This window comes from Salvelinus fontinalis, chromosome 13, assembly GCF_029448725.1.
Source record: "Salvelinus fontinalis isolate EN_2023a chromosome 13, ASM2944872v1, whole genome shotgun sequence".
Taxonomy (NCBI): domain Eukaryota; kingdom Metazoa; phylum Chordata; class Actinopteri; order Salmoniformes; family Salmonidae; genus Salvelinus; species Salvelinus fontinalis.
In genome coordinates, this window is record NC_074677.1 from 22,524,307 (window position 1) to 22,772,345 (window position 248,039).

Consider the following 248,039-nt stretch of genomic DNA (forward strand, 5'->3'; position numbering starts at 1 on the left):
TATTGGCTCCTGCACTTGACCTCACAAACCCTGCCATTCCATCCTAGATGTCACCATAAGTTCGACCTCGAACCAAGTCACATTACAACATTCTTTTGTTTTACCATTTTATTGGAAAAAGAATATTATCTCATACCATTCCATTGTTCCAAAAAAGCATTTTTTTTGTGGCAAAACATGACAGTGTTGAGACAGGGCTAGGCTGCTTAATCAAAAGTCTTCCACAGATATTACCTTTCTTTCACTCAGAGGTTAGTTAGCTAAAGAGTACAGAGCAGTGCTTTAAGTGCAGATCAGTAAAAAGCCAAACAGAGTAACAAACAGAGGCGCGTCCCCCGGGTCATAGATTAATGTGCTTTGGGGGAGTGAACAACAGGCTAGCACCAGGTAGTAAGATTGTGAAAAAGCTTGTGAATAAATGTTTTTCTTTTTACATTAAAGATATTGGAACCCACACGAATTTCACAAACTAAAAATGTGATATTTGGTGACGGGTACACGGTAATCATAGCAAAACCTGTAAAGAAAACAGAAACAGTTTACTTGCTCAGCACATTTGAATGACATTATCACACAATTAGTTATTTTTGGAATAAAGAGTATGAATACCCCGACAATAGTAATTTGATGTTGACTTAATCTCAAGTAAACTGTTAGAAACGAATAGTCTGGAATTCAAAGTGAAGTGAAACAATAATGAAACAGAGCGTGCATTCAGTTGGGATCCCAGACTGACAGACAGAGAGACAGGAGAGGAAACCCTGAGAGTAACGCTGATTTTATATTTAAGGCAATAGTCTGGGAGATCATACTTAATGTAAGTATCCATCCTGGGATCTGCCCTTAATTAAAATACTCAAACATGCCACGTGGTGATGGTGATTACTAACTAGCCTGGAATCCAAACTGAATATCGCTCTCTATTCAGTTTGGATTGCAGGCTTGATGATGATACCATGTTAAGGTGAAGTTAATGTTTTTTTGGAGTACACAATGCTTTGTTTCTTACAACACAGGACAAAATACACAAAAATATATTTCTGAATAATGGATTGTGAACAACAGATACGAATGTTGGCACATAGAGGATGAAATGGGAATGTACTCTTGAGGTATAAGATGTACAATTCATTTTCTCCCTCTCCTCTCTTTTGCATAGGAAAATACAAACACATACACACACATACAAATGCCTGTGCATACAAAAACACTTCACCTAAGACTCAAAGTTGTTATAATTCATCTCTCATCTTCTCGCCCTTAGGTCGGACCAGTCTGCCGAGGAAGAGGATGGAGTTGGTCTTGGTGTCCTTCACAAGGAAGATGAAGGGATGGTCAGCGTAGAACAACTTGGGGTTTTTCAGTTTATCAGTGCCAAAGATGCTGGTATTGATGGGGTTCCCATCAGTGTCCCACTCCATGGCAGAGGCATGGAAGACGTTGGACAGGTACAGGTCCTTCTTCCCAGAGATGTTGGACAGGTCCGCCTTGGTCTTATCCACAGCCTCTGTCAGACCCAGCTCCCCAAGGTGTTTCTGTGTGTGTGTGTGTATGTGTGTGTGTGTGTGTGTGTGTGTGTGTGTGTGTGTGTGTGTGTGTGTGTGTGTGTGTGTGTGTGTGTGTGTGTGTGTGTGTGTGTGTGTGTGTGTGTGTGTGTGTGTGTGTGTGTGTGTGTGTGTGTGTGTGTGTGTGAGAGAGAGAGAGAGAGAGAGTTGTAAAGGAGTTCAGCCACCTAAGAGCATCGGGGATGTGTACTGTATAGTTAGTGTATACTAACATGTTATTCAAACTTGCATCTCATAAACATTTAATAAATGCTTAATAAATGTGGTTTTCACCAATGACTTGTGCCATGTCTAGGATTTTCCAGTACCTGGATGTTGTGGCTGACTTCCATGCTGACTTTTGGCAGAGACACAGCCACAGCCGTCTCCTTCAGCTTGCCCATCCAGTCATCCAGCTGCTTGCAGGTCAGCAGCTTCTCCAGCCTCTCCAGGGACTCCACGTGGTAGGGCATGAAGAACACCAGGCTGGATTTTTTATGGGCCAGGGGTATGCTCAGGATTAAAAGCTTATTCACTGTATCCTCGTGGAAACCATAGAGACCTGCAGGTACAGCCAGTATGAGTACAGACTCAGAGACATTTCTAGAGCATTTCTGTACATCATCCTTCACACTGAAATGAAAACACCCCAGTTCAGTTTAAATATACTGTTTAATATTATGTTGAGGGACATGTTGTAATTTATTAACCTGTGCGGTGCATCATGGGTACACCAACAGTGTGAGAGCGGGACACCAGGAAGCCACGGTTGTCCACCATATTTTGGTGGAACTGTTCATCCCAATGGGCTGTTCAGATTGAAAGTAAAATACAATTTACAGTAAATTAGTAAATATGTGAATGGATGAAAAAACAAGGCAAAAGAGAGAAGAGTATCTACCAAGTGCTGGTGCTTTGTAAGATCGGACTCACGTTTGAAGAACATTGCGTTGATGATCATGGCCCCATCGGTCCTCTCCACGTCCTTGGTGACCTCGGGCAGCTTGCCGTCGGTGGACTTGGCCGCCCAATCGTTGATGGACTTCACAGCGCTCTTCTTGTCCTTAAAGTTGATCTTAGTGTGGTCATAGTTGTAGTGCTTCTTGCTGCTCTTGACAAAGGCATCTGCGAAGTTGACCGAGCTGGGGCTGTAGATGCGGTTGCTGATCTTCCAGGTGACGTTGCGGGTCTTGGAGTCGCTGACCTCCTCTAGGAGCTCGGCCAGGCCGGCGTGAAGCTGGTCGTCCTTCACCTTGTCAGCACTCAGCACCATCTTTACCTGGGAGGCGGTGGAGGCCTTGCCCCCGAGGGCCACCAGGCCCAGGGAAGAGGCCACCACCACGGGGGAGATGAGGATGTTCTCCAGGTCCTTCTCCTTGACCATGTTCTGGTAGAGGCTGAAGGCCAGGCTGGCGCTGTTGTTGGCCAGCAGGGTGGCGTGGTTACTTAGGACCTTGTCTGCCAAGGCGGCAGTAGCAGCAGAGGCGGCAGTAGCAGCAGAGGCTGCGGTGGCCAGTAGGGCCATGGCTACCAGGTTAGTCACCCACATAGTGTCAGAACGATCATTAAAGACCTGAGAGGGGACATGATAGAGCATCAGAGCAATTACAGAGCAACAGAGTCTCAAATCCTTAGTGTCAGAGGAAAATTAAATGAAATTTGCTCTGGATTTTGAGAACAGAAAACCTTTTGTAGGACTTCTCTCCTTACTCTCGCCAGTGATAGCACGAGTTAAGGAGATAACCCACTTCTCCAACCTGTTGCTGAGATTCAAGTGGAATACCACTCGTCCTTTATTTATCCTGGATGATGCAGAATAGACATGCTGTGTGGTATATTAAGCTTTCATTATGCGGTCTGTAATGTAATTCATTGGTGGAGAATCTGAGAGCAGGTTTGCCCATGCCAAGTTCAAGGCAAGACTCAAGAGCCATGTTTATACTGCAGCTGTAGAACACCTATGATATTTCAATTAAGCTCTCGCTTCATCTGGTGGACCAATCACTTTGTTTTTCTCTTGCTACTCTGAGAAGGAGTGTTGCCCTGCAGGAAGACTACACAGACAAGTGTGCAACAGGATCAGATTTAGCTGCAGAATCTAAACAAAAGGATTGTATATATCCTCTGAGGCCTGGAATGAGTGACCTTTTAAGCAAGTACGGGGTTTCAAATGTTTCACTGTCTTAACAGAAAGTTTGATCTTTCAGCTTACTCAGGCTGTCATTTCTGTACTATAGGGATGATGTTTTCAAAGTTTTGTTAGAAGTACAGATGATTTCAATACATTCTCAGTTTGCATTATATCTATCGTTTGGATTCATCATTTCAAAAAACTGACCAATCAGCACTGCCACAGTGTGAGAGAAAGTCTATAGGAGGAGGGATATTCAAGTTTACATCATCATCATTAATATCTGTCTGAACATATGTTGATAAATTACACAGCTCATTTCCCTCTGCGTAATCGATCGGATGCTTTCTCGAGTCTCGACACTCTCTACCACCATGTAGAGAGTGTAGAGAGATGCCCCATGGCAGAGCAAATTGTGCGTTAGATCAGAGCACAAATAGTCTGTTGCTGGGTGGGGCCGTTACTAATAAGATAGGCCTACTCTACAGACAAGTCACAGTTCAAAGCAGCATTGCCACTCAAATGATAATCACTTTTAATTGATCATCACAACATTTTCACTGTTATGTGATCTATTAACTAAGCGTGAACACTGAAGATGGAGGAAGAAGTATGTTTTAGCCTGGCAACTTTTCGCATGCATCTTTTCCATTCAACTGGCCTTCAAAATGCTCAACGACATGAAGCTGCATTTTAATGCAGCACTACATTCTCTAAAGGCATTTTATAACCCTAAGCCCAAAATGGAGGGACCTTTCACATTCCTGGTCAGACATTTTCCTTCAGTTAACACAGTTCAGTGAATATCCCTCCCCCACTCTCACTCCCATCTCATCCCCCTTTAACTTACCAGGCTCTTTCAGCAGTTTTACTCTAGTTTCTCTCTCAGCTTCCACACGGACAGATCTTCAGCTGGTCTATAAACCGTGGGAAATGAATTTCTGGAAGTTGGGAAAATAAGTATTTCAATGAGGTGCAGTGATTTTCCATGCACAGTGAGCTGAGCTGGGCCCTCCCACTGTATCCCATTACTGTGGAGCAGCTATGCAAGAGGGACTTTCCCCCTCCAGGTCCTAAAGCCTGAGACACACTAAGCGCTCATTCACACTGTAGACAGACATCTGGCAGAGTTTCTGTAAAGTTCATAGTTCTGTATTCTAAAATGATGCTAATTGAATATACTGTACACAGTTTTAGACCATGCAACATTATTTACCATAGCCCTACTGCAAGGCTGAAGGCTGAAGAATAATCATTTTTAGGGTGTAGAAAGTACTTCGGTATTATAATTGTTATGATTAGTAAAGTTTGCTTTCTAGTTGTGAAGGTTTTACTTTCCACCTCTTCCTCCCAGTGCCACGTCTGCGGCTGTGTCTGTCTGATTTGCGAGGCTGGTAGCGTGGGATGCAGGAGGGGGATGTGTCCATTCAATGCCTGGCCATGCCAAATTGTTACATTATGCCCTGGTGTCTAACGGCACATAGTTTGATTCTCTTTTCCCAAAAATGAGCACCATTTCTTCCTCTGTGGACATGCAGTATATCCAATTATTCCTTGTCTAAAAAGCACTCATTTAGGCACTCTAAAACATAGTAGTGTTTCTACTGAGCAGCAATAAAGTTTAGGAAATCACTCAACATGCCACAGTAGCCCAGTGTTTGGTGCCAAGGAATTTGTGACATCATGTTAGAAATTAGGTCACATTACATTGTCTACGCCTCAGCACTGCTAGAGTGAAAAGGCTATGTATAAGAAGCATGTTCTGTTGATGTTTAGATTAATTAATTACTTACATTGGTCTGAGGACGAAAAAAGTAACTCCACACCACATCTTCAACCTCAACATGAAAAGCATAGCTTTCAGCTACATGTTTAGTGCTTTTGTACTAAACTCAGCAAACAAAGAAACGTCCCCTTTTCAGGACCCTGTCTTTCAAAGATCATTCATAAAAATCCAAATAACTTCAAAGATCTTCATTGTAAAGGGTTTAAACACTGTTTCCCATGCTTGTTCAATGAACCATAAACAATTAATGAACATGCACCTGTGGAACGGTCGTTAAGACACTAACAGCTTACAAACGGTAAGCAATTAAGGTCACAGTTATGAAAACTTAGGACACTAAAGAGGCCTTTCTACTGACTCTGAAAACACCAAAAGAAAGATGCCCAGGGTCCCTGCTCATCTGCGTGAACGTGCCTTAGCCATGCTGCAAGGAGGCATGAGGACTGCAGATGTGACCAGGGCAATAAATTGCAATGTCTGTACTGTGAGACACCTAAGACAGCGCTACAGGGAGACTGGACGGACAGCTGATCATCCTCGCAGTGGCAGACCACTTGTAACAACACCTGCATAGGATCGGTACATCAGAACCTCACACCTGTTGGGCAGGTACAGGATGGCAACAACAACTGCTCGAGTTACACCAGGAATGCACAATCCCTCCATCAGTGCTCAGACTGTCCGCAATAGGCTGAGAGAGGCTGGACTGAGGACTTGTAGGCCTGTTGTAAGGCAAGTCCTCACCAGACATCACCGGCAACAACGCCGCCTATGGGCACAAACCCACCATCGCTGGATCAGACAGGACTGGCAAAAAGTGCTCTTCACTGACGAGTCGTGGTTTTATCTCATCAGGGGTGATGGTCGGGTTCTCGTTTATCGTCGAAAGAAAGAGCGTTACACCGAGGCCTGTACTCTGGAGCGGGATCGATTTGGAGGTGGAGGGTCCATCATGGTCTGGGGCGGTGTGTCACAGCATCATAGGACTGAGCTTGTTGTCATTGCAGGCATTCTCAACGCTGTGCGTTACAGGGAAGACATCCTCCTCCCTCATGTGGTACCCTTCCTACAGGCTCATCCTGACAGGACCCTCCAGCATGACAATGCCACCAGCCATACTGCTCGTTCTGTATGTGATTTCCTGCAAGACAGGAATGTCAGTGTTCTGCCATGGCTAGGGAAGAGCCCGGATCTCAATCCCATTGAGCACGTCTGGGACCTGTTGGATCGGAGGGTGAAGGCTAGGGCCATTCCCCCCAGAAATGTCCGGGAACTTGAAGGTGCCTTGGTGGAAGAGTGCGGTAACATCTCACAGCAAGAACTGGCAAATCTGGTGCAGTCCATGAGGAGTATTTGCACTGCAGTGCATAATGCAGCTGGTGGACACACCAGATACTGACTGTTACTTTTGATTTGGACCCCCTCTTTGTTCAGGGACACATTATTCAATTTCTGTTCGTCACATGTCTGTGGAACTTGTTTAGTTTGTGTCAGTTGTTGAACTTGATGGCACAGACCCTCTTTACATACTGTAATGGTTGATAACATCTTGTGTCTTTTGCTCACATTTCTATACATTCTTACAGACCAGTCCGTGATTAGTTTCATTGTGGTAAGGCTGTGTACAGTATATAAAGGGCTATATAGTGCAGTCTCCAACTAAGATCTTATAGGCAAAGGGAAACACAATGTTCTCCATCGTCATTATTATAGAACTTCATAGCTCACTTTGGTTACTGCCTGCAAATTATTGCATGTTAAGATGCATGTAAAAATAGCAACAATAGCAGCATGGGAATCTCATCAAAATACAGTAGGGAAAAGGAGCAGGGGAACAGGATGTGCATCCGTCTCCATGTTGTCCAGCTTCCTGTGATGGCCTGCCTTTTTCCACATCCAGAAATAACACGTAGCATAGGGGTGGAGACACAGATCATGGAGGGGGGAAAATAAGTATTCAAGAGAAAAACAGGTTTCAGCACCTTAGCTTCACTTACTAAATTAAATTATCTCATTAATAAGGGAGTTAAAAAAAATGTTTTGTGTATCAAATGAAGTAACTTTTTGTTTGAGAGAACCATCAGTTATTTTATCCGTAAAAGAACCATCAGTATAGAGCAGGGTTTCCCAAACTCGGTCCTGGGGCCTCCCAGGGGTGCATGTTTTGGTTTTTGCTCTAATGCTACTGCGCTGATTAAAATAATCAAAGCTTGATGATGAGTTGGTTATTTGAATCACAGAATTGACAAACATTTTTTTACTCATGCTCTAAACCAGAGTATCCAAAACTGGGTCCTGGGGCCCCACCTGGGTGCACATTTTGCCTTTTGCCCAAGAGACCAAGTTTTGGATACTCTGGTTTAGAGCACGAGTAAAACATTATTTTGTAAATCCTCTATTTTGAGAATGGCAACTTCCATATGTTAATATAGCTCACAGTTCTCATGTATTGAAGCAGAGGAGCATCCCCAAGAGACACCTTATTCTTCAGCTGTAAACTATTTTTCAGCAAACCTTAACTTTTCTCTCAAATCTGAGCTTTCTGCTGTGAGGAAGCGGGTCACAGTGTGGGGTTATTCGTCTGTTAGTAATGGAATGTTGCCTGATCTTCATATGATGCAAGACCTCAGTAACGTTGCCCTGCATGCTGATGCAACCTTCAGCTGTTTTAATATCACCGACTATGGCCAAACCTACTCAAAGATGTGATTTACTGTACAAACTATGGTACAGTAGTTTAGTGCCTGTCTGGAAGGCGTGAAAGGGTTTAGAGATATTCTGTTATTGTCACGTTCCTGACCTATTTCTGTTAGTTTGTTATATGTGTTAGTTGGTCAGGACGTGAGTTTGGGTGGGCATTCTATGTTTTCTGTTTCTATGTTGGTTTTTGGGTTGCCTGGTATGGCTCTTAATTAGAGGCAGGTGTTTGGCGTTCCTCTAATTAAGAGTCATATTTAGGTAGGCGTTGTCACAGTGTTCGTGGTGGGTGTTTGTCTTCCGTGTCTGTGTCTGTACACCACGCGGGACTGTTTACGGTTTGTTCGGTTTGTGTAGTCTATGTTTCCTATTCGTGCGTTCTTCTTGTTTTATTGTAAGTTCGTCGTCTAGGTCTGTCTACACCGTTTGTTGTTTTTGTTAGTTTAGTCAAGTTCGTGTTTTCGTTAATAAAATATGTCATTTCACTACGCTGCGCCTTGGTTCCCTCAATACTCCTCCTCATCAGATGAAGAGGAGGAGGACTGCCATTACAGTTATAGTTCATTCTGATCCCATTTATGCAGTGTTCTTCAAACCTGTCCCTGAAGACCCACTGAGCAGGCTTTTGTTCCATCCCAGGACTAACATATCTGATTCTAATCAAGGGGTTAGTTGATATTATTTGAGGAATTATGTGTGTTATTGCTGGGCTACAGCAAAATCCTGCACACACAGTAGGTATTTTGAATGATGATTGAAGACCACTACACTACTGAATGGAGTTTGTGTAGACAATTAGTATCAGGCATAAATTATAGGTGTAATTTTCATCATATTGCTTACTCACGTAGCCAGTCCTTTCAGATGGTGTGTCTATTAGGGACTAGTTTACATTTGGAACTGGACAAATGTAAAGAGAGGCCCTCAAGTTAGCTGTGTGAGATACAGAAGGCAATAGCATCCTCTGGTGGATGAAAATCATCAAACGAATACAGGAGATGATGATGATTCACCACCAGGGGCTGCCAAGTGCTGGGGAATATTCATGCAGCCACAAGCTCTGTATCTCTCTTGACTAGGATTTAGATATTTGGGGGTTTTCTCCAGTGACAGTCACACAATTTCAATCATGGTTTATAAATCTGTAATAAACAGTTAGAAAACAATCAATAAACTTACAATTAACAGTATAAACTCCTTCTAAACTCCCTTATAAATCAGTGCAGTTAATCTACAGAATAGTGCTCTCAGAGACAGAGACACAGAGAGTGTGTAGACCCACCTAACCTTCTTTGCTCACCAATCTCTGTTACAAGATGAAGTAAATTTACTCCACTTGTCAGTTACACAAGATTAGCGGTACCTGACACAAATGTCTCCCAAGCCAGCGGTTAATCTGTGGCCTGGAATAGATATCCTGCTGGATGTCACTCCCTCCCTGTGCCTGGTGTTGGCTCACTGCCTCAGAGCTGTAACAAGGGTTGGTGCTAGATGGCACCTGCGAAGAGCAGCCATCCTGATTCTTGGAGGTACCATAGACATCATCAAGGAGAATAGTTGAAATGCCAAGTGATGGAAATGATTAAAAAGTGCAGTACATGTCAATTAAGGCTCCCGAGTGGCGCAGCAGTCTAAGGGATTGCATCTTAGTGCAAGAGGCGTCACTACAGTCCCTAGTTCGAATCCAAACTATCACGTCCGGCCATGATTGGGAGTCCCATAGGGTGGTACACAATTGGTCCAGCGTCGTCTGAGTTTGGCCGGGGTAGGCCATCATTGTAAATAAAAATGTGTTCTTAACTAACTTGCCTAGTTAAATAAAATAAAAATTGAAGCATCGACACCAAATTCACCCTGTAAAAATGACCAGCCTTCATGATTTAGGACTACGATCCAGGGAACCTATGGAAAAGAATTGATCCTTCAGTTATTGAGTCGTTATTGGAAAATGTCCTATACATTGTGCACTTTTATTTACCTATCCAATGTGTGGGCCTTATTCTGATTCATCTGATAATATGTCAGATGCTCATTGTCAGTCACTAGCTGCAACCTGGGTCAGGGGTAGACATAACATAGTGAATGTAAATCAGTTACACTCGTATGATATGTTACATTTAATTTGATATGTATTAATTTCTGGATGTCCATCATCCATTGTGTATGATATGGTATGCATTCCAATTCGTATGATATGTTGCGAATTGCAATTCTTAAAAATATGTTACAAATTACAATCATACAATATGTTATGATTTAGCAGAACGTATCATATTTTATGAATTCCAATTTGTTGAGGCTAACGTTAGCCAGGTGGCTAGGTGGCTAGCTAGGCTAAGGGTTTTGGGTTAAGGTTAAGGTTAGGCGTTAGGTTAAAGGGTTAAGGTTAGGGTTAGGGGAAGGGTTAGCTAACAAGTAGTTGCAAAGTAGCTATAAAGTAGTAATTCATTGCTAATTAGCTGAAATGCTAAAGTCCATGATGAGATTCGAACACACAACCTTTAGGCCCTACTTTCGTTTTTGTCTGAAGTAAGTAACCTACTGTCTTATATAACCATACCAAACATAACATATCATACTATATTGAACACACATGGGAACGCAACATGCAACAATTTCAAAGATTTGGCTGAGGTACAGTTCTTATCACGAATTCAGTCAATTAAAATATATGCATTAGGCCATAATATATGGATTTCACATGACTGGGCAGGGGCGCAGACATGGGTGGGCCTGGGAGGGCATAGGCCCACCACTTGAAAGCCTGACCCAGCCAATAAGAACATGTTTTCCCCCACAAAAGGGCTTTATTACAGACAGAAATACTCCTCAGTTTCATCAGCTGTCTGGGTGGCTGGTCTCAGACGATCCCGCAGGTAAAGAAGCCGGATGTGGAGGTCCTAGACTGGCGTGGTAACATGTGGTCTGCGGTTGTGAGGCTGGTTGGACGTACTGCCAAATTCTCTAAAACAACATTAGAGGCAGCTTATGGTAGAGATATGAATATTCAATGGTGGACATTTCTGCAGTCATCATGCCAATTGCACGCTCCCTCAAAACTTGAGACATCTGTGGCATTGTGTTGCGTGACAAAACTGCACATTTTAGAGTGGTCTTTTATTGTCTCCAGCACAAGGTGCACCTGTGTAATGATCATGCTGTTTAGTCAGCTTCTTGATATGCCACACCTGTCAGGTTGATGGATTATCTTGGCAAAGAAGAAATGCCCACTAACAGGGATGTAGACACATTTTTGCACAACATTTGAGATAAATAAGATTTTTGTGTGTTTGGAAATGTCTGGGATATTTTCTTTAAGCCCATGAAACATGGGACCACACTTTACATGTTGCATTTATATTTTTGTCCAGTATAATTTGATACTCCCGGATTTATGTTTACTATGTTACGTCTAGCCTATGAGACCAGGCTGCTAGTTTCTAAAGCCCATACCCTGAACCAGTGCCCGGCAGAGGATACATAGCCTTTTCGTAACAGGTCTCTCAGTGCGAAGTGGGTTCACTGCAGCTCCACCCACACCGTGTCGGACGGATTAAGGTTCTATCCTTTTCTGAGAAGTGTGTAAACCTTCGGTGAGTCACAATCTTGTGAGTTATTTTGTTAGAATTCCAATGAAAATTCACTTCGGACATTGTGATTGGAAATTATCATTCTCGGTGCGCCTGCGTCTGTAGTTTATGTACCCTAAATGTTATATTTTGTCATTAGATGGTTTGCCGACATAACCTGAAACCTAATTCTCGCGAACCATAAACTTTAGCGAATTATTTGAAGTCGGAAGAACCTGCAATAACTTCAACTAGGGGACAAGTATCGGTGTACTATCACGGGAATATGGCTATGGCATATATATCTAATAGGCTACCTAGTTTTATAACTTTTGCTTTGGAGAAGATACGCAGTCGTGGAGGGAAGGTGAGTGTTGACATTGTGTGCAGGTTAACGGATTAAATTGAATATAAACCGACCAATATCACATAGCCTACTGTGTGGCTTGCCTTGTTTACCTGCGATCATTTCATGAGACCTAATGAGACATTGATGACCAGACAGTTGTACTGTAGGGGAGACCGGTGATGGCTGTAACACTTCTGACATTTTTGTCAATTTCTCATAGATTGTTTGAACTACTACATTCAAAACGTGATAGGAACAGCTTCCATCTGTCTGCTACAAATGGGTATAGGTATTATCTCTCTAAATAAAACCGATAAATTGTGACTTTGTGGAAACATTACCCCACCTTCGGGTCAGTTGAAACAGGGCTTGGGGGAAATGTAACAGTTTGAATAAATGCATAAATCACGACATGCAACGAAATATTGATAGCTTTTCTTGAAAACATGAGAACAGCAGAATTAATCATGTTTATTATTTTTACATTCCATTAACTGGCCATTCTCAACTAAACTACAACATCTGGATTAAACAATTGAATGTTTGTGGTGTCCCTCATGGAAAAAAACAAATGAATTCCACATGTGAACACGTGTGATGACATGTGATTTTATGTGAAGTTGATGTGATCACGTGAGAACATGTGACATTTCACTTGTGAAAACATGTTTTTGGAACACTTCACGTAACATTTCACATATGAAAACGTGTTTCTGGAACACTTCACATGAGATATTGAAGGGGTTTGATTATCTGACACAGGTTGCCCCGGCGGGAGGAGATTCCCCTAGTGTAACCGGTGTGAAATGGTTAGCGGGGTGCACGCTAATAGCTTTTCAATCGGTGACATCACTCGCTCTGAGACCTTGAGGTAGTTGTTTCCCTTGCTCTGCAAGGGCTGCGGCTTTTGTGGAGCAATAGGTAATGATGCTTTGTGGGATACCTAGTCAGTTGTACAACTGAATGCATTCAACTGAAATGTGTCTTCCACATTTAACCCAACCCCTCTGAATCAGAGAAGTATGGGGGCCTGCCTTAATTTACATCCTTGTCTTTGGCACCCAGGGAACAGTGGGGTAACTGCCTTGCTCAGGGTAGAACAACAGATTTTTACCTCGTCAGCTCAGTGATTCGATCGAGGAACCTTTCGGTTACTGGCCCAACGCTCTAACCACTAGCCTACCTGCCTAGTGGTTTTGCTGATGTGTTCAGAGGGTCCCTGGTTGGAGCCCAGGTTGGAGAAGGACAGAAGCAAAACTGTTACATTGATGCTGTTGACCCGGATCACTGGTTGCTGCAGAAAAGGAGGAGGTCAAGGGGGGAGGGTGTGTAACTGGTGTGAAATGGCTAGCTAGTTAGCGGGGTGTGCGCTAATAGCGTTTCAATTGGTGACGTCACTCACTCTGAGACCTTGAAGTAGTTGTTTCCCTTGCTCTGCAAGGGCTGCGGCTTTTGTGGAGTGATGGGTAACGGTGCTTTGTGGGAGGCAGTTGTTAATGTGTTCAGAGGGTCCTTGGTTCGAGCCCAGGTTGGGGTGAGGAGAGGGACGGAAGAGATACTGTTACACCAGGTAAAAAGTGATTGCATTCATTTTGGAACCAGGTTGCCTCCCGGGCGTGAGCCAGGTGCCCTGTTCAAAGCCCATTGCGAAGTCGGCTCAAAACAAAAGTGACGTAGATTAAGCACACAAATATTCTCAAGACATTTGTTTTACCAGTCTTCAGGATGTCACGTGATGGTCCCAGATAGTCCCAAACCATTATAAGTAAAGTAATGGTATGGTGGTTTTAAAGTAAGTGGTACGCTGTTCCATCTCATATAACCCCACCTGGGATTTGGACTCCCAGTTTCAGGATTTTTGGTTGTGCTGATATTTCTGCTGAGCAATAATGTCTGTAGCATTCCCCTACACATTCGATGCCTATAATAAATCTATGCACAGAGTGCCATCTGCACTGCTCTTTTAGTTAACAGTTCATCTGACTTTTCTCTCATCGTTGATTTAATTGACTTATTTCAGCAATTTGAGGGTATTCTGTATAGTTGTCTAAAGTTGTTTCAATGTTACTCCTGAATCACTATGAGAAATACAATATCATAGTTTTTCTTGAGCGTATATTTAACAAAACTGAGATTTAATTTGAAGTCCAAAGTGCAGGAATACAGGTGTGGTGGCATAGCATAAATATCATAATGCCGGCAACCAAGAAGTTGTGAGTTCAAATCCAAGATGATGACACATTGAATAATAATTACTGTATAAATATACAGTTGAAGTCGGAAGTTTACATACACTTAGGTTGGAGTCGTTAACTTGTTTTTTAACCGCTCAACAAATTTCTTAACAAACTATAGTTTTGGCAAGTCGGTTAGGACATCTACTGTGTGTATGACACAAGTCATTTTTCCAACAATTGTTTTCAGACAGATTATTTCACTTAATTCACTGTATCACAATGCCAGTGGGTCAGAAGTTTACATACACTAAGTTTACTGTTCCTTCAAACAGCTTGGAAAATTCCATGGTGGGACCATGGTGTTTATCCTAGCCGTCATACCGCTCAGGAAGGAGACGCGTTCTGTCTCCTAGAGATGAACGTACTTTGGTGTGAAAAGTGCAAATCAATCCCAGAACAACAGCAAAGGACCTTGTGAAGATGCTGGAGGAAATGGGTACAAACGTATCTATATCCACAGTAAAACGAGTCCTATATCGACATAATCTGAAAGGCTGCTCAGCAAGGAAGAAGCCACTGCTCCAAAAACACCATAAAAAAGCCAGACTACGGTTTGCAACTGCACATGGGGACAAAGATCGTACTTTTTATTTTTTATTTTATTTAAAAAAAAAAAAATGTCACCCCTTTTCTCCCCAATTTTTCGTGGTATCCAATCGCTAGTAATTACTATCTTGTCTCATCGCTACAACTCCCGTACGGGCTCGGGAGAGACGAAGGTCGAAAGCCATGCGTCCTCCGAAGCACAACCCAACCAAGCCGCACTGCTTCTTTAACACAGCGCGCCTCCAACCCGGAAGCCAGCCGCACCAATGTGTCGGAGGAAACACCGTGCACCTGGCCCCCTTGGTTAGCGCGCACTGTGCCCAGCCCGCCACAGGAGTCGCTGGAGCGTGATGAGACAAGGAAATCCCTACCGGCCAAACCCTCCCTAACCCGGACGACGCTAGCCCAATTGTGCGTCGCCCCACGGACCTCCCGGTCGCGGCCGGCTGCGACAGAGCCTGGGGGCGAACCCAGAGACTCTGGTGGCGCAGTTAGCACTGCGATGCAGTGCCCTAGACCACTGCGCCACCCGGGAGGCCCCAAAGATCGTACTTTTTGGAGAAATATCCTCTGGTCTGATGAAACAAAAATAGAACTGTTTTGCCATAACGACATGTTTGGAGGAAAAAGGGGGAGGCTTGCAAGTCGAAGAACACCATCCTAACCGTGAAGCACAGGGGTAGCAGCATCGTGTTGTGGGGGTGCTTTGCTGCAGGAGGGATATATCTACACACGCTGGTTATAAACCTGATATAAGTTTGGTGAATCTAACGACAAAGCAGGTGATGCCAGCGCAAAAACAAATTTGGTTAAAAAAAAAATTCTTACCTCAAAATCAGATTAATTTCATTAAAATCTGCAGTCTATCACAGGGTCTTGCTTCTTCAGATGAGGGTTGAGGACTAAACTGACCATGTGCACAGTGAGTCACATGATTCTAGCTTGCCCCTGATTAAACATATTGAGAGTGTTACAACTATCCTGTGTTAGAACCATCCCAATGTCCCCGAATTGATTTAAAACATGTTAATTGGCCTAGGTCAGGTAGCCCACAGTGGCTGACCAGACCTGGACTGTTTAAAAAGGATTTAAAATAAATAAGAATTCACAATATCACATCATCATCAACATCATCCTACGGTACATCATTGTATAATTTCTCACTGTACATGAAGTTGCACTGATACCTAGTTAAACAATTGTATTCACTTGCATAATTACCAAATAACCACACAGTAACTGTACTAGTAACTAATGCTAAAATAACTGGCCCAGTTGCTTCAAATCTAGTTTAATATTTGTTTCATACACCTTGTCTGAAAGTACAGTTTAGGCCTACAGCTGAGTAATTACACAATGGTTACAATATAGTTACAGATTGCAGAAGGGCAACTTCATGCAAAATGTTTCCCAACTCCTGTCTCCTGATCTATAACCAAATATATAAATGAAAGGCCAAATGAAGAAATAGCCAGTGAAGACATAAATGCAACCATCTAGCTTGGTATTTGAATACAATAAAAATATAGGCCTGTTTTGACAGTTTTACATTCTAGTAGGTTATAGACTGTCTGAAATCTTTTGAGCAGGTGTTGGCCAACCATATTGTGGTGTGGATCTCTTCCTATCTTTGTCTTGTGTGTTGGTCAGTAATGTATTCAGGTTTAGAGAGAAGGTTGGGATGAGCTCTTAAGTTATCACAGCAGCCAAATGCACCACGGCAGTTGTAACATCTCAGTCATAGTAACTCTAGGGTCTCTGTTAAATGAAATTGTCAGTCTTTTTGTGTTTGATATTCTGGTAGAGATATTATATAGTCATTGCATTTGTAACAACACTTTCCAGACTGTTGTATCCTGCTTTTCCCAACATACGTCATCATGAGGTTATTATCTGTCAGATCTGAATCATCATTAATGATTGAATGATTAGGCTGCTACTTGGGAGACTGCATAAATGATCAAATGCTGGCCAAGAGGTTATACAGCTTTGCTACTGAGGAACATCTCATTCAGCCATTAAAAGTCACATCCTCCCACCATCTGATAAAGTCAGGTACATAAGTGTCAGCAAAGGCTATTTCTGGCACCAGCCACCCAAGTGATGATTGATTTGACATGTATGAGTCATATCTGAAGCCACGTTTTCACGATGAGGGCAGTAGTAAATGTGTTATGTCCTCCCATCCCTTTGATGAGTAGCTAATGAGAATGTTGCTCAAACCCTATTGTGGGGCAGTGAATACACTGAATGAGTGATCCAGGGATGAATAATTAATGTGTGATATATTTTTCATGAGGGAATGAATGAATAATGGAGGAGCTTGGAAATAAGTGACACTGACCGATATAAAGGGCTAATTTTAGACATATCCATGGCTGAAACTCAGTGGATTATTCTATGAATAACTGTGGGCTGATGATTCTAATGACACAGGCAACTTTGTAATGTGCTGTCATCTGAGAGGCCAATTCTAGAACACTGCTGTCGTCAGAGAGGCCCATTCTAGAAAACTGCTATAGACCCAGTCAGTATTAGAACATAGTGACACTGCCCAGCTGTGGGGAAAACAACATGTGGTTACCTAGGTTACCCCAGTGGCTCACTGCAAAAGCTTGGCCTTTTTCAAGCGCAATTGTCTTGTTTTCTGCTTGTTTTAGTCAACTACAAAACTACATTGAAGAAAAGTACATGTCTAAAGATTATTTTCAACATCGGCTGCTCCCTAGCATTCTCACTACTTAGAAAAACGTAATATTGTAGGGCTTCCCTTGTGCCCCTGTTCAAGAAAATGCTAGACCAGAACATTAAAGTGGAACTGCCAGCGTTTTAATTACTTTGCCAATATGAAACAAACAGACAATCATAATATCAGTCAAAAAGATCAAAATCCCAGTTCATGCTACAAAACCAACTTTATAAGAGGTTTTAAAAATAGGTTATATTTGATTCAACATTCCATGGTGTACACTAAGGCAATGTTGGCAGAACAAAGGGATGCAGTTCAATGCATGATTTAATATAATTCACCAATACATTTCTTGGTAGTCCAAAAAATATTGCTATCAGGTTGTAAATCACAGTTGGCCTGGTACAGTGTTTGCTGCCTCCATTCGGGATGCACTGTTTCAGTTTCAGTGACTCAATATTTTGGACAAAAACTGACGAATGTAACTAAGGCTGGGAATGTCAATACAATCAAACTAGCAAGGACAATGATCACAAATTAGTCATAACGTGGCTAATAGGCTAGCATATCTACAGTTGAAGTCAGGAGTTTAAATACACTTATGTTGGAGTCATTAAAAATCGTTTTTCAACCACTCCACAAATTTCTTGTTAACAAACTATAGTTTTGGCAAGTCGGTTAGGACATCTAATTTGTGCATGACACAAGTAATTTATCCAACAATTGTTTACAGACAGATTATTTCACTTATAATTCACTGTATCACAATTCCAGTGGGTCAGAAGTTTACATACACTAAGTTGACTGTGCCTTGAAACAGCTTGAAAAATTCCAGAAAATGATGTCATGGCTTTAGAAGCTTCTGATAGGCTAATTGACATAATTTAAGTCAATTAGAGGTGTACCTGTGGATGTATTTCAAGGCCTACCTTCAAACTCAGTGCCTCTTTGCTTGACATCATAGGAAAATCAAAAGAAATCAGCCAAGACCTCAGAAGAATTTGTAGACCTCCAAAAGTCTGGTTCATCCTTGGGAGCAATTTCCAAACGCCTGAAGGTACAACGTTCATCTGTACAAACAATAGTACGCATGTATAAACACCATGGGACCACGCAGCCGTCGTACTGCTAGGAAGGAGATGCGTACTGTCTCCTAGAGATGAACGTACTTTGGTGTGAAAAATGCAAATCAATCCCAGAACAACACCGAAGGACCTTGTGAAGATGCTGGAGGAAACCGGTACAAAAGTATCTATTTCCACAGTAAAACGAGTCCTATATTGACATAACCTGAAAGGCCGCACAGCAAGGAAGAAGCTACTGCTCCAAATCCTTCATTAAAAAAGCCAGACTACGGTTTGCAACTGCACATGGGGACAAAGATCGTACTTTTTGGAGAAATGTCCTCTGGTCTGATGCAACAAAAATAGAACTGTTTGGCCATAATGACCATCGTTATGTTTGGAGGAAAAAGGGGGAGGCTTTCAAGCCGAACAACACCATCCTAACCGTGAAGCACGGGGGTGGCAGCATCATGTTGTGGGGGTGCTTTGCTGCAGGAGGGACTGGTGCACTTCACAAAATAGGTGGCATCATGAGGGATGAAAATGATGTGGTTATTTTGAAGCAACATCTCAAGACATCAGTCAGGAAGTTAAAGCTTGGTCGCAAATGGGTCTTCCAAATGGACAATGACCCCAAGCATACTAACAAAATTGTGGCAAAATGGCTTAAGGACAACAAAGTCAAGGTATTGGAGTGGCTTAACAAAGCCCTGACCTCAATCCTATAAAAAATGTGTGGGCAGAACTGAAAAAGCATGTGCGAGCAAGGAGGCCTACAAACCTGACTCAGTTACACCAGCTCTGTCAGGAGGAATGTGCCAAAATTCACCCAACTTATTGTGGGAAGCTTGTGGAAGGCTACCCAAAACGTTTGACCCAAGTTAAACAATTTAAAGGCAATGCTACTAAATACTAAGTATTGAGTGTATGTAAACTTCTGACCCACTGGGAATAGGATGAAAGAAATAAAAGCTGAAAGAAACAATTCTCTCTACTATTATTCTGACATTTCACATTCTAAAAATAAAGTGGTGATCCTAACTGACCTAAGACAGGGCATTTTTACTTGGATAAAATGTCAGGAATTGTGAAAAACTGAGTTTAAATGTATTTGGCGAAGGTGTATGTAAACTTCTGAATTCAACTGTACGTAATTCCCAAACTTCTAAGAATTTATGAAAACCTGAAAATGTCCATATGTGACTGACTGCCTTCATTTGTCTTCTGTAGCAAAATTTGATATTGTATTTTTTACATTGGGTAAAAGTAGAGACTCCGAGCTAGAAAATGGTATATCATATACTACAGTTGAGGAACCATGTGAAAGTAATTCTGCTTTGAAAGTTGATGAACTTAAATGTTTTGGTACCTACTGGAGAGCTCTTCTTTGTCTACACCCATTCAGTATCGTTCACACCCTCTTAAGGTTTAGTTCCATCCATTTCTTCAATGATTCACATGTGAAGCTATATACTAAACACTCAAAGAATTCAAGACTAATGGCTGTCTTATACTGCGGGTGTGTTTGTGAATTTAATCTGGAGTGCCAGAGTGAGCTCTGGGTGTTTGTAAACTAAGCGTTGTCAGATTGTCAGTTCGTAAATTCAGAGCATTTCGCTCTCGGAGGAGTAGGGTTGATCCGAGTGTTCTGACCTAACAACAGCAGTCAAGCACCCAAGCTAACTTGCTAATGTTGGTGAGCTTGCTAGCTACTTCCAGACACAAATGAGAGAACAGCTCATTACGACCATATTATACGCCCTAGCAGAGCTGGTTAGGCTGTTTTTATGTTATCCAGAGCGTTGGTGACGGCAACTGTGCTGCTGGCAAAAATTAAATCACCCTTTTTTTGCCAACATTTATTGACACTGGCCATATTAAACGGGTGTTGAGTGTTTGTAAATTCGTCAGTTATTCTGTCACACTCAGACGAGAGTGTACTGAAATCAGAGTAGATATCCAGAGCGAATTTACCAGCTACGTCTATCGGTAGTTGTCGCAGTGACATCATAAACATTCTATTGAAATAGTTATTTGCATAGTGTATAAGTATTTTGTTTAGACATGTAGCTAGCTAAACAATGAAGCATAATCCCAACTCATAACGTTACTACCCTGCATAAATCTGCAGGTAGCTAACCAACCAGGTTCAATGTTAAATAGATAACATTAGGCTATAACTAGCATTTCACATAGCTCTGAGATACGAATAATATTAGTACACAGATAATACACGTAACGCTAACTAGCTAGCTAGCGAACAGTACACTAACTTGAAATGAAAACAACTTTCTGACAAAATTAGAAACGTATAATATCTGAAAATGTAGCTAACTAGACTCTTTTACCATGATATCTGGACGGACGCTTCTCCCTCTGTCACAGATGCCATGGTTGCCCTTAGTTTGAAGATGTCATCCGGATAGGTTTTTTTATACAACAGCCACAGAAGTGTGTTCTCTTTTTGACTCCGTCTGCATATTTGCAATCAAACGCCAGAATTTGCTCCATCTCCTTAGGTATCATCCTCTAATTCCACTCATTTCAAAACTCAGTCCTCCAGAAAGTGGAGCGCAACACTTATGCAGTTATACTATGTGATATCTTTAAAAAAAAATCAGAGTTAGAAAAGATTACCTACACATACTGACCAGCTCATATTATAGACAGAAAGTGCTACCAATCCGAACTCATCTCTCGGCATGTCCAGCCCCCTCATTATCTCAGCCACTCAAGGCTAGCGGGAAGTTTGCTGACTTTTTACCTGACTAAACCAACTGGGCTTGTTATTTTAACAATTGTATTTGTAATTTTGATTTGAAAAAAAGAAGTTTACATTCAAATGGCGCTCCTGTGAAGTAGTGATGCGCGACATACCCTTAGTTTCCTGAAACGAGTCACATATCTAAGTGCTCGCTTGTCAAATGTTTTAACCTTTTCACAAGTACCAACAAAAGAGTGTGATCATTCTACAGTGGTCACTGCAGCGGAAGCTCAGTCCGGTTTGATTAGAACGCTTATTTAGATTATTGCGTCAATCGAAACTGGACAGTCAGCATTTGAGCTAGCCACACTGTTTTTTCACAGAAACATTTTGCACAAACACAGTCCTTATAAAATGATGTCCTGAATGTGACAAGTTTATTTTTGGATGCCATGTTCAGACATTCACAGAAGTACCAACAGCATACACAGTCATCCAAACCGGAAAATGTAAGCTACTTTAGTCCTAGCGCTAACTGAAGAAATATTGACATAACACTAGCGGTGATATTTAGATAACGCTCAGCTGACAGAAAACACAATATGAATTAGTTAATGGCAATTACTATTTATAATTCATCACATCACGGTTGAGGTCAACATTGATCTAAATAATTGAGTAAAACAATTATTGGGTAGTTTGTGCACGCCGCCATGTTTGTTTTTTGCGTTAACCAAGGATAATAAGAGGAGACAAGATGAGTTGTCTGTTTGCAGTACGCGTGTTGAAGGGGGTGTGTCGTCTACAATCATTCACTTCCCTTTATTCACTTCCGGAAGTTTACCCGAAAGATGAGTGAACCATTCCTTCACCTCATTATAACATCTTTGGTCTGACGGACTTTTACGTGACACCCAGAATGCATTGTATAATGTCAACAAACATGGCACCACACATAGCTGGCAAATAGCTTAGCATTAACTCATTATGATCAGTACAACCTTCAAAAAAGTATTTTACATACATCATAGGTGTCCGTTACAATCTATGTAATAATTGTCACCAGTACTTGAAAACGTGAATAAAACTGTAAATATATTATGCTCCATACATACATAATTCATGCTACTAGAAACGACAGCATGATATACAGAAAATAAGGCACTTACTTTGATAGGAAAGCACACTTGTCCAAAGTTATTATTTGAAAGGAAAACAACAATGGTGGCAAAGTGAGCACCAGCCAGAAAATGTGCCAGTTCGTGCAAGTCTGCATACTTGATGTGTGGACAAAATGGGTAAGGGCTGTCCTCGAAGAGGGAAAGCCTCAAACATAAATTGTCTGCAACACTGAAATTGGCTACTTCCCTATGTGAATTAATGAGGCGAAACACACCTCAATTCAAACTGTAGTTAGAAAATACAACTTGATAAAAAATAATTTGAAATTGACATGTTGAAACAGCCTATAGATAATTAGCAGGCAGTGCGTGTTAACTGTTCTGTTGCGTCACAATCACATTTTGGAACAGTGAATGCATTCTGACATCACGTACATAAAACAACTCCCGCTGGGGCGATCGTTAGAGATATTTGGAACTCGCGTATGAAAAGGTTAAAAAGTGTAATATTCTTCCTGAGGGTGTATATGAACAGATTTTTACAAGATTTCATGTTGCTAAAATGCTGTCAGTTCCACTTTAAGTGGGCCAAGACCAACAACACCAACAAACAGACTATACAGCTACACGTAGTGAGTGGAGTTACAAACGGACTGTACTAAACAAGTTAAATATCTTACCTGTGATGAAATGTTTTCCACACACATAGCTTCGTGTAGCCTACTTGGACACCGAGTCCCCACATTTCCCACTCTCCCATACCGAATAGCCTGAAGCCACAGGGCACTTCTTGCAAGCTCTATTTCCCTACATAGGAGCATTGCGAACCGTAGGTCGGGATTATTTACCTGGCTACATGTACATTGTACAACACAGCAGCTTTTCTGCATTTTTTGTTATTTCGGTATAAAATCAATGACGAAGTTGCCTCTTTTACAATGGAGGTCAATGGGGGGAATTATTGCGTGAATACCGACTGGGACTATTGTTTGAGGCCAATTCTCGCAAACTGCTATGGTTTTAGAGGCCATTTATAAAATAATGATACCGTTTGAGAGGATGGTTCTAAAACATTGTCTGATAAGCTAATTCTAGAACAGATTGTAAAGGAAGAGAAACACCCAGAGAGACAACCAGAGTCTTCTTAGGTAGTTGTGGGCTGCCTCTCAAATAATCATAACGTGTCTCCTCCGTGTCTCCTCCGTGTCTCCTCCATGTCTCCTCCGTGTCTCCTCCATGTCTCCTCCGTGTCCCCTCCATGTCTCCTCCGTGTCTCCCCTCCATCTGCACTCTGGACAGAAGAAAATAAGTTCCTCTACTGTAAGGCTTTCACTTGGCTTGCCTTCACATACTGGTGCAGGTGGAGAAAAGGAGACAACCACTTTAAATGATTGAGACGCAGCCGTGGTGGTAGGTAGCTTCAAGGAAGGCAGACTCAAAAAGGAGATGAGAAGAAGAAGCCACTTTAGATGATTCAGATGCCGCCATGATATATTTTTCACCAGGGAATGCAGACTGAGGAAAGACATAATGACACCCCAACAGGAAGGAAGCCCTGTCTCTTCACTTAAGTCCCTTGGGCTGTGGACATATAAAACCACAAACAGCTGAGGAGGCTGTCGAGGAAAATATGTCACAGGAAGTTTAGGGGCCAGTCAGTTGGGTGGCTCTTCTGCATGGTTATTATAAGTTGCTAGGATGACGTTAAAACAACTGGTGATAGAGACACTCAGGTCAGTAGACTGAGAACCATACTGACATCTCCATCCCTCACAGGTGGAACTAGACATTGCCTTATGATAGTGTGTGTTGTTGATAGGTTGTCTGTCAATCAATGTCCCACTTCCGGCATTAAATTGCCACGGATTATGGAAGTTTGGTTTATTTATTCCAGGAGAAATAGGAAAACCACCATTGCACGGCAGCCCACACCTGCAAATGTTGCTCTAGTTTTGAACAATTTATTAAACTTACAACTAACTCTACACCCCTCTCTGTTATTTGCCAGTTGTTTTGTGGTACACATCACCCTGTCTCCTGCCTTGTTTCAGGTTGTTTTGTGGTACACATCACCCTGTCTCCTGCCTTGTTTCAGGTTGTTTTGTGATACACATCACCCTGTCTCCTGCCTTGTTTCAGGTTGTTTTGTGATACACATCACCCTGTCTCCTGCCTTGTTTCAGGTTGTTTTGTGGTACACATCACCCTGTCTCCTGCCTTGTTTCAGGTTGTTTTGTGATACACATCACCCTGTCTCCTGCCTTGTTTCAGGTTGTTTTGTGATACACATCACCCTGTCTCCTGCCTTGTTTCAGGTTGTTTTGTGATACACATCACCCTGTCTCCTGCCTTGTTTCAGGTTGTTTTGTGATACACATCACCCTGTCTCCTGCCTTGTTTCAGGTTGTTTTGCTTTTCTCTGTTTAACCCTGGGCCACTTGTTCCTCAGTACCCACTGGGCACAGCCATCAATTCGACGTCTATTTCACGTTGACTCAACGTCATTTCGTTGAAATGTCGTGGAAACAACGTTGACTCAACGAGCGTGTGCCCAGTGGGTAGCTACAGAAAGGTCCCAGTTATGAAACTCCATGCAGCGATCCTTTAAAGTCTTACTACCAGAGATTTTTTTCCTGCCCAGGGTCAATGTTTACATTCCAAATAGCTTGAAAGGCTTTGTTATAGTTTTTTTTCCAGTTAACTGCATCAACCATTGGCAGTTTGATATGTTAAACCCCAAAGAGTGCTTGAACTTATTGCAAAAAATAACCTAGTTTCTGTTTAAGGCAGTTTGATTGATTGTAAGGTATGAGTGTTTTTTTCGGCTGACACTTCAACCCTCTAGCACCTGTCCTTCTGTCTATTTGACACCTATTCAGAAGAAAAAGTAAGGCCTTTTCTTTTGTGTTCAACTATTCATTTGAATGGAACAGCTTAACAGAGAAAAATATTTAACCTGTCATCAGATTTCTTGTTCTGAAAAGCCACAGTGTATCAATTGGGGGGTGACCTGACCTGGGTAAAATCTTTCCCTTGTGATGGAAGGCTGAGCAGCCCTGCGTGACCCTCTCCTGGGGTCCGTCCGGGATGTGGACTCTGGCAGGGTGCCCACGGCCCAGCTCCCCCCAGCATGGTGGGCCACTCTGGGCTAGGTCTCCAGGAAGTATCTCCCCTGGGCTGGGGTGTTCCCATACAAGTCAAACAATGAATAAACAGCGATTGGACCGACGCGGATCGCAGATTTCTCTCTCTGTCTGGGCCTTGTTATATGAATTTAGGTTGCCAGTGATTTACAAACAATATGTCCCCAATTAGTCCCCAGAGAGAGGTGGAATATGGTACATGGCCTGGGATAGAGATGTAACCTCTAAAGAGGACATGATAGTAGGGATGTAAAGGTCATGTATCATGATGGAGACAAAGCAGTGAGTTTTCCGGTTTAGTTATGTTTAATAACTCTTATATTAACAGGCAGTCCACAGAACTACTATCTGCTAGTTCTCATTGCTAGGTTAGTCTTATTAGCGTAGTCCGCTAGGTCAGTCACATCAGGTTATGATGATGACACGCATAACCAATGATGGAATTTTGGATGACAGTTATTGGTCAGCCAAATGACCATGGTCACCAGAGTGCGAATTACGGGGAGCCCAGGGGGGTCTTAGACCTCCTGAATGAGACATGAGACCGCCTAAATGCAACAGTCAAACTAATGCTAATTTAACCATTCTCCTATTTGTTTATAATACAATTTGAGACGAGGCAACGAAGAGTCGTCTTCAGGTCCTGATTGGCTCGCCCCGACTGGCCGTTAGATTGGGGATGAAACCCGGAGGACAGGCTGGCCGATGACCCAATGAGGGTGCAGAGCGCCTTCCAGAATCGGGATGAGAACTGAGGACCATGTCAACCGGAAGTCCATGGATCTGGAAAATGTGCTGGACCATGAGCTAGGCCGTTTCCTTGGATGAGGGTAACTTGGGAAGGGGAATGAAATGGGTGGCTTTGGAAAACCTATCCACTACCGTAAGGATGGTCATGTTGCCATCGGACGGAGGGAGACCAGTGACAAAGTCCAAGGGTATATGGGACCAGGGGCGGTGAGGAACAGGGAGTGTTTGAAGGAGGCCTGCCGCAGCTTGCCGTGGAGTCTTACTCTGTGCACACACAATGCAGGCGGCGATGAACGTGGAGACGTCAGGAACCATGGTGGGGCACCAAAACCATTGTCGGAGGAAAGCCAGGGTCCGGTGGTAGCCGGGATGGCTGGTGAGGTTAGAGGAATGAGCCCAGGGCACTAGGAGATGGTCAAATTAAAACGAGTGAATAACCGAGCCCAATGAGCCTACCTTAAGTGGAGGCGCTTGGTGGTGCGGAGATATTCCAGATTCTTTTGGTCGGTCCACACTAAGAATGGATGTTTTGCCCCTTCTAGCCAGTGTCTCCACTCCTCCAGCCCCATCTTGACCTCAAGAAGTTCCCAATTTCCCACGTCGTAGTTCTTCTCAGCGGGATTAAGACAATGGGAGAGGAAGGGTCAGGGATGCAGCTTTTGATCCTGGACAGAACGCTGGGAAAGGACGGCCCCCACTCCAATGTCCGAGGTGTCGACCTGCACCACGAACTGACGGGACAGGTCCGGATGGATTAAGATGGGGACTGTGGTGAATTGATGCTTGAGATCCAAAAATGCCTGGTCAGCAGCTGGGGACCACGTGAATGAAACCTTGAGTGAGGTGAGTGCAGAGAAGGGGGAAGCCAGGGTGCTGTAGCGGCGGTAGAAATGAGCAAACCCCAAGAAGCTTTGAAGCTACACTCTGGAGGTGGCTTGGGGTCACTCCACCACCGCTCTCACCTTGTTAGGATCCATCTGAATGTCCCCTGCAGCGATGACGTATCCCAGAAAAGAGATAGTGGAGGGATGGAATTCACATTTTCAGCTTTAACAAACAGCGGCGTTCCAAAGGTCCAACTTCGAGGAAATGGTCGCCCCCTGGAGAGGCTCGAAAGCCGAGGAGAAGAGTGGTAAAGGGTAACGTTTCTTTAACGTGATGTCATTAAGCCCCCTGTAGTCAATACACAGGCGCAGAGTCCTTCTTCTTGTTCTTCTTCTCCACAAAGACACATGGAGAGGTTCAGAGAGCAGTGCGAGTAATAGGAGATGGGAGACTCCCTGTATGGCCCACAGCTTACCTCCGTCATGAAATCATCCAGACTAAGGCAAACGGTGGATTGTTGCTCCCACACCACCCTAGCCCAGGCGAGCACCCTCCCGGGCATCAGCGTTATAAGATACGCTATCCTCAAATGATCCAATGCAAACAAAGATGGCTGTAGCTCGAAGATGAGGGAGCACTGGGAGAGAAACGCCCGGCAGGTTCCAGGATCCCCAGCGTAGTGCTCATGGAGGAGGTAAGCGGGATTCTTGGGAAACTGGGGTAGGCTGGGGAGGAGCACCACTGGTAGAGGAGTTACTGGGAGTCTGGAAGGTTACCGTTGTGGCTTGCTGCCTAGTAGATAGTAGAATTGTTCCAACAATGCATGGAAGGCATGGTCATGGCGTTCCGCCAAGATATGGAGTCCCTCCACAAGGTTATGCAGTAACTCCTCGTGTCTTCCAATGGTGGCTCCTTGGAGGGAGACAGTGTTGTGGAGCTTGTCCGAGTCTGCTGGGTCAGTCATGGCCAGTTCGTACTATAACGACTCAGGATATGACCCAGATGCAGACACCGGAGGTAGATAGTTCGGTTCTTAGAATATATATTATACAAAGGGGCAGACAAAAGGGCAGGTCGAGGGCAGGCAGAGGTTTGTAATCCAAGGCAGAGTCAATCAGGGACAGAACGGCAGGCAGGCTCAGGGTCAGGACAGGCAGAAAGGTCGGGAACCGGGAAGACTAGAAAGAAATTACTGGAGAAATGGGAAATACGCTTGTAAGATCTGACAAAGCAATATGAAATGGCAAAGACAAACAGAAAACGCAGGTATAAATACACAGGGGATAATGGGGAAGAATAGGAGACTCCTTGTAGGGGGTGGAGACAAGCACAAGACGGATGAAACGGATCAGGGTGTGACGAAAAGCGGATTTATGTGATTTTCAAGATTTATTTTGGCCTTTTTAGTTGTGATTACAAACCTTATCAAAACATAAGGCCTATGGGCTAGGCTACATGAGGTGTGTGAATATGATTCGAAAAAGTCACACAAAAAAGTGATAATATATCATAAGTGATTGTCACCCATCACACTATTCTTGATTTAATCTTGTCTTTACATATACTAAATAATATATGTGTGAAATATGTTTTGATTTAGAATGGGCCATTATCATGCACCTGTCTCGAAACAGGGCAGTGAGAAAAAATACATGTAATCTTTGCACTTAAATAGCGAATGGAGAACGCTTTTCCCCTGATTTTATTTCCATGCCAGCCAGGTAGGCTATACTCTTGTTGTAAAGATAAGCAATGTGATTAATATTAGGAAAGTTGAGAAATAAATATAGTAGGCCTAGCCTATAGAAAGCTAATGGGATCTTCCTCTATTTAGAAGAGGACATCATTCTTTTCTCTCGTAATTGCTAAGCCTATGGAAATGTTGCGCAACATGAGATCATTGGCTCTCATGAAGTTTGAATTGATTTTAAATTACATTTGCATTGATGTCAGAGTGATTAGAGGGACAATAGAGTGCTGTGTACCAGGCAGTTAGCAAGTTTGGTTGGCTACTAATGACCATTAGCAGCATCAGAGCTTGGAGAAGCCTAATTACCGTGACTAAACGGTCACATGGAATTTGACTGCCTTCATGACTCGTCACCGCCGGTGTGGCGGTAATACGATCACGCAAAAGCCCTACACATGTCCTGCTTTTACTTCCTGCTTTGCTCCTATGGGTACAGTCGCAATGGCCGGCATTATGCCATCATTGTCTTGAATGAGAACACCCGTTCTATTCAATGAAGGGATTCGACTAATCTGGCCTGAGCGCCCAGGTAGGTGTGTTTTACTCCATTTGGAACCGGGCTGCCTCCCAGGCATGAGCCAGCACATGGAGTCATGAGTAGGATTCTGTTTGAAGTTCTCAACTGCATAATCCTCACGTCCTCTCCTCGTCTCTTTCTCAAAACACATTGGATGAGAAAGCCAGAGATCCTCTAGCTTTCTCATTCGATGTGTTTTGAGAAGGAGAGAGGATGCAAATTGGGATCTTCCCTTTGTTTTACATAACCCCACGGTTCTCAAACCTTCTAGCTCGAGTGCTACTGCCCTATAGTTTTTCAATCCAACCCAACCCTAATCAACATCACCTGTTGGAGTGAAAACCTACAAGACGGCTGCTCCCCAGGAACATGTTTGTAAATCCCTTGTCTGACTGACAGTGTGAATGGCATAGTAACTGTGTAATTGTTGTTTTATAATAACATTAAATTGTTCATAAAGAATTATTGAACTACAATGTTATTTCTTGAAAATTTCCTCAACAATGGTTGGATGTAATTGCTGCCACCACAGAGGCTGGGAGTACCCGTCGTTGACCTTGACCTAGATGTTCTCCCCTCAGCATCCACTCCAGGGTGATCCGATAAAAGACCAGTCTGTATTGTCTCTAGAGAGACAGAAAATAAATACATGACAATGTTATGTACAACAATCAAGAAAATAAATAGGCCTAGGCCTGTACAACATAAAATATAATAGGCTCAGGGATCATTAATCATGTTAATTTATAAGCCGTATTGATGATGGCACATACATTTAGGTAATTTTAGCAGATGCTCTTATCCAGAGCAACTAACAGGAACAGTTAGGATTAAATGCCTTGCTCATGGGCACATAGGTGGATTTTTCACTATGTCGGCAAGCGATTTGAACCAGCAATCATTCGGGTACTGGCCCAAAATTCTGATAGGCTACATGCCACAATACTATTGATGTCTCTCTTTGTCTGTACAGAATGTACAGTATAGCTAACTCATTGTTCAAAGGGTTTTAGTGGTCAGCTGTTTTTCTTTCTCTTTTGTGTGGGTTTACAGGCTAATTAGGATATTATTGGTATAAAAGCTAGACTGGCAATTGCAAGTAACATGTTCTTCTCTACAAGCACTATTGACTTTATACTTCTTACACCTTTTGGTAATATAAATGATTGTTTATGTAGACCCAGATTGTGAAGTGTGCGTCCTATACATTCTATTTCTATGGCGCGCATCCTAGCCAGCATGTCATCATTGTCAGACCCTAACCCTAACTTGAAGGGGACTACAGTAGCCAGTTAAATGATGGGGTGTAGGCAGGATAATTGAAAATACAGTTGGAAGAGTGTAATTAGGTAGGCTATTTATTTATTTGTTATCTTAGAGAGTAATATAAATATCCTCTGAGCAATGTTCCCTCAAATGTTTCTGCATTGAGCAAATTTCAGGTCTGCTGAGCGCAAACTTGAATGTTGTGAAAATTCTGTGCAACTTCTGGTGCGTGTTAACTTGTGAACACTGAGGCTGTACCCGCTTTAAGTTCCAGCTATTTGATCATAGTGTAAGTGGTCTACCATAAAAAACTATGGAGAAAATTTATCCCATAACATTTTAACATTGAAATAGCTGTTCTATCATTCAGCCTACAGTAGCTGCAAGTGTGTGGGGTTCAATGTAGGCCTACATTCCATGAGACTTTTGACAAAAACTTGTAGGGATTGACATTAACCTGTTTATCAACTTGTCCTCTTTGCTTTGATCTCAAAACAAGCACATCTACTCATGACCACTCATGCTGTAAACACAGTCCAGTTCAAAGTGATTGGCACAGATCCATATATGACAATGGTCTATTTGCCGATAGGGATACTGCAGCTCTGATTGGTTATGTCTGTGTAGAGTATGGGCCTGAGTCATGCCTGTCAATGCAATAGAATCCTACTCCATTGCGCCCTGCCTACAAGAACATTTCTTGCATAGTTAATTTTGTTTCGATATGTTGCATTGAACGTGGCTGATAGTGCATTGATTCGATCACAATTCCCACAGTAGATGGGAAAAAGTATAGTGTTAAGGGGAAAACTAGAAAGTTGAGTGAAGTTCAGTCTCGTGCTTCTCTGCGCGAGCTGATAGTTCTTCTGGGTGGCGCTCACACGCACCCGTCTTAGAGGTAATATTGCCTGTGAGTAATATTAGTCCAAAAACCTACGCTTCAGAGAGCTTTCCATTTAGACCGTCAGGTGTGGCACAATGTTTCCAGTTGATCCTGGGCATTCTAAAGAAAGTTTCCAGCACACCAGGATTGATGTGAGACAAGAAATCAGAGTGTTTAATTACACACATGCCATCTTCTACTGCATTGTCAGTCTGATTTTCTACCTCCTCCATTATCGGAATAAGCTGATCCCTTTCTCGACAGCTGACACATTCTCTGTCTGTTGGTAGAGGTTGGCATCTCCCGCAACTGCACCACCAGTCACCGTGGATTTTGGGAAAAGCCTGTTTCCTCGACATCTGCTCGCTCCTGTCTCTCTGGCTCATTTCTCCTTCTGGTCTCTCTCTAGCTAATTTCTCTCGGTCAGCTGCAAATGGAATAACTCAGCCTCAGTATAATCCGTCACAAACCGATATGGCACAAGAGTACTATTCTGAAAAAAAAGTCAGGTCTCCAATTTCCTCTTCGTTCTCGATCTGACATTCTTTACTGTAATTAAATCTGATGAGGGCAGCAAATACTGTGAGGGAGTGAGAACAGAAAATGTATTGTTTACATCCTTCAACCACGCCCACCTTGGAAGTCCCGACCTAGGTCCTGACTCGAGGCGCGCATTAATCAACTTCCTGGAATTAAATATGAAAATAACAAAATACGTTGGTAAAAATGTGCCTACTAAAATAAGTTAGCTGAAAAATTGTGCCGAGAAAGTAATTACAAGGACTATTGTGGTCATGGGAGGCCAGAGCGGTGTGTTTGGGAGGTATTTATGATGAACTTTGATGTTGCATGGGGTTTCTATGGGGAAGACTGGTTTAGAATCAGCTTATTATCTACATATAAATACTCAAGCGATGGACCTAAACACTGTCTGGGGTACTGACAAACAACCAGGCAAGTGTTATAAAGGGCCCAGAAGTGTATTTCCGGTTGCCAAGTCATTTATGGGTTCTATGCCTTTAGTTTTCCATGTGGACCAATTTATCAGTGAATTCTGAAAAGCTATCCTAGGATTGTTATATAAGGTTGTGTTTTTAGGAAGTGATATTGGTTCTTGTAGAATTTGTTTAATTTTCTTCCAAATTGTTATCGTGTTAACTATGTAGTTAATGTTCTTCGATTTATCCTTTGAAAATAGACACGTGAAAAGATTCTGGGGATGAGCATACGCATCTTCAATATGTACCCATTGTTCCTCTTTAGTGCATTTAACTATAAACTAAGTATATCAAACATTAGGATTTTCCTAATATTGAGTTGCAATAATATTGAGTTCAGGCATGAATGCTACAAGGTGTCAAAAGTGTTCCACAGGGATGCTGGCCCATGTTGACTCTAATGCTTCCCACAGTTGTGTGAAGTTGGCTAGGTGGACCATTCTTGATGCACACGGAAAACTACTGAATGTGAAAAACCCAGAAGTGTTGCAGTTCTTGACACAAAACGTTGCGCCTGGCACCTACAACAATACCCCGTTCAAAGGCACTTAAAACTTTTGTCTTGCCCATTCACAGTCTGAATTTCATACATAAATAATCCATTCATCAATTGTTTCAAGGCTTAAAAATCCTTCTTTAACCTGTCTCCTCCCATTCATCTACACTGATTGAAGTAGTTTTAACAGCTGGATTCAGCTGGTCAGACTATGTCATGGAAAGAGGTGTCCTTAATGTTTTGTATAGTCAGTGTATGTCGCAAGTAAAAGCCTTAGGTAGCGAGTTGATGCAATTCCAAGTCTGGAAGTTTAAAACCACCCTCAGTCTTAGGAAGATGTAAAACTTTCCTTTTTACTTTAGTAATTTTATTTCCCCATATAAAGTCTGTTATGACCGAGTATACTTTTTAAAAGAATGTCTTCGGTGGGGTAATTGGTATTACCGAAAATAAAAAATTTAAACTTTGGCAGCCATGTCATTATAAATATATTCTACTTGTAAGATTTATGGGAAGATTGTTTAATTTAATTAGATCTGCTATAAAATTGTTGAGTAATGGAATTCAGTTTTCTTTATATGTTTGTTACTTATTTAGCATCTTAAGTATTTCATATTTTTTGTGTTCCACTTAAAGGATTGCTGTAGATAGTGAGTTATTACTTTCTTTTTTTCACATGACTTTTATATGCTTTTTTTAAATTCTGAAAATATTTTTAGCTAAGGGGTCATTGAGTTTTCAATATTGGTCAGGTATATCAGGAGTTAATCTGCAAGTAAGTTTAGTTTATATTCATGTTTACCAATACCGATATGTGTTACGTTTGGGTCCTGTCTAATTCGTTCTGCAAGCGGTTCAATTGCTAGTACAACAGGAGGGGGGAGCGAGGACATCCCTGTCTTCTGCCCCTTCCTAAAGCAATTCAATCAGATAAAGTATTATTTGTGTATATTTTTGCTTTAGGACATTTATACAACCTTTTTATTACTTTTATTATTTCAGCTGGAAAGTTGAAAGCTTCCAAAGTTTTGAATAGGAAAGGCCATTCAAGATGGTCAAAACCCTTTTTGTCATCAACAGCTATTATTGATAAATCTATATCTTGTTTTTGTTGTGTATTGTATTAAACTGAAACATGCTGTCACGCCCTGACCTTAGATATCTGTTTTTCTATATATTTTGGTTAGGTCAGGGTGTGACTAGGGTGGGTACGCTAGTTTTTGTATGTCTAGGTGTTTTTGTATGTCTATGTTGGCCTGATATGGTTCCCAATCAGAGACAGCTGTTTATCGTTGTCTCTGATTGGGGATCATATTTAGGTAGCCATTTTCCTCATTTGTGTTGTGGGATCTTGTCTACGTATAGTTGCTTTAGTGCACATCAGTAGCGTCACGTTTCGTTTGTGCTTTTGTTTGTTTGTTTGTTTTGCTGAGTTCGGTTTTATTAAAATTATGTGGAACTCTGTGCACGCTGCGCCTTGGTCTCATCATTACGACGATCGTGACACATGCTCTTGTATATTGTAAGTGTCTATTTTTAATTAACCCTGTTTGATTGATATGTATCAAGTCTAGTCAAACTTTTGCCATTCTATTGCTTATAAGCTTTGTTATTATTTTATTGTCAGAATGTATTCAACTTATGGGTCTGTAATCAGCAGGGCCTCTCCAGACTTTCCTGGTTTTAATATAACTTAAATAATTGTTTGATACATGGAACTAGGAAGTACTGAATTGCGTGACGTGTGTAAATAGGGGGTTACTTTGGCCCAGAATGTTGAATAAAATTCTATGGGAAAGCCATCCATTCCTGGTGCTTTTCTCTGTGCTAATGTTTTAACAGTATCTAATATTTTTTATTGGGTGATCTCTGTTTTTAGTGATTTTTTTTGTTGTCTGTTGATAAGTGCTTCAGTTGTTGAGTCTAAGAAGGCTATAGGATCCATTCAACTGTTTAATTCTGATGTATATACATTTTCATAGAAGCTTTTAAAATGGCAATTAATCACATTATTGTTTCTAATTACCACTTGTATCTTTAACTTTAAAAATTATAACTGGTTTAGCATGTATTTGTTTTGTGAGAGCTGCGAGATGTTTACCAGGTGTATGCCTGTCACGGCCGTTTAAAGGAGCGGACCAAGGTGCAGCGCGATTGGAATACATCTTAATTCCACGAAGAACACTTAACAAACTAACAAACGAAACGTGACGCCAACGTAGTGCTCACAGGCAACTGAACATGGACAACTACCCACCAAACCAACATGGAAAATGGCAACCTAAATAGGATCCCCAATCAGAGACAACGATAAACAGCTGTCTCTGATTGGGAACCCACTCAGGCCACCATAAACCTACAACCCCTAGACAATATAAAATCCCCATAGATAACAAAAAACCCTAGACAAGACAAAAACTAAACAAACCACCCCTTGTCACACCCTGACCTAACCAAATAATAAAGAAAGCAAATATAACTAAAGTCAGGGCGTGACAGCACCCCCCCCCCCCAAAGGCGCGGACTCCCGGCCGCAAACCTAAACGGGAGGGTCTGGGTGGGCATCTCCCCGCGGTGGCAGCCCCGGTTGAGTGACGCAGACCGCGCTTTACCTCTGGCTTGGCCAACTTTGGTGGTGCCTCTAGAGCGGGACCCTCGCAGCGGGCCCCGGACAGGAGGGCGGCTCCGGACAGGAGGTCGGCTCCGGACAGGAGGGCGACTGGCGGCTCCAGACAGGAGGGCGACGCTGGACAGGAGGGCGACGCTGGAGGCCTCGTGCCATGGATCATCACTGGAGGCTTCGTGCCATGGATCATCACTGGAGGCTTCTTGCCATGGATCATCACTGGAATAGAGAGACACACAGGAGGCCTGGCTCTGGGAGAAGGCACCGGACTCACCAGGCTGGGGAGACATGCAGGAGGCCTTGTCCTTGGCCGAGGCACCGGATACACTGGACCGTGGAGGCATACCGGCGGTCTCGAGCGCAGAGCTGGCCCCACCCGTTCTGGCTGGATGCCAGCTTCCACCCGGCAAATGCGGGAGGCTGGCACAGAGCACACCGACCTGCGAATGCCCCGCCTCGACACCGTGAGCATCACCCCATAGCACGGGGCCTGACCAGTCCCATGCTCGCCACGGCAAGCATGGGGAGTTGGCTCAGGTCTCCAACCTGACTCTGCCACACTCCCCGTGTGCCTCTCGGGCTTCCTTGCCAGCCGTGTTCCCTCGTACCGCTGGTTCCACTTTCCTGCTGCCTCCGCTCTCCTGGCTGCCTCCACCTGTTCCCATGGGAGGCGATCCCTTCCAGCCAGGATCTCCTCCCATGTGTAGGATCCCTTGCCGTCTAGGATGTCCTCCCATGTCCAGTCCTTTCCTCCACGCTGCTTGGTCCTTTTTTGGTGTGTCACGGCCCGTTTAAAGGAGCGGACCAAGGTGCAGCGCGATTGGAATACATCTTTTAATTCCACGAAGAACATTTAACAAACTAACAAACGAAACGTGACACCAACGTAGTGCTCACAGGCAACTAAACATGGACAACTACCCACCAAACCAACATGGAAAATGGCAACCTAAATAGGCTCCCCAATCAGAGACAACGATAAACAGCTCTCTCTGATTGGGAACCCACTCAGGCCACCATAAACCTACAACCCCTAGACAATACAAAATCCCCATAGATAACAAAAAAAGAAAGCAAATATAACTAAAGTCAGGGCGTGACAATGCCATTAAGTAGTATTCTTTATTTGAGTTAACCTGTAGTTGTAGGCTTTCTTCAAAAGTGTAGGATCGCACTGTTTAAGTTCCGAATTTTCTTTTTACCTTGTAAAGATATTTTGTGCTTTTTCTAAGATAGATTTTAAAATGAAAGAAAAAGAAATCACTAAATCAGATTAAATTTATGCAGAGTATGATATTATCATCCCTCTAATGTATGCCTTAGTCGTCCCAAATTATATCAGGACTCGGCTTTTCTCTGTCCTGTATGTATACATTTGTAATGGTAAAGGTTTTAAAAAAAATGTTTTACGTATAATACATTTCGTGTCCGGAAGATGCACTCTGTTCGTTCTCCAAACTCTATCCCTAAGTGTATTTTTTAATTGGTGTATTAAAACATGATACCAGAAAATGATCCGATATCACTTTACTGAATCCAGTAAATTGTTGAGTGCACTACATGGGGAATAGGGTGCCATTTTTGTAAATAATTCTTGAATAACTTTTCTTACTTTGAGGAAAAAAAGGAATAGTGTTTTGTAGTTGGGAATAATAATCTCCAGGTGTCCTGTTAATAATTTTTTTTTTATCAACATTTTCAGCCTCTTTGGAGGCTCTCTAAATTTGCCTTTTTTATTACTACACTATGGTTTAAAAGTTTGGGGTCACTTAGAAATGTTCTTGTTTTTGAAAGAAAAGCACATTGTTTTTGGTACATTTTTTAAATATCGATATTGTTAATGTTGTAAATGACTATTGTAGCTGGAAACAACAGATTTTTTAAATGGAATATCTACATAGGCATAGAGAGGCCCATTATCAGCAACCGTCACTCCTGTTTTCCAATGCCTGTTTTTCTAACGTTGTGTTAGCTAATCCAAGTGTATCATTTTAAAAGGCTAATTGATCATTAGAAAACCCTTTGCAATTATGTTAGCACAGCTGAAAACTGTTGTCCTGATTTAAAGAAGCAATAAAACAGACCTTCTTTAGACTTGTTGACTATCTGGAGCATCAGCATTTGTAGGTTCGATTACAGGCTCAAAATGGCCAGAAACTAAGCACTTTCTTCTGAAACTCGTCTCTATTCTTGTTCTGAGAAATGAAGGCTATTCCATGCGAGAAATTGCCAAGAAACTGAAGATCTCGTACAACGCTGTGTACTACTCCCTTCACAGAACAGCGCAAACTGGCTCTACCCAGAATAGAAAGAGGAGTGGGAGGCCCCGGTGCATAACTGAGCAAGAGGACATTAGAGTGCCTAGTTTGAGAAACCGACGGCTCACAAGTCCTCAACTGGCAGCTTAATTAAATAGTACCCGCAAACACCAGTCTCAATGTCAACAGTGAAGAGGCGACTCCAGGATGCTGGCCTTGAGGACCTTGAGAAATTCTCTGATCTGATTGAACTCTTTTGCCTGAATGCCAAGAGTCACATCTGGTGGAAACCTGGCTGTACTCTATATCATCTACTACATCTTGCCATCTGTATGTAATACATGCATCACTAGCCACTTTGAACTATGCCACTTTATGTTTATATACCTTACATTACTCATCTCATATGTATATACTGTACTCGATACCATCTACTGCATCTTGCCTATGCCGTTCTGTACCATCACTCATTCATATATCTTTATGTACATATTCTTTATCGCTTTACACTTGTGTGTATAAGGTAGTAGTTGTGGAATTGTTAGGTTAGATTACTCGTTGGTTATTACTGCATTGTCGGAACTAGAAGCACAAGCATTTTGCTACACTCGCATTAACATCTGCTAACCATGTGTATGTGACAAATAATAATAATTTTTTTTTTTTTAATTTTATTTTATTTGGCACGATACCTATGGTGAAGGATGGTGGTGACAGTATCAAGCTGTGGGGATGTTTTTCAGTGGCAGGGACGGGAGACTCGTCAGGATCGAGGAAAAGATGAACGGAGCAGAGTACAGAGATAACCTTGATGAAAAGCTACTTCAGAGCACTCAGGACATCCGACTGGGGTGAAGGTTCACCTTCCAATAGGACAACGACCCTAAGCACACAGCGAAACAGTTCATTCAGCCTAATTTACTGCCTTAAAAAAAAAAAACATAGCTGATATGGCTTGCTTAAACAAATGTGGTTTCTACTGAGAATGAGATGTACAAACTATGGCATAAGGTGACGACGAGCGCATAAGAGGCAATCCATAAATTAGATGAAAACATTAATGAGCGAGCTAGGACGGACGTAGTCAATAAAACTTTATTCATCACTTTTGAAATGCACAGCGACAATTCGGAACATGGACTGTTCTTACAGTATTCTCCCATGTACACAAAGTCAGAACCGTAGGATAAATAAAAGGGGCATATAAGCAGACAAAGAAAGCTCTTACAATAGTTGATTATGACATTTCTCTAAAACAGGCTGTAGGCTACATGTGCACCACCAAGTCAGAACAGTAGGCTAAGTTATGAGGGGGAAAGGGACCAAATTATTAGGGTGCGGTACATGGGCTACTAACAGCTTACTACACAACATACACTTAGTATTACTTGATTAGCTACAGTATACATATCTCCCTGGCATATTACATAATATATGCAGCAGCATACAATACATTTTTGGATTCACTTTGTTGTGCTGTGCTCACTTGAAGAGGAAGTTGGTGTGGCGGTCCCTCTTGTGGCCAAATTTTGTCATCAAACTTTGTCATCAAAGTCTGGCATTCTCTGGATTTATGGTGCTTTCAAGACAACTGGGAACTCTGAAAAAAACAAGGGTGAATCATGATACAGGTGATCTTCAGGTCGGAGTTCTAGAAAGAGGACAGAGTTCCCGACTTGGAATTCCGAGTTGGATGACCGATCAAAACTTATTTTCCAGCCGGAGCTAACTTTTTTCCAGGGTTCCCAGTTGTCTTGAACTCACTGAAGTCTGATATTTCCCAGGACCGAGTTTCCAGTTGTTTTAAACGCAGCAGAAGTCATGTGGGATTGAACCGTTTCTGGCCCATGGTGTACTGCGAGTGAATATTTATCCTTTTAAGCTTGGAAAGGAGACCCTTAAACCCAGACGTGGACCACACACCCTCTCCACTGAATAGCAGTCTAGTGATTTGTTTGCAAAGCTTGCAGTTAGCCACTGATTCCTTCCAAACCACTCCTTGTTGAATTTGCAGTTTGCAACTTGTGTCATGTTAATAGCCGATGAACACCGATATGTTTTATCTGTAATTTGGCCAGGAGATTGTCGACTTGATTCATGATAATGACTGCTTTCTAAGATTTTGAAAGTATGATGTTGACATGATCAGTCCAATCAAAGGTACGGTAGATATAATTTGATTTGAAGTCGTTTTGTCTGTGGCCAATAACCTTAAGCCTTCTTTGATGGGCACTTTTCTTTAACCCCTTTTTCTTCCCAATTGCAATCTTGTCTCATCACTGCAAGTCCACAATGGGCTCAGGAGAGGCGAAGGTCGAGTCATGCGTCCTACGAAACATGACCCGCCAAACCACACTTCTTAACCCAGAAGCCAACCCCACCAGTGTGTCTGAGGAAACACTGTTCAACTGACGACAGAAGTCAGCCTGCAGGTGCCCAGCCTGCCACAAGGAGTCACTAGAGCGCGATAAGCCAAGTGAAGCCCCCAAACCCACTGCTAACCCAGACAACACTGGGCCAATTTTGCGCTGCCCTATGGGACTACCAGTCACGACACAGCCTAGGAACAACCCCAGGTCTGTAGTGACGCCTCAAGCACTGTGATGCAATGCCTTAGACCACTGTGCCACACGGGAGGTCTGCATAGGCACTTCCAATGTAAATATATGGCAGCACCGAAAGGGCTTGAATTTTCCAGCTCTCCCTGTAGATTTTGCAGTGACGTAGTGTCTCCATGAGTGACAGAACACTGAGCCAATCACGGTGCAACTACAGAACATTACCAACCCTTACGCTCTGTATTTGTCCTCTGGCTGCCCCACCACCACAGAGCTAGCACTGAGCTAGGCTGAAACACCTGCATTTTGGAGCTGCCTTACTCAAGAAAGCAAAAAAGAGACCATGTTTGTATGCGGCTTTATTAACTCTATTATTATTATTTATTTATTTTTTTTTTAAACTGGTATGTGACATGTATTAATTCCAAAATAACATACAAAACAGCCAGAAAATAAATCAAATGGAAACAGTGGACCTGGTACAGTAGCTGTACTCAAACTTAGCTGAGCTGAGGAGACCAGACCATACAGCTACACTCTTTGAAAAAAAGGGTATTTTGGCTGTCCTCTGGGTTCCATGTAGAACCCTCTGTGGAAAGTTTTCTACATGTAACCCAAAAAGGTTCTACCTGGAACCAAAAAGGTTTCTCATTTTACATTCTAGTCATTTAGCAGACTATCTTTTTCAGAGCAACTTACATTATTCGTTTGTGCTGGTCCCCCATGGGAATGAAATCCACAACCCTGGCATTGCAAGTGCCATGCTCTACCATTTGAGCCACACGGGACCTATGAGGACAGCTGAAGAAGTCTTTTAGGTTCTAGATAGCACCTTTTTTCTAAGCGCGTGCACCTTCCAGCCTCACATCTTCAATCTCACTCTCTCTCTGTTTCTCCATTCTGAGAATCTGTCTGTTAGGAGATGAGGATCAGGGGAAAATGTACTGCTCTCTTTGTCTGGGAAGATTACCCAGGAAATGGGCTCTTGTCACTGTTCTATGTCCTCATGTGACAGCCATTCACTGAGGGAACACTGACGCTCACCCAGTCCGCTGGTGTGATTAAAAAGACCAATCAATATTTCCGTTCTTATCTCATTTAGGCTGGCATGGTAAATCAACAGAGTAGAGGAGATAGTGGAAATGTAGCTGTTGGCAATGATTGATAACGTTAGTTCTCATGAAGGATTGATTTTCAGCTTGAGGTCAAGAAAAACTAAGAGGATTTCGCTGATGTATAGAGCTGCGACGATAACCGGAAAAGTATCAACACCGACCATACCAGGCTCCTCAGGGGAGGAAGGGAAGGACCATCCTACTCAGTGAATTTCATAAAAATATTAAAACATTAAAAAGGTTTTAGATAAAACAATATATTCAGATGTCCCCAAATATAACTGCTTAAAACACAGTTTTGCAATGAAGGTCTACAGTAGCCTCAACAGCCATCTCTGGGGTAGCACCATGGTGTATCTAGAGGACAGCTATTTTCCATCCTCTTCTGGGTATATTGACTTCAACACAAAACCTAGGGTTAACTAACTAGCCACTGTTTGCTAAAAATCTATGGAAGTGAATAGGGCATGTGAGCACATTTTATTTATTTCTGAATCACTTTTAAGTACTATCAAACCAAATATGAAGTTGATTTGAACACATTTCAGCCAATTTTTTACTTCATTTTTTATTTTTTGTAACATCACGTGTCCCCATCACCTCCATAGATTTTTAGCTAGCAGTGGCTAAAGTTAGCTAATGTTTTCTAATGGCTGTTTAAAGACAACTGAACCATGGATTGCAGTTTCTCCTGGCCCATAGACTACTTTCAGGGTGAGGAAATATGTAAAATGGTGAACTACTCATTTAACATTTTAGTTTCGCTATAGCTTTTTTCTTATTGAATGATGTGACAACTCAACAATGTAGCTTCTCTACCTTTATTACTAATAAGTTGTGTGGACGATATCACTGATTGTTGGAAGTGTTCATACTGTAGTTTGTTGTTATGGTTCCCAGACAACCAGATGGTCACACACAAATTGTATCTGTGTTAGCCAGCCACATGCAATCTCCAGCTGTGAGACCTGTTTTATTTCACAGCCCAGAAGATATAATGGACCAAAAGTGCAATCATGTTCTGTTTTAGAAGTAATCAATACTTTTATTGAGTGTTGGAAAGAGTATCACGTGGTTTGGCGTAGCCTCTTGTGACAGCCTCAGCTAATTTGGTTCTGGATGCCGAGTTAATAATAATTGATGGGAAGGCTGAAACTTGAAATTGTTCACTCATTTACTATGGGACTAGGCTGTTTTACCCAGCTTTATATTCATCATGTGAGTATGTTTTACCTGCCATCTCTGCTATGTCAGGGGACCTCTCCAGTTTCTTGTTTGTTTGTTGCTCATAAATATTTGAGTGGTGTTTGTGTACTGTAACTACTAACTCCTGGAGGTGTGCTCTGGTTACAGTTTAATACTTCTGGTCTATGGCTTCTAGGCTAATTTGGCTGTGCGTCCAACTGCAGCTAGAAAGATAACTAAAGGTCACTGGTTCACAAAATCGACTCTGTAGACAATTGACCCTTTTTTGTTGTGTCTATGTAATATAAAGCCATGAGAAAGGTTCATACTACAGTAGTTGCATTGAGCCACTTTCAAAGGTATTGTTTACGGTAATATTGTATACTGCTGTTTAAATGATTGTCAAGATGAAAATGTTGAACCAAAGAGTAATACAACAAACGAAGGACATTCATTGACTCCAGAACAGAAGTGTTTGAAATTTGAGGAAATGTTTCCATCTTCTCCAGAGGGGTGTGAAAGAACTCTTTTCATTTTTAAAATTTATTTCACCTTTATTTAACCAGGTAGGCTAGTTGAGAACAAGTTCTCATTTGCAACTGCGACCTGGCCAAGATAAAGCAAAGCAGTTCGACACATCCAACACAGAATTATACATGGAATAAACACAAACATACAATCAATAATACAGTAGAAAAGTCTATATACAGCATGTGCAAATGAGGTAGGATAAGGGAGGTAAGGCAATAAATGGGCCATGGTGGCGAAGTAATTACAATATAGCAATTAAACACTGGAATGGTACAATGTGCAGAAGATGAATGTGCAAGTAGAGATACTGGGGTGCAAAGGAGGAAGATAAATACAGTATGGGGATGAGGGAGTTGGATGGGCTATTTACAGATGGGCTATGTACAGGTGCAGTGATGTGTGAGCTGCTCTGACATCTGGTGCTTAAAGCTAGTGGGGGAGATATGAGTTTCCATCTTCCGTGATTTTTACAGTTTGTTCCAGTCATTGGCAGCAGAGAACTGGAAGGAGAGGCGGCCAAAGGAAGAATTGGCTTTGGGGGTGACCAGTGAGATATACCTGCTGGAGCGTGTGCTACGGGTGGGTGCTGCTATGGTGACCAGTGAGCTGAGATAAGGCGGGGCTTTACCTAGCAGAGACTTGTAGATGACCTGAGCCAGTGGTTTTGGCGACGAGCATGAAGCGAGGGCCAGCCAACAAGAGTGTACAGGTCGCAGTGGTGGGTCGTATATGGGGCTTTGGTGACAAAACGGATGGCACTGTGATAGACGGCATCCAATTTGTTAAGTAGAGTGTTGGAGGCTATTTTGTAAATGGCATCACCGAAGTCAAGGATCGGTAGGATGGTCAGTTTTACGAGGGTATGTTTGGCAGCATGAGTGAAGGATGCTTTGTTGCGAAATAGAAAGCAGATTCTAGATTTCCTTTTGGATTGGAGATGTTTAATGTGAGTCTGGAAGGAGAGTTTACAGTCTAACCAGACACCTGGTATTTGTAGTTGTCCACATTCTAAGTCAGAACCGTCCAGAGTAGTGATGCTGGACGGACGGGCAGGTGCGGGCAATAGAATGCATTTAGAATAGAATGCATTTAGTTTTACTTGCATTTAAGAGCAGTTGGAGGCCACGGAAGGAGAGTTGTATGGCATTGAAGCTCGTCTGGAGGTTAGTTAACACAGTGTCCAAATATTGCCAGAAGTATACAGAATGGTGTAGTCTGCGTAGAGGTGGATCAGAGAATTATCAGCAGCAAGAGCGACATCATTGATGTACACAGAGAAAAGAGTCGGCGTGAGAATTGAACCATGTAGCACCCCCATAGAGACTGCCAGAGGTCCGGACAACAGGCCCTCAGATTTGACATAATAAGCTCTGTCTGAGAAGTAGTTGGTGAACCAGACGAGGCAGTCATTTGAGAAACCAAGGCTGTTGAGTCTGCCGATAAGAATGCGGTGATTGACAGAGTCGAAAGCCTTGGCCAGGTTGATGAATACAGCTGCACAGTATTGTCTCTCATCGATGGCGGTTATGATATCGTTTCGGACCTTGAGCGTGGCTGAGGTGCACCCATGACACGCTCGGAAACCAGATTGCATAGTGGAGAAGGTACGGTGAGATTCGAAATGGTCTGTGATCTGGCTTTTTGTTATCTTGGCTTTCAAAGACCTTAGAAAGGCAGGGTAGGATAGATATAGGTATGTAGCAGTTTGGGTCTGGAGTGTCTCCCCCTTTGAAGAGGGGTATGACCGCGACAGCTTTCCAAGAGGACATTTTTAAACACACCCAAGACAACCAATATTTTGGGAAGGATGAAGTGAGTGGGAGCTGGACGTGCTGGGCCTCTTTCTCGGGTATACTGTTATTGTAACAGGCTGTTGTGAAATGTGCTTGGTTGCCAAGTGAAGTCTTGGGCGATATACCGTATACCGGTGTATTTGAAATACAGACAGTATGATTTTCAATACCGTCCCACTAAAGGGGCCCACTAAAGCTCTAAGTTCCCCGTGTGTTATGCCACTCCTTATAACTAGATGTGCCAAATAAATTATCCGCAGTTCAGGGGTCCAGCTACGTATTTGGTTTTCTAACTTGCTAGCTAAGTGGCTAGATATTAATATTAATATTAAGCTTCTTGGTTATAGCAGACAATCAATCCCCTCCTGGATCAACATCCCTGCTGTCTAATATTTGTTTTGTGAGTGCAGCAAACTGTGAGTAGCCTTTCAAGATATTTGTATAACTTTATGAGCTGGGTTGTCTGTCCTTGCAATTTGTTTATGTTTGCTTGCGCTTCTTAGCATTTAGCTAGTGTCCGCTATGGGAATTTTCTAGTAATTTGTTAGCATTTGTTGGGACCCCAACCCCCAAAATTAGAGTAATAAATATATATACAGTGCATTCGGAAAGTTTTCAGACCCCTTCACTTTTTCCACATTTTGTTACGTTACAGCCTTATTCTAAAATGTATTAAATAAAACATTTTCCTAATGAATCTACACACAATACTCCATAATGACGAAGCAAAAATGTTTTTAGACATTTTTGCATTAGAAATACCTTATTTACATAAGTAGGCAGACCCTTTGCTATCAGACTCGAAATTGAGCTCAGGTGCATCCTGTTTGCATTGATTATCCTTGATGTTTCTACAACTTGGAGTCCAACTGTGGTAAATTCAATTAATTTGAACATGATTTGGAAAGGCACACACCTGTCTATATAAGGTCCCACAGTTGACAGTGCATGTCAGAGCAAAAACCAAGCCATGCGATCGAAGGAATTGTCCGTAGAGCTCCGAGACAGGATTGTGTTGAGGCACAGATCTGGGGAAGGGTACCAAAGCATTTCTGCAGCATTGAAGGTCCCCAAGAACACAGTGATTGAACTCTTTGGCCTGAATGCCAAGCATCACACCTGGAGGAAACCTGGCACCATCCCTAGAGTGAAGCATGGGGGTGGCAGCATCATGCTATGGGGATGTTTTTCAGAGGCAGGGACTGGGAGACTACAGGACAACGACCCTTAACAAACAGCCAAGACAACGTAGGAGTGGCTTTGGGACAAGTCTCTGAATGTCCTTGAGTGGCCCAGCCAGAGCATGGACTTCAACCCGATCAAAAATCTCTGGAGAGACTTGAAAATAGCTGTGCAGCGACGCTCCCCATCCAACCTGAAAAAGCTTGAGAGGATCTGCAGAGAAGAATGGGAGGAACTCCCCAAGTACAGGTGTTCCAAGCTTGTAGCTTCATATCCAAGAATACACGAGGCTGTAATCGCTGCCAAAGGTGCTTCAACAAAGTACTGAGTAGAGGGTCTGAATACTTATGTAAATGTGATATTTCCCTTTTTTATTTTTAATACATTTGCAAAAATATTTTAAAAAACATTTTTTGCTTCATCATTATGGGGTATTGTGTCTAGATTGAGGGAAAAAAATATTTAATCAATTTTAGAAGGCTGTAACGTAACAAAATGTGGAAAACGTGAAGGGTCTGAATACTTTCCGAATGCAGTGTGTATACACTGCTCAAAAAAATAAAGGGAACACTTAAACAACACAATGTAACTCCAAGTCAATCACACTTCTGTGAAATCAAACTGTACACTTAGGAAGCAACACTGATTGACAATACATTTTACATACTGTTGTGCAAATGGAATAGACAAAAGGTGGAAATTATAGGCAATTAGCAAGACACCACCAATAAAAGGTGTGGTTCTGCAGGTGGTGACCATAGACCACTCAGTTCCTATGCTTCCTGGCTGATGTTTTGGTCACTTTTGAATGCTGGCGGTGCTTTCACTCTAGTGGTAGCATGAGACGGAGTCTACAACCCACACAAGTGGCTCAGGTAGTGCAGCTCATCCAGGATGGCACATCAATGCGAGCTGTGGCAAGAAGGTTTGCTGTGTCTGTCAGCGTAGTGTCCAGAGCATGGAGGCGCTACCAGGAGACAGGCCAGTACATCAGGAAACGTGGAGGAGGCCGTAGGAGGGCAACAACCCAGCAGCAGGACCGCTACCTCCGCCTTTGTGCAAGGTGGAGCACTGCCAGAGCACTGCAAAATGACCTCCAGCAGGCCACAAATGTGCATGTGTCTGCTCAAACGGTCAGAAACAAACTCCATGAGGGTGGTATGAGGGCCCGACGTCCACAGGTGGGGGTTGTGCTTACAGCCCAACACCGTGCAGAACGTTTGACATTTGCCAGAGAACACCAAGATTGGCAAAATCGCCACTGGCGCCCTGTGCTCTTCACAGATGAAAGCAGGTTCACACTGAGCACATGAGCACATGTGACAGAGTCTGGAGACGCCGTGGAGAACGTTCTGCTGCCTGCAACATCCTCTAGCATGACCGGTTTGGCGGTGGGTCAGTCATGGTGTGGGATGGCATTTCTTTGTGGGGCCGCACAGCCCTCCATGTGCTCGCCAGAGGTAGCCTGACTGCCATTAGGTACCGAGATGAGATCCTCAGACCCCTTGTGAGACCATATGCTGGTGCGGTTGGCCCTGGGTTCCTCCTAATGCAAGACAATGCTAGACCTCATGTGGCTGGAGTGTGTCAGCAGTTCCTGCAAGAGGAAGGCATTGATGCTATGGACTGGCCAGCCCGTTCCCCAGACCTGAATCCAATTGAGCACATCTGGGACATCATGTCTCGCTCCATCCACCAACGCCACGTTGCACCACAGACTGTCCAGGAGTTGGCGGATGCTTTAGTCCAGGTCTGGGAGGAGATCCCTCAGGAGACCATCCTCATCAGGAGCATGCCCAGGCGTTGTAGGGAGGTCATACAGGCACGTGGAGGCCACACACACTACTGAGCCTCATTTTGACTTGTTTTAAGGACATTACATCAAAGTTGGATCAGCCTGTAGTGTGGTTTTCCACTTTAATTTTGAGTGTGACTCCAAATCCAGACCTCCATGGGTTGATAAATATGATTTCCATTGATAATTTTTGTGTGATTTTGTTGTCAGCACATACAACTAAGTGAAGAAATAAGTATTTAATAAGAATATTTCATTCATTCAGATCTAGGATGTGTTATTTTAGTGTTCCCTTAATTTTTTTGAGCAGTGTATATTCATACCGTTCCTGTACCATAATGGGTATATAGTATTACCGTCAATGCACACAAGGATATATATATATATATATATATATATATATAATACTTTATACCCGGTATGGTACAGGAACGGTTTGAAAGTCAGGATACCGCCCAACCCTATCAGAGAGAGCAACCAATCCACTGATCCACAACCTGACTACCCCTTACATGACGAAGTCACAGTATTCATGCAGGTTTTATAGGGTTCCTGTTGTTCCTCACAACGATCACCATGGAGTTCAGTTAATGAAAAGACAGGCACCATGTTGAGTAACTGTAAAATGTAATAAATGGTCTTCTACACAAACAGTCTGACAACAAATTCCTTTTGGCCCATCTTCCTTCAAGATATAATATTTTCAAATTTTCCTTCTACTTTCTCCTCTCAAAATTATTTCTCCAGTCTTGAATTATCTTCAATATGTTTCTGACTCCTGTCTTTTTTCCCTGCAGTGTTCCCTGTTCAGTGTGGGATGCTAGCGGACCGGTGGCGAGCCGAGGCTGAAGGAGCATGGTGAAGCACCAACCCTTGCAGCAGGTCTATGAGAAGCAGCTGTGTTTGTCCTTCCTCACTGGGATCTATGGCTGCCGCTGGAAACGCTACCAGCGTTCCCATGACAACAGCTCCAAGGTGAGAGTAAAGACGAATGCAAATGTCACAAGATGTTCTGTTGTGGACAAATTATGGGTGTATTGGTATGTTCTCTTCTCATACCAATCAATGGAATATTTGAGAGTTTGATTGTCCTGACCTTTAATTGCACATGCTGGCAACATGCTTGGACTTGTTACGGAAGACCACTCTTGTCCTCAATCAGTCAACTGACTTATTATTAAAGGGAGTGATGTACAGAGAGACCTGTCGTCTTGTCTCCTCTCATCGCCGTGTGGCACAGACTTGGGGAAAGCTAGGCCTCAGTATCAAATTCCAAAGGAACTGATGCCCTTTCACTCACCTAATCAAACTGAGACAAACTGATGCCCCTTTAAGGAGTAAAACATATATAACCCGTACTGAATGACTGTAAGACATAATATCTATTTACCCACATGGATTGAGGCCAAAACAGGGGATCTGTGCTAATGATGCATGGCTGGAAAGCTTTGGATCTCCTCATCGGACATTTACTGAGCAGCATGAGACCGCAAATCATCAATGATAATGATGAGTTACCGATATAGGGATTGATACACCTTCACAAGCACAGTTTGTGTGTGTGGGTGTGTCTGTGCGTGTGTGTGTGTCCCTGTACAGGATGTAGAACAAAAGTCGGCTAGCCTGTTTATTAGGCTGTCATTAGCACTACTGCAGCACCTGATTTAGCTCCAAGTACCAAAGTGGAATCACTGTTTAAACCAGAATGATCTTTCATGAACTGGTTACCGTCTGATATGTTTTTATGGATAGGCTACTTTGAGATTTTAGTGTAAGCAATGAAAAGATTGGCAAACGTCAGCAGCTGTGTTGAGCTAAATGATGAAACCAGCCTTGCTCTCAGTGGACAGTTTTAGAGAGCTTTGCTTAGCTTTTATTTTAGGCCACTGGCATGAAAGTAAGTATTTGGGCAGTGTAGGGCTAGGAGCAGTGAGGGGCTTTGGCAACAGTAGTAAAAATGTCACTACATAACAGAAGTCTGTTAATTGAAGAACTGCCTTGTTCAGACCACGAGTGACAGATGAATTTCCAACACTGATAGTGAGGCTTGTTTGTAAGCAAAACAAAGCCAGGAGACGTATCACCTGCAGGGAAAGAACAGTGAACTTGTTTTGTGGACTTAGATACAGTAACCTGACACGTGTGAGATGGAGCACAACGATATCAGTCAGCCTGCCCAGCAAGAGCCTGCCTGAATGACCCCTGCCTTTAGATATATGCTTCCTGGAGATAAATAACATATTATAAGCCTTATAATAAGACATTATAGTTCATAGGTGCTTATAACAAGTAATAAAGTGTTATACCTGTCAGCTTTCTGTAAAATGTTACCATGTACTGTATTTTCTTGTCTAGAAGGGTGTAGAGTGAGTAGTGTGCATTGCTATAGAGGTCAGTGTGTACTATAACACTCAACTCACTAAAGGGCAAGCAGAACATAGTTCTGCCCATCCTGCATTGAAACCTTATCACACCTCAGGAATAATTGAAATGTTTTCCATTTGTCTGATCTGTTCTGGAGGCCCAGAAATTTTTTCAAACCTCTTCATACACGAAAAAAGTGACAGACAGGCAGGCAAGCAAGTATTTACCAAAAGCAAAAGTCTGAGTTATCCAATGCATTCAACCTTTCAGGAAAGCTTTATTATAGCTACCGTCCTTGTTAAATTTATCCAATAGCATACTTTAAAAAATGTAATATTATTAAATGTAACTCAAATGATATTTTCTGTAAATAGTGGTCTGTAAAACTTTGCTCATTGTAAAGTATTAGGTTTATGGCATGCATTGGTAGCCATAAGCTTGTTGTAGAAGTCAATGGGGGTGTTTTAATATAACGTTTCTACCCAGATTCCCAGCTGTGTGTGCAGACTGGAGTATGAGCCGCTCCTGCTGTTCTTAACTTGTCATTGGACTACAAAAACCCAGTATGTTGTCCATAAATTAGGCCAGTTAGTAGGGAATGTGTGAGCGGGGCAGTAATGAGGTGCTGACCAAGAGGAAAAATACAAACACACAGCTGCACACCTGCTTTCCCTCTCTCCATTTACAAAGCACTCACTCACACGCGCACACGTGCACACTCATGCACATAGACATTCATATCATCCAAATACACATCATTGAGAATCACATGTACATCCCTACACATACTAAATGCAACTCTCTTACAATACCTATCTCTCTGACTCTTATTATTAGAGTTCATTCTGCTATTGACTTGACCATTGAGATTGTGCTACTGTGATTCCCAGGCCTGAGTTGATATACAAACACAGGAGGGTCATCGCTTTCTCTTCTGGTACTCAGTGGTATTACTTTGAGTGGTAGGTTGTTATTTCTCAGAAACAGGTTACCTCTGTCCTGCTCTTCAAGCCCATAGAGAACTTTGTAATTAACCACCTAGAAACGCTTTCGCTCAAGATTAGCAAACCATAAAGCAGCCCATGCTGAACAAGTTACATTTCCAGCTGGAGTTGGATTCATAGCTCCATCAGTTGTCATTGAGACACAAATTATATTTGTCCTATTTTTATGTAGTACCATGCACCTGATATGGCAAAATCCATAGGATAATAAGTGTGCATAGTACTGTATCATACAGAAGTGAGATGTACACGTCTGTCTGAGGAGGTTTGTCAGAAATGGTAGGTAGTCATACTGTTTCTCTGACTTAGCTACTTCATTGTGAAGAATCAATGTTCTTCTCAATAGATGAAACAGTGTGGTAGGGCAGCACTGTCTATCAGGGTTATAATTAGCAGGCTGTGAAGACGTTAGAGAGGGAAGGAGAATGAAGCCAAGGCACAGTCTAGGGGAGGAAGTGATGGGATTAGAAGGACGTCAGGATTAGACGTCATCAGCTTGGTGACAATGACACTGTGCTAAAGACTGACTTCCTGTATCATCGATAGTGTGGTTAGTTATGGTTGTGTCTGAAATGGCCCTACTATACTGTAAAATTACTTCCACTGTGACTGGCTGTGCACTGATGTATCTCACATATCGGCAAAAAAAAGACTACACCTGGAAAGGTGAAAAGATATCTGCAAAATGATTAATTTCGACTCTGCATAGGGATGCTTCCTGTTTGCCCAATATGACTGGAGGTACCTAAGGACCAGAGTTGAGAAACAGTGAAATGTGCTAATGTGCACTTAGTGTTTGTCCAGTGGGAGAGTGTTTTTCAGTGAAACTTAAGAGTTAACTCTGAGCCCCATCATCCCTCTATTGATAAACCAGTAACCACAGATGGTCTATGGAGCTCAGGGAGAAGAACCAGGCTGGGGTCACTGGCTGGACTTCATGGTGTTCAGGAACTACTATGTGGATATTTCTACCCCCTTGAGTTTTAAAGGTGTGTGAGAGGTATGATCACCCACTGTAATGTGTTGTCTGCGAAAGGTGCAGAAAATATTATTATCCTCGGTTCTCTCCCAGCACTAGCTAACTTCCTGAATTAACGGAATCGAAAATAAAATTCAACCCAACCCTGCTTCCTCCAACTGTTCTTGAGTGAGTGTTAGATTCATAATGTGGCTGTAGTCCTACACCTATGCACTTTCACCTCAGCGTAAGTCAACCTTAAACCAATTAAATAAAACCTGACATTATCAGAGCCCCTTCCCCATGTCACTTTCTATTACCTCTATTTGTCACATTAGGTCCAGAGTCTGACTTTACTCCTTTTAGTGCCATGAAAAAGTGTTTGCCCCCCTTCCTGATTTTCTCAATATTAGCATATTTTTTACTTATGCTGAATGTTATCAGATCTTCAACCAAAATATTAGATAAAGGGAACCTGAGTTTACAAATAACAAAAAAAATTCTGATTTTATTTATTTAATTAACAAAGTTATGCAACACCCAATTCCCATGTGAAAAATAAATTACCCCCTTCCACTCAATAACTGGTTCTGCCACCTTAAGCTGCAATGACTGCAACCAAACGCTTCCTGTAGTTGTTGATCAGTCTCATATCACTGTGGAGGAATTTTGGCCCACTCTTGCATGCAGAACCACTTTAACTCAGCAACATTTGTGGGTTTTCAAGTAGAGGTCGACCGATTATGATTTTTCAACGCCGATACCGATTATTGGAGGACCAAAAAAAGCCGATACCGATTAATCGGCCAATTTAAATAAAAAATATATTTGTTTGTTTGTAATAATGACAATTACAACAATACTGAATGAACACTTATTTTAACTTAATATAATACATCAATAAAATCAATTTAGCCTCAAATAAATAATGAAACATGTTCAATTTGGTTTAAATAATGCAAAAACAAAGTGTTGGAGAAGAAAGTAAAAGTGCAATATGTGCCAGGTAAGAAAGCTAACGTTTAAGTTCCTTGCTCAGAACATGAGAACATATGAAAGCTGGTGGTTCCTTTTAACATGAGTCTTCAATATTCCCAGGTAAGAAGTTTTAGGTTGTAGGAATTATAGGACTATTTCTCTCTATACAATTTGTATTTCATATACCTTTGACTATTGGATGTTCTTATAGGCCCTTTAGTATTGCCAGTGTAACAGTATAGCTTCCGTCGCTCCTACCTGGGCTCGAACCAGGAACACATCGACAACAGCCACCCTCGAAGCAGCGTTACCCATGCAGAGCAAGGGGAACAACTACTCCAAGTCTCAGAGCGAGTGACGTTTGAAACGCTATTAGCGCGCACCCCGCTAACTAGCTAGCCATTTCACATCAGTTACACCAGCCTCATCTCGGGAGTTGATAGGCTTGAAGTCATAAACAGCGCAATGCTTGAAGCACAGCGATGAGCTGCTGGCAAAACGCACGAAAGTGCTGTTTGAATGAATGCTTACGAGCCTGCTGGTGCCTACCATCACTGTCAGACTGCTCTATCAAATCATAGCCTTAATTATAACATAACACACAAACACGAGCCTTAGGTCATTAATATGGTTGAATCTGGAAACTATCATCTCGAAAACAAAAAGTTTATTCTTTCAGTGAAATACAGAACCGTTCCGTATTTTATCTAACGGGTGGCATCCATAAGTCTAAATATTCCTGTTACATTGCACAACCTTCAATGTTATGTCATAATTACGTAAAATTCTGGCAAATTAGTTCGCAACGAGCCAGGCGGCCCAAACTGTTGCATATACCCTGACTATGCGTGCAATGAACGCAAGAGAAGTGACACAATTTCACCTTTTTAATATTGCCTGCTAACCTGGATTTCTTTTAGCTAAATATGCTGGTTTAAAAAATTATACTTCTGTGTATTGATTTTAAGAAAGGCATTGATGTTTATGGTTAGGTACAGTCGTGCAACGATTGTGCTTTTTTCGCAAATGCGCTTTTGTTAACTTATGGATGAAATCCCGTTAACGGGATCGATTTGACAACAGCCAGTGAAAGTGCACGGCACTGTCACGGCCATCAACAGAAATAGACCAAAGTGCAGCGTTGTGAGCGTACATATTCCTTTATTTATATGACGCCGACAAAAACAATAAACAATCCAAAACAACCGTAAATCTAAAGGGCTATGTACCACAAACAAAGTTAACCTCCCACAAAGACAGGTGGGAAAAAGGGATACCTAAGTATGGTTCTCAATCAGAGACAACGATAGACAGCTGTCCCTCATTGAGAACCCTACCCGGCCAAAACATAGAAATACAAATAATAGAACTAAAGAACATAGAATACCCACCCCAAATCACACCCTGACCAAACCAAATAGAGACATAAAAAGGATCTCTAAGGTCAGGGCGTGACAGGCGCCAAATTCAAACAACAGAAATCTCATAATTAAAATTCTTCAAACATACAAGTATTTTACACCATTTTAAAGATAAACTTGTTGTTAATCTCACCACAGTGTCCGAATTCAAAAAGGCTTTATGACGAAAGCATACCATGCGATTATGTTAGGTCAGCGCCAAGTCACAGAAAAACACAGCCATTTTTCCAGCCAAAGAGAGGAGTCACAAAAAGCAGAAATAGAGAGAAAATGAATCACTAACCTTTGATGATCTTCATCAGATGACACTCATATGACTTCATGTTACAAAATACATGTATGTTTTGTTCGATAAAGTTCATATTTATATCCAAAAATCTCAGTTTACATTGGCGCGTTATGCTCAGTGATGTTTTGCTTCCAAAACATCCAGTGATTTTGCAGAGAGCCACATCAATTTACAGAAATACTCATCATAAATGTTGGTGAAAATACAAGTGTTATGCATGGAATTAAAGATATACTTCTCCTTAATACAACCGCTGTGTCAGATTTCAAAAAAGCTTTACGGAAAAAGCACACCATGCAATATTCTGAGTACAGCGCTCAGAGACCAAAACAAGCCATGTTGTGGAGTCAACAGAAGTCAGAAATAGCATTATAAATATTCACTTACCTTTTGATGTTCTTCATCGGAATGCACTCCCAGGAATCCCTGTTCCACAATAAATGTTTGTTTTGTTCGATAAAGTCCATAATTTATGTCCAAATACCTCCTTTTTGTTCGCGCGTTTAGTTCACAATTTCAAATTCAAGAAGTGCAGGCCCTTAGTCCAGATGAAAAGTTAAAGAAGTTATATTACAGTTCGTAGAAACATGTCAAACGATGTATAGAATCAATCTTTAGGATGTTTTTAACATAAATCTTCAATAATATTCCAACCGGACAATTCCTTTGTCTTTAGAAAGGAAAAGGAAATTGGCTAACTCTCTTGGCATTCTGCCATACACCTGACTCAAACAGCTCTTATTCTCTCCCTCTTCACAGTAGAAGCCTGAAACAAGGTTCTAAAGACTGTTGACATCTAGTGGAAGCCTTAGGAAGTGCAATCGGACCAAATTTTACACTGTATATTGGATAGGCAAAGACTTGAAAACCTACAAACCTCAGATTTCCCACTTCCTGGTTGGATTTTTTTCTCAGGTTTTTGCCTGCCATATTAGTTCTGTTATACTCACAGACATCATTTAAACAGTTTTGGAAACTTCCGAGTGTTTTCTATCAAAATCTACTAATAATCTGCATATCTTAGCTTCTGGACCTGAGTAGCAGGCAGTTTACTCTGGGCACCTTATTCATCCAAGCTACTCAATACTGCCCCCCAGCCATAAGAAGTTAAATCATCCCCCGTTTGGTGAAGTTGGCTGTCTTTGTTAGGAAGAAATAGTCTTCACACAGTTCGCAACGAGCCAGGCGGCCCAAACTGCTGCATATACCCTGACTCTGTTGCAAGAGAAGTGACACAACGAAATTCATGTTAGCAGGCAATATTAACTAAACATGCAGGTTTAAAAATATATACTTGTGTATTGATTTTAAGAAAGGCATTGATGTTTATGGTTAGATACACGTTGGAGCAACGACAGTCCTTTTTCGCGAATGCGCACCGCATCGATTATATGCAACGCAGGACACGCTAGATAAACTAGTAATATCATCAACCATGTGTAGTTAACTAGTGATTATGATTGATTGATTGTTTTTTACAAGATAAGTTTAATGCTAGCAAGCAACTTACCTTGGCTTCTTACTGCATTCGCGTAACAGGCAGGCTCCTCGTGGAATGCAATGTAAGGCAGGTGGTTAGCGTGTTGGACTAGTTAACCGTAAAGTTGCAAGATTGAATCCCCGAGCTGACAAGGTAAAAATCTGTCGTTCTGCCCCTGAACAAGGTAGTTAACCCACCGTTCCTAGGCCGTCATTGAAAAAAAGAATGTGTTCTTAACTGACTTGCCTAGTTAAATAAAGGTGTAAAAAAATATATATATATTTTTTAAAAATAAAAAATCAGCCAAATCGGTGTCCAACAATACCGATTGCCAATTGTTATGAAAACTTGAAATCGGCCCTAATTAATCAGCCATTCCGATTAATCGGTCGACCTCTATTTTCAAGCATGAACTGCAACATCTCAATTGGGATTATATCTGGACTTTGACTAGGCCATTCCATAACTTCAAATGTGATGCTTTTTAGCCATTTTCATGTAGACTTGATTGTGTGCTTTGGATCATTGTCTTACTGCATGACCCAGCTGCGCTTCAGCTCACAGACGGTTCCTTCTATTAAGGCAAGTCACCCCAAACCAAAGCATCCCCAAACCATCACACTACCACCACCATGCTTCACCGTTGGTATGAGTTTCTTACTTTGGAATGCAATGTTTGGTTTTCGCTACATTTACATTTAAGTAATTTAGTAGACGCTCTTATCCAGAGCGACTTACAAATTGGTGCATTCACCTTATGACATCCAGTGGAACAGCCACTTTACAATAGTGCATCAAAATCTTTTAAGGGAGGGGGGGTCAGAAGGATTGCTTTATCCTATCCTAGGTATTCCTTAAAGAGGTGGGGTTTCAGGTGTCTCCGGAAGGTGGTGATTGACTCCGCTGTCCTGGCGTCGTGAGGGAGTTTGTTCCACCATTGGGGTGCCAGAGCAGCGAACAGTTTTGACTGGGCTGAGCGGGAACTGTACTTCCTCAGTGGTAGGGAGGCGAGCAGGCCAGAGGTGGATGAACGCAGTGCCCTTGTTTGGGTGTAGGGCCTGATCAGAGCCTGAAGGTACTGAGATGCCGTTCCCCTCACAGCTCCATAGGCAAGCACCATGGTCTTGTAGCGGATGCGAGCTTCAACTGGAAGCCAGTGGAGAGAGCGGAGGAGCGGGGTGACGTGAGAGAACTTGGGAAGGTTGAACACCAGACGGGCTGCGGCGTTCTGGATGAGTTGTAGGGGTTTAATGGCACAGGCAGGGAGCCCAGCCAACAGCGAGTTGCAGTAATCCAGACGGGAGATGACAAGTGCCTGGATTAGGACCTGCGCCGCTTCCTGTGTGAGGCAGGGTCGTACTCTGCGGATGTTGTAGAGCATGAACCTACAGGAACGGGCCACCGCCTTGATGTTAGTTGAGAACGACAGGGTGTTGTCCAGGATCACGCCAAGGTTCTTAGCGCTCTGGGAGGAGGACACAATGGAGTTGTCAACCGTGATGGCGAGATCATGGAACGGGCAGTCCTTCCCCGGGAGGAAGAGCAGCTCCGTCTTGCCGAGGTTCAGCTTGAGGTGGTGATCCGTCATCCACACTGATATGTCTGCCAGACATGCAGAGATGCGATTCGCCACCTGGTCATCAGAAGGGGGAAAGGAGAAGATTAATTGTGTGTCGTCTGCATAGCAATGATAGGAGAGACCATGTGAGGTTATGACAGAGCCAAGTGACTTGGTGTATAGCGAGAATAGGAGAGGGCCTAGAACAGAGCCCTGGGGGACACCAGTGGTGAGAGCGCGTGGTGAGGAGACAGATTCTCGCCACGCCACCTGGTAGGAGTGACCTGTCAGGTAGGACGCAATCCAAGCGTGGGCCGCGCCGGAGATGCCCAACTCGGAGAGGGTGGAGAGGAGGATCTGATGGTTCACAGTATCGAAGGCAGCCGATAGGTCTAGAAGGATAAGAGCAGAGGAGAGAGAGTTAGCTTTAGCAGTGCGGAGCGCCTCCGTGATACAGAGAAGAGCAGTCTCAGTTGAGTGACTAGTCTTGAAACCTGACTGATTTGGATCAAGAAGGTCATTCTGAGAGAGATAGCAGGAGAGCTGGCCAAGGACGGCACGTTCAAGAGTTTTGGAGAGAAAAGAAAGAAGGGATACTGGTCTGTAGTTGTTGACATCGGCGGGATCGAGTGTAGGTTTTTTCAGAAGGGGTGCAACTCTCGCTCTCTTGAAGACGGAAGGGACGTAGCCAGCGGTCAAGGATGAGTTGATGAGGGAGGTGAGGTAAGGAAGAAGGTCTCCGGAAATGGTCTGGAGAAGAGAGGAGGGGATAGGGTCAAGCGGGCAGGTTGTTGGGCGGCCGGCCGTCACAAGACGCGAGATTTCATCTGGAGAGAGAGGGGAGAAAGAGGTCAGAGCACAGGGTAGGGCAGTGTGAGCAGAACCAGCGCTGTCGTTTGACTTAGCAAACGAGGATCGGATGTCGTCGACCTTCTTTTCGAAATGGTTGACGAAGTCGTCTGCAGAGAGGGAGAAGGGGGGGGGAGGGGGAGGAGGATTCAGGAGGGAGGAGAAGGTGGCAAAGAGCTTCCTAGGGTTAGAGGCAGATGCTTGGAATTTAGAGTGGTAGAAAGTGGCTTTAGCAGCAGAGACAGAAGAGGAAAATGTAGAGAGGAGGGAGTGAAAGGATGCCAGGTCCGCAGGGAGGCGAGTTTTCCTCCATTTCCGCTCGGCTGCCCGGAGCCCTGTTCTGTGAGCTCGCAATGAGTCGTCGAGCCACGGAGCGGGAGGGGAGGACCGAGCCGGCCTGGAGGATAGGGGACATAGAGAGTCAAAGGATGCAGAAAGGGAGGAGAGGAGGGTTGAGGAGGCAGAATCAGGAGATAGGTTGGAGAAGGTTTGAGCAGAGGGAAGAGATGATAGGATGGAAGAGGAGAGAGTAGCGGGGGAGAGAGAGCGAAGGTTGGGACGGCGCGATACCATCCGAGTAGGGGCAGTGTGGGAAGTGTTGGATGAGAGCGAGAGGGAAAAGGATACAAGGTAGTGGTCGGAGACTTGGAGGGGAGTTGCAATGAGGTTAGTGGAAGAACAGCATCTAGTAAAGATGAGGTCAAGCGTATTGCCTGCCTTGTGAGTAGGGGGGGAAGGTGAGAGGGTGAGGTCAAAAGAGGAGAGGAGTGGAAAGAAGGAGGCAGAGAGGAATGAGTCAAAGGTAGACGTGGGGAGGTTAAAGTCACCCAGAACTGTGAGAGGTGAGCCGTCCTCAGGAAAGGAGCTTATCAAGGCATCAAGCTCATTGATGAACTCTCCGAGGGAACCTGGAGGGCGATAAATGATAAGGATGTTAAGCTTGAAAGGGCTGGTAACTGTGACAGCATGGAATTCAAAGGAGGCGATAGACAGATGGGTAAGGGGAGAAAGAGAGAATGACCACTTGGGAGAGATGAGGATCCCGGTGCCACCACCCCGCTGACCAGAAGCTCTCGGGGTGTGCGAGAACACGTGGGCAGACGAAGAGAGAGCAGTAGGAGTAGCAGTGTTATCTGTGGTGAGCCATGTTTCCGTCAGTGCCAAGAAGTCGAGGGACTGGAGGGAAGCATAGGCTGAGATGAGCTCTGCCTTGTTGGCCGCAGATCGGCAGTTCCAGAGGCTACCGGAGACCTGGAACTCCACGTGGGTCGTGCGGGCTGGGACCACCAGGTTAGGGTGGCCGCGGCCACGCGGTGTGAAGCGTTTGTATGGTCTATGCAGAGACGAGAGAACAGGGATAGACAGACACATAGTTGACAGGCTACAGAAGAGGCTACGCTAATGCAAAGGAGATTAGAATGACAAGTGGACTACACGTCTCGAATGTTCAGTAAGTTAAGCTTACGTTGCAAAAAATAAATAAAAAAATCTTATTGACTAAAATGATATAGTACTGCTGGCTGGTGAAGTAGGCTGGCTAGCAGTGGCTGCGTTGTTGAAAGTGTAGCTGGCTAGGTAACCTCGACAATTTCTCTAAATTTCTCTAAACTACACAATTATCTTGGATACAAGGACAGCAAAGACAACTATGTAGCTAGCTAACACTACGCTAATCAAGTCGTTCCGTTGTAATGTAAGTTTCTACAGTGCTGCTATTCGGTAGAAGTTGGCTAGCTAGCAGTGTTAGCTAGCAGTGTTGACTAGGTAGGAGAACGGCAGCGCGGCGGACGAAAATAGCTGGCTAGCTAACCGATAATTACTCAAAACTACACAGTTATCTTAGATACAAAGATAGCAAAGACAACTTTGTAGCTAGCTAACACTACACTAATCAAGTCGTTCCGTTGTAATGTAATCGTTTCTACAGTGCTGCTATTCGGTGGCTAGCTGGCTAGCTAGCAGGGTTGACTACGTTACGTTACGTTAGGACGAAAATAGCTGGCTAGCGAACCTCAATAACTACACAATTATCTTTGATACAAAGACGGCTATGCAGCTAGCTAAGTAGCTAGGTAAGATCAAACAAATCAAAGATAGACATAATTGGACCCATCTCATGCAAAAAGTTGACTGAAGTTTGCCAAAAAAGCACCTGTAAGCACCTGGATGATCATCAAGACTCTTGGAAGAATGTTCTCTGGACAGATGAGTCCATCACTTTTTGGATGACATGGGTCCCATAATGCTTGGCGAAAACCTAACACATTCCACAGTAAGAACCAAATACCAACAGTCACCCATTGTGGTGGAAGTGTGATGTTTTGGGGATACTTTGCAACCTCAGGACCTGGACGACTTGCCTTAAAAGAAGGAACCATGTATTTTGCTCTGTATCAGAGAATTCTACAGGAGAATGTCAGGCCATCTGTCTGTGAGCTGAATCTGAAGCGCAGCTGGGTCATGCAGCAAGACAATGATCCAAAACACACAATCAAGTCAACATGAACATGGTTAAAAAGCAATAATGTGAAGTTTTGGAATAGCCAGTCAAAGTCCAGACCTAATCCCAATTGAGATGTTGTGGCAGGACTTGAAACCAGCAGTTCATGCTTGAAAACCCACAAATGTCGCTGAGTTAAAGAAGTTCTGTATGCAAGAGTGGGACAAAATTCCTCCACACTGATGTGAGAGACTGATCAACAACTACAGGAAAGCATTTGATTGGAGTCATTGCAGTTAAAGGTGGCACACGAACCAGTTGAGTGTCAGGTGGCAATTACTTTTTCACACAGGGGCATTGGGTATTGCATAACTTTGATTATGAAATAAGTATGTAATCGTTGTGTTATTTGTTCACTCAGGTTCCCTTTATCTGATATTAGGTTTTGGTTGGAGATCTGATAATGTTCAATATAAAAAATATACAACAGTATAGAAACTTATGTAGTGGGCAAATACTTTTTCACAGCACTGTACACACACACACAGACACACACACACACACACACACACACACACACACACACACACAGTCTTGTCACGGCTGTGAAGTATTGTGTGAGACCAGGTAATTGACTGCCTCAACAGAAGTAGTGTGGTGGTTACCTCAGAAACCAGACTTCATTAAAACACCAGCCCTCTACTCTCCCATTCTCCCCTGTGCATTAACTCTAACCAGCAGAAGGTGAGGACTCACTGATGAGATTCCTAGCCTTTCCTCTGAGTGCAGTGTAAGTGTTAATGTGGTATTCCCCTCTTAACTACCACGCGTCTACACATTATCGCCAGGCCTCTAATAATAGACTGTAGGAGATGTGGAAGAGATGCAGCACTAGTCTGGCCAGCATGAGATGTAAAGCTGATCACTGGTCAACTCCACCTGGCTGTGGTCTGACCTGGGCCACATTCAGTACGCAAACGTTGTAAAACATGGCAGATAGAGATGTCATGAATACAGCTGACATTATTCCATATTCTTTATAATTACTTATTTACATTTTAGTAATTTACCAGATGCTTTTATCCAGAGTGACTTACAGTTAGTGCATTCATCTTAAGATGGCTAGGTGAGACAACCACATGTCACAGTAAGTACATTTCCCCTCAATAAAATAATTATAATTGGGAAATTTGCTATTTCGCAACCTTGTTCCCTTTCTGCATGCGCCCCTGACCTGTTTTACCCCCCTCAATCCAGTCAATTACTATGGGGGAAGTGCCTGGTAATCTGACCAGACTTTCATGCCAGTCATGCCAGAGGACAGATGAAAGGTGGAAGTTATGTTACCAATCAAAGGGGAAATTCATAAAAATTTGATTTTTATACGGTTTCGTTTTAAGAGGTAATTTGTTTTAACTTGTTTTACACGTTGTGTGATTGTTTAAGCTGAAGGTTGTGGAACGTTATGTTAAAAGTGTTATAGAAAGTACATGTCTTCTTCATTCAGTGGGAATGTGCATGGTTCATCATCTTGTGCAGCACCTTCTCCCTGCTCCTCTTCTGGGCTTACTTCTGGTTGGAGGCCCACAATGACTACAACCAATTCAACTGGTGAGTGTAAGTTAGTCCTTACCAGAGAGGCTGTGAGCTGAGTTTGCACCATTGTTTCTGTCCCCCAGAAGCAGTCTCTCTCTTTTGAGCAGCTTTCAATTAGTAATTTAATGTGTGCATATTTCAATATCTCCTATCAGGGCTGGTCCTCTTCTTATCAAGACACTGGCTCACCTTCCACACCCTCTGTCTCTCTTTCTCAGGTTACTATACAACCGTTCTGGGGAATGGAAGGACGGCACTGTCCCCATTCTCGCAACCACCGCAGTTGGCTTTAGTTACATAACATTTTTAATGGTGAGTAAGTTTCATGTTTGGTTAAATGCCTGTACACACAGTAAAACACATGTTGCTGCTGCAGGTTCAGTAAGATCTAACCGGATTGTGGCGCTGTTCGTATCCAGATTTTAGCACTCTGTCATATTTCACTGGGACAGCAGCTGAACCTCTACTGGATCCACAAGGTAGGCCTTCAAATGAACTCTGACCTACTGATGAGGAAATGAATACCATGTTACTGTTAGCCCTGCATAGGAATGTGTAGAACAAATCAAACTGTGATATGTTGGTCCCCACAGATTAGTGTGTTGGCTGCCTTGATCACCACTGTCAGTGGTGTGGTCTCCATCAGTGACGTGTGGGGGGACGAATGGGACATCATTCTTATATCGCTACAGGTCAACATCTCTATTTGTTGGTTTCTCTACGTGTGTGTGTGTGTGTGTGAACAAGGTTATAAAACTCCTGTCTTCCTGTGTTGTAATTCAGTCCACAGGTCCTTTCCTGCACATAGGAGCTCTGGCTGCTGTCACAGCGCTGGGTTGGCTGGTCGCTGGACATGTGATCCGTGCAGGGAGAACCAGTAAGTATGGGTTGGGTTGGATTTTGATTGGCTTTCACTGTAACTCAAATCAGGATACCAATAATATCAATATTATACATTATTACATTACTTCATGATTATTATCATTATAACCATAAAGATGTTTGATAATGAACAATGATTGCAGCAGCAGTCAGAAATCTGGGAACTAATGTCCTCACACTATGGTCTTCCTCCTTCCCAGAGTTCCACTTGATTGTGCTGCTTGTCTACCTGAGTGTCCTGCTGGTCCTCTACATGGCTCCCCTTGCCATCACCTCACCCTGCATCATGGACAGGAACAGCCTCAAACCTCGACCTGATGTCATTGGAAGACGGGGGGCTCCTATGGTGAGTCCGTGTCCCCCTACAGAAATATCTTCTTGCCCCCTACTCTCTAGTCACTTCATGTAGATCCTAAGGAATCTCCACATGTATTCGGCTGCTAACCTATTTCCTATTTCATTAAAGCTGAAATAATTTGCCTTTCCACCACTAGCTCAAATGACTGCCATCAAACAAATTCTAACAACCCCTGATAACCCATTGTACCTCCTGTGTGTGTGTGTGTGTGTGTGTGTGTGTGTGTGTGTGTGTGTGTGTGTGTGTGTGTGTGTGTCCTGTGCTGTAGCTGGCTCCAGAGAACACACTGATGTCCTTCAACAAGGCCCTGCAACAGGGGGTCAGCTCCCTGGAGGCCGACGTCTCCGTCAGGTACCCAACCATACTCTACCAGCCAATAACCTAACCCCACCCCACCACCTTAATGTTAGGAGTAATGAGTTCTCTACAGTAGACCGGTAACGACGGGTGGGCCTTTCAGTAGTGAAGCCATAGCAACATTCACAGCGTGTAAAAGGTTATGGAGAAAATCTAAACACCCCCATTCTGACCCTGCCCTTTGATATAGTCAACTTGTTTTAAAACCATTTTAATCTCACATCCATTCCTTTTCACTAGTGCATTATAGCCTGTTGTTACAGGCCCATTTTAGTACTCCCATTGCCACAGAACCTCTTTATTTTATTTATGAAAGCAGTGACATAAATGACATAAGTGTTACTGGTTCAGTGATGTCAGTCTGTGTTCCCAACTGTCCTCTACAGTCTGGACGGGGTGCCCTTCCTGATGCGAGACCGCACCCTGAGAAGGACCACTAACATCGCCAAGGTCTTTCCAGACAAACAGCACGAGGACGCCTCTCTCTTCAATTGGACAGAGATTCGCTCTCTAAATGCGGGGCAGTGGTTTTTGGAGGTACCTCACTCACTCACTCACTCACTCACTCACTCACTCACTCACTCACTCACTCACTCACTCACTCACTCACTCACTGGGTATATGTCTCTCTCCCCACACCAAGTATATTTTTTCACTCCACTTTGCATCACTTCATAAAATAAAACACCTCTCTTCTCTCTCCAGAGCGACCCCTACTGGACGGTTGGGTCTCTGACAGGGAGGGACCGGAACCGAATGGGGAATCTGACAGTGTGTAGCCTGGTAGAGATGCTCCGCCTGACAGCCAGGGCCAACCGCTCAGCCCTGTTAAACCTCCATAGACCTCCCCCAGAACACCCACACTACAAGACCTGGATCATGGACACCCTGTGGGCCGTCCAGAGGTCTGGGATATCACAGAAGAGGGTGAGGAGGAATTTCTGTGTATCTATCTGTCACTGAGTCCTTAGCAACATTGGTAGAAATGTGTAAATCAAAAAGCAGGTCCAGACTCTTACCCTGTGTCTTGTGCCCTGTGGTTTTTTAGGTGACGTGGACCCCGGACACAGACAGGGGCCGTGTCAGGGGGCTGCAGCAGACCTCCTTAGAGAAACTGTCAGTGGAGGAGCTCAGACACAGGGGCATCAGCAGCCTCACCCTGCGCTACTCACAGGCCAGTAACAAGGACATTCAGTAAGACATACTACTGTTACTCTCAAACTCTAACCCTAACCATTCACCTGCTGGGATTGTCCAAAATGTTATCTGGGAGGTCCAAACATGTCATCTAAAAAGTCCTAGAATCTTATCTTAAACCCTAACCTCACCCTGCGTTACGGTTACTCACAGACCAGCATGTCCAATAACTATTTATCTTTGTAGGGACTTCCTGGTGAACAACATGAGTGTGATGGTGTACCCGGTGAATGAGCCGTGGCTCTACTCAGTGCTGTGGTGCAGCGGAGTGCCTTCTGTCTCCTCCGACGCCCCCCAGGTCCTCCGCAAGGTGCCCTACCCCATCTGGCTCATGGTAAGAATCTCCGTCTACACCACTTCATTGCAATAACTACACTTTTAGTACAGTATAGACATATGGAAGAGTGTGAGTGTAACAGTACATTTTCTATGACTGGGTATCCCTTTTAACTGCTACAGTACAGAGGCAAGGCAACACAGAGAGGCTGGGGATCGCAGGAGAGAGTACAGATAGTGACTAGGGAACAGCAGAATAGCTGGGTAAGAGCGAAGTGAGGCGCGGGGACACAGCAGCAGACCCAAGGACACAGCTCGAGACTAGGACTTAAAACTCAAGTAGTTTCATTCATGTTCTGATCGTCATCGCATGTTCATCATGATAAGAGGTATAGTATATTTGTGGTGATGCTGCGATCTAGTGGTGGATGTTGGTTCTGAACAGCTGTTCTTGTTTACAGAGCCCATATGAATACTGCTTAGTCTGGATCACCTCAGATCTTGTCTCCATCGCCATAGTTACAGGAATATTCATCTTTCAAAAGTAAGTTCCCATTTTCCATTACGATCAAACTGAATCTCCTTTCATTTAGCTGTGAATGGTTGTGTATTTGCAGCATACCCCTCACCCTCACACTTTTGAGTATTTCCAGAGTATTGTAATAACACTGCAAAGTTCTCTTCTCCACTGATCCGCGATGAAAGCTGGATGCACACACTTCAGTGATATGTCTGCTCTGCTCCATTGTCTAGTCTGATGTACTAAGTGTTTCTCAGGACTGTTGTGTAAATGTAAAGGTCTGTGTGTTCTGAACTTTGTGTTGCGTAGCCTTCTGCTTCTAAACTGACGCTTCTGCTCTTTCCCTTTCACTGCCCTGTCTCTTCTCCTCCTCATCTGGCAATTTCTCTCCTTCTGTTTGTCCATATCATATTTTTTTCTTATGTCCTCTTTCATTCCCTTCTCTCTCTCGTTCTTCCCTATTTGTCCTCTGTTCTGCCTGATCTGTTCCGACTGATTTTGTTCTGCCTGATCTGCATGCTACGTTTCTCTGCTGCACTCTGGCGTCTGTCAGCTATCACTTGATCAGGTAACTGGGGTGACTCCCATGGCCCATGTTGCTTTGTTGTTTTCTGTCCTTGTGCTTTACTTGTGTCTGAAGCTCTAACGCTTGTACTCAGTGTACACTGTTTCATTTAGATATGTATTTATCAATATGTATTCATCATTTGACTATGTTTTATATTGACTCTAAATGTGTCTCTGACGGTGCGGTGTCGCCCTGTCAGATGGAGGATGAGTGGCATGCAGAACTACAACCCAGAGCAGATCATGCTGAGTGCTGTGACACGCCGGCCCAGCCGAGACGTCAACATCATGAAGGAGAAACTCATATTCTCAGGTCCGTAATAAATCAAATATAATATAGGCATTTAGCAGACACTTTTATCCAAAGCAACTGACAGAATTGTTGGAAGTTGACACGGAAACATACAGTATAATCAGTATGTAGCCCATACATGTATCAAACCCACAACCCTGATGTTGCCAGCACTATTCTCCAACTAACCCACTGAACCAAATCAAGAATGGAAAAGAGTGAGGGTCAAAGTTGAACTCTTCTTTTTTCTCTCCTTTTTTAGAGGTAAGCAATGGAGTAACCAATACAGATGAACATTTATATCCAGAGAATGGCTATGACATTGGGCAGTACAAGTGAGCTGTGTCTGTATACCTGGAGAATGGCCTGGACAATGGGCAGTTCAGATGAATTGTCTCTATATCCTGAGAATGGCAATGCAATGCGCAGTACAGATGTGTTGTCTCTGTACCTGTTTGAGCTGGTTGTGCCAACTACACTTATGACGACATCACACGGAGACTGCAACAGACAGAATCACAATGGCTGCTACTTTAAACTTAGATGTTTCCGCCAACATGTTAGAACTTTGAACTTCTAAAAGTTGTGAATGTTCAATGTTTTGAAGACTGTTGATCTACTTGCTGGAGTGACCTTTTTAAAAGTTGTATTTCAAGCTCTGAAGGATCATGGGATGTTTTTTCTTCTCAACTTTTTGTAAATATGACTTTTGTTTTTCAGTTATTTTCTTTTCCCTCTGAGAGGATTGTCATGGTTTGGTGTTCTAAATAAACGGCTCAAAAAAATAAAGGGAACACTAAAATAACACATCCTAGATCTGAATGAATGAAATATTCTTATTAAATACCTTTTTCTTTACATAGTTGAATGTGCTGACAACAAAATCACACAAAAATGTATCAACCCATGGAGGTCTGGATTTGGAGTCACACCCAAAATTAAAGTGGAAAACCACACTACAGGCTGATCCAACTTTGATGTAATGTCCTTAAAACAAGTCAAAATCAGGCTCAGTAGTGTGTGTGGCCTCCACGTGCCTGTATGACCTCCCTACAACGCCTGGGCATGCTCCTGATGAGGTGGCGGATGGTCTCCTGAGGGATCTCCTCCCAGACCTGGACTAAAGCATCCGCCAACTCCTGGACAGTCTGTGGTGCAACGTGGCGTTGGTGGATGGAGCGAGACATGATGTCCCAGATGTGCTCAATTGGATTCAGGTCTGGGGAACGGGCGGGCCAGTCCATAGCATCAATGCCTTCCTCTTGCAGGAACTGCTGACACACTCCAGCCACATGAGGTCTAGCATTGTCTTGCATTAGGAGGAACCCAGGGCCAACCGCACCAGCATATGGTCTCACAAGGGGTCTGAGGATCTCATCTCGGTACCTAATGGCAGTCAGGTTACCTCTGGTGAGCACATGGAGGGCTGTGCGGCCCCACAAAGAAATGCCACCCCACACCATGACTGACCCACCGCCAAACCGGTCATGCTGGAGGATGTTGCAGGCAGCAGAACGTTCTCCACGGCGTCTCCAGACTCTGTCACGTCTGTCACATGTGCTCATGTTCTCAGTGTGAACCTGCTTTCATCTGTGAAGAGCACAGGGCGCCAGTGGCGAATTAGCCAATCTTGGTGTTCTCTGGCAAATGCCAAACGTCCTGCACGGTGTTGGGCTGTAAGCACAACCCCCACCTGTGGACGTCAGGCCCTCATACCACCCTCATGGAGTCTGTTTCTGACCGTTTGAGCAGACACATGCACATTTGTGGCCTGCTGGAGGTCATTTTGCAGGGCTCTGGCAGTGCTCCACTTGCTACTCCTTGCACAAAGGTGGAGGTAGCGGTCCTGCTGCTGGGATGTTGCCCTCCTACGGCCTCCTCCACGTCTCCTGATGTACTGGCCTGTCTCCTGGTAGCGCCTCCATGCTCTGGACACTACGCTGACAGACACAGCAAACCTTCTTGCCACAGCTCGCATTGATGTGCCATCCTGGATGAGCTGCACTACCTGAGCCACTTGTGTGGGTTGTAGACTCCGTCTCATGCTACCACTAGAGTGAAAGCACCGCCAGCATTCAAAAGTGACCAAAACATCAGCCAGGAAGCATAGGAACTGAGTGGTCTATGGTCACCACCTGCAGAACCACTCCTTTATTGGGGGTGTCTTGCTAATTGCCTATAATTTCCACCTTTTGTCTATTCCATTTGCACAACAGCATGTGAAATGTATTGTCAATCAGTGTTGCTTCCTAAGTGGACAGTTTGATTTCACAGAAGTGTGATTGACTTGGAGTTACATTGTGTTGTTTAAGTGTTCCCTTTATTTTTTTGAGCAGTGTAGTATGCTATTATAAGACTGAATTCACTCTCATGATAAGTAGTGTGTGTCCTCCTATCGATGTGTGAAGGACATTTTGCATCATTGGGAATGTACACTGTTCTTGCATTGTGGTTATACAGGTATGCACATGAAGGGCATTCAATAGTCAACGTAGTCCATGTTGCAATCATATTTTCTCTGCCTATTCTGTCATGCCATGATTGGTTTGCTTTAGGTTGAAGTTATTATATCCTTATCTCTTCACGTGGCTGCCTTTTTGTAAAGTAGTTTCTAGGTATGTTACAATAAGAGTCTGTTACAGGGGCAGTGTGTTTCAGTACTTATATTGTTATATGACACAACTCCTATAAATAGTATTTCAGGAACAGAACCAGTCAAAAGTTTGGACACACCTACAGTACTCATTCCAGGTTTTTTTCTTTATTTTTACTATTTTCTACATTGTAGAATAATCAAAACTATTAAATAACACATATGGAATCATGTAGTAACCAAAAAAGTGTTAAACAGATCAAATATATTTTACATTTGAGATTCTTCAAAGTAGCCACCCTTTTCCTTGACAGCTTTGCACACTCTTGGCATTCTCTCAACCAGCTTCATGAGGTAGTCAATTAGAATGCATTTCAATTAACAGGTGTGCCTGGTTAAAAGTTAATTTGTGGAATTTCTTTACTTCTTAATGCATTTGAGCCAATCAGTTGGGTTGTGACAAGGTAGGTGTGGTATATGGATGATAGCCCTATTTGGTAAAAGACCACGTCCATATTATGCCAAGAACAGCTCAAATAAGCAAAGAGAAATGACAATCCATTATTACTTTAAGACATGAAGGTCAGTCAATATGGAAAATTTCAAGAACTTTGAAAGTTTCTTCAAGTGCAGTCTCAAAAACCATCAAGCGCTATGATGACTGGCTCCCATGAGGACCTTTGCTGCAGAGGATAAGTTCATTAGAGTTACTAGCCTCAGAAATTGCAGACCAAATAAGTGCTTCACAGATTTAAAGTAACAGACACATCTCAACATCAACTGTTCAGAGGAGACTGCGTGAAATAGTCCTTCATGGTCGAATTTCTGCAAAGAAACCACTACTAAAGGACACCAATAAGAAGAAAAGACTTGCTCTGTCTTTGTGAGTTGCAAAGTAGGTGAACGGATAATCTCCGCATGTGTGGTTCCCACCGTAAAGCATGGAGGAGGAGGTGTGATGGTGCTTTGCTGGTGACACTGTCAATGATTTATTTAGAATTCAAGGCACACTTACCCAGCATGGCGACCACAGCATTCTGAAGCGATACGCCATCCCATCTGGTTTGCGCTTAGTGGGACTATCATTTGTTTTTCAACTGGACAATGACTCAACACACATCCAGGCTGTGTAAGGGATATTTGACCAAGAAGGAGAGTGATGGAGTGCTGCATCAGATGATCTGGCCTCCACAATCCCCCGACCTCAATCCAATTGAGATGGTTTGGGAAGAGTTGGACGGCAGAGTGAAGGAAAAGTGCTCAGCATATGTGGGAACTCCTTCAAGACTGTTGGAAAAGCATTCCAGGTGAAGCTGGTTGAGAGAATGCCAAGCGTGTGCAAAGCTGTCATCAAGGCAAAGGGTGGCTACTTTGAAGAATCTATAATATAAAATATATGTTTATTTGTTTAAAACTTTTTGGAATACTACATGTTTCCATATGTGTTATTTCATAGTTTTGATGTCTTCACTATTATACTACAATGTAGAAAATAGTAAAAATAAAGAAAACCTCTTGAATGAGTAGGTGTGTCAGAACTTTTGACTTGAACTATATGTGGATCATATGTGGAAATAAAGCAATAGATGTGTCCCTTTATCTTGGGGAAACATGACCGTGTAGTTGTACATCATATACTATGGATATTTTGGATTTTATTTTTACCTTTTATTTTTACCATGTGCAAATGTACTTACTGTAATTTTTAAAGTGTTTCTAGTCGAGTTTAAACCCCATAATTGTGTGAGTTGGCAAAACAGGTATATTTTTAAATTGCAGTGTTTCACAGATCTGTTCCTTAAAAGAGTCATGATTGTGCTATTATAAACGTTTCTCCATTCATTATAAATGGCACACTGCTAACAACAGAATGGTCAAATCTGTTCAGTTTAGGATTATACATTTAGGAATAAATAGGCCTGTGTTGGATTAGGCCCAATCCAGGATATATGGTGTTTACTGAGAGATTTGGACAACACTTCCACCATGTGGACTCCTGCTCTGAAGTAAGGGTGGAGTGATGTACCTCTCAGATTTCCATCTGAAATCAGCGACTTGCTTAAATAAAGAATGTAAATGTATCCAGTGTGCTTATTTCATGCCTATGCAAATGTTAATATATTACTGTATTATGAAGAATTTTTACCAACCAATTGTAGGCCTATATTGCCGTACCTCTGCTGGTTGTTCTTCCTGATGAAAATTCAGAAGAAAAACAATGTATCCCCTTGTGCCATTCTCACCAGAAATGATTTAACAGCTGCAGAAAATTATAATACTTTATTTTTGGAAAAATATTGCATTTCATAGTCGTTACATTGGTAAAACAATTGTTAGAATGAAGGAGAGCTTTCAAAAAACTGTCAGTAAGCTGCTAACTCTCAAATCACTTTAACAAAATGTTCAATAATACCATAAATCTGAGATACAGTAGAAAAATGCTTTAGACCCTCATTTAATCTCTCTCTTCCACGTGCACTTCTGAAAATGTACTGTACACCCACACACAGTAATGTTGACATTGCACATTATGCTAAAAACAAAGCCTAACCTACTGCAATGATTTCACAGGTCCAATGACAGGATGACTCACGAGACTTGAGGAATAACTGTAAAGGCTTGGGATACATCATCAACAATTACAAACCAGCACCCAAGCCAACTCAGGAAATGCCTGGTCTGCCTTTGGTGTACAGTAGATAACCACTGGGCACAGACCTCAGTTCAACATCTAGTTTTGATTTACATTTGGTTGAGTTGTCAACTAATGTGAATTTAACGTTAAAATCAACATTGTCATTGGATTTAGGTTAAAAGTTGATTCACTGTCATCACAGATTTTTTGGGGTTGAAATTACGTGCAAATAGTGGGTTAATGCATAACAACTGCAATGCCAGCCACATAGGCTACTGATACTGAATGCAGTATGAAAGCAAAGAGGAGTGCTCTTGTCCTACGTAAAGGGTCTATCGCATGAGACAATTATTGCATGGATCCACATCGATAGTTTTTCTGAAAGACCCTTAGGAGTGTCTATCTGCTGGTGGCAGTTAGGTCTGAGCCATGGGAGAATGATGGTGCAGTGCTGGCACGTGGATGTCTGTCTCTTCCTTGCTGTTGTCTGAGCAGTCAGAAGGCATGTAGCAGCCAGAGTCTCTGGGGCAGTTCAGGTCGGCTTTAATACTCTCAGTTGGGGACTTGGCTTCCTTGTTTAACTCTCCCTCCTTCTGACCATCACCTGGAATGGAACAGACATAGGGGCTTAGAGAGCTTATTGTGGTCTATTTAAATGTTATGTCCACAGATCTGATATGCTCCCACAATATCAGAGTTGCAGAAAAAACTGTTGTCATAGTTTCCTTTTTCTCTCAAGCACTGAAATATTATGCCTATTGTAGCTGGTATGTTTCAATATTTATGTAGGCTGTTGAATCTCTGAGTCCGAGACCTTGTTACTTTTGGTTACTGCAGCTAAAAGTGAAGTTCAAAAGATCCAAAGCGTTTGCACAAGATTGAAAAACAAGATATATGGGCGAGTGCAACACCCAAACCACAGTGGCTTCTGAAAATGACATTTCCTGTTAGTAGCTTGTCTTGTCTTGCATCACTCAATGTTATGTTTCTTGACTACCACTCAGCCTTTCCTTTCATGTCCTTCTAGCAACTGACTCTTAAGGTATTAGCAGTGTAATACATCTTCTTTATCTAGCTATGGCCAGGACAAGATGGCTGATATCCTGTAATTAACACACTGTGAGATGCACTCAATTAATGTTGTATTCTGAAGTTCACTTCTTGCCGTGATATTACTTTGTTATAATAGACAGTTTGCCAATTTAGCAGTATTGTTAATGGTTTTAAACTGTGATTGGTAACTGTTGTGAGCTGTTTGCTGTAACTGTCCTGAATTGTTCATTGTAACTCTTTTGAACCGTGTGTGGTAACTGTCCTGAATGATTGGTTGTGACTGTGTTGAATTATGTGGTAACTGTCCTGTTGTGTTCTCTGTCCTGTAAGTGGTGGTTATCCAGTTATCATTAGCCTTTTATCTGTGTCCCTGATACCACGGCCCTGATACAGCACTTCCTCCGCTGGCGGTATACCCTTCCTTATCCGCTTGACATCTAAAACCAGACCTTTGGCAATCTAAATACAGTACATATGCTTAGAAGGAATATTGATCTCCTCCACACCTACTGTTTTTGTCAGAACTAGCAGCTCTGGAGCGCCTCACCTAAGAGTTTGGATTGTTATTGGTTTAAATTGGCAATGTTGATGCCAGAAGGCCCAGGTGTTGTCTTGAGTGCCTTTGCATCCCACCTGGAAATCAAAGTAGGGAAAAGACTGCCCTGACTCACTTTGGGGTTCTTGGAGGCACTCGACGGCAGCCATCAGACGATGTCTGTGTTCAGAATCAGTCACATTGAGTTCCACCAGATGCTGCTCCTTCAGCTCCCTCAGGTCATCTACTGTCTGGTACCCATTAAGGAGCAGGGAGGAGGCATATTCCTACAACACAGAGAAACAATACCAATCGGTAAGCAAGCCATCATGTTACAACAAAAACATCTCAATCCTGTCTGTCATCACTGTGTTGACATCAGAAATGTATGGTTCTCTAAAGATGCAATTTATAGTTTTTTTTAAAGAATGCAGGAAACAAGTTTGTTTGAGAGCGATTGTTTGTGACAGCAGGTTTGAGGAGAGAGACAGAGAAGAGAGTGAGAGAGAGAGACAGTGAGAGAGCGAGAGAGAGAGTCAGTTTACCTCCAAATTGAGGCGCTCTAGGAGTTCCTGTAGCGTTTTGGGCCGGGGTCTCCTGCTCCTCCTGTGTGTCATCTTCTGAGGCGGTTCAGGAACCTTCTCTACTATGAGGTCTACGTAGATGAACTTAAAGTTCCCCACCTTGTTGTTCAGCATGCCTGTCCATATCCCCATAGGAGGTTTGCTGATGATCTCAATCACATCCCCTACCTGAAAGAAGAAATTGGCATTTTACTTGAGCAATGCAATGTATTAGGTCTACACAAGCTACTTTGCAAGACATTGGCTCTATCTCAACTGCTTAAAAATCCACGAGGATGTGCTGAAGGACAGGTTTGACAATTCAGTCAGGTGGTTCAGTCAGGTAGGTTACCTTAAGTTTGAGTGATTCAGTGTCGTAGGGACTGGGGACAAAGTCAGTGTGGACCCGGGCTTTGCCACAGAACTGGCCTGTGTAGGAAAGGGGCAGTTCCTCATCCAGCCTCAGACTGTCTCTGTTACTGGAGCCGTCTGACCCACTGGTAACCCCACCTAGGGCGCAGCACAGTTGGATTGGTAGGAGACAGACATCATGTTAGCTTCACAACAACCTTTACAAACACAGGGTCGAATGTGTTACGGTGAGCATTGTGGGTGTTGTCATACATCATGCTACATAGTGAGGTAGTTTTTTTACTCCTTAATGCGATGTCTATTCATGAGGGTTGATGCCACAGGAGGTTGGTGGCACCTTAATTGTGGAGGACAGGCCTGTGGTAATAGCTGGAGCGGAATTAGGGGAATGGTATCAAATCCATTAAACACATGGTTGTCAGTTGTTTGATGCCATTCCATTCGCACCGTTCCGGCCATTATTATGAGCCGTCCTCCCCTCAGCAGCCTCCTATGATTGATGCTGGTCTAACAGTAGTCCTGTCTAACAGTACTTAACAATTATAATATTAAGTTACAGTATGATGGTTATGGCGGTGAATTAAATATTGACAGTTTAGAATTTTGACTGTGATTATGTTTGTCAGGCATCCTTTGTTGGGTAAATCAAGGTCCAACAACATGCCTTAGCAGATGAGACTACACACTTGATTTTTATCAACTGCAGAGTAACCTAAAATTGCATTAGTAAAGAGAGAGTGAACTTGTTGAATCCAGTAAGATGTTGGCTGTGTGCTTACTGGAGGAGCTTTGTCCACTATTGAGACTGTAGAGGCTTTCCAGAGAGTGACTGGACTTTCTGTGTCCTTTTGGAAATAAATGGACGCCGTAAACAACATCCCCTTCTCCTTCTTCATCTCTCTCCGTCTCGTCGCACTACCAGTAAAAAAACAACAGAACAGGTCATGTTTTTTTTTTATTTTCTTTGCCCTCCTTTTCTCTTTATGCCGTCACTCCCCATCTCATCTCCTCTCACAGCATGGCGGTTGAGGAAGAAGGAAAGGAGAAAGCTAAACTAATCAGAGGGCCGGGTCGGGGCAGGGTTCTAAGATGTTCCGTGTGCCAAAACGGCTCAGTATCCCAGGCAGTTTGTGCAAGAACACAGAGTAGCTTCTCTCCTCTCTCTCTGAGTCCTTAATCCACACAGAGCTGCCTTGCCATTTATAACTGAGACTTGACATAGGCAGGAGCTGTGTGTAATCCCCCTATACCTGCTCCATAGGCTCTGACTGTACCTCCCTCGTTCTCTTTGTGAGAGAAGGGTTGTTTTTTTAGCTTCACAAATTACTTGGTTACCAGGTGACGTGTTAATGAGTCTTTGTCCTGTACTGACCAGTGTTTGGACATGTTGGTCTCTGGACTAAAAGCCTACCATAACTTGTTCGTCATAACTTATAATCCTCCTTTCTTTACTTCCTGATGAGCCATGCACTGTATTATTACTGTATTCTATTACCACTCTGATCACTGTATTATCATTCTGTACTATTCACTTCCAAGGTTCCTGTTCTGTTGGTTTTATATTGTTCATTTATGTGGACTTGGTCTTACTGTACATTTCCTACATATCAGCCTATACCTCTGCATTCAGACATCAACTTTCTTTTAGTTCAACTTTCATTTAACTCGTTTGGCTTTTATCAGAGGTCTGTGGCACACTGAATGTCAAAAAATACAGTTGAGTTTGGGGGGGTTGTCGGTTTTGTTTTCAATGTAAAGAAAAACTGTACAATGGTAATTGCAATGTAAAAATGTAAGTGCAATATTGATTTTGTTTAAATCGATTAATAAAATTATTCAAACTAAAAAATAAAGAAAAGAAAACACAGTTGATCTGTTTGCCACAACGTGCTTTGTCTCACTCACCATATCCTCTGACAGGGCTTTAGCGTACTGCCTGCCCATCCTCTTCCTCATCGTCAGTGAGATGGCCTTCATCTTCTTGCCTATACCTCCTGATCTGGTCTGGTCACCACTATTAACCTGCTCTCCCTCTGCAGACTGCACACATATCAACATACACTTGTTGTTACATAGTTGAAATGCTTAAACTACGATACAGCAACATAATTTAAAAAAGATGAGCCAGCCCTGCTGGCTTGAAACATGAATCAGTTTATTTTGGAAAAAGAAATACAAATCTACTAATGTTGAAACAATTAGGGCTGGGACAATAACCGTACTGTGTAACAGCCAATTATGGATGAAGACCAATCCCCCCCCCCCCCCCCCCCCCCAAAAAAAAGACGTCATAACCATTTGAAACCATTGTTTTTTTTGTGGAACAATCTGAAGATAGGACGGCCAGGCATTCATGCGGTTGAATCTGTTTCTGCGGTAACATAAACTCTTTACAATGTGATGAAACTTTGTTGCTCCTTGCTGACAAAAGCAAGGTGTTGTACCAAACAAGTCTTTGGTTGCCTAGGCAAAGCCCCCTTCACTTCAGCAGCAGCACACATGGGAATAGAATGAATAGAACGGGATTGGAATTTGACTGGTAAACTCATGGTTACATTAGCAATGGCTGCCTGGTATTGTGATGCTATAATTTCCATGGTAATGTAAACTCAGCAAAAAAAGAAATGCCCCTTTTTCAGGACCCTGTCTCTCAAAGATAATTTGTAAAAATCCAAATAACTTCACAGATCTTCTTTGTAAAGGGTTTAAACACTGTTTCCCATGATTGTTCAATGAGCCATAAACAATTAATGAACATGCACCTGTGGAACGGTCGTTAATACCAATTAAGGTCACAGTTATGAAAACTTAGGACACTAAAGAGGCCTTTCTGCTGACTCAGAAAAACCCCAATAGAAAGATGCCCAAGATTCCTGCTCATCTGCGTGAATGTACCTTAGGCATGCTGTAAGGAGGCATGAGGACTGCAGATGTGGCAAAGGCAATAAATTGCAATGTTTCGTACTGTAAGACGCCTAAAAGAGCGCTACAGGGAGACAGGATGGACAGCTGATCGTCCTCGCAGTGGCAGACCATGTGTAACAACACCTGCACAGGATAGGTACATCCGAGCATCACACCTGCGGGACAGGTACATGATGGCAACAACAACTTCCCGAGTTACACCAGAAACGCACAATCCCTCCATCAATGCTCAGACTGTCCGCAATAGGCTGAGAGAGGCTGGACTGAGGACTTGTAGGTCTGTTGTAAGGCAGGTCCTCACCAGACATCACCGGCAACAACGCCGCCTATGGGCACAAACCCACTGTCGCTGGACCAGACAGGACTGGTATAAAAGTGCTCTTCACTGACGAGTTGCGGTTTTGTCTCACCAGGGGTGATGGTCGTCGAAGGATTGAGCATTACACCGAGGCCTGTACTCTGGAGCGGGATCGATTGGGATGTGGAGGGTCCATCATGGTCTGGGGCGGTGTGTCACAACATCATCGGACTGAGCTTGTTGTCATTGCAGGCAATCTCAATGCTGTGCGTTACAGGGAAGACATCCTCCTCCCTCATGTGGTACCCTTCCTGCAGGCTCATCCTGACATTACCCTCCAGCATGACAATGCCACCAGCCATACTGCTCGTTCTGTATGTGATTTCCTGCAAGACAGGAATGTCAGTGTTCTGCCATGGCCAGCAAAGAGCCCGGATCTCAATCCCATTGAGCAGGTCTGGGACCTGTTGGATCGGAGGGTGAGGGCTAGGGCCATTCCCCCCCAGAAATGTCTGGGAACTTGCAGGTGCCTTGGTGGAAGAGTGGGGTAACATCTCACAGCAATAACTGGCAAATCTGGTGCAGTCCATGAGGAGGAGATGCACTGCAGTACTTAATGCAGCTGGTGGCCACACCAGATACTGACTGTTACTTTTGATTTTGACCCCCCCCCCCCCCCCTTATGTCTCAGTTGTTGAATCTTGTTATGTTCATTCAAATATTGACACGTTAAATTTAGCTGAAAATTAACGCAGTTGACAGTGAGAGGATGTTTCTTTTTTGCTGAGTTTGGAATGTTCATTTAATTTATGTGGCTCATGCAATGGGAATATATTTTTATTATACAACGGGTGGATATAATCCTGGATGATGATTATTTAAAAAATCGCATTCCAGCAGGTGTTCATTCCACACATTACCACCCGCTAAATCTATGACATTAAAATGCCTATTTATTCTGTTCCATCTCACTGCGCAATCCACTGTCTCATCAGTCCAGCCAGGCAATTCTCCACTATAAAAAGCATCTAGACATTATCTCCCATTTCTTTTAGACTAGCATTTGGTTTTCAACTGCGGAGATTTGTATTAACCTTGCTGTATGTCTCTCCGACATTTGCAACATTGTTAACATTTTGAAATTCGATTTTCAGCAGTCCCATAGTAATGAAGGTGTAGGGAGTCGGGACGAGACAGACAGGCAGACAGCTTTTCTCAGCTAGTCGAACTCATGAATCAGCTGGCATACTTTTTATGGATATATAAAAATGTCAATAGAAAACAGGTGAAACTAAATGAAATGCTGCTAGTTTGCAGTCTTTCCAGCTTAAGTTTGAAGTGATTGGGTTAGCTGTGTTGTTGGCTAGCTCCTCTGAACAGTGTCTTGACGAGAGAGCACATTTTCTATGCAGGCGAAATCGCGCATTATTAGCTCATTGTTATGGCTGTATCCAAATAAATGTCACTAGAAAACAGGTTAAACAAACACAAATGCAGCTACTTTTCTGTTATTCTGACTGCACTGTTTGACGTGACTGTAAGTTAGCCGTAGTTGGCTAGCTAGTATGAAAGGCATAAGAACGTTGCCAGCCAGTGTGGCAATGGAACATTTAGAAAGAACGACTGGGTCGCGTCCATAGATACAGAACAAAGACTTAACTACTCTATCAACCGAACCAATAGAACGAACGACCAGTCGGATTGGGTATCAACCTTAGATTTATGTCAGGACTATATCTTGTGGGAGGATGAAATAGTATGAATAAATTCATCAAAATAATGTTTTTTATGAAAATATGTGAATCATTATTTGAATATGTTGTTATAACTCATTGTATAAAAGTGATTATGCCCTTGAAGCCGGTGTTTGATGGATATATTGGCACGGTTTGCATTATCACCTAAGTAATGTCAGTTGAGTTTAATCAAAAAAATTACTGCACATATTGATGGGTACACTTCCTGCTATTACTTACTGCTTTGCTCCTATGGGCAGAGATACTTAGAAAGGAGAAGATATGAATCACAGTGGCCAAAAAATGGAGGCACGTATAAACGCCCCACCCAGCAGACTGTCGACCAATCGCGTTCATGTTGTGGATATGAGTCGAGAAACCTGCCTATTTTCCTCGAAAGTACGTAATGTCACGATTTCAAAGATGTACGATATTACAGAGAACAAGTTAATTATCTCACATCTCGGAAAATATTCGTAATGTTGTACTTCTTGTTCAAGTAATTCATGCTAATGCTGTTTTTTGAGTTTAGCGTCCAATTGACTCCCACTCTTGAAGGAGTGATCTCCTTGTCCCATAATCACCCATAATGCAACGCGTTGCCCATTGTCGACACATGGGAAAGGTACACAATGGGTGTTAATACGATTCGAGTGAGATTCCCCTCTTCTCAAAATGATCTCTGCTATGGGTACGCTTGCAATGGCCGCCAGTCCACACATTATGCCATCATTTGAATGGGGACCACCGTTCTAGTCATTCTATTTCTATGGCAGCACATGCGGTCATGAGCGGAGGAGAGGAGAAAATGTTGTTTTTTTTGCTATTCAAACGGCTATAACGGTGACCACGGTCATTTGGCTGACAAATAACCGTAATCCAAAATTCCATGCCGTCACATCCTTAGAAACAATTAAGAAAGTTTACAGTGTCACTTATAAGGAATTACTTGTTGAAGTAGCCGACAAAATCAGACAGATGCTTCACGTACCAAAGCACCTCCATTTTCCTCTGGCTTCACTGGGGCTGGTTGGTGTCTGAGTGAGTCAAATCGGCCAAAACTGGTGGAGCGCTGGGTGAGATGAGAGATTAACTTTACAGATTAAAACGTGTTTGGGATGGTAACAGCAGGACACATGTTGTCTGTCTGTCGTGTTTATGTTGAACTCAAAGAAGTACAATACAAACAAGTAATGTCTGTAGTAGGCCTATACCTTGTAAACCAAACATCTAATCTGGCTGTTCCTCTGGTCATGTATTTACATAGTACTGTCTGTATTACCACCAGGCTCCATTATGGCATTTTATGAGATTTCTCCTAATCTTTTTTGTGCTTATTGTGTCATGTTGCATTTGACTAAGATTGGATGTGATGATATAACTGCAGGTTCAGTTTGAACTCTACAGATGTATTTTCTAAAGCTGCCAAACCAAACCTTGTCTTTGTAGTATTGTTGTTTTGTACTACTACTACTATTGATATCATGAATATTATGAGTACTTCTGTATGGTAATGGATGAGTACTGAGTGGTGTTCAGCTTCACTACAGCTAATGAGGTTTGTATCAGTTATGGTCGGCTGTTTGCCATAAAGTGATGTAATGTAAATCTCTTATACTAAATCCAATGTAATACATTGAATATTATAGTATTTCATGTCATTCTTGTGCTCCAATTTTGTGTGTGTGTTGTATTCCTGTTATATAATAGCGTTATTGTTATGGATTTTATTATTCTAGTACATCCTGCTGTTCGCCCTTAAACCTGTCATCTGCTCATCTGCACTATGCTAATTGAAAGATAATAATCTGCATAAACGTCATAAAAAATGTGACTGTGTGAAAAGCAATGGTCCGTTGTTCACTGGCGGCCCATTAGATTAGTTTTAGTGGTCATTCTGAGGCTCTCATCCAACATCTGTTACATTAAACCCTGGCGCGTGGCCCCGCAATGATCATCTGACCGTTAGTGAACTGTGAACCTTGGCCGGCTGCAGTCACTGTTACCTACTGGGGAAAGCTAATGATTTCTAACAGAAATAATGGTCAAATAGTAAGAGCAACAAATGCTAGTATTGCTTTTATAATGAACTCAAACTTTTGAGTGAATCTTCATTTTCAATATCCTGAGTTACCGCTGTAATACAGCCTAATGTTTGGCAAATATGCTTTAGAACTTTTCCTTTTATTTTAAATTACAACAAGTACTTTAAGTTAAAAAATGTTTAAACAAAATGCCCAGCCATATAAAATGTTGTTTTTTGTTATTACAGCAGCAAATCGAAAAGCACATTTTACACAAAAAAAACAGACTTTTAAATCATCTCACCTTTGGTTTTGTCTTGCTCTTTGTGTCTTTGTTTGAGACATTTGACGGTTTCCTCTGAAGCATAGTGCTGAATCTGAATAACTGCTGGTCAGTTTTTTTGTTGTTGATAAAAAACAACTGTGCTGTTGCTTATTTGACCAATCATCATATCAACAACCTACTGTACTGCAACAGATCTGCAGAGCAGCTACATTTCCTCTACGGCAGCCAGGATGTGACTATATCTACACAGTCTGTTTATCTGTGATGAAAGACATGCATGTGTTGTACTTTTAGGTGGGAGGTGGAAAGTCTGGTCAACAAGCTACAGACACTGAATAATCCTCAGTGCACCCAGAAAGCCTCATTGATGACTGCTGGATTGGGGTTGTAATAATGTGAGTAATTCGTTTTTTGCCATAACTGCAATTTTTTAAGGTTGAAAGACTTTTCAGACTATGTCACAAACTGTTGTCTTCATAGTTTTTTTGATAGTCCACTGTAACCAGTAAAATTACTTATGAGGAAGTGGCCAAGCGACTGGTGAGCACAGGAAGGGGTGAATTACCACAAAGCCTGTATATTGCAGTTTCCGTTCTATTACCTTAATAAGCTTGTTCATTGTTAAATGAATACCAAATAGAAATTTGCCTGTGTAGGGGGAAGTGTGCCCTACAAAGAATCATTTCTCAGGAAACACCAGTCCCACAGCTTCCCACAATACCTCTGTCAGACCTGTATGTAAGCTCCTTTAAGTGAACCGTATCTTACCATGGATTCTGAGATGTCCAGATCTGTGATCGAGCGAATGACCCGTTGGTGTGAGAACACTGGCGGCGTCTGTTTGCTGTCCAGTTCCTGGACCAGACTCTCAAAGCGGTCCCAAGCTGTTGCTCGGGGCAGGGTGAAGTCAAAGCCATAGTTCCGGGGCTCGCCTGGGGGCCGGTGGCAGGTGTGGTAGGGGACATCCCAGGGTGGAGGGAATTCTGTGAGGCCCCAGTGGTGGTCGTGAACCCCAGTGCTCCAAGGTCCTTCCACAGCTTTCCCATTGGTCTCCTTAGTCTGCTGCTTCTGTGGCGATGGTGGGTCAGCCTTCGAGGACTTCTTCTCTGTCTTCTTCCCCAGCCCGATGCAGGTGATGACGGGACTGTCGTTACTGAACACAGAGTCTGCCAAGTGACCTGGACAAGAAGAGAAATAAAGGGCTTTTTAGTCCTATTCATTCATAGATACATAATTTATTCTATAAAGAACAATAAAATCATCAGCTTTCAATTGTTAATGAGAGTTGCCCCTATTATTCTAGGGTTTTGTTTTCATAGGATTTGTTGTGTATCAAGCAGGCAGGCAGCTCTGTCTTTGAATTTGGAGCCAAGGTGCATCCATTAGAACTCACAATTGCTGTCAGTCTTTCCATCATCTAGTCCCATCTGGCTTCCCTTCTTCACTTTCACTAGCCTCTGGAACCTCTTCAGCTTTCCCTTAGATTCAGCCATGTCAGCCTCCGCATCCCCAGTCTGCAGTAGAATAATATGGGTAGGGTAGGCTATCAGTGTCCATAATATCAGTGTGAATTATGTAATGCCTAGTACTCTCAAGTTGTCAAGTGACAACTTCACATGCCATGTTTTCATCTTATTTTTATTTGTCTTTAGTTTTGCACTGGTTATAGAGTCAGCAAGAAGATTAAAGTGGAGGAGTGTCTGTGATATGGCCGCCGCCACAGACAAACACCTGACGTCTCCTACACTCAGTTCACAGCCTACCTCTTCCTCACCCCAACCACCCTGACAAACCTGGCCAGCAGAGCAGTAGGTCTAACTGTACCACATGGTGCCTTCCCAGTCACCTGAGGACGTTGGTTGATCTATTAGTTGTAATTCAACTGGCGGGATGAAGGATGAGGGAATGGATGGACCGGGACATTTTTAAACCTCACCAAAATAAAATGCAAAGGTACATTTCACTCGATAATAAATAAAAAAATGTAACCTTTATTTAACTAGGCAAGTCAGTTAAGAACACATTTTTATTTACAATGACGGCCTACACCGGCCAAACCCTGATGACGCTGGGCCAATTGTGCGCAACCCAATGGGACTCCCAATCACAGCCGGTTGTGATACAGCCTGGATTCGAACCAAGGTGTCTGTAGTGACGCCTCTAGCACTGAGATGCAATGCCTTATACCGCTGCGCCACTCGGGAGCCCAATAAATACATATATGCCAGCACCAGCAACGGTTTTTGTGCCAAAATCTCAAATAGATAGAACCAAATACAGAAGAACCATATAAACGGACACAACATGTAATAACCCATGTGTGCTCACATTCCCCTTGCTGGTTTGCTGGGTATACTATATGTAGAGAAAGAAGCACAGAGAGGGCTTGCTACATCCTTTCTGGTCTCACAAACAAACATAAAGGCACATGTCCTGACACACACAAAGATCCGCATTCCACATCCAGACAAACATACTAACACACAGACCGATCCGCGTCTCACATCCAGACAAACACACTAACACAGAGAGACCGATCCGCATGCAGCTCAGGGGCCATGTGGGTGAGGGATTACCATTTCCATGCTCTGCCATCTGCACTGCATTACTAATAATTATCACTGTGCTGCTAAAGTGATTGCTGCCTGCTTGTCCCACAGGAGATTGTGCTAATGCCATAGTGCATTGTTCTTCTCTCCAATCGACAATTACTGTGTCGTCTATTGTAGCATACGGTCAGTATTTAGCACTGCATGAAACAAGAGAGTATTTCTTGTATTTCTTGTGTATATCTTTCAGATAAATACTGAAAATGTATTAAGGTACACCATCAGTTTCAATGGGCATGAGGTCTCTGGCTGCCCCTGCTGACAATAACACTCACCATGTTATGCTGATGGCTGTCAGGGGGCTCATAGTTTGGGTTCCAGGCCTCGAAGTTCACCCCCTGCATAAACAAAATAACAATACAAGTTTAATGAGTTACTTATATCCTCAATGCTTTTAGTGAAAACCAGGGTTAGGCCTAATGTTCAACATAGCACTACATAAAAGGCAATTTATATATCATTCATTACGTTGGTAAATTCATCTAAATCAGACTTAATCATACTGTTTCATGACTGTTCACAAATTTATCTCTATTCCCAAATGTATCTCAACTCACAATAGACCTACTGACTCCCAAACGTGACATGCGTGTGTATTTCTATGTGTGATCACTGAACATTTTGGCGGGATGAAGGAACCAGACACATGCAAACAAACGTGGAGCTCTCCAAATAAAATTGGAAATTGACAGAAAGTCTTAAATGAAATGAAATATTCCTAAACGTATTTCTCACAAGTGTATCGTGGTTTGTGAGCTCTGGAAACGGGTCCGCTCCAAGAATGATAATACATTCCGTGAATAATAATACATTATCCAAACACTATCGTTCTAGATTATTGAGAAATGGCGGGGATTAACGGTAAATTTAGCGGCAATCGCAGGAATTGATAAACAGATAATTCACCTTTTAATAAAACAATTAATGCACCCGAATTGGCGGGAGACAAAGAACACATTTGTGGTAGAGGATAGGAGCCTAGGGTGGACATCACCACAACCATTACCAAGTCCTTAAATATTTGGAGCTGTAGTAGGCCTAATGTAGACTACGGTGCTAATTATCGAGGGACTGTAGATTGCTTTCTCTGTATTTCAAGATGACCCAAAATGTTTACACAACCAAAAAGCTCTGTGTCAGGGGAATTCATTAGTAAAATGATTGAGCATTTCAATCAGGAAGTGATTATATCTCAAACAGAAAGTGAAAAACAACGTTTTACAGATTTATGTGTGATTGGGATGGCGTTAGAGGGGAGAATTTAGAAAAAGCCTGTCGGAAATTCAATATGTGACTTTTACCTAGAGATTATTGCATGTGTACCCAATATCCTACACTGATGAAATGAGCAAGGCCAGGTGATTTGAGCTCACCTGTTTGGGTAAATTAAGCTAATGCTGCTCATTTCAGGGGAAAAGTGTTTATCTAGTTGCCTTTGTCATTTGAAAAGTGAAGTCCAATATCTCTAATCGAATTTGTGGTATCGTGCTAGCCTACAAGTGATCTTTTGTCCAACAGTTGATGAGGATGATGATGATGATGAGGATGATGATATGTATAGTATTACCTGAGTTGTGGGCTCTTTTTCTCTTCTTTCAGAGTTCAGCTGTTCCACTCTGTCCTCTACCGCCAGCACGCTTCCCTGACAAGGACCTTGACCCATCTCTGAGGAACCACAGGCAAGAATGCAAGGTTAGACCACTTCTTTGGTACTCAGTAGGTTGTTGTCAGTAACACACACACACACACACACACACACACACACACACACACACACACACACACACACACACACACACACACACACACACACACACACACACACACACACACACACACACACACACCACAATCTTGACTTGTTTAGATGTAGATTTGCAGGTGTAGGGTTACCTACTGTAACTATGCCTCATGAACCAGAATCCAAAGGAAACTGTCTGGGCCATTTGTCTCAGCCTCAGTTTGTTTTTACAGCCAACAGACACCCTGTTTGCTCTCATTCAGCTGTCTCATTCAACATAATCCTTCTTCATAAAACACTGCGATAGGTTTTTTCCTTCCTCACTGACTTTGGAAAAGCATGGGGAGCATCAGTAGGTCTCTCTGTATCTGTCATCATTAACTAAATCCTACAAGTCTGTCTCACACACATAGTGTCTCTCTCGGGCCTTAGCAAGCATACCCTAAATGAAACATGGGGTTTATGTTCTTTGGCTGACATATGTTTCTGGCCGTTTACCTTCATTGTGATTATTCTTGATGTGAACAGAATCTTGCTTCTCTCTGGGTGACTGCCAGTAGACATTAGTGTCTGTGTTATCTGCAATAGAGGGGTCAGTGGAAGAAAACAGAGGCCATTAAGGTCTCTATATTAGTGGCAGCAAGGCTAAGAGGGAGCCAAGTGAAATCAAATAGAGTACAGAAGCCAGTAGGTCTAGCACGGCCAAGTAGGTTACTAATAGTGAGTGCAGCATTGTGTGCACACTATACAGCTCCAGATCAATTAGAGAGCAGGATCAAAGCAAAGTTAGTAAGAAGCCTGTGATTTTACGCTCACTCAAACACGTCTGAGTACGTCAAATGTATCAGTGTATTGCAATTATTTTTTTGTACTAACCTATGGTTTCATTGTCCGATGTTGACGTTGTTGGTACATGTGATCTGAAATTACAAATGAAACTAAATTCCTGTCAATGTTGAGGTTGTCTCTACAAGTTGTCTCCAGCAGAGCATTCACTCAATACGCAGACATTTTGTCAGAATGTTGTTGTTTAACCATATTAGTTAAATGTCTCTAACGGTCTATGATGATGACATATTATGGCTGGAACAACACCTCAGGAGAAGTCTGGTGCTAGGGTTGCAATATGAATACATGAAACACACAATACTAACTGGATTTTATCTTTCAACAACAATGACGTGCTTGGTAAGATTTGTCATAACACAACTGTTTGATTCACTCAAAATCAAAAATTACACAAGTAATTTCCACAGTACAATTCTACATTTTGACCCATCTCCTTGCATGCAATAGCAATGTTTTGAACAGTTTGGGTCTGTGTCATTCTGTAAACCACTAGCCTAAATAAAATTCTGGGAAATCCAAATCCAAGGTACTGTATTTCCAACAACATTCTGTGAAATGTGGCTATAAATCACATCTTTTATCTTACGTTTTAGACTTACAGTAGGTGAATACATGCAATAAATGTAAATGAGAAAGAATATTATTTATCCCAACTCTTGTCCCAATTAATCTAATCCTAATCCCACCCAACTCTCATGAAATTGCACCATAACACCTAATACACACCATTGATCTAATATCATAGTTAACACAACCACAGGCTAGCTATAGGCTCCATGTTTACACCTGTAAACATGTTTTATGTTCCACCTACGTTAGTAAATGGACTGGGCTTGCCAATTTGTTTGTGGATCTTTGGAGAGAAGTACATCTTTAAGAAAAGAGTTCCATCTTTAATTGTTTACTACAGTAAAAGTAAGTGAAGGAGATCAGGTAGACTGCTTGTAATTTGTCAAATATATAGAAAAAGACTTCAGCTTTCAGTGTGTAATTGCTTGAATTAACATTACAAATAAACATCTCTAGGAACCCCCTTGAACTTCAACCTCTATTGGGTCATTTAAAAAAATCCAATCCTCGGTCAAACCAGACTATGAACTATGACCTTGTTCCGATATGAAAATTATGTAATAGGTGCCCTCTAATGGACTTGAGCAATGGACCAAGGTCCAAACAGACAGCTCCCTGGATGCTTAGAGAGTGAAGGCCACCATGAAAGGACAGGAACATTAACGGTGGACCTGCTGAGAACTCCTGATTAACTCATTATCTCCTGGAGGTGTACAGTAAGCAGCACGCCTTAGTATCCATTTCAGGGGTTAACTAAACCCCTCACTCTTTCTTTAACCAAAGCATTTATTGACTGACAGCTTAAAACAATACAAACTTTCATACCTTCTCTTCTTCTTTTTCAAATGGGATTTGTGAGCCTCGGACAGCTCCTGGGAATAAAATAATTGTAATGTAACACTGCATTGAACTGGCACACATAATGTATTGCACAAGTAGGCCATCTCCAAATACCCTGATTAAATTTAGAGATTGATTTAGGATTACACAGAAAAGTTGGTCTTCAGGCACCCATCCAATGACCTGAAGTTTCAGCAGCAGATTGCAGTCACAGCTCACCAGCAATGTCTGACTGGTTTGTTATTGTTGGAGACTAACGTCAGTGTGTTGGAAGCTATTGGCCTGATATGAGGTATGAGCTCTACTTTAGGTCCCGCTTTATCTGGATAGTCACCTATAGATTATCTAAATATGCTCAATCTAGAAACTGCAACTGTGTTGATGTGCAACAATTTTCTAGGGTTAGGGAGTACATTAGTTAGTGTATTGATATTTTGTTAAATATTTGGTAGAACTCACTGTGGGTATACATGGATCTGAGCCTCTCCACTTAGTCCTGTCCCTCAGAGAAGGGCTGCTGTGTCGGCTGTTGTGTCGACTGGGAACTCTACAACTGTGTTCTTGGATGACTGGGTGTTTGTTGAGAGCAGGCTCATACAGGCTGTCCGTCGAGCCCTCCTAGACCAGAGGAAAGAGAGCAACATGATCAGGGACAAGAAAGACATAAAACAGTATAAACACATTGAATGCTGTGGTTTACAGCAGGGATTCTCAAACTTTTGGGAGTCGAGGACATCTTTTGTGATAGCAAATTCACCAGGGACCCCCTAATAACTCGAGCGAAAGAAAATTAGCATACAAAGAGGTTTATTATGACTTCGGCAGTGCATGGCCGAACAAACCAAGTTTCGGTCCTTGGGAAGTAACATTTTAAAGTCCCACCTCTTTGCATCAGAGAGAGAATTTTGCAGAGAGATTTTTTTTTTCAGCTTTAAAGATGATATCCTGCGATTCTACACATTTTGCCATGAGACAGGGAGATAATTTTGCCATTTTAAAGCTTAAATCACAGTGTATTTATGTAAAACAAAAAGTAAATTAAACTTTTTTGGGGAATACAAGAAGTATTAAGTTGACAAATGTATAATGGAGTACTATGGATACCAATATCCCTTTGAGCCTCCCAGGCCCATGTTGCCCAGGGTTATGAAGATATATTATAGATGTATTGTATTGTATTACACCCACTAAATTTATTCCACAGATCCCTTGGCCAGAATTTGTTACATCAGTTGTTAGTGATATTAATGTAAAAAAATTATAATGTTCATTATTTTATTTATTTTTATATTTTGTATATTTTGAGATCTGGCCGCAGACCCCCTGCAGTACCTCGGCGGACCCCAGTTTGAGAACCCCTGCTTTGTGTTCTCAATAGACTATTCCATAGGGTATTGTTTATATACTCAATCATCAAAATTCATGCTCTGCCAAGTTTCGTGACTTGTTACTGTGTTATCTTGGTTGTCATAAGCATGAGGTGATGAAAGAAAACAGTCAAATCTTTAAGTTGCAGTGCCATACTTTTTCTTTCTGATCTTAACACACAAGCCATTTCACCAAGTTCACTGTCTAGTTGCAAGTTCTATAAGTGTTATTTGGATAGGAATGACATGCTGGATTCTTCCAATCAGGGGGAATGCGGCTAGCCAGGTCAGATTAGGAGACTTGATAAAATACATCTGATTACAGTATGACACACAGTAAGACACGGTCCTTCTGACCTTTGACCCTTGAGTGGGTTTGAGCACTACTTTAGTACTATAATTTTTGTATTCATATTCGGGGTTGGTTAGTCTCGGAAACTCCTAAAGTCTGTTATGAATCCCTATGGTGTGCTAAACCAACCTAGTTACCTGTGTCTTAAATCCTACCTTGGGTTACAGTCAGACCTGCTGTAAAAGTCAAGTTCTGAAGTGTGTAGTGTACATAACATGCCAACAACAAATGAAGTAGCTGCATTGACACTTTACACAGTGAGCATGGGGGATTAAATGTTGACTCTGGGGTGATTACTTTGGCCTAATCCATGAATAGGACATGTTCCTCTCTACATAACCTGGTGATCCGTGATCTGTTCTATGGAGCTCCATGTCGACCACATTCACCCAGTAATCCCAAACAGGCTAAAAACATTTATGCAAAAAACATGAACTTTTTCTTATTTTTAAAGGTATTTTAAATTTTACATCTAATGTCCATTCTATAAAAAAATGTAATGTTTTTTTTCTTAAATGTGGGCTATTGTTACAGGTTGCTAACCAGTTTTGGGAGACTCATCCAGGATGTGTATAGGGAAAATGGACACTCTAACTGTGTCCTAACCACTTTCATAACCCCCCTATGTCAACAGTATTCAAAGAATACTATTTTAAACTTTTCTTCAAAGTTCAAGTTACATTACAAAGGAAATGTTAAATTCAAAGCATCATACTGTCGTCTTGCTTGACTCTTTGTCAACCTCTAAAAGTATGTATTTGAATAGAAACCTACTTTGTCAAAGATACATGGTATTTTAGGACCAATTAATAAAACATTTGCCGCTTCATCAATTCAGAACATTGAATCCTCCTATTAAAATGATCTGTCAGCTCTAAAACCTGATGTGACAAACAACTACAATACACAAATGTCTTTCGATAACTTTCTAAAGCATAGTACAAGTGAAAGCTCAATCTCCTTTATGTCTCCTTCTGAGAGAGTCCTTGTCAGATCCCTGTCAACAGCAATGACATCTCTGTGCTACCTATCCTTTCCCTGACTGACCAATCTGCCAGATTATGAGAGGGACTGGACAGGGAACGCAGAGACAAGACAGTCTATCCTGGCGATGTGGTCAATTACATTTTAATTCATTAAATTCAGGAAGTTAACATCCACAACCCTGTCTGAGATGTAGAGTTTTTGAGACACCAAAAAAAATATTAAAAATACAAGAAAGAGAAGGTTCATTAAAGCAAGCGTGTGTCTTACCAGAGAGAAGCAGAATAGGTTCATATTTCAGATGCTGTGCCTCCCTCCACCTCTGGCCACAGACAATGGAAAACAGTAGAGACAAGCTGACTGCTGGGGACTCCAGGACACACAAACACACACATGCACACACACACCCACAAACACACACCCCTATATACACATGCCCAAACACACAGCTCTGCAGGCTGTCTACAGCCCTGCGGCTTAGTACCAGTTTAAAATCCCTCTCATAATCCAATAGAAGCAGTGAACCATTACTGTCCAAGACAACCCTCACAAACAGGCCAGGCCGGCCACCCATAATCACACTCTCAGCAGGCAGGCGCTGGCTCAGGCTGGCTAACTGCACACAACAAACAGTGCTACAGCTCACGCTGCTTTTGTTATGGGATGTTTTTGTCATTACTGGGATTTTGACGTGATGGGGTTGTGATCTTTTAGTCAGGCTTTAGTGATATATGTGATATAAGTGTTAAGAGGGTTACTTTTGCCAATTCATTATTTTTTATTATTCCTGAGTGAACACTTAGCAAAGTTATTTTATTCATAAATTACATTTGACAATTTATAGAAAAAAAAACTGTATTTACATTTGTTGCAATATTATACCCTTCTTGAGGGCACAAAACATTTAAATAATCAAGAAAATATTTTCCCCACCCAAACATTGCAGGCCTGTTAATTTTTTAAAACATTTTAAGTTAATTGGTATGTGTTTGTGACTGGGCAAACCCAGATATTAAATCCATCTTTTGTATAATCTCTTATAAACCCTGATGTTAATTCTTCATGTTTAGATTTCAGTTGTTCAATAGTTATAGTGGACAATGTTAGCAGACACACGCAGCAGACATGTCATGCACTACACTGAATATAAAACGAAACAACAACATAAAAAACTAAAAGCATAAGATATGATACCACCATTTTCAATCCACTCAGATAAACAGATAAACTGTCCACATCTTTGTTAAACAAATCCCGTCAATCTCTAAATACAATTGTCAGCATTAAAGTGATATTATTTCTCCATTCCAAGGACAGATATGACACATATCTGTTTTCAATCACTAGGCTATATGGCTCATTTACTCTAAGCAGAGGTTCCGTAGAGGATTGCCCTCAGAAAAATAACATTATTCTTATTATTCTTAGGCGCAGGGTTAATCCTCTGTGAATCCTTCCTCTCCCTGTCCTCTACTGTACTTCTGCTCCATCACTAACAACTTCAGCACATTTCTCTATTCCTGGGCAAATGTGTGTTGAATTTCTGGTCTGCATCCCTCCTATTCTCTTGTCCACATCTGCCTCAAGTCACTGTCTTCTCAGGCAAGGGAATGGGTGTACAGTATATGTTGTCAGACCTATTTGAACCCAGATCTGTCTGCTGTATTTGTTTACAGGACATCTACTCTGGCCATCACTCACCCCTTTGTCTTTAATCCAGACATTAACACCATTTTTCATCTGGCTATGACAGGGTCACTGCAACAGAATTAGGTCTGAAATATTTAAAACAACATGTCTTGCTGTCAGCACTGATAACACATACACTGAGTTTACAAAACATTAAGAGCACCTGCTATTTCCTTGACATAGGCTGACCAGGTGAATCCAGGTGAAAGCTATGATCCCTTATTGATGTCACTTGTTAAATGTACTTCAATCAGTATAGATGAAGGGGAAGAGACAGGTTAAAGAAGGATTTTTAAGCCTTGAGACAATTGAGACATGGATTGTGTATGTGTGCCATTCAGAAGGTGAATGGGCAAGACAAAATATTTAAGAGCCTTTGAATGGGGTGTGGTGGTAGGCTCCAGGCGCCCTGGTTTGTGTCAAGAACTGCAACGCTGCTGCATTTTTCAAGCTCAACAGTTTCCCGTGTGTATCAAGAATGGTCCACCACCCAAAGGACATTCAGCCAACTTGACACAACTGTGGGAAGCAACGGAGTCAACGTACTGTAGGCCAGCATCCCTGTAGAATGCTTTTGACACCTAGTAGAGTTCATGCCCCAACGAATTGAGGCTGTCCTGATGGAAAAAGGGGGGGTGCAACTCAATATTAGGATGGTGTCCTTAATATTTTGTACACTCACTGTATCTGTATGATAACCCAGCAAAACGGGAACATACCCAGAAGATTAGCTAAGATTCCCATTAAGTTCTAGATAGGGTATTTTCTAACATTTGGATGATAACATCACAAAAACATACCAATAATGTTTTTGATAATGATTTTTATTTATTTATTTGTTTTATCTCTTAAAGGAAATGTCCTTGGAATGTTCTCCTACCATTCACAATCAGGATGCATAAAAACATTCCTTTGATGTTGCAAGAATTTTGATAGAACAGCCTTTCTGAGTTCTTTAAAGGTTCCCAGAACATTAAATTACAGTGCCTTCAGAAAGTATTCATACCCGTTGACCTTTTCCAGATATTGTTGTGTTACAGCCTGAATTAGAAATGGATTAAGTATGTTTTTCTCTCTCACCCATCTCCACACAATACCCGATAATGACAAAGTGAAAACATGTTTTTATACATTTTTGCAAATGTATTGAAAATGAAATACAGAAATATCTCATCTACATTGCTATTAACACCCCTGAGTCAATATATTTTAAAATCGCCTTTGGCAGTGATTACAGCTGTGAGTCTTTCTGGGTACAGTAAGTCTCTAAGAGCTTTGCACACCTGGATTGTACATTATTTTCACATTATTCTTGAAAAGATTCTTCAAGCTCTGTCAAGTTGTTTGCTAATCATTGCTAGACAGCCATTTTCAAGTTTTTCCATAGATTTTCAAGCCTATTTAAGTCAAAACTGTAACTAGGCCACTCAGGAACATTCAATTTCGTCTTGGTAAGCATCTTCAGTGTATATTTGGCCTTGTGCTTTATGTTATTGTCCTGCTGAAAGGTGAATTTGTCTCCCAGTGTCTGTTGGAAAGCAAACGGAACCAGGTTTTCCTCTCTGATTTTGCCTGTGCTTAGCTCTATTCTGTTTATTTTTATCCCAAAAAAAACTCCCTTGCCGATGACAAGCATACCCATAACATGATGCAGCCACCACCGTGCTTGAAAATATGAAGAGTGGCATTCAGTGATGTGTTGTGTTGGATTTGCCCGAAGCGTAAAGATTTGTATTCAGGACAAAAAGTTAATTTCTTTGCCACATTTTTTGCGTTTTTTACTTTAGTGCCTTATTGCAAACAGGATGCATGTTTTGGAATATTTTTATTCTGTACAGACTTCCTTCTTTTCACTCTGTCATTTCGGTTAGTATTGTGGAGTAACTACAATGTTGTTGATCCATCCTCAGTTTTCTCCTATCACAACCATTAAACTCTGCAACTGTTTAAGTCACCATTGGCCTCATGGTGAAATCTTTGAACAGTTTCCTTCCTCTCCGGCACCTGAATTAGGAAGGACGCCTGTATCTTTGTAGAGACTGGGTGTAACTTCATCAAAGGGATATTTAATGTGTGCTTTTTTATTTTTACCCATCTACCAATAGGTGACCTTCTGTGCAAGGCATTGGAAACCTCCCTGGTCTTTGTGGTTGAATCTGTGTTTGAAATTCACTGTTCGAATGAGTAACCTTACAGCCAATTGTATGTGTGGGGTACAGAGATTAGGTAGACATTCAAAAATCATGTTAAACACTATTATTGCACACAGAGTCCACGCAACTTATTATGTGACTTGCTAAGCAATTTTTTCCTCCTGAACTTTAGACTTGCCATAACAAAGGAGTTGAATACTTATTGACTCAAGACATTTCAACTCTTAAATTTTGTATTAATTTGTAAACATTTCTAATAACATAATTCCACTTTGACATTATGGGGCATTGTGTGTAGGCCAGTGACACAAAATCGCAATTTAATCCATTTTAAATTCAGGCTGTAACATTAGAAATTCCATGCTTCTTTTTTAGCCTTCTACATAACTAACCCAGGGAAATACTGGTAAGTGGGTTATTCACCATCACTCACCCATCGTCTTTATATGCTGCATACTTCTGGGCCCATATTTACAAGGTACTTTTCAGATAACGAAAAATAAGACAGGGGCGACCAAAAGTTGGAATTATATTAGGTGTGTTTTTTAACAGTCAACTTTTACACAATGTTAAAGCATTTTACAGTTAGTCTAAATTTGCATTTCTGACTGGATTTATAAATCTGGATGAAATCAAGACATCCTCTCTTTTGGTAGAGTATGCTTTAAGGAGATACACATTTCTATGCTGAGAATGACCGACTATTACTACAACAAACTTAAATATAACATTAACTAAATGTTTTTGAGATGTTCTGAGGACCTCCAAGACAAGGTTAATTGTATATTGCGTGAACATGAATGGATGCTATCAACAACATAAATACAGACTATTTTGGATATTGTGGAACATTGTGCAACATTGTGGGAATGTTCTGTGCAACCTATGTGAATATCACAAGAATATTCTTGTAACATCCTAAACTCCCATAACATAATTACATGTTATGGGTACCTTTAAAGAACTTAGATCAGGTGTTCTGTCAACATTCTTACAACATTTTGTGTTTTTTTTATTTCACCTTTATTATACCAGGTAGGCCAGTTGAGAACAAGTGTGTGCAAATGTAGAAGAGTAAGGAAGTAGGCAATAAATAGGCCATAGAGGCGAAAATAATTACAATTTAGCATTAATACTTGAGTGATAGATGTGCAGACAATGATGTGCAGTATAGATACTGGGGTGCAAAAGAGCAAGAGGGTAAGTAATAATATGGGGATGAGGTAGTCGGTGTGCTATTTACAGATTGTCTGTGTACAGGTACAGTGATCGGTAAGCTGCTCTGACAGCTAATGATTAAAGTTAGAGAGGGAGATATAAGACTCCAGCTTCAGAGATTTTTGCAATTCGTTCCAGTCATTGGCAGCAGAGAACTGGAAGGAAAGGTGGCGAAAGGAAGTGTTGGCTTTGGGGATGACCAGTGAAATATACCTGCTGGAGCGGGTGGGTGTTGCTATGGTGACCAGTGAGCTGAGATAAGGCGGGGCTTTACTTAGCAAAGACTTATAGATGACCTGGAGCCAGTGGGTTTGGCAACGGATATGTAGTGAGGGCCAGCCAACGAGAGCATACAGGTTGCAGTGGTGGGTAGTATATGGGGCATTGGTGATAAAACGGATGGCACTATGATAGACTACATCCAGTTTGCTGAGTAGAGTGTTGGAGGCTATTTTGTAAATTACATCGCCGAAGTCAAGGATCGGTAGGATAGTCATTTTTACGAGGGTATGTTTGGCGGCATGAGTGAAGGAGGCTTTGTTGCGAAGTAGGAAGCCGTTTCTAGATTTAATTTTAGATTGGAGATGCTTAAGTCTGGAAGGAGAGTTTACAGTCTAGCCAGACACCTACGTATTTGTAGTTGTCCACATATTCTAAACATATTCACTTAGTTTTACTAGCATTTAAAAGCAGTTGGAGGCCACGGAAGGAGTATTGTATGGCGTTGAAGCTCGTTTGGAGGTTTGTTAGCACAGTGTCCTAAGAAGGGCCAGATGTATAAAGAATGGTGTCGTCTGCGTAGAGGTGGATCAGAGAATCACCAGCAGCAAGAGCAACATCATTGATCTATATAGAGAAAAGAGTCGGCCCGAGAATTGAACCCTGTGTCGCTTCAAAAGAGACTGCCAGAGGTCCGGACAACAGGCCCTCCAATTTGACACACTGAACTGTGTCTGAGAAGTAGTTGGTGAACCAGGTGAGGCAGTCATTTGAGAAGCCAAGGCTATTGAGTCTGCCGATAAGAATGCAGTGATTGACAGAGTCGAAAGCCTTGGCCAGGTCGATGAAGACGGCTGCACAGTACTGTTTTTTATCGATGGCGGTTATGATATCGTTTAGGACCTTGAGCGTTGCTGAGCCATGACCAGCTCGGAAACCAGATTGCATAGTGGAGAAGGTACGGTGGAATTTGAAATGGTCGGTGATCTGTTTATTAACTTGGCTTTCGAACATTTTAGAAAAACAGGGCAGGATGGATATAGGTCTATAACAGTTTGGGTCTAGAGTGTCTCCCCCTTTGAAGAGGGTGATGACATTATATGAATGTCCTTTGCAAACTAACTTAAATATTGCATGAATGTCATCAAAACTGAGCATATTTTGTGTTTTGGGAACCTATCACTTGTAATGTATCCACACTGTTCCCACAACCTAATTAAATGTTCTGGGAACCTTTAAAGAACAGACTAAATGTGTTCTGGGAACGTTCTTGAAACATCAGGTGAATGTTTTTTGCACCCTAAAAGAAACATTGTAGAATCATCTGCACAACTTGACAGTTTTTGTGTTCTGGGAACATATCGTTTGTGATATCCCACAATGTTCTCACCAGACGGTTCTCACAACTTAATGAAACATTCTGGAACCTTTAAAGAACAGATGACAAGTGTTCTTGTAACATCAGGTTAGTGTTTTGTGCACCCTAAAATAAACATTCTAGAATTGTCTGCACAACTGGACAATTTATTTTGTGATGTCCCCACAATTTTCTCACCAGACTATTCCCACAACCTAATGAAACATTCTGGGAGTCTTTAAAGAACAGATTAGGGGCCTCCCGAGTGGCACAGCAGTCCAAAGCGTCACTACAGATCCAGGTTTGATCCCGGGCTGTGTCGCAGCCACCCATGACCGGGAGACCCATGACGCGGCGCACAATTGGCCCAGCGTCGTCCTGGTTAGGGGACGGTTTGGCTGGCTGGGATGTCCTTGACCCATCGCGACCTTGTGGCGCTGGGCGTATGCACGCTGACTTCGTTCACCAGCTGTATGGTGTTTCCTCCGACACATTGCTGCGGCTGGCTTCCGGAATAAGCAAGCTTGTGTCAAGAAGGCCGAGTCCGTATGGGTGTTTCAGCGATGGGACAAGACTGTAACTACCAATTGGATATCATGAAATTGGGGAGAAAGCCTCCCGGGTGGCGCAGTGGTCTAGAGCACTGCATCGCAGTGCTAGCTGCGCCACCAGAGTCTCTGGGTTCGCGCCCAGGCTCTGTCGCAGCCGGCCGCGACCGGGAGGTCCGTGGGGCGACGCACAATTGGCATAGCGTCGTCCGGGTTAGGGAGGGTTTGGCCGGTAGGGATATCCTTGTCTCATCGCGCTCCAGCGACTCCTGTGGCGGGCCGGGCGCAGTGCGCGCTAACCGAGGGGGGCGGGTGCACAGTGTTTCCTCCGACACATTGGTGCGGCTGGCTTCCGGGTTAGAGGCGCGCTGTGTTAAGAAGCAGTGCGGCTTGGTTGGGTTGTGCTTCGGAGGACGCATGGCTTTCGACCTTCGTCTCTCCCGAGCCCGTACGGGAGTTGTAGCGATGAGACAAGATAGTAATTACTAGCGATTGGATACCACGAAAATTGGGGAGAAAAGGGGATAAATATTTTTTTTAAATAATAAAAAAAAATTAAAAAAATTGGGAAGAAAAAGGGATAACAGGGATAAATATTTTAAAATAAAATAAAATATTGGGGAGAAAAAGGGATAACATTTCTCCACATTTTTTTAATATAGAGCAAATGAAATGTATTCTAGAAAACAGTTTTGCAACATCAGGTCAATGTTTTATATAAACATTATATAATCATCAGCACGACTGGACGACCTAAAGTATGAGTACTTTCACAGAACCAATTTTGGTTTGCTGGGAAGTCGCTTGAGACCTGGACACTTGCAGTAGCTCCCCGAACTGGTGCCTAGGCTTAAGCTCAGCGGGCTAATGTAATGTGTGATGTAGCAGTTATATACCTTATGTCACCTTTTTCCACTCATGCATAATGCACGCATTTGTCAGGGTTCAGAGAGATAGCCGTATCGCTTGTAAATCCATTGGAGCTGTGTATGACTCCTTCAGCTGAGCGTTGCATGTCTGTCTGTGTGTCGTGGCCTTCACGCTAGGCTTCTTCTGCCTGGGGGGGCAGGATTTAGATTAGTGTGCTGGAGCAAGACTCAAACTCCTTTGTCATCACTCTCACTCCGACACACATAGCAGCAGCTTTGCTCACTGCATGGCAAGATACTGTAAGAGATGCTGTCTATTGCGTGGTATATGATAATGTTATTGGATTAAAAGTTGTTTTTAACAGAATAGGTAACATTTCTACAAGATGTCGAAAGCGTTCCACAGTGATGCTGGCTCATGTTGACTCTAATGCTTCCCACAGTTGTGTCAAGTTGTCTGGATGTGATTTGGGTGGTGAACCATTCTTGATACACACGAGAAACTGTTGAGCATAAAAAACCTAGCAGTGTTGCAGTTCTTAACACACACCGGTGCGCCAGGCAAATACTACCACACCCCGTTCAAACGCACTTAAGTCTTTTCTCTTTCCCATTCACCCTCTGAATGGCACACATACACAATCCATTTCTCAATTGTGTCAAGGCTTAAAAATACTTATTTAACCTGTCTCTTCCCCTTCATCTACACTGGTTTAAGTGGATTTAACAATTGACATCAATAGGAGATCATAGCTTTCACCTGGATTCAACTGGTCAGTCTATGTCATGGAAAGAGCAGGTGTTCTTAATGTTTTGTTAACTCAGTGTATATACAGTGCATTCCGAAAGTATTCAGACCCTTAACTTTTTCCACATTTTGTTACGTTACAGCCTGATTCTAAAACTACACACAATACCCCATAATGACAAAGCAAAAACTGTTTTTTAGACAGGTGTGTGCCTCTCCAAATCATGTTCAATCAACTGAATTCACCACAGGTGGACTCCAAATAAATTGTAGAAACATCTCACGGATGATCAATAGAAACAGGATGCAGCTGAGCTCAATTTCGAGTCTCATAGCAAATATATAAAAAATGACATAAGTATTCAGACCCTTTGTTTTGAGACTCAAAATTTAGTTCACCTGCATCCTGTTTCCATTGATCATCCTTGAGATGTTTCTACAACTTGATTGGAGTCCACCTGTGGTAAATTCAATTGGTTGGACATGATTTTGGAAAGGCACACTCCTGTCTATATAAGGTCCCACAGTTGACAGTGCATGTCAGAGCAAAAACCAAGCCATGAGATCAAAATAATTGTCCGTAGAGCCTCGAGACAGGATTGTGTTGAGGCACAGATCTGGGGAAGTGTACCAAAAAATGTATGCAGCTTTGAAGGTCCCCAAGAACACAGTGGCATACATCATTCTTAAATGGAAGAAGTTTAGAACCAAGACTCTTCCTAGAGCTGGCCGCCCAGCCAAACTGAGCAATCGGTGGAGAAGGGCCTTTTCAGGGAAGTGACCAAAAACCCAATGATCACTCTGACAGAGCTCCAGAGTTCCTCTGTAGAGATGGGAGAACTTTCCAGAAGGACAACCATCTTTGCAGCACTCCACCAAGCAGGTATTTATGGTAGAGTGGCTAGACAGAAGACACTCCTCAGTAATAGGCATATGACAGCTCGCTTGGAGTTTGCCAAAAGACACCTAAAGAACTCTCAGCCCATGAGAAACAAGATTCTCTGGTCTGATAAAACCATGGTTGAATACTTTGGCCTGAATGCCAAGCGTCACATCTGGGGGAAACCTGGCACCATTTCTACAGTGAAGCATGGTGGTGGCATGATCATGCTGTGGGGATGTTTTTCAGCGGCAGGGACTCAGGGACTAGTCAGGATTGAGGAAAATATGAACAGAGCAAAGTACAGAGAGATCCTTGATGAAACAAAACTGCTTCAGAGCGCTCAGGACCTCAGACTTGGGGCGAAGGTTCACCTTCCAATAGGACAACGACCCTAAGCACACAACCAAGACAATGCAGGAGTGGTTTCGGTACAAGTCTCTGAATGTCCTTGAGTGGCCCAGCCAGAACCCGGACTTGAACCCGATCGAGACCTGAAAACAGCTCTGCAGCAACACTCCGCATGCAACCTGACAGAGCTTGAGAGGATCTGCAGAAGAATGGGAGAAACTCGTCAAATACAGGTGTACCAAGCTTGTAGTGTCATACCCAAGAAGTCTCAAGGCTGTAATCGCTGCCAAAGGGCCTTCAACAAAGTACAGAGTAAAGGGTCTGAATACTTATGTAAATGTGATTTTTCCGTAGTTTTTTTTATACATTTGCAAAACTTTCTAAAAACCTGTTTTTGCTTTGTCATTAAGGGGTCTGAATACTTTCCAAAAGCACTGTAGTATGTCAGATACAAAGAAAATGCACCCATCCATTGGTCAGCTAACAGTACTGCAATGAAAATCCAATTTCTAAACCCAATATTAACTATGTTTTCTGTTGTGACTACTGATTAGGCTAGTATACAGCTGAGGAGTGCAGTTCATATGGTAGGTTAGTTTTTAAAACCCATTCATTACTATAACGCCACACTCTGAGCATTGCAGACTGACAGTGTGCTGCTGTCCGGCAGTTAGCTGCCATTGGTTCAAACAGACTAATCCCTGGTACAGTATGTTTGACATGGATAGAGTTGCTAGAATACATGGTCAAATCCTGATCTGATGTTTTGCCAACGATCGTATCGGTGTTACTCATCTACTGCAGCTAATTTGATTCATGAATCTAATGGGACAGCTGGGATGAGGAGGAGGAGGAGGTGGCTAGTTCACCGGAAACACACAGATGTATCATGTCTCTTCAGCTTTATCCAGTTATTCACTACAGTTGAGATCCAATAAGCAGTCCAGTAGAATTAGCAAATGATGTTATGAATTCAACCGTGTATCAAGTATATCAATTACCCCAAGTGACTTTACTTACACACTTAACTTGTGTGTGTGCTGTCACCTCTTATACAGCATGATTTCCTAAAAGGACTTTACATTTCAAATAGATTTTTAAATGCTGTTGTTAGCAGTGGGTTGAAATCATGTTGAATTGGACTGGGTAGGTGACATTGCAGTGCCCTCTACTGGGAGTTCTACCCCTGCACCACACTGCATGTTGGTGTCTGTTTGTAATGTTCTCCTCAAGATGGCAGTGTTACCCCTACTGCTTTTCAGCAGATCTGAACTGTCACATGTCTCAGATACAGTTAAAACACAAGAAAACACAGGGGAAATCACTTTGATGCATGTCGTATTGAGAGAAGTATTTTCTATTTAAAATTCAATGAAATTTTCCTTATGATTTGGAAATATTTCACTATATTGATACTCGCAATATACCCATGAATTGTCTACATTATTGAAATATTTCATTAGAAATGACAAATTCATCATATCGTATGTTGACGTCCCAAATGGTGATGTTGGTGAGACTGAGGTAAAACAAGGAGAGACAACTGTTCATTTACACTGCAGCCTTCGTTCATTCGTCGAAAAGGAGGATGGAGACCAAACTTCCAACCCCCCATTACCCAGCATTCCTTCTCTGACCTCTGACCCGCAGGGCACTCAGAATCTTAACCCAGGGGTTATGACCCTGCACCCTTACTTGCGACCTTTTGAACATTTGACGCACTCTAGTCAAAAAGTTAAACAGTTTGTCTCCCTGGAATGGCTGACCTCTCATCCCCTTGTCCGGTGAAGGTATGTGAGCACGCTGACCCCTTGCGACCTTTCATTAACTCTTCTTTTTATTACCTTGCTTCCTCACAGCTGCCTCTTCAGCATGTCGGGGGGGTAGAGGGAGAGAGAGCAGGGGAAAGCCTAAAATAGCAAGGTAAGGAGAGAGAGGGATGAAAAAAGAAGCAGGGAGATATAGCAAACAGGGAAGATAGATTGGCATTCTGTTTTGCGTTGACTGAGAACTTCCCCTTTAAATAGCTTCACTGTCCTTGATGCTTGACCTCCATATCTGATCTCCGTTCTCCTTGGGAGTTGTAGTTCAGATGACTTATGTAGGACAGATCCCATATCAAACATAGCCCCAGTTCAAGATAAGCTTTTGTTAGAGGGGGGACTATTTATGGTGACTTTTTACGGTATGAGTGATATTGGAGTTGACCATTTGAATGTTACAGCTAAAGGTCGTTGCTCCATGTATAAATAAGGTAATTGGATGTTGTACTCTGTTGTTATTATGAGGTTATAGGTGGATGTGAATGCCTTCCCCAACAGTTGTAATTCAGTGTTTTGCTTGTTTTGTTCCCATTTTGTTAGAAATATAGTTATATTCGCTATGGCAGCGGTATAAGAAGCACCTTCACTTGTTCTGAACATTGTGATCACAGTATTCTGACTTTCTAGTTCTACAAACACATTTCTGTTCTCTATTGTTTTACACAAACAAGGACAGCTTGACCTTCAGCCATTCCCATGTCAGACAGTACTGCGACATCCAGCGCGATGAGACAACTGAATGTATTTCACTAAAACCTCTCGCAGCTAAACCTGACCTGTGGTTAGGATGGCGCATTCACATCTCGAAGGTGGCGTGTCTTGTTAATTGTCACTTGACGTGAGACAAGGTTGACAATCACGTGTGTCAGAGATGTGTGTGTATGTGCACGCACACGTGTACATGCGTGTGTGTGTTAAAGCATATACACAAGCATGCATGCGTGTGTATGTTTGTGTGTCATTGGGGGTGGGGTGTTTATCAGCAGCTTTTGTAGCTAAGTAAGATCAGGCTGACATTGCCTCCATTCAATGCCATGCCACAGGGCACGTGGGTGGCACAATCTATGTCATTTCCATCTGAAATGTCACTCACAGTCGACCCGTTACCATTTCCTTGACTCTGTCCTAAGGGCCACATTCACCCTCCAACCTTACAGTAATGAAGTAAAAGAGAGGACAGCCTTACTTAGTTTCATTGAGGCGAGGCACCACAGGCTGAAATGACATTTTTGCATCAACTTATGAATTTAGATTTTTGCGGGTATTTTGGTCCTTTATTGTGAGGTCCTTTATTATTAGTATCTAAAAATGTAAATGTCAAAAACTTGATGTAAATTTAGATTTTCTTATGTTTATCCTACTACTGTCATATAAATGTAATTAATTTTAACACATTCAAATGGACATAAATCCATAATAACTATGCTCACTACATGTACACTGAACAAAAATATAAATGCATCATGTAAAGTGTTGGTCCAATGTTTCATGAGCTGAAATAAAAGCTCCCAGACATTTTCCATACGCACAAAAATATTATTATCTGTTTACATACCTGTTAGTGAGCTTTTCTCCTTTACCAAGATAATCCATCCACCTGACAGGTGTGGCATATCAAGAAGCTGATTAAACAGTATGATCTTTACATAGGTGTACCTTGTGCTGGGGACAATAAAAGGCCACTTCAAATGGTGTTTTGTCACACAACACAATGGCATAGATGTCTCAAGTTTTGAGGGAGCGTGCAATTGGCACGCTGACTGCAGGAATGTCCACCAGAGCTATTGCCAGAGAATTGAATGTTCATTTCTGTACCATAAGCTGCCTCCAACGTTGTTTTAGAGAATTGGGCAGTACGTCCAACCGGCCTCACAACTGCAGACCATGTGTAACCACGCCAGCCCAGGACCTCCACATCCGGCTTCTTCACCTGCGAGATCGTCTGAGATGGGGTGGTGGGATGCTGAGGAGTATTTCTGATTGGCTGGGCCTTGCTCCAATGTAGGTGGGAAGGGCTGCTAAGTGGGTCGCTGCACCCCTGCCCAGTCATGTGAAATCCATAGATTAGGACCTAATGAATTTATTTAAATTGACTGATTTCCTTATATGAACTGTAACTCAGTAAAATATTTGAAATAGTTGAGTGTTGCTTTTTATATTTTTGTTCAGTCTAATCATACAGAATGTAAAAGCCATTTCATAGAGAATGCTACAAACTAGACTATATGTAGTAACTTACCTTATAGAGATTGGGTCTAAATAGGCATTTGGCGATTAGTAGCCTAAATTCATTGTACTTCTCTTTAACTGCCATTTCCCAAAAATCAGACGCTTCCCACAGCCAACTAATTTATCTCAGCTTCATAAGCATCTGCATTCACCAAATTGTGTGAGTTATCCTTAGATATATTTTCCAGACATGTATAGAGGGAATTGTTGATATGTTGTCAAAATTTGATTATAGATAATATTTTCTTTGGAAATATGCGCCAAAGATGCAGCTTTAGTATTTTACAGATAGAAAGATGAAAAAAGTATATATCCACATTCTGCTCTGTACAAGTCCGTTCCTGGAGTCTCTTAACAAAAATTAAACCAAAATCTATAGGTTGACTTTATCCAGTGTCCAGAAAGATGTATTTGTGGTATGTGCAATTATGTGCATATTTAAGGAGATATTGACTCAATATTTCAGAAAAGTTGTAGTACAAATAAGTATCATATTGGTGTGTATATTCAACTAGTCAATGTGATATGATTAAGGGGGAAAAAATACTCTATTAGGGTGTGGTGCCCCGCCTTATTAAGCTAGTTTATTTGCTTTGCATATTTTACTGTGACACCTAAGGACATTAAAGACATTGCATGCATGCATTTAAGATAAATGCATGCATGCATTTGTGTGTGCCAATGTGTGCCTGCCTGCTTCAGTGTGTGTGCATGCCTGAGTGTGTGTGCATGTTGATGTGTGCTCACCAGTTTTCATGATGGCTCCACTGTGACCTTTGATCCCGCATGACCCTGGGGTCGTGTGGTGCCCTTTCATTCCCAGAGATGTGGCGACAGCCAGGCTAATTACACACAGTGGGCCTGGGAGGACTGTAAAACTACTAATGTCCAGGATGACAAAGCACCTTAGTGTCTAGTGTTCTGTTAGTGGTGTTCTTGTTGCCTTCATTATTTATTAATGAATACCTCCGTATGTGTGTGTGCGTAACTAAAAGCATAACATCTAATATTTATAAAAAATGACACATTAAAATCCATCATTTTAACTCACTAGAAAATGATCACAAGCTGTCAAGTTGGATTTGTTTTGGGATCACCATGTAGGAGGGGGAATGGCTGGGTATTGATGTTTTTCTAATTATCACTGTAAGCCAGGCTAAATATAATGCTCTGTCAATGTCCTCACTTTCACACACAGTATGTCCATGAATGGTTTGGGATCAGCAGACATTTTTCTTTTAATGGCATATTATGAGATGTTCCCGGAGAATAATTAAAAAACAGTGTTTATTGATGCTCACCACTGTATCTTCTGTCATAGATTTAATTTTTTTTATTTTTAAAACACCTCCTTACTATGTCTAAAAATAGAGAATGAAAGTAGTCAAAAAACAAACAAAAAACGATTTATAATCGGTTTGTGACCCATTTCAGACGCAGTGTAAGCCCCATTGTTTGGAATAATAAAATAACATATTTCCCCCGGCGTGTAAATATCTACAAAGCCTCAATCACTGACAAAGGGGTTTGTTATTATGGGACCGGGAGGAAATTAGGAACACAAGGCACAAGCGTACGGCACCCAATTCCCTCCAAAAGTGATGTTTGTTGTGCCACGGATGTGATCCCAGTTCTAATTTTGAGAGTCCCACCCATGTGTGTCGTGTTGTCGTAGTGCTGCCTCCCTGCTAATCTCTCTCCAGAAGAGAAACATTGTCATTGTCACCATGTATGTTTTAATAGGATAGCAAAATAAACCTGTTTTCTGGTTTGCAATTACTCATTCTTCTGGCCTGGTGTAAATTAGGAAAAGCTGCATAAAAGAGGCTTTGTAAACAGGGTCTCAAATTAAGGGGTTGCTTCCCTTGTATTACTGTGACATACAGTATATACAGCCTTGCCTCTGCTCAGGCTCTGTCGATTACCCCAACCCCCACGGGCCACTCACTCTTCCAGAGCAGGCAGCAATGCTTTTAGCTAGCCACTTTCTATCTTGCCAGTCAGTCCTACTACCAATCACTTCCCTGTGGGTCTCTCTGAACAGTCTCTACAACCAGCACCATGTCCTTTCAGTTATCTGAGCTAGTGAAAGAGTATATTCTGTATATGTTCTGTTGGGTCTAATGAATTAGCTGCCTGACTGTTTTCTATGTGGAGGCTATATGGTTTGTTGTCATGACTTGACAAGCCCTTCCTATCCACTCTATCACGAACCACATGACACAGGAAACTCTTAATGATCTTAGTTGTCACAGCACTGACTGACCAAACTATTCATACTGTAGAATGGGATTATGAAATAATATCACTGGTTAGTTCATTGCTCTCTGGACTTTGAATTCACGATGGATGTGGTATGTTAATTATATCATCTCCTATGTTTATTTATCACGTTGGTGTAGTACAGTGAACCAATCATGTTTGCTATCCAAAGGGCCATGGTCATTGTATTATAAGGTGCAAAGCGTCACTTGTTTTTATTGCTATAGAAGGCTGAGGATCTTTATTGCATTATAGGCGGAGCACATCCAAAGGCCGCAGGGGGGTGGGAGTGAGGGGAAAGGTGATGGCCCCGTCGGTTGTGATGCTGGCTGACATCTTCCTCAGCTCAGAGGTGTTACAGCCAACAAATAGCAGGTCTGTCTGCTGTAAGCCTGTATGCCACCCAGGGGCCCTGGCCCCAGCCTCTGACCCCACCACCTGACGCTTCACACTGTGACAGCACAGAGCCACCCCCTTCCAGACCCTCCTGACTCCAGGGGCTCACTCAGACACACCACAGACCCACAATGCACCAGGAGCAGTCATGGCGGATATGGAGCGGTAAAGTCCTTATTTTGCTTAAGGTTTAATGAAAGGTCAGGAGGCATTATCACCAGGAGAATTACTCAACCTACTGTGTTCCTCCTCACCAAGCCAATAACAGAAAAACAAACTTGTGGAAGGAGGAGAGAAATAGAGGTGGGGGTTGGAACAGGTGGAGAGGTTGAAGAAATCTATAGATATGGGGGGTGAGAGAGTAATGAGTAGGGGATGGGTGCTTGGGACTGTCAGGGTAAAAGAGGGGGGGGGGGGGGGCTGAGGGGAAAGAAAGGGGAAGGGGGGTAATTTAAGACATCTTGCCCTTGCAGCACCTCATCACATTCAGAGTTTTTTATCCATGCTTTCTGGACTTCCACTGGCTTTTCCGCTTCAGTTGGCTCACAGCAGACAATGTGATCGGTGTGTCCCTGCCTGCCTGAGCTGTGCATTGGGGAATGGAATGAAGAGTGTTCCGGTCTTTAGTTAAAATGTCAATTGTGCATGAACCTCCTCAAGGTCAACACCCTAATGAGAATCCTCCAGGGACCACAGTAATTATCGAATAACAATGCAACGCAAGGCCAGGGAGAAAATAAAGTGATTATTCGAATCAAATCAAATTGTATTTGTCACATGCATTGTATACTACAGGTGTAGACCAACAGTGAAATGCTTACTTACCTAACAATGCAGAGAGAAAAAAATATATATAATATAAATGTTTTTTATACACTGAGTGTACAAAACATTGAGGACACCCCCCCACCAATGATTCCCACAGTTGTGTCAAGTTGGCCTGATGTCCCTTGAGTGGTGGACCATTTTTTATCTTTTTTTTTATTTGACCTTTATTTAACTAGGCAAGTCAATTAAGAACACATTCTTATTTTCAATGATGGCCTAGGAACAGTGGGTTAACTGCCTTGTTCAGCGGCAGAATGACAGATTTTTACCTTGTCAGCTCGGGGATTCAATCTTGCCTTTCGGTTACAAGTCCAACGCTCTAACCACTAGGCTACTTGCCGCCCCATTCTTGATACACAGGAGAGACTGTTGAGCATGAAAAACACAGCAGTGTTGCAGTTCTTGAACCAAACTGGTGCACCTTGTCTTTCCCATTCACCCTTGGCACACATATACAATCCATGTCTCAATTATCTCAAGGCTTAAAAATCATTCTTTAACCTGTCTCCTCCCCTTCATCTATACTGATTTAAGTGGATTTAACAAGTGACAAAAAGGAATCATAGCTTTCACCTGGATTCACCTGGTCAGTCTATGTTAGGGTTCCCTAACTGGCAGCCCACGGGCCATGTTATTGTTGGTCATAAAAGACTGTAAAAACACCAGGAAATCAGCTCAAAGTGATTTTAATTTTGGAAATATGTTCCCAAGTATTCCCACACATAATAGAGAGACACGAGATCGTATTCAAATGTAAGAAGTTGTCACGGTCTTGGAAATGAGCGGACCAAGGCGCAGCGTGAGTATAGTTCCACATATTTATTTAAGTGAAACTAACAAAACAAAATAACTAACAAAGACCTTTAGGACGTAGTGCCCAAACACACTAACAAACAATCAATATCCCACAAAACACAGGTGGGGAAATAGCTACCTAAATATGATCCCCAATCAGAGGCAACGATAAACAGCTGCCTCTAATTGGGAACCACATTAGCACCAACATAGAAATAAATATACTAGATCATCCCATAGTCACGCCCTGACCTACTACACCATAGAGAAACAAGGGCTCTCTATGGTCAGGGCGTGACACAAGGCTTGAAATGATTATGTTTTAGTCAAATATTATACAGTGGGGAGAACAAGTATTTGATACACTGCCGATTTTGCAGGTTTCCCTACTTACAAAGCATGTAGAGATAAAATGCAAATGAATTACTTAAAAATCATACAATGTGATTTTCTGGATTTTTGCTTTAGATTCCGTCTCTCACAGTTGAAGTGTACCTATGATAAAAATGACAGACCTCTACATGCTTTGTAAGTAGGAAAACCTGCAAAATCGGCAGTGTATCAAATACTTGTTCTCCCCACTGTATCTGTTTGGGATTCTTGCGGTCAAATGCAGTCTACAAATTATTTGTAATTATGTTCTGGGCCCCTGACCATCGCTCAAGAAAAAATTGTCCCGTGGCTGAATCCAGTTGATGATCCCTGGTCTATGTCATAGAAGGAGCAGGTGTTCAGGGGTGCGTGCTCAGTCCCCTACTGTACTCCCTGTTCACTCATGACTGCACGGCCAGGCATAACTCCAACACCATCATTAAGTTTGCCGATGACACAACAGTGGTAGGCCTGATCACCGACAACGATGAGACAGCCTATAGGGAGGAGGTCAGAGACCTGACCGTGTGGTGCAAGGACAACAACCTCTCCCTCAACGTGACCAAGACAAAGGAGATGATTTTGGACTACAGGAAAAGGAGGACCGAGCACGCCCCCATTCTCATCGAACGGGCTGCAGTGAAGCAGGTTGAGGGCTTCCTTGGCGTCCACATCACCAACAAACTAACATGGTCCAAGCACACCAAGACAGTTGTGAAGAGGGCACGACAAAACCTATTCCCCCTCAGGAGACTGAAAATATTTGGCATGGGTCCTCAGATCTTCTAAAGGTTTTACAGCTACACCATCGAGAGCATCCTGACGGCTTGCATCACTGCCTGGTATGGCAACTGCTCGGCCTCCGACTGCAAGACACTACAGAGGGTAGTGCGAACGGCCCAGTACATTACCGGCGCCAAGCTTCCTGCCATCCAGGACCTCTATACCAGGCGGTGTCAGAGGAAGGCCCTAAAAATTGTCAGACTCCAGCCACCCTAGTCATATATTGTTCTCTCTGCTACCGCACGGCAAGCGGTACCGGAGCGCCAAGTCTAGATCCAAGAGGCTTCTAAACAGCTTCTACCCCAAGCCATAAGACTCCTGAACAGCTAATCAAATGGCTACCCAGACTGCATTGCAACCCTCCCCCCTCTTCTACGCTGCTGCTACTCTCTGTTATTATCTATTCATAGTCACTTTACTAACTCTACCTACATGTACAGTGGGGCAAAAAAGTATTTAGTCAGCCACCAATTGTGCAAGTTCTCCCACTTAAAAAGATGAGAGAGACCTGTAATTTTCATCATAGGTACACTTCAACTATGACAGACAAAATGAGAGAGAAAAAATCCAGAAAATCACATTGTAGGATTTTTAATGAATTTATTTGCAAATTATGGTGGAAAATAATGATCCACATTTAGACAGGCTACCTTGGCGTTCTTGGGCACAGGGATTATTGTGGTCTGCTTGAAACATGTAGGTATTACTGACTGGATCAGGGAGAGGTTGAAAATGTCAGTGAAAACACTTGCCAGCTAGTCAGCGCATACTCTGAGTATGCGTCCTGGTAATCAGTCTGGCCCTGCGGCCTTGTGAATGTTCATCTGTTTAAAGATCTTACTCACATCGTCTACGGAAAGCGTGATCACACAGTCGTCCGGAACAGCTGGTGCTTTCATGTATGGTGCAGTGTTGCTAGCCTCGAAGCGTGCATAGAAGGTAGTTATCTAGCCTTTAACTCAGTGCTGATGTTGCCTGTAATCCATGGCTTCTGGTTGGGATATGTACGTACGGTCACTGTGGAGATGATGTCATCGATTCCCTTATTAATGCCATCAACTGAGTCCCAGAAAATATTCCAGTCTGTGTAGTTTAGCATCCACTTCATCAGACCACATCCCTATTGAGTGCGTCACTGGTACTTCCTATTTGAGATTTTGCTTGTAAGCAGGAAAGAAGGATAGAGTTAGGGTCAGATTTGCCAAATTGAGGGCGAGGGAATGCTGTGTCTGCATCTCTATGTGTGGAGTAAGGTGATCCAGAGTTATTTGAGCTTCTAGTTGCACAGGTTACATGTTGGTAGAAATGAGGAAAAACAGATTTCAGTGTTCCTGCATTAAAGTCACCGGTCACTAGGAGCGCCACCTCTACGTTAGCATTTTCTTGTTTGCTTATGGCCCTATACAGCTTGTTGAGTGCTGTCAGTGCCAGCATCGGTTTGTGGTGGTCAACAGACAGCTATGAAAAATATAGATGAAATCTCTTGCTAAATAGTTTGATTCTATTTCCCCAAATACTTTCCAGCCTACTCCTTCCTATGTGGTTAATTGCAAATTGCAATGTCAGATGCCCATTGCCAGTCAATCTCAGGAGTAGTTCATTTAGATTAAACTGCTATGGACAATAAACTGCTGTGGTGCTTCACATTTCTCATGTTTAACGGAATGGTGATATAGAGTATAGAGTTAATTGAAATGTATTCCAGGTGACTACCTCATGAAGCTGGTTGAGAGAATGCCAAGAATGTGCAAAGCTGTCATCAAGGCAAAGGGTGGCTACTTTGAAGAATCTAAAATCTAAAATATATTTTGATTTGTTTAACACTTTTTGGGTTACTACATGATTCCATATGTGATATTTCATAGTTTTGATATCTTCACTATTATTCTACAATGTACAAAATAGTACAAATAAAGAAAAATCCTTGAATGAGTAGGTGTGTCCAACCTTTTGACTGGTACTGTACCTTCACACAAAGGTGACATAATGCTATTGGAGAATTCAGCCTAGATAGATAGCTCCCAACAAGCTAACAGCAGGTTTGCTAACCTGAATCAACAGATTCCATGACTGTTGCTATAACCTGTTATTGATGACATGCCACCAGCTTTACCAACAGATTGTATTATTTGAGTAACGGTGTCTGTGTGTGAATGGTACAGAGGGGGAGCTGAGGATGGAGATTGATCAGTGCTGAGACAGTGGCCGTGCCTTTCGTCGTGTGTTTCTGATTTTTAAGGTCACCCCTGGCAGCGCCAAAAGGGCACATACATTTTAGGGCCCTCATGAGGAGCAACATGTTTTCTCCTCAATCACTCAGCCCCCCTCCACCCCCCACCGAGCAGAGAGAGCTGCTTTCATCAACCCATCTGCAAAGCATTCCTTCCTGATTTGTGTAAAGAATGAAAATGAAAATAAAGACAAAAGGAGACACAATTTATGTGCCACAACTTATGTGAACAGATGAAGCTGAAAAGAGGACTTGTTTTATCTTGTCATGGCCCTGCCTACGCTGTGCTCACTGCCTGCCTGTGTTAGTAATACAAGAAAAGCAAAGCAATTGAACTGCTGTACACCCTTCTGTGTTCAGACGTTCATATGTTTCATTATGTTACGTCTCGCCTATAAACAGGAGGGTGTTTTGTAGATTTTATTTACAGTAAGAAGATGAATCATGCATAGTGCATAGATCTATAAATCACATGCTAACAGGGCTCAGTATTGTTCAGTCCTGGTATGACAAGGAGCACTGACATTTAGGCTCCAGCCTGCGTGTTGCTGGAAGAGGATAAATTGTCTTTAAGTTGGCATTGGCCTGCTGCTGACCTGTCCTCCTTTCAAAGGGGGCTGTGTAGGAAACAGCTAAACACCCTGACTAGGCATGCTGTGTTGGAAACCAGCACAAGGACAAAAACAATGAGCTGTTCATCCCGAGACAGCTTCAGGGAACAGCAGTGAGTGGGAGGAGAGTGAAAAGATAACATCACAAAAAAACACAGAGACGAGGAGGAGAACGAAGGAGGAGGAGGAGGAGAACGAGGGAGGAGGAGGAGAGAATGGGCAAGCAGGGATCAGGGTGACCCTGCGCAAGCCACTCGGGAACATGTTCTGCTGAAGCTGGAGAAAAGCCTTAACAAAACTACGCCAATGAGTAATCTCACCACCACCGTCACAAACCCTGGGAGTCGGCCTTGATGCCGACCGACCTCTCTCCACAGAACACGTTGCTCTCCCAGTCCCACAACACAGAAGAATGAGATGACTCTGACTCTGAGGAACCATGTGGTCAAAACGCTCATTAAAGCAGCAGCAGCAGCTCCATCCTGACCTGACAGCAGTCAGTGGGATTAGAGAGACAGGGCTTCCTGTGATGTCCACCTGCCCTCTCATAAAGGCCCCATTAGGACCATGTGAAGAGAGGCAGGAAGGAACATTCGGACAACCACGATCAAAGACGCACTGCCTGTCTGTCACACCTGTGATGACAGGCTGGTTTAGAGGGTCACTAGATGACTAAGCTACCAAGTGATGTTTACACCTGGGTTGGGGTCAATTCCACTTCAGTGAGGAACATTGATATTTTTGCTTACTTCCTGAATTGACTGAATTAGAAGGGAATTGACCCTAACCCTGGTTTCCATTGGTCGCTTTGAAGTTCATTCCAAATTCGACGTCATATCAGCCCTTGCATTGTATTCGCTCAGTTGATGGCATTTTATTGGCACTGTCTGTTTAGATACTGTATATGAAACAAGATTAACGGTGAGATCATGTGTGTTGTTGTTGTTGTTGTTCCATAGGATCCATGGATAGTCCCAACCCATCTAGTGTTTAAATCTATCTAATTGAGATTTAATGCCAAAGCCATCTATCCTCCCTCCTCCCCTGGCCCCTTGTAAACACTGCTGATGTCTCCCTCAAGTCCTTTGTTAGTACAGCAGTGGTTCAGGGTATACAGTAATTTGCATTTTACAGTTGTTAAACAAATACCCACCCATGGGTCACCCTTCTACCACCCACTGTGACCCTGCACGCATTACTAGCCATCCATGTCACCTAAAGATAAAACCAGACACATGGTGGTACTGTAACACATACTACAAGAAGGAATACACTCAAAACCAACATTTGTACTTTAAATAGCCAAAGGATTTAATTAGATATAGTCTATGGCACGTGTCAAACTCTTTCCACGGAGGGCCAAGTGTCTGTGGGTTTTCGCTCCTCCCTTGTACTTGATTGATTAATTAAGGTCACTAATTAGTAAAACACTCCCCTTACCTAGTAGTCTAGGTCTTAATTGAAAGGAAAAACAAAAACCTGAAGACACTAGACCCTCCATGGAATAAGCTTGACATCCCTGGTCTAAGAGGAGAAATATACCGCTAAAGTACTGAATGAACACAGATCACTCCTCCATAGTATCATGGATGTACCAGGGACCATTGAACTGAGTGTGATGAGACATTTTATGGGGAGCCATTTTGTTTAATTTGTCAAATGGCTCTCTGAACCATTTTGCAGACGGTAGGGCCATAAAAAAAACGTTTCACTATTGAACAGTACGTACGGACCAGATGCAGCATAGATTGTCTCATGTACATTAGCTGATGATGATAGTAGGGGAGTGGGAAAGGAGAGGAGAAGGGCAGTTGTCTAGCACCACAGCCTCTTGACATTATAGGAGATTGGTGCACTAGTATACTATAGAGAAGCCTGTCGTATCGGGGTGTTTGATGTGTTCGACTGGAGATCAATAACAGTCACCAGGCAGTGGAGCAAGTAGACTTGTGTGCTGCAGTGTGCTCTGGGAGTTTCCTCTGGGGAGGAGTAGGTCACAGGGGTGTGTTGCGCAGGGCTGCTTGTGTTGTTTAGGATGGAAGGACAGGCAAGTAGGGTTTTGTGTGTTTGTGTTGCAGCTGCTGATGCGTGAAATGGAACTCAGGTAGCCAAGCGGGCCTGAGGCCTTCCCTTTTTCTTCCGTCCACTGATTACTTTACTCCATAGATTTCTTTTCTCCTCTCCTCCAGTGATCTGGGACAGAGGAGAGATGGGGGGAGAGGGAGAGGGTTGCAGAGAGAGAGATTGATTGACCTGCATGGTTCTGGAGTTTAACGATTGACAGCAGAACCTTGAGCTACATATGCTCCCTCTTAGTGTGACAGCTAGACTTTATGACCAACATCCTGCTTCTACCAGTAGCTTTGTTTCACAAATGCCTTCAAATGATGTGTTCCTAGACAAACAAATTGAGACGCTAGTAAAATAGGAGATTACCCATAGGTATCATTTTGAATAGCGCATTCAGAATAAGTTCCCTTATTATTACAATAATATGCTACTTCACATAATGGTTGCATGCATGGTGTGTGTTTTGTTTAATTTCCCATGCTCTTATCAAGGTCTAGTGACCTGACAGAGCAACAGTTGAAGTTGGAAGTTTACATACACTTAGGATGGTGTCATTAACTTGTTTTTCAACCACTCCACAAATTTCTTGTTAACAAACTATAGTTTTGGCAAGTTGGTTAGGACATCCACTAATTTTTCCAACAATTGTTTACAGACAGATTATTTCACTTATATTTCACTGTATCACAAATCCAGTGGGTCAGAAGTTTACATATACTAAGTTGACTGTGCCTTTAAACAGCTTGGAAAATTCCAGAAAATGATGGCTTTAGAAGCTTCTGATAGGCTAATTGAAATCAGTTGAGTCAATTGGAGGTGTACCTGTGGATGTATTTCAAGGCCTACCTTCAAACTCACTACCTCTTTGCCTTACATCATGGGAAAATCAAAAGAAATCAGCCAAAACCTCAGAAAATAAATTGTAGACCTCCACAAGTCAGATTCATCGTTGGGAGCAATTTCCAAACGCCTGAAGGTACCACTTTCATCTGTACAAACAATAGTACGCAAGTATAGTATGCATCATACCGCTCAGGAAGGAGACACGTTCTGAGAGATGAACGTACTTTGGTGAGATGAGTGCAAATCAATCCCAGAACAACAGCAAAGGACCTTGTGAAGATGCTGGAGGAAACCGGTACAAACGTATCTATATCCACAGTAAAACGAGTCCTATATCGACATAACCTGAAAGGTTGCTCAGCAAGGAAGAAGCCACTGCTCCAAAACCGCCATAAAAAAGCCAGACTATGGTTTGCAACTGCACATGGGGGCAAAGATTGTACTTTTTGGAGAAATGTCCTCTGGTCTGATGAAACAAAAATATAACTTTTTTGGCCATAATGACCATTGTTATGTTTGGAGGAAAAAGGGGGAGGCTTGCAAGCCAAAAAACACCATCCCAACTGTGAAGCACGGGGGTGGCAGCATCATGTTGTAGGGGTGCTTTGCTGCAGGAGGGACTGTTGCACTTCACAAAATAGATTGCATCATGAGGGATGAAAATTATGTGGATATATTGAAGCAACATCTCAAGACATCAGTCAGGAAGTTAAAGCTTGGTCACAAATGGGTCTTCCAAATGGACAATGACCCCAAGCATACTTCCAAAATTGTGGCAAAATGGCTTAAGGACAACAAAGTCAAGGTATTGGAGTGGCCATCACAAAGCCCTGACCTCAAGCCTGTAGAAAATTTGTGGGCAGAACTGAAAAAGCGTGTGCGAGCATGGAGGCCTACAAACCTGACTCAGTTACACCAGCTCTGTCAGGAGGAATGTGGGAAGCTTGTGGAAGGCTACCCGAAACGTTTGACCCAAGTTAAACAATTCAAAGGCAATACTACTGAATACTAATTGAGTGTATGTAAACTTGTGACCCACTGGGAATGTGATGAAAGAAATAAAAACTGAAATAAATCTTTCTCTCTACTATTATTCTGACATTTCACATTCTTAAAATAAAGTGGTGATCCTAACTGACCTAAGACAGGGAATTTTTACTCTGATTAAATGTCAGGAATTGTGAAAAACTGAGTATAAATATATTTGGCTAAGGTGTATGTAAATTTCCGACTTCAACTGTAGATAAATATATTCATGAGATTTGGATGGTCTCTTCTCATAATACTCTTCGTCTGGTACTGAGACATCTCTTTACATTCATTGTCATCCAAAATGTTTTTCTTCAAGGCAAATAATATATATATACAGTAGGGAGAACAAGTATTTGATTCACTGCCGATTTTGCAGGTTTTCCTACTTACAAAGCATGTAGAGGTCTGTCATTTTTATCATAGGTACACTCCAATGTCGAGAGACGGAATCTAAAACAAAAATCCAGAAAATCACATTGTATGATTTTTAAGTAATTCATTTGCATTTAAGAAGGCTCAAGGTCATTGGCCACAGATAAAATTACTTTAAATCATGTTTAGCTTTGATTGGACTGATCATGTCAACATCATACTTTCAAAATCTTAGCTAGCAGGTTAGACAAGCAGTCATCATCATGAATCAAGTTGACAATCTACTGGCAAATCCTTCTCAATCCTTGTCATATGAAGAGAAATTATAAATAAAACGTCTAGGTGCTCATCGGCCATTGGACATAAACATTACAAAACAAGTTGGAAATCGCAAATTCAACAATGAGTGGTTTGGAAGGAATCAGTAGCTAACTGCAAGCGTTGCAATAACTAGCCTGCTATTCAGTCGAGTGGGTGTGTGGTCCAAGTCTGGGTTTAAGGGTTTCCTTTCCAAGCTTAAAAGGATAAACATTCACATGCAACACCATGGCCCAGAAAAGTTTGAATACATTGGCCTTGCTGTCAATCCAGCATGATTTCTTCCGCATTCAAAACAAGTGGAAACTCGGAACTGGGAAATCTCAGACTTCAGTGAGTTCAAGACAACTGGGAACTCTGGAAAAAAACTAGCTCCGGCTGGGAAAATACATTTTGAAAGGTCATCCAACTCAGAATTCCAAGTCAGGAACTCAGGCCTCTATCTAGAGCTTCGACCTGAAGATCACTGACATCATGATTCGATGTTGTTTTTTTCAGAGTTCCCAGTTGTCTTGAAAGCACCATAAATCCAGAGAATGCCAGACTTTGATGACGAAGTTTGGTAACAAAATTTGCCCACAAGAAGGATCGCCGCGCCACCTTCATGTTCAAATGAGCACAGCACAGCAAGGTGAGTCCAAAAATGTATTGTATGCTGCTGTACAAATTATGTAATATGCCAGGGAGATATGTATGCTGTAGCTAAGAAAGTAATACTAAGTGTATGTTGTGTAGTAAGCTGTTAGTAGTCCATGTGCCTCACCCTAATAATTTGGTCCCTTTCCCCCTCATAACTTATCCTATGGTTCTGACTTAGTGTACAGGGAGAATACTGTAAGAACGGCCCATGTTCTGAATTCTGTTGCTGTACATTTCAAAAGTGCTGAACAAATAGTTATATTGACTACGTCCGTCCTAGCTCGCTCATTAATGTCTTAATCGAAATTACAGATTGCCTCTTATTTGCTCGTCGTTCCCTTATGCCATGGTTTGTACATCTCAATTGTCAGTAGTAACCACATGTGTTTAAGTAAGTCAGCCATATCAGCTATGTTTTAAAAAAAGGCAGTAAATGAGGCTGAATGAACTTTCGCTGCCAGACAAGGCTTCGCTGATAGCCATGTGTAGTGGTGGTATGGATTCACTCCATGGTGCTGAAATGAAAGCTCTGCTTTTGGTACACGTTCCAGTCTGCCCTAACAGTTTGTGGGCACAGTTTGTCACCGTTATAGAATAATTAAAGTATTGTTAATTTTTTTTTGCCCCACCAAGATTTACATACTAAAATCACCACTGGTAAAACCATTGACAGCCTTTGCAAATAACCATTTCACAATAGGGAAGTGGGAGCTAAAGGTTCATGGACTCCAAACCAGTGGTTCCAAACTCAGTCTGTCTTTAAACTTACTGCTGAAAATTGTAATAGTAGAATGCATTAGGTGCAGTTTCAAAATTGGATAGTGTATCAGCAGTTTTCCTCTTGTCATGTCAGTCATTGCAGACCTTAGAGAGCTATCTCTGCTACCGCACAGCAACCGGTACCGAAGCGCCAAATCTAGGTTCAAGAGGCTTCTAAACAGCTTCTACCCCCAAACCATAAGACTCCTGAACATGTAATCAAATGGCTACCCAGACTATTTGCACTGCCCTCCCCCCTTTACGCTGCTGCTACTCTCTGTTATGATCTATGCATAGTCACTTTAACTTCTTACGGATCATTGGGACGCTACCGTCCCACCTGGCCAACATCCGGTGAAATTGCAGAGCGCAAAATTCAAATTACAGAAATCGGAATTTTAAACATTCATGAAAATACAAGTGTCATACATCATTTAAAAGCTTAACTTCTTGTTATTCCAGCCGCATTGTCAGATTTCAATAAGGCTTTATGGCGAAAGCACACCATGCGATTATCTGAGGACAGCGCCCCGCACACAAAAGCATTCCATACATTTTCCAACCAAGCAGATGCGTCACGAAAGTCAGAAATAGCGATAAAATAAATAATTTGCCTTTGAAGATCTTCATCTGGTTGCAATCACAAGGGTCCCAGCTACATAACAAATGGTCCTTTTGTTTGATAATGTTGTTCTTTATATCCCAAAAAAGTATGTTTCAATGGCGAGCTTGACTCAGTAATCCACCGGTGTCCCTCGTTCAAAATGCATACAAAATGAATCCCGTAAGTTACCAATAAACTTCTTCCAAACAAGTCAAACAACATTCCTAATCAATCCTCAGGTACCCTATTATGTAAATAAACAATACAATTTAAGACGGAGAATAATGGAGACCATTACCGGAGATAAATAACGAAGTACGCGCACTCACCAGAACGCGCTACAAACACTACAGCCAAAATGGAAGCCACTTAAAAAAACTACAAATTCTAGTTAATTTGTCAAAAAACAAGCCTGAAACTCTTACAAAAAGACTGGTGACATCTAGTGGAAGGCCTAGGAACTGCAATCTGGGAGGAGTTCCTTTTGTTATCCCATTCCCAGCCATTGTAATCAGAGGTGTCCTGAAGAAAAAATAAATCTGGATGGATTGTCCTTGGGTTTTCACCTACCATATCAGTTCTGTTATACTCACAGACATTATTTTAACAGTTTCGGAAACTTTAGAGTTTTTTTCTAGCCAATACTACCAATTATATGCATATCCTAGCTTCTGGGCCTGAGTAACAGGCAGTTTACTTTGGGCACTTCATTCATCCAAACCTCTGAATACTGCCCCCTAGCCCGAAGAAGTTGCTCTACCTACATGTACATATTACCTCAATTACCTAGACTAACCGGTGCCCCCACACATTGACTTGGTACCCCCTGTATATAGTCTCGCTATTGTTATTTTACTACAGCTCTTTAATTATTTGTTACTTGAATTTTTTTCATTTTTTAGGTAATTTTATTAAAACTGCAATGTTGGTTAAGGGCTTGTAAGTAAGCATTTCACTGTAAGGTCTACACCTGTTGTATTCGGTGCATGTGACAAATACAATTTGATTTGATTTATTTATAGCGCGTCATAAATTTCCAGATCAACTAGCCCATGTCAGCTAATGTTTTTTAGCTCGTTTTTTAGCCCATTGATTTTGTTGTAATGTTGGAGTCACTCAAATATCACATGAACACACATGAGACATGGCAAAATGTGTAGAATTGCAGGAAATTTGCTTTAAAACTGGAAATTGTTCTCTGCCACCCATGGCAAAATGTGTAGAATTGCAGAAAATGTGCATTAAAATGGCAACAAAAAGTAACCATCTCATGGCAAAATGTATAAAAATGCAGGAAATAAGATTTTAACCTGTACAATTGTGTAAGGACCGATGCCGGGGATGAGAAGCAGGTACGGGGAGTCAAACATTTAATAGGAACAGACAGGTAATAGGACAGAAACAGCACACGGGTATACAAGGACATATGAACATTAATGCAGAAGCAGAGAACAGAGCGGGGAACCAGACAGATATAGGGATGGTAATGACAGAGGTGATTGAGTCCAGGTGAGTCCGTGACGGCGGGAAGGCAGGTGTGCGTAATGATGATGGCAGGAGTGTGCAATGCTGGGGAGCCTGGCGCTCGGAAAAGCAGGAGCAGGCATGACAGTGCCCCCCCCCCCCCCCCCCCCCCTCCCTCTAGGGGCGCAACCCGGTGTCCCACCTGGGCGAGCCTGACGGGCCGGCCGAGGCACAGGCACTGAACAAGCCGGCTGGGCGTGGACCCCGACGAGCCGGCAGAGGCGTGAGAGCCTGACAAGCCGGCTGAGGCATAGGAGCCTGACGATCCGGTTGAGGCATGAAGGCCTGTTGATCCCGCTGAGGCGTGGGAGCCCAATGATCCGGCGGAGGCGTATCAGCCTGACGAGCCGGCTGAGCATAAAAACCTGATGATCTGTCTGAGGCCTAAAGTGGGTTGGGCACCTTCCGAGCCAACCGGGGCAAGAAACCCCTCGAGCCATCTAGGGCGTGACAGCCCGACGAGCTGGCTTAGGCACCACTGGTTTCATTGGTGTCGTGCCCCGGACCCGACGTCACCACCAACCGGAACGTCAGCACTCCCCGATGCTTCATATGATGGCTTCTGCATTTTGTAAGGACCGATGCCGGGGATGAGAAGCAGGTACGGGAAGTCAAACATTGGTCCCATGGTGTTTATACTTGTGTATTATTGTTTGTACAGATGAACGTGGTATCTTCAGGCGTTTGGAAATTGCTCCCAAGGATGAACCAGACTTGTGGAGGTCTACAATTTATGTTGTGAGGTCTTGGCTGATTTCTTTTGATTTTCCCATGATGTAAGGCAAAGAGGTAGTGAGTTTGAAGGTAGGCCTTGAAATACATCCACAGGTACACCTCCAATTGACTCAACTGATGTCAATTAGCCTATCAGAAGCTTCTAAAGCTATGACATAATTTTCTGGAATTTTCCAAGCAGTTTAAAGGAACAGTCAACATAGTGTATGTAAACTTCTGACCCAATGGAATTGTGATACAGTGAATTATAAGTTAAATAATCTGTCTGTAAACAATTGTTGGAAAATTACTTGCGTCATGCACAAAGTAGATGTCCTAACCGACTTGCCAAAACTATAGTTTGTTAACAAGAAATTTGTGGAGTGGTTGAAAAACAAGTTTTAATGACTCCAACCTAAGTGTATGTAAACTTCCGACTTCAACTGTGAATTCATCAATATAATACCAACCAACCTCTTTTGACCTTGGGGGTTTGTTTATGTAATGCATTATACCGCCATTGTACTATGGTAACGCACAATTAATTAAGATGCTACCACATGATAATTTGACCATTTATCATAATTGTGCGTTACCACGGTAGAATGTATAATTCAGGTTAAAATCATGGTATTTCCATGATCCACACTTACCATAGTGTAAATTAAGCTATACCATGGTATTATTTAGGTGCATGGCAGTATCATCATACTTCAAAGCTAAAACCATGGTACATTTCCATGATTCACATCTATACCATGGTATAAGTGAAAGTACCATAGTAGTACCATGGTACAGTACGTTTTTGTAAGGGTTGCTGTTTAGTAGATAGCCGTATCTAGGACTAAAAGATAATAAGCTTTACAATCAAGATATCAAAAGATCTCCAATGGTAAAACCTCTTCTACTTGTAGTAATAGATATGGCTACCGGTAGTTGTTTAGCTAGTTACATAGCTAGTTACATAGCTAGCTAAGTTAGCAAACAGAAAAGTTATTTGATTTCCCCCCACTGTAACACAGTACTATATTAGACAGCAATACCAATATACGCATTGGCCCCAGATTCAAATGTTTAAGATATGACTGCATCGGTCCGCAGACCTCAAACCAATCCAAATGTAACATGCCTCAGTCAGAAAATCAACTCAAACGTTTTGAATTGCTGATTCACTCTTATTTGGGCTGGTCCAACTCAAGGTTAAACAATTGGATGCAGTCTATCACAGTGCCATCCGTTTTGTCACCAAAGCCCAATATACTACCCACCACTGCAACCTGTATGCTCTCGTTGGCTGGCCCTCGCTTCATATTCGTCGCCAATCCCACTGGTTCCAGGTCATCTATAAGTCTTTACTAGGTAAAGCACCGCCTTATCTCAGCTCACTGGTCACCATAGCAGCACCCACCCGTAGCACGCGCTCCAGCAGGTATATTTCACTGGTGTCGTGTCTTTGGCTATGCCAAATTAATTACTATGACATGGTATTCTATAAAATAATTTCTCCGTAATTAATATTACCTGATTGAACTAATCATGTAAATATAATTAACTAGAGAGGGACACCACGAAAGAATATTTATAGAGCTGTTATCTTCCGAATAAACTCTTAAAGATTTAGTAATATTTTACATCCATAGCTGTCACATTAATCGTCGTTTTATTCAGTCTCATCTGAAAGTGGTAAATCCTTGGTTATCTGCAAGAATCCTGGCTAACAAGTTGAATCAGCAATACAAAATTGGGTTTAATTATTTATTTACTAAATACCTAAATAATCACACAATCACACATACAATTAAATCAACTTGATCACAAAGTGCCGTCATAACGGAAAACGTCAACTAGCGGGCAGAATAGATATGACAGCTTGTTACACAAAGAAAAGGGGCGGGATTTTAGTGAAAGAGCGGGAGACTGGAACATAGGCGGAGCTGTACCATCGTAAATACAGTATCTTAAATTACCGCCCATTTGAAAAAGAAAATGCGATAAATATTTACTCTGAGCTGCGCTTCAGTAGGTTGGTGGTAGATGGACCGTGTTGCCAACCCGAGTCCTCTGTCCTTTGAAGAATGTCTCTGGTGGTCACTGGATACGTTGGAGTAACGTTAATATGTAGTAGACGGGATACTCTGACTGTCCTTCCTAACCTGCGTTTGTAGTAGCTGTTGCCAACTCAACGGCTAGGGGGTATCACTTCTGTAGTGAATACGAGTTCAAAGTTCATACCATTTACAACCAAATTCCATGCTGATGTTGGCTTAGTTCTGTAGTTATTATCTGAACCATTCTGACATCGGATTGTCATCCTAAATGTACCCGGAACAGGAAGTTATATTTTTGTCAATGGCTTTTATAGTGGAGGGAGAGGGGTGTGTCTGAAAAGTTTATAACCCATGTCTCTTCACAGGGGCGGGCCCCTAGTTGGGCAGAAGCCCAAATTTATGAAAAAACAAATCTCTCATTTGGAAGCTAAAATTACATTTAATCTCTTCACAAATAATTTCATATTCAAACATTTGAATTAAACAACAATTCCATGTGAATCCGATACCTCTGACGTTTAGACTTTCCACAGTAGAGTTTGTCATTCTATCATTGATGAGAATGTGTCAGAGGGCAACCGAACTGACATAATATACCTTAAGTACCACCGCATATGTTCAGTTGGTCGGATTACCAGAATATAGTTCATTTCCCCCCACTTCTGATGTTCCCAGAATCTCTATCTTAACCAAGGGGTTTTCTTATGTCACATCAGTTATAGTAGGGAGAGGGAAAAGGGGGGAAAGAGATATTTATGACTGTCATAAACCTACCGCTAGGCCAACGTCATGACACTGGTCACCCCCAAAGCCAACTCCTCCTTTGGATGCCTTTCCTTCCAGTTCTCTGCTGCCAATGACTGAAACGAATTGCAAAAATCATTGAAGCTGGAGACTCATATCTCCCTCACTAACTTTAAGCATCAGCTGTCAGAGCAGCTTACAGATCATTGCACATGTCACGTTCGTCATAACAAGGAGACCAAGGCGCAGCGTGGTAAGCGAACATAACTCTTTAATAAAAGAGCGAACACTGAACAGAACTCAACAAAACGAACCATGAAGCAATATGGCTAGTGCAGAACAGGCAACTAAACATAGAATAACAACCTACAAAATACCCAAGGAATATGGCTACCTAAATATGGTCCCCAATTAGAGACAACGATAAACAGCTGCCTCTGATTGAGAACCAATCTAGGCAACCATAGACATATAAACACCTAGGCTTGAAAAACCCCTAGACAGCCCAGGGGACGTATCTCGCCCACTCCCCTGGCCGATCCTGGCAATACGACCGCAGAAACCTACCCACCTCCTGGTTCACTCTCTCCACCTGCCCATTACTCTCCGGGTGATACCCCGAGGTCATGCTGACCAAGACCCCCAGACGTTCCATAAACGCCTTCCACACTCGGGATGTGAACTGGGGACCCCGATCAGAAACGATGTCCTCGGGCACCCCGTAGTGCCGGAAGACGTGGGTGAACAGAGCTTCCGCAGTCTGTAGAGCCGTAGGGAGACCGGGCAACGTGATAAGACGGCAGGACTTAGAGAACCGATCCACAACGACCAGGATCACTGTGTTTCCCTGAGACGGGGGAAGATCAGTGAGAAAGTCCACCGATAGATGAGACCACGGCCGTTGTGGAACGGGGAGGGGTATTAACTTCCCTCTAGGCAAGTGCCTAGGAGCCTTGCTCTGGGCGCACACCGAACAGGAGGAGACATAGACTCGCACGTCCTTAACTAAGGTGGGCCACCAGTACTTCCCCCTAAGACCCCGCACTGTCCTCGAAATCCCTGGGTGACCCGACGAGGGTAGACTATGAGCCCACCAAATCAATTGATCACGGACAGCAAGCGGCACGTACCTACGACCCTCCGGGCGCAGGTTCCCCCCTTAGTGCCCGCTCGATGTCCGCATCCACCTCCCATGCTACCGGTGCTACCAGCCTAGCTGCCAGAATAATGGGAGTAGGATCGATGGACCGATCCTCAGTGTCGTAGAGACGGGACAGCGCGTCGGCCATAGTGTTAAGGGAACCTGGTCTATACGAGATCGTGAATCTGAATCTGGTGAAAAACATGGCCCACCTTGCCTGACGAGGATTCAGTCTCCTAGCTGCTCGGATATACTCCAGGTTACGGTTGTCAGTCCAAAGGGTGCTTAGCCCCCTCGAGCCAGTGTCTCCACACCTTCAGGGCTTTAACCACAGCCAACAGCTCCCTGTCCCCCACATCATAGTTTTGCTCCGCCGGCCCGAGCTTCTTCGGGGAAAAAAGCACGGGAGAGGAGCTTCGGTGACGTACCCGAGCGCTGTGAGAGCACGGCTCCAACCCCAGCCTCGGATGCGTCCACCTCCACTATGAACGCCAAAGAGGGGTCCGGATGTGCCAACACCGGAGCGTCGGTGAACAGCGCCTTCAAACGGAGGAAAGCTCTGTCCGCCTCTGCCGACCACTGCAAACGCACCGGCCCCCCCTTCAGCAGTGAGGTAATGGGAGCCGCCATCTGACCAAAACCCCGGATAAACCTCCGGTAGTAATTGGCAGACCCTAAGAACCGCTGCACCTCCTTTACCGTGGTCGGAGTTGGCCAATTACGCACGGCCTTTACGCGGTCACACTCCATCACCACCCCCGAGGTGAAAATGCGATAACCCAGGAAGGAAACGGCTCGTTTGGAAAACTCACATTTCTTAGCCTTAACGTACAGGTCATGCTCCAGCAGTCGCCCAAGTACCTTGCGCACCAAAGACACATGCGCGGCGCGTGTGGCGGAGTAGATCAAGATATCGTCAATATACACCACCATACCCTGTCCGTGCAGGTCCCTGAGAATCTCGTCTACAAAGGATTGATAGACGGCTGGAGCATTCTTTAACCCATACGGCATGACGAGGTACTCATAATGGCCAGATGTGGTACTAAACACGGTTTTCCACTCATCTCCCTCCCGAATACGTACCAGATTATACACGCTCCTGAGGTCCAGTTTCGTGAAGAACCGCGTTCCGTGAAATGATTCCACCGCCGTAGCGATGAGAGGTAGTGGGTAACTAAAACCCACCGTAATGGAATTGAGACCTCGATAATCAATGCACGGACGCAAACCTCCCTCCTTTTACTTCACAAAAAAGAAACTCGAGGAGACGGGTGACATGGAGGGCCGAATGTACCCCTGTCCCAGAGCTTCCGTGACATATGTCTCCATAGCCAACGTCTCCTCCTGGGACAATGGGTACACGTGACTCCTGGGCAGTGCAGCGTTCACCTGGAGGTTTATCACGCAATCCCCCTGTCGATGGGGTGGTAATTGGGTCGCCTTCCTTTTACAGAAGGCGATAGCCAAATCGGCATACTCAGCGGGAATGCGCACGGTGGAAACCTGGTCTGGACTCTCCACCGTCGTCGCACCGATGGAAACTCCTACACACCTGCCTGAACACTCCTCAGACCACCTCTGGAGAGCTCCCTGTCTCCACGAAATCCTAGGATTGTGACTAGCCAGCCAGGGAACCCCCCAGCACCACCGGAAACGCAGGTGAATCGATAAGGAACAGACTAATCCGCTCCTTATGATCCCCCTGCGTAATCAGGGCTGGCCTCCCTGACCAGCCCTGACCCTAATGGTCGGCTATCTAAGGAGTGCACGGGGAAGGGGGGGATCTATCTGTACTAATGGAATCCTCAACCTCTGGGCGAGTCCGCGATCTATAAAGTTCCCAGCTGCGCCTGAATCGACTAGCGCCTTATGCTGGGGAGAAGGAGAAAATTTGAGGATACAAATTAATAAAAACATGTGACCAACAGGAAGCTCTGGGTGAGTGTGGTGCTGACTCACCTGGGGTGACCGAGAAGTGTTCTGCCTGCCCTCTCGACCCCCAGATGGATTCCTCCAGCACCGACCGGAAGTGTGCCCTTTCCGGCCACAGCTGGTGCAGGAGGAGCCACCTCCTCCGGTCTCCCTCGATGCGGCCCCCCCAAGCTTCATAGGTATGGGAGCGGGAGGGCCAGGAGGTGGAACAGACAGGACCCTTTCAGAACGTCCGCGAGCAGCCAGAAGATTGTCCAGCCTGATCGACAGGTCGATGAGCTCGTCCAGAGTGAGCGTAGTGTCCCGACAAGCCAGCTCCCTGCGGACGTCCTCTCTCAGGCTACACCTGTAATGGTCTATTAGGGCCCTGTCGTTCCACCCCGCCCCAGCGGCCAAGGTCCGGAACTCCAGCGCGAAGTCCTGCGCGCTCCTCGTCTCCTGCCTGAGATGGAACAATCTCTGAACTCCGGGTAGTGGCCCCTCGCCGAATCGGGCCCGTTCCAGATGGCATTGGCCCACTCCAGGGCTCTACCTGTCAAGCACGAGACGAGAAGACCCACGCTCTCCTCGTCCGAGGGAGTCGGCCGAACGGTGGCCAGGTAAAGCTTGAGCTGAAGCAAGAATCCCTGGCACTCCGCCGCCGCTCCATCGTACTCCCTCGGAGGCGCAATGCGCAGGGCGCTGGTTCCGGATACTGCTGGAGGAGGTTGTAGCATTGCAGGTGGGGGGATTGGAGGGGAAGTAGGGAGACCACTCCTCTCCCATCGATCCATCCTCTCCATCATCTGATCCATCGCTGATCCGATGCGATGGAGGATGGACGTGTGATGAAGGACACGCTCCTCCATCGTGGGGAGAGGGGTGGTCGCTGCTCCTGCTGACTCCATAGTGCGGGTGCGGGATTCTGTAAACGGTGCGTAGAGTGATGGGTGTGGAGTCAGGCGCAGAGAGCAGAGGATTTGTAAAAAACTCTTTATTTCCGTACAATCACCGCACACAAAGAGGGTGACGCTGAACACAGGCGTACAACACTCCAATAATGTACTACACAGGCACATACGCTGTACAGCGGACAATCCAAAAAACAGGAACACTCCTTGACCAAAAACAGCAAAACAATCCCGCACGAACACAGGCGGGCTAACTGAACTTAAATAACCCCAACCCAAAATAAGGAACAGGTGAAACCAATTAGACCCAACAAAACGAAAAGGGAAAAAGGGATCGGTAGCAGCTAGTAGACCGGCGACGACAAGCGCCACCCAAACGGGAAGGGGAGCCACCTTTGGTGATATTCGTGACACAGCCCCCTTGTACTTCAAATGTTTTTGCACACCCTCCTCCTCATAGAATTATCTCAAAATAAGGTTTATGACCACAAATAACAATAACTGTAGCGATCCTGTGTTTATAAAAAAAAACGAAATCGACTTTGCCACTTCAGTATCAGAAGTAAAAGTACAGCCAGACTGGCCTGCTACTCTGCATTTCTGGACCTTATAAACTGTTGAGGGAAAAGGGATACCTAGTCAGTTGCATAACTGAATGCAATGTGTCTTTTACATTTAACCCAACTCCTCTAAATCAGAGAGATGCAAGGGGCTGCCTTAATCGACACCATCGGCCCCCAGGGAGCAGTTGTTTGGGGTTAACTGCCTTATTCAGTGACAGAACAGCTCATTTTTCCATCTTGCCGGCTCATGGATTCAAACCAGCGACCTTTATGTTCCTGGCCCAACACTCTAGTCTAGACCCACAACTTATCCAAATGTGATGAAACATTCAAATAACAGGGCTTTTGTGCCAGTATTCAAATTATATTTTCACTGCAGGTTATAGTAGGATTTTGTACTCACTTTAAAACAATAATGCAATTATTCACAGCATTGTGGTGTTGTAGGCTAGTCTAGGTAGGATAGTTTTATTGTCCCCAAACAAGATCAATAGGGGAGCTTTTTGAGCTGCATATCTCGTCTTCGCTGTTCTTTCATGCACAATCTTGCACCAGGCCTCTACGCTGCCTATCAGCTATTCCTATTTGTTCTTGTGGATTCATATTGGAAATTGATGCAGTTGTGAATGCTTTTATGTGTGGTATGATTGCTAGTTAGTCTATTGCAGATCTGGACAAACGATCCACCTACCGCTATTGTCATTATGAATGTTGGACAATGGAGGCAGTGGTGTAGTGGTGCCAGGAGAAGTGGGTAAAGTCAATTCTTGCCAAAAACGTCCCAAATGGCCGCCCGGCAAAGGAAAGGTGCCCTGTGTGAAACATTATATTAGAAACAATGGCATACACCCTGACTGAAGTAAAAGGATAAATTCCATATTGGTTTTTAATCTCTACGGGATCGGTATTTGGGAAAGCAGTTCATCTACCAGAAGACAGTTATTAGCATCGCTATATTTTTCCTGTTCCTTAATTGTTTAAAACCTGGACCTTTTACTTCATATTATGAGGCATGTCTTACCTTGCTTCAAAGTAGCCTATAGCCAAAATCCCACCATAGAAACATAGTGGCAAAGACTTCCTCGTATGCGTTCTCTTGTTCTATTGGTTTTCTTTAACCTTTTTTTCATTGTGTAGTAGCCAAAGGCATTATCTTAGTCATATTAGCAACCCATGATAGCTGTTGCATCTTTAGACCCCCCCCTCCCCACACTTTCTACATTTCTAAGGGATATGTGTAACGGAGTATGGATTGGACCAAAGCGCAGCGTTGTTATACGACATAATGAATTTATTAAATTAAAAACGAAAAACACTTGAATAACTTACAAAATAATAAACAAAGTCAACAGACCTGAAACAAACGAACTTACATATACATGAAGAACGCGTGAACAGGTAGACGGCACAAACGAACGAACAAACAAAACAGTCCCGTGTGGTGCACAGACACAGACGGAAGACAACCACCCAAAAACAAACAGTGTGAACAGCCTACCTTTATATGGTTCTCAATCAGAGGAAAAGTCAAACACCTGTCTCTGATTGAGAACCATATAAGGCTGATTACAAATGATCTAAACATAGAAACACAAAACATAGAATGCCCACCCCAACTCACGCACTGACCAACTAAACACATACAAAAATAACAGAAAACAGGTCAGGAACGTGACAATATGTCCCATCTCTGTCCATGAAACTGTTCGCATGTGCGGTGCGCATTTTAGAACAGTGTTTTCCTGCAAATTGCATTTTGGAACATTCAAGGGTAGGCCAACCACTGTGTGCACATTGCTGTGGCTAAAATGTGAATAATGAATAGTTTATCAACATTTTAAGGTAAACATTCTAATCTGTTCCATCAACCTCATTAATTGATACGGCGTATACCTCCACTACACTGCTTTGATACGCATATTAAGAAGTGAGTATACGCAATGCCCACTGAAAAATAAGTGGGTATACGGCATATACCTGCGTTTACACTCTACTGCACCACTTGATAGAGGGCAGGATAGACAGTTAGACTGGTAGACTATATTGCCCTATTGTATAGAAAAAGTGTAGCGCATAAGGGAAGTACCAAAACAACCTTGATATAGGGGAAGCGCATGCAAGCAGATGAGGAAATGTGTCTAGGATGATATATTGAAGTCGGAAGTTGACATACACCTTAGCCAAACACATTTAAACTTAGTTTTTCCCAATTACTGTCTTAGGTCAGCTAGGATCACCCCTTTATTTTAAGAATGTGAAATGTCAGAATAATAGTAGAGAGAATTATTCATTTCAGCTTTTATTTCTTTCATCACATTCACAGAAGTTTACATCACTCAATTAGTATTTGGTAGCATTGCCTTTAAATTGTTTAACTTGGGTCAAACGTTTCGGGTAGCCGAAACTATATAAGTTATATAGTAAAACATGCAAAAGAGCAAATGTAAACCAGGGAAAAAAACGCAATACCCTCCCCTGTGCCCAACAAAAAACTACACAAGACTCCCCAAAGCAAAAAAAAATGTTTGACAACCCTCTCCTATTGGACCACCCCATCAACAAAGAATTGAAGCTTTCAGTTGGCACTGGTCCAGTGTGCCACTGGCACATTTATATGAATGTCAAACCCTGCAAGGGCATGCTAATTTAAAATATGGTTATTAGCCTGTTTCTGTATGGAATGCAGGTACATTATGGGATATAGGTCAGGTCATTATTGTCGCGCAGCGGTGAAAAATTGGTGCGACGAAATCATATGCTGGTGCCATCATCTGAAAAAGTTGTGGAAAGAGTTAGTCTAGAGCCCTGATTATAGAAGAGAAAATCATGACTGTGCATAGAGCTTCCATAGTAAGATAGTGTTACTGTACATGGTATGTGGATAATACACCAAGGCCAAGGGAATTGACCACTAGCACTCACAATCTAAATCACACTATATGAACAAAGTTTATAAATGGTAGATGTTGTTCAATGTTACAGAGAAACACATATCAACTCTGTTTGCTAAAATATTGAACTATAAGCTGTCAGGCATGCAGGGTGATATTAATCTGATCCCATGCATTGGTCATGCAGCCAATAGCTAAGGTCAAACGCAGTAGTATTATTGGTCCATCATTAGGGCAGGAACCCTGCGAAGGCCACTATCGTAATTAAGACCTGAGACCTGCGCTTAACACTGGCAAACTCTGGGTCTCTAGAGTGATAAGTGCTTGATCCTGATCAATAAGACACTGTTGCCACTTGCAAAATCAATATTGTTATATTTGCTGTTACAATAGGCTTGTCTGGTTGCAAATGAGGTCAGAGCCGCAGAGTTACTTTGGAAGTGTGGCCCTTACCCTAGAGGTCTGCCCCAGTCCACTTTAATGAAGAGGTCAATGATTATCTGCACTGGTTGCCTCTCCAGCCTCTATAGTATCTCTAGCCTCACTAGCCCCACTATACTGCTTCACTGGTAGCCTTTATCCTTGCTATGATGCTGGGGTTACCCAGAGGAGAGAGGACCTATGGCTTGACTACAGACTACAGACATGCCCCCAGCCTTCCTCTGTGTTGGTCAGACAACATGTTATTATTCAAGTAAACAATTATGGTAACTCTTATTGTAGGTGGTCAGTCATATTGCCCTTTCATAATAATATGAATGGCACAATCCATGCAATAGTAGGGCTATGCATGCATACCCATAGTAATAATACTTGTTTTACATGTATTACTAGACAACTTTGTTCTAATGCCAGCCAGGGTCAAATAAAGTGTTACCACTATTTTGATTAGCATTTGTAAGAGGAAAGACTATGTAACTATTGTGACCTCAAAGAAATAGAGAATGAAACTAATTTTATCCTCTATTGCCCTTTATACCACTATATACGCTTGCGCTTATTCCATAAAGTATACCAGATATACCCTGGCATTATGTAGCTGAGTGATGAGGAGAAATTGAAATGTTTTTTTGTTCATTGTGTATTTCCGTTTGTGTCATATTTAGATAAAGCATGGAATAAAAGAAAAAGGGATACATATAATTAAATTGTAAAAATATTTAGCTTCTATGTGGTAAATGGCATGTGTGTATATAGATTGTGTATAGGCTTGTCTCCCATATGAATCTTCTCTTTGTGCCAGACTGGGTTCAAATGACTTCTGTTTTTTTTCTGTATTTATTTATCTGTATATGTTATGTTATTTATGTATGTACAGTTGAAGTCGGAAGTTTACGTACACTTAGGTTGGAGTCATTAAAACTTGTTCTTCAACCACTCCACAAATTTCTTGTTAACAAACTATAGTTTTGTCAAGTCGGTTAGGACATCTACTTTGTGCATGACACAAGTAATTTTTCCAACAATTGTTTACAGACAGATTATTTAACTTATAACTCACTGTATCACAATTCCAGTGGGCCAGAAGTTTACATACATTTAGTTGACTGTGCTTTTAAACAGTTGTGATGTCATGGCTTTAGAAGCTTCTGATTGGCTAATTGACACCATTTGAGTCAATTGAAGGTGTACCTGTGGATGTATTTCAAGGCCTACCTTCAAACTCAGTGCCTCTTTGCTTGACATCATGGGAAAATCAAAAGAAATCAGCCAAGACCTCAGAAAATAAATTGTAGACCTCCACAAGTCTGGTTCATCCTTGAGAGCAATTTCCAAATGCCTGAAGGTACCACGTTCATCTGTACAAACAATAGTATGCAAGTATAAACACCATGGGACCACGCAGCCGTCATACCGCTCAGGAAGGAGACGCATTCTGTCTCCTAGAGATGAACGTACTTTGGTGCGAAAAGTGCAAATCAATCCCAGAACAACAGCAAAGGACCTTGTGAAGATGCTGGAGGAAATAGGTACAAAAGTATCTTTTTCCACAGTAAAACGAGTCCTATATCGTCATAACCTGAAAGGCCGCTCAGCAAGGAAGAAGCCGGTGCTCCAAAACCGCCATAAAAAAGCCAGACTACAGTTTGCAACTGGACATGGGGACAAAGATCGTACTTTTTAGAGAAATGTCCTCTGGTCTGATGAAACAAAAATAGAACTGTTTGGCCATAATGACCATTGTTATGTTTGGAGGAAAACGGGGGAGGCTTGCAAGCTGAGGAACACTATCCCAAACGTGAAGCACGGGGGTGGCAGCATCATGTTGTAGGGGTGCTTTGCTGCAGGAGGGACTGGTGCACTTCACAAAATAGATGGCATCATGTGGGATGAAAATTATGTGGATATATTGAAGCAACATCTCAAGACATCAGTCAGGAAGTTAAAGCTTTGTCGCAAATGGGTCTTCCAAATGGACAATGACCCCAAGCATACTTCCAAAGTTGTGGCAAAATGGCTTAAGGACAACAAAGTCAAGGTTTTGGAGTGGCCATCACAAAGCCCTGACCTCAGTCCCATAGAACATTTGTGGGCAGAACTGAAAAAGCGTGTGCGAGCAAGGAGGCCTACAAACCTAACTCAGTTACACCAGCTCTGTCAGGAGGAATGTGCCAAAATTCACCCAATTTATTGTGGGAAGCCTGTGGAAGGCTACCCGAAACGTTTGACCCAAGTTAAACAATTTAAAGGCAATGCTACCAAATACTAATTGAGTGCATGTAAACTTCTGTGAATGTGATGAAAGAAATAAAAGCTGAAATGAATAATTCTCTTTACTATTATTCTGACATTTCACATTCTTACAATAAAGTGGTGATCCTAGCTGACCTAAGACAGTAATTGTGAAAAACTGAGTTTAAATGTGTTTGGCTAAGGTGTATGTCAACTTCCGACTTCAACTTAGTGTATATTGTTTTACTGCTCTAGGAATTTAAATATTGTTTGGATAACCTTATTTACTATCATGTATTGATTTTTACCTTACTTTTTTTTCACTCTTTATGCCATGCTCACTGCAGAGAACACCGGAAGAAGAATTATGGTGAATTATTTATTGTAATGTTTGTTTATGTGTCAATTAATCCCATAAGAGATGGGTTGCCAATTGGCGATTTGACACAAAAAATAAAATGTCATTCATTCATTCATTCATTCATTGTATAACCATGAGCAGTAGGCTACTTACTGTAATGTGGTACTTAAGATCTACTGTAGCGGTGTTCACAGTCTGAAATATGATATCCACTATTGTCTTCATTAATCCTCTTCACATTTTCTATGGAAGTGTTGGTGGCCTGAGTTAATCTGGATTTAGCAAACATGATGTCCAGTATTGAGAGCCTAATTGTAGTGATAGAGAAATGATCGCAGAGGAACAATGATTTATAGATAGAACTCAGCAGCATTATGGATGGTGGGCAGTTGAGGGAGAAGGTCAGGAATAGAAGGTCGTTATAGACTCTCCAAATGTATTGGTTTAATGAGAATGTACTGTGTCTTTCTTCAGTGTGATCATAGATCATGCTAATGTTCTTCTTGCTAATGCAAATTTCACTTCCCGTCTCGCAATACCATCTCCATATGTTTATTCGGAGTGATATCGATGCTGTTCAAATGCTTTCACTGACATACTGTAATATAGAGCATTTTGCAGTGTATATGGGCATTTTGCAGTGTCCCTTTTTCCTGTTATTTAATCTCATTCACATGTCATGGCACTAGATCAAGCCAGATGTTGGTTATTCAACATGTCTCTGATCCTCTACCACCAGTCCCATGATAATACCTACATAAGCATGACAACACATTAACAACATGCAGTAATTCCTTTACTCTGATACAAATTTGTGAAGCAATTTTACTGAAATTATACTCCTGTTATTTATGTTGAAATATTAAAGCATACTAATGCGTTTTGTAAAATGTTGCAGAGTGATTATATTAATGATATCTCATGTAGGCTACCGTCTCATGTAGACTACCCATATATAGCTGTAAACACCACCTTTCTCTGACCTCGTCATGCAAAGTAGTCCAGTCAGTCAGAGGACAAACAGGACACACACATGCAGCAGCGCAGCCTGCTACCCTCATCCATCTGTCATCTCCTACCCAAACACACACACACCCTCCATTATCACTGGACTTTCATACATTCAAATCAATAATGTAGCACTTAAGACACGAGCGGCCCCAAAGATTTAAACCCTCCATTACCGGCACCTCTATCCTCACAATCTGCCCCAACTTAATTGCGACACTGTGCCATAAACTATTTGCTACCCTGAACCATAATGCATTTCACCATTCCCCCATAATTCACCTGTGTTTGCTGCTGCGAGGCGGTGCTTCATCGTGGCAAAATGGCAGGGCTAATAAGGCTCGATAGCTCTCCTTGATTATTATCAGTGACGGCTCGGTCAAGAACCAGCACCCCTCTGCTGGCCCCATATGTGCGTGGGACGCTGTGGCCCCTTGGCCCTGTGGCAGAGCAGCCTCACCCCTCTGACACACACACCACCACGCAGAGAGGAGAGGGGGCTGAGCTGGTGACAGTAATAATGCCCACAGCCACACCCCAGCACCATGGCTCAGCCGCCCTCCGAGGCCCCCAGGCTGTTCTGTCTGTTCAGCATCTCCCTTTAACCTTCATCTGGGAAACAATAAAACAAGAACAGGGAGGAGGTTGGGAGGGAGGGGAGTGTGAATGTGCACATGTGTCTGTATGTGCGTATCTGGTGTGTGTGAGATAGGGAGAGATGCTGGAGACATTTGACATGTCTCCTGAAGCCAATGTCTACTTTATTATCTTTGGCAGCCCTTATTGGTCCCGCTAATCAAGTGGAAGGGAGTAGCACTGTGTCGGGGGATAACACACTGCGTGTGACAAATATATTGTTAACTGGAGGGAGATGGGCGACCTTGCCCATGTCACCTGGGGACCCCACCGGCGCTCGGTCTGCTAGCAGGAAACGACCTTCGTATTAAATCTCTGCAGAGGTCAATAAACTAAATCAATCACAAAGGTTATTCGTTTTGCGTTGAAGTCTGCTCTTTTAAAAAAAAGGAGCGAAAGGAGCTAGAAAAGAAGATGGCAAATCTTTTAACTCCTCATCGGCCAAACGAGGCCCGTGTGTGTGTCCTTGTCAGTGTGGAGTCTCTTTATCATTGGGGGGCTTTATCAGAGGAAGATGTAAATCCTGAATCTCTCTCTATTTCCTCACCTCTGTCACTCCGCAATCGATCCATCACCCTGTGTCAGCGTCAGCGTCTGTGTGTGTGTGTTCGTGTGTGTGAGAGAGAGGGGGGGGTGGGTCCTCCAATAGAGCCTTTTTTAACATAAAAGGACACAGCTCCACCTACAGTACCAGTCAAAAGTTTGGACATACCTACTCATTCAAGGGTTTTTCTATATTTTTACTATTTTCTACATTGTAGAATAATAGTGAAGACATCAAAACTTTGAAATAACACATGGAATCATGTAGTAACCAATAAGGTGTTAAACAAATCATAATAAGTCGCCATCTTGATGACAGCTTTGCACACTCTCACCCAGCTTCACCTGGAATGCTTTTCCAACAGTCTTGAAGGAGTTCCCACATATGCTGAGCACTTGTTGGCTGCTTTTCCTTCACTCTACGGTCACCCCAAACCATTTCAATTGGGTTGAGGTCGGATGATTGTGGAGGCCAGGTCATCTGATGCAGCACTCCATCACTCTCCTTCTTGGTCAAATATCCCTTACACAGCCTGGAGGTGTGTTGGGTCATTGTCCTGTTGAAAAACAAATGATAGTCCCACTAAGTGCAAACCAGATGAGATAGCGTATCGCTGCAGAATGCTGTGGTAGCCATGCTGGTTAAGTGTGCCTTGGATTCTAAATAAATCACTGACAGTGTCACCAGCAAAGCATCCCCGCACCATCACACCTCCTCCTCCATGCTTCACGGTGGGAACCACACATGTGGATATCATCTGTTCATCTACTCTGCATCTCACAAAAACACAGTGGTTGGAACCAAAATTCTCAAAATGGACTCACCAGACCATGTTTATTTGGGCTGCAATCTGAGGTGCATTTAACTCTAATGAACTTATCCTCCGAAGCAGAGGTAACTCTGGGTAACTCATGAGAGCCAGTTTCATCATAGCGCTTGATAGTTATGCATCTTCACTTGAAGAAACTTTCAAAGTTCTTGAAATGTTCCGGATTGACTTACCTTCATATCTTAAAGTAATGATGGACTGTCATTTCTCTTTGCTTATTAGAGCTCTTCTTGCCATAATATGCACTTGGTCTTTTACCAAATAGGGCTATTTTCTGTATACCAACCATACCTTGTCACAACACAACTGATTGGCTCAAATGCATTAATTTGTGGATTTTTTTTCTTTCTTAACTTTTAACAAGGCACACTTGTTAATTGAAATTCATTCCAGGTGACTACCTCATGAAGCTGGTTGAGAGAGTGCCACGAGTGTGCAAAGCTTTCATCAAGGCAAAGGGTGGCTACTTTGAAGAGTCTCAAATATAAAATATATTTTGATTTGTGTTACACTTTTTTTGTTACTACATGATTCCATATGTGTTATTTCATAGTTGTGTTATCTTCACTATTATTATACAATGTAGACAATAGTAAAAATGAAAAAAATATAAATAAATGAGTAGGTGTGTCCGAACTTTTGACTGGTAGTGTATGTATAGCTCTATAGAGGCTACCTACAGTAATGTAATTAAGATATCACATTATTAGCCTTTCATAACAGGACCAGAGCAGACATTGTGCTTTTGAAAACTGTTCTGAATCTTCTTTTCCCCTTCAATTTATGATGGTAGTCACCTATCCGAGGCATTCTATGTACATCTATGTATGTCTTATATCTCCTTTGCCATTTCAAAGCTGTATTTGTATCCTGTTATCCTGTCTATTCCTGTTTGCAGGAGCTATAGCCATCATGAATAAAGGTCAGGGTTAGAAAAAGAAACGTCCACTGTGTCAATGGTGCCTGGCCGGGGGAAGGTAGAGGGGGGTGGGGTGGCAAGCCAGTCATTTATTCTGAGATAAAGTTTTGTGGCGTCAATCCCCAATTACTGGAAATCTGTCAGGAAATTTGACCAATTGCCGGGCCTGTGCAAATACTAAGTATCAAAAGGGAAGGTTTTGGTAGGGATGGGTGAAGAAGTAACATAGATGTAACATACATTTCACTTTTATGAGTTCTGTCCATCTATTCAGCATGTTCTGTCCTGTAATGTCCTCAAACATGTCTTGTATGTGTGGATCGTTTTAATTCATTTAAAATGCCTCTTTAGTGCATTTTATGTATTATATGGGTGATTTTGCAACGAGGGGCACTTTTGGCCTTTCTTATTTCCCCCAAAAAAGGTTTCTTGAATAAACCTTTATCAGCAGAAATACTTTTCTAATTTTGTCAGGAACCATGCACTGGTATTTGCTGTGACTATTTATTCAACAATACATGGATTTTACTCAGTTCTCCCAAAACACCTGCAAATGTCATTACCATCGCATCATAGAACATAACATTTTTGTTTAACACTGAATGAAAAACACTATGTTTTTATTGTATTATTTGGTATATCTGTCTGTAGGATGTGATACTACCACATTAAGAAATAACACAATAAAGCTACAGTACCATCAACAATGCAATTTCTTGTATAAATTGTTATACATTTATACTTTTTACAGTAGTTATGTTGGGAACAAGTAAGTGCTTTACGCTTGAAGCAGACAGAAGTGTGATAACTAATGTGTAAATATATTTTTTATTAATAATATGTGTACATTGTGGTGGAAATGGATATCACCATATCATTGATTGCTGTAAAGACAGTAAAAATGTTATTGATTGCTATAAAAACAGTAAAATATCATTTGATTAGCAGTATTGAGCAGGCATATACCCATTTTATTCAAAACTTATTCAAAAAGTTGCTACTTTCTGATGGAAATAACCTGGAAATTGTCATTACCAACACATGTTGTCATGGTTATGACAGTGCTGGTAATGACAATTTGCAACATTTGGGGATTTAACTGCCAGGTTATAAGGTTTACTTGGTTAATCTGATCAGCTAACATTTGATAAATTCCAACCACAACATAATGAAATGTATTATTTAAAATAGAGGACAATCTAGATTAGTTATAGCCGTTGCGGTAATGATACAGAATATTCTCTTATCTTGACATATTCAAAGTGACTTTTCTTGAAGGTGGAGATATATTATCATACAATATCATATCCTTGTTTTTCAGTGTCACTTCCCATTTCTTGTGTGACTTGATGTGTAAAATGTTGAAAAAAACACTATCATTTATAATCTTTTTCAGAGTAATGGTAATGGCACAATAATGTGAGACGACTGCATTTTGTGTAAAGAAAAGTAACAAATGGCTTATGCACATCAAATAGTTAAATCATTTAAAAAATGCACTCTTTTTCTAACATGTGCGTTTAATATTTTTAAGTGTTATACATAGCAGAATATCAAGTCTGGGTGTGACACAAGGCAAAAACTGTGCGAAACAGTGAAATCCAGACATTAAATGCTTTAGAAAATAAACAACAAAAAAACTACATTTAAAGCTGAAAAAAAGTTTAATGTTATTTTGGTGTCTACTTAATATATGTAAAAGAACAAATATAAATAAAACATGTCCTTAAAAATCCACCCATGGTACACAAAAAAAGCCTGTAGTTGCAAAATCGGCCACATATTGTATGTATTCTATATTTATGGGATTTCATACTGTATATATAGATTTTTTTATCTTCCGTATATAACATTCTATAGTAATCCTCTCTCTACAGTAGGTGTTGTAATATTCTAGAGCGCTTAACCATGTGACTTGTTTACCCCGGTTAACCACTGACGCTTTAACAAATCCTGTCATACTGTATAGAACACAATCTTGTTGTGTTTTCCTCAGCTCTCATTCAATCACTGGTATTATTGATTAAACAGTAGGAGCTACAGCGGTATGGTAGGTTAGATTAGTAGGGGCGGACAATGCTGTCCAGATGGTAGTAGAGGTGAATCACAGGACAATGGTAGCTGCCTGGCTGGTGTTGTTCTACCCTTGAGCAAGGAGATCCCAGCGGTTGGTTAGCAGCACAGGGTAAGACCAACACACAACACAACACACTGTCCTGAGAGGTGACTTACAGTATGTTAAAGCAAATTCCAAACACCTCGTCAGTGGTGATTGCGCAGGACATGTTTTCCCATAAACAGAAATATGTCCGTTTGAAATCTCATCTCCATGGAACTGACATTCACGCTCACGTGCACACACACACACACACACACACACACACACAGTGAGTATTGGACTGGCAATATGCACCTCTGCAATTAGACATTGCATAACTGACACCAGGAACTTGCTGACACTCTTGTAATTTTCAGCGAATGCAGCAACTTTTGAGGTATCCTATACATCAAAGGGCATGTGCTGCTCACCTGGCAAGGCACCACTCCTTTAGCTGCTTCCTTCTTTAGCGTCAGACATTTCACAACTCAAAGAGTCGGGGATGTGTTTAATGTCACTGTAATGTCTGCTCTGTATCTCTAGTGTTCTCTGGGCTTTGAACACGCTGGGGTATCAGACACATCAGTGCCATCCCGGTGTTGTCATGAGGAACGCACGCAGGCAGCAATGCAACTTTAAATTACACTAGCAGATTAGCGTGTGCAAGGAGCCTGACATGAAAGGAAGACAGAGGTATCAAAAGAGTTGTTGAATAAATGTTACTCCAACGTTATTTTCTGTAGTGGCACATGTAGACACTGGCTGTTTTGCATAGAGAGAAAATTGGGGGAATGGCAGAAAAATAGGTATTGTAGGTGGAGAAATGGAGAGAAGAGGAATGCAGATGGACAGATACAAAGGGAGACAAATGTTGTAGAGAAGGGACAGACAATAGAGAGGGGGAAGAGAAGGAGGGAGAGGCAGCACAAGGCTTGGATAAAGAAGCAGTGAGAGATAGGCAGGGAGAGGGGGATGAGAAGTACTTTAACTGTCTGAAGGACGAAGCTAGTGACCCGCGGATCATTCAGAGGATTGCCTTTCAGTTTCACAGGAAGGTCAGGCTGCTTATTTTACGTCTGTGTTTTCACTAATCTGCTTTTTGTCTGACACACACAAACACACATGCAGCAGGCCATGCACACACACAAACACACACACACACTGTATACAAACACACGCACACTCGCTGAAACTAAGCCTGTATCCTACTGTTTTAAAATAATAACAGCCTTGGTAATATGTATTGTATCTATAAACATTAGAATTTCACACAGTCTGTGCACCTACATGAGAATTACAGTGCAGTACATGGCACCTGCCATGAATTTCAATTGATTACCACACATAATACATTCCTCTGTCTGAATTAGAATGGGTTTGATAGCATTTTCAGTGTTTCTTTTCACATTATTACATTATTGTTACACATTTGACTTGAATTGTTAAATCATTTGTTAAAATCTTAGTATCATAATAGAAAGAGCAAAAAAAAAATAGTGTGCCACATCCAGTATAATATAATATAATATTGACTATATATTGACTATACTAGTCAGTCCCTTATTAGATGGATGACAGTGGATTCTGGCTAGCAGCTCATTAGGAGACACACTACATTTCTGTCAACACGTTTAGTAATGATGATCAGGGGGGGTGCTGCTAAGCACTGGCATTCCCTCAGGGCCTGAAGATGGTGCTGCTGAAGGAGACTGTCTGTGGAGGAGACTCGAGCTAGTGGTATGGCCTTTAGGCTTTCTCTCTCTTTCTCTCTCTCTCTCTTTCTCTCGCTCTCTCTCTCTTTCTCCTCTCACTCACTATGTCTCTCTGTCTGTTTTGTCTGTCTCTCCCTGTCTCTGTTTCTCTCTCTGAATCGCTCAGCCTCGAATGAAAACCCAACAGAGAGAGATTAGCATGTCCATCCTACAGTCATTACAGTACGAGCACGTATTATTATTTTACAATGAGGCCAAATCATTCCCGGAGCACAGTTAGTTATCCGGACCCAGTGGCTGTATACACTGCACTGTGGTGTGTTGTTTAAGTTCCATGGGGTGTGTGTGTGTGTGTGTGTACACTGCACTGCATGTTGTTAAAATGCCCCAGTGTGTGTGTGTCCGATGCTGATCTGATAATGACTGAGCAGGGTCAATAGTTAACGGCCCCGTGGGAACTGCTGCTGGTGGGTGGAGGAGGGATGGGTGGAGAAGTGGATGGATTGGAGGGTGGGTGGAGGAGAGATGAGGCCCCAGCTAGTCAGCCAGGGCTGGGGAAGTTTAGTCACTGGGTGCTCACTCTACTGTGTCTGTGGGAGGGAGGGAGGTGCCTCTTTCCCTGAAATTTGACTAAAACTCCTCTCCTTCACCACTTCCTCTCATTAAACATCCCTCCACGCTGACATCCCTCCAAAGTTAACATTTAGAGAAGTTAAATAACATATTGTTGTTGAAAATATGTTGAAGTAAAAAAATTATGTTAGCAAATCTAGTAGTTCAATAAAACATTATTTGAAAACAGCTACAAGGATGTTTTAAACGTTTTCTTTCACTCATTGTTGCTAACCTACAGTAGGCGTCATCCAATTGACTTTAAGACAGATTTGGCAATGTTTCCGTTAATAGTATATCTATAGCTCATTATACTTGCAAATGGTCTCTGGTGAGTGAGTAGGTTGAAGGCCATAAAGCACAAGGTGAAAGAGTAATTGAATCACCCAAACATAAGTAATTAAACCTCACACACACACAAGACAGCAGGTCACTGTGTGTCACTGAGAAAACTCCCATTTTACATGCAAGATGATAGGGTAGCATTTGTAGCTGGGTTATCTGTGTTGGAGGGTTAGGTAGACGCTGGTTCATGTGGGATATAATATGTACAGTACATACCGCTCTCACAGTGGCCAACCTACACACACACGCAACACGTTAACACACACACACACAGCACCCACGAGGAGAGAGAGAGGGCCATGTGACCCTTTGGTAAACAAGGCCAGGGAAAAAGGGAGGGAAAAAACACAATAGGAAACATGCCATGGTATTAGTTATATAGTTCCCGTAGTGAGCTGTGGTGTCAGAATCAGACCTAACTCAGCTAATAAGATGGCTGCAATTCAAGCCTAACAAATAGGTGGAAAAGAAGTATAGGTGTTGAGATCACAAGACAAGGGCTGGCTGCCACAAAGGAGAGAGAGAGAGAGAGGGAGGGAAAAAGATAGAGGAAAGGGGTAGAAAGAGGCAAAGAGAGATTTGTAGGGAAAGAGACAGAAAAATATTACATGTTGTGTTGGCAGGAGTTCCAGTCAAATCCCTTGGCAGTTCAGAGAATTTTTCTGAGGCCCCACCTTTTCCATCTGATATTCAAATGCGGGGGAACCCGGAGCAGAGCTCCTCCCCATACCACCTGCAGAACCGCCAGGAAAGTGTCAAAGGTCAACAAGATGCAAGGCCACTGCACGTACATACATGAAGGGCACTTTTTGGCATTTGCTGTATGATCGATGAGAATCTCCATATTGCAAATGTACGGTCCCTTACTAGACGTCCGCGAATGTTTGTAAAATTTGGTGACGGCGGCGGGCCGTGCACCGGGACCAGATCTTCCGAGAAGTCATCGAACGAAGTCTCTCAGACAATCGCTTTCCGTTTTATAAAATTTTCACATTTTGGTACTTTTTCCGCTGTCCCGGTAAATTCCACCAGATGGCGAATGGAATCTTATTGCAAATGTACAAAACATCACCAATCACGACATGGCCATTTCTCCTAAACAGAAAAGACTTCGAAGACGAAACTTGGTGAGCATAGGTTTGGACTAATGGGCTGTTTGCCCAGAAACAAGATGGCGTCGAGGCCTCAACGCTTTTTGAGTTAAGGCCATTTTTCTGGGATTAAACAAATTGGCGCCCAAAAATACCGATTTCCGATTGTTATGAAAACTTGAAATCAGCCCTAATTAATCGGCCATTCCGCTTAATCGGTCGACCTCTAATGTGTTTACTTTCAGCTTCCTGTGCCAACCGAAAGTCCCTTAAATTGGGGTCATAGGGGCTGTTTCGAAGGGTTAAAAAAGTCAGATCTTTCCAAAACTTCATATGTGTTATTAGGCAACCCTCATGAACTGTAAATCAGTCATTTCTCCCATCAGATTTCCGAGTGAAGCAGTGAAGGGCTTAGAGACACACAGAGCCTGCAATAGTTACCTTCGTTCGAACTATCAAAGAACCGTCAGACCTAGCGCTCTGAAACTTTAGAAACCTGTTCTAGAGCTCAAGTTAATAGTGCAGGGTGAGTTATGTGGCTCTAGAAGGTTCTCAGACCGAGAAACAGACTTGTACCTTTGCAATAACTTCAATTCATTTTGACCATCACAAAAATGACGACATTTAGAAAAGTCCCAGTCGCAAGACTAGATGCATTGAAACCGCCTCGGCCCATAGAGACGGACCCCAATGTTTCTGTCCGATAGCTCATTCAATGACCCTGTAGCAACGCCCGGAAAATGTGTATTTTCAGCACCAATTAACTTCTTGCGACTACAGGGGGTGCTGTTTTCTCATTAGCATAATTGCATTACAGACTAAACGGCTTCCTACTAAATTCTTGCTCGTACAATATGCATATTATTACTATTATTGGATAGAAAACACTCTATAGTTTCTATAGGCGTTGGAATTTTGTCTCTGAGTGGAACAGAACTCATTCTACAGCAATTTCCCTGACATGGAGTCAGATTTCACACATTTTGGCCCCTGATCTGGAGTCAGTTTAAAGGCGACTGTGAACGCTATCAGGATACGGACACTGCTTACGTCTTCCCCTGGATGCCTTTACGTGATGACGATTTGAATGGTATCGATTGCGCAATCACAGCCACTATAAATGAAAAAATCCTGTAGGTAGGAACTCTTTTCCAGCTGCACCGGATGCGCGTTGGACACCGAGCTGCTCTTTTTCCAAACATTAGTGTAGGCAGTAATATTTCTCCTGTCATGTTTTTACCCGTTATAGGTGTTAACAGCATCATAAGGTAGTTAATTTGAACCGTTGTATAGCAATTTATATCCTTTTAGTGCGATTTTGAGGCATTGCTTTGTTGTGCACTTTGACGCGCTGGGCACATTTCGGGGTCCCGGTCGTACGTTAGTGGGCATTTCGACGGACAAGTGGACATCTTTCGACCAAAAGAAGATTAGACCCAAGAAAGGATTCTTTGCACAAGATTCTGATGGAAGAACAGCTCAAAGTAGGAACAATTTATTATGATAAATCGTGTTTCTGTCTAAAAATGTTAATGGCTTATGACGCCATCTTTTTAGACGTAGCTTCGCTTGGCGCAAACTGTATTGAAAAGTAAGGATAATTAAAAAAATGTAAATCAGCGATTGTATTAAGAATTAAATTGTCTATCAATCGCTGTCCACCCTATATTTTTTAGTCACGTTTATGAGTATTTATGTATACGACTAGATCACTGTCTAATATGGCGCACGACATTGTCTGACCAGCTGGGCAACTTTTGTCATTGTCTAACCATGATTTTGGTGGCTAAATATGCACATTTTCGAACAAACTGTATATGGATTGTGTAATATGATGTTACAGGAGTGTCATCGGAAGAATTCTGAGAAGGTTAGTGAAAAAATTAATATATTTTGGCGATGATATGATATCGCTCTCTTTGGCTAGAATCAGTGCTCGGGTAACGTTTGCGTATGTGGTATGCTAATATAACGATTTATTGTGTTTTCGCCGTAAAACACTTAGAAAATCTGAAATGTTGTCTGAATTCACAAGATCTGTGTCTGTCCATTGCTGTGTGCTGTGTATTTTTAAGAAATGTTTTATGATGAGTAAATTGGTAATACAAGTTGCTGTCTCTAGTAATTCTAGGAGCTTTGGTGAGATTTGTGATGCTGGCTGCAATGGCAAACTATGATTTATACCTGAAATATGCACATTTTTCTAACAAAACCTATCCTATACCATAAATATGTTATCAGACTGTCATCTGATGAGGTTTTTTCTTGGTTAGTGGCTATCAATATCTTAGTTTAGCCGAATTGGTGATAGCTACTGATGTTGAGAGAAAATGGTGGACAAGAAAAATGGTGATTTTTGCTAACGTGTTTAGCTAATAGATTTACATATTGTGTCTTCCCTGTAAAACATTTTAAAAATCTTAAATGGTGGCTTTATTCACAGGATCTGTATCTTTCATTAGGTGTCTAGGACTTGTGATTTAATGATATTTAGATGCTACTATTTAATTGTGACGCTATGCTAGCGATGCTAATCAGTGTGGGGGGGGGTGGGGGGTGATCCCGGATCCGGGGTAGATACTCGTGAAAGGTTAAGGTCACTGCTCGGGCTCCAAATGACCTATCGAGCCTTAGCTAGGTCTACACATAATGTCAGAATTGGACCCGCAGCTAGAACATAACTATGTGTTTTATGTTTTTATTATGGTTTAAACTGAAGGCGCTGTGAATGTTGGGCATGCTCTGAAATATGTGATAGTAGGCTTCTAAACGAGTTGGGAAAAGTGGGTGTGGTGTCAGATGATATCAGTTTGGTGTCAGAATGATATCTAATTGACTGATGGACGGTGACTTGCTGGCTGACTTTTGTCCATTTGCAATATGTTTAAACAGTGATAGACCATCACCAAATTGACATTCTGAAATCAACACCAACGCGCGATGGAGAGGAACCAGAATCACTGCGCGGCCATCCCGAGTTCATCGGGCCAGTCAATTTTGCATTCCTGCAGGATTTTTGAGCATGTCAAATTCGTGATGTAAATTCCCATTGAAACATATTGCGAATGGACAGTACATTTGCAATAAGATTCAACAGTGAAATAACATCACCAAATGGACATGATGAAATCAACACATTGAGCGATGGAGAGGAACCACTATCACTGCCCGGCCATCCCGAGTTCATCGGGCCAGTCAATTTTGCATTTCTGCAGTATTTTTGAGCATGTCAAATTCGTGATGGTAAATGCCTATTGAAACATATGGCGTCATATTAAGTCATGAATCAACCTAGATGGTCTATTTGTCATGTATGATGAGGGAGAAGTGGGACTATGTTGCACTACCCTCTTTAGTGCCTTGCGGTCGGAGGCTGAGTAGTTGCTTTACCAGACAGTGATGCAACCAGTCAGGATGCTCTCGATGTTGCAGCTGTAGAACCTTTTGAGGATCTGAGGACCCATGCCAAATCTTTTTCAGTCTCCTGAGGGGGAATAGGTTTTGTCGTGCTCTCTTCACGACTGTCTTGGTGTGTTTGGACTATTCTAGTTTGTTGGTGATATGGACACCAAGGTAATTGACGCTCTCAACCTGCTCCACTACAGCCCTGTCGATGAGAATGGGGGCGTGCTCGGTCCGCCTTTTCCTGTAGTCCACAATCATCTCCTTAGTCTAGCATACAGTGCATTCGGAAAGTATTCAGACCCCTTCACTTTTTCCACATTTTGTTATGTTACAGCCATATTATAAAATTGATTACATTGTTTATTTTACCTCATCAATCTCCACACAATACCCCATAATGACAAAGCAAAAAGAGGTTTTTAGAAAAATATTCTAATGTATTAAAAAATTTAAAAAATGAAACATAGCATTTACATAAATATTCAAACCCTTTACTCAGTATAATGTTGAAGCACCTTCGGCAGCGATTACAGCCTTTAGTCTTCTTGGGTATGACGCTTCAAGCTTGGCACACCTGTATTTGGGGAGTTTCTCCTATTGAACTCTGCAGATCCTGTCAAGCTTTGTCAGGTTGGAGGGGGAGCGTCGCTGCACAGTTATTTTCAGGTCTCTCCAGAGATGTTCAATCAGGTTTCAAGACCAGGCTCTGGCTGGGCCACACAAGGACATTCAGCGACTTGTCCCGAAGCCACTCCTGCATTGTCTTGGCTGTGTGCTTAGGGTCATTGCCTGTTTGAAGGTAAACCTTCACCCCAGTCTGAGGTCCTGTGTGCTCTGGAGCAGGTTTTCCTCAAGGATCGCTCTGTACTTTGTTCATCTTTCCCTCGATCCTGACTAGTGTCCCAGTCACTGCCATTGAACAAGATCCTGTCAGCATTATGTTGCCACCACCATGCTTCACAGTACAGATGGTGTCAGGTTTCCTCCAGGCGTGACACTTGGCATTCAGGCCAAAAAGTTCAATCTTGGTTTCATCAGACCAGAGAATCTTGTTTCTCATGGTCTGAGAGTCTTTACGTGCTCTTTGGCAAACTCCAAGTGGTCTGTTATGTGTCTTTTACTGAGGAGTGGCTTCTGTCTGGCCACTTTACCAAAAATGCCTGATTGGTAGAGTGCTGCAGAGATGGTTGTCCTTCTGGAATGTTCACCCATCACCACAGAGGATCTCTGGAGCTCCGTCAGCGTGACCATCGGGTTCTTGGTCACCTCCCTGACCAATGCCCTTCTCCCCCGATTGCTCAGTTTGGCCGGGTGGCCAGCTCTAGGAAGAGTCTTGGTGGTTCCAAACTTCTTTCATTTAAGAATGATGGAGGCCACTGTGTTCTTGGGGATTTTCAATGCTGCAGAAATGTTTTGATACCCTTCCCCAGATTTGTGCCTCGACACAATCCTCTCTTTAAGCTCTACGGACAATTCCTTCAAAGTCATAGATTGGTTTTTGCTGTGACATGCACTGTCAACAATGGGACCTTATATAGAGAGGTGTGTGACTTTCTAAATCATGTCCAATCAATAGAAACATTTCAAGGATGATCAGTGGAAACAGGATGCACCTGAGCAAAATTTTGAGTCTCATAGCAAAGGGTCTGAATACTCACATAAATAAGGTATTTCTGTTTATATTTTTAATAGATTTGCAAAGTTTATAAAAATCTGGTTTTGCTTCGTTATGGTGGTTTGTGTATAGATTGATGAGGAATTATTTTTATTTAATCAATTTTAGAATAAGGCTGTAACGTAACAAAATGTGAAAAAAGTCAAGGGGTCTGAACACATTCGGAATGCACTGTAGATGGTATATTTTCCCTTTCAGATACGCAGTCAACTGGAGGAGAAATATCTCATGTCCTTACATGCATCCCCTTCCCCTTCTCAGAGGCAGATAAAGGAGGTGACATAAGTGTAAAATAGCTGTACAGCAACTAGGATTACCTTGTCCAAACTGGAAAATACAGCATGTTTGCAAGAGTGCCTATAATCCATTAGTTCCACAAAGAATTAATAAACAATGAGTTACAATAACTTGGCCATATACTAGGGTACCAGTACCGAGTCCATGTGCAGGGGTACAAGGGAATTGAGGTAGATATGGCCATATACATTGAGTGTACAAAACATTAGGACATAGACATGTCATAGACTGACCAGGTGAATCCAGATGAAAGCTGCAGTGTCTGCAGAAAGTATTCAGACCCCTTGACTTTTTCCACATTTTGTTTCGTTACGTTACCGAGAGGAAGCTAGGGAAAACCTTCCGCAAGCCCAGAAGGCCCAGAAGAGAGAGTATGACCAACAAGCTCGCCACAGAGAGTGGACAGAAAGTCCTGCTCCTCCTTCTCTCGTCTACCAGTAACCTTGTTGCGCAGTGGCAAGGGCCATACCTAATCGGGAGGAAGATGGGCCCGGTAACCTACGAGTTGCTGCACCCTGACAAGGGTAAGGAGAAGCAAACCTACCATGTGAACCTCCTCAAGGCCTGGGAGGAGAGAGAGGAACTCTCCAAGGGGAAGTCCTTTCTGGTCCACAGAGTAGAAGAGGAGGACGAGTCAGAGGGGGTAACAGAGGCATGTAAAGGATGAGCAGAGGTCATAATGGCTCACCTGGAAGAAGACAAGCAAGATGAGATGAAGCAGCTGTTTGGCAATTATCCGGCCATCTTCAGTCAGAGGCCAGGAAGAACCAAAGTCTGTTTGAGGTCTGACCAGACCCTGTCCGCCAGCATCCTTACCTTGTCCCCACCATGATAGAGATGGATGTTGTCGAGTCATCTTCAAGTGAATGGAGCAGCCCCATTGTCATTGTCCCAAAGAAGTATGGCTCTTTGCGCATCTGCATGGACTTCCGTAAGGTGAATGCCATCTCCCAGTTTGATGCCTACCCCATGCCCCATATTGACGACTTACTTGAGAGAATAGGTAGAGCTCATTATATTACCACATTGGATCTCTGCAAAGGGTACTGGCAGGTGCCCCTGGACGAACAATCCAAGGCCTACACTGCATTCCGGACGCTGATGGGTCTGCTCCAGTTCAAGGTTATGCCATTTGGCCTTCATGGGGCCCCTGCGACTTTCCAGAGGCTGATGAACAAGGTCCTCCAGGACTGTGACGATTGATGTGCTGCTTTCTTGGACAACGTGGTGATCTACAGCCACTCCTAGGAGGAGCACATACAGGATCTTAGCAGAGTCCTGGGGAAGATCCATGAAGCAGGCCTCACACTTAACCTCCTGAAGTGTGAGTGTGCTAAACAGGAGACAAAGTACCTGGGTTACCAGCTGAGTAAGGGTGAAGTTCGACCTCAGGTGGACAAAGTGGAGTCCATCGGGAACAGCCCTCAACCCAGAACCAAGACACAGGGGAAGTCCTTCCTAGGTCTGGCAGGGTGGTACCGGAGACTCATTCCACAGTTCTCGACCATCGCGGTCCCTCTGACTAAACTCACTTCAAAGGTGGCCGGCAACCCTGTGAGGTGGACTGAGGAGTGTGAGGAAGCTTTCATGATGCTGAAAAAATGCATGTGCTCATTAACTGTTCTCCAGAGCCCTGATTTTCAGAAGCGGTTTCTCGTACAGGTGGACGCTTTGGCTGTGGGAATTGGAGCTGTACTGACTCAAGGGGAGCCAGGAAAAGAGCTCCCCGTGCTGTACCTGAGTCAGAAGCTGTTGCCCAGAGAAATCAGGTATTTAACAATCAAGAAGGAGTGCCTGGCTATAAAGTGGGCACTAGATAGCCTCCGGTACTACCTTCTTGGGAGGGAATTTGATCTGCACACGGACCACAGAGCCCTGACCTGTATCCAGACCATGAAGGACTGAAATTATTGTGTGACCAGGTGGTATCTGGAGCTCCAGCCCCTCAGGTTCTGTGTCCGTCACAAGGCAGGAAAAGAAAACGTCACGGCGGACTACCTATCCCGGCTCCCGAACCTGGTCGCTTCAGGAGAGGAGGAAGGTAATGTGACAGAGAAGTCCGTCACTGGTCGCGGGCAGCATTTGGTACACGAACACACACACACATTCATCACGCCTCCCTGCTCCGTTATCAGCTACGATAACAATGTGGGTCGACACACAAGTTAACTTCCCTATCTTAGTACATACATTTCACACTTTATTCTTAACTCCCGTCAGTAACAGTTTATGGTATAAAGAATATACAGAAAAGCCTTCCTGTTTAATTTAAGCAACGTTTATTGTACTTATCAATGTTATGGATGAGTGCGTTGTTTGTTTGGTTCTGTTCCTCTCTCTCAATCTCTGTAGCTTCTGGGTATGCTGGGATAAGGACCAGAGCTACGGTAATCGGGTTGGCTTTGTAGTGCCTGTCCTGAATGGCTCATTTGTGTGAATTGGGCATATTGGAAGACTTCATGTCAGTATGGATGGGATTTTGTAAATATTATATTGGTATATTGTATCATGAGAAACGTGTTGCAATGTATATAATTCATTATGTTTAGCTGCGTGGAAAATGTAGGCATTGATGAAGGTAATTGCTTAATGAATTAATGCTGGGTATGTTCTGATAGGAGGGGCTTTCACTACAAAAGGAGCCTCTCTTTCAGTTCAAGGGGGGACCATTTTGGATTGATCTGTTGATGGGGCAGGATTGTTTTAATGATGTCCCCATAATGTATACTTTGGATGGCTGTTGTTTTTCTTCCCGGATTCACTATGTAAATAAATACCCTTGCACAGAAGTACTTTTGCGGCTCCGCCATCTTTTTATTTCATAGAGGTTAGGTTTTTCAGTTAAGCCTTCTGGCCTACTCTATGTGACAGGGACAAAGTACAGAGAGAACCTTGATGAAAACCTGCTCCAGAGCGCTCAAAACCTCAGACTGGGGCGAAGGTTCACCTTCCAACAGGACAACGACCCTAAGCACACAGCCAAGACAATGCAGGAGTGCCTTCGGAACAAGTCGCTGAATGTCCTTGAGTGGCCCAGCCACCCGATCGAACAGCTCTGGAGAGACCTAGAAATAGCTGTACAGCAACCCTCCCCATCCAACCGGACAGAGGATCTGCAGTGAAGAGAAGACAGGTTAAAGAAGGATTTTTTACATTTGAGACATGGATTGTGTTTGTGTGCCATTCCGAAGGTGAATGGGCAAGACAAAAGTTTTAAGTGCCTTTGAACGGGGTATGGTAGTAGGTGCCAGGTGCACTGGTTTGTGTGTGTCAACAACGGCAACGCTGCTGGGTTTATACGCTCAGCAGTTTCCTGTGTGTGTCAAGAACTGTGGGAAGCATTGTAGTCAACATGGGTCAGCATCCCTGTGGAACGTTTTCGTCACCTTGTAGTCCATGCCTCGACGAGTTGAAGGCAAAAACAGGTGCAATCCATATTAGGAAGGTGTTCCTAATGTTTTGTACACTCAGTGTAGGTAGGGGTAACGTGACTAGGCAACAGGATAGATAATAAATAGTAGCAGAAGCTAATGTGATGAGTCAAAAGAGTTAGCGCAAAAAGGGTCAATGCAAATAGTCTGGGTAGCTTTTGGTTAACAATTTAACCGTCTTTTGGCTTGAGGCTAAAAGCTGCTCAGGGTCTTGTTGGTTCCAGACTGCCAGGACACTGACCTCCTCCCTATAAACTTTCTCATCGTCATCAGTGATCACGCCTTACACCGTCGGGTCGTCAGCAAACTTTATGATGGTGTTGGAGACGTGCACGGCCATGCAGTTGTAGTTGAACAGGGAGTACTGGTGGGGACTAAGAACGCACCCCTGAGGGGCCCTGTGTTGAGGGTCAGCGTGGCGGATGTGTTGCCTACCCTCACCATCTGGGGGCGGCCCATCAGGAAGTCCAGGATCCCGTTTCAGAGGGAGGAGTTCAGTCCCAGTCCTGAGCTTAGTGATGAGCTTCGAGGGCACTATGGTGTTGAATGCTGAGCTGTAGTCAATGAACAGCATTCTAACATAGGTGTTCCTCTTGTCCAGGTAGGAGAGGGCAGTGTGGAGTGCAATAGAGATTGCGTCGTATGTGGATCTGTTGGGGCGGTATACGAATTGAAGTGGGTCCACGATGTTTGGGATGATGGTGTTGATGTTAACCATGACCAGCCTTTCAAAGCATTTCATGGCTACATATGTGAGTGCTACTGGGTGATAGGGCTGGGCAATATGGACTAAAAATCATATCTAGATTTTTTGAAAATGATGGGCGATTCCCGATATATACTGTATCTTTATATTTTTATGTTGTCATGGATCCCCCCGGTACTGCTGCTCATTCTGTTCACCAGTTCCGGAGGTCTACATCACCGGCTTTCTAGGCTTCACTGAACGGGATTCATTATCATCAACCCCGGACTGTCTTGTCTGATTACACACACCTGGTTCCCATTTCCCCTGATTAGTATGTTATTTATGTGCCCTCTGTTCCCTCTGTCTTTGTCTGTTATTGTTCCCATGTCCGTTGGTCGTGTGAGTAACTATGCGTTGGTGCAGCTGTTATCCTGCATGCTTTATATATTGTGTATTACGGGTATCGTCCCTTGTCGTTCAACGAGGTTTCCCCTCGCACTTTTGTTTGGGTAATGCCCAGTGTTCTTGTATACGTGTTTGTTTTTGTCACGCCCTGACCTTAGAGAGCCTTTTTATGTCTCTATTTGGTTTGGTCAGGGTGTGATTTGGGGTGGGCATTCTATGTTTGTTTTCTATGATGTTGTGTTTCTATGTTTTGGCCGGGTATACTTCTCAATCAGGGACAGCTGTCTATCGTTGTCTCTGATTGGGAACCATACTTAGGTAGCCCTTTTTCCCTCCTTTCGTTGTGGGTAGTTGTCTTTGTTTGTGGCACTATAGCCCTTCAGCTTCACGGTCGGTTTTGTATGGTTTATTGTTTTTGTTGGCGTCATTCTAAAATAAAAGTAATGTACGCTCTCCACGCTGCACCTTGGTCCACTTCTTCCAGCATTGGCCGTGACAGTTTTGGGTGTATTAAAAACCCATATTGTGTATTTCTGCGCCTGTCTCCAAATCCTTTATACCAGCGTGACATATGTTTTCTCTAAATAAGCTTTCTTGTACAATTAAAGGTCAAATACACTGCATTTCAAACAGCAGCAATAATCTAATGAATTCAGGGCGTGTGAAATTATACCTAGGCTAAATATAAGCCTTCCACAACCATAAGACCCACTAATAATGTAGTTATTTTATCAAAATAGTTTAACCTGCTTTTTTTGCAATAATCAATGATCTGGCTTTCAAGTCTGTCTATGAAAAGGCCCTTTTTGTTATTTAACCAAAGCCATGCATAATGCACATTCACTAATAATGACTAACTTCTTGTAGCAGCATTATAGAAAATTAACACCAGTCACATAAACAATTTATCAAGCACAAGCCCATATGCTAGTGAGTAGCCAGCTTATCTTTACATTTCAAGTTTAGCCAACTTGGATATTTTTGTTAGCTAACAAGGTAGCACAGTTTAATTTTTATTAACACACCCTTCTGTCTGCCGCTAACTGTTGGAACACTATGCTAGCCTGTCCACTTTGTTCAGATGTTGAAATCAAGTGGCCTACCTTATTTCTCAAAATGAGAACAAATGTCCAATTCCTTATATTATTGTGATTTATGCATATTGCACATTTATAAAACACAGACTAGTGTCACGTTCGTCATAAGGAGTAGACCAAGATGCAGCGTGGTATCCTTTATTTCGGAATAGAAAACTTCAAAGAACAAAAACAACAAAACGAACAAACGAAACGTGAAGCCAGAATAATGCTCACAGGCAACTATACATAGACAAGATCCCACAAAGCACATTGGGAAAATGACTACCTAAATATGATCCCCAATCAGAGACAACGATAAACAGCTGCCTCTGATTGGGAACCATACTAGGCCAACATAGACATATAATTCACCTAGATAACCCACCCTTAAATCACACCCGACCTTACCAACATAGAGAATAAAAGCTCTCTATGGTCAGGGAGTGACAACTAGACAGCTGGTATATCAGTCTTTGGCTAAAATGCTGCAAGCGGTACGTGGTAACACACACGACAAACTGAGAATTAATTTTCCAGAATCAATGTTCATTGATACAACTCTTTTAGTAGTGTCTGCTCTGCTCGCAATTTGAGTAGTTGAGACATAAAAACGGTATCGTTAGAAAGTCTTACTTCTCCTCTATTACAGTAAAATAACGTCTCAATGTGTTTCGGTGTCCATATGACCAATTATGTTGGACCAAACCTCAAATGCAAAAAGCGGGTTGAAACCGCTTGTCAGAGCTCTCATCTTTGTAGTTGTGAGTGGCAGGGAGAGGGGCTTGGTGTGTGTGAGAAAATGGAAAGGTGCATACAGCACAGAAGGAGTGAAGGAGACGAGACCAAAAAGACAACATGAGAACAAGCGGACATAAACAGTCATAAAAACTCAAAATAAATATTGTGCTAAAACATACATTCGAATAAATCAAATTCATTTGATATACCTTTACTTTGGTGTTCTTGGGCACAGGAACTATGGTCGTCTGATTGAAATGTAGGTATTACAGACTGGGTCAGGGAGAGGTTGAAAATGTCAGTGAAGGCACTTTACAGCGCATGCTCTGAGTACGCGTCCTGGTAATCCGTTTGGTCCCGGGGCCTTGTGAATGTTAGCCTGTTTAACCTGTCTAGGATCAGCGTGGCGCTAGCGGCACACCCCCCCCCCCCCCCCCACTGAAAAACCAGTGCCGCGAAATTCAAAAAAAATATTTTTTTAAAATATTTAACTTTCACACATTAAAGTCCAATACAGCTAATGAAAGACACAGATCTTGTGAATCCAGTCAACATTTCCGATTTTTAAAATGTTTTACAGGGAAGACACAATATGTAAAGATGTACATCTATTACCTAAAAACACATTAGCATAATCCACCATCTTTTATTTGTCCACCAACACCAGTAGCCATCACCAATTCGGCTAAACTAAGATATTTATAGCCCCTAACCAACAAAAAAACTCATTAGATGACAGTCTGATAACATATTTATGGTATGGGATAGGTTTTGTTAGAAAAAAGTGCATATTTCAGGTAGACTTCATAGTTTACAATTGCACCCACCATCACAAATGGACTAGAATAATTACAATGAGCAACGTGTTTACCTAACTACTAATCATCAAACATTTCGTAAAAATACACAGCATACACGAATCGAAAGACACAGATCCTGTGAATACAGACAATATTTCAGATTTTCTAAGTGTCTTACAGCGAAAACACAATAAATCGTTATATTAGCTTAGCACATAGCAATTAGCAGCCCAGCATTGATTCTAGCCAAAGTGAGCGATAAAAGTCAACATCGCCAAAAGATATTAATTTTTTCACTAACCTTCTCAGAATTCTTCCGATGACACTCCTGTAACATCACATTACAACATGCATATACAGTTTGATCGAAAATGTTTATATTTAGCCACCAAAATCATGGTTAGACAATGTGAAATGTAGACAAGCTGGTAAAGAAAATGTCCTTGCGCCACTTAGACAGTGATCTACTCTTATACATAAATACTCATAAACGTGACTAAAAAATACAGGGTGGACAGGGATTGATAGACAATTTAATTCTTAATACAATTGCGTTATTACATTTTTTAATTTATCCTTACTTTTCAATACAGTTTGCGCCAAGCGAAGCTACGTCAAAAAACATGGCGTCCTAAGCCACTAAAATGTTTCGACAGAAACACGATTTATCATAATAAAAATGTCCTACCTTGAGCTGTTCTTCCATCAGTATCTTGGGCAAAGGATCCTTTCTTGGGAGAAATCGTCTTTTGGTGGAAAGCTGTCCTCTTGCCATGTGGAAATGTCAACTGCGTTCGGGATGAACTGAAAAGCGTGCCCAACTTTTCACATCGTTGCAAAAATAAATGTCCCAAAATCGCACTAAACGGATATAAATTGCTATAAAACGCTTTAAATTAACTACTTTATGATGTTTGTAACTCCAATAACGAGTGAAAAGATGACCGGAGAAATATAACAGGCTAAACTAACGCTTGGAACAGGAGAGGGTCGGTGTCTTCCACGCGCGTTACGCAGCAAGAAAAGACTTGCTAGCTAAAGGTTTTTTTCATTTGTAGTGCCTGTGAACGCGCAATCGACCCCATTGGAATCGTCATCACGTAAAGGCATCCAGGGGAAGACGTAAGAAGTGTCCGTATAGTCATAGCAACGACAGTGCCCTTTTAACTGACTTCAGAAAAGTGGCCAACATTTCTCAAATCTGACTCCATGTCAGGGAAATTGCTGTAGAATGGGCTCTGTTCCACTTAGAGACAAAATTTCAACTCCTATAGAAACTATAGACTGTTTTCTATCCAATAATAATAATAATATGCATATTGTACGATCAAGGATTTTGTGGGAAGCCGTTTAAAAAATTAGCCAAATTAGCATAAATAGTCTAAACAGCGCCCCCATCCCCAACAGGTTAAATGTCTTACTCACATCGGCTATGGAGAGAAAAATCACACCGTCGTCCAGAACAGCTGGTGCTCTCATGCATGGTTCAGTATTGCTTGCCTCGAAGCGAGCCTAGAAGGCATTTGGCTCGTTTGGTAGGCTCGCGTCAGAGGGCAGCTCACGGCTGGGTTTCCCTTTGTAATCTGTGATAGTTTGCAAGCCCTGCCACATCTAACGAGCGTAAGAGCCGACATAGTAGGATTTGATCTTAGTCCTGTATTGACGCTTTGCCTGTTTGATGGCTCTTTGGAGGTCGTAGCGGGATTTCTTATAAGCGTCTGGATTAGTGTCCCGCTCCTTGAAAGCGGCAGCTCTGGCCTTTAGCTCAGTGTGGGTGTTGTCTGTAATCCATGGCTTCTGGTTGGGAATTGTATGTAAAGTATGGTCATTGTGGGACGACGTCGTTGATACACTTATTAATGAACAGTGACTGATGTGGTAAACTTCTCAATTTTATCGGATGAATCCCGGAACATATTCCAGTCTGTGCTAGCAAAACAGTCCTGTAGCGTAGCATCTGCTTCATCGGACGCCGGTCAGTGTATCTATGAAAACATTTTTACTTCAATGAGGGAGAAGTCAAAAATTCAGATCATCTAAATTCTAGATGAATGTGAAGCATCTCTGCTAGTCAGTGTTATATCATCTTTGTGTGTTTACTCTGAGCAGAGGCTAGCCTTTCCTGTCCTTTGTTTGTTGCACCAATAAAGTCAGTTTAACTTGTTAATGAGTAATCCTCTCCTTGTGGGATCTGGAACTGTAGAAATAGGGTGACAATTTTTTTTTTAATGGTTTGAAATTGATACAGTCAGTCACTCAGTAAGATTGAATTCCAGTCAAATTTAAATAGGTTCTGTTTAAAAATATATTTTTTAAAAACAGTACCTCAATATATTATATTTCCATACCCAGGCTTTTGCTAACTCAGGTACAAAGGTCAAAGTACAGCTCTATCCATTCTATTTCTATACATGAGACCCTAACAACCATTATTTACTCATTTAAGTCCAAAGGTTACAGTATAGTGTGACTTCCAACAGTCCTGCTCCTATCCCAGTTCGCACCTGCCTGCCCTTCCAAAGCCCCTCCCTCCACTCCAAACCTTAGGAGACGTTCCGGATGAAATTGGGGAGTAGAGGTTAAAGGTTATGGGTTAATGTCTGCTGACACTCTGGCTCTCTCCCTCAGAGACAATCAGGCGTCTGAATCTAAACTCTCCTCTATTTGCACTCCTGGGTTCAGGAGAACAGCCGTGGAGCACCATAGAACTTTGCACTGGGATTCATATCATTCTATGTCTCTTTTTGTCTTTTCATTGAAATGTTCAGCTGGAATTACTTTCTTCAAGTTTTAATTCATTGATGAGCAGGCAGTTTGTTAATGTGAGAAAAACTGATACAATTCTACATGAGGATACCAATCTTTATGTGATTTCCACATTTGTTGGGGAATTTATTTAATTTTGTATTAATCTATTATTGTTCAGCATCACACCGGCTATTCAGCATTCTTGTATTGCTTTCTTTGGTACCACGGTTATTCTGGTAATGTCTCATGATACAACATCCAAACCTACTACTTTTGGTTATTCTGCATGACAGAGTAAGTAATCTTGGGTGTTAACAACATTTTAACTAGTGTGTCCAGTAAAACATTGGAGTGCATTTACAAAAGGCCCTTAAACGCCTTGTTAACCAACCCTCTTAAATGCGCCATGCATTCTCCTCTTTTCTGTCTTTTGTTGTTTGTCAGAATCGCCACACTTCTACTAACTTCACAGTTATCCTCATGGCTGCCCTGACAGACTTTACCCTTACCACTTCCACCGTAGAATGTAACACACAAAGCATCGTGTCTGTTACCAGAGACTTTGTTTAGTGTGTGTGTGATCCTTTTCAGGATTACTGTGTTACATGCAGACTTCTTAATACAGCCACAAAAACAGCCACAGGCTGTCCTTCCCTTAGGGTCAAAGGTGGAAGTTCTGTGAACCACATTTCTGTGAAAAGCTTGGGGGCAGAGGTCAGGGGAGTTCTGGTGGGGGAAGGAATAAAAGGGAGGATATTGTATCTCCATTCATGTGGCATTTGAGGTCAAAGTTCAAAGATGAAAGGTCACTAAAGTGCAGAGGTTACGAGGGTAGATACCGTAAATTGCTGAGGCCGTTTGCTCCCCCGAACCTAAAGGCTGACATCTCAGTGGTCAAGAAGAACAATCTAGATGTGTGGTGCACATCTAGTTAGACAAAATAAATAACACAAAAGGATATCAAAGTTAAGCCTGTTTTCATGTGTAGTATCTAGTCAGACAGTGACAATATAAAGCCATCAATTTAGACAATACAAGGTTGATATGAGTGCCAGTTTGGACTGAACTTTAGTCTCTGAGTCCTACATTAACCTCAGTTACACTGTAAAATGCTAATTAAAGGTAAGACATGCTGTGAACAATGACCTTCTAAAGTGCTATACAATTTATCTCAGTGACAAGTTGAGTGTCAGTTCTGTTTATTAAACTGACATTGAATTAAATGACTGTTTAACCATTATGGCAAGGTTACATTCAGTTATGAGGCACATTATCCATTGGTTAACCTAAATGTGTGTGTGTGTGTGTGTGTGTGTGTGTGTGTGTGTGTGTGTGTGTGTGTGTGTGTGTGTGTGTGTGCGTGCGTGCGTGCGTGCGTGCGTGCGTGCGTGCGTGCGTGCGTGCGTGCGTGCGTGCGTGCGTGCGTGCGTGCGTGCGTGCGTGCGTGCGTGCGTGCGTGCGTGCGTGCGTGCGTGCGTGCGTGCGTGCGTGCGTGCGTGCGTGCGTGCGTGCGTGCGTGCGTGCGTGCGTGCGTGCGTGCGTGCGTGCGTGCGTGCGTGCGTGCGTGCGTGCGTGCGTGCGTGCGTGCGTGCGTGCGTGCGTGCGTGCGTGCGTGCGTGCGTGCGTGCGTGCGTGCGTGCGTGCGTGCGTGCGTGCGTGCGTGCGTGCGTGCGTGCGTGCGTGCGTGCGTGCGTGCGTGTGTGTTTGCGTGTGCACCTGTGTGCATTTATGTATGTGTCCTGTTAAAAATCTGTCTAACCAATAACATGGAATTAAAACAATAGTGAAAATCAGTGTGGTGGGAGAACTGCATTGCCCCCCTACACACCCACACTCTCACCCTCCAGGCCCCCAGTCTAAAAATAAAAGAGTTTCTCTGGAAGAAGGGCTGTGCAGAAGAGAAGTAGGTTATGTTGTGTTTTTATTCATGACAGAAAACAGAGATGTTCCCCGGGTCCTCTGAGACATTTTGTTCAAGGCCAAATGAGATACAAGACTGTCTGTGGGCCATCATAGTAGATACCACAGAGATTATGTCACAGAAAAAAAGAGCTACGGCTAAGTAATAGTGGAAATTCATAACGTATTAAACTGCCCAGACTATCAGTATAATGTAATACAACCATTCATGTAAAAACCTGATTGTGCTCATTTTTAAAAGGCAACAAGTTTTTTGTTGTTGATTGTTACATTTTCATTCTATTTCACTTGATCTCATCCTTGCTGTCTTTCAGAGGTTGCAAAGAGTTTGTAAGTAGGCCCAATTTATAGACAGTTCATTATTTGATAATTATGTATACAACATTAATAAACACATTATTTAAGTGTCTATAAACCATAGGCTAAAACTGATTGTATACTACTTTTAAACACAATTAACCGCAAACGTGTTCACGAAGTCTAACGATACATATGGAGAGGGGCAGGGATAGGTTGATAATGCCACTGCTCCTTTAAACTGCTCCTTTAAGGGTGGTGTCAGTGGCAGAGAGGAGGAGTGTCGCCTCTGCTGAGTGCTCGAGAGCAAGGGGATTCCGAGAATAAGCAATTCCGTCAGATTCGACTACAGGTCGCAGAGCCTGAGCACTTCGATCAAAACCCGAGGCATTTTGGAATAAATCATCAATTTTTCATAATTAACCCGCGTTCGAGAAATCCGACTTTTTCACCGAGACTACCCGAAGGATTTCCTCCTTTCGAATGATAATGCACCTTTTCGCTTGAGTGGGGTCCACTGTCAGCCAGCGGGGTAGACAAACCCAAGCAGGTACGTGCCGAGCTAAATGTACAGAATAGGCTGTGAAATGAATGACTCTGTGAAAATCCGCGAGGGCACAAACGGGGTGCGTGTCATGGATTTAACATGTTTACAGCATGTTTTTGAGGATTGAATGATGTTTGTGTCTCGAGCCTTAGTTTCTGGGCTCATAGCGGTGTGAAAACGCTGCGTAAAGAAGTCGTAATAAACCAGCCAGTGCTGTGGTAATGTCGTTTCCATTTTGTTAAATGGCATCGGGATTACATTATAGCCTGTTTGAGATTATTTCCTTGTCGACCTTATAAAAACGCATTACCGCACGTAGACATGTAATATCTATTTGCCATAGAAAGCGCCAATGTTATGTCGCCTAAATCTAATGACTCAAATACGAATCATGTAGATTGTTCGTGCTGGCTACTTTGTTATTCCGTATTTTTCTCACATTGTCCATTCATTGTTGTGACACTGTTAATTTGTTGTTATAGTGTTAATTGTTGCACTGTCCTCGCTGTAGTCTAGCCTACGTGTAAAAATTATAGCCTACAAAATGATAGGCCACAAATACATATGTTCAGTTTAACCTGCATTAAAATGCTGCATAGGACTAGTACTAAGTAAAAGGCGCATAGCCACTGCCTACTAATACAGATAATGAAAATGATTTCTATGAGCATTAGCAAATAGGCCCGGTATTGATATTATGACTGTCAACATCAATTTGGCTCTTTCGTAGGCTGCTCCATTGTAGCCAAATAAGTCATAATTTCAGAGTTTTGTTTGGTGTAGTTTAACATTATAAATGCATTATAATGCTTCATAGTTAAAACTGGATGCTGATGATTTTCAATTAATCTGTTGTGCTTCCTTGTTCCTTGTCAAAGGTGACAAAATGTTTGGCTTTGCACGCCTCAAATGTTCATTCATCATTGGCACAGTGTCTGGAATTATTTAGGCCCAAGTAGCTAAATTTAGTCACTTCATTTTTCAAGTTTTCACTATTCAGTTCATAAAATAGATTGTAAATTAGCCTTGTGGATTTCTACACAGAAAGTACTGGTGACATTGTATTACTACTGCATTATTATTGTTATTATTATTGTTATTGAGTTACATCTTATATATTCTTTAGTTTGCTATGGTTTAATTCAATATTTCAGCAGTAGGCTACTGACAATTGACAGGCAGAATGGATTTGAACTATTCCACTGTTTGGAGTAGTCATCACCAGATGTCCTCTTGCTGCATTTGGCCATTAACCAAATGTAGCAGGCATGAAAGAAACACCTTAAACTAGATCCCCCACATACTTGTCTTGATTAGAAAATTGATGTCAGGGAACGTTCTCTTCTGCACTGTTCAACAAATCCAGCAAATGTGGAGGAGGAGTTAATATGGAGTGCCGCCTTGTTAACTTCCAAATGCGGAAGGCCTGTCACAGGCTCTCTTTCCATTTCCCCTGAAAACCGGAACATCCGATTGTTGGGGACTCTGCAGAGGCTAATTGACCATGGGATCGTTGGAGAGGCAAAAAGTCAGGGGTTGAAGGTTGGCCAGCTGACTCACAGGGGAGAGAGAGGGCATGACCTCACTGTTATTTCAGGTGTGCTTAGCCACCCTGGCAAAACTTCCCTCCCAACAACAAACCTGTTTACTTTTCATCATTTGGAACACATCAACACATTCAATTGTGTACTAGGCCTACTTTTGCAGCAAACTTGGGTGGATTAGTCAAATATAGGCCTGAGCGTTGTTGAAGTGAACTTGGCTGACTTTTGAAAAGTTTAAATACTCAGCCTGTCTGGGGGTCTGGCTTTTAGCCCTCCCTTTGTGGAGTGTTTCAGCTACTTAATTATTTGACCTGATCTTGTACAGGATGTTCAACGGTAGCTGCGTATGGTCCTCTGTACTGGAGCCATAGATAACTAAAACCTCCACATTTAACATGTTCTTGCTCTTGAATAGGCTAATCTAGTGCACATGCCAGCCATATTCCTCCTACACTGAGCTAGTCTACTGTACTCTACACAGCTTGTTTTGCTGTAGCCATGGGTTGTTGTCTAGGGAGCCACTGATGATGATTGATGTGCAGTATCCCGCCACAGAATCATAGGATATTTAAATTATATATATGCAAATGATGTTACGTCTGCTGAATGCTCACAAGACTGGACTCTGGACCCTGGTCTAACAGATCAAGGTTCTGTCTTCCCAGGACAACAAACCATCTGTCTTCCCCGAAAATGGATGTTACAGTGTTGTAACAGTGTTGTTACAGTTTTTGCAATTAATGCACTATCTTTGCTGTAGTGTATGTATTAAAATTAGTGCTAACCCAATTTGGTTGACTGGTTGATTGTTTGGTCGATAGGCTGTTGTTTTTTTATTTTTTTTATTTTTTATTTTATAAATTTTTATCCCATTTTCTCCCCAATTTTCGTGGTATCCAATCGCTAGTAATTACTACCTTGTCTCATCGCTACAACTCCTGTACGGGCTCGGGAGAGACGAAGGTCGAAAGCCATGTGTCCTCCGAAGCACAACCCAACCAGCCGTACTGCTTCTTAACACAGCGCGCCTCCAACCCGGAAGCCAGCCGCACCAATGTGTCGGAGGAAACACCGTGTACCTGGCCCCCCTTGGTTGGCGCGCACTGTGCCCGGCCCGCCACAGGAGTCGCTGGAGCGCGATGAGACAAGGATATCCCTACCGGCCAAACCCTCCCTACCCTGGACGACGCTATGCCAATTGTGCGTCGCCCCACGGACCTCCCGGTCGCGGCCGGCTGCGACAGAGCCTGGGCACGAACCCAGAGACTCTGGTGGCGCAGTTAGCACTGCGATGCAGTGCCCTAGACCACTGCGCCACCCGGGAGGCCGATAGGCTGTTGGTTGACCGAGATTTCTTAAGTCGAGCAGTCGCAAATTATTTTTTTCATGGTGCACGAGACACCTGTCTGATTCACCCCTGTCTCAGTGGACTAATCAATTACGGAAGCCACAGGGATGGCACAGTCCATCACTCTAAGACGTGATACTGAAATTGTATATGGTTATATTATGAAAAAATAATGGTGCAACACAAATATATCTCATATTTTATAACAAATGCGTTTTTCCCCGCGTTTAGTATGTTCGCTGTCCGCGGTTCTGAAACATAATCTTCAATGCGTGGAAAATTGCCGCCTTTCCCTATGTTGCTATGTGCATAATAGGAAAGTTAACCAGCATATTGGGATTGAGAACAATGCGGTGGATGCAGCAGCAGCCGAGAAGAGGAAACAGCCCTTGCCTAATTGTCTAAGAAAATTGAGAGAGAAAACCCCAACTTAATTAGGTCTATAATCAATAGCTTAACTCTTATATGTGCCTGGCTTTATAAATCATCCATAAAATATACAGATTTAAGACATATCTTGCTTATGTTGCCTGTTTGAGTGATTGTTTAATAGTCTACTGATTCCGTGAGCACCAAGCCTCATGCAACGTCAAAATGGCAGATAAAGCAATTTCACAGATTCGCCTGTTTTTAATCTTTACTATGCTGAAATAAAGGCTTTACAATTGTATTTCATTATAACAGACTGGTATTGCTTATAATTTATTTAGTGTTGTTTTCACTGTTCCAATCAGGCAGAAAAATATATTGTAATCTAACAGCATCTGTTTGTCACACATAATATGCACGTCGCTCATGCTCTTATACCCTCCTTTTTCTTGATCTACTTCTTATTGTCATTATAAAAATTATTATTATGATCGTCATCAATAAGTGTAATTTTCATTGCTTAGCCCTTTATTTCAATACTTCAATAGGCTAATGTATCAATCATTCATTCATGTCATCACACAGCATTATGAGTCATTCATGATTTAAATTCAATCAAGCATTTTCGTTTTAAAATTAAATTACAAAGGGAGCTTTGGATAATTATGCTAAACAATAAATCAAGCGCAATTCACGAATGCATGCAACAGTTTTTAGTCTTCTGTAATAAAGGCTTTATACAGTACCATTCAAAAGTTTGGACACACCTACTCATTCAAGGGTTTTTCTTTATTTTGACTATTTTCTACATTGTAGAATAATAGTGAAGTTTAGATTTTGATTCATCAAAGTAGACACCGTTTGCCTTGATGACAGCTTTGCACACGCTTGTCATTCTCTCAACCAGCTTCACCTGGAATGCTTTCCCAACAGTCTTGAAAGAGTTACCACATATGCTGAGCCCTTGTTGGCTGCTTTTCCTTCACACTGTGGTCCAACTTATCCCAAACCATCTCAGTTGGGTTGAGGTCGGGTGATTGTGGAGGCCAGGTCTACTGATGCAACACTCCATCACTCTCCTTATGGTCAAATAGCCCTTATACAGCCTGGAGGTGTGTTGGGTCATGGTCCTGTTGAAAAACAAATGGCATTCCCACAAAGTGCCAACCAGATGGGAGGGCGTATCGCTGTAGAATGCTGTGGTAGCCATGCTGTTAAAGTGTGCCTTGAATTCTAAATAAATCACAGACAGTGTCACCAGCAAAGCACACCCACACCATCACACCTCCTCCTCCATGCTTCACGGTGGGAACCACACATGTAGAGATCATCCGTTCACCTACTCTGCATCTCACAAAGACACGGCGGTTGGAACCAAAAATCTCAGATTTCCACCGGTCTAATGTCCATTTCTCGTGTTTCTTGGCCCAAGCAAGTCTCTTCTTATTATTAGTGTCCTCTAGTAGTGGTTTCAATGCAGCAATTAGACTATGAAGGCCTGATTCATGCGGTCTCCTCTGAACAGTTGATGTTGAGATGTGTCTGTTACTTGAACTCTGTGTAGCATTTATTTGGGTTGCAATTTCTGACATTTTCCGTACTGACTGACCTTCATGTCTTAAAGTAATGATGGACTGTCGTTTCTCTTTGCTTATTTGAGCTGTTCTTGCCATAATATGGACTTGGTATTTTACCAAATAGGGCTGTATAACACCCCTACCTTGTCACAACACAACTGATTGGCTCAAATGCATTAAGGAAAGAAATACGACAAATTAACTTTTAATAAGGCACACCTGTTAATTAAAATCATTCCAGGTGACTACCTCATGAAGCTGGTTGAGAGAATGCCAAGAGTGTGTAAAGCTGTCATCAAGGCAAAGGTTGGCTACTTTGAAGAATCTCAAATATAAAATATATTTAGATTAGTTTAACACTTTTTTGGTTATTACATGATTCCTAATGTGTTATTTAAAAGTTGTGATGTCTTCACTACTATTCTACAATGTAGAAAATAGTAAAAATAAAGAAATACCCTTGAATGAGTAGGTGTGTCCAAACGTTTGACTTGTACTCTATATATCTTTTGTTTTTCGTTAGGACAGACCCTCTGGTACACTTATTTATTTAGTGTTGTTTACACTGTTCCAAATGGTCAGAAAAATATATAATATTGTAATCTAACAGCAACTGTTTGGCACACATAATACTCACGCAAAGCTTGCTCCTATACTCTCCATTTTCTTGAGCTCCAGTAGTTTCTACAACTAAGCCAAATGTCTTCCACAGATCTGACTTCCCCTTTCCCTCCAGAGCAGCCAGTAAACATTTGCCCATTTTGAGTTTCTTTTTCACGTCCTCCGCATACATTTTGCTGTCACATGTTACTGTGTTTCGGAGTTTGTTATAACTAGTTTATTGATGTGATTATGATAGGCTTGAGGTCAGACCCTATTGTTCACATGCATGCGATGCTTACATGTTTCACATAAAGAGAGCAAGGGTTGAGGGAATAGGGAATGTTTTTCGTAAACAAATGAGGGATTTCGGTGACAGAACTTTTCAGTCAGATACAAGTAAGAAATTAAAGGGCTGAAATGGTGTTGCAACTTCAGCGCGAACAGAGCAGTGGGACTATCAGGCTCTATCTTTAGTCATTTATGTGTCTTAATTATTTAATCAAACAGTGTGCTTAAAGCATCAGACAATCTCACTGCATATGTAGTTGATTTTATTCAAACACATGGTGTGTCTGTCTATATATGGAAAAATAGGTTTAAACATTTAGACCGATCGATTGGTCGAAAGAACAGGATGACTCTCTGTCGACCAATATTTCATTTACTCGGGACAGCCCTAATTAAAATAACACAGTATAAAATACCCCTGTAGGTATATTAAGGGTCAATTGTAGAGGAAGGTGTGTGTAGCCTATACTGTGAGAGTGTGCATATGCGTGTGTGTGTGTGTGTGTGTGCATACATGCGTGCCTTTGAGTGTGTGCGCTTAAGTTGTGTTTTCATGTATGCTGAGCTACTGAAACGAGCTAGCTGTGTTTGGATTACACCCAATCTCATGTGTCAGGACAGTGTAAGGTTGTTTGTCAACAATCTGCATACTGTAAACTACTGTATATGACAGGTGTCATGACGTGTCCACAATAGCTCTGTTCAGACATTGCGAACAGGTGGTCGGAGTATCAGGCTTTAAGGTTGTTGTAGATGGAATCAGAATGCTGATTGTGTTGTAATGACCAGCCTCTTAACTTACAACAGTTGGCTACTCTTTAGAAATGTGCTTGGGTTAAAATATATCTCCAACAATCAGGGGTTGGAACTGAAATTAGTTTAGTTCTGAACAGAAAAGTTAATGTTTTTCGTTCAGTTCCACTGAACCAGTTCGAATCCCCCAGAACATACCTGTTTATATAATTCCTTTCTGTTCCTTTGTAGCCCTTTCCTGCAGTCAAATGACTTAGTGGCACATGGGTGGACTGTTATTAATATTTTTTATAATGAATGAAATAAAGTTTAAAATTACACAGAAAATCCGGTGTTTCTATGTCAAATGGTTTCGTTATATTTCAGTCTTCTATTGCACACCCTGGCCTTAGTTATCTTTGTTTTCTTAATTATTTTAGTTAGGTCAGGGTGTGACATAGGAGATGTATGTGTTTTGTATTGTCTAGGGGTTTTGTATGTTTATGGGGCAGTGTCTAGTCTAGGTGTATGTATGTCTATGGTTGCCTAGATTGGTTCTCAATTAGAGACAGCTGTCTATCGTTGTCTCTGATTGGGAACCATATTTAGGCAGCCATATTCATTGGGTATTTCATGGGTTATTGTCTATGTGTAGTGTTTAGTGTTAGCACTATTTTGGATTATAGCGTCACGTTCGTTCGTTTGTTGTTTTTTTGTAGTTTGTAAAGTGTTCTTCGTTTTCGTCTTCATTAAAAATAGAAGATGTATTCAAACCACGCTGCGCTTTGGTCCTCCTCTCTTCCACCATATAACGATCGTGACATCTATGATGTATATAAAGTGTAATATTGGGATGCAAACTTAAAATGTAATACATTTCATCTCTATATCTGATATGGTACAGGTGTATTATTTTTTTAAAGCCCATAACCATGTGTTTGAGGTGTATACTTTTGTTTCAAAGTAGATTTGTTTAAGACTAGCAAGAAACACTCTGTGTGGCCCTGATTTAGCCCACAGCCGTAAAAGGTTAAGCCTCAGATTTTTTTTTAACATTTAGCTCAACATGAAATTACTTCAGCAATCAGTGCGGATAGAGCAGCTTTCTATGGAGCGGGCAAGCTATAGTTGTTTACATGCACGATGGACAGACAACTATAGGGACATTTTGTGGGTGGAAGAGAGGGTGGAGGAGGCTTGGCTTGAAGCGCTGGGAATCTTGTTATGACATGCATTATCAGAATTAGGCCCTCAGAATTATATCTATGTTTATTTATTTATTTTACCATTATTTTACCAGGTAAGTTGACTGAGAACACGTTCTCATTTGCAGCAACAACCTGGGGAATAGTTACAGGGGAGAGGAGGGGGATGAATGAGCCAATTGTAAACTGGGGATTATTAGGTGACCATGATGGTTTGAGGGCCAGATTGGGAATTTAGCCAGGACACCGGGGTTAACACCCCTACTCTTACGATAAGTGCCATGGGATCTTTAATGACCTCAGAGAGTCAGGACACCCGTTTACCGTCCCATCCGAAAGACGGCACCCTACACAGGGCAGTGTATCACTGCCCTGGGGCATTGGGATATTTTTTTAGACCAGAGGAAAGAGTGCCTCCTACTGGCCCTCCAACACCACTTCCAGCAGCATCTGGTCTCCCATCCAGGGACTGACCAGGACCAACCCTGCTTAGCTTCAGAAGCAAGCCAGCAGTGGTATGCAGGGTGGTATGCTGCTGGCTCTCAATGTACGAAGGAACAACTTCTATGGAGGAACCTTCGATGTCTTTGAACTTATAAGATTTGGCTTAACGTTGGCCCAGAGCTAGCTAGCTAGCTAACACGCTTGTGTATGAAGAGTGACACCAGATTTAAAAACACGTCTTACCTTTTTGTAGTCTATAAATCCAATGTGAAACATGATAACTATAGTATCCTTAATTAGCATTGAAAAAGTGAATCCATTCCTCTCTCCCAAGTGGTGCAGCGGTCTAAGGCACTGCATCTCAGTGCTAGAGGTGTAACTACAGACCCTGGTTTAATCCCGGGCTGTATCACAACCGGCTGTGATCAGGAGTTCCATAGGGCGGCGCACAATTGGCCCAGCGTCGTCCGGGTTAGGGGAGGGTTTGGCCAGGGTAAGCCGTCATTGCAAATAAGAATTTGTTCTTAACTGACTTGCCTAGTTAAATAAAGGTTTTAAAAGTAAAAATGTAAAATCTCTCTTCCTAATTTCTGGATCACGCTTGTAACGTCAATAGGCTACAGTAGCCTATACTTCAGAGGGGGAGGGGCAGGTAGCCTACACACGCACAGGCAAATATTTTCATCTGGCAGACAGACACTGGAATACGTTTCTGAGTGACAGAGTGAGGGCTTTGCATAGGTGCTTTGTTGCGTTTTTTTGTGGGACTGAAAGTCTGGAATGTAAAATAACATTATTAACCGGTCCCAATGCTTTTAAAATGACGGCTCTGTTCCGGAATAGTATAGATCACTTTCACTTCCGGTTCTGATTCTGTTCCTCTAAAAATTTTGTTATTTTCCGTTTTTTGGTACTGTTCCCTGAACCGGTTCCAACCCCTGCTAACAATAGGCCTAGATGTTGAATTAGTGATGTAGAAATACAATGTCATGTCGGTCATGCGTTCAACCCATCACACCAACTCTCCTAGGCTATCTACTCCAATCCGGGAGTGGGGTGGAAGGGAGGGATGGAACCAAAGTCAATGGGACTCATTTTGATGACATGGCAGGAGCAGCTAAATGCTTTTTTATTGCTCTGGCTCCTGGAGGCAGGCAGGGTGGAATGACGAAATGGAGGGATGAAAGTTGGAGGGAGGCTGGAGCAGGCAGGCAGCCCTCTGAGGTACTGACTGGCCCTGGCTGTCTGGCTCATCTGTTGGATAACTCTTCCTCTCCCACCTCACCCACCTCACCTCCCCATCCCCCCTCCCACCTTACTCCCCTCCCCACCTCACCCTCCTGCACCCTGGCCTTGGAGCACTGACAGGGCCGCTCAATTATCCACACACATTGATTCTTACCGTTTGCGATTGCTGTAAATGATTTATACTTTGCTGAAATGACTCCCAAAGTGATCCACGGAGAGAGGGGAGAGATGCAGGTCAGATAAATGAAGCATGTCACCCACATGAAAGCATGGCACCCCATTTCAGAAACAACAGCTGTGGAACCTAACTGTGATGATCAATGAAGCAGGGGCAACAAGAGAGAAGAACACAGTTACCGTGTACTGTTACATACACAGGCCAAACATAATGTGCATGGCCATTGTTCTGTCTTTCCTTACTACTGATGATATTCAGATATAAAGGCCATGTTTTGTTGTAGTCTGAAGAAGCCCAAACCTACAGGCTGATGTGAGTAGAGCTGACTGTCTCCTTGGTTTGGTTGGGGTGGTCACAACAGAGGAGCAGAGCAGAGTTGACTTTCCCTCCCTGCTCCTGAAGTTGAGATGGTGGCCTCAGGCTGTGGAGGTGCTGCAGATGACTTCTCCTACTGTGTGTGTGGCTTCTGCAGCACTGCCAGTTGGGCAGGGAGAAGGTCTCTTCTCTTCCTTTCTTTATCACAAGCAGGCTAATGCCACTGGCATGGTAGTGTGTGGGTGCACTGTAAATGAAACAGAAAAATACATTGTTTCTAACTGAAGTAGTTATAGGCTACGATACCTCAAAATATGACTCACATTGCTTTACAAAGTAGATACAACAAATAGGCTACTGGTGTGTTTACAATCAGTTTGAATCCACAATAAGAGGATGAAAATAGAAGACCAATATATGGCCTTCAGAAAGGAAAGATAATGTTATTGTAAGCAAAGCCACATTGTTCAACAACTTACAGTATGACTTACAATATGGCACCATTTGATAATTACAGAATTTGATAATGACTATCCCAAAGTCTTCTAGTTAGCTACTTAGTCTTGTGTAGTTACTAGTTAGTTAGCTGCTAATGCATTGTTTTTTTGTCTGTGTCCTGGTCATCAGGGTCAGTCCTGAAGAGCACAGCTAGGGGTTAAAGGTTAAAGTCCGATTAGGATGTCAGAAACACCAGAGGATTTTTGCGGACTAAGGGGAGTGTTACTTAACTGTGTCTTATTTTAACCAGGTTATGTGGAGGGACTGAGAGCAGAGCAGAGCTTAGATCTGGGGGAGAGAGAAGCCGTCCAGGCTAAGTGAAAATGCCACTCATTCCTGACGAGTCCCCGGCCTGGTGAAGGTTAGTGGTTTGTCTTTGTAAGCTGAGGGATTGATGCATGAGCCTGTCTATCGGAGAATTCAAATTCCAAGGCAGGCGCAGTCTCATCACAGCGCTCCCTCCCAGCCAGCATATTACAGGGGCCCTGTCCTTCCCAACTTCTTAACAGCCTGTCCTTATGGGAACCTTGAAGCAGCCCAAGCAAGGACACAGCGTCTGCCGCAAAAAGCCTGTGCAGAGGGAGGCTTTACGTAACGCTGCCTGCCTGCCTGCCTACCCAGCTCACCTTTGCTTTAAACATGGGTGTATGTGACTCCCTGACACCACATATAGTAGCGAAGAGCAGCACACGTCCCCCAGGCCCCCAGCCCGGCCCCCTGGACAAGGAGGGGGCAGAGAGATCCTGGCAACTTAATTATATCTTTCTCTTTTAAAAGCTTTTGTTTGAAAGAAAATTTCCCAGTCAATTAGCTAAAGAGGAATTTTCAGAATGTATTAATAAATGATGGATATATTGCACAGGAAGGCAGTAGAGGGAAGGAGGGAGGAGGGCAGGTGAAGGGGTGCATATGCTATACAGTAGGTGCTGTGGGATTGTGACTGAGAGATTTATTTACCTCAAGAAGGGGCGCGTTCGGGAAATATTTATGGTATAAAACATTGTCCTTGAGTAGGTAGCTGTAATGCTCCAAGACCAGGAGCACCGACCAGAGAGTTCATAGTGCACAGTGTGGCGGTCAATAGTTTGATTATCGTTCATGTTAACACACACTCACACGTACACAGACTCCCACCCTGTTGTCTTAATCTATGGGCAGACTGAAATCTGAGTCATATGGCTTTCCAAGGGAGTGGAAAAACAGAGCTAGGGCCAAATTCAAATGGAGCAGGATCCTGATGACATCACAGTGACTGTGTGTCTGTTTGTGGTAGTAGGAGCTGCTAGCTGGGATTTCCCCATTCAGTCAGTCACTCACTCACTGCTTGTTTTAGACACACATCCTTTATAACCCGACCCCTATTATGTACTGTACTCCCCAACACCTCCACACCACCAACTGTAATTGTATAACTTTTGGGAGATTTGGGGATTTTAGTGATGAGGCGGGCTGTTGCCAGGCAACAGGGCACCTTGTGCGGATGGCTGTGCTGTGGAGAGTGCACCAAAAAAAATACTGGGTTAAAAACAACCCAATTTGGGTTATTTGGTCACCTAGCGCTGGGTAAATATTGGACAGAACACACGCTTGGTTATTTTGAGCAGGCATTTGGGTTATGTTGGGTTATTTGGATTACCTAAATGCGGGTTAATTTAACCATCAGTTGGTTTTTTATTCACTTTCATGCCAGGTTGACTTTTCATGCTTGGTCTTATTTCATGTAATCCATAGGTTATTTTCAGGGGGCATGGCCTATTAAGGGGCGTGGCTTTCACATTACATATTTAATATACAATGAATGACATTATTATGTACATATTGTAACAAATGGTAACTCTCCAACATTGGGATATGCATAGGCTCTTTTAGATCTCATATACTTGTGTAAGACTCATTCATTCTTAAAAGTCTAAGCTGTTGGAGGCGCGGGGGGTTCTAAACTGACATACAGTGTGGAATTGTTTTAAGATGGTCATACTATGGATAATTTAGCTATTTCATTTTGAATTTTAGGACTCCTTTAGCTATACAAAAATATATTTAAAAAAGTATTTGATAAAATATTGAATTTGACCTTTACTAATAGACCAGAGAAACGCATTGAATAACACATTCATAAATGGCAAAAAAAGACAGTCAAAAAATAAATAAGAAGAAACAAGGTTTTGCAGTGTTTGTCCTATATCTAGGAGGTATAAGAAAGCTCAGGAAATATATACTGTATACTTTTTTTACACATATTGAACCCTGTTTGGGGTAGGTACAAAACTACCATCATACTTCCATTCATTATTTTAAACTGGTACTGGTTACCTTCAGATGAGTCCCGTGACACCTGTGGGGGTCGTAGAGCAAAACGGAGAACACCATCGTGTTCGTGAGAGTCTTCCCTTTTGATGCTACAGACGTTTTCGTAAGTAGACCGATTTTCGGAATGTCTCATGGTCTGACAAACACCGCTCTAGCTCTGACACCTTTCACCACAAATGCGTAAGTGCGACGTCGGCGGATGCAATGCAAAACTGGGGATTTTTTTATTATGTTACTTAGTGCTTCAGTCAACTCTAGGTGGGGTTAAAGCTATAAAAGTGTCAGTGTTTAACCTTAATATATGATAACAATACAACAGAACAGATTAACCGGAATGACATTTACTCTCATGGATGGCCAAAAATAACTATCTGAACGCCACACCCCTACTAAGCCACTCCTACAGTTTTCTTATCTGACCCGCTGCGTCATATTGCAATAACCCAGCATCAAGAACCCAACCTAGATTTTTTTTAAGAAAACGACCCAACTAAGTGGCCCAATGACTGCAACCCAGCACTTGGGCCATTCAAACAACGCACCATTTTTTTGAGTGTGGTGACTGGAGAGGGGTTTAGGAGAAGAGATACAGTATTGCCTACCGCACAGATATGCTACTGAGAGATACATGTACTATGATATAAAACCAGGGAGAATTTCAGTTTCTTGGTGATTAAAAAAATTATCCAAACAGGTTCTTCGCCTACTGACTACAAACCAGTAAATGTGTTATTACACATTTTGTAGTGATAATTGATAAATGACATATATAACATGTTGTCCCTTGCTTTCCAGACTAGAGTTCATATGACATTACAATATTCAGACTGCATAGGCTCTCACACACTGATGAATAGCATTCTTTAATTTCACCGGCGTGTTCCCTCCCCCCTCATCCTGTGCTTTACCTCTGATCTGGGCTTTTACATTCATTAGTAAAGTAGTGATACTAATGTTAAAATACTAATGTCATTGTGGGCATCCTGGTGAGGGGGCTGCCTTGGTAAACAGACAGGGAGAGAGCTGTGGTACACACCCAGGGATAAGCCTTTCTGCCTGCCCTGTGCAGCGTGAGAGAAAGAGAGGCCATTTGAGAGAGTAGAAAAGATGTCTGTAGGGAGCGCTATGACCTATTACTTAGGGAGAATGGACAGTTGACTAGAAGATTGCTGGCTCATACTCTGCTGTTCTCCTCTGCCCTTGAGTAAAGGCAATTAACCTGGATTTGGCCAGTAAATATCCAGCAGCCATAGAAATGTAAAAAAGATATGTGAGACTGATAACCATGGAACTGACTTTGAATAAAAGTGTCCACTAAGCAGAGAGATGAATATTGTTAATAGAACCACTGCTGCTGTGTATTAGTGATCTTCCTTCCTTCCCTCTTCAGGCACTGTGAATGCAGAGGAGTAGTGTACTGTAGCGCTCCTCCTCCTCTCTCTCCTTTCTTTCTCTCTCTCTCTCTCCCCCCTCCCCCCTCTCTCTCTTTTTCTCCCTCTGGCATTAAGACCTTGACCTGATTGCTGAAGAGGTTTTTTAAGTAACTCACCAGAAGGAGATCCAATCATGTGACATCTTTCACCGAACCTCACCCCAACCTCCCCTCCCAACATTAACAGTCCTTATGTGACTAAGAGGGGGCAGGGGGTGACTGACTTACTGTAGCATGCAAGCAGAGCATGCAGCTGCAGGGGTTGTTGTCCTATTGGCTAATCACGCCAGTCCAAGGTCAAACAGGTTGGAGGCCAATGTGTCAGAGCCAGGCAGATGCATGGCTTCCCCTAGTATCTACCCCTCGGATGACTCCTGTCATGATCTGAGCTGGAGCAAACAAACAGCAGCCCCACTAGTCCCCCTGAGCCCAGGGGCCTGCATGCTTCATTGTAATGGCAGCCAATGGCAGGTCAGGCAGGATTAGTCATCGTCTCGACTCTCGATCACCGATCCCAGGATGTGTCAGTTTGAAGGTCAGTCTGTGACTAAAGTGATTCATGTCCTCAATGAGCTGGCTGGGGGGATTCATGTTATTGCAGTTGCCTTGAGTCAGTCCTCTTCTCGGCTACAGCAGCAGCAGCTGTCCCACTCATAAAAATGTACCTGCTCCTGCCATACTCTGTCTTTCTTTAATAGAGCTGACTGCTTTTCAGAGTATTTTTAATCGTCATTATAGTTTTTTCCCCACCTCCTGATGTATTTAATATATGTTCTGCCTAGTGAATGGTTCAACCTTATCTCTGTGTTAACACCACATTAACACATCCCAATGAAACTCCCAATGAAACATGATTTCCACAAAGTGTTTAATTAGGCAGGAATCTCTCACTCTCAGTATTTTGTCTCTCTCTCTCTCTGCCTCCCTCTCTTTCTCCTCTTCCCTTTTCTTTACCTCTTCCCTTTTCTTTACCTCCACATATGCAGGCAATGGTTTGAGGTTATTGGACTTTGTATCAAGGGTTGGATTTTTATTTAGAAGTCTTTTTTGTGGAATAAGGGAAGCTTTATGAAGAGTTCAAAACAAAAACAGAGTTGGCGGAACGTCTGTGTTTCCTAAGGTAATACTTGAGTTATAACAGATGTGTGTAACATACAGGGGTATTTTCAGAATGTAACCTAAGTACTTTTCAGACAGACAGAAAGACATTTTAATAGAAGTGTTTACATGTAGGGTTCGCAGGCCATGAGGAACCCTTAGCTTGTATAACCTTGTTTCCCGTCAAGGTTTAGCATTAGCGTTGTACAAACACACAGCAGCTTGTGTAACTGTATTTACATGTCAGGGAATGGGGCTAGCGCTAGAGTAGCTAACAAACTGATGCCAATGTACAGCTTGTGTAACATGCTTTGTATACACATACACAGACAGGCATGCGCACGCACGCACGCACGCACGCACGCACGCACGCACGCACGCACGCACGCACGCACGCACGCACACACACACACACACACACACACACACACACACACACACACACACACACACACACACACACACACACACACACACACACACCTGTGGTTGTTAGCTAGCACAAGAGAGCTGTAGCAGCCTAACAGTCCTTGTGCCACAGTGTTTACATGTATAGAGATGGAACAGACCGGGCTGAGTCATTCCATTTCATTTCAACAAGCCATGACACCCACCATCTCAGACTGTTCTGAGATGGTTTTTGTAATTAAAAACAGATAAGATAAGCATTCCAGTAACATTATCTTGTTGAAAGACAATTTGAACTCTGAGAAATGAAACAATTTATAGGATTCATATAATATTCAATAAATAAAGTAGCAAACATCCGATTTGGACCAAACCTCTACTTGACAATGATTAAGACGTGAGGAATCCAAATAAATGGTCAACCGCCACGCACGGACCCTCCCAAACCCCAAATCAATTCCACCCCAATAGCCAGTATACAATATCAGTTCTCTATGTTTGTGTGCGCATTCATCTCTTTATTCATACTCTAATGTCTTTTTTGTGAATTTGGTGATATTTTTTTCCCTGTCCAGAGAAAAATGTTGTGATCAATTTAATAAACACAACAGACCAGCAAAATGTATACGTGTGTGGCAATAGAGGGAACAGTGCATCTAGTGGGCAAAACATGGTACTTTCACATTCATTTATTGGGGGAAATGCAAGCGACTCCAATGGTTAATTTCTCCGAAAAACCTTTGACCATTTTCTTTGGATTCCTCACATCTTAATCATTGTTAAGAAGAGATTTGGTTCAAATTTGGACGTTGGGTATTATATTTGTTTAATATTATACAAATCTAATAAATTGAATTAGCTAATTTGGGTGCAATCAATTACTTACATTTTTCACCGTTGAAATGATCTTTCAACAAAATAATGTTGCAGGAATGCTTATCTTATCTGTTTCTAACTACAGAAACCATTTCAGAAGAATCTGAGATGGTGGGTGTCGAAATCCTCTTTCTTGTGCTTTTTTAGGTGGAACGACTCGGCAAAGAGAGAGAGAGATGTGGTTTAGCCCAGCCAGGTCTGTCCATCTCCCTCTCTCTCCCTCTTGCTCTCTTGTCTCGCTCTGTGTAAGACACCTGCTGTTCCATTTAGCAGCATTGACCTTGGTGGTTATGAGGAGACCAGGCCTGACCTACATACACCCCAAAAAGGTTTAGACTGTTCCACTTACTGGCCTTTCCTAGGAAACCTCCCCTCAACCCTCACAGGCCCCATGAACACATCTGACACACATTCAACCCACAAGAGAATAAGGCCATGCTCCTCAGTTTTCACCTGCTGATGTTGCACATTCACATTAGTGATACATTTCATGTTTTTTTTCTGGAGAGGAAGTGTCTTGTTGTGTTTTTGGCTAGGCCAAGCATAGGGAAAAGTGGAACAGCAGCATGCTTCATGCTGATGACTGTGTCTCTGAGGCTACCCAACAGGTCTATGCAGCAGCACAGAATGTAACCATTAGCATGCAGAGGCTTAGCACTTCTGCTGAAAGTTAAGCACCAGGTCAACCTCCTCTCTCTGCTTTTAAAGTAGGATGTCAGGTAACGGCTAATGCTATTCAGTATGTATGCAACCACATGGCATAGCAACCGCGCTGCTGCATCCACCGGTATCACTCTTGTCTCTATATACAGTATGCTTGCCTACTCACTGCATGAAACATGGGGCGAGACATAGGCAAAGATATGCTAACATATAGCTAGCTATCCCATCTCTGAGTGGAATCAATAGGTTTGACAATGTATCGATTAGTGCTTTGTGAAAACAAATTATCACGTTAGCAGAGATAAAACTGAGGGTCACAATAAGGGACAAGAGGAGTCTGTTGCTGTTGTTACTACTGCTAACTGAGGAAAATGGCTAAAGAATAGGGAATATTAAAAACCCAGCCATGACTGAATGCAGCTTAATGAAGATTGAAGAATTACAGTGCCTTCAGAAAGTATTCACACCCCCTTGACTTCTTCCACATTTTGTTGTGTTAAAGCCTGAATTTAAAATGTATTAAATTGACATTTTGTGTCAATGGCATACACACAATACCACATAATGTGAAAGTGTAATTATGTTTTTAGACATTTTTACAAATTAATTGAAAAATGTAATGCTGAAATGTCTTGAGCCAGTAAGTGTTCAATCCCTTTGTTATGGCATGCCTAAATAAGTTCAGGAGGTAACATTGCTTAACAAGTCACATAATACATTGCATGGACTCTGTGTGCAATAATAGTGTTTAACATGATTTTTGAATGACAACCTCATCTCTGTACCCCACACATACAATTATCTGTAAAGTCCCTCAGTCGAGCAGTGAATTGAAAACACAGATTCAACCACAAAGACCAGGGAGGTTTTCCAATGCCTCGCAAAGAAGGTCACCTATTGGTAGATGGGTCATAATAAAAACAGACATTGAATATCCCTTTGAGCATGGTGAAGTTATTAATGACACTTTGGATGGTGTATCAATACACCTAGTAACTACAACGATACAGACGTCCTTCCTAACTCAGTTGCCAGAGAGGAAGGAAAATGCTCTGAGATGTCACTATGAGGCCAATGGGGACTTTAAAACAGTTACAGAGTTCATTAATGGCTGTGATAGGAGAAAACTGAGGATGGATTTTTTTATTTCACTAGGCAAGTCAGTTAAGAACAAATTCTTATTTACAATGACAGCCTACAGGTGGGTTAATTGCCTTGTTCAGGGGTAGAACGACAGATTTTTCTTGTCAGCGCAGGGATTCAAACCAACGCTCTGACCACTAGGCTACCTGCCACCCAATGGATTAACAACATTGTAGTTACTCCACAATACTAACCTAACTGACAGCGTGAAAGAAGAAAGCCTGTACAGATTACAAATATTCCAAAGCATGCATCCTGTTTGCAAAAGGTACTAATGTAAAATTTGGCAAAGAAATTAACTTTATGCCCTGAATACAAAGCATTATGTTTGAGGTAAATCCAACACAACACATCACTGAGTACCACTCTTCATATTTTCAAGCATGGTGATGGCTGCATCATGTTATGGGTATGCTTGTCATAGGCAAGGACTAGGGTGTTTTTTTAAACCTAAAGCACAAGGCCATATATACACTAAAGTTGCTTACCAAGATGACATTGAATGCTCCTGAATGGCCTAGTTACAGTTTTTACTTAAATCGGCTTGATAATCTATAACAAGACTTTAAACTGATCAACAACCAACTTGACAGAGCTTGAACAAAATTTAAAAAGAATCGTATGCAAATATTGTACAATCGAGGTGTGCAAAGCTCTTAGAGACTTACCCAGAAAGACTCCCAGCTCTAATCGCTGCCAAAGGTGACACTAACATGTATTGACTCGGGGGTGTAAATACTTATGTAAATGAGATATTTCTGTATTTCTTTTTTATAAAACATGTTTTCATTTTGTCATTATGGGATGTGTGTAGATGGGTGATAAAAATAATAATTGTAATCCATTTTTAATTCAGGCTGTTACACAACAAAATGTGGAATAAGTCAAGGGGTATGAATACTTTCTGAATGGCATTGTATGTGTGTTTGCGTGTGTGCGTGGGTGGAGATATCATGAGCTGTCGCGACCCACAGTGACATTGGTGTGACAGTGTCAGGTAGGAATGTAACAAATAGAAAGATGTTCTTGGTATTTAAATCAGTTTTCCCTTAAAACCATAAGAAAATAGCATAAAATTCCACGTGAAATCCTATTGCGTGGAATGACCGTTAGGGGACAATAAAGTTATACCACAGTCATAGAGTAGGCTTAGGCATCTGGAATCTGCTTTGTAGCAGGTTACATTTTGTGCCTAAAACAACTGTTAATTCATGTTGACTCTAGTGTTCCTTCCATTTGTTATGTGTATTATCAATTCACAACAAAAAATTAACCTAGTCAAGTGATTACAGTTCTTCTCCCTACATTCTTTTCCCTCCATTACATGTCTCTCACTCAATTTCTATCCGACCGCTCCCGCTACAGACACGCGTGCTGTGCACCCAAGCTTCTATTAGGCCTACACAAGTTACTGCCTATAAAAATGTATCTAACTGATGGGATATAGACAAGCTACATTCCTTGCCAAATCACGACCGCTTTATCACAAATTCAAAATGGACTGGTTGATTAAATGGAAATTTGTGTTCTAACCACAAGCTGCAGCTTTGGAATAGATGCTTCTCATCTATTTTAGTTTTTTTTTGCAAACTGCTATATAGGGGTACTTAAGTACCATTTGAGAAGGTCCGATCACACAAATTTCCTAGGTGGCAAAAGTATGGATGGATAATGTAACTAAAGGCATAGTAACAAACCCCCACCTCGCAATCCATGCGACCCCAAACTGGTCACACCCCTCCTGTTGGCGAAGAGAACATTTTGCAGTTTTAAAGCTAAATTTCCCGAATTCTACACATTTGCATGGCGGTTGCAGTCCTTCATTTAGCAAATTACCTCGCAACTCAAGTAGGCCATTGACAATGGCTGCATATCAACTGCAATAATTTCTGTAATTTCTGTAATCACTGCGGCACTCAGGAGCCATACCCTGGGTTACGATTTCTTAATATGACCCTGGCACTCATGCGCACCAAAATTGTGATATTGTTCCCTGAATTGCATTGTGAAAGCCTAACACTGCAATATCGTATTTGATAATTAGCTAGTCATGTTGACAATAGAACAAGCTTTCAAATGATGCCCACCTGACCAAGATTCTGATTTATAATGGACCATGTTTGGATTGCGTAAACAACAACATTAATTGTTTGATGGCAGAGATGCAGGGTTGTGTCCCAAACAAAATAACTACAAGTGCTTGCTCTAGTTCCTCAACAGCACAGCTAGGAGAGCTCAAAAAAACGCCTTATAGTTAGGGCTGGGCGGTATACCGTACTTTACGATGTGCCAGTATTGATGCACGGACCGGTTTGGGCTTTAAACTTTACCTTCTATAACGGTATTTGAATGTTTGGTTTGTTAAATGTGATATGCCGTTTGTAAAGTACATTTTTATAGTTTACTCATCTCTCTCCGCTCTCACTCTCTCTCATGCCGCTTTCCACACAGACATAGCCCCGCCTCCTTTCACTCAAGGAGCGCATTTGTTGTTCCTTGATATTTTGAGCCTGTACTTGAACCCACACATGCTGATGCTCCAGATACTCAACTAGTCTAAAGACCTGTTTTATTGCTTCTTTAATCAGAACAACAGTTTTCAGCTGTGCTAACATAATTGCAAAAGGGTTTTCTAATGATCAATTAGCCTTTTAAAATGATACACTTGGATTAGCTAACACAACGTGCCATTGGAACACAGGAGTGATGGTTGCTGATAATGGGCCTCTGTACGCCTATGTAGATATTCCATAACAAATCTGCCGTTTCCAGCTACAATAGTCATTTATAACATTAACAACGTCTACACTGTATTTCTGATCAATTTGATGTTATTTTAATGTACAAAAAATGTGATTTTCTTTCAAAAACAAGGACATTTGTAAGTGACCCCAAAAACAAGGACATTTGTAAGTGACCCCGAACTTTTAAATGGTAGTGTATGTGTTGCCATACTGTGACATGATATTTGGGACATATCGCCCAGCCCTAGTTGGTTGAAGACTCTTCTTTGAGTCATTAAAGTGCATTGAAATTACTTAGGAAATGTGCACACTTTGAGGAGGTGTGTGGCCACTTGGAGGCACAAGTTAGTCCTATCACTCAAACCCTTGTCATTTCTTTGTCTTATGTTGCACCTACAACACATTTTCCATAGCTACCTTAATGGCTGTTGATAAATGAGTAAAAAAACAGCATGTGTTTAAATAAGGCAAAGGATCCCATTTAACATTCTGAGTGATAGATGAGCTAATGTTCACCTCTTAGCTGAGGAGGGGTGTGTGTGTGTGTGTGTGTGTGTGTGTGTGTGTGTGTGTGTGTGTGTGTGTGTGTGTGTGTGTGTGTGTGTGTGTGTGTGTGCGCGCTTGTCTGCTTGTGTGTTTGTGATTGTGTGTGTTGGTGAACACGGTAGATTAGCTCATGTTTGTGCCTTAGGAGCAGTAGCTAGTTGTTTAATGATGGCGTGGGAGGATTGCTCTGCCTACTGTACATACAGGCCAGGCCAAGCTGATAAGGGTCAACTCTGTTTCAAAGGCCACAGGAGTGGGATCTCACAACCACTGGGCCTCAGGAGGGTAGTCTCTTTCTTTGTCTCTCTTTCTTTCTCTCTCTCCCACTCTGTCCCTTCTAGGGCTGTTATGGTGACCGTATTACCGCCACACCGGCGGTCACGAGTCATGCCGGCAGTCAAATTCCATGTGACCGTTTAGTCACGGTAATTAGGCTTCCCCAAGCTCTGATGCTGCTGATGGTCATTAGTAGCCTACCAAACTTGCTAACTGCCTGGTACACAGCACTGTATTGTCCCTCTAATCACTCTGACATCAATGCAAATGTGATTTTAAAATGTAATCAAACTTCATGAGAGCCCATGAGCTCATGTTACGCAACATTTTTATAGGCTATACAATTGCATGATAAAACAGAGTGGTGGAGGATCCCATCAACTTTCCATAGGCTACTATATTTATTTCTCAACTTTCCTAAAATTAATCACATTGCTTATTTTTACAACAGAAGTATAGCATACCTGGCTGTCATGAAAATTAAACACGGGAAAAGCGTCCTCCATTTGCTAAGTGCATAGATGACATGTATTTTTTCCCTCTGCCCCTGTTTCGAGACAGGTGCATGATAATGGGCCATTCTAAATCAAAACTAATTTCACACATATATATTATTTAGTATATGTAAAGACAAGATTAAATCAAGAATAGTGTGATGAATGACAATATTAGCTTATCATTTGTGAATTATATATTATCACTTGTGAATGATGCCCAGCTTAAGGCTAAGGCAAGAAATAGTTAATGCTTTTCTTTGCAACTTTTCAAATCATAATCGCACATCTCATATAACCTAGCCTATAGGCCTTTTTTTCCCGATATGGTTTGTATCTAAAGTGGCCAAATAACGTCTTAAAATGAAGCACATTTATCCACATTACAACGGTGTAGTGCTTAACTGTTGAACATAAACTGCATGTGAATTTCAAGTTTGGGGAAAATACTTTTCACCATAAAAATGCAAAAATGCACATTTTATAATAAAAGCATTACATGCATTTGTGTTCACTTTTGAGAATGGTGTTTTCCTGCTAATGGAACATTTGCGCTTATAGCCTACTGCAGTGTGAGCATTGCTGCGCTTATGAAGTGAAGAAATAGCCTAATAGTTTAACAATATTTTAAGCTAAACTTTCTCATCAATTGTGTCAGGCTCGTTGCTTAAAACAGGTTTTTTGATGCTGGTGGATGTATTAATTTGGGATCTATCGCATCCCACAACTGTCCCAGACTATGTTTGGAATATTTTTTTCTTTCACAGAATAGAAAAGGTAAACGTTTGTACTATGGGGGATAGAAGATTGATATTGGCTAGTGCTTTTGCTGTTCATTAGGCCTACTCATCTTGTTGGCCTTCGAAAAGTAAATGTGGACAGTTCTTCCAATATCTTCAATATGCACCTCGAAATTGGATAAGGAACGCGTGCAGTTGCAACCCCAATGTGTCACTTGTCAAAAGACTGAGAGCCATGTGAGTGAGAGATGCTTCAGCACGCAACTGGAAGAAGGGAATTATAATTATTATATTCAGCCCAAGGGCACAACGGCCACTGGCCGCAAAAGGCATGGATTTTTTAGGGGGCATTACGGCCACACAAAGGGGATGCAGCAGGGAACTTCGAGGCATTATTAAGTGCTTGTCAAATTGTAAGTGAGAGACTGATAAGGTGTGTACAGCCTGTGCAAAAAACCTTGCCTTTTTTGCATGCCTTTCATGCAACTTTTTTCAAATCACCATTAGTGGCATCATGCAGCCTTAAAATATATTAAAAATCAAAACATATAGCCAAACATTTGTATCACAATTAAAGTTACATAAATAACTCGAAATTAGGCATATAGGAGTACCTGTTTCTTTGTTAACCGCTCAACACAGAATAGCTGCATGTGCACTCCCTCAAATCTTTGGAGAAAATATAATTTCTATTTTATTCAGCTTTATTCAATTGTATTCTTCATACTATAAAATAATGCCACGTAATTCTAAGAAAATCTTGTCCGCTAAATGAACTAGTGTAGCCCACAGCCACGTGGCATAGCCAGATCAGGGCCTAACATAAGGACAACTCCGAGTATTTTATTCTGTTCTTCTGAAATTATTTGCTTGACAATCACCGGCTGACAAAATTTCATGACCACCACAGCCCTAGCCCCCACTCTTTCTCTCTGTCTCCCTTGATCGTATGCTGCAGAACTCCTAGCACGGTCTCAGGGAGAGAAGAAAAAAAGGAAGAAAAGTGGGTCAGGGCGACCTATTTTTTCCCACAGTTCATGAAGGCAGAGGATGGCGGATTGATCGTCAGTTAGACTGTAGAAGAGGGAGCCGAGCAGAGCAAGGCATGATGGGGAGGCAGGGCCCTGGCTGTTGCAAGATGCAGGCAGAGGCAGCCACTCAGAACTGGGTCAGCGGCAGAGGCTCCGTTTTGTAAACGGCTTGTCAAACTGAGGAGAAAAGCTACAAATGAACCATAGATTATACGCCCCGAGCTGAGCGCTGAGGAACTCTCCTCACCACTCCTTAGCCCTACATCACACAGAGAGAAAAATACACACACACACACACACACACACACACACACACACACACACACACACACACACACACACACACACACACACACACACACACACACACACACACACACACACACACACACACACACACACACACACACACACACACACACACACACACACAGAGAGGGAGGGCCTACAGTAGTGGGAGTCTGTGAAGTACTACCACCTATAAGCGCCTCTGTTCCCCCCTCCGTCTCCAGTTATAGCGTTTGATTACTGCAATCACAACTGACAAGCTCACCGACAAGCCAGCCAAGCTACACATACTCAGAAGAAATTAAGCTCTCTACATTTTCTTCATCTGACCTCAGATTGTTATTTTTCTAAATATAACACAGATTTCTCCCAGATCTCCTCTCTCCCTCGTCACATTCAGGTCAGGGTATTTACAGTGCAGTTGGCCATGTTCACTGCTCGCCCTAGTAAGCTCCTGATGGATAGGTGATGGTCCAAGGCAGATAGATGCTCACTCCCCCTGGGATAGCAGAATGTCAGGATGCAAGATTGGACCTAAACCCAACAACTTCAAAGACATATTTCTCTGAACAGGGGGGGGGGGGAACATAACCAAATTCAATAAGAATAAAGAAACAATACTCTGAGCCGCAGCTCCATACTAAACTCAGCAAAAAAAGAAACGTCCTCTCACCGTCAACTGCGTTTATTTTCAGGAAACTTAACATGTGTAAATATTTGTATGAACAAAACAAGATTCAACAATTGAGACATAAACTAAACAAGTTCCACAGACATGTGACTAACAGAAAAGGAATAATGTGTCCCTGAACAAAGGGGGGGGGGGTCAAAATCAAAAGTAACAGTCAGTATCTGGTGTGGCCACCAGCTACATTAAGTACTGCAGTGCATCTCCTCCTCATGGACTGCACCAGATTTGCCCGTTCTTGATGTGAGATGTTATCCCACTCTTCCACCAAGGCACCTGCAAGTTCCCGAGCATTTCTGGGGGGAATGGCCCTAGCCCTCACCCTCTGATCCAACAGGTCCCAGACGTGCTCAATGGGATTGAGATCCGGGCTCTTTGCTGGCCATGGCAGAACACTGACGTTCCTGTCTTGCAAGAAATCACGCACAGAACGAGCAGTATGGCTGGTGTCATGCTGGGGGTCATGTCAGGATGAGCCTGCAGGAAGCGTACCATATGAGGGAGGAGGATGTCTTCCCTGTAATGCACAGAGTTGAGATTGCCTGCAATGACAACAAGCTCAGTCCGATGATGCTGTGAAACACTGCCCCAGACCATGACGGACCCTGGTTTGTGCATGGATTGTGCATTCCTGGTGTAAGTTGTTGTTGCCATCCTGTACCTGTGTGATGTTCAGATGTACCGATCCTGTGCAGGTGTTATTACACGTGGTCTGCCACTGCGAGGACGATCAGCTGTCCATCCTGTCTCCCTGTAGCGCTGTCTTAGGCGTCTCACAGTACGGACATTGCAATTTACGGCCCTGGTCACATCTGCAGTCCTCATGCATCCTTGCAGCATGCCAAAGGCATCTTTCTTTTGGTGTTTTTCAGAGTCAGTAGAAAGGCCTCTTTAGTGTCTTTGACCACTTCTTTTCTTACTCATTTTTTGAAAAAAAGTTTGGTCCAAATTGAATGTTAGGTACTATATTTTTTAAATATTATATGAGTTCTACAAATGAAAATGGCCCATTTTTGTGCAATCAATTAACTTCTCAGAGATCACATTGAATTTAAAGAAAATAATATTATCTGTTTCTAACTACAGAAACGATTTTCAGAACAATCTGAGATGGTGGGTGTCATGGCTTGCTGAAATGACCCAATTGCAAGAATGCACTCAGTGTCCTAATTGGCCAGTGGCGTGCCTGGGGCCTGGACCTTCAGTGAGGTCCCACCCGAATTAATCCACCTCTTATTACCATCATTATGATGCCATGGCTCTAGACACTATACATTTAGACAGAAACGCAGTATAACCAGGCGTTGCGTCACCTTGAAATTGACAAATATGGACATTTTTGGGTAAACAGCGTTTACCCAAAAACATGACACAATCAATGAGTCTTTTCAATATTTCCCTATTTTTCTTCACCTTTTCATTGTGCAGCTCCGTTGCCTTGCGCGCTTGTTCGTTGAGCTGTAGATCCACTCGGGTGTCCCCAAAAGTTTTCAAAAGCACCATTGCTTGTAAGTGCCCAGCCGTACTTTGGTGTCTCGTTGCTGCCTTGGTTAGACAACTCAAGTTTGCAAAGCCAGTGTGGCTCTAAACACCAAATCGATCACTTGCAAATAATAGGCATTCCCAGCAGTACAGTTTGCAGTGCTTCTCGGAGCCTGAAAGTGGCGAACGAACCCCTTTCCCGCCTGTGACAGGCTTTGTAGCGTCGGCGTCGGGCGACCTCTCCTTACAATGTCTAACTTTTCTTGAAAAGTTCGTCTTGAGAATGGCGTTATAATTATATCCTCGACCAAATCGATATCTTCTCCTCCTTCCGCCATTGTGGGTTGAAAAAACAGCTTAGTAGTACGCAAATTAATTTGTTTATCAAATTCAGTTTCCTAGTTCTGAGGTTCTGCATAGACCTGCCCATAGGACCTGCCTCTCAATATTGGTAATCCAATCAAAAGACGTGCACGCACTACGCCTGCTAGCTGGCTCCTGTGTAACACTGGAGCCAGCCAGCAGGCGTAGAATAGCCAACTCTAAAGCTGATTGGTTGACACTAAATTTTCATTTCCATTCACTTTAAGCTACAAGCGCCCGCACTGTTGATTCTGAAGGCCCGAGGGAAGATTTTAGACCCCTGGCAACACATGATGGCTTAATATGATTGGATAAAAGATCTAACATAAAGACCAGCCCTCCAAAATCTCAACCTGGGGCTGGAAGCAGTGCAACCAAGAGGAAAGCTATGAAATGAAGAGTATAACTCTTACTCTGGGGAATAATTTAATACATATTTGTGGGAAAATATATATTTTTTAAAATATATATATTCTGATGATGTTTAGGCCAGCAGAGAAGGCCTTGCTGGCCCTGACGGCCCACCACTGTAATTGGCTGGTGACGAATGATGGAATTTACAGTATCTACAGTATGTACACAGACAGGTAGTATGTAAGCGTTCATCTGATGTCATCATCTTACATCCAAGGCAATCCCCCCCATCTCCATTTCTATATTGAGGGACTTAATTAAGAAGGCCCTTAATGTTATGTGAGATTGACTAGTTAGCAATTCCAGCCCATACTGATTCCTGTCATATCCCCATTTAAACCGTGTAAAATATGTGCTACATTCGCTATAGGTCTTATTGGTATTGATTTCAACACACTGTTATTCATTTACTTGGCATCTTTTATGTCTCCAAAAAGCCCAGGCAAAATAATTGTCTGACTTTGTAGGGAGCTGAGCTGAGCTGGGACCTTGGAACTTGAAATCAGGGCTTATCCATTTATTGGGTTTTTGAACCAATTCAATATTCAGACAGTCCAGCAGCTCTCACGCATATTTCGCTATGTGGAACAGGTCTGCTTGTAATGAATATTTTAGGCATTGTAGAGGATAGGTTCTACACTGTAGTCTGCTTTTAGTCTGGGCCTCCACAGGGGGATCTATAGTAGGCTGGCCACCAGGTCTGAGGAGAATCTTGTATTAAAGTGTTGTGTTGAAACGTGATGAATATAGTAGCAGTGCTTGTTTTCCACTGTTTATTATAACTGTTTAACAGTGTTTAAAGTTCAATTCCATCACTTTTCAACCTCGTATTCATTATCTCCAGCAGCAAACCAGTGTCTACATGATGTGAAAACAGCGTGTTTCTATTATCTTTGGTTAGAAAAAAAACATCAAAAGTTCCTAAAAAATGATGGGAGATTTGGGATGTCTCTGCTTCTCTAAGACATCACAGGGTAGGATTCCAAATAAAAAACACTGTGATTTTCAAAGCGAAACAACTTTTAGGGAGGGTATTTTCATGCTCCCCACGTTACCACGAATCTCATAGTGTTTTTAAAATGTTGAAACTTTTGATGATTTCATCGGGTAGAACTTTTTAAATTCATATTTGTTTTTTACAAAACATAGAAATGTGCCCTTTTCACATATGTAGACGCTGGTATTGTGCTGGAGATATTGAAAATGAGGTTGAAATCAGCATGTTGTTTGTGCAACAGTATCTTCTAAATCAGAGAGGAATTGGCAAAGCATGAAAATGTTAGCTACATGAAGTAAGAGAAAACATTTAATGTAGCAAAAGATTATAGGGTCCCACTCCCCTGGGAAACACTAACCACCATGTCACAATAGTGCCTCCATAGACATCCTATTAGTATTTAAATTCCTAATTCTATGAACGCCACCCTGGCTTTTACATTTAGTTGTCATGTCAAACAACACTGTTTTCAAAGTGCCCACTATTACATTCTAACTATAGTCAAATCGCAATTGCAATATTTGGTTAAAGCCCCCCTGTAGTCTTTGTAATTTTGTTTTTTAAAGCATCACTCTTTGTCTAATAAATCACTGTGTGTGTTTATTTAATGAAAATAACACCAAAATATGTTTTTATCATATATTTCCCTGAGCCTCCTTTGGCCATAGAAATGCTCAGTCTGATCATGTGTGCATTTAAAATCAAATGTAAATATATTTACATACACAACCCTGATTGTCTGATAGGATGGTCTAGCTCTAGCTCTGTGTTCGAATACCCATACTAACATAATGTATACTACATACACTACCAGTCAAAAGTTTTAGAACACCTACTCATTCAAGGGGTTTTCTTTATTTTTACTATTTTCTACATTGTAGAAGATAGTAGTCTAAGCAGTACGTAGTCTAAGCAGCACGTAGTCTAAGCAGCACGTAGTCTAAGCAGCACGTAGTCTAAGCAGCACGTAGTCTAAGCAGCACGTAGTCTAAGCAGCACGTAGTCTAAGCAGCACGTAGTCTAAGCAGCACGTAGTCTAAGCAGCACGTAGTCTAAGCAGCACGTAGTCTAAGCAGCACGTAGTCTAAGCAGCACGTAGTCTAAGCAGCACGTATTCTAAGCAGCACGTAGTCTAAGCAGCACGTAGTCTAAGCAGCACGTAGTCTAAGCAGCACGTAGTCTAAGCAGCACGTAGTCTAAGCAGCACGTAGTCTAAGCAGCACGTAGTCTAAGCAGCACGTAGTCTAAGCAGCACGTAGTCTAAGCAGCACGTAGTCTAAGCAGCATGCTCTGGCTCAGATCCTCATGGGTTCGCGCTGGGTGATTGTTTTTCTTTTTTTTTGTGAGCCCCAAGGAAGGCATATATCGATGTTCTCAAGACCTTTTCAAATGTCCTAAATTGTGTCTATTTCTAGTGACCAGCCTGGGTCTAGAGCCCACCCCTTCACCCAGATGACCAGTCATTGGTCTATTGTAATCAGATCACATTGTGACGTCATTATGTGAGCCAAAAGTACCATCCCACCAGAACAGGCTGAAATTCCAGTCTTAAAAAAAGATACAGCTCTTATACAAAGATTATCATTATTTTCACAATTTCAGTGTTATTTCAACCTCATAGTGTGGAAATATTATTAAGAAAACAGGAAAATCTAGTTTTTAACTGCACTGTTCATTTAAAAATAAGTCCTAGATGTTTTGTCAATATCATGCCGCCCAGTATGGAAATCAACTTTTAGTTGAAGTTTGATGGAACAATATAAAACCTTCAGAATGTAGAAAGCCCTATTGAAATCACTTCAAATGTATGTACTAGGGTCATGCACAACTCATAAAGCCAATGTATAACTTTTATTATTTAAAAACATAAAATACCGTCATACTGTCCATGGAAAATATTGTGATATGATATTTTGACCATTTCGTCCAGCCCTAGTCTGTGTGTGTTTCTCTATTTGTGTGTGTGTATATGTGTGTGAAGGTGAGACATGCTGAGCAGTAAACCAGTTAGATCCAGAACAGGGCCAGACCCGGTCTCTCCAGCCAGTACCAGAGCAGTGTTTTAGTGAAGGGGCCTGGCCACCATGGTGCTGCTAGCAGATGGTTTCCAGCAGCCCTGCCTGCATAGGACATGTGATAACATTACAGTCATGAAAGGTCAGGCATGAAGGGAGCTGCAGGGGAGGGGGCTGGGCCAGTGGTGAGGAGAAGGGCTAGGCCTCTTTCTGCTGCTCTTCAACACAAACACTGACACACACTGAAACACACTGATACACACACACAGTCACTACCATGATTCCTGGAAGTCGTATTTGCATTAAAGGCAAAAGGAACACTGCATTTCCTTTCAGTTCATATATTGAACCAGCAGTCTCTTGGTGCAGTGTAAATATTAGCTGGTTGACCTGCTCTTGCATCATGTTGAAAGGGAGCGATGCTCTGCACTATTTATTTGCATGTTGATAAAAGCATCTGTGTGCTTTACTGTGGCTTATGTTGAGTTCCAAGCTCAGGTGAAAGTAGAAGTAATGATTGGCTAGTATGACAGTACAGAACGAGAGAAGGACTTTGTACAGTGAACCATGGTGTTGTTTACCCATGTAAATGTCACATATTTTCACCATGACCTAGCATTCCTGTCAGTCACCATGAGCAGCCTGTTAAAACCTACTTCTATTGGTTAAAATGCTAAATGTTAAGAGGCTCCTCCCCTTTCTAAGTTAGTTAGAGAGGCCGCCTCTTCAGGTGATGATTCAACACAAGGCTGTCAGATCTCTTAAATAGAGACAAATGGCATGTTTGGAGCTCCAGTACAGAGCCCTTTGTGCCAACAGCCTGGAAGGGAAGGGGAAAACAGTCTGGGATTTCCTGGTATGTAAATAACACCTCAAGTGGACTGCTGCTTTGTTATGGGTCAGCTAGCCAGCCAGCCAGCTATCCCACTGCGCGCACACACACACACACACACACACACACACACACACACACACACACACACACACACACACACACACACACACACACACACACACACACACACACACACACACACACAGGTGTGTTCTAAAAACACTCGTCTCCTGAAATTACATGGGTGCTCCAGCCAGAAGAATGAGGAGGAGGTGGAGGGAGGATTAAAAATACATCCACATGACCAGGCCAGTCAGACATTTTGAAATTCTGTCTCTATCTTGGTCTGATATGGAGGTTAAAGATACAGCATCCTGATAACTATCTTCCCCTCAGGGGACAGATAAGAGCAGCACAGATTGAATAAAAAAGAGCTGGGGAGAGAGGGAGGGAAGAGAGAGGGACGGAGGAGATCTGAGATGTCTATCAGGCTGCAGCGTGAAGTTTTTTTGGTCTTGCAGATCCAGTTCAAGGACACCCTCAGGCGAGGCCGCGGCAGATCTCTCGCCATGCCAACAATGCCTCTCAATGTCATATGAGCCAGCCCTGTGACATTAAACAGGAAGGAGGAGGGATGACAGCAAATGGGGGGGCATAGACAATCATCACTTACACAGCCACCCACACAATGAAAACAACCTTAAACTCCTAACAAGGGAAATACATGAACTAATAGTACAGGTAGATAGCAATGAAAATGATACTAAAGAGATACAAAATAAGTTAGAGGAAAAACAAAAAGAACTTGAGGAACTTATTCATGAACAATCTACTGTAATCTATTACAAAAATAAAGCAAACTGGATGGAATACGGATAAAAATGCACAAAATTCTTTCTGAATCTCATACAGGAACGCTAACAAAAATTATTTGCAGAAACTCGTTACTGAAGACAGAGTCATCTATGATTCTCCGAATGATATTAGAGGAAACTAAATATTTTAAGCAGATGTTCTCTTTTCCATCTCATCTTCACCCACTGAATGACGATTACTGTAAGGAATTCTTCCCAAATAATAAAAAAAAATGGAAATTAACAAATGTACAGAAAGATCAGTGCTAAGGCCAAATTACAGAGGAATAACTTTTTGAGGCTATTAAAAATCCTTTCAGTCTGGAAAACCACCAGGGCTTGATCGCATACCGGTAGAGGCCTTTTTTGCTATACTCAAAGCTCCATTGTTAACTTGTTTTAACTACTCCCATAGAAATGGTAGTCTGTCAGGTACTCAGCAGTAAGGTCTGATTTCACTATTATTAAAACACGACCCAGATGGCAAATATAAAGATCCAGTCTATCTTAAAAACTGGAGGCCTCTTACACTTCAATGTTGTGATGCAAAAATACTAGCGAAATGCATAGCACTCAGAATTAAAAAGGTTTTACCATGTTTTTTTACATGGACGATACATTGGAGATAATATACGACAACTACTAGAAATAGTAGAACATCATAAAACATCTAAAAAGTGGATTTTGAAAAGGCCTTTTGATAAAGTAAGACTTAATTTTATTTATAAATGCCTAGATTTTTTTCAATTTCAGTGATTTTCGTATAAAATGGGTAAAAGTAATGTATAGCAATCCCAGGTGTAAAATGGTAAATAGCGGCTACTTCTCAGAGAGTTTTGAATTGTCAAGAGGAGTAAAACAAGGCTGTCTGTTGTCACCATATCTATTCGTTATGGCCATCGAAATGCTAGCTATTAAAATCAGATCAAATAACAACATTAGAGGATTAGAAATACAAAGCTTAAAAACAAAAGTGTCCATGTATGCCGATGACTCAAGTTTCATATTAAGCCCGCAAGCTAGATCCCTGCAATGTCTCATGTCACTTTTCTGGACTCTGGACTAAAACCTAATTATGATAGTGTACAATATTACGTATTGGCTCTTTAAAAAATATAACTTTTACATTACCCTGCAGTTTACCTATAAAATGGGCTGACAGTGAAGTAGACATACTTGGTATTCATATCACAAAATATATAAATGAGCTCTCCACAATGAATTTCACTAGAAAACTTGTAAAATTAGACAGGATTCTGCAACCACGGAGAGGTAAATACCTGTCTATTTATGGAAAAATTGCCCTGATTAACTCCATAGTCATATCTCAGTTTACTCACTTACTTATGGCCCTGCCTACTCCTGAATATTTGTTTTTCAAATCATATGAGCAAAAAATATTTCACTTTATCTGGGACGCTAAACCAGACAAGATAAAGCGTGCCTATCTATATAATGAATATGAATTGGGTGGATTGAGATGATTAAATATAAAAGCACTAAACCTCTCTCTAAAAGTTTCGCTTATTAAAAAGGTGTACATGTACCCTAAATGGTTCTCAAGTAGATTGCTAAGAAAAGCTCATCCATTGTTTATTTTTTTTTTTTTTTGCCTTTATGCAGATTGCCATGTCTCATTTTCGATTAATTGAAAATTAAACAAGCTGACTAGAATTTCAAATTCACCCCCCTGAAAAGATAGAACAAATAGTACAACAAATATTATGGGTGAACTCAAATGTGCTGGTTGATAAAATACCTGTATTTATGGTAAAGATGTTTGAAAAGGGTATTTTGTTTTTAAATGATATTGTAAATTGTAATGGTAGAGTTATGTCCTTCATGGAGTTATCAGAATTATACGGAAAGGTCTGCTCAATCCAAAATGTCAACCAACTGATTACAGCATTACCCCAAAAATAGAGAAGGCAGGTGGCAGCAGGAGGAGGTAGGGAACTGGTCTGTCTGCCCAATATAAAGGATCAAAACTGGCAGAGGAATAAAAATAGCATGAATAGGAAAGTATACCAGTTTCATTTGAGGACCAGGATGTTGACAACTGTGCCATACAGATAGCAAAATATCTGGGAAGAGATTTTTGATGTACCGATTCCATGGTACAGGGTGTATGAGTTGATGTAAATAACGACGCAGATTTAAGACTTTTCAGCTAAAATTATTACATAGAATTCTTGCTCCCAACAAAATGTTGAATATTTGGGGCATACAATCATCGCATCTCTACAGATTTTGTTGTGAGGATACAGAATCAATAGACCATTTATTTTGGTATTGCCCTCAGGTAGCCTGTTTCTGGTCTCAGGTTCAGGAATGGCTGAAATTGTCATAACGTTGATCTAAAATGGACTCTAGAAATAGTACTGTTGGGAGATCTGGAGAGACCGGGTCAGTCAATTACTAATATACCTATACTCTTAGTAAATGTATTTGTCTTCAACTCGTAATCTGTGGATTCTATTCGATTAGATACATTGAAATTGTATGTTAAACATCACAGCAAGGTTGAAAGATATATAGTGAGTAGAAATCTGAAGAGGTTGGCCGGCAGAGATAGGTGGGATGGACTGAGTGTAACGGTAGTCATATTCCTCGGACGAGGAGAGGCGAGAAGGATCGGACCAATACGCGGAGTGGCTAGTGCTCATGATGATTTAATAAAACGAAACTGAACACTGAAAATACAAAAACAAATAAACGAAGAGCAGAAAACCGATACAGTACCGTGTGGTGAAAAACACAAACACGGAAACAAACACCCACAAAACACACGTGAAACCCAAGCTACCTAAGTATGATTCTCAATCAGGGACAACGATTGACAGCTGCCTCTGATTGAGAATCATACCAGGCCGAACACAAAAATCCCAACATAGAAAATCAACCATAGACAAACCCACCCAACTCACGCCCTGACCAACTAAAATAAATACAAGACAAAGGAAAACAGGTCAGGAACGTGACACTGAGGGAAGCTGAGGGTTGGGATGTGGAATTGGAGACAAGTGGGAGTTGAGTTGGTGAGTAAAATTACTGTCAAAGATTAAAGTAAAAAAAAGAATGTAAAAATAAACATAACAAAAAGTATGTTTGAACGACACTGAGGGGCAGTGTTTGTTTTTTTACAGCTAATGCCTGTTTGTCTGAGGCTGATGCCGTGCAGGTGTTTGTACACATGCATATACACACACTCATTCAAATGCACACGTGTGCACATACACAGACACACACGCATGTAAATAGTGTCATACATGCACTCAAACATATTCAGTTGGCCTTGCTGTTATGATTTGTGTTGTCCTTGATCTTTTTTGTTTTTTGCATTATTGTTTTTTGCTATTGTCTTTCTCTTTTTTCTCTTTTGTTCATTTTGTTGGTTGTGCATTGGGGACGAGGGCTTGGGGACGAGGGCTTGGGGACGAGGGCTTGGGGGTGGGGAATGGAATTATTATTATTTTTTGGGCAGGCCCCCCCTGCCCAAAGAATAATAATAATTCCATTCCCCACCCATCTCAGATGGTTGAGGGGCAGATATTGGGTAACCGTGAGGGGGCGATCTTAGGGGCCTGGTGGTTGGAAGCTTGGGACGGTGGCTGATGGATCTCTGGTTCGGGTCCCTGTTTTTGACCTTGTGGGAGATCTATGGACCTGCCCTTGAGCAGGGCATTGACCCTGGTTGCTTCTGTGTGTCGCTCTGGATGGGAGTCTGTTAGATGACTAATGTGATGTAGTTGTTGAGCGGCTTCACTGCTAGTATATTGTATGTTTTAAATATTCAATAAAATAAAGTAAATAACCTCCCTCCATCTTTCCATTGAGTTAACATCACAACATTTGGGTCGAGAGTGGATTTGGTTGGGGTGTGACTGAGGGGGTTTGGTCACCATGAGTAGCCTTGCCTGAGACCTGAACAGTTGCATTGGCACCCTGAGTCATTAACCAAGGTGTTGACTTGGCGGCCTAATACACTCTTCTGGCATACACTACAGGAGACCCAGGTGTGAACCTTGTTGGTCACGGGGCGTTTTAAGGGCTGTAATGAGTGTCTTTTTCTCACAGAGCCTCAGAGCCCAGAGATTCTTGGATGACTACTTATCCAACTGTTGTTGTTGCCAGCCACACACATAGACAGAGCCATGTTAGTGTGATAAATCAGGTGAGGGACAGGAAAGTAAGTTATTTAATGAGACAGGGGTCCAGCAGCGGTGGCCTCAAATCCTCCTCTGTTAACTTTTTTATGGCTGGTAGGAGTCAGATTGTTGAAGAGATAACCCGTCCATTGCACTCTGTACAGACTGAAGCTGCTGACAAGACAGGGTGCCTATCCCTGCTTCAACGGGGTGCCTATTCTTTCTTCAACGGGGTGCCTATCCCTGCTTCAACGGGGTGCCTATTCTTTCTTCAACGGGGTGCCTATCCCTGCTTCAACGGGGTGCCTATTCTTTCTTCAACGGGGTGCCTATCCCTGCTTCAACGGGGTGCCTATTCTTTCTTCAACGGGGTGCCTATCCCTGCTTCAACGGGGTGCCTATTCTTTCTTCAACGGGGTGCCTATCCCTGCTTCAACGGGGTGCCTATTCTTTCTTCAACGGGGTGCCTATCCCTGCTTCAACGGGGTGCCTATTCTTTCTTCAAAGGGGTGCCTATCCCTGCTTCAACGGGGTGCCTATTCTTTCTTCAACGGGGTGCCTATTCTTTCTTCAACGGGGTGCCTATCCTTTCTTCAACGGGGTGCCTATCCCTGCTTCAACGGGGTGCCTATTCTTTCTTCAACGGGGGGCCTATCCCTGCTTTAACGGGGTGCCTATCCTTTCTTCAACGGGGTGCCTATTCTTTCTTCAACGGGGTGCCTATCCTTTCTTCAACGGGGTGCCTATCCCTGCTTCAACGGGGTGCCTATTCTTTCTTCAACGGGGTGCCTATCCTTTCTTCAACGGGGTGCCTATCCTTGCTTCAACGGGGTGCCTATTCTTTCTTCAACCGGGTGCCTATCCTTTCTTCAACGGGGTGCCTATCCCTGCTTCAACGGGGTGCCTATTCTTTCTTCAACGGGGGGCCTATCCCTGCTTCAACGGGGTGCCTATCCTTTCTTCAACGGGGTGCCTATTCTTTCTTCAACGGGGTGCCTATCCTTTCTTCAACGGGGTGCCTATCCTTGCTTCAAAAAATCGTGATGTTTCTGAAGTAAGACTAGGCTCTTTCTCTTTTAAGCAGCTCCATTATTAAGAAGCATTATAACAAAACAGAGTAAATTAACCTTGCCTACCCAGACAGAATCAACTCTTATATGTACAACAATCTACCTTGTGTTGAGTGTATAGGATGAGCTATACCACCTGTGGAGCCCAAGAGGGAAATTAAAAGGTTCCCCATCAGAGGTTGTGAACCCAACCACTCCTGTCAATCAGCAGGACTTGATTTTTCTCACCTTAACTTTCATCTCAGACAGGATTTATTGGATAAATGTCTATAGATCTTGTGATGCAACCCGTTTGAACACTAACCCCTCAAAGCTGGATTTAAAGTTCAACTGAGCCTTAGCGACCTTTGACACATTGGGCAGGGCTTTAGACAAAAATAACCATCTCAGTGGCTTTATGGTTAAAATCCACCCTGAGATTGGAAAGTTTGATCCCCCGGTTGAGTCATACCAAAGACAGAAAATGGGACTCGATGCCTCTCTACTTGGCACTCAGCATTAAGGAGATTGGGGGTAGGGCCCTGCGATAGACTAGCATCCTGTCCAGGGGGTCTTCTTGTACATCAAGCTGCATCAAGCTATACAGAAACAGGAGATAAGCTCCTGCCCTAAGGGCTGTTCTGGCTCGAACAAGGCTACTTACTTAGACAAGAAGCAGAAAAAAAGTATTTGGTAATACTTCATTAAAATAGTCGCCAATAGGTTTATAGATGTTCAACTACAGGTCAACAAACGTAGCTACTTTTCATACTAGCAAACCGTTTGTGCTGAAACCGAACACCACCCCCCTCTCAGTCAGACTCACCTGTTCCCCATCCAAGTGGCATAGAACCACTTTAACTCTTTCTTCTAATGAAGCGGAAAAACATTTAGACTAAACAATCAATAAGGAGCAGTGGTGAGAGGTGATTGGCCGGGGAATAAATCTTGCTGCTTCCTGTCTGGCAGGCAGTCCTCTGTATCATTTCTGCTGATTACTTTTCCCATTACTCAAAACAGATGTGTTGGGAGGATGATAAATTATCCATTAGGGGCTGTTTGTCAGCCATTTGATATCTGGCGTACTTCAAAACACACAGAAAAGTCCTATGTCAGTCAGTCTGTCTGTTGGGTCTTCCTCAGACTTTCTCCTCACTCCATGGGCATATACACACTAGCATGGCTTGTTAGGAAGATGTTTTAGTGGGGATACATTATGCGATAGCTACCATTAAATGATGTTTTTGGGGATATAAATAACAACCTACAATCAACTTACAACCAAGGGAGAAAGCCTGGGGTAACTTGCTCTTCTTTCTAGACTAGTCTCCTTCTACCTCTCCTTTATCATGTCATCACATCTGCAGGCTATTGATAGAGAGGAGACATTGTCATTGACACATCTCCTGGGGGGAGAGAGAAACAGAGAGGGGGAACTGGTTGAAATGTCAATCCCAGTGGAAATGCTGTCAGTGAGCTCTGAGAATGCCCAGTGTTTGTAAGAGGGAATGGAATAGGTGGTGATTTGATAGTAAATGCCATTAAACACAAATAGTTGTTCAGAACCCTCCCTGCCCCATGCCTCCCTCTTCTCACATTACATGTAGACAAACAAACATGGCTGTCCTGTAGTCCCCTACCCAACCAAATTCAAATCCCCATGTTTGTGGACTGTGGGCTGATCCTGCAGCCTCCCTCCAGCCCTATCTCTCTCCCCTGCTCTCCCCCGCTCTGCTGTGCTGGGCTGGGCTGTGTCTGTCTGTCTGTCTGTCTGTCTGTCTGTCTGTCTGTCTGTACATGTGTGACGGCTGCCTAATTGGGAATTCTCCACTCGTCGGAGCGGCTGCCTCTCTTCTCTCCTACAGCCTGGGCTGCTGACGAATGGCAGTGAATTACAGATGAGGACACGGTGACCCGCCCGACCTTGCTGCGGGGGAGGGCCGAGCAAACGGGGAGGGCCGAGCGAACGGCGTCGGGTCACCGGAGGATGAGGTCGGGGGAAGGTGGGGACTCTGCCAGGTGGCCGCGCTGCGGATGACAGAGTGTCACATGACAGTGGCCCCATGTCACTATGTCAAGGGCACGAGCCCCGCTGGCACGACCACTGCAGCATTTTCCCCTTCTTTTATTTATTTATTTACCTACTCCCCCCTCTATCTCTCTCTCTCGTTCATTTCCTTTATATATTTATCTATTTCCCTCTCTTTCACTACGGGTGCGCCTGGCTTCCGGCTCTGTTCGGCTGGGGTATTAGTCGGTTAGGCGGCAGCAGCACAGGAGATGCCAGATACCTGAGTGCGTTGAATTTTAATTTCTACGCCTGTCCCCTCCCTCCTGCCCCCTCCCCCATCCACCCCCTCCCTTCCACCCCTCCCCTGCTGCTGTGCGTGTGAGACTGTCAAGGTGAGGTTGCGTCCTCTTGTTAAGAGCGATTAATGGCACTCGTTATGTACATAATGAAATATCCCTGCTGATGCATAGGGTGGCGTTCTCTCTCTCCTATCTGTGCTCTACAGATGGCCTGTCTCTGTGTGCACACATCACTGGGACTGAGGACGCACTGCTCCTGCCTCCAGGCAGACAGACAGACAGACTAAAGGAACTTTGATACTGTGGAGTCAGACAGAGACAGACAGACACACTAGACTAGACAGAGAGACAGACACACTAGACTAGGAACTTTGATACTGTGGAGTCAGACAGACAGACACACTAAACTAGGAACTTTGATACTGTGGAGACAGACAGACAGACACACTAGAGGAACTTCTATACTGTGGAGTCAGACAGACAGACAGACGCACTAGAGGAACTTTGATACTGTGGATTCAGACAGACAGACAGACAGACGCACTAGAGGAACTTTGATACTGTGGAGTCAGACAGACAGACAGACAGACAGACAGACAGACAGACAGACAGACAGACAGACGCACTAGAGGAACTTCTATACTGTGGAGTCAGACAGACAGACATACGCACTAGAGGAACTTTGATACTGTGGAGACAGACACACTAGAGGAACTTCGATACTGTGGAGTCAGACAGAGAGACAGACACACTAGACTAGGAACTTTGATACTGTGGAGTCAGACAGACAGACAGACACACTAGACTAGGAACTTTGATACTGTGGAGTCAGACAGACAGACAGACACACTAGACTAGGAACTTTGATACTGTGGAGTCAGACAGACAGACAGACAGACACACTAGACTAGGAACTTTGATACTGTGGAGTCAGACAGACAGACAGACGCACTAGAGGAACTTTGATACTGTGGAGTCAGACAGACAGACAGACAGACAGACAGACAGACAGACAGACGCACTAGAGGAACTTCTATACTGTGGAGTCAGACAGACAGACAGACAGACGCACTAGAGGAACTTTGATACTGTGGAGACAGACAGACAGACAGACAGACACACTAGAGGAACTTCGATACTGTGGAGTCAGACAGAGAGACAGACACACTAGACTAGGAACTTTGATACTGTGGAGTCAGACAGACAGACAGACACACTAGACTAGGAACTGTGATACTGTGGAGTCAGACAGAGAGACAGACACACTAGACTAGGAACTTTGATACTGTGGAGTCAGATAGAGAGACAGACACACTAGACTAGGAACTTTGATACTGTGGAGTCAGATAGAGAAAAAGAGTGAGACCCCTTCATAAACTATCTCTGTAAAGGAAAACGAATTAGAATGATTGTTCATGTCAATTCATGGTTGTTGAGTTTGTGCCCCTTCATTTGAAATACATACAACACCATGCAGCAGTGTTTGTGAAATGTTTTCAGAGGGAGAAAGAGAGAGAAATAGAGAGATGGTTTAAAGGTGTAAATGTAGATCTAATGTTGTTGGGCGGTGAGTTATTTTATAACGAGAGAGTGTTCTCCTGCTGCAGCTTTTTCATTTGACCTCCTTGTGTGTTTGTGTGTCTGTGGTTGTGTGTGTGATTGTGTGTCTGTGGGTGTGTGTGTGTTTGTGTGTCTGTGGGTGTGGGTGTGTTTGTGTGTCTGTGGTTGTGTGTGTGTGTTTGTGTGTCTGTGGTTGTGTGTGTGTGTTTGTGTGTCTGTGGTTGTGTGTGTGTTTGCGTGTCTGTGGTTGTGTGTGTGTTTGCGTGTCTGTGGTTGTGTGTGTGTTTGCGTGTCTGTGGGTGTGTGTGTGTTTGCGTGTCTGTGGGTGTGGGTGTGTTTGCGTGTCTGTGGTTGTGTGTGTGTTTGCGTGTCTCTGGTTGTGTGTGAGTGTGTGTTTGCGTGTCTGTGGTTGTGTGTGTGTGTCTGCATGTCTGTGGTTGTGTGTGTGTTTGCGTGTATGTGGTTGTGTGTGTGTTTGCGTGTCTGTGGTTGTCTGCGTGTCTGTGGTTGTGTGTGTGTTTGCGTGTCTGTGGTTGTGTGTGAGTGTGTGTTTGCGTGTCTGTGGTTGTGTGTGTGTGTGTGTCTGCATGTCTGTGGTTGTGTGTGTGTTTGCGTGTCTGTGGTTGTGTGTGTGTGTGTGTCTGCATGTCTGTGGTTGTGTGTGTGTTTGCGTGTATGTGGTTGTGTGTGTGTTTGCGTGTCTGTGGTTGTTTGCGTGTCTGTGGTTGTGTGTGTGTTTGCGTGTCTGTGGTTGTCTGCGTGTCTGTGGTTGTGTGTGTGTTTGCGTGTCTGTGGTTGTGTGTGTGTTTGCGTGTCTGTGGTTGTTTGCGTGTCTGTGGTTGTGTGTGTGTTTGCGTGTCTGTGGTTGTGTGTGTGTTTGCGTGTCTGTGGTTGTCTGCGTGTCTGTGGTTGTGTGTGTGTTTGCGTGTCTGTGGTTGTGTGTGTGTGTGTTTGCGTGTCTGTGGTTGTGTGTGTGTTTGAAGCGTGAGACACTTCTGGGTTGCTACAGGTTTTATTTTCACCTCATTGTGTGAGTTGGTGCGTGGGTGTTTCTGTGTGTGTGTGTATGCGTTGTGTGTGTGTGTGGCTCAGCTATTTAGTCCCTGAGTCAAGCTGTGTGAGCTCTTTAATCCCACGGCCCCGTGCACGTAGGCTTGATTAGTGGCAGCAGCTATCTGTGCAGAAGACACCCTTCTTTAGCATTTGGTCAGATCTGGGGCGCAGGGAGGTGTCATGTTATGAGAAAAGTGAGTGGGGGGGGGGGGGGGGGGGCGAACAGAGAGAGGGAGGGGAGGAGGTAGAGGGTCTGATTATTATTCTGCAGGAGTGCTCCTGCCAGTAGAGCAAATGGATTACTGCACTTTACCTGTATCAGCCTCCACAGCTAAGGATGACAAGGTAGGGGAGCATGATGCATGTCTGTTCGCGTCGCAATCAGAGAAGACTTGTGTTAGCTAGTGTAGAGCACTGCTTAGTGTAGCATTCACTACAGACTGCTACTGAATGAATCATCCTGTTGGTATTTCTACTGCAGGCCTATTTAATACCTCATAGCCTAGTCTGCTATTTCTCCTCCCTCATCCCCTTCTATTAATACAAAGTAATAGGCCTCATGGTGGGTGGGTTGCAGTGTTTGGTGTTCAGTTCTTTTCCTTCTGTCTATCCTAATGGTCGGGGAACGACAACTGTCCTGCTACTTACACATCCCTAGTGACTTCCTGATCTCAAAGGCTCAGGACAAACAAACAAACAAGCCTTCACATTTTTAATTGTGCTGTCCTGCAACTGCAGTGCTTCAATGGTTGCTTACTCGTTGCTAGTTACTGGACTGAGTGTGTGGGTGCATGCGTGCGTGTGTATGTGTGTGTCGGTGTGTGAGCCAATTAAGACACTGCGGACATTGTTGGGGGGGGGGGGGGACTTGTTCTTATGGTGTTCTAGCCTACAGCCTTGCCCCCTGGCCCATGTAATCCAGATCTAGTTAGATGAAGGACTCAGCAGGAGGACGAGGACATTTCAAGGTGATCCTGGTTAACATGGAGGACTGACATTTACTGGCATTATTAGAACTGATTCAGGTCCAGGGTTGGGATCAATTCCATTTCAATTCAGGAGATTCTGTGAAATTCCCAATTCAACAGCTGAATTGTGCTATTCATTTTCAATTAGGATTTTTCACATTCTTGAACTGTAATTTCCCATTTACTTCCCGAATTGAAATGGAATTGATCCCTAACCCTGGTCAGGACAGTATGAAGGGATGCTAGCTAGCAGAAGCACTGTAGTATAATAGCAGTAAAGAGTATGTGGTTCAGCTCAAGTTGGAGCACAAGGAATACTGGGTCAAGCTTGGAGCTCTAGGGGAGGGTGTAGTCCTAATCTTGTTGAGGTGTCCTGGGATGTTTATTGGCATGTGCTGGCTTCTGGCCTGCCAACAGGATTGGTGCTGTTACTGTGCTGCCTGCCTGAGATTTTCTCTCAAAAGGTTACACTTAATCGTTTTATCCTTTAGTGGGTTAAGTGCACTTAATTGATTAAAGAGATTCATTTAATTGTGTGACTTTGAATGAGATGGTATTCTTCGTTATGTCAAGAAACAGAACAGGGAGAAGAGCAGAAAGAGAGGGAAAAAACAGAGCCTATTCCGATGAGTGAGTCTAAAGAAAATGTCCTGGTATAGCACATTGTACCCAAATCGTTCCCCGCCCATGCCTTTTTCAGAGCTTACTGTGGGCAGAAGCATTAGAATGATTTAAAAACTCCTGATGAAGTAGGTCAATGGAGGCATTATGAATGGTAAAATGATTGGCGAGTAGGCAGAGATGTCCCCTCTTTTTCTGTCACTTAGTCCTCTGTCCCAAGTTGGCCATCTTATTCACAAAGCATCCCAGAATTACTCATCCTATAATCAGCAGACTACTCCTTTAACCCAATAAAGATCTATCCTGCTGACTCACACACAGAGAGAGAGTGAAGCTGTTTAGGATAGAAGCCAAGGATATTATGGAAATAGTTCATTAAAGGACAGGGATTTTTAACATGGTTTAGTAGCCAATGTTCTGGGCAGCAGCAGCCTGTCAGAGGGAGGGACAGATGATTTCAATAGGAAAGTGGCCTATTTCCTTCAGTCATCATCATGATCGCCAGCCCAGAGTGGTCTGGTTCAAATACCTTCAAAGGGCTTCTAGATGACTAGATGTGTCCTTTGGCTTCATGACCCTGGACTAATCAGCTGTTATGGCTTCCAGTTCCTCCAACCTCATGCTGAGGCTGCTTCACATGAAAAATGGCTTGTTCCTTTGGGGGGGCGATAAAAATAAAGTACGTATGTTGAATAGACAACGTTAGCATAAGATTAGCATGGAGGCCCAATAGGAATGAATTAGTCTAGATTGATAGTGGCCACAGCTCATTAAGATAAAGGAATGTCTTGTGTGTGTGTTTTAATCAACACACTAATTCTCCAGCTCTCTTTCTCTGTCAGGAAATAGCCCTTGGGTGGGTCTTCTACCGCCGCACAAATATTTACTATGGACACAAACATTTTGAAAGCTTAGCTGTTCTGTTGTAGACCCAGGGCCCGGGGCAGCCACTCCATTTCAGGTCTGGCTCCCATGCAGGCCAGGGCACAGGGGGGAAAAGTGATATCATCCAGGGTCATCTGGGTTCGGCTGTGTCCTCCCCTTTCCTCTCCCCTCCTCTCTTCATCCCGCCTCTCTTCATCCCTTTGCTAGGCTCTGAATCGCTTAGATGACTCATCAATGTGCATGAATTATTTTCTGTTCTTCCCCCGAGAACTCTTTGTACTGATGAGTACAGAAGTTAAACCTCCCTTTCCTGTCCTCCCGTGAAGGCCTGACACAGGCCACGAACTGTAACTGGGGAACTCTGTTCTGTTCACGTTTGTTTGTCAGAGCCAGTGATGTTAGTGTTAGGTCACCACGCAATGTTCATGTTCATGTGTCAGACTGACTGGGGAGTATGACTGTTCCAGCAGGATGGTGTGTGTAGAGTGTGGATGAGGTACAGCTTTGTGGTATTTTAATATCCCTTTTGTGTGTGTGTGTGTGTGTGTGTGTGTGTGTGTGTGTGTGTGTGTGTGTGTGTGTGTGTGTGTGTGTGTGTGTGTGTGTGTGTGTGTGTGTGTGTGTGTGTGTGTGTGTGTGTGTGTGTGTGTGTGTGTGTGTGTGTGTGTGTGTGTGTGTGTGTGTGTGTGTGCGCGCGCGCGCGCGAGCGAGCAGGCTTGGGGGAGTCTGTGCACTATGCATGAGTTGTTTGGCCAATGCATCCTTAGAATTGGGTCAGAGTGCCCTAGTTTGTGTGTGCTTGTGCGTTTTCAATGTAACTTGGTCCTAAATGACTTATCTCTAACCCTCTTCTTTGGTTGTGATCTCACACTGTTCAGTGGCCTTTTATGCTCTTGTTTACCTCTGCCAAGGTGAGACAGAGCTTTTAATTTGACTTTCCTACCGCGTGTAAGTTCACTTGTATTCTCGGTTTAAACGATTGCATTTTGTCAGGTTTGTAGCTTGTTTTTTTGTCTTATTTAATCATGTCAGGCCTGGCCATATTGAATTTACAAATGGCGGTCACACTGCATGTGTAAGTGAGGTACCCTGTTGAGTATGTGCAGCAGGCTAGCCTGCAGATTACATGATATAATGGTGTTTAGGCACTGCCTCTCCTTTTCAATTCCTTTAACCTTGACTCCACTTTAATGCAGGGAGAACACATCTGCCAGGCTGGTGTCAGACATTAGTGATACACACCGCTCGGGCTGCATTGTCACTTTTTATTAACGCCCAGAGCTTTGCATGGACACCAGCTGTTGCGTCAAGTGGAAAGCCTGGGCGGTATGAATGACCTTGACTTTAACTGCCTGCTCCTGTGGCTCTTCCCCTTTTTCATTCTTTTGTTTTGACTCTTACATTTTAAATGGGTTAAATGGATTACCAATCCTGACAATGAAGGTCATTTAGGAAGGGGGGGGGGGGGGTTAGGGGATGTTGCAATTAATCTGACGCCCTACGTGAATGAGGGGGATTGAAGGTCAGACTTAGATATCTAATCCCTGACATCTGCATTGGGTTGTATTCACAACAGTTTTCAGGTAATTCCACAGAGGAAATGGCTGAAAGGTCACTAACCTTCCTGTTCCTAGTGGCTCTGGAGAGGAGGAGAGTAGAGAGGTAGGTGAGAGGAGAAGAAAAGAGCAGAAAGAGAGGAAGGAGGAGAGGAAATAAAAAAGGAGGAGAGAAACCGGTCGGTCGGGGAATGATAAAGCTCTCGTCTCCACAGCTTCCCTCCCTTTTGCCCGTGGCCACTGTAGAAAAAATCTCTTTAAAATACGTTTGGATGTCATTGTGTGACATTGTCAAAGATAATGGATAATCAATCACCGTGGTAACTGGAGTCGATGGAGAGCGGCTCATTGGCCCTTTGGTGTCTCACCATGGAGATGGGGGAGGGGTCAGGCTTTTGGGGGCCAGGAATGAGATGACATGTTAACAGATGTGTAAGATAATTTTCAATATGTACAACAGGCGAGATAATGTAATAGTAATACACACGCCTGTATCACCTGTGCTGCTCCTGAAAGCAGAGAGGGGGGTCTGGGCTTTAAGGATTAGACTTAGAGGACAGGCTCCATTTATTAAGGTCATTTATTTGTTCACAGTGCAACATGCACGCTCATTTACAGCACACTAGGGCTGCGTGATAGGGCCAGAGGATTTTAGGCTTGATTCTGACCTTGACTTTAACCCATCAAAATATTATAATCAACTGGAAATTAATAAGTAATACAGGGTTATAAGGCCCATGAAGTGGAAAGTATAACACATTTAAATCTAAAATAATAGGAGTGTCACGGCCGATGAAAGAACTGGACCAAAGCGCAGCATGGTAAGCGTACATTTTCCCTTTATTTAAAATGACGCCAACAAAACAATAAACCATACAAAACGACTGTGACGCTTAAGGGCTATAGTGCCACAAACAAAGACAACTACCCACACTGAAAGGAGGGAAAAAGGGCTACCTAAGCATGGTTCCCAATCAGAGACAACGATAGACAGCTGTCCCTGATTGAGAACCATACCCGGCCAAAATCATAGAAAACAAAACATAGAATGCCCACCCCAAATCACGCCTTGTCAGGGCGTGACAAGGAGGACAAACCTGGACAAAACTGACAGTGAAGTAGTTATATTTGTAGAACATTGCATAGGAATCTGAATCCTCTTTTGTAGACTCTACTCTTGTGCTTGACCAATGATTGCCATTTGCATAGTTATTTGCTGAATTCCAGCATTCACTTCCAGCATTTTAATTAATTTCTTAATTTCCTGCACTAACGTATCATTTACATACTGTCAAATTGTATTAGTCACATGCGCCGAATACAACTTACAGTGAAATGCTTACTTACGAGCCCCTAACCAACAATGCAGTTTAAAACAATACAATAAGAATAAGAAGTAAAAGTAACAAGTAATTAAAGAGCAGCAGTAAAATAACAATAGCGAGACTATATACAGGGGGGTACCGGTACAGAGTCAATGTGCAGGGGCACAGGTTAGTTGAGGTAATATGTACATGTAGGTAGAGTTATTAAAGTGACTATGCATAGATGATAACAACAGAGAGTAGCAGCGGTGTAAAAGAGGGGGGGGGGGGGGCAATACAAATAGTCTAGGTAGCCATTTGATGAGGTGTTCAGGAGTCTTATGGCTTGGGAGTAGAAACTGTTTAGAAGCCTCTTGGACCTAGTCTTGGGGCTCAGGTACTGCTTGCCGTGAGGTAGCAGAGAGAACAGTCTGTGACTAGGGTGGCTGGAGTATTTGACAATGGCACCACACGGCCAGGTCTATGACCTCCTCCCTATAGGCTGTCTCGCCGTTGTCGGTGATCAGGCCTACCACTGTTGTGTCATCGGCAAACTTAATGATTGTGTTGGAGTTATGCCTGGCCGTGCAGTCATGAGTGAGCAGGGAGAACAGGAAGGGACTGAGCATGCACCCCTGAGGGGCCCCTGTGTTGAGGATCAGCATGGCGGATGTGTTGTTACCTACCCTTACCACCTGGGGCGACCTGTCATGAAGTCCAGGATCTAGTTGCGGAGAGAGGGGTTTAGTCCCAGGGTCCTTAGCTTATTGATGAGCTTTGAGGGCACTCTGGTGTTGAACGTTGAGCTATAGTCAATGAATAGCATTCTCACATAGGTGTTCCTTTTGTCCCGGTGGGAAAGGGCAGTGTGGAGTGCTGTAGAGATTGCCTCATCTGTGGATCTGTTTGGGCTGTGTGCAAATTGGAGTGGGTCTAGGGTTTCTGGAATAATGATGTTAATGTGAACTATGACCAGCCTTTCAAAGCACTTCATGGCTACAGACGTGAGTGCTATGGGTCGGTAGTCATTTAGGCAGGTTACCTTAGTGTTCTTAGGCACAGGCACTATGGTGGTCTGCTTATAACATGTTGATATTACAGACTCGGACATGGAGAGGTTGAAAATGTCAGTGAAGACACTTGCCACTTGCCAGTGCATGCTCGGAGTACACGTCCTGGTAATCCGTCTGGCCCTGCGGCCTTGTGAATGTTGACCTGTTTAAAAATCTTACTCACATCGGCTGCGGAGAGCGTGATCACACAGTCTTCCGGAACAGCTGATGCTCTCATGCATGTTTCAGTGTTATTTGCCTCGAAGCGAGCATAGAAGTAGCTTAGCTCGTCTGGTATTGTCGTGTCACTGGGCAGCTTGCGGCTGTGCCTCCCTTTGTAGTCTGTAATGGTTTGCAAGCCCTGCCACATCGAACAAGCGTCAGAGCCGGTGTAGTACGATTCGATCTTAGTCCTGTATTGACACTTTGCCTGTTTGATGGTTTGTCGGAGGGCATAGTGGAATTTCTTATAAGCTTCCTGGTTAGAGTCCCGCTCGTTGAAAGCGGCAGCTCTAGCCTTTAGCTCAGTGCGGATGCTGCCTGTAATCCATGGCTTCTGGTTGGGGTATATACGTACGGTCACTGTGGGAACGACGTCATCGATGCACATATTGATGAAGCCAATGACTGATGTGGTATACTCCTCAATGCCATCGGAGGAATCCCGGAACATATTCCAGTCTGTGTTAGCAAAACAGTCCTGTAGCTTAGCATCTACTTCATCTGACCACTTTTTTATTGATCTAGTCATTGGTGTTTTCTGCTTAAATTTTTGCTTGTAAGCAGGAATCAAGAGGATATAATTATGGTCAGATTTGCCAAATGGAGGACAAGGGAGAGCTTTTTCTGCGTCTCTGTGTATGAAGTAAAGGTGGTCCAGAGTTTTTTCCCTCTGGTGCACATTTAACATGCTGATAGAAATTTGGTAAAACAGATTTAAGTTTCCCTGCATTCAAGTCCCCGGCTACTAGGAGCGCTGCCTCTGGCTAAGTGTTTTCTTTTTTTCTTATGGCGGAATACAGCTCATTCAATGCTGTCTTAGTGCCAGCTTCTGACTGTGATGGTATGTAAACAGCTACGAAAAATACAGATGAAAACTCTCTCGGTAGATAGTGTGGTCTACAGCTTATCATGAGATACAATAGCTCGAGACTTCCTTAGATATCGTGCACCAGCTGTTATTTACAAAAATACATAGTCCTCTGCCCCTTGTCTTACCAGACGCTGCTGTTCTATCCTGCCGGTACAGCATATAACCAGCCAGCTGTATGTTGATAGTCACGACTCCGTGAAGCATAAGATGTTACAGTTTTGAATGTCATGTTCGTAGTTTAATCATGCGCGTAGGTCATCGATTTTATTCTACAGAGATTGCACGTTTGCTAGCAGAATGGAAGGAAGTGGGGGTTTATTCGATCGCCTACGAAAAGGGGCCGGAGGCAGCCCACCCTCCGGCTCCTTTTTCTCCTCCTCCTCTTCACGCAAATCACGGGGATCTGGGCCTGTTCTCGAGAAAGCAGTATATCGTTTGCGTCAAGCTCGTCAGACTCGTGAAAGGAAACAAAGGATTCTGCCAGTCCGTGGTGAGTAATCGCAGTCCTGATGTCCAGAAGTTATTTTTGGTCACACTTTTCTTTTGTCTTAGTTTGCCTCTATTTCGTCCCCCCCCCAAAATTCCTTGACAGAATAATTATTGTCCTCTTTGACTGTGCTTTTTTTTTTTTTTTTTTTACTTCAATTGCAGTTCTTCTCTATTTGGCAAGGTTGCCCTACTGAAGTTGTTGATTTGCACTAGCAAGTTAGCCAAGGAGCCAGGGCTGCGGTAGAGAAGCGCGGTTTCGACTGCTCCTACAGTCTTGCTTCGTTACTGCAGTTTTAACTGACGCCCTCCCCAGAAAGACAATTTCCATAGATGGCCACATACAGAAATCAGAGTAGACAATTCCTAATAACACACTTTAGTCATCACCTTCGTGCACAAAACATCTATTGAATTATTCAAATAATTGTCGCTGAAGCCAATTTTTTTCCCATCACTCACAGCCGAAGATATTAAAATTATATATTCATCCAATGTCTGACATGTTTTTTGGGTGGTAGTGTGCATGTGAAGTTGGGCCCTGTAAACTGAATGCAACCCGGATATAGACGTCCATGAATCAGCATATGCGAACGTGAGTAAATTATGTTGAAAACAATGGTCAAACATCTTGGACACAGTCTCTAGTTCTTATTATACCTCAGTGAAGTTAGCTAGCAGTTCTCAGCTGTTAGCAGTATCTTACTAGTGATACTGGATTACTGAATGATTTAATGTAACAAATCAAACATTAAAACACCGTTATAGAAAGTAAAGTAAAAATCCAAACCAGTCTGTGAATGAATACCGGTATATAGTTTTTTACAGTTTACTGCCCAGCCCTACAGCACACGCTTTCTCTTGCTGCTGCCACTGAAATTCCAGGGCTTTTTGACCTCAGCTCTGTCATGGCTGCTGTCAAGGGCCCTGTCCTTCATAAAGTCCCAGCTAACCCTGCCTATCCGCAGACAGGACAGGGCCACTACCTACACTTAGATTTACATTTTTTATACTTTCCACTTTATGGGCCTTATAACCCTATATTACATATTTTTAGTTGATTCAAATATTTTGATGGTTTAAAGCTAAGATCAGAGTCAAGCCCAAAATACAGTGTCACCAGCCAAGACTAGATTCTGTTTTGAATAAATTCCAGTTCATTTTCAGGCACTTCCACATTTGTGGACATTTTTTCCATGGTCTCGTTCTTGAACCCAATGTTATGACACACACAGGTCACTAGGTAAGTGACTAAACAATATTGATGGTAAACATTTGTTTACGTGTTTACTGCCCCTTCCAAACACTACGTTCCTTTTTTAATTGAGTTAAGCCCTTGGGTCGGCCAGCACGGCGGGAAAATAGCCCTAATCCTGCCATCTAAGATTAGCATGACAGCAGACGTCAGGTTGTCCGTCCCTCCAGTCCAGGTTGAGGTGACCGGGTTGGCTTTTGTTGTTGTTGTCACGTTTGGGTCAGCTTAAATCTGGCCTTGAACTGTATTCTACGCTGATGGGCCAACCTCAATTAAGTCATTTCTTATCTTGGCCAGATGTGGTCCTTCTAAACCTTGAGTTGCGGGCTGGGGGTGGGATGGCTCATCAAGAAGGCTTTGACTCAGACAACTTGAAATGACACTTCTTATTCCTTTTCCTGTTCCATCCCAGTATTTCATCGCAGGCTCTCAGTTCGGCTATCTGATCAACTGTAATCCCACAACTAATCCTTGCTCATTTTTAAGGTGCCATTAAAAGGTGCCACTTTGGTGGCCTTTACGGTCATGCCAACCTGTGGGGCCATCCCAGGAGATGGATTTCACTCAGATTATAGACAGCCAACTGTATTGTGGTTGTCAGCCCTGGCTGCTTCATTCCACATATTATTATATAGGTTAGACTGACTGCATCATCACTGACCTCCAGTCATTATAATGGGCTATCCTGTCCTGTACCAATGTTAGTCTGCATCATCACTGACCTCCAGTCATTATAATGGGCTATACTGTCCTGTACCAATGTTAGTCTGCATCATCACTGACCTCCAGTCATTATAATGGGCTATACTGTCCTGTACCAATGTTAGTCTGCATCATCACTGACCTCCAGTCATTATAATGGGCTATACTGTCCTGTACCAATGTTAGTCTGCATCATCACTGATCTCCAGTCATTATAATGGGCTATACTGTCCTGTACCAATGTTAGTCTGCATCATCACTGACCTCCAGTCATTATAATGGGCTATACTGTCCTGTACCAATGTTAGTCTGCATCATCACTGACCTCCAGTCATTATAATGGGCTATACTGTCCTGTACCAATGTTAGTCTGCATCATCACTGACCTCCAGTCATTATAATGGGCTATACTGTCCTGTACCAATGTTAGTCTGCATCATCACTGACCTCCAGTCATTATAATGGGCTATACTGTCCTGTACCAATGTTAGTCTGCATCATCACTGACCTCCATAATTAAGGGATAAGGCTAAATCCTATCTGTCCATTCGTTGCGACCCTACTCTGTCCTGTCCCACATATTTTAGGATAGACTGCATCCTCACTGACCTCCAGTCATCATAATGAAGGGCTGTCCTGTCGCGGTGGCCCTGTAGGTCCACTCACGCCAAAGGTGGAACAGGCAGACCACTTCAGGGAGAGACTTTGGGGGTCAATCAGGCAGCTGAGGTGAGGTGGTGTTGGAAAATCTCTGTATTACTTAACCTTTATGGGCTGAGCCCTGACTATGGGACGTGTCCCGTAACCACAGAGACCAGCATGACAGGGTTCATACCGCTGGTCTCTCAGGGCCACTGTCATGGCAACCGGCAACGGCGGTCAGTTGCCTGAGTGTTAGTGTCTTGCCCTCCTGACCATGGCACAGCCACAATGTGACAGGTGCACCGGATCCACACACACACACATACACACAGACACACACACATTTGGCAGATCAACCGAGCCATATCCTGTCCCTTCTCTGTGGAGGCCAATGTCAGTACTGAGGGAACCTGTGCTGCCGTTGTACATAATAACCAGGCTCATGTCAAATCAATGCAGTTCTGGTTTTTAGAATACCTTCAGGGCTTTTTTTAAAAATGTCACTGACACTTAGAATGGAAGTGCGGGGTCTATATATTGTCCAGACAGGGATCAACTGGGGCAGGACAGGGATCTAGCTGGGCAGGTGGTGATAATGCCAGAGCTCTCTATAGGCGCCAGGACTGTACCCAGGTGGGAGAGCGTTCAGTCATTATACCCTCTGTGGCACTGGTGTGTGTGTGTGTGTGTGTGTGTGTGTGTGTGTGTGTGTGTGTGTGTGTGTGTGTGTGTGTGTGTGTGTGTGTGTGTGTGTGTGTGTGTGTGTGTGTGTGTGTGTGTGTGTGTGTGTGTGGGCACTGAGTACCCAGGTGCTGTGTGAGAACGGAGACATGGTAGTGTGATATGCTCAAGAGCAGGAGGAGTGATAGTAGGGAGGGAGGGGGATAATCCACTGAAATGACAAGCTGCAAAAGAAATGATGCACAACTCTCACAGGCCCTTCACTCTTGAACGACAGCGCAGACACATTGCCACGAGGGGTTTACGGCTTGAAGACCTGAATGTTTTCGAGGTGGTGGGCTTGAATTTTCCATTTGAATAAAATCAGACCCTAATCTACATTTGTCGGTTCGGTTGAAAGAAAAAAGAAATGTGTGCAGTCAAACTGAAATGTTGCTAAGTAACAGGGATGGTGGACAAGGTGTTGAAATTAATGTGATGTAGTGCTGCCGTGCTCACGCTGTTTCTCCTCTCTCTCTCTCTCTCTCTGCCTCTCTTTCTCTCTCTCTATCTCTGCCTCTCGCTCTCTCTCTCTCTCTCTCTCTCTCTCTCTATCTCTCTCTCTGCCTCTCGCTCTCTCTCTCTCTCTCTGCCTCTCGCTCTCTCTCTCTCTCTCTCTCTCTCTCTATCTCTCTCTCTGCCTCTCGCTCTCTCTCTATCTCTCTGCCTCTCTTTCTCTCTCTCTATCTCTCTCTCTCTGCCTCTCGCTCTCTCTATCCCTCTCTCTGCCTCTCTCTCTCTCTCTCTATCTCTCTCTCTCTCTGCCTCTCTCTCTCTATCTCTCTCTCTCTCTGCCTCTCTCTTTCTCTCTCTCTCTGCCTCTCTCTTTCTCTCTCTCTCTGCCTCTCTCTCTCTATCTCTGCCTCTCTCTCTCTCTATCTCTCTCTCTCTCTCTCTCTCTCTCTCTCTCTCTCTCTCTCTCTCTCTCTCTCTCTCTCTCTCTCTCTCTCTGCTCCCATAGGTCCCCGTCTGAGAGCGGAAAGGCGCCACAGAGAGAACCTCCCCCAGGCCTGCCGACAGACACACATCCCAAACAGCCACGGAATGCGTCAACATCACTGTGGTGGTGAAATCTCGCTGACTCCTCACTCCTCGCAGCTCACTGAATAAGCCTATACAGGGCATTCTGGGAGCATCCGGTGTTCACAGGCACACAGGAATGGCAGCGAGGGCCGGGTGAGAGCCCCCAAATGGCTCCCGTCATGGCCACAGTTTCTGTGTATTAGTGACTTTTTACACTGTGGATAAGGGATGACTTTACATTGAGCCCATGGATTCCAGTATCTGTAAAGACTAGAACCTGCCATTGTGCATACTTACCTCTTATCAATATCTGAAAGTACAGTACCTGATGACCTAGTGGACCTTATTATTCCCAGTAGCAGTGCTGAACCATACGAGGGGATCCTAGTATTGAACATGACTCATGGGGAGGAGCCTGGCCCTGAGACACACACGGATTCAGCTGTTTTAACTTATCTGGAAGGTTTACTGATGCATCCCGTGGCGTCTGGGCCTGGGGCCACGGCAACCCGGAGATCAGAGGCTGACCGAGGGCACGGCAACCAGGTGGAGCAAGTCAACAAGATGGCCCGGCCCTTCCAGCTGCCCAGCCACGGTCCCGCCATCGTCACTGTTCAGAAGGCCGGGAACGGCCCTGCCCTGCACCACGGGGTCTCCCAGAACCTGAAGAAGGCCCGGCTGCTCCGCTCAGGGGCCTGGAATGAGCCTGGAGCCCAGAGGCTGAGCTCCCCCCCTGTGGAGCTGCCCAGCCAGGGGGGTGGAGGAGACCTGCAAAACGGGGCCTTGGAGGGCTCTCCTCACGCTGGGGAGAGCACCCTGCTGGCTTCCCTGCTCCAGTCCTTCAGCTCCAGACTGCAGAACGTAGCCATGTCGCAGCAGTCCACCAAACCCCCCAGCGAGTGCTCCCCACCCACCGAGGCCCCTCCTGCTGCAGACAAGGAGCGGCTCGCCTGCTACGGCATGGCTTCCAGCCGCCTTAAGGGCCTGATGAGGAAGAGCAAGATGCAGAACCACAGTAGCACGCCTTACAGCCGGCGAGGCCACGGCCATAGCCAGGACAGGCCCTCTGAGTCCCCCTGCTCGGTACAGAGCAGCACGCCTCCTTCTACCCCTACCGCTGCTGCTGCTTCCACTGATGCTCAGTCCTGTGCAGAACGGCTCAAGGCTGTGGCCAACCTGGTAAAGATCCGCTCCAGCCCCGCCCCCTCGCCCAAGCCCAGTGTGGCCTGCAGTCAGTTGGCCCTGCTGCTGTCCAGTGAGGCCCACCTGCAGCAGTACAGTAGGGAGCATGCACTCAAGGTCCAGCACTCGGGCCACTCGGCCAGCGAGAGACTGGCCGCCATGGCAACGCAGCAGACCCAGGACAAGAGGCCGCCCAGTGTGGGAGAGGCTCCGCCCACCAGCACCACCACCGTTACCCCAGACGCGCTAAGCTCCTTAACTGCCCAAAACAGAACAGCGACAACAACACTCCCCCGACTGGCACTAAACTCCAGCTCAAGGCAGCGGAGCCCCTCCTCCCTGCTGCCAGCTCACAGCTCACCCTGCCCCACCCCTCTTCCTCTGCCCCTCACCCCCCACACCGACACCCAGACCCAACCCCAAACCCCCACTACTGAGAAACGTGGCTTTGACTCACGCCCCGCCAGGCCCCCCCAGACCTGTAGCAGCCTGCTCCTGCTGCTCCTCAACAACCACAACAACCAGAAGCAGCTGACTAAGAACGGGCACCTGGAGGACGACTGTGGGGTCCTGCCCCCTAGCCGCGGCTCCTCAGTCACCTCTGACAGCGAGTGCTCCGTCCAGGAGAAGAGCCTGGTCAAGAGAGAGGAGAGCTGCAGCGACGCAGAGAGCTCCTACTCAAGCTGTTCTCCCATTGACCTCTCTATGAGGAGCAGGGCCAGCACCAGAGCTCCAGAGACCAGGCCTAAAGCCACCTCCCCCTCCACCTCTGTTTCCTACTCTTCCTCTTCTACTGCTTTCTCCTCCAGCTCTTCTTCTGCTATCTTTTCCTCTGTCCCTACTGTTTTCTCTTCCTCCAATACTTTCTCTCCCTCTACCGTTCTCTCCCCTTCCTCCACTGCTTTCTCTACCTCCTCTACCGTTCTCTCCTCTTCCTCCACTGCTTTCTCTTCCTCCTCTTCCTCCTCCTTAGACAAACTCACTGAGTCCCTGCTAAACAAGTGGAAGCCAGATCCCTCCGGTCCAAAGGTCCCCCAGGTTAAGAAGGAGATTGAAATGAGCCCAGACCTTAAGTCCCACCCCAGGGTCACTCTCATGCAGCTCCTTCTGGAGCGCAAGAATAACGACAAGGTAAACAAAATTGTGGTTGATCCAGATTTGCAGCATGACGCAACCCTGTCCAGTCTGTCACGGGGCCCACTTAAATCACTGGCCCCCTGGGAGGAAGTAAGGACACAGAGCCCTCTGGACAGATCAGACCTTCCATTGTACTCTCTCAGCCGAGACCTAAGCAGCACCCCATCACCCTACCCCTCTCCCCATGTCCAGTCCAGCCCTCTGGATCTGTGTAAGTCTAAACCCTTCCCTGCTGAGAAAGCTGCAGATGAGCCGGCGTTCAGCGCCAGTAAACTGTTACAGAACCTGGCCCAGTGCGGCACCGCCTCGCCCTCCCCACCCATGGTTCCCAGCAAAGTACCCAGACGGGAGCTGGAGGTGGGTGGTGGCAGGCCTCTGGCTCTGCTGGAGAGGCTCAATGCCCCCATCCAGAGGAACACAACAATTATCCCCCTCTCAGACAGGCCCTCGGGCAGCGGCACACCTTCGTTCGGTCGCCGTGGGGAGGTGTCGCCCACCTCGTCCCAGATCGAGAACCTTTTGGAGCGTCGCACAGTACTGCAGCTCCTGCTGGGAGCGAGCTCCTCCTCTGCCTCCTCCGTGGCCTCAGCCACCCACAGAGACAGAGACAGGTCCGGTGGGAGGTGCAGTGTGGAGATGGCAGCGGGGAGCTGCTATGAGAACCCCCCTGGCACCTCTGTCATCTGTGACAGATCCAAGGGGCCCTCCGCAGCAGAATTCAAGGTTAAAACTGAACCGGGGGAAGAGGTCCTAGGCCTGTTGTCCTCTACAGTGTGTCAGGATGTGACGAGCAGAAAGAGAAGGGGAGGAGGAGGAGGGTATGACGACAGGCACAACCCACTCTCTGAACCCCAGCAGGACCTAAAAAAAGAGCCCCGGCCCACAGAGGTCATTGCTAAATATGGCCTCCTCAGCCAGCTCCTAAAACAGCAGAGTGCTACCTACTACACCAGCGCTACACAGCCACACACAGATCGCTGGCCCAGCCCTGTCCCTGTGAAGGAGGAGCAGAGAGACTACCACCAACAGGGGCCCAGCCCTAAAAAGAGACGGCTCTGCTCAGAGCTGGCTATGAGCCTGAACAATGGCAGCCTTCATAGGGCCGTGGTGGACATTGGAAGCAGCCACAGCCACAACAGCCTGGTCCAAAGCCAGATACAGGAGGAGCCTGATTACCACAGGGGCCTCAGGAGCCCTAATGAGGAGGAGGCCCCAGCCAGGAGCCCCAGCAGTGAAGCTCTCCTCCCCAGGGAGAGCCGGGGCTTCAACGTGCTCAAACAACTGCTCCTGTCTGACAATTGTCTGAAGGAGCTGTCTCAGCAGCCCCGGGGAGTCCCCAGCCCCTCTGTCCCCTCTGTGTTGCAGACAAATGGTAAAGCCAACGGGAGCGTCCTCAACCTCAATCAGTCAGGCTACAATCAACACGACCTCCTCAACCTGCCTACCCTGCCCTGGCACCACCCCCATAGCTCCCTCAACTCAGGGCCACCCAGCCACCTCAGACCCCTGCCCACCCCCCAGACAGGGGACATCAGTCAACGCTCCCCCTGGGGGCGACACACAGCCCCCCCACCCCGTCAGGACTCGCCCAAACGGTACCACACCCCGGTGAAACGGGAGCCGGAGAGCCCGGTGCAGTGGGCAGGTCGAGACCAGGAGGAGGAGGGCTGTGACTTGCGCCCAGACTCCCCCCGGCTCACCCGCTCCAACCCCATCCTGTACTACATGCTGCAAAAGGGTAGCGCTCAGCTGAGGAGGGAGGGGAGGGACCAGGCGGAGGGGACCCAGGGGTCAGGGCCAGGGGGAGTGAAAGTGAAGGAGGAGCCAGCTAATGATGGCCATGATGCCTATGAACACAAACTGAGCTCTGCCACCACCACCCAGCACTCCTCCCTGTCCCCTCCCTACAATAACAACAAGCACAGCCACAAAAACGACAGGCTGAGCGACTCATCTGACAAATGGTAGTTTTAATGACTTTCATTAACTAAAACATAAAAAATTGCCAAATTCATTTGTAGTTAGATGAGAAGAAATAACAACAAGGAATGCAAGAGTGAGGATTTTGAATGAAAAGAACCCAGCAAATGAATTCAAGGCATTCTTTTCATTACTGTATCATAATTATCGATGGCTCGGTTTACGGAATGGGTGGTACGATGTAGCTCTACTTCAACAGAATGTCAAATCACTTGCACCAAAATTAGGTAATTGTCAGATTTGAACATGCCCACTGGTGATTTCCATACACTATGTATTTCACATTCTTAAATGAATGAAAGAAAGCACCTTTCAAAGAAGTTGTCTGGTTTTACTCCAATGATCTGTGTCTGTATTGCACACATATCACTATTCTGTGTCCTCTTTGTTGGCACCTGTAAAACATTGATCAAGAACATTTCCAGCTACCTTTATTATTGATGACTCCAAAAATCACTGCATCTTTATTTATTTTCCCAACAGGAAGTTTTCAGATAGACAGAGAGCATACATTTTTGGTCAAACCCTAAATATAGTCATACCAGGGCAAGCACAGCAGTACATTAAAACATACACGATAGAGACATGTTTAAAGGAAGACCCTGTGAACAATGTTCATAATCAAATCTACTAAAGGTACCTACAGTTCAATTCTGTTAGAAGGCTCTGTATTGGTTGCTCCTGCACCTTCTCCTCAAGACTGATTTATTATATGATCATCAGTGAGTCGACTGACAGACAGGGCTCATGTGGTCACAATGCATTGCATTTTGCTTTGATATGTAATGAACTTGTTGGGGCTACGTTTTGACAGTGCAGATGCGGGGTGACGTCTTAATAGATGGTAATACAGCTATTATTTATTTAAAAAACCTTTGACGAGCCTACCTGTGGGACAGTGAGTTGTGGGTGGCAGTAGTAGTTGTATACCAGTGGAGGCTGCTGAGGGGAGGACGGCTCATAATAATGGCTGGAACAGCGCAAATGGAATGGCATCAAACACATGGAAACCATGTGTTTGATGTTGTTGATGCCTTTCCACATAATTCCTCTCCAGCCATTACCACGTGCCCGTCCTCCCCAATTAAGGTGCCACCAACCTCCTGTGTTGTATACAGGTTCTGGGCAACAGTTAAAATACTGCAGCATCTGCATAACTTTTTGTTCCCAATGAATTCAAAATGAATGGTTTTGAAATATAAATGCATATTCTGAAATTTTAAAAATGCAGTCTAATTTGATATTGTACCCCTGAGTTTGCACTGTCAAAGTTGAGCTGTTGGTGTCCTTAAAAATAATATGTTTATGGCATGTAATGAAAAAATGTCAGTGTTGTTATCCATTGAGAATTTGACAGTTTGTAAAGCTTATCTTGTGTTTCTTGATTCTCGTGCTTTATAGACACCTTTTACTTTCTTGGAGGTTTCTTAGCTCATATTAAAATGTAAAAATAATTGCATGGAAATAAAGAGGAAACCACAGGTACATTTTAAAGCAGCTGGATATGACGTGAACCTGTCACCCAATAATCATTGAGACATTGTTGGTGTTTTGAGGGCTTATCTGATCTCTAGCTCGTTATTTGGATTGTACTGTATTTGATCAGTTTCTGGTTTCAGTTTCCCACACTGCTGTCATCCATTTAGTCTTACATGTGATCTTTTTTAATACATATACATATGAAGTACATATTCAGTACGTTTCTTCTATTATTAATAGATTTTCACAATGGTTAAATATATTTGTGTAAATAGTACTTTCATTATGAAAGATAACTATTTTGTATTGGTGAAGAAAAATATATGACCCTAGTTTTTAATGCCCGGAAAAATGTAAATATGAATTCTATGCGTAATAGTGTACATACATACAAATGACAGAGGATGCTATGCCCATTTTTTGGTTGGTTTGTTCTTTGCATGTGTCTCTATGTGGTAAAATGATAATCTATCCTGCGCTGTGTTGTGTAATACTGTCTGACTCTCCTCACTGCTGCCTGTTGCATGCAGACGCATGGGAACTACCTGTGTATCCCTACTGGTGATGGGGTAAAATGTCAAGTCTTAAAATAGGTATTTTTATCACAGAGAGAGAGACGGTCATTTAGAACATGAACAGTCCCTAAATAACCACAGACTGCTGAGCAAGTGGAGAAAACGTGTGAAAATAAACGTGCATTGAATATTTTTGTGATTTTATTTTCTGTTACTGGTTGATGACAGAGCGGAGGTATGAAGTACAATCATAGACCTACTGGCATTGTGCATCTGAAACATACATTTGTAGCAAAAGAAAGTTTTTGTTTCATTTTTCCATGTGACAACCTGAAACATTATTTCATTTTTTATGTTTGCATTTTTTTGGGTGTTCATTTGCACTGATATCTCCAAAATAAAGTACTAAAATGCTTGACTGAGTTATGCTCCTGTTTCATTTACGATATTCACCTTACCTAACTATAATAACTTATTATATATACTCAGTGGCGTGCCGTGGGCCTGGGGCCTGGGCCTTCAGTGAGGTACTACACAGTCCCACCCGAATTAATCCACCTCTTAATACCATCATTATGATGCCATGGCTCTAGACACTATACATTTAGACAGAAACGCAGTATAACCAGGTGTAGCGTCACCTTGAAATTGACAAATTGACGTTTTTGGGTAAACAGTGTTTACCCAAAAACATGACACAATCAATGAGTCTTTTCAATATTTCCCTTCACCTTATCATTGTGCAGCTCCGTTGCCCTGCGCGCTTGTACTTTGAGCTGTAGATCCACTCCGGTGTCCCCAAAAGTTTTCAAAAGCACCATTGCTTGTAGGAGCCTGTGAGCCAGTGACAGCGCTTGTAGTTGAAACTTTGAAAGGGGCGAGCGAACGAACCCATTTCCCGCCTGTGACAGGCTTTGTAGCGTCGAGCGACCTCTCCTTACAATGTCTAACTTTTCTTGAAAAGTTCGTCTTGAGAATGGCGTTATAATTATATCCTCGACCAAATCGATATCTTCTCCTCCTTCCGCCATTGTGGGTTGAAAAAACAGCTTAGTAGTATGCGAATTAATTTGTTTATCAAATTCAGTTTCCTAGATCTGCATAGGACCTGCCTCTCAATATTGGTAATCCAATCAAAAGACGTGCACGCACTACGCCTGCTAGCTGGCTCCTGTGTAACACTGGAGCCAGCCAGCAGGCGTACAATAGCCAACTCTAAAGCTGATTGGTTGACACTAAATTTTCATTTCCATTCACTATAAGCTACAAGCGCCCGCACTGTTGATTCTGAAGGCCTGAGGGCAGATTTTAGACCCCTGGCAACACATGATGGCTGAATATGATTGGATAAAAGATCTAACATAAAGACCAGCCCTCCAAATCTCAACCTGGGGCTGGAAGCAGTGCAACCAAGAGGAAAGCTATGAAATGAAGAGTATAACTCTTACTCTGGAGTATAATTTAATACATATTTGTGGGAAAATATATATATATTTTTAAATTATATTCTGATGATGTTTAGGCCAGCAGAGAAGGCCTTGCAGGCCCTGACGGCCCACCACTGTATATACTACGGTATTTGATATGATTGATTTCATTGTTTATTCCCTAAATTGGTCTATATTCCCGTACACATATTGTCAGTGTGAGTCAGTTCCTGTTCAGCTTCCTCATTCATGGTGCATTCTAAGCCCTGAGGACGTCATCTAGTTCAGATAACTTTGATTCTGAGTTCTCTGTTGGTCACTTGTCTGCCAGATCTTAACAAAGGCAGGAAAGGCATTAAAAGGAAGGAGGACAGGAGTGGAGGTCAGTAGATGTGCCCTGGATGCATGCACCATGGTATACCCTTTGAAGCTGAATCCACATCACATCTCTCCCTCAGACTAAAATAGATCACATTATATTATCGCCATAAAACACCTGAAGTCCTGTTTTCAGACATCCTGATGATCCCTTTCATGAAGCAACAGCTCTGCTCAGGGACAGAAAACAGCCTGTACTTAGAGAGGAAGAGAAAGAGGAGAGGGGCTTTTTAAAGGTGAAAGGAAGTTCAACCCAAACTTTCTGAACGTTGAAGTCCAGTGGATGAACAGTCGGGTTTTTGTCCGTCTGCAGACAGTGCACTTTTGAAATCCTGCTCGGTTCCGCAGCAGTCCAAGCCTGACTAGCTTTCCCTTTATTTAATCCTCCCATGACTGGCTGCACTCTCTTTAAACTTTTAGTAGCCTTTCCCCTGGGTGAACTTCTACTTCCCAAGATCCTTATCAAGCCCTGAATGGCCAATAACCCCTCAATGTCATCCCACTGCCAAAACAGCCGTGAGCATAAAGGAGGCACAAGTTTAAACCGAGGTCAAGGTGTAAAACTTGACAATCAGCTGTTTGTCTGTGCTTCACCCTTTGATTCCCTGACCTAGACATGGGGCCAGAAGGATGCATGCAGCACAGCAGGTAACCCGTGATTCAAATTGAGTCAAACAACTTGGCATTTCTCATAGGCTAGTCAGAAGCCTCAAAAATAAGTTCCAGGCATTGGTTGTTTCAGTAGTGTATATTTGGTCAAAACTCGGTCCAGAGCATTGTTCACATGAAATTCTAAACTTTGTCAAGGATCTGCACAGCTTCCCACTAGAAGAGAGTACTTCATCTGTACAAAAGTTCACAAATGGTTTTTGTTGGGATGATGCTTGATGATGCTCATTAAAACTGTTGTTTTTATTTTCTGTATTATTTTGATTTATCAAATGGTTTTGTTTACTCACATGGGGACCATGCAGGACCAACATGTGTCTTTAGTTGTCATGGTGATTGTTCTGATGAATCTCCCCACAGATGTTCAGTCACCCCGCTCATGCTAGTGTTTAGGGTTGCAAAGGGAGGGTATATTACTGGAAACTTTTGAAGTCTACCAGTAAACTACGAGAATTTTTGTAACTTTCAAGGATTTTATGTTAATCTTTCACAAGACGTCTAGTGTCCCCTTTGGGTACTTCAAATTATCACAGGTGTCTGTTTTTACCTCTTGCCCTCAGTGTGTTCTTATCACGTGAAATATATAAAATAATCAAATAAGATGATTAAAACAAAAATTTGAATGACGAAGCTGTAAAACATTATCCTAAACATAAACCATCAACTTAGTGAATACCACTTGTCTTTAATTGAAGGGTTTCAGCATGAAATATGCTCTTTTACTTTTATTTATTTTACTATCTCTATGCTGTAAATGTTTTGGGGACAAAAAAAAAAGTCAATTGTTGAAGAGTTGCAGAGTTAACTGAAAATAATGCAATTGTTGATTAGATGCTTTTTTCATTCATTAGTCCACCTGTGGTAAATTCATTTGATTGGACATGATTTGGAAAAGCACACACCTGTCTACATAAGGTCCTACAGTTGACAGTGCATGTCAGAGCAAAAATCAAGCCATGATGTTGAAGGAATTGTCCGTAGAGCTCTGAGACAGGATTGTGTCGAGGCACAGATCTGGGGAAGGGTACCAAAAAATGTCTGATGCATTGGAGGTCCCCAAGAACTCAGTGGCCTCCATCATTCTTAAATGGAGGAAGTTTGGAACCACTGGGCGGCTGGCTGGCCGCCCAGCCGAACTGAGCAATCGGGGGAAATGGCTTTGGTCAGGGAGTTGACCAAGAACCCGATGGTCTCTCTGACAGAGCTCTAGAGTTCCTCTGTGGAGATGGGAGAACCTTCCAGAAGGACAACCATCTCTGCAGCACTCTACCAATCAATCTTTATGGTAGAGTGGCCAGACGGAAGCCATTCCTCAGTAAAAAGCACATGACAGCCTGCTTGGAGTTTGTCAAAAGGCACCTGAAGACTCTCAGACCAAGAGAAACAAGATTCTCTGGTCTGATGAAACCAAGATTGAACTCTTTGGCCTGAATGCCAAGTGTCACGTCTGGAGGAAGCCTGGCACCATCCCTACGGTGAAGCATGGTGGTGGCAGCATCATGCTGTGGGGATGTTTTTCACCAGCAGGGACTGGGAGACTAGTCAGGATCGAGGCAAAGATGAATGGAGCAAAGTACAGAGAGATCCTTGATGAAAACCTGCTCCAGAGCGCTCAGGACCTCACACTGGGGCGAAGGTTCACCTTCCAACAGGACAATGACCCTAAGCACACAGACAACGCAGGAGTGGCTTCGGGACAAGTCTCTGAATGTCCTTGAGTGGCCCAGCCAGAGCCCAGACCTGAACCCAATCTCTGGAGAGACCTGACAATACCTGTGCAGCAACGCTCCCCATCCAACCTGACAGACCTTGAGAGGATCTGCAGAGAAGAATGTGAGAAACTCCCCAAATACATGTGTGCCAAGCTTGAAGCGTCAAACCCAAGAAGACTCAAAGTACTGGGTAAAGGGTCTGAATACTTATGTAAATGTGATATTTCCATTTTTTGTTTTTTATAAATTTGCTAAAATTGATAAAACCCCGTTTTTGCTTTGTCATTATGAGATATTGTGTGTAGATTGATGAGGGAGAAACGATTTAATGCATTTTAGAATAAGGCTGCAACATAAACAAAATGTGGAAAAAGTCAGGAGGTTTGAATACTATTTTTCAATAATAGCATATAATCTTTGGGAATTTACAAGCAACAAAGTAAAAGCTAGACAATCAGGCCCCCATTGATTTTGTTATCATGTTTTAGCATAAGAACACAGCATTAGCCATGCAAAAATGCATAGAATTATGGGAAATTAGTTTAAAATACTTCTCTCAGATCCATGGTGACATTTATAGAATTTCAGGAAATTGGCTTTAAAACTGCAAAATGTTCTTTCAGCTTCATGGCAGGACGTGTGGAATTGCAGGAGATTAACTTTGAAACGGCAACATTTTCGCTACGCTGCAAAGATAAAAAATACATATATATGATTTGGTCTGTGTATGTTTTTTTAGAGCCCTACACAGGCATTCATTTTAAACCTGACCCATGCCGGCAACGTTCAGGCCCTACCCTACCCAGACCCGATTGCGTCTGCCAAATTTAAGGTCCGGCATTGCCCGAAATAATTTCCTCCTTTAGTAAATCCATTAGCTGCTCTCTGTCTGTCACTCGCTCCCTGGGTGCAGCTCGCTGTGCATGTGCTCTGCTCATGGCATCTCTGATTCTGTGAGTATCCATAGAAACAGCTCCGCTTGAGCTGCTCTGCTCAATGAAGAGACATGGAGAGAGCAGTTAGCTGTCAGCTACTTTTCTTCACTCATCTCCGATAAAACTCAAGGAACATTATTTTCTGTGAGATAATCTCTCCTGTTTTATATTTGATGAGGATGAAGCACTTTTGACACCATGTTGTGATCTTAGTCAGATATGACTGTACTGTGCAGAAGAGCACAAGTAACTGGCTCAGCTTCAAAATGTTATTGATCAATTTAGTGATACCCGAGCCCTGCCGTACACTCGTTATTCTTTATTTTACCCGGCCCTAACCCGATGTATAGTGTCTGGCCCGTTGGGCTCGGGTCGGGTAACAGAGCTCTGTTTTTTCACCACTCAACCCTTATGGTGGGTTGCGACATAAAAGACACCTCAATTGGTGGGTCACGAAGCCAAAAGGTTTGGGAACCCCAGCCATAGATTACCTGTTTTATTACCAAAATTACAGAAGATTCCTGTAACTTTGGTAAATTACTGTTAGCTTTGCAGCTCTACTAGTGTTTGAACTTTGAGCACATGGTTTGACCTCCCATGTTATGTAAACACACACAGCAATTAACATTGTATGTGTCATGTGACATCATTTAGACCAAGGGTGTCAGGTGCTCCTCCTGATGAGAAGTTTACAATTAGAAGTAAATAAGTAAAAAAAGAGTAAACATAACAAGATACCTTAAAATATATATATGTATTTTTACGTTTTCTCTTTAATAAACAATACAAAACATACACATACAAACAACAACATCATACGAACATCAACTACATCACAGCTGCCCAGACCCATTAGCACACAACCCCCATCTCCAGCGTCCGCATCACTTTCCGCCACATGGCCTGAAACTGCACCATTTTGTTTCTCTCCGTAGCCCACACACTTTCAATATTTAAATAATAAATCTTTTGATTTTTCCATTGTGTTAATGATGGCTGATTGATTGGTTTCCATGTTTTTAGTATACTTTTTTTTCAAGATGAGTGATAAGAGAATTATCCAACCCATCGGGTATCTCACTACACCCCCATATGTCATGTCTTGAAATATGCAGACAGGCGGATTAAAAGTACATTTACAATGTAATACTTCTGACAGCAAACTTCCGGAGTTTATAGCATTCCCAGAAAGCATGTATTATTGAGTAATTATTAGTTTTACGCTTATTTTTGTCTCTTGTATAATAAATAAAAAGTATTTAATTTGATATAATAGATCATCTCTTTTAAATTATATGGTTTTAATACTTCAATGAATGGATGTAATTGGAAAGTAAAACTTGAAGTGAACCAACATAAATAATAATACAAAAAGTAGAATCAAACAACTGAGCGAGGAAAATCCTGTTCATTTTCCATCGCTAACCAGTTTACCCAATGGGGCCTTGGCTTTTGAAGATGTACCCCTTGTGAAGTCTGGAGCCTTAAACGCTAAAGGTCATGACCTCTGAACCTTCCCTCGGCCTGACAGCCCTCTGTTTCTCGGCAGCCGAGGATCATGTGTTGCCCTGCAGCTGTGAGCCGGCCCCCCATCGGCTTTATGACCCCGTTTTTCAAAGGGCCTCTGTAAATATGACAACTGGCAGCATGATTTCAGTTCTTTCTTTTAATCACACCTGATAGCCTTTTGACCCTTTGACCTTCTCTGCTCCCCAGGCCTCTCTGTGGGGGCGCATAAACGTTTGGGTAATTACTTAATGTCATAAATTAGTAATTATCCTGATGTGTGGAGTGGAGTTTTAAGATGAGTTCCGTGATTATTGTGATAGTGGAGCCGACTGAACATCTAATGGTCTATTAGCACTACTGGATAAATACTCTGTTTACTAAGACAGTCTGTTTACTGTGTCAATGAAACCAGTCTCAAAGACACACAGAGTTAACATTTGGTTCATTATTGATGAGGTTAAAAATAACACATTTTGTATAGCCTGCATATTGATGGTCAAATGAATACATGTAAACTGAGGGAGTGAAATATGAATGATCCCTAAGAGCAGTCAAAGCCTCAGTGTAGCAGCCTGCCTGCCTGTCCGTTTGAGGGATCTTGGCTGACATTGAAATAGTATGTCTGACATCTGCAGTGTCAGACAAGCACAAGGGTAAATGTTTTACAAACTGGATAGGGAGAGCTAGTGGTGTCACTCTACTGTCTGTTAATGTCTTCCTCACAGGAAAGTACTCAAATCAAATTATTTCCTCAACCAAACCCTTTACTGCTATTTATGCTCTCCGGGGTGAGTATATTCCTAGAAAAAGCACTCAATAACATCTAAAGATTGTTTATGCTAGGTAATCCACAATTATCTTAACCAAATTGTTAAGTTCAAAATTGTCCAGAATGGAAACTGCACAGTGCTTGATTGTGGCTATGTGTCCCCATTATTCTAATGAAACACTTATAAAAAAGTAAGATTACATTGATTTGACCTATGTAACCTCCCCTTTCAATTCTTAAAGCATTCTCTAAGCATTTTCAAGGAAACGGTTTTCTTGTGACTGACTGTGTCGTTCAACCACATATGACAACACTGTGCCGATCTATGGGCCCATGAACTTCACAAATAAAAATGTATCAAAAACCCCAGTCGAATGAGAAAGGGCGGTTCAGTGTCAGCCGTTCTTGCTGAGACCAGATTGAGATGTGAATTTTGTGCAGGTGGAGTCCAATTGCCATTTAGGGGAAACATGCAAAATGTAACTCTGTTGTTAGGGTTGAGGGGAGGGACAGGGCCTCAACTTTATTTACTGCATCTGGTATTCAGAGGGGATCTTGATTAATCTCCACCATACATAGCTCGCATATTTATAGGGTATTGTTGAACTGTAAAGATGTGCAGTCAGAGACAACTGTGTGGGACATTGGAGGATAGGAGAACACACTGTTATACGTGATTCAAATCAAATCACATTTTATTTGTCACATGTGCAGAAGTAGACCTTACCGTGAAAAACTTACTTACAAGCCCTTAACCAACAATACAGTTTTAAGAAAATAGAGTTAAGAAAATATTTACTAAATAAACTAAAGTTTAAAAAAAAAACATTTTTAAAAAGTAACAATAAAATTACAATAATGAGGCTGTATACAGGGGGTATCAGTACCGAATTAATGTGCAGAGGTACAGGTTAGTCAAGGTCATTTGTACATGTACGAGGTATAAAGTGACTATGCATTGATAATAAACAGTGAGTAGCAGCAGTGTGAAAACAAGGTGGGGGGGGGGGGGGGGGGGGGGGGGGTCAATGCAGGTAGTCCAGGTGGCCATTTGATTAATTATTCAGCTGTCTTATGGCTTGGGGGTAAAAGCTGTTAAGGAGCCTTTTGGACCCAGCCTTGGCACTCCGGCATCGCTTGCCATGCGGTAGCAGAGAGAAAATTCTACGACTTGGGTGACTGGTTTCTTTGACAATTTTGGGGGGCTTACTCTGACACTGCCTAGTATATAGAGTGGCAAGAAAAAGTATGTGAACCCTTTGGAATTACCTGGATTTCTACATAAACTGGTCTTACAATTTGATCTGATCTTCATCTAAGTCACAACAATAGACAAACATAGTCTGCTTAAACTAATAACACACAAAGAATTATACGTTTTCATGTCTTTATTGAACACACCGTGTAAACATTCACAGTGTAGGGTGGAAAAAGTATGTGAGCCCTTGTATTTAATAACTGGTTGACCATCCTTTGGCAGCAATAACCTCAACCAAACGTTTTCTGTAGTTGCGGATCAGACCTGCACAACGGTCAGGATGATATTTTGGACCATTCATCTTTACAAAGCTGTTTCAGTTCAACAATATTCTTGGGGTGTCTGGTGTGAACCGCTCTCGAGGTCATGCCACAGCATTTTAAATTGGGTTAAGGTCAGAATTCTGACTGGGCCACTCCAGAAGCCGTATTTTCTTCTGTTGAGGCCATTCTGTTGTTGATTTACCTCTGTGTTTTGGGTCGTTGTCCTGGTGCATCACCCAACTTCTGTTAAGCTTCAATTGGCGGACAGATAGCCTTACATTCTCCTGCAAAATGTCTTGATAAACTTAATTTTTCCATAGCAAGCTGTCCAGGCTCTGAGGCAGCAAAGCAGCCCCAAACCATGATGCTCCTTCCACCATACTTTATAGTTGGGATGAGGTTTTGATGTTGGGGTGCTGTGCCTTTTTTTCTCCACACATAGTGTTGTGTGTTCCTTCCAAACAACTCAACTTTAGTTTAATCTGTCCGCAGAATATTTTGCCAGAAGCGCTGGTGCACATCCAGGTGCTCTTTTGTGAACTTCAGACGTGCAGCAATGTTTTTTTTAGACAGCAGTGGCTTCTTCCGCGGTGTCCTCCCATGAACCCCATTCTTGTTTAGTGTTTTACGCATCGTAGACTCGTCAACAGTGTAACGAACGTTGTAATCCTCCTCGTCTGAGGAGGAGCAAGGATCGGACCAAAACGCAGCATGGTATGTATCCATATTTATTTGAATACTTTTAAACACGAACAAAAACAATAAACAGAACGAAACCAACGACGCTACAGTCCTGAACTTGAGAACATATAAAACATGAACGCACGAACAGGAACAATCACCCACAAACAAACAGTGAACACAGCCTACCTAAATATGGTTCCCAATCAGAGACAACGTAAAACACCTGCCTCTGATTGAGAACCATATCAGGCAAATCAGACACACCTAAACCAATGAGACACATAACATAGACTACACCCACCCAGCTCACGTCCTGACCAACTAAACAAAGACTAAACAAAGGAAATAAGGTCAGGAACGTGACAAACAGAGATGTTAGCATGTTCCAGAGATTTCTGTAAGTCTTTAGCTGACACTCTAGGATTCTACTTAACCTCATTGAACATTCTGCACTGTGCTCTTGCAGTCATCTTTGCCACTCATAGGGAGAGTAGCCACTCCTAGGGAGAGTAGCAACAGTGCTGAACTTTCTCCATTTATAGACAATTTGTCTTACTGTGGACTGATGAACATCAAGGCTTTTAGAGATACTTTTGAAACAATTTTCAGCTTTATGTTGATCTTCTGAGATCTCTTTTGTTCGAGGCGTGGTTCACATCAGGCAATGCTTCTTGTGAATAGCAAACTCAAATTTTGTGAGTGTTTTTTATAGGACAGCTCTAACCAACATCTCCAATCTCATCTCATTGATTGGACTCCAGGTTAGCAGACTCCTGACTCCAATTAGATTTGGGAAAAGTCATGAGCCTAGGGGTTCACATGTTTTTTCCAACCTACACTGTGAATGTTTAAATTATTTATTCAAAAAAACAATAATTGGTGTGTTATTAGTTTAAGCACACTGTGTTTGTCTACTGTTGTGACTAAGATGAAGATCAGATCACATTTTATGACCAATTTATGCAGAAATCCTAGTAATTCCAAAGGGTTCACATTATTTTTCTTGCCACTGTAGGTCCTGGATGGCAGGAAGCTTGGCACCAGTGATGTACTGGGCTGTAGGCACTATCCTTACGGTCAGATCCCGAGCAGTTGCCATACCAGGCGGTGATGCAAACGGTCAGGATGCTCTTGATGGTGCAGCTGTAGAACGTTTTGAAGATCTGGGGACCCATGCCAAATAATTTCAGTCTCCCGATGGGGAAAAGTCTTTGTCGTGCCCTCTTCACGACTTTCTTGGTGTGCTTAGACCATGATAGTTTGTTGGTGATGTGGACACCAAGGAACTTGAAACCCTCGACCCGCTCCACTACAGCCTCATCGATGTGAATGTGGGCGTGTTCAGACCTCCTTTCCTGTAGTCCATGATCATCTCCTTTGTCTTGTTCACGTTGAGGGAGAAGTTGTTGTCCTGGCACCACAATGCCAGGTCTCTGACCTCCTCCCTATAGGCTGTCTCATCGTTGTCGGTGATCAGGCCTACCACTGTTGTGTAGTTAGCAAACTTAATGATGGTGTTGCTTGGCCACGGAGTCGTGGGTGAACAGGGAGTACATGAGAGGACTAAGCACGCACCCCTGAGGGGCCCTCGTATTGAGAATCAGCATGGCAGATGTATTGTTGCCTACCCTTACCACCTGGGCGGCCCATCAGGAAGTCCAGGATCCAGTTGCAGAGGGAAGCGTTTAGTCTCAGGGTCCTTAGCTTAGTGATGAGCTTTGTGGGCACTATGGTGTTGAACGCTGAGCTGTAGTCAATGAACAGCATTCTCACATTGGTGTTCCTTTTGTCCAGGTGGGAAAGGGCAGTGTGGAGTACGATTTAGATTGTGTCAGCTGTGGATCTGTTGGGGCGGTATGCGAATTGGAGTGGGTCTAGGATTTCCGGGATGATGGTGTTAAAGTGATCTATAACCAGCCTTTCAAAGCACTTCATGGCTACAGAGCGGTAGTCATCTAGGCAGGTTACCTTCACTTTCTTGGGCACAGGGACTACCGTGGTCTGCTTGAAACATGTAGGGATTCCAGACTGGGTCAGGGAGAGGTTGAAAATGTCAGTGAAGACACTTGCCAGCGGCCTTGTGAATGTTGACCTGTTGAATTAAAGGTCTAGCTCACATCGGCTACAGAGAGCGTGATCACATAGTCATCCGGAACAGCTGGCGCTCTCATGCATGCTTCAGTGTTGCTTGCCTCGAAGCGAAGGTAAAAGGCATTTAGCTCAACTGGTAGACTTGCATCACTGGGCAGCTCGCGGCTGGGTTTCCCTTTGTAGTCCCTAATAGTTTTCAAGCCCTGCCACATCCGATGAGCATCAGAGCCGGTGTAGTAGGATTCAATCTTAGTCCTGTATTGACGCTTTGCCTGTTTGATTAATCGTCTGAGGGCATAGCGAGATTTCTAATAAGCGTCTGGATGAGTGTCCCACTCCTTGAAGGCGGCAGCTCTAGCCTTTAGCTCGGTTGCTGTAATCCATGGCTTCTGGTTGGGATGTGTATGTACGGTCACTGTGGGGACCGTACATTATTCAACCTTTAACCTGTCTAGGATCAGCGTGGCGCTAGCGGCACACCCCCCCCCCCCCCCCCCACTGAAAAACCAGTGCCGCGAAATTCAAAAAAAATATTTTTTTAAAATATTTAACTTTCACACATTAAAGTCCAATACAGCTAATGAAAGACACAGATCTTGTGAATCCAGTCAACATTTCCGATTTTTAAAATGTTTTACAGGGAAGACACAATATGTAAAGATGTACATCTATTACCTAAAAACACATTAGCATAATCCACCATCTTTTATTTGTCCACCAACACCAGTAGCCATCACCAATTCGGCTAAACTAAGATATTTATAGCCCCTAACCAACAAAAAAACTCATTAGATGACAGTCTGATAACATATTTATGGTATGGGATAGGTTTTGTTAGAAAAAAGTGCATATTTCAGGTAGATGGCATAGTTTACAATTGCACCCACCATCACAAATGGACTAGAATAATTACAATGAGCAACGTGTTTACCTAACTACTAATCATCAAACATTTCGTAAAAATACACAGCATACACGAATCGAAAGACACAGATCCTGTGAATACAGACAATATTTCAGATTTTCTAAGTGTCTTACAGCGAAAACACAATAAATCGTTATATTAGCTTAGCACATAGCAATTAGCAGCCCAGCATTGATTCTAGCCAAAGTGAGCGATAAAAGTCAACATCGCCAAAAGATATTAATTTTTTCACTAACCTTCTCAGAATTCTTCCGATGACACTCCTGTAACATCACATTACAACATGCATATACAGTTTGATCGAAAATGTTTATATTTAGCCACCAAAATCATGGTTAGACAATGTGAAATGTAGACAGGCTGGTCAGAAAATGTCCTTGCGCCACTTAGACAGTGATCTACTCTTATACATAAATACTCATAAACGTGACTAAAAAATATAGGGTGGACAGGGATTGATAGACAATTTAATTCTTAATACAATTGCGTTATTACATTTTTTAATTTATCCTTACTTTTCAATACAGTTTGCGCCAAGCGAAGCTACGTCAAAAAACATGGCGTCCTAAGCCACTAAAATGTTTCGACAGAAACACGATTTATCATAATAAAAATGTCCTACCTTGAGCTGTTCTTCCATCAGTATCTTGGGCAAAGGATCCTTTCTTGGGAGAAATCGTCTTTTGGTGGAAAGCTGTCCTCTTGCCATGTGGAAATGTCAACTGCGTTCGGGATGAACTGAAAAGCGTGCCCAACTTTTCACATCGTTGCAAAAATAAATGTCCCAAAATCGCACTAAACGGATATAAATTGCTATAAAACGCTTTAAATTAACTACCTTATGATGTTTTTAACTCCTATAACGAGTGAAAAGATGACCGGAGAAATATAACAGGCTAAACTAACGCTTGGAACAGGTGCGCGCCGGGGTCCTCTAGGCTCATGACGCAGCTCCCAAAGAATGACTAGCTTCAGGGTTTTTTGATTTGTAGGGCCTGTGAACGCGCAATCGACCCCGTTGGAATCGTCATCACGTAAAGGCATCCAGGGGAAGACGTAAGAAGTGTCCGTATAGTCATAGCAACGACAGTGCCCTTTTAACCTGTCTAGGATCAGCGTGGCGCTAGCGGCACCCCCCCCCCCCCCCACTGAAAAACCAGTGCCGCGAAATTCAAAAAAAATATATTTTTAAAATATTTAACTTTCACACATTAAAGTCCAATACAGCTAATGAAAGACACAGATCTTGTGAATCCAGTCAACATTTCCGATTTTTAAAATGTTTTACAGGGAAGACACAATATGTAAAGATGTACATCTATTACCTAAAAACACATTAGCATATTCCACCATCTTTTATTTGTCCACCAACACCAGTAGCCATCACCAATTCGGCTAAACTAAGATATTTATAGCCCCTAACCAACAAAAAAACTCATTAGATGACAGTCTGATAACATATTTATGGTATGGGATAGGTTTTGTTAGAAAAAAGTGCATATTTCAGGTAGATGGCATAGTTTACAATTGCACCCACCATCACAAATGGACTAGAATAATTACAATGAGCAACGTGTTTACCTAACTACTAATCATCAAACATTTCGTAAAAATACACAGCATACACGAATCGAAAGACACAGATCCTGTGAATACAGACAATATTTCAGATTTTCTAAGTGTCTTACAGCGAAAACACAATAAATCGTTATATTAGCTTAGCACATAGCAATTAGCAGCCCAGCATTGATTCTAGCCAAAGTGAGCGATAAAAGTCAACATCGCCAAAAGATATTAATTTTTTCACTAACCTTCTCAGAATTCTTCCGATGACACTCCTGTAACATCATATTACACATTCCATATAGAGTTTGATCGCAAATGTTTATATTTAGCCACCAAAATCATGGTTAGACAATGTGAAATGTAGACAAGCTGGTAAAGAAAATGTCCTTGCGCCACTTAGACAGTGATCTACTCTTATACATAAATACTCATAAACGTGACTAAAAAATATAGGGTGGACAGGGATTGATAGACAATTTAATTCTTAATACAATTGCGTTATTACATTTTTTAATTTATCCTTACTTTTCAATACAGTTTGCGCCTAGCGAAGCTACGTCATAAAACATGGCGTTCTAAGCCACTAAAATGTTTCGACAGAAACACGATTTATCATAATAAAAATGTCCTACCTTGAGCTGTTCTTCCATCAGTATCTTGGGCAAAGGATCCTTTCTTGGGAGAAATCGTCTTTTGGTGGAAAGCTGTCCTCTTGCCATGTGGAAATGTCAACTGCGTTCGGGATGAACTGAAAAGCGTGCCCAACTTTTCACATCGTTGCAAAAATAAATGTCCCAAAATCGCACTAAACGGATATAAATTGCTATAAAACGCTTTAAATTAACTACCTTATGATGTTTTTAACTCCTATAACGAGTGAAAAGATGACCGGAGAAATATAACAGGCTAAACTAACGCTTGGAACAGGTGCGCGCCGGGGTCCTCTAGGCTCATGACGCAGCTCCCAAAGAATGACTAGCTTCAGAGTTTTTTGATTTGTAGGGCCTGTGAACGCGCAATCGACACCGTTGGAATCGTCATCACGTAAAGGCATCCAGGGGAAGACGTAAGAAGTGTCCGTATAGTCATAGCAACGACAGTGCCCTTTTAAATGACTTCAGAAGAGTGGCCAACATTTCTCAAATCTGACTCCATGTCAGGGAAATTGCTGTAGAATGGGCTCTGTTCCACTTAGAGACAAAATTTCAACTCCTATAGAAACTATAGACTGTTTTCTATCCAATAATAATAATAATATGCATATTGTACGATCAAGGATTTTGTGGGAAGCCGTTTAAAAAATTAGCCACATTAGCATAAATAGTCTAAACAGCGCCCCCATCCCCAACAGGTTAAATGACTTCAGAAGAGTGGCCAACATTTCTCAAATCTGACTCCATGTCAGGGAAATTGCTGTAGAATGGGCTCTGTTCCACTTAGAGACAAAATTTCAACTCCTATAGAAACTATAGACTGTTTTCTATCCAATAATAATAATAATATGCATATTGTACGATCAAGGATTTTGTGGGAAGCCGTTTAAAAAATTAGCCACATTAGCATAAATAGTCTAAACAGCGCCCCCATCCCCAACAGGTTAACGTCGTCAATGCACTTATTGATGAAGCCTTTGACTGAGGTGGTGTACTCCTCAATGCCATTGGATGAATCCTGGAACATATTCCAGTCTGATGAACAAAACAGTCCTGTAGCGTAGCATCCGCGTCATCTGACCACTTCCGTATTTGAGCGAGTCACTGGTACTTCCTGCTTTAGATTTTGCTTGTAAGCAGGAATCAGGAGGATGGAATTATGGTCAGATTTTCAAAATGGAGGGCGAGGGAGAGCTTTGTATGCGGTAAAGGTGGTCTAGAGGTTGTTTTCCTCTGGTAAAACAGATTTGAGTTTGACTTTATTAAAGTCCCCGGCCACTAAGAGCGCCGCTTCTGGATGAGCATTTTCTTGTTGGCTCATTCCCTTATACAGCTCGTTGAGTGTGGTCTTAGTGCCATGTTTCGGTTTGTGGTGGTAAATAGACGGCTACGAGAAATATAGATGAAAACTCTCTTGGTAGATAGTGTGGTCGAAAGCTTATCAGGAGGTACTCTACCTCAGGCGAGCAATACTTCAAGACTAACATAATATTCAGAAAACAATGTTCTGTTCATTTCATAGAAAAGTGCCTGAAAGTAAAATATAAATAACACAGAAAAATACCAACATAGGATATCATTCATGAAAAACATAAACTGTAGTTTGTTGCCTTGAGTGGGATTAATGGAAGGTTTCAACAAACAGTCTAAATCTGGTAGTTGCAAGTTTTGTAGGATTTTACAGGACATAAACCTCAGCTGTGTCCTTTATACAAACCCAGATAGCTTTAACTAGTTAATTCATTCTGTTGTCATAAAATCAATACCCACCTTGCTCTCAGATCTCAATAAATGTGGAGAGGGTAAGGCGAATGTCAACTCTGAAGAGATCTTTCTTGCCAGCTAAGCTCTGTCATTTTTGTCAGTCCTACTCCCCGTTATATTTTTTATTTAACCTTTATTTAACTAGGCAAGTCAGGTAAGACCAATTCCTTATTGTACAATGACATCCTACCCCGGCCAAACCCTCCCCTAACCCAGACGACGCTGGGCCAATTGTGTGCCGCCCTTTGAGACACCCGATCATGGCCGGTTGTGATACAGCCTGGGATCAAACCAGGGTCTGTAGTGAAGCCTCTACCACTGAGATGCAGTACCTTAGACCGCAGCGCCACTCGGGAGCCTTAATTTTGATGAAAAATTCACTGTTATGTCAATAAAAATGTGCAGGGAATAACATAAATGAAAGGAGGTGTGCAGTTTAGTATCTCTGTTACACAGTATTAGCAGACTGTCAGACTGAGGCTGACTTGCAAGATGTTTTAGCGACAGTTGAAGTAAACCAGCTAGCCATAGCCTACAACATGGAATCTTTGGAATACCATGAACTTGGTCAGGTATACCATTTGTTTTATAATACAGTAATTTAATTGACATTTGCCACTGTACTGTGGCTTGGAAAAATATTCACCCCCTTGGCATTTTTCCTATTTTGTTGCCTTACAACCTGGAATTATTTTTATTTTTTTTTGGGGGGGGGGGGGGGGTTATCATTTGATTTACACAATATGCCTACTACTTTTACGATGCTAAATATTTTTATTGTGAAACAAACAAGAAATAAGACAACAAAACAGAAAACTTGAGCGTGCATAACTACTCACCCCCCTAAGTCAATACTGTGTGGAGCCAACTTTTGCAGCTATTACAGCTGCAAGTCTCTTGGAGTATGTCTCTATAAGCTTGGCACATCCAGCCACTGGGATTTGTGCCCATTCTTCAAGGCAAAACTGCTCCAGCTCCTTCAAGTTGGATGGGTTCCGCTGGTGTACAGCAATCTTTAAGTCATACCACAGATTCTCAATTGGATTGAGGTCTGGGCTTTGACTAGGCCATTCCAAGACATTTAAATGTTTCCCCTTAAACCATTCGAGTGTTGCTTTAGCAGTATGCTTAGGGTCATTGTCCTGCTGGAAGGTGAACCTTCGTCCCAGGCTCAAATCTCTGGAAGACTGAAACAGGTTTCCCTCAAGAATTTCCCTGTATTTAGCGCCATCCATCATTCCTTCAATTCTGACCAGTTTCCCAGTCCCTGCCGATGAAAAACATCCCCACAGCATGATGTTGCCACCACCATGCTTCACTGTGGGGATGATGTTCTTGGGGAGATGTTGGGTTTGTGCCAGACATAGCGTTTTCCTTGATGGCCAAAAAGCTCAATTTTAGTCTCATCTGACCAGAGCACCTTCTTCCATATGTTTGGGGAGTCTCCCACATGCCTTTTGGCAAACACCAAACGTGTTTGCTTATTTTTTTCTTTAAGCAATGGCTTTTTTCTGGCCACTCTTCCGTAAAGCCCAGCTCTGTGGAGCGTACGACTTAAATTGGTGCTATGGACAGATACTCCAATCTCCGCTGTGGAGCTTTGCAGCTCCTTCAGGGTTTTCTTTGGTCTCTTTGTTGCCTCTCTGATTAATGCCTTCCTTGCCTGGTCCGTGAGTTTTGGTGGGCGGCCCTCTCTTGGCAGGTTTGTTGTGGTGCCAAATTCTTTCCATTTTTTAATAATGGATTTAATGGTGCTCTGTGGGATGTTCAAAGTTTCTGATATGTTTTTATAACTCATCCCTGATCTGTACTTCTCCACAACTTTGTCCCTGTCCTGTTTGGAGAGCTCCTTGGTCTTCATGGTGCAGGCTTGCTTGGTGGTGCCCCTTGCTTAGTGGTGTTGCAGACTCTGGGGCCTTTCAGAACAGGTGTATATATACTGAGATCATGTGACACATATTGCACACAGGTGGACTTTATTTAACTAATTATGTGACTTCTGAAGGTAATTGGTTGCACTAGATTTTATTTAGGGGTTTCATAGTAAAGGGGGTGAGTACACATGCACATATCACTTTTCCGTTGTTTTTATTTTAATTTTTTTTGAAACAAGTCATTTTTTTCATTTCACTTCACCAATTTGGACTATTTTGTGTATGTCCATTACATGAAATACAAATATAAAAATCTATTTAAATTACAGGTTGTAATGCAACAAAATAGGAAAAACACCAAGGGGGATAAAAACTTTTGCAAGGCACTGTATCTGCTGTTAAATCAGTGACTGAGTTAGACATTATTAAGATTAATTTGTAATACTATGGTAATATCCTCCTCACTGTAGTGATACTACGGCTCTTGACCCGAGATCTGTGGTGGTCTAAAGACCAGTGCATTATGCATGTCACCATCCACCCCAATACCCCAGAGCACTTTTGATGCACTTCAACAAGTTCACCACCAAAATGTATCTCTCTATTGTCTATACACTGCAACTCAATACTGTCAGTTCCTAATGCCTGATCCTATTTGGCAATTAATTTTCATAACTGATGTTGTAACTGAGTAATTGAACAGTAATAATAACAATAACAATCAAAATACCTGAGCTCCTAATCCACTTTTTGTAAATGCATTACCATTCAATTCCAAACTGCACTCAGTGTCAGTAGAAGTCAGGATTGATCTATTGGTTGATTATTTCCATCAATGCATCAGTGTCTACCATCATGGGTGCTAATATGCTGTTCTGTAGGTACTCTGGTTGTGGGCTGGTGGTTCCTGAGAAGCTACAAGGCTGTAATGTGCTGGATCTGGACAGTGGCTCTGACAGATACCGCTTCATCCTCATTTAGCTAGTGAGCCAGACTGGCCATACCCTCGGTACTGACAGGACAGCAGAACTGGTAGGCCTACAGTCACATAAGACATTTACAATGTTCCCCCACAATTTCCTATCTAATATGTTATTACAAAAGCAACTCTGACAGTCGTGTACATTTTGCAGGGCTAGATGCCCAAACTGGATGAGACGGGCATACAGAATGGTCCCCTGGATGTCCTGGTGTAAAGCTGTTCCTTCGTTCTGCACCCTCAGGCTTGCTTTCTGCTGGGGATCTATTTGAGTGTCTTACTGAAGCAGATCACACACAACAAATATCCAGTGACACTCCCTCCTCTCCATCTCCTTTCAGCTAATAGTATGTTAAGGGAAAGGCCTTATCTATTTATCATTTATTCACTGATTGACTCACAGATTAATTAATCACTGATTGGTGACGTAATCAGTTCCCAGATACCCTGACTGACTGATGTCTCTGCCTCCTTCCTGCATGCCTGTCTGTATGTATGTCTGTAGGTCAAACTGTGCCATGTGTCTGTATCCTGACAAAAAGGCTGTTCTCAGGGAGGCCTTCAGAGTGCTCTAAGTAACCTTCACACTCTGGTGGTCAGCCAATATTTCAGTAGCATCCGGCATGCCGCACCTAAAAATATCAAATATTGATTAAGTAGTGATGCTCAAAATTGGAAACAAGACTATGTGTTTTATAATGCTACTTGATTTACAAAGTGGCATCATTTTCATTAACCATTTCCTTTTCCTCATTTATCTTTGGTGGTATGTCAAAATATCGTTACGCAACCCGCAGTGTGAAATCAGATACTCTATCGCCATCTGCTGGACAACCTTTTTAAACTTTTGCTTATGGGGGCATGGTTTGATTTGCCTTCACTTACAACATTGTAAAACATATATTTTTGTGAAGATTAGGACCAAAATAAATGACCCAAATAAAACAATATTTGTTCTATGATTTTTAATTCAATTGTAAAAGAGTTTTCCATGCAGATCACAAAAATAATATAATCCTGTATATTCCCTGATCATGTGATCTTCCTACGATAATATAGTATTTTGTCTCTTGAGCCATCTTGTCAGGACTCTGATAATTCATGTAAAATCGTATGGACTGACAGGAGGGTGGGAAACTTTACACTGAGTGTACAAAACATTAAGAACACCTTCCTGATAATATAAGGGGTCATAGCTTTCACCTGGATTCACCTGGTCAGTCTGTCACGGAAAGAGCAGGTGTTCATAATATTTTGTACATTCAGCAAGTCTGAACTTGACTATTCCAGCAAGTCTGTTCTGGAACATTTGAAACATGATCCAGTTCTCTGAGGTAAGAAGCCTTGATTTATGAGGAACAATTGACCGAGCTGAAAGTATAATGTATTCTATCTGACAGGAACAATTGTGACAGAAGTGGGACTATAGCACATGTTAAAGAGCCTTTAATCCACCAATGCCACACTCTATGATGTTGAGCCAATGCGAGACCCAATAACACACTGTCCTAGATACATTAAATTATCAACAACATAGCAGTGGAGGGGGGTTGGAATTGGTTTGGAATTGTTTATCTAATGTCATGTTTTCTGTGTGTTGTAACAGAAGGTTTAAGTGGTGCCCTCTACTGGCGAGACCTGATCTTTCTAGTACCCGAGGTGGGCTTCAGTACTCCATACCTGGTCACAGTTTTGCCTCTGAAGGGCTGTGTTTTGTGTTTCTGCTTGATTCCTACAGACAGACATAGAGGTCAAAGTGGATGCAGAAATGGCAGCCATGCTTCAGCATTCCCAATTCTCCATCCAAAGCTCAGGCAAAACTGCACCAAGACCTAAATGTGGCCCCTAGGTAAACACTCTAGTATCTCACCTGAGGGGCTATCCAAAAACTATCATGCATTTGTATATTTTTCCACCACGCTACATATAGACCATACCATTATGTGATACATTACATATAGAGAAAGACAAAGCAATTCCAGTCAGAAATTCTTATCAGTGTAATTAATAAATCCTCATACGTTTATCCTATGGTCTTGTATCTGGAAGGACTTCTCTGTTATGAAGTAGCATAGTACAGTACTGTTCGGCACCTTTACACAACTCAGAAGGTCACAGCATCATTTTGAGCAGGAGGCTATCCACACAGCTCAGCCCACTCAGTGTCTAAAAAGCCCTACTGTCGAATAGATAGATATATGCATTCATCTGCAATCACCTGTAGCTAAATCTCTCTATCTCTCTTTCTCTCGCTGGGTTTCTTCTTCTTCTTTGATATCATGGCGGTCCACAACCAATCGTTTAAGTGCATGCCCGCCACCTACTGTGCTGGAATGTACGATCAATCATGATCTGCCCAATTTTTAAATAATAATAAAAATCCCTACTAACTTCTACCACACCCTCCCCCCAAAAGACCTCCCCAACCCCATTAAACTTGATCTATATCATGCTGAAACACTCCACCCTTAGGATTGTTCAGCATCTCAACAAACATTTCAACAGTAACATCTGTTACCCCAATACCTCTTTTGCCACCTTACCAATAAAAGCTATGAAGTCAACTTTATTAATTATCAAAGTGTCCTTTGACACTGCACATTCATGAATGCAAGATTTCTGAACAGGCTTCCAAACAATGCCAGGACCAGCAGAAACACCAGCCCCGAAATTAGGTCCACTTACTACAGGAGCTGCCATGGAAGCTCCATCATTCCACACTGTAGTTCCACCAATCTGTCTTACGGTCTCTGCATACGATACATCATGACTAATTCTATATCTCTGAGCCTCTCTAGCCTCTCTCTGGACCTGGCATCCACCAAATGCTGCACTATGTTCCCCCCAACAATTACAAAACTTAATCTTCACATTGCTCCCACATTCACCGTAATCATGTTCCCCTCCACACTTGGCACATCTTGTCCTTCCTTTATAAAGAACAGCTACATTTCCCATTCTCAGGCATTTAAAACATCGCAATGGGGATGGGGCAAATTCTCTGACATTGAAACTAAGGAATCCTATCTGTACTTTCCCAGGCATAACCTTGTCAAACCTCAGCAGCACTGATAAACTTTCACTTCTTTGACCTCCTTTCCTACTGATCAACCTTTTGGCCTCAATCACTCTTCCTCCGATCACATTTTCTTTAATATCATCTGTGGACATAGATATTAGGACCCCGAGTGATGACTCCCCTCAATCTAGCATAAGCACCAGGGGCATGGCTTTTAATCTTCTTCCCATTAAGCTTTTCCATTTTCAGAATCTTCTCTTGCTGAGCCTGGCAACCACAAAATATTAACAATCTACCATTTCCAATGAACCAAGCTAATTTCACTTCCCTTACCTCTTTCTTTACTGCATTATATCGTCAGATAGGGTGTAAGTGAGGCCCTGTGGTCTCATCAAACACTATCACCACTTTCCACTCCAACACATATTACTCTTGCTTCCTACCTTGGCCCTCTTTATGCTTCTTTACTAGACAATACACTGCTTTCTGTATCATGATCTCTCTACTTCCTATGTCTTTCGACTACCGGCCATTCCGGTCCTTGACCCTTGTCCTCCCGCTTCATACCATCAGAACTGACACTCATATTGTTCGAATTCCAGTACAATTGTTGCTTCACCAACTTTATCTCAATTTCCTCCATTTCGTCCGCACTACTCGCCACCA

General features: G+C 42.8%; 4 protein-coding genes, 1 long non-coding RNA gene and 1 pseudogene across 9 annotated transcripts; 3 read left to right on the forward strand and 3 right to left on the reverse strand.

Moving 5' to 3' along the window:
• Positions 1 to 90: 90 nt before the first annotated feature.
• Positions 91 to 4,716, reverse strand: serpinh1a (serpin peptidase inhibitor, clade H (heat shock protein 47), member 1a). Its single transcript, XM_055942085.1, has 5 exons — positions 4,526 to 4,716; positions 2,478 to 3,117; positions 2,255 to 2,353; positions 1,874 to 2,106; positions 91 to 1,535 (listed from the first exon to the last, which is right to left on the reverse strand). The coding sequence occupies exons 2-5, from the start codon at positions 3,091 to 3,093 to the stop codon at positions 1,233 to 1,235; spliced, it is 1,251 nt and encodes a 416-aa protein (XP_055798060.1). The 5' UTR covers positions 3,094 to 3,117; positions 4,526 to 4,716; the 3' UTR covers positions 91 to 1,232.
• A 6,911-nt stretch (positions 4,717 to 11,627) lies between these two features.
• Positions 11,628 to 72,168, forward strand: LOC129868260 (glycerophosphodiester phosphodiesterase domain-containing protein 5-like). Of its 2 annotated transcripts, none has more exons than XM_055942077.1 (16): positions 11,628 to 11,751; positions 48,906 to 49,083; positions 62,957 to 63,060; positions 63,264 to 63,357; positions 63,465 to 63,524; positions 63,639 to 63,737; positions 63,829 to 63,922; positions 64,128 to 64,273; positions 64,554 to 64,636; positions 65,029 to 65,179; positions 65,348 to 65,569; positions 65,691 to 65,836; positions 66,026 to 66,173; positions 66,577 to 66,659; positions 67,403 to 67,515; positions 67,757 to 72,168. In XM_055942077.1, exons 2-16 carry the CDS (start codon positions 48,964 to 48,966, stop codon positions 67,831 to 67,833), a joined length of 1,740 nt encoding a protein of 579 aa, XP_055798052.1. In that variant the 5' UTR covers positions 11,628 to 11,751; positions 48,906 to 48,963; the 3' UTR covers positions 67,834 to 72,168. The 2 variants fall into 2 exon arrangements, with proteins under 2 accessions (XP_055798052.1, XP_055798053.1); XM_055942078.1 differs by lacking the exon at positions 11,628 to 11,751 and adding an exon at positions 11,759 to 12,094.
• Positions 72,169 to 72,352: 184 nt separating this feature from the next.
• On the reverse strand, positions 72,353 to 82,771 carry samsn1b (SAM domain, SH3 domain and nuclear localisation signals 1b). Of its 2 annotated transcripts, XM_055942086.1 has the most exons (8): positions 82,533 to 82,770; positions 81,196 to 81,276; positions 77,151 to 77,285; positions 76,025 to 76,160; positions 75,226 to 75,383; positions 74,856 to 75,062; positions 74,447 to 74,597; positions 72,353 to 73,326 (listed from the first exon to the last, which is right to left on the reverse strand). In XM_055942086.1, the coding sequence occupies exons 1-8, from the start codon at positions 82,593 to 82,595 to the stop codon at positions 73,139 to 73,141; spliced, it is 1,119 nt and encodes a 372-aa protein (XP_055798061.1). In that variant the 5' UTR covers positions 82,596 to 82,770; the 3' UTR covers positions 72,353 to 73,138. The 2 variants fall into 2 exon arrangements, with proteins under 2 accessions (XP_055798061.1, XP_055798062.1); XM_055942087.1 differs by lacking the exon at positions 81,196 to 81,276 and having other exon boundaries at positions 82,533 to 82,771.
• A 46-nt stretch (positions 82,772 to 82,817) lies between these two features.
• Positions 82,818 to 225,313, forward strand: nrip1b (nuclear receptor interacting protein 1b). Of its 3 annotated transcripts, XM_055942068.1 has the most exons (4): positions 82,818 to 82,909; positions 84,167 to 84,467; positions 86,723 to 86,815; positions 218,544 to 225,313. In XM_055942068.1, the coding sequence occupies exon 4, from the start codon at positions 219,002 to 219,004 to the stop codon at positions 222,890 to 222,892; it is 3,891 nt and encodes a 1,296-aa protein (XP_055798043.1). In that variant the 5' UTR covers positions 82,818 to 82,909; positions 84,167 to 84,467; positions 86,723 to 86,815; positions 218,544 to 219,001; the 3' UTR covers positions 222,893 to 225,313. The 3 variants fall into 3 exon arrangements, with proteins under 3 accessions (XP_055798043.1, XP_055798042.1, XP_055798041.1); XM_055942067.1 differs by lacking the exons at positions 82,818 to 82,909; positions 84,167 to 84,467; positions 86,723 to 86,815 and adding exons at positions 163,851 to 164,135; positions 174,732 to 174,842; XM_055942066.1 differs by lacking the exons at positions 82,818 to 82,909; positions 84,167 to 84,467; positions 86,723 to 86,815 and adding an exon at positions 163,851 to 164,135.
• Positions 89,109 to 92,197, reverse strand: LOC129868269 (uncharacterized). Its single transcript, XR_008761740.1, has 3 exons — positions 92,097 to 92,197; positions 89,583 to 89,741; positions 89,109 to 89,155 (listed from the first exon to the last, which is right to left on the reverse strand). It is a non-coding gene; the product is annotated as an uncharacterized LOC129868269 (long non-coding RNA).
• Positions 225,314 to 242,040: 16,727 nt separating the features above from the next.
• LOC129869123 (arsenite methyltransferase-like) lies at positions 242,041 to 246,315 on the forward strand (annotated as a pseudogene).
• Positions 246,316 to 248,039: the final 1,724 nt, after the last annotated feature.

What these genes read in the sequence shown, in the direction of transcription:
- serpinh1a (XM_055942085.1), bottom strand. Translation starts at nt 3,093, where the DNA reads ATGTGGGTGACTAACCTGGTAGCCATGGCCCTACTGGCCACCGCAGCC. An exon ending in ACCCATGATGCACCGCACAG is followed by an intron (nt 2,107 to 2,254) that starts GTTAATAAATTA and finishes CTGTACCTGCAG; the next exon opens with GTCTCTATGGTTTCCACGAG. An exon ending in AAGTCAGCCACAACATCCAG is followed by an intron (nt 1,536 to 1,873) that starts GTACTGGAAAAT and finishes ACACACACACAG; the next exon opens with AAACACCTTGGGGAGCTGGG.
- LOC129868260 (XM_055942077.1), top strand. Translation starts at nt 48,964, where the DNA reads ATGGTGAAGCACCAACCCTTGCAGCAGGTCTATGAGAAGCAGCTGTGT. An exon ending in CCCATGACAACAGCTCCAAG is followed by an intron (nt 49,084 to 62,956) that starts GTGAGAGTAAAG and finishes TTCTTCATTCAG; the next exon opens with TGGGAATGTGCATGGTTCAT. An exon ending in TCATTCTTATATCGCTACAG is followed by an intron (nt 63,738 to 63,828) that starts GTCAACATCTCT and finishes GTTGTAATTCAG; the next exon opens with TCCACAGGTCCTTTCCTGCA.
- samsn1b (XM_055942086.1), bottom strand. Translation starts at nt 82,595, where the DNA reads ATGCTTCAGAGGAAACCGTCAAATGTCTCAAACAAAGACACAAAGAGC. An exon ending in AGAGCAAGACAAAACCAAAG is followed by an intron (nt 81,277 to 82,532) that starts GTGAGATGATTT and finishes CATCTCACCCAG; the next exon opens with CGCTCCACCAGTTTTGGCCG. An exon ending in GTGCCTCCAAGAACCCCAAA is followed by an intron (nt 73,327 to 74,446) that starts GTGAGTCAGGGC and finishes GTTCCATTCCAG; the next exon opens with GTGATGGTCAGAAGGAGGGA.
- nrip1b (XM_055942068.1), top strand. Translation starts at nt 219,002, where the DNA reads ATGACTCATGGGGAGGAGCCTGGCCCTGAGACACACACGGATTCAGCT.